At 46.9% G+C, this 283,135-nt stretch overlaps 9 protein-coding genes, 1 long non-coding RNA gene and 2 other non-coding genes across 29 annotated transcripts; 9 read left to right on the top strand and 3 right to left on the bottom strand.

Moving 5' to 3' along the window:
- Positions 1-264: 264 nt before the first annotated feature.
- Positions 265-12,803, top strand: LOC128331775 (trans-1,2-dihydrobenzene-1,2-diol dehydrogenase-like). The gene is made up of 7 exons (XM_053265627.1): positions 265-428; positions 1,034-1,145; positions 5,001-5,164; positions 6,992-7,244; positions 9,365-9,489; positions 11,851-12,001; positions 12,385-12,803. The coding sequence occupies exons 1-7, from the start codon at positions 336-338 to the stop codon at positions 12,492-12,494; spliced, it is 1,008 nt and encodes a 335-aa protein (XP_053121602.1). The 5' UTR covers positions 265-335; the 3' UTR covers positions 12,495-12,803.
- A 6,476-nt stretch (positions 12,804-19,279) lies between these two features.
- Positions 19,280-26,838, top strand: RPL13A (ribosomal protein L13a). Its single transcript, XM_053265842.1, has 8 exons — positions 19,280-19,423; positions 20,678-20,750; positions 21,920-21,985; positions 23,440-23,541; positions 24,296-24,381; positions 24,594-24,653; positions 25,913-26,035; positions 26,712-26,838. Exons 1-8 carry the CDS (start codon positions 19,409-19,411, stop codon positions 26,796-26,798), a joined length of 612 nt encoding a protein of 203 aa, XP_053121817.1. The 5' UTR covers positions 19,280-19,408; the 3' UTR covers positions 26,799-26,838.
- On the top strand, positions 22,997-23,080 carry LOC128332182 (small nucleolar RNA Z195/SNORD33/SNORD32 family). Its single transcript, XR_008310602.1, has one exon. It is a non-coding gene; the product is annotated as a small nucleolar RNA Z195/SNORD33/SNORD32 family (small nucleolar RNA).
- On the top strand, positions 25,394-25,480 carry LOC128332183 (small nucleolar RNA Z195/SNORD33/SNORD32 family). The gene has a single exon (XR_008310603.1). It is a non-coding gene; the product is annotated as a small nucleolar RNA Z195/SNORD33/SNORD32 family (small nucleolar RNA).
- A 734-nt stretch (positions 26,839-27,572) lies between the features above and the next one.
- LOC128331875 (trans-1,2-dihydrobenzene-1,2-diol dehydrogenase-like) lies at positions 27,573-48,495 on the bottom strand. The gene is made up of 7 exons (XM_053265840.1): positions 48,330-48,495; positions 42,407-42,518; positions 40,305-40,468; positions 33,582-33,834; positions 31,924-32,048; positions 29,381-29,531; positions 27,573-27,738 (listed from the first exon to the last, which is right to left on the bottom strand). The coding sequence occupies exons 1-7, from the start codon at positions 48,480-48,482 to the stop codon at positions 27,635-27,637; spliced, it is 1,062 nt and encodes a 353-aa protein (XP_053121815.1). The 5' UTR covers positions 48,483-48,495; the 3' UTR covers positions 27,573-27,634.
- Positions 48,496-60,189: 11,694 nt separating this feature from the next.
- Positions 60,190-103,219, bottom strand: LOC128331836 (tubby-related protein 3-like). 4 transcript variants are annotated; one of them, XM_053265758.1, is made up of 17 exons: positions 103,198-103,219; positions 102,419-102,486; positions 94,143-94,189; positions 91,356-91,400; positions 86,605-86,656; positions 84,592-84,748; positions 82,338-82,463; positions 82,140-82,247; positions 77,537-77,635; positions 74,150-74,341; positions 72,845-72,984; positions 70,645-70,830; positions 68,011-68,123; positions 64,325-64,439; positions 63,445-63,543; positions 63,172-63,343; positions 60,190-60,983 (listed from the first exon to the last, which is right to left on the bottom strand). In XM_053265758.1, the coding sequence occupies exons 1-17, from the start codon at positions 103,202-103,204 to the stop codon at positions 60,850-60,852; spliced, it is 1,860 nt and encodes a 619-aa protein (XP_053121733.1). In that variant the 5' UTR covers positions 103,205-103,219; the 3' UTR covers positions 60,190-60,849. The 4 variants fall into 4 exon arrangements, with proteins under 4 accessions (XP_053121733.1, XP_053121734.1, XP_053121736.1 ...); XM_053265759.1 differs by having other exon boundaries at positions 70,645-70,827; XM_053265761.1 differs by lacking the exon at positions 70,645-70,830.
- LOC128331838 (uncharacterized) lies at positions 83,415-88,479 on the top strand. Of its 2 annotated transcripts, none has more exons than XR_008310455.1 (3): positions 83,415-83,577; positions 86,464-86,681; positions 87,906-88,479. It is a non-coding gene; the product is annotated as an uncharacterized LOC128331838 (long non-coding RNA). The 2 variants fall into 2 exon arrangements; XR_008310454.1 differs by lacking the exon at positions 83,415-83,577 and adding an exon at positions 84,755-84,788.
- Positions 103,220-103,601: 382 nt separating the features above from the next.
- Positions 103,602-127,742, top strand: NUCB1 (nucleobindin 1). Its single transcript, XM_053265085.1, has 13 exons — positions 103,602-103,754; positions 104,654-104,780; positions 108,419-108,526; positions 109,096-109,228; positions 111,448-111,551; positions 114,759-114,944; positions 115,034-115,124; positions 116,219-116,277; positions 117,850-117,942; positions 121,375-121,464; positions 124,200-124,370; positions 125,089-125,203; positions 126,981-127,742. The coding sequence occupies exons 2-13, from the start codon at positions 104,673-104,675 to the stop codon at positions 127,097-127,099; spliced, it is 1,377 nt and encodes a 458-aa protein (XP_053121060.1). The 5' UTR covers positions 103,602-103,754; positions 104,654-104,672; the 3' UTR covers positions 127,100-127,742.
- Positions 127,743-135,641: 7,899 nt separating this feature from the next.
- On the bottom strand, positions 135,642-145,217 carry LOC128329905 (uncharacterized). Its single transcript, XM_053261807.1, has 3 exons — positions 145,044-145,217; positions 140,429-141,935; positions 135,642-137,165 (listed from the first exon to the last, which is right to left on the bottom strand). Exons 2-3 carry the CDS (start codon positions 141,926-141,928, stop codon positions 136,890-136,892), a joined length of 1,776 nt encoding a protein of 591 aa, XP_053117782.1. The 5' UTR covers positions 141,929-141,935; positions 145,044-145,217; the 3' UTR covers positions 135,642-136,889.
- PLEKHA4 (pleckstrin homology domain containing A4) lies at positions 143,195-209,902 on the top strand. Of its 8 annotated transcripts, XM_053261799.1 has the most exons (23): positions 145,667-145,705; positions 153,882-154,020; positions 177,771-177,879; positions 180,219-180,329; positions 181,853-181,925; positions 183,247-183,347; positions 185,737-185,852; positions 187,461-187,733; positions 187,890-188,457; positions 188,552-188,629; positions 189,266-189,367; positions 189,640-189,708; positions 191,247-191,327; positions 192,622-192,771; positions 193,003-193,101; positions 194,708-194,810; positions 197,399-197,481; positions 201,260-201,406; positions 201,767-201,911; positions 203,276-203,331; positions 203,744-203,905; positions 204,527-204,689; positions 208,183-209,902. In XM_053261799.1, exons 3-23 carry the CDS (start codon positions 177,796-177,798, stop codon positions 208,788-208,790), a joined length of 3,372 nt encoding a protein of 1,123 aa, XP_053117774.1. In that variant the 5' UTR covers positions 145,667-145,705; positions 153,882-154,020; positions 177,771-177,795; the 3' UTR covers positions 208,791-209,902. The 8 variants fall into 8 exon arrangements, with proteins under 8 accessions (XP_053117778.1, XP_053117773.1, XP_053117779.1 ...); XM_053261803.1 differs by lacking the exons at positions 145,667-145,705; positions 153,882-154,020 and adding an exon at positions 143,195-143,335 and having other exon boundaries at positions 201,263-201,406; XM_053261798.1 differs by lacking the exons at positions 145,667-145,705; positions 153,882-154,020 and adding an exon at positions 143,195-143,335.
- Positions 209,903-217,489: 7,587 nt separating this feature from the next.
- On the top strand, positions 217,490-242,191 carry HSD17B14 (hydroxysteroid 17-beta dehydrogenase 14). 5 transcript variants are annotated; one of them, XM_053261815.1, is made up of 10 exons: positions 217,490-217,593; positions 221,091-221,135; positions 223,448-223,548; positions 224,833-224,899; positions 226,638-226,729; positions 228,922-229,026; positions 230,812-230,879; positions 232,902-232,998; positions 233,830-234,047; positions 241,755-242,191. In XM_053261815.1, exons 1-9 carry the CDS (start codon positions 217,524-217,526, stop codon positions 233,992-233,994), a joined length of 810 nt encoding a protein of 269 aa, XP_053117790.1. In that variant the 5' UTR covers positions 217,490-217,523; the 3' UTR covers positions 233,995-234,047; positions 241,755-242,191. The 5 variants fall into 5 exon arrangements, with proteins under 5 accessions (XP_053117790.1, XP_053117791.1, XP_053117788.1 ...); XM_053261812.1 differs by having other exon boundaries at positions 217,515-217,716; XM_053261813.1 differs by lacking the exon at positions 221,091-221,135 and having other exon boundaries at positions 217,510-217,716.
- Positions 242,192-243,012: 821 nt separating this feature from the next.
- Positions 243,013-275,197, top strand: LOC128329906 (branched-chain-amino-acid aminotransferase, cytosolic-like). 3 transcript variants are annotated; one of them, XM_053261809.1, is made up of 11 exons: positions 243,013-243,157; positions 256,507-256,581; positions 257,859-258,059; positions 258,203-258,313; positions 265,987-266,106; positions 268,261-268,424; positions 270,654-270,796; positions 271,918-272,003; positions 273,225-273,365; positions 273,870-273,944; positions 274,401-275,197. In XM_053261809.1, exons 1-11 carry the CDS (start codon positions 243,119-243,121, stop codon positions 274,437-274,439), a joined length of 1,194 nt encoding a protein of 397 aa, XP_053117784.1. In that variant the 5' UTR covers positions 243,013-243,118; the 3' UTR covers positions 274,440-275,197. The 3 variants fall into 3 exon arrangements, with proteins under 3 accessions (XP_053117784.1, XP_053117783.1, XP_053117785.1); XM_053261808.1 differs by lacking the exon at positions 243,013-243,157 and adding an exon at positions 245,902-246,140; XM_053261810.1 differs by lacking the exon at positions 243,013-243,157 and adding an exon at positions 249,167-249,185.
- The last annotated feature ends 7,938 nt before the right edge of the window (positions 275,198-283,135 follow it).

Here is a 283,135-nt window from a genome sequence, read left to right as displayed (position 1 = left end):
TAGTAATGAAAAAACACTGGTGTTTCACAGACTGGCAGGCAGATTGTGCAAGGAAGGTTGGGATATGCAAAATGTCATCTGGACCGTCTGTAAAATTACCCATAAGACTCAGCAGGAATAACCTTAATCTTTTTCCATACCACCTTATACCTAAAGAAAAGTTGAGGCTTTCCCAGTTGCTACAGCTTTGCTGCCCCCTGCTGGCCTCCTTCCATCATAGCCGGCCTGATGCCAAAGTTCAGAGTTCAAAAGATAGATTGCAGAGCTGGGATTCCCTACAACAGTAACCACAGCTGTTGGTTGTACTTCTCTGCCTTGCTCTGTCTCCTTCTGCCATGGAGGCCATCCGCTGGGGAATCTGCTCTGCTGGGAAGATCAGCCACGATTTCATCGTGGCCCTGAGGACTCTGCCACCAGAAAACCATAAGGTAGTCTGAAGAATGCAGGGCAAAGGACTGCTGTGTAGAGAGAGAAATCCCTCACTGAGCTGTGCAGCTGATGAGCTCTCAAGATACCTTTTGTAGTTGCAAAATAAGATGCAAAACTCCCCGGGCTCTTGAGAAGAGGTGGAAGGGTAGGATGCACCATGCATTAAAGGGGCTGAAGATATCTGGAAGCCATTATGCTAGATTGTTGTTGTTGTTTTTAAAGGGACTAGACTCAGGGTAGTGGGGGTCCATCTGAGATGCAGGAAAGCTATTGCTTTTGTAGTCTTGTGAGTTGGAATTGGGTGGGGAGTGGGATGAGATGTGGGAAAGGAGAGGGAAGTGTTTCCCCTGGCTTGGGGAAGCTTGTTTCTGACATTGTGCTGTAACGGTGAGTGAAGCTACATTGCCAAATTTCTCCCTCCTATATCTCCTATACTATATCTCCTTTACCTATAGCTGATAAAGCCATGAGAATCTCCCTTTCTATAGACTCTTGCAGCCCAGGGCTAAGACACATAGATGCTGTCTGGGAAGGAATCCATGGCTAGAGATCCCAAGCAAGGGAAACTGGGGTCCTGCCCAGGTAAACTCTTCTTCTCCTCTAGGTGATGGCTATTGCTGCTCGTGATCTCAGCCGGGCTCAGGAATACGCCAAGATCCACAGCATCCCCAAGGCCTATGGCTCTTATGAAGAACTGGCTGAAGATCCAAATGTTGGTGAGCAGCCTTCCTCTAAACTACAGTCCTCCTCCTGAAAATCTTGGCCGACGGCTCCCATCATCCCTGGCTACCCGCCATTGTGACTGGGGATTATGGGAATTGTAGTTGAACGGCAGCTAGAGAGACACGTGATCTAAACTCTAGGGTAGTTTCCCCGTGGTCATAGACGGACCACTACCTGGTTAAGTTTGGTTTCACAGCTGCAGTCCAGCCCTGCAGGGGTGGTGGACCTATTAGGATGGTCTTGTCCGAAAAGGCTGCTGGACCCAATAGGATTCAAAAAACCTTGTTGGGTTGGCCAACACGTTGGTGCGGCCAGTGATTCTGTTGATGTTCTGGTGGGAATCTGGAACAGGGAACTCAACAGGGCAGCAGACATGATTGCTCCTAAGCGTCCCTTCTGACCTGCTTAAAAAATGGCCCCTTGGTATACTGAGGAGTTGCGGGGGCTGAAGCAGTTGGGTCGGCGACTATAATGCAAGTGGAGGAAAACTCGATTCTAATCTGACAGGATGCAGCCTGTGACCCATTTGAAGGCTTATGTGGTAGCAGTGCATGCAGCAAAAAAAAAAAAAAAAAAAAAAAGATTTTGGTCTGTGAACATTGTGTCTGCAAATTCACGTTAGGCAGAACTATCCCGGTTTGTGAGGAGTTTAATCTTTGCTCCTTCTGTTGTAAATCAGTTCCCGGGGTTGTTCCGTTCTGACACTTTTAATGGGTTCTTTGTGGTAAAAATCTCCTCTATTCGGGCCAACTTGGACTCCACTATTTCTGCCGGGTCTATGAAGGAGGTATCTAGCAATCCTTCTTGCAGTATTAGGTTGGATCAGTTTCAATCTGTGACTCCTGAGGATGTGGACAAGCTGCTTGGGGCAATGCAGCCTATCACTTGTTCTCTGGATCCTTGCCCGACTTGGCTGCTTCTCTCTAGCAGGGAGATTGTTGGAGATGGCCTAGTTAATATCATAAATGCATCGCTGAGGGAGGATAGGGTGCCTCCTTGTTTGAAGGAGGCAATGGTTAGACTGCTTCTTAGGAAACCTTCTCTGGACCCCTTAGCGATGGATAGTTACAGGCCAATCTCCAATCTCCCTTGGTTGGGCAAGGTGATTGAGAGGGTGGTGGCCGACCAGTTCCACGCAATTTTGGAGGAAACTGATTATCTAAACCCATTTCAAACTGGCTGGCTTTATAGCTGGCTATGGGGTTGAGACAGCCTTGTTGGCCTGATGGATGACTTTTATTGAGGAATCGACAAAGGGAGTGTGACTCTGCTGGTTCTTCAGGATCTCTCAGCAGTGTTTGATACCATCGACCATGGTATCCTTCTGGATTGCCTGGGGGAGTTGGGGATAGGGGGCACTGCCTTGCAGTGGTTCCGTTTCTATCTCTCGGGTAGATTCCAGATGGTGGAGCTTGGTTACGGTCGCTCCTCAAAGCAGGAGCTGTTATATGGAGTCCCTCAGGGCTCCATTCTGTCACCAATGCTTTTTAACATCTATATGAAACCACTGGGTGAGGTCATCAGGAGGTTTGGTGCTGGGTGTTATCAGTATGCTGATGACACCCAAATCTACTTCTCCTTTTCATCTTCAGGAAATGGCACTCATTCTCTAAATGCCTGCCTACAGGCAGTAATGGGCTGGATGAGGGATAACAAATTGAAGCTGAATCCAAGCAAGACAGAGGTGGGGATCAGAATTTGAGGGATGAGTTAGAGCTTCCTGTGCTGGATGGGGTTACACTCCCCCGGAAGGAGCAGGTGCAGTTTGGGAGTACTCTTGGACCCAGGCTTCACTCCGGTATCTCAGGTGGAGGCCATGGCCAGGAGTGCTTTATATCAGCTTTGGCTGATTTGACAGCTGCAGCCATTCCTTGAAAAGGATGACCTCAAAACAGTGGTGCATCAGCTGGTAACCTCCAGGCTCGACTATTGCAATGTGCTCTACGTGGGGCTGCCTTTGTACGTAGTTCGGAAACTTGAGTTAGTTCAAAATGCAGCAGCCAGATTGGTCTCTGGGGCAACCTGGAGAGACCATATTATGCCTGTCTTGAAACAGTTACACTGGCTGCTGATATGTTTCTGGGCAAAATACAAAGTGCTGGTTATTACCTTTAAAGCCCTGAATGGCTTAAGTCCAAGCTATCTTAGAAAACGCCTTCTTCTACATGATCCCCACCACACGTTAAGGTCATCTGAGGAGGTCCGTCTGGTGGCAACAGAGGCGGGCCTTCTCTGTAGCTGCCCCTGGGCTGAGGAATGCACTCCCGGCAGAAATCCGTAATCTGAGTTCATTGCTGGCCTGCAGGAGAGCCCTGTTTGGCCTGGCCTTCCAGGGTTTTTAATTTGTTGCCAATTTTTTTTAACTTTAAGTAACTGCTTACAGTAACACAGTAACTGCCTGGTTCTCCAGGGTTTTTAACTGTTTAAATGTTTTAACTGCTAATTGGTTTTATGCTGGTTTTTATAGTTTTCGTTTTAATTGTTAATTGATTTTAATTGTTTTTACTTTGATGTAAATGGCCATGAGCCATTTTTTTGAAGGCCGGTATATAAATTGAATAAGAAAGAAAGAAAGAAAGAAAGAAAGAAAGAAAGAAAGAAAGAAAGAAAGAAAGAAAGAAAGAAAGAGATAAATAGGGGCCCTGGAAAGGGGAAGCAGAGAGAAAGTGTTATCTCTCTCTAGCTTAGGGATGGGATAGGAGGAGTCCAGGAGGGCTACCTCAAGTGTGACAAGAGTCGTATGGAGCTGATTTTGTACAGAGTTGGCGCATCTAGTCCAAGCTTCTCTAACTGGCAGCAGCCTTTGGAGTCACAGATCAAAGTCTTTTCCAATCTTGTCAACTAATCTGGCTATGCCAGGGACAGAATGCTGCAACCTTCTGCTTGCAAAGCATGGGACACTCCCACTCAGGTGAGGTGCCAAAGGCTGCCTTGCTCCACATTCCTAGTGGGGGCCAGCCAGTTTCAAAACTGACCCTTGCAAGCTTTGAAAGTGGAGGCGAGGGCAAGGAAGAGGGGAGCTGGCCAGCACGAGAGAGGTGCTCCTTGCCAAGCGTGCAAGAGGTCGGATGGGTCCCGAAGGGCTCCTCCTCCGATGATGGGGGTGAGCTGCTTCTTGTTACCTTGCTGATGCCACCCCAAGAATCTGCCACCTGAGGTGATGGCCACACTGTGCCTCATGGAAGGACCACCCCTGGCTCCTCCTCAAGGGCAAGCTTCTCATGCTCATCAGGAATCAAACCCAATCAGAGAAATGGGAACTCTGCATGATGTCACCGTACTAGTGATATGGGTACGCTTCCATCCAGAGAAGATCAAAGGTGGGCATTAGAAGACTGGAACAAAATGGGGAAAGAAACCCTCAAGGGGAATGGAAAGGGATAACAGTGAGGATGGAGGAAGGATCTTTGGATTTGCTCTCTTCCGTCCCACCGTTCAAATCCCTCTTCAGGCTAACTGCTTCTGGGGAGCTGATGGATATTTGAGTAGGTCAACTCTTTTTCTAGAAACATCAGAACAGAGGAAGCTGCCTTATATCAAGTCATACCCTTGGTCCATCTAGCTCAGTATTTTCTGCTCTGACTGACAGTGACTGTCCAAGGTTTCAGGCAGGAGCCTCTCTCAGCCCTATCTGGAGATGTCAAGGATCGAACCTGGGACCTTCTTCATGCATGCAGATGCTCTACGTCTGAGCTATGGTCCCATCCCCTAAGGGAAATAGCTTACAGCAGTCAGTGTAGTCACCCATCGAAATGCAAACCAGAGCAGACCCTGCTTAGTAAAGGGGACAATTTGTGCTCCCTTCTGAAAGTTGGGAGCTTTGCCTCAGACTGCCTTTCTCTTTACAGATGTGGTATACGTGGGGGTGATTAATCCATATCACCTCCCAGCTTCCCTCCTCTTCATGCAGGCTGGGAAGAGTGTACTCTGTGAGAAACCCCTTGGCATGAATGCAGCTGAGGTCAAGAAAATGGTGCAGTCAGCTCGGGAAAACAGAGTCTTTTTCATGGAGGTAAGGTCCTTCCAGCCAGTAATAAGATTCCACAGATATTAGAAGCTTGTGTGCAACATCCCAGCATGAGTATACTTACCCTCCATATACTAGTGCTAGCTAACCTTTTCCTTCCCAGTGTGAATTCATGCTCTATTCAGATCCAGGGCAGGGTCCTCCTTGTGCAATGTTTGCAGCGCCACCTGCTGGCCAGCTTTTGCTTTTCGAGCAGAGCAGATCACAGAGCTACTTTTCTGGTGAATGGGGGAAAGGGCTGGTTTTCCTCAGAAAGCAAGAGCTGGCCAGCAGGCAGCACAGTCAAAATTGTGCAAGGACTCTGCTCTGCATAAACAGAACATGAATTTGCACTGGAAAGAAAGAAGGAAATTAGTGCTAGAGTGTGGAGGGTGAGTAAGCTCACACTTGGATCTTGCATGCAAGCTTCTCATGTAGCATATCTTATTGATGTCTGGAGGAGCCCAAGGCTGAAGTGGTGACTATGTGAGATAGCCAGATTTTTGCCAGAGTATCCTCAGATGTCTAATCATCCCCTACATTCTGCTCCAGTGCCAAACCGAGCACAAACATATGGCATGGCGCTACTGCACCAGAAAAGTCCCGTCCTATTGAGCTTGCAGTCGTCAGTCTGCCATACAGAACAATGTGAGTGCCACTCTGCTGAATGGGCATGATACTTGGAATATTGCACTCTATTTCTGGTATCAGAATGTCCGGGAAATGTAGATGAGGAGATAAAAACATAAGAACTGCCTTGCTGCAGCAGGCCCAGATAGAGGTTGCCATTCTATGTAGTTTGCTCGCAGTAGCGGGCGTTCTAACTAACGAAGCAGCAGTGTAATAGGAAAAGCACGGGGGCTTCGGGAAAGTTCCTCTCTGCTCCAGTCCACTCAGCTCCTAGCTCAACTACTAGCTCAGTGATGGGGGCAAATTTTGAAGCCGTCTGTGCCACTTGAAAATATGTCCCTGGCGGTTGCACAGCCCTCAGAGATATATTTTCAGGTGACACACACACACTCTCTCTCTCTCCAGAAGCATTGGTGCTATACCGGTGTGCTTCTCCCTGTAGAATCCAGAGGAAAGAGTTGTAGTATGCAAGGACAGGACAGTGGAGTTGAATCAGGCGTATGAACAGTTTAGTGAGATAGATATTTACAAGAAGTCAGGGGTAGCCTGCCTCCCGTGCTCTTGCTGCTGGCTGTTTGTTAGCCCTGCCTCTGCTCCAGGACTGGAAGGAAAACAAGTCACTAAAGCACCATTCAAAAGCTGGCCTGGATCAAGGAATGGACTACTCCCATTACAACGATGCTTCATTAGTCAGGATGTCCGCCAATAGGCTCATTCACACGACCAATGGCAGGACAGAAGGAGTGCCCAGCCTGGGTGGGGGAACTGGGCGCTCTCCTGATCTGTGACTGTGTGTGCTTACAAACATTAAGGTAGGAGATGGGGAGAGTGATCATGTACAAAGAGGCAGCTGGGTGGGATGAGCTCCCCCCCCCCCCGCTCTCGTCTAGATTCTATCCCCAGCATTTTACTGAGCTGGAGGGGAAAGTGTCCTACCCAGCTGTCACCTCACACAGGCTCATGCTCCAGATGTCATGTGAAGGAGCCTAGTATCTGGTTCTCAGGGGCATCCTACCCCTGGATTAGGGTTGCCCATTTCTCCCCTGCTCCTGCGCCCTTAACAGCAGTCCGGCATTTATTAATTGAGCCGATGAAGCTTTTCCTCGCGTAAAGATAAGCAGATCTCTCTGGGATGCTTGTTGGCAGTGGAACAATATCGAGTGGTTCGACTGAGGTCAAGCTAACGTTCTCCTTCCTTCGCAGGCCGTCTGGACCCGCTTCTTCCCGGCTTCAGAGAAGATCCGCACCTTACTTAGGCAAACGGCTGTTGGAGAGGTGATGCTAGTCCATGCTGATTTTGGGTTTCCTATGCTGTCGATCCCCAGATGTGTTCAGAAAGAGCTTGGGGGAGGTGCCCTGCTGGATATTGGCATCTACTGTGTCCAGCTGGCCTGTATGATCTTCAGTGGGGAGAAGCCAGAGTCAATCGTGGCTTCTGGATTCTTGCATGAAACAGGTTAGTACCTGGCTGGTCCACATTCCTGGCTAAACATTTTGTTCAAACAACTTGTTCTCCCGACACCCCGCCCTGCCCACACGAGCAACGGCAACTCATGGCTGTTGATACAGTCATTAGATTATGTTAGAAATAATTGCAAAGCAATTATTGGCTTATCCCTGTGTGATGTGTTTGTTGGAGATGGAGTTCCAGTGCATTGACCTTTTGCACTAACTATTCTCATGACCACTAGGGGCATTAGGGGTAGAGGTAGTTAGTGAGGGTCTCTTACCTGTCCCTGCTTTACCTCTACTCTATGACCTCTGCCTTGACTCCTCAGCTATTTCTTGTGGGGAGTCAGTCCACTTCCTTTCCTCTTGGAGAGCAGATCTCTCTCTCTCCCTACCTATCCATTATGTAGCTGATAGATAGGACTAGGTCTTTACTATCCAGAATGTAAAGTAAAGTAAAGTTGTGCCCTCAAGTCGGTGTCAACTCCTGGCAACCTCAGAGCCATGTGGTTTTATTTGGTAGCATACAGGAGGGGTTTACCATTGCCTCCTCCCGTGCAGTATGAGATGATGCCTTTCAGCACCTTCCTATATTGCCGCTGCCTGATAGAGGTGTTTCTCATATTCTGGTAACCATACCAGCAGGGATTCGAATCAGCAATTTCTTGCTCACTAGGCAAGTCATTTCCCCGCTGCACCAGTAGGTGGCTTATCCAGAATGTTCTTCACCAATCAACCTATTTAGTTTGGGTTGTACTACAATCCCCATGCGTGTTCTTTAGATGACTGCAGCAACAAAACTCTGCACTCTGCTCTGTAACTGGTGTGGATAGCTTCCTTTGTTGGCACCTTGAAAGACAATTACAAACCCCAACAGTGTTTACCCACCCGCATGCTTCATTTCACTTCCTATATGTGAACTTGGGCGGAATTTCAGCTGTTCTGCTGCCACCAGGCTGGCCTTGCAGGACAATCTTCGCTGTGCCATGGGCAGGGGAGAAATGTGGAGACTGGAATACCACTGGAGGCTGCGGGTGGGAGGGAGCGACACAGCAGCACGAGAAGAACCTGAGGAGAGCTGCTCTTGTCCCATTTGCTAAGCAGGGCCTGCCTTGGTTTGCATTTGGAGGGGTGACTACATGTCAGCACCGTACGATGTTCCCCTTAGGTAGGATATTCCCCTTATGGGATGGGGCCATAGCTCAGTGGAAAAGAACCTGCCTGAATTATATCATCACCATGAAACAAGACCAGGTTCACACCCTGTCTCAAAGCTTGGGCAGCCACTGCCAGTGAGTGTAGACAACAGATGGTCCACTAGTCTGACTTGGTATAAGTCTTAGGTCACCCATGGATCTATCTTCACCAGCAACCACATGTATGCCAACTTGAGTTCCATGATGGATGCTACATGCCATCAGATAAATGCATAAAAATGAATGTATGGTGATCTCTACTTTAGAGATCACCATATAGTCATATTATGCATTAATGTTATACTAGCTGGGCTGGGCACAGAACATCTGTGCCTCCCCCCCACCTCTCCACCCTCACCCCCCCCCCCCGTCGCTGTTGTTTTCTCTCCCACCCACCCGGCTTCTTCCTTCCCCTGCCCGCCCGCCGGCTGCCATCACCACCTTCTTCCCCACCCGCCGCCACCACCGTTTTGCCTGCCCGTCCTCCCGCCTGTCCCCCGCCATTTTGCCCGCCTGCATGGCGCACGGCCCACTGCCGTTTTGTCCTCCCGCTTGTTCCGCCGCCGGCCGTCCACCCACCACAGTTTTCTTCGGCCACTGCCGCCATTTTCCCCTCACCCACCCGTCCCGTGTCTAGCCTATCCAGGAGCTCTCCGAACTCTCACGAGAGTTGCCATGCATGGGATTAGCCACGGGTATGCCTTAGAGAACCGAATATATAGATTAATAAAATTTGCAGCATGTGGGCACACAGTTAGCAGGGATGTCGGCCAGGGAGCTCTCTCAAAATTGGGGAGGAGGCATTGTTACCATTGATATGCAGGGCATGGGTCTGCATAGAGTCTGCAGCTAAACAATAGGGGAGAGACATTCTGTGTTGCAGGGACTGGAGGCATTAATACTTTTGGGGGGGGGGTTGTTTTCCCCCCAGGGGTGGACAAAACTACTTCCGTCATCCTGAACTACTCAGGACAACGGCAGGCTACCTTCACCTGCACCACAACAGTCACGCTGCTCAATAAAGCAAGCATTAATGGCACCAAAGGGATAATTGAGGTGAGTTCTCAAGAGGGCATGGTCTGAGGATGTTTCTCATAAAACTGAAGGCTGCTTAGCAGGTAGCAAATTAAGTAGCTGGTGGGATTATTGGCACAATGGCAGCCATCTTTGATCCATTTTCTGACATGTTTTGCCCGCTTGTTTTTAGCCCTGTAATGGGATATTGAGAAAATAAAATAAAACTAAAATAAAACAAATAAATAAATAAATAAGAGCTTGAGGCCTAGTTATCTAGAAACTAAAGGTCTTCATGTGTTCTATCCTGTTATCTATTTCTCAGGATGAGGAAGAACAAAGAGAGGAGGCTCAATTATCAGTGGCCTTGGTGTGTGTTCCAGGGACGAAGCCTAACTATTTAGTAAATGGCCACCATATGTTCTAGGAACGAGGCCTATGCCCGCTTCAGACGTTATTCTAAGAGACACTGTACTAGGGTACAGTAAACCAGGCCGAAAATCCCGCCCCAACCCCATCACTCAGCTCCTCAGTCCACTGTTCACACTTACAGTGGCGTTCATCTGAAGAGGCCAATGCCACTTCTGTAATGGCGAACGCCACTGAAAGCATGAGCAACAAGCTGAGGAGGTGAGTGACGGGGCCAGGCGGGTGAGACTTCTGGCCCCGTTTTGAGATGCTGTACCTGAGTACAGCATCTCCTAGAATGTCTGAAGAGGACTCTCGTTTTCGAGTAAGTGATCTGTTCAGGATGAGGAAAAGCAAAAGGATGAGGCCCAATCTAGTAAGCCGCCTTCATGTGTTCTGTGCGGTTATGGTACCTATTTCTCAGCTCAGGACAATGAGTGCTTCTGTTGAATAGGCCTCTAGTGCCCAGTTTGAAGACATCTCAAACCAATCATTTCTTCATGAAGCCCATCCTTTTTGACCCTACTATCCCCAGATGTTCCACTGTACCCCAAGACTGGAGCAGGGTTGGGCAAACCACCAAGAGAGGCGAGGTCTTCCTTTTTTTCTTTTTCTTTTTGGTAGGAAAGTGGTATATAACCTGTATTTAGAATCTGAGCACCCTTGGTAGTTTGCAGTTACACAGCATATGCTCAGCATATGGCTAGAGAATAAGATCCTGATAGGAAGGAGTGCAGGCACCTATAGGAGCATGTATACCATGAATAAGAGGTGTTTAAACCTTGTGCAATTGATTTCTGTCCGGAAAGACCCCAAAAGTCCAGAGTTCTTAAACAAGGGAAATGCTTAATCTGGTCTTCCTGCACAGAGGAAGCATAGGCTGACGAGAATTAGAGTCAAGGAGCTCTGCCCAAGGCAGAAACTTAAGACTGACTCTTATCTGGGAACCAGGCCCATATTACAGTAAAGTTGTGCCGTCGAGTTGGTGTCAACTCCTAGCGACACAGAACCATGTGGTTTTCTTTGGTAGAATGCAGGAGGAATTTACCATTGCCCTCTCCTGCGCAGTATGAGATGATGCCTTTCAGCATCTTCCTATATTGCTGCTGCCTGATATAGGTGTTTCCACCAGCAGGGATTCGAACCAGCAACCTCTTGCTCGCTAGGCAAGTTACTTCCCCGCTGCACCATTAGGATGGGGAAGGAGAAATCTCCTGCCAAGAGAATGTGGGGCTGAACATAGGGTTGCCAACTTTCTAACCTTATAACTTTCTTACCCATGACTAGCAGAATATGTTTATTTAACTTGCAGGTTTCATACAGTAGGCAGAACTTTAGCTTTTCTTGGGGCAAATTTGGTACATGGCTTTTAAGAAGAGACATCAGAATATATTGAGCTCTGAGGTGAGCTCCTGGGAAGATTTGAGCTCCTGTATAATCTTGAAGGCTCTATGTTTCCTACACGCTCACAAGTTGAGAGGAGAGCTGGTCTTGTGGTAGCAAGCATGACTTGTCCCCATAGCTAAGCAGGGTCTGCCCTGGTTGCATATGAAAGGGAGACTTGATGTGTGAACACTGTAAGATATTCCCCTCAGGGGATGGAGCTGCTCTGGGAAGAGAAAAAGGTTTCAAGTTCCCTCCCTGGCTTCTCCAAGATAAGGCTGAGAGAGATTCCTGCCTGCAACCTTGGAGAAGCTGCTGCCAGCCTGTGAAGACAATACTGAGCTAGATAGACCAATGGTCTGACTCAGTATATGGCAGTTTCCTATGTTCCTTTGTTGTTTCTGTTTTGGGGTCCCAGTTGCAAGGGTGAGCTATTTGCCTTCATCTCCTGTTTATGGTCTTCCCAGAGGCATCTTGATCATGATCACCTTGAAACAGGACCAGAAATGCCTTGGCCTGATCCAGCAGAGATGTTCTTATCTTTGCAAGTGAAGCATTGAAGCTCTCCGTTTTCATCTGCTTTTGGTCCCCCTTTCCACCTTTTCCCTACAGCTTCCAGCCACTTTCTGGAGCCCAACACAGCTGGTTGTCAATGGCCATGCAGAAGAGTTCCCCCTTCCCGCTTCATCCCAAAAACTGAACTTTCCCAATGGCACCGGCATGTGCTACCAAGCAGAGCATGTCAGACAGTGTCTTCTTCAAGGTAAAAAGCCTCAGGCACTACCAAGAAGGGGGTATAGTTTACAGAAGCAGAGTCTCCTGTAGGGCATTCCATTCCCCAATGTGGGTTCCCAGATGTTATTGGACTATCATTCCTATCATCGTCAGCCTTTGGCCATCCCGGCTGGGAGTGATGGGAGTTGTAGTCCAACCACCTCTAGGGATCCAAGGTTGGAAATCCCCACTGTAGGGCATCGGTTTTCAAAGGGGGGCCCCCAGATGTAGTTGGACTACAGTTCCCATAATCCCTAGCCACAGAGACCAAAGGGGACCCATGTTTGATATCCCCTGCTGTAGGGGAAGGTCTGTGTGGCAGCTCCCATGCAACATTTTGTTGTGATCTCTTTCTTCCCTGTCTCATCTCAGGCCTGAAGGAGAGCCCCATCATGTCTCATGCAGACAGCGAGCTGGTCCACTCCATCCTGGATGAGGTCCGTAGGCAGCTGGGGTTGTCCTATCCTCAGGACGAAGCATGACTCATTCCTTAGTTGGATAACAGGATACAGGATCTGCTGTAGCTGGGTTTGTGGTGTGGAAATCTCAGATCTTAAGGAAAGGGGTGGGGAAGCAATCTTTTGAATGGGGGACAAAATTACAATCAAACAACAAACAAATATTGCCAATACTAACTGCAAACCTTGGGATGTGTAGCTAGAGATAAAAAGCTTGGAATATGTAGCTAGAGCTTATAATTTTCCATCTGGTATGAATCCCACCCCACCCTCTTCACCAGCCTTTGAAAAATTGCTGCTAAATAAAGAGAATCTTACATCTTTTATTACATATCAATTTTGTAGCTATTTTCTTTTTTCAAATGAGGTGTTTTTAATATTTAATTATATCATTTATACTTCTGGCAATCAGTCTTGGTAGAACCAAATGCAGTCCTCTTATTTAGACGTAAGCTCCACTGAACACAGTGGAACATATGAGTAAAATATGCATAGGGCTGAGTTGCACATTTAATATGACCCAAATGTGCCTTGCTGAAGCTAAGCAGGTGTTGGTGTGGACCTAGTAAGGCACGGTGCTTAGGTCGCAGTCTCTCCTGGAGGCGTGGGTTCACATCCTACCCCAGACAGGACTAAGCCCCCTTATAGAAGGAGAGCTGGTCTTGTGGTAGCAAGCATGAATTGTTCCCTTAGCTAAGCAGGGTCCACCCTGGTTTGCATTTGAATGGGAGACTAGATGTGTGAGCACTGGAAGATATTCGCCTCAGGGGATGGGGCTGCTCTGGGAAGAGCATCTAGGTTCCAAGTTCCCTCCCTGGCCTCCCCAAGATAGGGCTGAGAGAGACTTCTGCCTGCAACCTGGGAGAAGCTGCTGCCAGTCTGTGAAGACAATACTAGATAGACCAATGGTCTGACTCAGTATAAGGCAGCTTCCTATGTTCTTATGGGGCTGTAGCTCAGTGGTAGAGCAAATGCTTTGCATGCAGAAGGCTGCAGGTTGAACTCCTGGCATCTCTGTATAGTACACCCCTGTACTGGCTTCTTTGTGTACAAAAATATGTCGATGTCACAAGGTTCGCACATGCTTTTAAAGTAATGTTTCCCTTGGCCCTAAGTGTTCCACAGTTTTGCTAACTGGCAAGCAGAGTTGTCTGTGAATAGAAAGCCATCTGCTAATGTCTGCAGATCATGTTGCCGTTAAAAGTACAAGAGCAGGGATGGGGGAAAGTGGGCATCCTCAGGCTAACACCACGACAGGGACAAGGTCATAGCTTAATGGTAGTGAATCTGCTTTGCCGGCAGAAGGTCCCAGGTTCAGTTTCTGGCAGCATCTCCAGGTAGGACTGGGAAAGACTCCTGCCTGAAACCTTGGAGAGTTGCTGCCAGTCAGTGTGGACAGTACTGAACTAGAGGGACCAGTCGTCTGGCTCTGTATAAGACAGCTTCCCATGCTCCTATCTGGAATGTTGTTGCTGCTTTTGCAGAACTTTTTGCAGACATTGCAGAACTTTTGAACGGAGGACCCACCCTACATAGGAGAGTCTGGGCACCAACAAACAACATAATTAAAGACATCTGGCTTCTTCTGAATTCTTCTGAATACTGTGAGCACTGTCCAGGACCATTCCAGTTAGACCTGAAAGCTGTGTGGGGAGCTTTGTCTGGGTTAGATTATTTCTTGGCTGGAATAGAGGTCTGGCTGTGATCCAAATACTGGGTGATCTAACTTTTATCTGGGATCCAAGTTCAGCTTACTGATTTAAAATACAGCAGATGAACATTACAATCCCCAGGAGAGGTGGGAGGCTGAATAATAACTCTGAACTGATCTAATATGAATGTCCTGATAAAGACTGAGACTCCACTGTAAGGCTATGCCAGTTTTTGCAGGAGCTGAAGCATCTGAGTGACACAATTGTAAATGGGCTGGTTGTGATTACTTACACTGGAGATATTCAGAGACTCTCACACATTATTTCTGTCCTAATGAGCTGCAGTAATGAAACCACTTTCCTGGAATGAATTGTTACAAGGGCTCTTGACTAAAGCTAGGCTTGCTAGCAGTTGTGAATAGGACTCTAAAAAAATCTATAACCTTAGGCAATACTTTCTTTAAAATTAACTGTTAGTGAAATGTGTATAGAAAAGGAATGCTTGCTCTAAATCAGGGCTGCACAACTTTCTCCAGTTGCTGTTGGACTACAACTCCCATTATTATGAACCCCAGTCCTTGTGGCTTTCCCCCTAACCTCTGCTATGATTTTATTCACCTATATTCAGTCTAAGTTCAGGCATAGTCCATTCCAAAAGAACGCAGTGGCAAGAAGAAGACGACCTTGCTTTAAGAAGATTACATGAACGACCTTGCTGATTATAGAGTCTTTTGAAAAACTAGACCAGAATATAATTCTGTATCCCCTGCTAGTTGAATTTCATGTATTAGGGCCCCAGATTAAAAGAAAATTAGTTACTATGCTTTGTTTATTATTGATTTGTGGCAATTTTGCAAAGACCGGGCAGTTGCATTCTGTACAAGAAAGAGCTCTGTTGTAATCCCATCCCCTTCTTCCCTTCACATCTGGTCTCTCCCTCCCACACCAATGCCAATAGTAACTGAAACTGACCCAGGGGCCAGGAAGGAGTACAACAATGGTTATAGCATACTAGTAATTTTTAGCCCGTTGTAATAACGGGCGCTAGCCTTAAGGGGAGCTACTGCCACCTCTTGCTGAGGCCGCGGCCGCCATCGGGGCTAGTCGCCCCGCCACCGCCTCACCCGCACTCTCGGTGGCGTCGCAGCCGCCGCCAACGGGGCCAGTCGCCCCACCGCGGCCACAACTACCTTTGGCCGAGGCCGCGGCTCCGCCGCCGCCTCGGCCACACTCTCCTCCTGCCGTTGGCGGCGGCCGCTTCTCCTTGGCCCGCCGCTTCTGCTCCTCCCGGCCCTCTCGCCGTAACGGCGGCGGCCGCCATCGGAGCCAGTCGCTCCGCCGCGGCCACCGCCTGGTCCAACATGGCCGCCCGTCTCTGGGCGGCCGTATCTTTTTCGCCCGATCTGGGCATGCGCTCCGCGCATGCCCAGATCGGGCGAAAAAGACACGGGCGGCACGGACGCACGCCCAAGGCTTTTATGGGTAAGGATACCGCTTATCAGTCAAGGCTGAAGACCAGGACCAGAGAAGATGGCAACAGCCTTTGAGACATCCATGCAGAGACATCACAGCACTGGAGGGTGAGACAACATTTAAGACCAGAATCCTGGAGGCTGGCGGTGTCAGGGATGGGACGTTGGCACCTTTGTCAGAAATGGGAACTAACCACTCCCAAGGACCATCAAAGGTGGGAAAGACTTAGGGGTCTGGGCCGGATCATCAGAGGGCAGGTCCGGAAGATGGGTCTTCACCCTCTCCAATACTGCAGGGTTCCTCGCACCCTAGCTTCATGCCTTCCCATCTTTTCACCACACTCTAGCATCTTGAACGCTGGGAGAACTAGCAAACTGACCATTTGCTGGTTCCCTGCCACTAGGTAACAGACATTCCCTCCCCCCACCACCTTTTCACCTTCCATCCTTTCCCTTCCTTGCTAGATAGATTTGCTTACATTTAGACTAGATTCTGAGCTTTAGCCTTGGCTTGCCAGAGCCTTTTCCTTGATGTTTCTCTGAACAAATTTCTACAAATAAAGCCATAAAAGACCATTTTGGTCTGGTTCTTTGAGTCTCCTCATACATCTACTGGTATTTCCTCCCTAAAATTCAGGGTAGAACCACCTGGGCCCCCAAATGAGGTGCAATACCCTTGAGAGGTTGATGATTAGTGAAGCCCTCCTGTCAGTCTCTTGGACTGGGCAGAACCTCCCCTATTGGGAGCAGCACCCTGTGAGCCCAAGAGTGGGGAGTTATAGTCCAATCCGCAGTATTGGCAGCAGGGGTCCCCTATATCCCAGTTGGCTGGGCAGAACCACCTTTATTGGCGAACTCCCTTTGGGCCGGGCAGAACTGTAAGCTTTGGGGAAGTGACTGCAGTCCAATAGGTCGAGTGCAGCACCCCATGAGCCTTGGGACTGAGGCCCCCGACCCAACAGTTCAAAATACCATCATCCCTGACCATTGGCCACAGTGGCTGGAATTATGGGAACTGTCGTTCAACAACAGCTGGAGCATTGAAGTTGTGAGGCTGCACTCTAAATGCAGAAAAGGTCAACTTGGGGAGAACTGTGAAATGAACTGACTGTTCTGTTGTAATTTGTGATTGTTTAGCAAAGCACCAAGAGGAAGCTGCCCATTCCAGTTAAGAAGAAGCACAGAGTATTATTGCTGCAGTTAGTCAAGAACAAACATGGAGATTGTAGTGCAGTATAAAGTAAATAAGATTAGGTTAAGTACATTTGAGATAAGAAAGACCTGTCCTAACTATGAGCTACATAGTGAATAAGGGGGGGAGAGAGAGAGATGCTCCCATCTGCTCTCCAAGGAGAAACTGACTGACTCGCTACAGGAAATACCTGAGGAGTCAAGGCAAGGGTCATAGAGCAGAGGAAAGCTGGGACAGGTAAGGAGACCCTAACTAGCTACTTCTACTCCCAATGACCCTAGTGGTCATTAGGAAAGTTGGTGCGAAAGGTCGATGCACTGGAACTCCATCTCCAACATGTTCCTTATTATTTTTATATTATTTTTGCTTTTCAACAACAAAACATTCTCAAAATAGTTTACATAGCACAAGGAATAAGAAAACTGTTCGAAAGGGACTCACAATAAAAAAATAAACACAAGGGAGATACCAGCAACAACCACCAGGAGGGAGATCATATTGGGTCGCTTGGGGATAATTAAATATATAAATATAAGAGAAAAAAATACATATTTAAATATAAGAGAGATGCCCATTTAAAAGGTGCCCTTGCTCAGAATAAATTTTCAGCAATTGTCTCTACTCAGCGAGTTGTGGAAAATTAAGTAGAACCCAGGTCCCCACTTTGGGAGACACAATGAAATCTAACTATAGCTACAAAGGAATCTTATAACTTTAACTACCCTGAGCCATTTTGGAAGGGCAGTATATAAATCAAATAAATAAATAGATAAATAAATAAATAAGAAACTACAACAAAAGTGTGTGTGTGCTTTTGTGGATTTTTAATGCATTTTAACGTGGACAGCCACTTTGGAATTAATTTATGGAATAAAATGACTCAGGGTCAGTTCAAAGGATCAAATAGCCCCCATGTGATCATTCCAACTATCTTAAGGTACAGACAGAACTTTCTGGAAAAAAGCATTTGTGTGAAAAAGTGCTTAATGGATACATCCCTCCCCCTGCAGTTTCTATAACAGCATCCAAAGTTCAGCAAGTAGTTCTGGTAATCTGCCTACTTTCCTTTCACTATCCCTACAACTGGACTAAGCTGGGTCCAAATCGGTTAGGCAGTTCACAAGTTGGCCCACTTGCACCTCAAACATTCACACATCTGCCATCTTGAATTGGGGTGGGCAACATCATCACAAACTACGCCATTGAGGTGTCACTCACTACAACTGCACCAAATTTGATTCAAATCAGTTCTTTGGTCCACAAGCTAGAGACCACTTGTGCTTCAAACATCGGCCATATTGAATCGGGGTGGATGACATCATCACAAATTACACCCAAGTTGTCCCATTGAGATCCCCCCCCGAGCTGTAGCAAATTTGATTCAAATCGGTGAGGCAGTTCACAAGTTAGCCCTCTTGCCCCTCAAATGTTCATGTGCACCTCAAATGTTCATGTGCACCTCAAATGTTCATGTGTCTGCCATCTTGAACTGGGTGGATGACAGCATTACAAACTATGCCATGGAGGCATCCCTATAGCTGCACCCAGCTTGGTTCATGGTGGTCCAGGCATTGCCCAGTTGATAGGTGGGCACACAGACACACACACAGAGAATGCAGGGTGATCTTATAAGCTTACTTTCCTTAAACAGGAAAGGCCTGTCCTTAGCAATTAGTTTCCACTGAGAAAACATCAACCGAACCAGCTGGACTATTAAGCAGCAAAGGCCTACTTAATAGTCTTTGCCTTTGCAGCAAAGGCAAAGACTATTAAGCAGCATGGCGGACCTGGTTTGAAGATTTTTATTTTAACGGCAAGGCTGATCAGGTCAGTCTAGTAAGAGTTACCCCAACACAGCCCACATCCAGTGCTCAGTTGCAGGCAGGGGTCGTGTTCTCCACGGACGTGCATGCTGACTAAACTTCGAAACTTTTTTTTAAAGCTTAAAAACAATTACATGACATTACAAGTAAGGCGGAAAGTGCACGAGAAACTCGTCTCTTTGCTATTGAGTTTTCAAACCAGGGTTGTGGGTCGGACTTCAACTCCCACAGTCTCTTTTAGAGAGGCTTTTTAAAATATTTTACCCACGGCTCATATCCGGCAGGCTTCTTGGTTTTTAGCTTTTTATTTATAACTTTTAAATTGCAACTTTTGAAATTTGCAACTTTAAAATGTGGTTTTAGCCTGGTCTTTTAACTTTACAGCGTTTATTAATTCTTATGTTCTATCATTTTATTTATTTTGTTGTAAGCCTCCACGAGCAGTAGCGTACTAGAGGGGCGGGGCATAAATATTTTAAATAAATAAAACAACCCATTGTGGCTGAGGATGACTGAGAGGCTGAACTGAACACCTGACCTCCAACATCCGGGTCCTCAACCCCGCTGGAAGGCAGCTTGCACTCCACGCCCTCCGCTTACGAACGAACCGGAACTAAAGTTCGGGCCAATCTGGCCATCAACTCTATGGTATCTACGTGCCTAACGCACGAAAAGTAGTCTTACCGACGTCATTTCCGCCCCTGCGTTTGTCGCTCTTTTCTTTAAGCAGCCGGAAAGGGTAACCCCGCAGCGTGCGGTGGGCGGAGCCTCTTTCCCGTGCGGCCGCCAAGAAGCAGCCATGGTGGAGCCGAAGGTGCGGGGTGGTGGTGGGGCCCTTGTGGGCTTCTTCGCCCATTCGTGGGAGGCGGGTGAGGGGGATGGAGAGTGGCACGAGGCCTTCCCCTGCCCTGTCCGCGAGGCTGGGGTGGGCGAGGCAAGGGAAGGGAGGACACGTGGAGGCCACGCCGGGCCCGCGGGAGGGAGGCCCAGAGGAGGCTAGGCCGCGACATCCTTGAGAACTGCCGCCCTGTCAAGCTTCAGGGGCCCCACTCCCAAGGAAGCGTGCCCCGGGACGGCTGTTCTCTCATCCAGGCCTCAGGTTGGATAACAGTGTCTCTGAGTGTGTACAGAGTGCTTTCCTCTCTCTACGGACTTGCCATTAGTATGGAGGCATGAATGGTGTCTGAAAGCTTGCAAAGATCCCGAAAGATGCTCCAGTCTTCTCAATTATTTAATTGAAAAGGAAGGGGAGTAGGGCTTGAATTCCAGATACTGGGTTGAGTGGAAGGAGACAGAAGAGGTGGAAAGATTCAGTGTGGATGGAAAAAACATTAGTGTTGTTTTTTAAAATAAAAAAAATAAACCTAACTGTGTACTGAATATTATGTACTTAATAGTTGTGTTCTAAAACTTTGTGTAGTAATGGTGTTCTAAAATTAACAAGTTGTGAAATGGCCGACTAGCCAGTGACAATTCTTATCCATCTAGTATGAGGAAAAAGTGATAGGGAAAGTGTGGGTTTTCTGGCCCATCTCCTTGGTTGAGCTCTTGTGGGCATTTGGAGGAAGCTGGTGGTAATGATGGCATTTGTGCATTTGGGAGACTGTTGCTGGTCACATGGTGGCTGGAGTGGTTATCGGGATGAGTGGCTAGGCTGCAGCCATGTGAGGAGCTAGTGTGAGTGGGAGAAAAAGGGGTGAGAGTGCAGATCTTATTGGATACCAAAAGAGGAAAACTAAAACAACAAAAAACACCCAATTCTGTAGTGGGCATATAGCAGTGTTGGGAAGAAGGGGTATGCCAGAATAGAATGACAGTAGCTTTGTTAAGCTTAAACCCTGGTGTTTTCCCCACATATTCGATAGAGTTCAGAGAACCTCATGGCTTCAGTTGAAAGACTCACCCGGGCTAACAAATTCTCTTCCCATTTGTTGTTCCCACACAATGTGCAAATCCTGTCTGCCTCTTTGGCTTGCAAGAAGCATTTTCTTAATTCCTGATCACTTCCTGCAGCGTACCATACACCATCATAGGCCTTAATCAATCTCTCTTTTCCCCCCTCTTCCAGGTATTGGTGATTGATGGACGTGGCCACCTGCTGGGTCGCCTGGCAGCCATGGTGGCTAAGCAAGTCTTGTTGGGTAAGGTTCTGTGTGGGGAAAAGGAAGAGAGGGTGTCTCTCTCATTTGCATGTTTGACGAGACTAGCATTTCCACAAGCTGTCTTGGATCAGAAGGAGGTGGAATTCAACTCTGGCTTCTCTTCTGGGGGAGGACCTGGAAAACGAATGATGGTGGTATATCAGTAGTTGGAGGTCTGCCTTTTTGTGGGAGAGCACACTGATGTGCCTCTGCCACTCTTTCACAGGTTTTGCCACTGCCTGAGTTCTCTGTGTCCCAGCATATGCTGGAAAAAGCATATTCTGTTCTGTCTTGGTACATAGGAAGCTGTCTTGTACTCAGACCATTGGTCTGTCTTGACCACTGGTGATACTGCCTATGCGTTGCAAAGTTTTTCTTGGCTGTGCTAATTGAGAAACTTTTTTGAATGGAGATCTTGGGCAATTTAACTTTAGGCCTCATGTATGCAAAGTATATGCTCTGCTTGTGAATTATGACCCCTCTCTGGAGGGCAGCTACATGTGTGATTTCTGTGCTGTGGTCTGTCCAGCCCTGAATAAGGGGCCTGGGAAGGAATGGAGATTATTCACTATTTATTTAAAATGTATATCCCACATTTCTTCTGAAAAATTCAAGGTTGCTTACCCAAAAAAATTTAAAACAAATATAAACAAGACAAAAGAGATCTGCTGGATAACAAAAACAGAGAAGTGAAAACATCAACCGAGCTCAGGGAATGCCAGCTGGAATATATGGAGTATTGCTAAATGTCAAAATGCCCCCAAAGAGTGGACCATCAGACCTCCCGGGGCAGGGACTTCCATGCTATGGTGTCTGGATCAGTTTGCAACTTTGCAGCTCCTAGCTGGGGACTGGGGACAAGTTCACAGCTTGTAGGCAGTGTTCCCTTTAAGGTGTGGGTGCACGCTCACACATTTTTTAATGTCCACTCAGTTAATTTTAGATCCCACTCAGGTTTAATCAGGACAGCCCCTCTCTGAATGCATGTGTGCACACACTGCCTTGAAACTGCCACCCAGAACAAAACTCATTCCACACTCAGATGAGAAAAACTAGAGAGAACACTGCTTGTAGGTCACGTACATGAAAATGATTGAACTCCATTGGTGTTTGGCCTGTTCTTCATTTTCAGTTTAATCTCATCTTACACTCTCCTTTTCCCACCCTAGGGCGCAAAGTCGTGGTAGTGCGATGTGAAGGGATCAATATCTCTGGCAACTTCTACCGTAACAAATGTAAGTAAGGGAGCAGTTTCTAAATCTGTTTCAAACATCTGGCTTTAGATCTTGGGCAAAATGCTCATCTACAGTGCCTGGTATTTTCTCCTGCTGAAGAGACTACACCTTTTTCATGCCCTCTCATTACTAGAATTAATGCTAATAAAGCAAGTTAATTATCTGTGGCATGGGTGGCTAACTCTTAAGGACTACTGTATTCTTCAGACACTGATCTGGGCTCCAGAACATTCCACCCTGACTGATCAGGTTCTGTAATAAAGCTGACATTGGCCATAAGGGCTGCATAGATTTCCATTATGTGCTTGCATAGCATGAGAGCTTCACCAGTGAGGTTGAAGAATGTACTTCCTAAAAGAGGCAATTTAGCAGTCATCTTTCACTCTTCCCGATACTGTGCAAGAGAGTGATGCAGTAGTGTTTATATGAAGTGCACGTGAGAGACTTTTTTCCCTTCCGGGCACATTAAACTGAGCAATTTTTATTTCCTACCATGCGTTTAGTAAAATCTGGTTAGGCTGTCAGGAGCCACATCTGGCCTTTAGCATCCCTGAATGACAGAGCTAGAGCAGTGTTCTGCACTTGAGCTGGTATCTGCATCTGAAAAACCTTTGCTTTCATATTTGTTAAGCAAATCTCTAGTCCTTATGGCTGCAGACAACGGGGTGGTAAATGTGGGCTCTGCCTAGTGAATTCACTTAAAGAGAATGATGGGGGATTCCACAGGGCGGAGATGGGCGGTCCTCTGTGTTGTGGTCTTCACCAAGACTGCATATATTGTGTAGATTGCCTGCTGAGTTTGCGTAGTTTTGCAAGCAATACATTGGTAAAGGATTAGTTTGCTCAACTGGTGTTCTTGGCAGCTTCCATTTACATGTTACATGAGGGTGTGTGCCAGGGTTGTGGAGCTGCTGTGTGCTTTGTAAACAGCAAAGAATAGCCAGAGTTCCTCTGTCTGTGCCTGCCGCTCTCAGCACTTGATACGTGACAACATTGCTCAAGGGTGGGATGGTGGTCCGTGATGATGCCTTTCCACCATTAGTTCGAGTGTCACCACAGTGAGACAACTCTACATGCACTACCATCTGAGGCCACCACCTCCTGCCCATAACACATTGTGCCTTTGAGTATCCACATGATATTGGTCACTGAGAGTGTCAGTGCACTCTTTTCCCCATTAATGTGGCTAAGATGAGCGCACAGCCTTTACTTGACACATATAGGCTATTGCATTCTGGGAGGTCTGTTCTAGGTGTTGTGGTTGCTAACATGGGGCAGTTTTTGGGACAGACACAGAAGGCCAGTAGTCAGAAGGCCCTGGTGTGGTGTTGCAAGTCTGCCAGCTGGGACCCTTGCCTTTGGGGAAACCATGCTCAAGTAACTCTGCGTGCTGGCTTCTGGTCACCTTCTTGTCGGCCTCCTCTAACTCTGTAACTTTCCCCATTTTTCCCCAGTGAAATACCTTGCCTTCCTGCGCAAGCGTATGAACACAAACCCCTCCCGTGGCCCTTACCACTTCCGTGCACCCAGCCGAATCTTCTGGAGGACAGTTCGAGGTGAGTGTCTTCTCGCTGCCTTTTTATCAGACGACATAATAACTTTTAAAAAAACGTTTGTACTCCACCCCTCCAGTACTTTTAATTGCAGCTGCAGCTCAATCCAGTTGGGGTTATGGCATCGCTGGGTGGGGGGCAGTTATCTGGGTATTTGTGTTCTTTGCCTCATGGGGCAATTAGCTGTCTCAGTGGACAAAAGTGGCACAAGTAATAAAGGGTTATGCCTCCCCTGCAGCAGCTACTAAAAAAATAAAATAAAAAATAGATTTATTTTAAAAATAGAAATCAGGACATAAATCGCAGCTCAGTGTTATGTCTGGTTTGGCCTTCAGTATCCAGTAAGAATCCATAACTCCACTCTTTTTCTGGTTTGCATGTGATATCTTAGAACATTTCTGATGCTTCGTATTAAACCTTAATGTAACAAACTTGGTAGCCATTATGTATGTCCCAGGGGATGTTGTTTTCCCAGTCGTTGTCCCAGAATGATAGTTACATTGAGTTCTTTTAAACAATCTGTTTATGTATTCATCTAGTCGGCCCAGAGATTTGCATATGGGGTGGTATGTAAATGAGAAAAACAGACTAATCGGAGTGTGATCTTGCCCCCACCTTTCCAATCAATGTTTATGCTAAACCTCAGTTGTTCTCCTTGGAGGTTCTAACCCCATCCTTTTTCCAGGGCGTCCCAGAAATCTGGCTCCCTGTGTACCTCTAACCCTTCACATCTCTCTCCATGTTTCCCCTTTTTCAGGAATGCTCCCACATAAGACCAAACGCGGTCAGGCTGCCTTGGAGAGGCTGAAGGTTTTTGATGGCATTCCCCCTCCTTACGATAAGGTAACTACTCTCCTCTTTGCTCTGTGAGAGAGGCTGTGTGCGCTCCCTGCCCCTTTTCTGCCGGTGATGTTATTCTTTCCTACCTACATTGTTTGACTCAAGGAATGAGAAGAGTATTCCGACACTGAGGCAGATCTTTGCGTTGCTAGAGATGCTCACCGTTGTCTGTGCTTTGTGTGCAAATTATTAATGAAGTCTGTCCTCTCCCATAGCGCAAGAGGATGGTGGTCCCTGCAGCTCTGAAAGTGGTCCGCCTCAAGCCTACGCGCAAGGTATTTCCATTGTTTTCTGTTAGATGTTTTCCAGTAATAATTAGGGGCATCCACAGTGACTTGTTAAATGGAATACAGCATTTGTTTGCTCTGATCCAGTGCTATAAAGCACTAACTTGGAAAGGACCCATAGCTCGCAGATGTGGGGCACATACCTTTGCATTTAGAAGGTCGTGGGTTCTGTCCCTGGCACCTCCACTTAAAGGATTTGGGGTATCAGGGTTGGGAAAGACCTGGCTTTGCCTCAGACCTTGTAGAATAGCTTCCTGTTTGTGGCTACAGTGTGTTCGGCTAAATGGACCAGTGGTCTGCCTCTGTAGAAGGTGGCCTCAAATCCCCAAACATGATTAAAAACAAACACAAATTCCCAGATAAGTTTGGCAGCAACTCTTGTTCAGTGTAGCCAGACATACAAGACCTGCAAATGTCGAGCACCCTCTAGTGGACAGGCGTGGTATGACCTTTTGGATAGGTAGGCAACCTTGTTACTCAAGCTGTTGTTGAATTACAACTCCCATCATCCCCAGCCACAATTGTATTATGGTTGGGAATTATGGGAGTTCAACAGCTCAAGTGCCGAGGTTGCCTCCCCCTGTGTTAACTGTTCTGGCTCCATGCAACTACTTGTTTCAGTGCATGCTGGGATTGGAAAGCTACTTTGGCCTATTGAAATCAGCATTGCTGGATGCTTTCTGAAGGGCTAACCATACCTGCTGTCACCTGCAGGCATTGACTTGGGGCAGGTCTGTGATGATGACACACCACTGTTAGTTCGAGTCTCAAGACCATGAGACAACAACTCTTCATGCACTACCATCTGAGACCACCCCTCTTTAGTGTGACCCAGTGCTTGTGAGGAAGGAAGGAGGCACAGTTGCCCTTTTGGCAGCAGAGTCTGAGTTCATGTTAAAATGAGAGGCTGACAGCAGGACTCCTTGCAAATAGCAGCCCTAGGTTTTATAAAAGTCTGCTGTGTTGGTCTGCTGACCAAGTTTGCCGGGGTGTGTGTGTGTGCACGTGCACATGTTTCAGGAATGGTGCTAGCAGCCTCTGAAGAAATGTAGGCTCCTGGGGGAGAGCGAAATTCCATGTGCCAGGATCCAAAGTCAAGCAACCTGGTTTTCGTGTAAGGGGAAAGGGTTTGAACTGTGAACATTCACCATTTTTGGGTGTGGGAAATTGTGTCTGACATGGTGGAACAGGGTGGTGCAGTTCTAATTCTACACCCTAAACTGAAGTATCTTCCTCTACCTACTTAGTTTGCTTATTTGGGTCGCCTGGCCCATGAAGTTGGCTGGAAGTACCAGGCCATCACAGCTACCCTGGAAGAGAAACGTAAGGCGAAAGCCAAGCTCCATTACTCCAAGAAGAAGAAGCTGATGGTAAGCTAACCAGAGCGCCTAACTGAATATCTTGTGCAATGTTTTGCCTTCCTCCCCGCTCCCTTTCTTTTTCTTTATCTTACATTATTTTGAGTGGGTGCTGCTGTAGGTTTGTTTGCTAATGTAATAGCATGCTGTTTCAGTAAGCTTTTGAGTGGGTAAGTGTGTGCAGAACCCCTGGGTTTTCTCTGACAGTAAATGATTCTGGGAGACTTCTCCAAAAGCCAAAGAAGGGCAATCCGTTTTTAAGACCAGCTAAAATATCACTAAGCATTCAGCAAGTTTTTGAGTTCTCCAGAACTCTTCTTTAGGCTGCATGTTAAGCAAAACAAAAATCCAGGGTAAAGAAGCTCTCCTAACTCAAAGGCTTGTTGCCTGCTTTGTGATATTTTAGTTGGTCCTGATAACTTTCAGGTTTTTTCTTAATGGACCAACACAGCCACTTACATTTTTTTTTAATGTGGGATTGCTGTATCTGTAGATAATAGATTTCAGGATACTGCAGAGCTTCTGAGTAATCTTTCATTGGCAAATCCCCCATTTATTGGTTTGACTCCTTTGAATTGGTGAGCCCGTCTGTTGTGTGGTGCTGTAGCTTCAGATCTCAGCTCTCTAGTGTGTGTTTTGGCCTCTTAGATCCTTTCCTGAATTGACTTTTCTCGCTCTCTCCTCACAGAAACTGCGGAAGCAGGCAGAGAAGAACGTGGAGGGCAAGATAGCGAAATACACAGACATCCTGAAGCAGTATGGCATCCTGGTTTAAATCACACACAGGCTTGGTTCATAATAAAGAATAGTTTACAGCTTCTTGGTTTTGTGTTTGAACTGGGAAAAGTCTGTTAATAAGAGTCCAGCGTACAAGACGATATGGCTGTAGCAATTACAGTCAGTCTCAAGTTGGGTGTGATGTGGGTTGCTTCCACCAGGCAAATGGTGTGTTGTGGGGCTGCTTTTCACAGTCCCAGTTTTGTGAGTGAGATTCACAGTTCATTTCCTGACCCAGTGCTCCTGTTTGGTGCATCAGAGGCCAGTGTATGTGTTGCCCTTGAGGACTGCATCATACCACTTCTAGTTCTGGCAGTAGTATTTTCAAGCTTTGAAGCCAACCTTCCTCCCCTCCCTGCCCTCAGTCATCCTTTCCCTTCATCGGCAGCATTTAGTAAGGTGGTCACGTTTAGCTCCTTGCTAGGAAAAGCTTCACCTACTGCTTTTTGCACATCAAACCTCTCAAGGGACAGGAGCAGCCCAGGAAGTTGACTTTTCTGAACCAGTTGTCAGTATTTTCTTTTGTTTCTGCCAGCTTTTCTCTCTCCCTTCTCTTGGGCCTTTTTTTTTTCTGAGATAGTATTTCTTACCTCCCTCCTCCCCTTGAGATCGTCCTTGGGTGCCTAAATATTATTTTTAAATTCCTACGATGTGCACTTTCTTCCTGTATTTGCAGAGAGTTTGTGGCTTTGCAGGCAGAAGGAAAGTTCCACATGGTCCACCACCAGATAAAACGATCAGCATTCATAGATTAGCCATTCAACACGCACTAGAGTGTTTTAATAAAAAATGAAAAGTTTATTTGCTGGTCTGAGATTAGTTGGCCTTTTCACCCTAATCTTGACTGTAGATTACTCCCGCCTGCTTTAGAACCTCATCCAGGATAGTGGCTATGAGTTCACTCTCACACAAAGGAATGATGGGGCTTTCCTTCAAACCTGTGTGCGAAAAATTAATGGAACTTTGTTAATAATTAGATTAAAAGCAAGTAAACTACAGCTGGGGGCCTTGGTTAAAACCTCCTATAGAGTCGGGTTGGGCTTTTGCTCAATCCCAAAACGTTCCCTGCTAATAATTCTTAGCCAATAACAGGTCTTTCCACTCTTTTATTACCTAAGTCGGCCTTTCCAAACTGGTGTACCATGGGAAACTGGCCGGGGTGCCATGGGGCTGTCTGGTGCAGAAGAGAGCACAGTTTGCTCCAAACATGAAGGGTTTAAACATGTTTGGAATAGAATTGCCCATAATGTCCTGGAAAGGGCCAGGCCCAATGGGTGCAGAAGGAAGCAAAATTGGCTCCAAACATTTGGAGCCAATATCAATCCCTTTTACACCCAGAGGGACCAGCCCTTCCCAGTACATCAGGGGAAGAGAAGTAGCTAAGAGTTGCCTGATGCCAGGGGAAAGCAGGAGGTCTTTAACTAAAATGGAGGCTCAGAAGTAGCATGCCCCTGAACACCAGGAGAGGAGAGCTGGTCTTGTGGCAGCAAGCATGACGTCCCCATAGCTAAGCAGGATCTGCCCTGGTTGCATATGAATGGGAGACTTGATGTGTGAGCATTGCAAGATATTCCCCTTGGGGGATCGCTCTGGGAAGAGCAGAAGGTTTCAAGTTCCCTCCCTGGCTTCTCCAAGATGGGGCTGAGAGAGATTCCTGCCTGCAACCTTGGAGAAGCCGCTGCCAGTCTGTGAAGACAATACTGAGCTAGATGGACCAATGGTCTGACTCCGTATATGGCAGCTTCCTATGTTCCTATGTGCTAGGGAGCACCAAGGGAGCAAGTGGTTGCCCACTGCTCTCCTTGTGGGTTCCCAAGTGCACCTATTGTTGTGTGAGGCAGGATCCTGGACTGGATGAGCCTTTGCCTGACCCAGCCAGGCTCTTATGTTTCCTTTATGAACAGAGGGGAGGAAAAGAGAAAAAGCTTTCCTTTCTGAAAACTAAATTGGGGGTGGGATGCTGTGATGTTTGTGCCCATGCATGCTGCTGGGAGGGAGGAGAGATGACAGCAAGCATTAAAAGCAGGGTCCACCCTAATTTGCATTTGAATAGGAGACTACATGTGAGCACTGCAAGAAATTCCCCAGGATGTGGGGCCACTCTGGGAAAAGTACCTGCATGTTTGCATTCAGAAAGTTCCAAGTTCCCTCCCTGGCATCTCCAAGATGGGGCTGAGAGAGACTCCTGCCTGCAACCTTGGAGAAGCCGCTGCCAGTCTGGGTAGACAATACTGAGCTAGATGGACCAATGGTCTGACTCAGTAGAAGGCAGCTTCCTGTGTTCCTAAGCATAAATGAGAGCTGTGTGGTAGCGGGTGCCCCAGTTTTTTTTAATGGAAGTGTGCCTGGGGTGAATAAATTTGCGGGTTGCTAATGTGGCAGTCCACTAATATGACCTAAGCCTAGTGGCTGTCCACACATCATGTGGCAGCAAGTTCTACAAGTTAGTCACATACTGTGTAAAGAACTCCTTCTCCACCCCGCCTGCCAGTGAGTTTTGCTGAACAAGTCCCGGCACTGTGAAATCTTGCTCGGTTCATGCCATTTCTGTGAAGAAAGTGGTGCCGCTGTTGCTGTTACCTTTCAAAAGGCACTGCCTGACGTGTTCCGCTTCATATCTCAATCCCATGTCGTGCTTGAAGAACAGTGGTTCAGGGGAGGGAGGGAGCGGCCACTCCCAGCAGTTTCCTTTCAGGAACATGATTGTGGGGCTGTTCATGTGGTCAGGGATCTAAGAAGAGGGAAGCAGGAAAGTTGACTGCCAAAGGAGAAATGGTGGTGTCTGTCTACACTGATTATAAAAGTAAAGTTTGCTGTCGAGTTGGTGTCTCATACTGTGTGGGAGGTAGCAACGGTAAACCCCTCCTGTATTCTACCAAAGGACCAGCAACCACCTCTGTTAGTCAAGCATTTCCCAATCCTCACTGTGCCACTTATCTAAGATCATCTTGGGAGATCTTTTTGCAGTTGCCATTGGCTTGTCTGATGGCAACTCCAGACCAGGCCTTCTGTGGCTGCCCTAGGGTTTTGGAATGTACTCCTGTCAAAATAAGAGCTCCATCTGATTGCTTTTTAAAAAGACACCTGTTTTCTGAGGCTTTTAATTACAATGTTAAACTCTGTTTTACACGGAAATTGTTTTTATTCTGTGAAAGTTTTAATCGTTAACTTGGATTATGTACACTGCCTAGGGATATCAGGCAGAATATAAATAACAATCAATGTATTAGATGCAAGGGGAGGCCAAAAATATTTCTAATGATGGAAGACAAAGCTTTAGGGCACCCCCAGGGGCTAGCAAAAGAATTCTATAAATTGCTAAATTTGCATAATGTATACCAGACACAGAATAGAGTATATCAGCACAGAATTTCAGGAGAATTTTAGTGCAAAATATACCCAGCCTTGATCATAAGGGAGTTAGAAGGCACAACTGAGTCAATTCTAGACAGCCCCCATCACAGGTCCAAAGGCAGAACTATGCACCTAACACTACTGTAATTCAGACATTATAGGGAGCAAGAGGTTGCTGGTTTGAATGTCCACTGGGATGTTTCCCAGACTATGGGAAACACCTATATTGGGCAACAGTGATGTAGGAAGATGCTAAAAGGCATCATCTCATACTGCATGGGAGGAGATGGCAATGGTAAACCTCTCCTGTATACTACTAAAGAAAACCACAGGACTTTGTGGGTGCCAGGAGTCTAAATCGACTTGATGGCACACTTTACCTTTAAGATTATCTTAATAGGAAGCAGAGTTCATGACAAACGAGGCACTCTCTTAAGTACCCTGGATCTAAGCTGCTGAGGGCTTTATAGGTAATAACCAGCACTTTGTATTTTGCTCGGAAGCCAGTGCAATTCTTCCAGAATCTGTGTTATATAGTGACGTCCCAGAGACCAACCTAGCTGCTTAATTTCGTACCAGTTGTAGTTTCTGGGCTACGTATAGAGGCAGTGTTCCTGGCTACTGCCTCAACTTGAGAAACCAGGTAGAGTTTTGGATCTAGAAGTACTTTCAAGCTGTGTTACCTGACCTTTCAGGGGGAGTGTAACCCCATCCAGAACTAGCAGAGCTAAACCATCTCTCGGATCTTGACACCCCATTCCCACACAATCAGTACCTTAATCTTATTTGGATTCAACCTCACTTTATCCCTCATCCAGCCCATTACTGCCTCCAGGCTGACATCTAGGGTAGTTATGCCATTTCCTAATGAAGTTGTAATCCTATGTATGCAACAATGCCATACAAGAGCAGGGCTACTCAACTGCAGCCCTCCAGCAGTTTTTGGACTATAGTTCCCGCATTCCCAGCCACAGTGACCAATAGTCCGGGATGATGGGAGATGTAGGCCAGCATCTGCAGGAAGGCTGAAATTGAATAGCCCTGCTCTAGTATTAGGATAGGCAACCTTGGCTCTCCAGCTGCTGCTGCATATCAACTTCCATCATCCCCAGCTGCAATAAATTGTTCAGTAACAGCTGGAGAGCCAAGGTGGCCTACGACTGCTCCAAGGAATTACTTTAGTCCCTATATTCTGTTAACCTGGAAGACTCAAGCTTAAACTTCAGGTTCTTCGGATGAACTCCCTACTCTAGGGGTGTGCATGAAATGGTGCACACCTGAAGGGGTGGCTTTAAGGTGCAGGGAGGGTGCTCTTACCTCCCCCACTGCATTTCCCCGTCTGGTGCTGCTTTAAAAAATGCTAATGTGGGTCAGCTGTATACCCTCTTGCTGCCCTGGTCAGCATAAAACCAGAAGTGGCAGGTGCACTTCTGGTTTTATGCCAACCAGGGTGGCAAGAGGGTATACAGCCGCCCTGCGCTAGCATTTTTTAAAGCAGCACCAGAAGAGGAAATGTGGCAGGGAAGGTAAGAGCACCCTCCCCGTACCTTAAAGACACCCCTGCATTCGAACCTGTTAGAACACAAGGGTTCTGAACCTGTTCGGTGTTCCTTGAATGGAACGCCAAACAGGTTCATGCACATCCTTACCCCACACTCCTACTGTAGGACCCCACTCCCCCGCCCCCTGGCCTGGAAGTTCTGTCAATTTGTTAGTTATCTACACTCCATTTCTGCATGCAGGGTACCCTCTGCCACTCAGCTGAGTACCTTGATTATTCCTTCGGTTCCCCCAATTAACGCCTCTCCTGGTAGATCGATCATCATGGTGCAATTGAGCACTGCCTGCCGGTTCCCCGAGTAGTTGAGGATGATGGCAGTTGTTTCATCCACTCCTGGGAAACATGGAAATAAATGATGGAATTCCCAGCACATCTCTCCCAAAAGTATCTTACATTCTAATGCAGCACAGATGAAAATAGGGACACACCCTGTCCATTATGCGTTGCTGAAGACTACTCCATCTCCTGGTTGCTGTATTCATTTGCTCTGCCATGGCCTATCCTCCACGAGTTTAAAAAACAAGTGAAGTTTGGCAGATGTTTTTGATAGCAAGGCCTTCTCGGTCATGGCACCGTTGTCCCGGGGATGCCTTCCGAAAGGAAACCTGCCTGGCCCCACCATTGTATCCAGTCTGTAGATCAGGGGTTGCCAACCTGCAGTACTCCAGATGTTGCTGAACAGTTCCTATCACCGCCCGCAAGCTACAATTTATTGTGGCTGGGGTTGATGGGCGTTCAGCAGCATCTGGAGTACTGCAGGTTGGCAGCCCTTGTGCTTGATTGTGGCTCGTTTTGGAGTCCCTTGCTGGAAGTTGATGATAGCTGATTAAGATCTTAGCCCCAATAGCTGATTAAGATCTTTCCACACACACCTATACTAAGTGCAGAGAACTTGAGATCAAGGCATCCCCAGAACAGTGGTCCCATGACTAAGAAGGGGAGGAGACCTGGCTTTGTAGTAGCAAGCATGAATTGTCACTTTTGCTAAGCAGGATCTGCTCTGGTCTGCATCCCTTCCACCTTCCAGCAGAAGTTGGACTACAACTCCCATAATCCCAGACTGCAGCCTGGCGATGCTGGAAGTTGCAGTCCAAAAACAGCTAGATGGGCCACGTTGTGCAGCCTTGTGAAGAATACCTGCCTGAGAATACCTTGCAGCTGTGATTCTGTTGAATTTAGCTGCTATTTATTTTTTATTTTATTTAAAATATTTATACCCCGCCCCTCCAGTGCAATACTGCTTGGGGCGGCTTACAATAATAAGATAGTCACAGATACAAGTAATATTTTTTTAAAAGTCAGATTAATAACAATTATTAGGTTCAAATTAAAACTGAAAATTATAAAAAGCTAAAGAAGCTGTAACTGCTACACTCATTTACTACTTTTAGGTTGCTACTTTTTTTATTGGTACTACTTTTAAATTTAGTGGATGTTAGCAACCATAAGGGCTAGGAACTTGCTTTAACATTAGCCACTACAGGCTGCTGAACAGGGGAAAATCAGGAACATTCTCATTTGAGCAAGGCGTTCCTGAAAAGCAGAGGAATGTATGAAGCTGCCTTTTACTGAGTCAGGTCATTAGTCCATCTGGGTCAGTATGGCTTGCACTGACCGGCAGCAGCTCTGCAGGGTTTCAGATGGGGTGCTTTTCCAGCTTTACCTGGAGAAGCCAGGGATTGAACCCGAGACCTTCTGCATACAAAGCCGGTGATCTACCACTAAGCTACAGCCCCATCCCAGGTGGTAAACGGGCCAGTGATTTGTCATGGATAGGGATAGTTATATGTAACATTATGGCCCTAAAGGCCCACTCCCCAAATTTCACTCCACTTCCTCACCCTCCAGTAGCACCACACGTCTTACCTGTGTCATGTAGCAATGTTGAGGCCGTGATGCATTGTGGCTTCTCAGCCCCAAAAACCATAGAAGCGAATTGGACCAGGTAGCAGCCCAGGTCCAAAGTGACACCTCCGCCCAGCTTCTTATCCAACAGCCTTGGGATGTTATCCATCTTAAAGCCCAGCTGGGCTCGGAGAACCTTTAAGTCCCCAAGAGCCTTCTCGTGCAATACGGTGCGGATCTGATCTGATACGGGGAAGAATCGCGTCCAGAAGCCCTGGAAGAGAGAGAGGTGAAGTGTAGACCTGTCTCTACTATTCCACAAGTGTGTGTGTTGTGTGTGTGTGTGTGTTGTGTGTGTGTGTGTGTACACACTCTCTCACTCTCTCTCAGTTTGGTACTGGATGCAGGATTCAGAATCCTGAGAAAGTGTGTCAGCACGTTTCTCAACTAATCATGCTTCTAGTCCTTAGGACTGCAAAGAGAGGCTGAAAAGTGCATGGTCAATGTTGCAAGCTCGAGCAAGATTACGTGTGCTCTTTGCTCCTCCCCCATTAATAGCAGCATGTTATTAAGAACATAAGAACAGCCCTGTTGGATCGGGCCCAAGGCCCATCTAGTCCAGCATCCTGTTTCACACAGTGGCCCACCAGATGCCGCTGGAAGCCTACAGCAGGAGTTGAGGGCAAGCCCTCTCTCCTGCTGTTACTCCCCTGCAACTGTTATTCAGAGGCATCCTGCCTTTGAGGCTGGAGGTGGCCCTCCGACTAGTAGCTGTTGATAGACCTCTCCTCCATGAAGTTATCCAAGCCCCTCTTCTGTTCTGTTCTTGTGGAGACAGTACCAAATGTGCTATAGGTGCTATACAACTTTCAAAAAACAAACCAACTGCTTACAAATCTAGCAGGCTGGACGCCCAGCATGGTATTGTGACTAGCTAGTTTGACTTATGGGTCCAAATCCTTGCTTTGCTATAAAGGTTACTTGGTGACCTTGGAGCAATTACAATCTCTCCGCCTAATCTACCTTGCAGGGTGGTTGTTAGGATGAAAGGCGAAAGGGATCATGAGTGCTACCTTGAACTTCATTGAGAGAGCATGGAATAAAAACGGATAAATTGGAAGGGGGAAAAATACAAGTTTAAATAATGTAATAACAGAACACCACACATGTGCATAGTTATCTCAGTTGCGGAAGCCTCAGTCTATTTCAAATCTATGTCTAGCTACAGGGGCCAGAGGCGTATCTAGGGAAAATAGCGCCTAGGGCAAGCACTGAAATTTCGCCCCCTGTCCAAATATCCGGCACCCATCTTTCAGATAACTTTACCATAATATCAGCTCAAAAATACAAGTCAAGCTCATTAATCTTTTAATATTTCAAAAACTTTTTAGCAGTGGACGTAATCAGACCAAAAAATGCTGGGAAACTACAAATTTCAGTATGCTGGGGCTCATGAAATACCCAAATATTATGTGGAAGTGTACTTGGGAAACTAAACAGAAGTGCCTGTCTAATTCTCTACTATGTGTTGTAGCATCACTATTACATAAGTTTTAAAAATACATGGAGAATTTGACTTTTCCCAGATACTCTGAAAATAATTAAAGGATATGCAGAGTAAACTGTGTCACTGCTTGGAATATATTCTAGTCTTTCAGAAAGACAGTTAAAATGAGAGAAAGAGAGCAAGAAACTCCCAGTGGGCCTTAATACTAAGGGTTTCACACTGATTCAAAGACAAACTCACCATTAATAGCCATATTATTAAGACATCACATTTAACTCACTTATCACAAGAAGCAAAGTAAGAGCAAATGAATACAATCCTAGCTGATAAGCTTCAGCTCATTATTCACAAGCCCTGATTCTCTGTACATAGCGCCAAACTGAATATGTGTACAGTGACTTATATTATATAAACTTTAATAAAAATTACCTGTAGCCCCTTCAGGGGGCTTCCTAAAGGCTGTGTGGGGGGGTGTCTGCAAAGATCCCCCTCCCCCTGCTGGCCTCTTAATTCACTGCCGCAGCCCATCCTGGGCTGATTTTCGGGCCTGTTTGGTCTGCAAAGATTGGCGTGGCAGCTATTTTGGAGGCTGCCTCGCATGCTCAAATGGCCAGGCCTGGGCCTTGCAGGGACCATTTGAGCATGTGTGGTGGCCATTTTACTTTTTTTTTTTTAATGGCCACCGAAAACAAAATGGCCACCACACATGCTCAAATGGCCTCTGAGATGCCTGGCATGTCCTAGGGCCTCACAGAGGCCATTTGAGCATGTGTGGTGGCCATTTTGTTTTTGGTGGCCATTTTTTTTTTTTTTTAAATCATTTTGAAAAATGGTGCCCCCTTCAAGTGGCACCCAGGGCACGTGCCCTGCCTGCCCTACCCTCGATACGCCCCTGACGGGGGCTAGAGACCTAGAGTTTTATTTTTAAACGGAAAGCTAAAATACATGTGGCAAAGTGTTAGCCATGGGAAGCTTGATTTTTCTTTAGTCAGTAGCACCCAGATCAGGGGGCCCTATAGAATGGGACCATGATGGAAACAAGGGGGGCTTTTAGCCCATCAGGGCTAATAATCAGTGGTGGATTAACAGAGAGGCAAAGTAGGCATTTGCCTAAGGTGGCAAAATTTGAGGAGCAGCAAATTTTGCCCCTCCTCAAATGTTGCCATTCCTCTCTGTGGGCAGCAGCAGCTGCAGCAAGGGTGGAATGGGCAAGGAGAAAGTCCCTTTTTTGCCTTTTTTAAAATAAGGGCATACCTTTTTTGTTTAAAGTTAAAGGCGGCAAAAAGCTTAATCCGCCCCTGCTAATAATGATCCGATTAAATGGTGCATGTAGTTTAGTCATAATGCAAGAGATAGAGTGGCATAAGGAGAAGAGAGAGTCTAGGAGCCAGGAGAGAGAGAATGATGTAGGAGTACATAGGAACATAGGGAGCTGCCATATACTGAGTCAGGCCATAGGTCCATCTTGCTCAATATTGTCTACACAGACTGGCAGCCGCTTCTCCAAGATTGCAGGCAGGAATCTCTCTCAGCCCTATCTTGGACATGCCAGGGAAGGAACTTGGAGCCTAGATGCTCTTTCCAGAGAGGCTGCATCCCCTGAGGGGAATATCTTACAGCCCTCACACTTCTAGTCTCCCTTTCGTATGCAACCAGGGTGGATCCTGCTTAGCTTAAGGGGACAAGTCATGCTTGCGACCACAAGACCAACTCTCTTCCTGAGTATAGAAGCTGGGTGAGTATATCTGCTGAGTGTTCTTGGGACCAAGATCACCACCATCCCCAAACGCCTGTGTGGCAAATATGAATGGGCAGGATTTGTACCATGTGCTTGGGAAGTTGCTCAGACCCACACCGACAGCAACCCTGCCCCCGGAGCAGATGGTGCAACAGAACATACAGTGGCACCAGCAGATTGCATGTTGACTGGTGTGTGTTGTGAAGTGCCGGTTATCTGCTGGCCACATCTATAGGCTTGCCAGTTTCCTTTTTGCCCGCTCCTGTGTCCTTCACAGCTGTGTGATGTTAACATTCAACAGGTATGGCTTCATAGCACTGCATCTGCCTGCTAAGAGCTTCACCGGCTGAATTTCTGCCTCTTACGCAGCATTAAAGGCATCAGAACCCTAGTGTAATTAACTGTGATCTTGGAGACAGAAGTGCAAGCAATTACTGCAATATTTTGTGGTAGGATAAATCTCAGGGAGTGGAGAGTACGGAGACCAAGTGACCAAGTGCTTGGGTGTGTACTTAAGAGTGCATGTGTGATTCTCTTGTAATTAGTTACACACCGTTGGCTTGCCTGTTTTCCTTATCCCATGCTCTCTTCCTGGACAATCTTGTGACTGCTGGCTTCTGACACTTTGTTTTCTGACAGTGACATAGTTGTTTTCTCTGCTGTTTATTTTTATCTTGTGTTGCATTTGGTTGAATATTGTCATATTTATGTGTTGTATTTTTTATGCTTGAAGGCCAGTAAACCCAGAGAAGGGCTTTTAAGGGGGCGGGGGGCGCGATCCTAACAGACAGGCAGGTTTATGTGGGAGTAAGCAATCCTTTGTGGAATGCTGGGGAAAGTTGAAGGAAAGAGAAGAAGAGGACGACCAGCAGCAAGGTGGATGGCGACAGCAATGAATGCACCACTGGGAGACTTTAAAGGCCAAGTTGAAGACAGATCATCCTGGAGAGAATCTATCTATGTGGTCACTAGAGTTGACACCGACTTGACGGCACTCAAGCAAGTAAGTAATCCTTTGGATATCCAAGTCCCAAGCAGACTCTGAAGCTATTCCTGGAGATTTCTCCTCCAGTATTGTGTTTTCATAATATCAGGCTATCCCCTAGAGATTGATCCTGATTCCTGGAGATTCCAGGCTGTGGTGTTTTTGATTCTTCCATTCCTTGATCCAGGCCAGCTTTTGAATGAGCCTTTAGTTACTTGTATTCTTCCAGTCCTGAAGTAGAGGCGGGGCTAACAAACAGACAGCAGCAAGAGTACTACTGAAGGCAGACTGCACTTGCCTCTTTGTACATACTATTGATCTCATTAAACTGTTAATATTCCTGATTCAACTCCACTGCCTTGTCCTTGCATACCACAACTCTTTCCCTTGGATTCTACACAAGCCAATCTTGGACTGTTAATACCCAGTACTGAGGGCATTTACATTGTATTGTCAACATCTTTGAGTTGCTGGGTAAGGCCATCAGATTCAAACAAGGATGGTGCCCCTGAACCTTTAATAATTTATTCAGACTGGGCAGACTTCATGCTTATGTCATCTGCTTTTCTTTTTAACAAATGTGCCCCATGATCAGTAATGATGTTGTGCAATGTCACAAATGGTGCTCATCATAGCTTGTCCTCCATGTACCATCCTTTCCTAGGTCTTTGAGGAAGGGTGGTGTGCCTGGCACCACTGTTCCCACTTACAGGGATTCCCAGATGTTATTCACTACAATTCCTAGCATCCCCAGCTTCAATAGCCTTTGGTTGGGGATTATGGGAGTTGTAGTCAACAACATCTGGGAATCCCTGTTAGAGGGAACACTGTCTGGCACCAGCACACATGCTCCACATTGCACATCATAGTTCATGTATGTTAAAGCATCAGCCCTAGGTTTCCAATTTCCTGGTTTTGTGGAGCTTGAGCCAAAATGAGATAGTCTTAACTCTGGTCGTAAAAAACTGTAGTGCCCGTTTAATACACATGTACAGATCTGTATGGACATTCAGCTATTCAAACATGTTCAATGCACATACAGTAGTACATTTCCTATCTGTACCCCGCTCTTGAGGGGGCCTGCACCCAGGCTCACTCTTAAAATGAGCACAGGTATGCACACATACAAACGTACGTGTACATATACCTGTATGCATGTACCATGTACCATCTGAATAGGTCTCTTGTTTGGAAGCAACCAAGAATTTAGTAAAGAGCATTTTGGCATCGACAGTTTGTTACACGGGCACCAGAAAAGCTACACCAGCTGAAATTCCCTTTAAGAAAAATACTTAGCATCTGTATAGCACTTTTGAATGTTCAAAGTACTTCATTATTATTATATTATCTTGTAGTTTTCACAACTCTATAAGGTATGGGGAGTATTGTTATCCCCACATTGCAGATGAAAGGCTGAGAGATAGCAAGGGGACGTTATGACAGAGGTGAGATTCGAATCAGGGACACTCTTGTCCATAGCTGAATCTTTCAACCACTATGCTGTGCCAGCTCCTGCTAATACTGCTACACAAATATGAAGGATGCAGAAGCCCAGCCCTCTGTATCTGAGAATCCCAAAGCTAGATAAAATTACTTTTGAAGAGTAGGGTCCCGTCTGATACACTGGCCACAAACCATCATCTAGTTATCATTTAGCCAGTATGGTGTAGTGGTTAGAGTATTGGACTAAGATCATGGAGACCTGTGTTCAAATCCCCGTTCTCATTGGGTGACACTGGGCCAGTCATTTATCTCTCAGCCTAACCTACCTCACTGGGTTATTGTGAGGATCAGCATCACCATGTACACTGCTTTGGGCTCCTTACAAAAGCAGTATGTAAATACAGTAAATTCATTAATTAAAATAAATCAGGGCTGCACAACTTTGACTCTCCTGCTGTTTTTGGTGTATATCTCGCATCATCCTGCTAACTTGGAAACAGGCACCTTTTAACGTGGTGATTCTCTTTATTTAGCAGGGGGAGAGTAACTGGCCCTATCCACCCCCAGCACAGGACCTCCACTGACTGTTGCTGGTGTCTGATGTTTCTTTTACGACTGTGAGCCCTTGGATCCATCTTATCTTATTTATTTATTTATTATTTCTCTGTGTAAACTGCCCTGAGCCATTTTTGGAAGGGCAGTACAGAAATCAAATCAATCAATCAATCAATCAATCATCCATCCCCAGCCACAATAAGCAATAGGAATTATGGGAGTTGTAGTCCAACATATGCAGGAGGACTGAAGTTGTGCACCCCTGAAATAAATTAGCCCTTGCTGCAATGTCTCTTTGTCACCTGACCCTTCCTAAGAGATAGGACAATATTATTTCCATTTTACAGGCAGGGAATAGGAGCTGAGAGATCATAGTTTTTCCAAGGGCCCACAATGTGTCGAGGGCAAAGGCAGGACTTGAACCCGCATCTCCCAAACCTGTTCTAATTCTCTTTCCACTGCATCACATTGATGCAGCCTGAGGGCCTCCTCTTCTGACTCAGCACTTCTTCCTACCTCCATGAGGAAGACGTCATTTTCCTTGGCTGCCCGGATCATGTCCTGGACTTGACCTGCATTCATGGCCATGGGTTTTTCACACAGGACGTTCTTCTTAGCCCGGACAAAGAGAAGGGTGAGAGCATGGTGCTCGGTGTGTATTGCGCCCACATAGACCACATCTAAAAAGAGAAATCCCAGGGATAGGGGTGCAGAAAATGATGAACCTTAAAGATTTCATTGTGGAGCCCCAGAAATTCGTCTCAAACCCAGGATCAGTTTTCAGTGCCTTGAAACAGGTGCCATAATGGTGTCTCTGGGCATGTATAAAGGGCAACCCCCTCACCCTTGAATTATCAAAACCAACCCTTTACAAATCTGAGATTACTGTATTTACCTGAATCCAGGACTAGGTCCCCCACCACCCCCAATTCTTTGATTTTAGAAATCGAGGGATCATCTTAAATTTAGATTCCTTTTCCTTTTGGGTAAAAGCAGATATAATATGAATTTAATCTGTGTTTTTTAAGGGGGGTCATCTTAAATTCAGAGTCATCTTCTATTCAGATAAATACACAAATAAAGTAGAAGGTGTAGGTCCCCCCCCCCCTTGTGCTGGTTTGAACCCCAGTACCACTGGAGATCAATCCAGTTCTGAAGTCTAGTTTCTTATCTCTAAATTACATGTTGTCAGGTGATGGTCCAATTTCTGAGGAGGGCCCCATGCCTTCAGGCGTTGCATAGAAGGCAGCTACAGTATGGTATAGTGGTTAGAACTAGTTCTGCATTACTTGAATTCAAATAAGCTGTGAACTTCTGAATTCAAATCAGCCACAATGCTCACTGAGTGACCTTGGTCCAGGCTGGGATAAAAATAAAGTTTGGGGTTGTTTATTTTTTTAAAGTATGCTTTTCACCATATGTGACCTCAGCTGAAGGGGATGGGGGAAAAAGATATTTGCAAATATTTTAACTTAGAATAGAAATGTGCATGCCGAACTTGAAATTTTACTTCAAGATTTCAAAATCAAATGCTTGAGACTGGATGGTCTCTCAATTTTTCTTTTCTTTTCAATTTTGCAGACAAATATTAAACCTTGTAAGTGTTCAAGACAAACATTGTTAGATGCTACACACCACTGCATGCCAGCAAACAGTGTCAAAAATTATTTTTAAAGAACTACTGAATGTCTGTTATCCAGTTCAAATACTAAAAGCCACTATATTGAATATGGGCAACATATATTTAAAAAAATTAATCTTAAATCAGTTATTGAGATCAAGGTTCAAAGGATGTTGGATCCTTCAAAGGATGTTGAATCCTTTGAATATGCAGATATTCAAAGTACATAAGAACAGCTCTGTTGGATCAGGCCCAAGGCCCATCTAGTCCAGCATCCTGTTTCACACAGTGGCCCACCAGATGCTGTTGGAAGCCTACAGGCAGGAGTTGAGGGCACGCCCTCTCTCTTGCTGTTGCTCCCCTGCAACTGGTATTTAGAGGCATCTTGCCTCTGAGGCAGGAGGTAGCCTATAGCCCTCAGACTGGTAGCCATTGATAGACCTGTCCTCCACGAATTTAATAAGTATCTGGTGTAGATTCAACTTTAGTGGAGGATAATTTGGGACAGCAAATGAAGATTAGCTCTAGGCTTCCCTTTCACAATGCTGCAGTGATAGGAATATTTAAAAAGTTTCTGTGCAAAGGGACAGAGCTTTCCCAGGAGCTGGTCTTGGTAACCCTATCTGCAATCCCATAGATCCATCCTAGAGAACTCAAAAGCCCTGGCTGAGCCTCCTATGTTTTTTTTTTTAATTTGAAATAAAGCTATGCAAAATATAGTGTATAAAACACATCCATATACATATCATCACCAAAACATATACACAACCCATATTTAAAACCTGTATGTGTGTATACTTTCCTGGATATTTCTGATTCCAGGGTGTGTGTTTTAAATCAAAGTCTTCTAAGAAATTAGCCTTAGCATTTATACTATTAGATCTCAGGCAATTTACTCACAATCATGCCTAGCATCTTGCCTCCCCTTCCCTCCCCCCGCCCTGCAACCACCTGGGAGTTTCTGCTGCCTGATGCTCTTGCTCGGCTCCATCCTCACCTACGCAGGGGTCCTTTGCCAGTTCCTCATAAGATCCATAGGCCCTGGGAATCCCATGCTGTTTGGCATATTCTTGGGAACGCTTGAGGTCACGAGAAGCAATGGCTACTGCCTAGGAAAGAAAAGGGTTAATGGGGTATGTGTGAGAAAAGCCAGCCTAAACCTATGAGACAAAAGTTGTAGGGAGCTGTGTTGGTCCATGAAAGAAAAAAGCAAAACAAAGTAGTAATACCTCGAATGGGACCACCAACAAAAAATACTCAGATGAAAATGCTAAAGCCAGCGTGGTGTAGCGGTTAGAGTGCTGGACTAGGGCCGGGTAGGCCTGAGTTCAAATCCCCATTCAGCCATGAGACTTGCTGGGTGACTCTGGGCCAGTCACTTCTCTCTCAGCCTAACCTACTTCACAGGGTTGTTGTGAAAGAGAAAGTTAAGTATGTAGTACACCGGGCTCCTTGGAGAAAGAGCGGGATATAAATATAATAATTATAATAATAATAAATAATAAAATGGTCACTGCTTTGTGATGGTCTCATGGCCTTCACTTCAAGTGACAGCAAGGACTCGCATCCCAAGCAAATTCCCCGAACCAACACCAGTGGCCAAGATGCAGGCCCCAGAGACCAGGACTGTAACCATGAGGGTACTCCCCCACCCCAAGTTTTATACTGGCTAGGGGCCTGCCCCAGCAACAGCAACAGCAACAGCAACAAGGATGAATTGAGCAATGAGAAGTCCCAGGAATCCAAAGCCAGATACACCCTAGAGATGGTCTTCCTTGAGCTGGGTGCATCCAAGGGGTTAGACCTAGATGTATCAGGAACCTCTCACCCTTCAATGCCTGCTCATCAATGCAGGGAATGCGTCAGATGAGAGGTGGTTTAAAAAGAGGGCAGAGCAGGGCTCCAGCCCCTTTAAGCATCCACAGGCCGCCACAAACTGGTGGAGCCTGAGGGTGGTAGTCTAAAGCCTAGAGAGAGACTTAAAAGGGTTCAACTGGAGCTGGGACTCCATTGGATCAACTTGCTCCCTTGGGGTTCGAAAGGAGAGCTGGTCTTGTGGAAGCAAGCATGACTTGTCCCCTTTGCTAAGCAGGGTTTGCCCTGGTTGCATATGAATGGGAGACTTGATGTGTGAGCACTGCAAGATATTCCCCTTAGGGGATGGAGCCACTCTGGGAAGAGCAAAAGGTTCCAAGCTCCTTCCCTGGCATCTGCAAGATAGGGCTGAGAGAGATTCCTGCCTGCAACCTTGGAGAAGCTGCTGCCAGTCTGTGTAGAGAATGCTGAGCTAGATGGCCATATGGTCTGACTCAGTATATGGCAACTTCCTATGTTCCTATGGGGTTCTCTGAGGTCCTGTAGCCTAGCCTTGCCATACTGTGGGACTGTGATATTTTTGTTTGTTCTAATAAAAGTATCGCCCATCTTTGGCCTGTGAGAGGCCATGAATGACAGCACCCAAGTATCCCTGACCCCAAATCATGTAATTAACTACCCTTAATACATGTGTTATACTCATTGACAGGGTGAATAAAGAATGGTGCATTCCCTCTTACATACGTGTTCAATGCATGTTAATATGTAGGATCATGAAGTTACTTCTAATAGTTACTTTGAGTGTGGCAGTACCAGGAAATAGCGTTATTCTGGATTAACTGAGTATATAGGAATGATATATTATTTACAATACACATAGAAGATAACTTCATTCTATTGTTAATCTGAACTCCTCTCTCTCTCTCTCTCTCTCTCTCTCTCTCTCTCTCTCTCCTTTTCTTTTCTTTTCTTTTTTCTTTCCTGCCAACTCCCCACCAACCTAAAGCTATCCCTGCAACCAAGATCAAGCCTAATTTCTCAAAGGAAACATGGGTGTGAATGAGTTCCTCCAGATTACCAGCTTCCACCTTTGATACCACATCGTTACAGCTGCCGTCTGATCAAGTCTTTGTTAAGCAAATTATAGTAAAGAAGTCCATGGACCTTTCATCAGTAGAAGTGAAGGATTAGGAGATGGCCTCCTGACAGTGAGGCATCTTTCTGTGAGTCTTGAAATGAGGCACCCATCAGAGCTTGGAGAAGGTGATACACCTTCATTTTATGAGAGCAGGGTAGAGAGTTGGGAGACACAGCAGTCAGCAAGAAAGAGAGTTGAGAAGTTTTAGCTGGAGTTAGCTAGAGGCGGGTGGACAGCTTTGGATTGGAGAAGGTGCCTCTTTGCCTACATATGCTTTGCTTGTATATATGTAATTAAGCAAATATTACAAAGACACCATAAGTTCCAGCTGATGAAGTGGGCTGTGGTCCATAAAAGCTTGTGCTATAATAAATGTGTTAGTCTACAACAGGGATTCTCAACGTTGGGTCCCCAGATGTTATTGGACTTCAACTCCCATACTTCCCAACCAAAGACCACTGGCGCTGGGGATTATGGGAGTAGAAGTCCAATAACATCTGGGGACCCAACGTTGAGAATCCCTGGTCTATAATGTATCACAGGTTTCTTTGTTGTCATAAATCTTCAGGGGCTCTCTTATCCGAAGGAAACCCAAAACAGTGGTATTGCCTATAGAACTGCTCATCACACAGAGAAGTGGGGGATATATGTCACAATTATAGCCCTGCTCCTTGTTCATAGGCCATATCTCACTCCATCGGGCCTGCCCACCTGACCCTTTGAGCCTCTGCCGCTCCTCCTTGCTGCCGTCTTTTTATCTTCCTATGTTGCTCAAAGGAACTAGTGATGTCCCAGGTCCTTATGGTACTGCACATGGATGCCTGCCTGTACATATATGCAGGATCATAAAGAAGCATGACAGCTGGGGTTGCAGCCCCATAAGATACAGCCAGGACCCCTGGAGTGGCACATCAGAAGAAGAGTGGCGGGCAGCAGTATTCCCAAGCGCCATTGCAGCTGGGAATGATGGGAATTGTAGCCAACAACATCTGGGAATCCCAGTTACAGGGAACAGGGCCTGGTAACACCCCCTAGTACTGTGTAATGAAGATATAATTGAGGCTCTGCCATATGGATTCCACCTCTGAGGAGGACTGTCAGCACCCCCACCCCCACCCCCACCCCTTTGCTTTTCTGGAAAGTTTCCTGTTTTCCCAGGATGGAGCTGCAGTGATGAGGCTGCAACCCCAGCTGTTGCAGCCTCATCATGAAGCTTAAGGAGCTTTATTTCTTGGTCTCAAGGGAGCTCTTAAAGGCACAGAAGCCCTTCCAGACCACGGGCAATCCTACCTGCCAAACACCAACCCTGGCCTCTCCCCACTCTCCTCCCCTGCTTATCCAACCTTGTGATCCTCAGGTGGTAAAGTCTTCAAGGCCACAAGGAAATCGTGGCTGATCTTCCCAGCAGAGCAGATTCCCCATCGGAGAGTCATTGAGAGGACAGCCTAAGCGTTCTGGTGGCCAGCAGGATCTGGAGAGAGGAGGTGATACAATCCTCTCTGTGTGCTGTGCTGTGCTGTGAATATCTGAATCAGCAGCCTACACAGTGGGCTGGCACTCGGGATGGAAGCAGAGCTGCCCAAGGGTAGGGAGTGCCTGCTAAGCAGCTTTGGTAACTCAGGTATGAAAAGGAATGTGGGCAAAGATGCAAGGGAGTCGCAGAACTCCCAGCTTCCCCAGGAGAGGAGTTGGGGCAGAGGAGCTGAACAGGGGGTGAGGCCATAGCTCGGGGGTTGAACATCTGCTTTGCAGGTAGGGTTACACCCCCAAAGGGTAATTTTGGGGGCATAACACAAGCTCTTTATTCCAGAAGGGGCAAGGGAGAGATGCACACAGGAGGCTTAGATTTTCCTTTAACCACTCTTCATGAAACATTTATTTAGATATTTAGATTACAGAGGGATCAGCATTGATCGACAAGGCAAGTAACCATTATTAGAATAAAGTTTGCAAACACAGACATAAGAGCAACCAAAGATACGCTTTATGATAGGTACAGTCACTAACTGCACATCTCAAACGCACAGGTTTTAATACTTATCTAGCCAGGTGGCCAACCACATCAGAATCGGTGGTGCTTGAGCGTGGCAGGTCAGGAAGATGCTTACCCTGGTTCAAACTTGGGTAGCCAGGCTTTAAAGGGCTGTTGGTAGGGTGGTCTCCCTAGACTGGGTCGTCTCCTTCTTATGTAGGACTTCCTATCCAGAACCCTGCAAGGTTCTGGATGGGAGGTCCTACAGAGTCCAGCCATTGGCTGCTGGGCAAGGTCAAGCCCATTCATGCTCAGGAGATGCCCTTCCTACCATTCAAGGTAGTCCAGTGGCCACATCGCACTCTGTACATGCATCTCCATCCTCTGCTCTTGGAACTCTTTCTTTGCACCCATCACGCAGACTTCTTCAACCTTCCCAAGAACTCTTGACCAACTGACTTGACTATTTCCACATTCACCCTTCTTCACACAGATGTTTCCCCCTTTCGTAGCATGATGTACTTGGAGAAGATTATTACAGAGTCTTGCGTAACTAACCGCAAGTGACAGAAACTCTTCTTGTGAAACTTAGCATTACTAAGCATACCAAGCAAGACAAGAACTGTTTTATGATTGGTCACAACCCAAGAGTTTGACATTAGCTCCTCCATTTTGTCTTGAGCCAGAGTTGACAAGGCCCTTTTACCCAAACCATGCACAACTGTAGAAGGTCCTCCCAAGTCCAACCCCTCACTTCTCCAGATAGGGCTGGGACTGGGAAAGAATATATTCTCTGAAACCCTGGAGACCCGCTGCCAGTCAGTGTGGACTAGGGTAGGCAACATTTGGGACACCAGCGGTAGTTGAATTACACCTCCCAACGTTTCCAGCTGCAATAAATTGTGATGTGACCAGGGTTCTTCCTTATTTTTTTCGTGTGTGGGGAATGAATTTTGTTCTGGGCGGCAGTATCAAGGCAGTGTGTGCATACGTATATTCAGAGTGGGGCCTTCCTGATTCAACCTGAGCGGGATCTAAAATTAACTGAGTGTACATCAAAAAATCTGTGAGCGGATGCATGTACGCACACCTTAGAGGGAACACTGAATGTGACCCTTCCCAGGAAAGCACAACCAGTTACAGTTATCACAGACTTTTCCTGTGTCCTGAGGAGAAACTAGCTGCCATCCCCATGGAACAAGGGTAGATCTCTTTCCCACTACTCTAGTGAGATGGATCTAGGCTACTAGCCTGGCTGAAACCTTAAACATGCTCTCTCTCTCTCTCTCTCTCTCTCTCTCTCTCTCTCTCTCTCTCTCTCTCTCTCTCTCTCTCTCACACACACACACACGCACACACACACACGCACACACACACACACACACACTCGTGCACCTCCAAGCATACTTGTGATGGGGAATTAAGAAAAGTCATAGTTACCTATCCAGGTGAGATGTATTGGTTTTCAGTGGAGCAAAAATTGGGTGCACTGCCAGGATCGAGGGGTAGGGGTGGGGCCTTGTGAGTCTCCTTTCTTTTTAATAGGGTCCAAGTCATGGTGCTCAGTGCTCCTGTTAATCACTGACCACCTCAATATATTTCCTGTGTCAGAGAATGGGACTACAAGTCACCAGACAGAAAACAGGCTTATCTTGATGACAAAAATACAAAATACTGGTGGTGTTGGGCAGTTATCTTCTAAGAAGAGGTGACTGGCTTAGCTGTCATAGTTAATAGGCAATCCAGCAGGAAAACAATAAGGGTCAAGTATGGACAAAAAGAGCTTCCAAAAAGTGCTAGAAAGCCTACACAGGAGATGGAGATGACAAAAAAGCCAGTCTCCCTGGGGCTAGGGATGTGTGAACAAGTTCGATTCCGAACCTGTTCAACATCAGACTGGTTTAATTTGATGGCTCGATATCGAACTGAACCCCCCCAGCCTGTTTGTGGGGTTCTAAATTAAAAAAATATTTAAAAAACATAAAAATAACTCACCACCACCACTCCGGGAGCTTCTCCAAGGCTACGGCGGAGGGGGGTGTGTCCAAATTTCCCCCTCCCCCTCCACTGGCCTCCATTCATGGCCAAATTGCCTGGTTGAGGCAGTCTTCGGCCCGTTCCAGGCCTGCTCTCCGTCATGGCAGCCATTTTGGAGGCCGCAGTGCATGCCCAATGGTCCTCTGTGTTTTTCCATATCATTCAGTGCATGCTGCTGATTCACCACCACCACCACCTATTATCTAGATCAGGCCTGCTCAACTTTGGACCCCCAACTCTTTTTGGACTTCAACTCCTATAATCTCCAGACACAGTGGCCCATAGCCAGGGATTATGTGAGTTGTAGGCCAACATCTGCAGGAGGGCCAAAGTTGAGCAGCCCTGATCTAGATCCATTTTAAACTAGCTTCCAGGCAGACTATGGGGTTGAGTCCTCCTTGGTTGGCCTGATGGATGCTCTCCAATTAGGTATTACACAGAGAGTGTGACTCTACTGATTCTCTTGGATCTTTCGGTGGCTTTTGATACCATTGACCATGGTATTCTTCTAAGTCGCTTGAGGGAGATGGGATTGGCTGACACTCTTTTACAGTGGTTCCATTCCTACCTCTTGGGTAGATTCCAGATGGTGTCACTTGGAGACTGTTGCTCTGCAAAGCAAGAGTTACTGAATGGAGTTCCACAAGCCTCCATACTATCTCCAGTGCTCCTTAATATTTAAATGAAACCGCTGGGAGGTTCCCGGTGTAATCAATATGCTGATGACACCCAAATCCACTTCTCCATATCGACTTCATCAGGAAATGGCCTAACTTCCTTAAATGCCTGCCTGGAGGTGGTAATGGTCTGGATGACAAACTGAAGTTGAATCCAAATAAGACAGAGGTACTGATAGTGAGGGGTCAAGTCCCAACTGATGGTTTAGATCTGCCTGTTCTGGATGGGGTTACACTCCCCTCAAAAAACAAGTATGTATCTTGGGAGTGCTCCTGCTTCCCAAACTCTCTCTCTGGTTTTTCAGACTGAGGCAGTGGCCAGGAGTGCTTTTTATCAGCTTCAGCTGATACGCTAGCTATACCTATTTCTATAGGCAAATGACCTTAGAAAAGTGGTACATTAGTTGGTAACCTCCAGGCTTAACTACTGTAGTGCACTCTGCATGGGGCTGCCTTTGTATGTAGTCTGCAAACTACAACTGGCACAGACTGCAGCAGCCAAACTGGTATCTAGGACAACCTGAAAAGACCATATAACACAGATTTTAAAAGAGCTGCACTGGCTGCAGATATGATTCCGAGCAAAATACAAAATGCTGGTTATTACCTACAATATAAAGCCGTGAACGACAAAACCTGCTGCCTATTAAGAATGATACATCGCCTAGAGATTTACGTATCAGGTGGGATAAAAATATGATTGATAGATAGATAGATAGATAGATAGATAGATAGATATCATCCAGGGATATCTGGTTGCCACCGGCTTATGGTTGCCACCACCTTGCCTGGTGGCAACTCGGGACCAGGCCTCTCTGTTGCTGCCTCAGTCTTTGGAATGCACTCTCTGTCAAAATAAGAGCTTTTCTATCTCTGATTGCTTTTAAAAAGAGTCTTAAGACACACCTGTTTTCTCAGACTTTTAATTAAAACTAATTTTAAACTGTTTTGTTCTGTGAAATTTTGTTTTGTGAAAGTATTTCAATCTATTTTTATTCAGCTTTTATATTGTTTTTTGGATTATATGCATATATATATATATAGTGGTAAATGAGCCAGCGTGGTGTGGCTAGAGTGCTGGACTAGGATCGGGGAGACCTGAGTTCAAATCCCCATTCAGCCATGATACTTGCTGGGTGGCTCTGGGCCAGTCACTTCTCTCTCAGCCTAACCTACTTCACAGGGTTGTTGTGAGGAGAAACCTAAGCATGTAGTACACCGCTCTGGGTTCCTTGGAGGAAGAGTGGGATATAAAATATAAATAATAATAATAAATAAATATGATAATTACATACATACACACACAGAGACTGCTTTGGGAACTTTTGTTGAAAAGTGATATATAAATGTTTATTGTATCTGTACATACTATACTATTTCAAGTTCTCCCTTTAAAGGAGCCTGCTGCTGTACACATTTCAACTCCTTCCCCTTCTCCCTCCCTACCAGAGTACTCTGTAGTTCTGGTGGGCAAATACCTCCCCATACTGGCCAAGTCTGGCTACTTAAACATTTAGATTCTGCTGTCATGCACTTCCGGTTTATCAGACTTCTGCCACATTATCCTCTTCAATTGAGACTTCTCTGAATCCCCAGCTGGAGCTTGAAATGGGGCAAATATGTTTGAGCACAATGGTGCTGGTTAGCAGAGCCTGTTTTTTAAACAAGAAACAAACACCAAATGTTGGTGGTTTTAAGTGCCTCCTGCTTCTCTGGACATAGTTGATGCTTCTCAATTAATCACTTCCTGAAATTGTTTCCTCCTTCCAGAGCCTTTCTCTTTATATTAATGACTTCGTTGCAGTCCTGTGCACACTATTCTGAGCATGAGCCCCAGTGAATATAGTGGGACTTTGGGCAGGATGGCCTTGAACCTCGTAACTGCATTCTGGACCAGTTGAAGCTTCCAAGGGGTCTTCAGAAGCATCCCACTGTTTTAATTTAGCCCCGGCTAATTCTGTTTCCTGGCTTCATTTTGTGATGTAGGCTCCCCTTTTTTCCTTCCTCCCACTCTTTCTGGGAAGCCTTTGGCACAGTCTTCTTGTAAATAATCCTCCCTCACTGAAACACTGCCTAGGTATCTATAACTGCACCCAAAAACATCTCTTTCCCTTGTTTATTGTCATTTCCATCTTCTTCCCTTCCCGTATAATCTGTTGCTTCTCTTCCCTCTGTTGAATCTAGGCCTGCAGGACAGAGGCCTGCTGTTATTCTGTAAAGGGCCATGCACATTGATTATGCGTTATAAATAAATTAAAGGAGCATTGCAGAATCCTTCCAGGAATCTCACTCCACTTTATCCCAAATCCAGGAATGGGAAAGATGCTGAGATTAGTGGTGTGGATAAGGTAGTACAATTTGCATCTGCCAAGAGGCAAGTTCATCTTCATTATTATTTCACCTGTTCCATGACTCCTCTAATTATAAACAGGTTCCATAGCTGAGTCAAGATGTTTGTGTTCCTTGGAAAAATCTGAGTGGGTGGTTGCAAGATAAAAGCAAGGATTCCTAATAATAAGACTGACCCCTTTATTGTTCATTGAATGAACCTCATGACTTTTTAGAATCATAAGAGGTTTCAAGTTCCCTCCCTGGCTTCTCCAAAATAGGGCTGAGAGGGATTCCTGCCTGCAACCTTGGAGAAGCCGCTGCCAGTCTGTGTACACAATACTGAGCTAGATAGACCAATGGCCTGACTCAGTATATGGCAGCTTCCTATGTTCCTAAGAGCTGCAATAACTGTCAGCAATCAACAGGTGTAGCTTTCCTCATCACTTAGAAAAGCTTCACCTGTTGATTTCTGCCTGATTGGTTGTGCCTTATGGCCCATTTGACCCACGGGTATACCCCTCAGGTTCTGGCACAGGTTCTGGCAACCCAACGAGCTTCCACCAAACACTCAGAGCTGAATTTTTGTCTTACTACAGCAAAAAGTGTGAGCAAATCATTCACACCCTGCAGCAAAGTTTTAACAGGTCGTGAAAACTTTTGTTAAATTTATTTATTTTGTCTGGAGTCTGTGTGCCCTCCAACCCAGCAAATTAAGGTTAACATATGAAAAACAGAACAGGTCTCCTTAATTTTCAAGAGATGTATAGAAGAGGAATTTAAACAGGTGCAGCTTTCCTTCCCCCCTGTCTGACAGTCTGCACCTGCTGAAATTCCCTCTTCTGTGTGTCTCTTTAAAAACCATCTTTCCCACATGTCAACCCTAAATCTTAGTCCATTTCACTCCTCTTATCAAAAGCTGGGTGTGAAATTGACCAAGCTCATTCACAGTCTCAGAAACATTTGAGCAACGTTACCTCTCTGACTTTCCAGTCAGATTCCTCCTCCAAACCCACCTTCTCCTCGAAGTCTCTAGTATGCAACTCTTCCTCCCCAACTCCTCCCTTTGTTCTTTCCCTTGCCCTGCATCAAATTTTAGATTGTAAGTTAGTCAGGGCAGGGACCTGTCCCATTATACTCTGTAAATTGCCGTGCACATTGGGTGATGTTATGGCCACAACTACACAGAGGCCCGGAACAGGCCGAAAACTGCCCAAACTGGGCTATTATTATGCCGGGGGAGGCTGGTGGGGGGAGGGGGATCCTTCAGAGACACCCCCCCCCCCGTGGCCTCACCAGCACTCCCAGAGGCAGTGTGTGTTTGTTTTAAAACATTATTATTACTCCCAAACCGGCTTGAAATCGAACTGGGTGGTGTTCGGGGGTACACAAAACTGAACATGTCCAGTTCAGACTTGAACTGAACCAGGCAACCCAGTTTTGTGCACAAGCCTACTATTCACCAGACAGTTGGGATCTAGAATAGAACTTATAACATTCAGCAATCACAGTCAAAGTAGGGTTGAAACGATCATCTAAGGCTTGAAGAGCAGCTTCAGAAGAACTGGCATCCTCTTCCAAGTTGGCAGGAAAGGGCAAATGATTATATGTTCTCTGGCCCTCAGGGCCCAGTCGATGAAGCAATAGAGCCTTCTGTTTTGCTGGAGTAAAATCAGGGCTCTGTGTGGTGAGGAGGTAATTGCAGAAATAGCACCTCATTTGTTTCCAGGGAAGAGCAGGTTCTCCTGGGATGGACAAGAAAAAAGGTGGTGGTGGGATCTGAGCCATGTTGCAGTGGGCATCCAGTGAACAACAGAGTCCAGGATCAGGGGCGTATCTAGGGTAAGGCAGGCAGGGCACGTAATGCCCCAGGCACTACTTGAAGGGAGCGCCATTTTTTAAAATTTAAAAATTTTAAAAAATGGCCACCAAAAACAAAATGGCCACCGTGCATGCTCAAATGGACTCTGTGAGGCCCTAGGCCATGCCAGGCCTCACAGAGGCCATTTGAACATGCGTGGTGGCCATTTTGTTTTCAGTGGCCATTTTTTAAAAACAATATTTTTAAAAATGGCCACCACACATGCTCAAATGGTCCCTGTGAGGCCCTAGAGGCCAGTGGAGGGAGGGGGAACCTTTGCAGACCCCCCCATGGCCTTTAGGAAGCCCCCCGAAGGGGCTACAGGTAAAAATTTTTTTTAAAGTAATATAATATAAGTCAGTGTACAGGAGAGGAGAGCTGGTTTTGTGGTAGCAAGCGTGATTTGTCCCCATAGCTAAGCAGGGTCTGCCCTGGTTCCATCTGAATGGGAGACTTGATGTGTGAGCACTGCAAGATATTCCCCTCAGGGGATGAAGCCGCTCTGGGAAGAGCAGAAGGTTTCAAGGTTCTCAAGCAGAAGGTTTTCAGTGCTTCTCCAAGATAGGGCTGAGAGAGATTCCTGCCTGCAACCTTGGAGAAGCCGCTGCCAGTCTGTGAAGACAATACTGAGCTAGATAGACCAATGGTCTGACTCAGTATATGGCAGCTTCCTATGTTCCTATGACTGGGCATGCAGATGCTTGCAAGAAATAGTACAACTCAAATGGAATTTGTGCCATTCTGACCTTCTAAATCAAGTTCTATTCACATTGTTTAGAAAGACCGAAGTGGTGGAAATTTCCCTCCATGCTAGTGCTTCAGAATTACCTAAGCATTGTGGTTGGAGAGGAGAGCTGGTCTTGTGGTAGCAAGCGTGATTTGTCCCCTTAGCTAAGCAGGGTCTGCCCTGGTTGCATATGAATGGGAGACTTGATGTGTGAGCACTGTAAGATATTCCCCTCAGGGGATGAAGCCGCTCTGGGAAGAGCAGAAGGTTCCAAGTTCCCTCCTTGGCATCTCTAAGATAGGGCTGAGAGAGATTCCTGCCTGCAACCTTGGAGAAGCCGCTGCCAGTCTGTGAAGACAATACTGAGCTAGATAGACCAATGGTCTGACTCAGTATATGGCAGTTTCCTATGTTCCTATATTTAGTTTGGCACTATGTACAGAGAATCAGGGCTTGTGAATACTGAGCTGAAGCTTATGAGCTAGGATTGTATTAATTTGCTCTTACTTTGCTTCTTGTGATAAGTGAGTTAAATGTGATGTCTTAATAATATGGCTATTAATGGTGAGTTTGTCTTTGAATCAGTGTGAAATCCTTAATAAAAAGGCCCACTGGGAGTTTCTTGCTCTCTTTCTCTCATTTTAACTGTCTTTCTGAAATACTAGAATATATTCCAAGCAGTGACACAGTTTACTCTGCATATCCTTTAATTATTTTCAGAGTATCTGGGAAAAGTCAAATTCTCCATGTATTTTTAAAACTTATGTAATAGTGATGCTACAACACATAGTAGAGAATTAGACAGGCACTTCTGTTTAGTTTTGCAGGTGGGGATGTGTCCGAATAGGGTTCGAAGCATGGTTCGAGCACTCTTTTGGGAAATGAAATGGGGGACTTTAAGAAAAAGGAGAGCAGGTGCTTACCTGATCTCCACTGCCCCTTCCAACTTCCTGCTGGGGCAGTGCTGCTCCCCAAAAGCCCTGCGCACTGTCAGCATGCACAGGGTGTCTGTTTGTGCGTGGCTTTTTAGGGACCAGTGCTGCCCCAGCAGGAAGTTGGAAGGAGCGAAGGAGAGCAGGTAAGCAACTTCATGCTCTCCTTTCTCTTCCTACGAGTCCCTAAGAGTGCTCAAAATGGGCTTTGAGCCACAGTTTGGGCACATCCCTAGTTGCAGGAACATTCACAAGCTTTGCAGGGTCACACGCTTAGCTGGTTCAAAATCTCACCACCCAATGTTGAATAGCTGCTTCCCTCATACACAGACAGAAGGAAATCTTCTATAGATTTAACTAAAAGTTTATTCAGCAACAACTCCGTTTCCTCCTCCTCCTCCTCCTTTTCCTCCCTTTTCTTTTCTGACTCCCCCCCCAACTCTCTCTACAGGATCCCCCCAGGACAAATGTCCAGACAAACAAACTGCAAAAGATCACTGAATGGAAGGCAACGATGCCAGTCAGTGTAGACAGTGCTGAGCTCAATGGACCAGTGGTCTGACTTGATATAAGGCAGGTTCCTAAGCATACATCGTGTTGGCCGTTATGACGATAAAGTCAGGGAGAAGCATAGGAACATACACAGGAAGCTGGCTTATACGAACTCAGACCATTGATTCATTGAAGGTCAGTATTGTCTACTGACCGGCAGCAACTTCGTCTCAGGCAGGAATCTCTTTCCCAGCTCTACCTAGAGATGTTGTCAGGAACTGAACCTGGGACCTTTTATGTGCAAAGCAGACACTCAACCACTGAGCAATGGCCTCATCCCAAAGGTAAAAAAGACATAAAGGGCAGGATGCATATGTAGTGAATTAGTAAGAAACCAGCTCCACTGAGTTCAATGAAATCAGACTAGAACATATCCTAGGAACAGAGGACGTTGCTTTATACCAGGCCTGCTCAACTTAGGCCCCCCCCAGCTGTTTTTGGACTACAACTCCCATAATTCCCAGCCACAGCAGCCAATAGCCAGGAAATGTGGGAATTGTAGGCCAACATCTGCAGGAGGGCCGAAGTTGAGCAGGCCTGCTTTATACTGAGTCAAACCATTGGTCTATCCAGCTCTCAATATTGTCTATACACAGACTACAGTGGCTCTCCACAGCTGCAGGCAGGAGTTTTGGAACTGTTGAGAATTCTGATTGCTGATGCCCTCACAGAGTTACAGTGCAGGTTCCACCATGGAATAGTTGATGGTGGTGGGAAGCCATGGGATGGCTGCTTACAATTCTCTTTTAGGCTTCCTGGTGTCGTACACAGGTCCTTGTCTTGTCTGTTCACACTAGCTGCTCTGCTTCCGTGAATTTGCAACAAGACATTTATGCATTGTTTCTTGCTCAGCTAATCCTCTTCTTCCTACTTCTCAGCAGGCTTGAATCAAGGCCAGGCTATTCCCGTCTTGTGTCAGCTGAGCCCTTTGATCTGCATTGCTTGCAACTGAGGAGTCGTTTCTCGTCCCACCTCCAGTCAGGGTTGGCGTCAGAGCTCATTCTGTTAGGCGGTGACCATTACTGATAATTGTTTCCTAAGAAAAATGATGATCATGGGATCCTAGGCTAACCAAGCTCTTTTGGTGCTACCAGCTCACTCCTAATCTAGCTATGAAGCAACTTGAGAAGATCATCCACCAGTGAACCCTCTAGCAGGGACAACAACTCCCAGAATCCCTAACTGCAATGGCTTTTGCTTGGGGATTATGGGAGTTGTAGTGAACAACATCTGGGCATCCCTGTTAGAGGGAACACTGCTTCCCACCCCCTATGCAATCCCCTTGTTTAGAGCAATAACATATTTCTGATGAGTCTACAGGGAGAAGAGGTGGACTTCTTGATATGAGCACCAGCAAATATGGGGCTAATAACATAAGGAGGTTTCATCCAGGCACCCGAAAGTTTGACATTGCCCCCTCCCTCAAGAGAAGAAGTATGGAACTCCAGCTTTAACTTGAGCTGCACAGGCTATTCATTCGTGGAGTCGAATGTGAGCAGCCCATGCAGATGACTAGCGAGTGACTAGCCCATGCTGGTTTGAGGATAACGTGGGAGACAGTTCCCAGTCTATTATGGGGGCAAACCCCTAACACTTCAGAGATGAAAAGATGCTGCTATTAATTTGGAAATCCAGCCTGAGACTATTTCTTTGTGGAAATGGGTACTGAGGCAGGCATAGGAACATAGGAAGCTGCCATATACTGAGTCAGACCACTGGTCTATCTAGCTCAGTATCGTCTTCACAGGCTGGCAGCAGCTTCTCCAAGGCTGCAGGCAGGAACCTCTCTAAGCCCTATCTTGGAGATGCCAGGGAGGGAACTTAGAACCTTCTGCTCTTCCCAGAGTGGCTCCATCCCCTGAGGGGAATCTCTTAGTGCTCCAACATCTACTCTCCCATTCATATGCAACCAGGGTGGACCCTGCTTAGCTAAGGGGACAAGTCATGCTTGCTACCAGAAGACCAGCTCTTATTCAAGTGAGGGAGTGCAGCTTATGGGACTAGCTGTTTATTGGGAGCTGTGGTGCAATGAGCAAAGATGACTGTGTTTTTTGGGGTGCAGAATGTATAGGGCCTTTGGGGAGCAGAGGGCAGTATTACATATCATATTCTTACACCACTGGACAATATTTCAGGGGTGCAATATGCAGGGGGGAGAAATATAGCAGTGCTATATTCTAGCACTGTTTATGTACACACAAACACCCCCCAAAGAAAAGGTGCACCTAGCAACTACCTAGTTCTGCCTAACAGATAGGCAGAACCTACTTTCATCTGTAACAGACCAAAGGTACATGTAGTCCAATACCATATTTTCCCATAGTGGCCAACCAGCTATTTCTGGAAAGATGACAAGAACATGAAGCCCTCTGTTCCAAACAACTGATGGCAGACAGCCTCTGAACATGGATAATCAAGTTACCCATCAAGGCTAATAGCCATAGGCAGACGTCTCTTCCATAAACTTATCCAAGCCTCTCTTACAGCCATCTTGTCTAATGGCCATGACCACACCTTGTGTCAGTGAATTCCAAACACTAAATTATGGCCACCTCAGTGGCAGGCCGAAATGAAAATATGAACCTGGGAATGAAGTAGCTGTTTTGAAAGTTCCTGCATCAGTAACATTGCAGGTTAGGAAAGCAACCAAGGAGAAATAGAGCAGGGTCTTTTCAGTTGTGGCTCCTGTACTTTGAATGAGTTACTCCGGGAGACCCATCAGAACTAGGATCATCAGCTGTTCCAGAAAATATGTAAGGACTTTTTATTTCAGAAAGCACATGAAACCCTTTTCCAAATTGTGGTAATATGAAATGGTGGTCTTGTTTACTTGTTCAGTTTTTAGAGGAAATGGTTCCATTACATTTTAGCTATTTATGATGTTGTTGTGCTGAAATATTAATATGTTAGCCCCCTTGAGTATTTTGAATGAAAATCCCCTGGGAACGTCTCCCTAATCCTATAATAACAGCTTTTTCTTTAATCTTATTCAATGCTTGTGTGGGCGGCTGGAAAACAAAGCCTCACTGATTCAGTAGTTCCCTAATGCATGAAAATGGAACACCCAAGAATGGTGTTGCACACCTGACACTGTTACCGCATCTCTAGCACTGTGAAAGCATTGGAACACCTGAGTGTGTCACTGTAAAGCAGGGGTTCTCAACCTTGGGTCCCCAGATGTTGATGGACTTCAACTCCCATAATCCTCAATCAAAGGCCATTGGGGCTGGGGATTATGGGAGTTGAAGTCCAGTAACATCTGGGGACCCAAGGTTGAGAATCCTTGCTGTAAAGGAACACCATTACACATTCCCACAAGTGAGTGATTTTAAGTCTTGTACTGTTACATAAATTAATATGTTTTTCTGAAAGCCGGTCTTGCTAGGAAGGTGTAGATGAGTGTCAGAGAAGCGCCTCCTAGGGATGTGCATGGAACCGGTTCCGTGCACTCCTGGGAGGTGCTTGCTTTAAGGTGCAAGTAGGGTGTTCTCACCTCCCTCGCCACAGTAAAGCAAAAGGATAAATCTTGGCATGTGGCTGGGCTGCCCAACTACAGGAGGAACATTAGTATGGATGTATGTGATCCTATATCCCGCTTTTCCTCTTTGACTTATCTTCCCTCAAGTCAAAGGGATATGAAAACCACAGAGACCCTGGTCCCATTTATAGACATCATATTGTATCTGTGCTCAGACATCTGTATGTACCAACATGTTTTTGTGTGAATGACTGTACTGTGCCTGCATTCATTTTATAAGTGAACATGGGCACAGGCCCTCTGAAAGGATAGCAAGTGTACTGCTGTACCTGCGTTCAGCATAACATGTGAATAACTGTACCTGTGTGCACTGTACACAGATTTTATGAGAGTGAGGCAGCAGAAGTTGCCTGTAAGACTGTAATCCTTTACACATTCACCTGGGAGTAGCCTCACTGAACACAGTGGGACTTCTTTCTAAGAAAGTATGCAAAAATAGGACTACATGTCCTATTGAAAACGACGGCATAAGTTAGTCACAATTAACTTCAGTGTCCGTGCTTCCAATGAGACATAGTCAATGATTCACTTTGGTTGGACTGGAGCCTTAGTCTTTGAGCTTTGATAGATTTTCAGTTGATTAAGCCAGTCTCAACCATCCTGGAGGCTAAATACAGGTGGTCCTTGTTATCCGTGGGGGTTCTGTTCTTGCCTATAGGTGCGAACACAGAAACCGGGAATAATGAAACCTTACTCCTATGGGAATCTAGGGCTTAGGTTCCCACACACACATACAGACACATGGCTAAAAATCGGGGGTGGGGGGCATAAATAAGATAAATAAAGTACTCTATCTTGGTCTCCAGCATTGCCCCCCCCAACCCCCAATTCCTCAAACTTTAGCAAAAGATCGTGGGTTGTTGTTTTTTTAAAGCCACAAAATAGTTCTATGCTGCCTCTAGACCAGAACTGACCTGGAAATGACACTGGAAGCCATTTCTGGTGGCCCTGAAACCACAGATAGGCAAAAATCACCTATTTTTCATCCGTGGATATGGAAACCAGGTCTCTAGGACCTCACCGTGGATACGTGAAACAGTTAACGAGGACCACCTGAACTTGATTTAAAAATAAATGATTTTCAGGATCCAGTAGATACAGAGGACATGTTAGAAACCAGTGTCTCTGATGTGGGAAAGACTGGAGCAGTGATCTAATGAACGGGATTCTAGTCACAGAAGCCTAAGAACCAATCAACAAGTCTGATCTCTGGGTAAATTTTATTTCCAATCTTTTACCCAATTTGATAGAGAAGGGAAGATGGGTGGGGTTGCATCTTCAGTCCACCATAACAACATGGCTGCCCCTTCCCTTGCTCTTAATTCATGGAGCTGGCAGAATTTGCTGTTTCTTCAGTATTTGCTGTTTCTTCTGTAATCCACATCTGGCAAGGTGGTCTATTTCCTGTGTAGGTGGGCATTGTTGAGACAGTTTGGGGAAATTTTGGTGGGAGGAAAGGAGTTAGGGGCTAACAAGTCCAGATCAAAGGAATGAAGTTCAAAGGTTAAGTTGCTCAAGTCAGCAATTGGGTTGTATGGGGGAAAGTCAAAACCACTGTAAAGAAGAACTAAGTCAAAAAAAAAGGAGAGGTCATAAGTTATAGGAAATTCAGAAAATAAGTACCTTGACTGGAAAAGTGTTGTTAGAATTCAAATAGGAACAAGAAAAACAAAACCATATGTAAGTTTGAAAATAACAGGTCATGTGGGAGCACAGCAAGACAAAGATGGGAAGGTTGGAATTTAAAGGGTGGAGGGGGGCAACACCGTAAGTGAAAAGGATGTCCAGTTTTACGAGGCAGCAGGAAGCAATCTGGAGCAAAGCCACAGGGGTTGGAGGTCAGGTGCTTGATGCGCTGGCCCTCTACTCACAAGCAAGTTTCCCATCAAAGCTGGACAGACAGATGGCGAAGGCTTGAAGCGCACAGAGCGGGAAGCGGTAATCCATGGTGAACACATCAGGTGCTACACGACCAAACTGTAGCACAATATATTCAGCTGCAGATCAGGGAGAAAAAGACAGATGAGACAAAGGGAAAGGCTCCTAATGAACTCTGTCCCTCTGCATCCATCAAGCCTTCTTCAGAAAACATGCCCGTTGCCCAATGCCTAGGGTTGCCAACATTCCATTGCCTGAATACGGGACACAAGTTGGGGTGGGTGTGTCTTGGGGGCGGGGTTGTCTGTGGGTGGAGTCATCCTAGAAGCCTGAGCAGCAGTGCATTTGTAACAACAACAACAAAACAAGCCCCATGATTTCACAGAGCTTCTTGTTTGTACATCCTACATAGACCCAGAGCAAGTGTCAGTGAAAAATTAAGAGATCCCCCAGGTTTACACACACACACACACACACACACACACACACACACACACACACACACAACACTTCCTCACACCTTCCTCACTGCAAGCCACACTGAAAGGCTTTTTTATCTGCCAGAAGTGGTGAGTTGGTTAGCAGGAGTCTGTAGGTCTATTCACATTTGATAAGTAAACAATTAGCAACTTGCAAAACCAGGCAATTGCTCCTGCAAGTCTGCAGAGCAAATGGGACTTCTTTTGTGAATGTTGTTGTTTCTTTTACATTATAATATGGACTTCATCCAGACTTCAAAGGGCTCAATACAATGCAGTGAGGGATGAGAGAGAGCCTCAGGCTCTGCCACTAATACAGGGAAAACAGTATCCCATTCAGGACAAGAGATTTTTCCCTCAGATAAGGGACTTCCCATATAATAGAGACTGTTGGAATCGCTATCAACACCCTCCTTTCTAACAGACATACATCCCTCTTCTTGTCTCTGTGGCACAGATCCAACTTCTCCCCAACCTTCTTCATACCAAGGCACACTTACATTAGAAATACACACACACACAAATTTGGACACACTGTCCCCCCACAACAAAGGCACCACATTTTTGTGGGGGCAAAGTCACCATATATTTATTTTTGCTTCCTTCCACATGCTGCTGAGCACAAGCAGTGCAGGACACACCCACACCCATGCAAATGTGTACTTATTTTAAACGTAAAATGACACCGTTTTAAAGTATTAGGCTTGTTCTCACAAGGTCTCCGACCCTACCTAGTTCAGGAGCTGCGCTTGCTCCTGTTTCCTGCTAGTAAGTGAGTTCAAGCAGGCCCTACTCAGAAAACAGTCCTGCCCAGCTGGGGATTAGCACACAAGCACACTCCCCATCCAACCTTGTTTAAACTCACAGACCATCACAAAATGGGAGTGCGTGCCACTCCTGAAAGCAAGAGGCTTCTCCAATGACAACAACAACAATAATAAATAATAGCAATAGCACTTACATTTATATACCGCTCTATAGCCGGAGCTCTCTAAGAGGTTTACAATGATTTTAGCATATTGCCCCCAACATTCTGGGTACTCATTTTACCGACCTCGGAGGGATGGAAGGCTGAGTCAACCTTGAGCCCCTGGTCAGGATCGAACTTGTAACCTTCTGGTTACAGGGCGGCAGTTTTACCACTGCGCCACCAGGGGCTCTATTAATAGTGAATAGTGCGAATAATAATGAATAATGAATAATGAATAGTGAGAATGTGTCCATATAGTTTAGACTTTTCCTCTTTGGGTGATTTCAGTCACTTCTTGTTTTGAGTCCATGCCCTGCTTTTGGAGCTCACTCACTCCCTTATGTACCATTCGTCATGGTGCATCTTTCATGGTGCATTATGAGATTAGAAAGCTCCAAAAGTGGGGATTTTAACCTCTCGCTTTGGGAGCTGATTCAGAGTGCGTCACAGTGCCCCATAGCACACTGGTTAGAAATGCTGCTCTAGACATCTATTATCCCTACAGTTATGGGGCTCAGTGATGATTGGTTACAATGATCCTGAAATGGATACCAGTCAATTTCTGCACAAACTGTCCTCTTCAATACTATAAGTAGCGTGTGAACCTCATCTGTAACCTGACCAGAGTGATCATTTGTGCAAAGACCTATTACCCATTGCTCAGATGGAAACACATCTGAGCTGGGGCTACTATACTGGGTGGGGGGATTTCCTTGCTGACCCTTAGGCCTAAGCATGCTTACCTGGAATTAAGTCCTATTCAAAGCACCTGGACTTACTTCCAAGTAACTGTGCTTGGGACTGGGTAGGAAAACTTCCCACTTGAATTGTGACCCTTTATCTTTGCCTGTCACTTACGGTCCTCCTCTGAAATGATTTGGAAGTTCTTGACGGAGGCCTGCGTGACACGCCCATGGAAGTTGAGCACGTAGGACTGAGACTCCTCATTCCAGGCCGGCATCTTGTTTTGGAGTATGATCAGGTTCTGCAGATTCTGGTTCTGGTACCGCGTCAGTAAAGTCTCATGTTCCTGTGGGCACAGACACACACAATCAAAGTCTTACGGTGGCTTTATGTTGGCAGCTCTGACCAATGCCATGTGCCAATACCATGCCAGCAGGAGCCACTCACGTTTTTAGGCCGGATACAGATTCTTTCATTGTCTGCATTCATCCCGGGGATTATCACCGTCATTTTTCGTGGACCCTTGAATCCCAAGACGTTGGTCTCCTGTGGGGGTTGAGTGGAGGGAAAGAAGTTAAGTTCTCCTGTTTCTTCCACAGAAGTCTCATTGGAGTTTACTGACACCTTCGCCCTATTCAGAGATTAAGGCCAGAGGTGCTCTTACCCCTGGACTTCTGGGCTGACGTCCAGGGCCTCCACACCCCCTGGAACCCCCCCCCCAAATCCTCTTTAGTCTGGTGGTGGGGTCGCTGTACTGCTGGCCCGTGCTGTCCCTGGCGGCCGAGCATGACTAAGTGTGACGTCTGCTTTAGAGACAGAGGAGGGAGTGGGGAAAGAAATGTGTGGGGTGGGGATATGTTAAGTTGTGTGTTGAAATGTTTCTGCTAATGCATATTTACATGAATATACCAGTTTTATATTCTTACATTCTTGTGAGTTTAGTTGCTGTTTGTGTCCTCAAGAACCCATATGTTAAAAATCCCACATGTGTCCCGGTATGTGTAAAGGGAGATGGTGCTTAACTTGCAGTGGGGGTGGGTGGGATTCCAGGCTCCAAAATTTCCTAGCTGCACCTCTGATTAGGGCTACTCTTATCGCTGTTAACCGGGTAGGACGAGCGTGCTACCCAGCTTCGGGAGCTGTGGGAGCTCCCAGTTCCTGGTCATGTGTGAATTAAAAGCTAGGCTGGAAGCAGCAGAGGCTTGTCCTAGCAAGCCAGCGGGGCACCCAAGGCATTGCATAAGTGCCACAGCCTATGGGCATACCAGCTGTCCTGCGACTCCTCTTCTCACCCCAAGAATCCCACCACCCCCAAATTTAAACGTACATAGCAAATGGCAACCAGCTCTTGACGTAGCTTGGCCGTTTCTGGAACAAAAGGTTTCTTCTCTGGGTTGATCCCCTTGTCAAACACAGTAAACTTGGTTCCTAGCACATTGGATCTAGAAGCAAGAGACAAATATGCTTGCTTATAATTAAACAAGGTACACCCTCCCTTAATTGTGCCAACATGCCCCCTCCTCAAAGTAATAATACGAAAAAAGTTTTCAAATTAGATTAGATAAATTCATGGAGGAGAATAGGATCACTGAACCCATGGAACTGATTGCCAGGTAATTTAGGATCAAAAAAGGAAGTACCTTTTCACACAGCCCATAATCAACCTATGGAATTCTCTGCCACAGGATGTGGTGATGGCCACCAGCTTGGATGGCTTTAAAAGGGGCTTAGACAAATTCACGGAGGACAGGCCTATCAATGGCTACTATTTTACTATTTTATACTGCCCATAACCTGCATCTCTGGGAGGTTTACAATTAACTATTCTTTATCGTTATAGGCTCAGAGGCTGGATGCCTCTGAATACTAGTTGCAGGGCAGCAACAGCAGGAGAGAGGGCATGCTTTCCCTCTTGCCTGTGGACTTCCCAGAGGCAAGGCTGTCCATGGGAGGGTGCGGGGCTGAAGGTGAGCAGCATTCCCCTTTGTCCACACTCCTCCTTTGCTGCCGCTCCTCACTCCCTCACCCTGCCCCCCCCCCGTATCCAACTCGCGTAGCAGCGTTAGGGAGCTGGAGACTAAATGACAGGTGCGTGTGTACTTTGAAGCCTAATCAGGGTGCACACACACCTCTCATTTAGTAACCAGCTTACACAACAATGGGAAGTTCACCTCCCTCCCCGTTCGAGTGACAAGCGAGGCGAGCAGATTTCCCAGGGCCACAGGAGCTGGATACTAAATGAGAGGTGCGCATGCGCCCTAATGCCTAATCAGGGTTCACATGTGTTTCTCATTTAGTATCCAGCTCTTGCAGCGCTGGGAAATTCGCTCACCTCTTTCGTCGCCTGAACAAGGAAGGAGGCGATGGACCTCCTTAGCACTATGCAAGTTGGATACTGAATGTGGGGGGTGAGGAGTGGCAGAAAAGGGGGAATGGGGGTGGTTGGGTCTGGCTGTAGGGCCTGTGGAGGCATGGGGCTGGAGGCGATCACCCTGGCCGCCCCGGCCAAAGGATGGGCCCGCCCAGAGGTGAGCAGGGAAACAGAGCTACTGTGGTGAGCCACTGTAGGAAACAAAATGCAGGACTAGATCGGCCTTGTGTCTGATTCAGCAAAGCTGTTATTATAGCTATGTGTGGAACTTCCATGCTCAGAGGCAGCATACCTCTGAATACCAGTTGCTGGAGAGGAGGGAGAAACAGTAAGGGAGGGTGATTGATTTCAGGGGCTGCTTGTGGGCTTCCAGGCCGGAGGCCTCTGCTTGGCCAGTATGGAATGCAGAATGCTGGGCTAGATGGACCTTCAGTCTGCTCCAGCAGGCTCTTATGTTCTTATATTTATTTATTTTTAGTGTTAGACTTCTATACCGCCTTTCGCTAAAAACAACCCCAAGGCGGTTTACAAAAGTTAAAACACATAATTAAAATGAATTAAAAATATTTAGCTAAAAATATAAAAACAATCCGATATTAAAATATATAATATACAAAAACTATACATGGATAAAAACACAGAGAAGCAGCAATAAAACAATCATGTAAAGGCCTGGATAAAAAGCCAAGATTTAACCAGCTTTCTTAGAACAGTAATGGAGTCTGAGGAGCGAATGGCCACAGGGAGAGCATTCCAAAGCCTGGGGGCAGCAACAGAGAAGGCCCTGTCCCGAGTGCACAACAACCCAGCCTCCCTCATTGTCGGCACCCGGAGCAGAGCCCCCTCAGATGATCTCGTCAAGTGGGCAGAAACCCTTGGGAGCAGGCGGTCCCTCAAATATCCCAGGCCCAAACCGTTAAGGGCGTTAAAGGTCAACACTAGCACCTTGAATTGGACCCGGAAACACACTGGCAACCAGTGCAGCTCTTTCAAAATAGGTGTGATGTGATCACACCGGGCAGCTCCAGATAGAACCCTAGCTGCTGCATTTTGTACAAGCTGCAGTGCAAAGGAAATTATGTACAAAGGAAATGCAGCATTACAGAATCAACCCTCTTTAAAGCAGTATGGCTCCCAACTAGCGATGGGAAGGCTTTGAAAAAAGCCCCTGAACATCTTGTTGTTGTGTTTTAACCTTTTTTCTTGCCCCCACCCCCCTAAGCCAAAGAAGGGGGAAATAAAATTTTTATCTGGCCTTGGGGGAAAACTGGGGGTGGGGGTCCCCCTCCTCCAATTTGTCATTTCCTCCCCTAAGCTTGGACATCTCTAACCCCAACAAGGGTCCCCAGGTTCTAGAAGCAGGAGACAAATATGCTCCCTTATAATTAAATGCATAAAAGCATGTTATTTCTAACCAGTGGTGGCTCAAGACCTCTGTGTGCCTGAGGCAGCGCACCAAATGCCGCCCCAACCCTTGTGTAGATCCTCTTCTTCTTTTCCCTCCACCCACTTTAAAAGCAGGAAACAGAAGCGCATCTCATCAGCTCATTGCTACCACAATAATTTGTTGCCTGAGGTAACCGTCTTACCCTGCCTCATGGAAGGGCCGCCCTTCCTCTAATAAAGAAATCCAAGCACTCTGCAGTTCTCAGGGTTCTTTTAAGAACACCAAGGCAATTAACCCACTTTCAAACTGCTGTAAATTATTAGTGCGGAGGTGCCCCAATATTCAAAATGCTAGAACTGAACGACGCCTCAGGTCCCCCTAGTCATCTGATCTCTACACTAAAAAGTCCCATATGTCTTAGCCTTTCCTCTTAGGGAAGGTGTTCCAGCCCGCTGACCATCTTAGCTGTCGTTTCTTGCACATTTTCAAGCTCTACTATGTCTACGCTACTAATACAAATTGGCCTTCTTAGAGTGATCAGGTTTTACAACCCTCTGGAAACAAGGCAATGAGAAATGTCATCAAAGTTTAAGATTCATTTCTTGCACCTTGTGGAAACTGTCTATCAACACCTAGGCTTGAAGCAGTCTGTGTAACCCAACATATTTTGAACTTTAATTAAATAACAAATATACTGCCAGCTCTTTGTGTTTATGTTCTGTGGGACCAAGACAGCTGCTAGTTATGACTTGTTCAAAGGAAGAGAACTGGTCATGTGGTAGTGAGCCTGAACTGTCCCCTTTGCTAGGGAGGGTTTGCATTTGAATGGGAGACATGTGTGAGCACTGTAAGTTATTCCCCTTAGGGGATGGGGCCGCTCTAGGAAGAGTGCCTGCATGCTTGCATGCAGAAGGTTCCAAGTTCCTTCCCTGGCATCTCCAAGACAGGGCTGAGAGAGACTCCTGCCTGTGAACTTGGAGAAGCCACTGCCAGTCTAAGTAAACAATACAGAGCTAGATGGACCAATGGTCTGACTTGGTAGAAGGAGGCTTCTTATGTTCCTAAAGTTCTGTAGGTTCCTGTCTATGACAGTTCTGGACACAGTCAATTTGTTCCTTATTTAGATGCCACAAGATTTGTGGTGTTTTTGCTGCAACAGGCTAATAGGCTTATAAGCCGAGTTGCTCTCGGCTTATAAGAGCAACTCCCTCGCCTGGGGCTGGGAATGTCTTCTGGAGTATGAAAGCAAACACACCTGACTTTTCCCATGAAGCCGTCTCCATCCCGTGATAAATCAACTGGGTCCAGAGAAATGAGGTAATTTGAGGTCTTGCTTTTTTTCCTCTTCCGGCCAGACATGAGGAAACGCTGAAAGAGAACACCCAGTGACCAATAAGATGGGTTCCTGGCAGGGTTGGCTCCAGGTTTACAGAGGTTGTTGACAAACTGCCCTCCACTGATTCTTTTGTTGGAGGATCAGTGCATAGTTTCTGATTATTAGAAAGCATTTTAGCAATAGCCATTGATAAGTAAAATTTCTAGCTTGACTAAACTTTAGCACAGGCCTTATCTAGTAGTTATAAGATGGTAGGGAATGTTTTTTTCTGCTTTTGCCCAGAAACGTTTCACTGTTTAGAGCTGATAAATGAATAACAGGCAGTTGGGTAATGGAATATGGAATATTTCAACATGGAGCCAAAAAGACAGTAAACGAGGGACTGCAAGCGTCCAGTACATTGACGTGGCATGTACATTCTGGGGGGCTGGTCATGTAACGTGCATAAGTATGTAAAGATCCAATCAGAAAGCAGTAAACAACTATCATAATCAAAAAAATATATAAATAATTGTATTAGATGGTATGGGGTCCTTTCACAGATTTTTGCACAGAAGTGTGTTTTGTCCCTCATACCAGTTGAGATAGACTGTTCTTGTGGCTTTCGCTTGAATTATTGTGGTAAGTTCTGAAACAAAGACTTGTTCGTGATTATGATCTTGTCTCTGCCTGAGATTATTAAGGAAATCTATGTCCAAGCTTAGAATCTGTCTTGTGATGGTGATGCTTTTCATTGTGTCTAGGACAAGCTCAGTGTGAACCATCCCTATAGTGACAATAAATCTCTTTCACTTTCCTACCTGGGTGGGTCCCCAGTAGAGTTCCTGGTAGGTCTTAGCATGTGGGATGCAAAAGAGGAGGCAATGGCTCAGCAGCTAGGGAGCCTCCTATCTACATAGGATAGGAAAGAGTAGGTGGCAATAGAGCAACTCTCTCTCTCTCTCTCTCTCTCTCTCTCTCTCTCTCTCTCTCTCTCTCTCAGTTGAGAGCATCATCACGAAGGCTGTGGACACAGAGGTGGTCTCAGCCAGTGGTGGCCCTTTCATGAGGCAAAGTGAAAAAGTCTCCTTAGGTGGCAGACTGCTAGGGTGCCAGCAGGGCGGCAAAGATGCCAGCCACTGCTACCATCAGAGCAGCTCTTCAGGACTGATCTGGTCCTTGTAGGCTTTGCAAGAAGCACCTCTCCTCACGCTGCTGGCAAGAAGCATGGGGAGGAGAGGAGAGGAGAGGAGGCTGCTGGCAACCTTCCCTCTTCCCTACCACTTGCAAGGGTTGGTTTTGAAAGGGGGCTGGGCCATACCAGGAGCATGGGCCAAGGCCAGACTGCATCTGTTTTTTTATTTTTTTTATTTATATATCACCCACTCCAGCTGCTCTAGCTGGTTCACAACAAAGGTGGGGGGGACGACCCCCAAAGCATTTTAAGTATTTACAAGTAAACAGTTTTTGTAAGCAACCCAGAGACATGTTGAGTGAAACACATTATATATACATGTGATGAATAAATGAATAAATTATAATAAATAAAACAATCTAGAACCACTGAAAGCCAGGCTTTGAAAGTACATTTTTACAGCTTTTTAAAGCTTCTAGCATCTCACTTCAGGCCCTACCATGTCTTGGGCCACCTCAAAGATTGGCAGTGGGCCCTTTTGAGGGCCCTTGGCCATCAGCAACCGCCACAAGATGCCAGTCCCTGATGCCTGGCCTACCTCTCTTCTCTGTTGCTGGCAACTCCATTCTGATGCCTATCTGATCAGCATACCGCTCCCGTTAAGCCAGGCCTCCTCAACACTGGCCTCCCAGCTGTTTTTGGACTACAACTCCTATAATCCCCAGCCACAGTTGCCAATAGCCAGGGATTATGGGAGTTGTAGGCCAAGATCGACAGGAAGGCTGCAGTTGAGCAGCCCTGCGTTAAGCCAATAGGAACCTGTCCCTAAGCCACTAATTCCATCTGTGGTGGGGAAAATATGTACCTCTTTCATGAGGTACCAAGCATCTTGCAAAACAAAACCCAGGATTCTTAAACAGCAACAGATCACGGGATACTGGGTGAACTGCACCACCTCCCTGAGTAATTATCTGCAGCAGATTATAGGGAAAACAAATTTGCCAGTGCAGAGATATCAATGAAGTCAACTTCCTTCTCTAAGGTCCCTGGTGACCTCTTAGCCTGGCTGAGAGGAATACTCACTTCAAAAAGTCAGCAGCAAGTCAAGTTAAAACATCAAGGACAAATATAATGCCATGGTAGCTAATCTACATTGACTGAACTCCGTTTCCTTGATGGTTCACCAGAACCTTGGCCTAATGCATATTTCAGAAGCCTGTCTGTCTTGATGGCTGAGATCAAGCAAATAAGAGGGCTAGCTCAACTTTCTTGTTGTTTTTCTGTTTAATAATGTAGGGCTTGCCCTGAATATTTGAAGTAGGGTAGGCTGTAGGCGCAAATAATTAAACTGAAATAATTTATTCCAGTTTCAGGAAGCAGGGTTTCCAACTGTAGGTTATTTTAAAAGAAGCACAGAATTCTTTCTCACTTGTGTATACCTTCTTTCCATTTGCCATCTCAAGATGAAGGTAGTACAAGGGAAAGATGCCCTTGTCCATTCCTTTCCGGTCCCGTGTGATACGACACTGGATCGTATTGCCCTGAGGAGCAGGAGTTAGTACAAATGCCTCTATGTCGTCCACCTTGAGGGTCAGTGGGGTGCAGGATTCCCCACTTGGAGGCTGCTGGGGGTGGGGGAGGAAAAAAAGGGTAGGCTGTAATGGAATGAGATCTGGAAGCTCTGGCAAGAGTAATTTTTCCCTATTCTGACTACCTGATGTTCCCTTAGTATGTGAGGGCATATCTGCACCACAACTGTAACAGCTTCTCCCTCGCAGAATTCTGGGAGTAACAGCTTCTGCCTCATAGAATTCTGGGAATTGTAGTTCTGTGAGAGGCTAGGGACCAAACTTCCAGCACCCTTGCAGCACTATGGTTCTCAGAATTCCTTGGCAGAAATGGTTATTGCCGAACCATTTTCAAATCAGTTTAAGTTTGTCGGAGCAGAGATTTCTGGCTGAGAGGGAATGGGTATAAGGAGTTGTCTTGGAGCTGTTTAGACCAGCACTATGTGCCCCTGTGGTGCCTGTAAGAAATTTGTTCTTTGATTGACATTAGCTTTTGAAGAATGCTTTATTACAGTCTAGTCTTGTGCTAGATGGCGGCGGGGGCAGGAGGAGATTGTGAAAAAGCAGGACGACAAGGAAGCAGGCTGGATTGTTTGCTGTGTAAGACTAAAGGGCCATCTTGACTAAATTCCCAATGTGTTGATTTTACTTCATTGCCTGGACTTTTTGTATTGCCTGACAATGAACAGGAGTTCTCCAGGCTGAGGTTAGATATTCCCCAGCCCCTGCTGTCCGAATTTGTTATCTAGCGATCTCGTGGGTTAAGCCTAGAGCCTTATATTTTCAAAACAGGAACGTATTGGACTTGTTCTCACATCTGGTAGTGGTGTGGGAGGAACATCCAGCCAGGCAAAAGCCTCTCGCGTGTTCCTGAGAAATGGTCATCTGTCAGCAAAAATCGAGATTTGGGGTGTGTGTGGTCATCTGCCAACCTCGATCTGGGACAGACGGGACAGGACTTGCTTCTCCTCCACCCTTGACACGGTGCTGGGTACACGAGGTGTATTAGCCACTGCCTTCCTACCCAGATTGCGGCTGGCTGGCACACGATCACTTCCTCCTGGCTTGATTTTTGCGGACACAGGACTATTTCTCGGGAGCACACACAGGGCTTGGAGCCTGGCTGGACTCAGGGGTGTAGGGACAATGGAGCAAAGGGGGACGACAGTCCCTGGGCCACCAGGGTCTGGGGACCCTCCCACGGCACCCCCCACTCCCAGGGCACCCCTTTGCCCCTTCCTGCAACTAGCAGGCAAATAGTCTTGTCAGCTGGTATGAGGTGCTCCCCAGTTTTGCCCAGCTGATGCTTCGTTCCAGGGCTGGCTGGCTGGAGGCTTCTTTCCCTGTCTCACTCCCAGTGCAGCTGAGAAAGAAACCCCACAGCAGTCAGCGGTGGGGAGGGTTCAAACAGACCCTCTTCTGGGTAGTGTCCACGCCCCCTGCATCGACATTAGATGCAGGGGGTGTGGCAGAAAAGGGTACTCGGCCCCAGGGGCGTAGCTAGAGGAGAGGGGGCCCGTGTTCATCCCCCTTTCTGGCAGCCCCCCAGACTGAGGGAGATAATGAAGAAAATAGGGAGGGACGGAGCTGGAGGGCCCTCTGGAGCTGGGGGCCCGTGTTCTTTGAACCCTTTCGTTCAATTATAGCTACGCCCCTGCTTGGCCCCGTTCCCGATTCTCCCCAGTCAGCTCTGCATTACAGCCCGGCTGGAAGCTCTGTCCGCTGCCTCGCCAGGCCAGAGATTTCCTGTGACATTTAAAGCAAGAAAAGCATGTGAACCATGGCAATGTGGATCCACTGAAGGGGCCGCAGCTCAGTGGCAGAGCACCTGATTTGCATGCAGAAGGTCACACATTCAATCCCTGGCAGCATCTCCAGGTAGGGGTGGGAGAGACTCCTGCCTGGAACCTTGGAGAGATGCTCCAAATCAGTGTACCAGTCAGTGGGGACAATACTGAGCTAGATGGATCAATGGTTTGATTTCCTATGTTCCTATGTAACCAGGGGGAGATTATGAACGATCATGAGAGCCCTAGAAAAGGCACACGCGATTCCAGACTTTGCTTCTTACACTGTCCAAGTCAATCTCCCCCCGGTGGTACATGACCCTACTGAGGCTGTCTTCGTCCTCCTCTTTGAGGTCTTCGTCTTCATCCTCATCGTCATCCCCCTCATCTTCAGTCAGGCTTCTCCTTCCATTGGTGAGAGACCCTGGGGGAAATGGGGAGAATTGCAAAGGACGGGATAGACAAGGATCACCTCTCTTCTCCCCCCCACTCCCCATTTCTGCTCCCCGCAGGGCTGTAGCCAAAGGGGCTGAGCCTGGACACTGCAAGGATACTCCAGGCCCCTCCCTGAATATTCAGGCAGGCGGAGGAAAGGGGCTGAGAACCGCCTGCATCCTCTGCTGCTCTCAAGGCCAAGAGCAGCAGAGCAGTGGTGCTTCCAAGGCCACTCAGTAGATGAGCTCGCTAAAGCCACTTTCCCCTGGCCTGTCAGCCAAAGAAATGCCACTGCTGTGCCTCCCCTTGGTTTTGTGAAGCGTGGAGGAGCCAAATCATTGTTGGCTTCTGTCTCCCACCATCCCTGACCATCCCCACATCTTCAGATAAGGCCCCTGCCCTCCTGACAGCTCTATCTTGAGCTGTTTAGGAACCCCCTTTAAGTAGTTTGGGACCCCGGGGTGGGTGGGGGGTCCAGACCCCCCGTTTGAGAAGCCCTGCCTTACACATATGTGGCTTGTCATGTTTTGAAGGGCACTGAAGCCCAGAAGCTTCCTGTGCTTTAGAAATCCTACGCAGCCTCCTCCCTGGCTTCTGAGGGTTTCCTCTGGTATTGCCCACACATGGCAGGTCTATGTTGACAGCCATAAGGACTCGAGGCTCGCTTTTCTTCACGGAAGAAAGAGGACATTCTCATGACGTTAAATTTTAAGGTGCGCCTTAAAAGCAGGATATAAATGCCAAAAACACACACATAAATAACATGTATTTTTAGAGAGCCAGTGTGGTGTAGTGGTTAGAGTGAACTAGGACTGGGGAGACCTGAGTTCAAGTCCCCATTCAGCCATGAAACTCACTGGGTGACTCTGAGCCAGACACTTATCTGTCAGCCTAACCTACTTCAAAAAGTTGTTATGAGGATAAACATCAACATGTACTCCTTGGATTCTGGGCTCCTTGGGGCAAGAGTAGGATATAAGTATAAAAATAAATTCTGCACCCAAGACCACCTAATTTGCAGAGAACTGTGGAGTACACACAGCCCTGAGGATGATTGGTGTCCTCAACCATATCCCAGAATCCTTTGCACCAAGCCAAGTTCAGCCATTTGAGCAGACTGACTGGTGACTCCTTCTAGCCAGAAGACTACTCACCTCTGCGCACAAGCATCCTGTCACGGGGCTTCTTCTCTGGCAAGGGTGGTACAGTCAGTTCCTGGGATGATTCCCCCTCGCTTTCAGAGTCACTGTGGAGTCTCTGGACATTACATATTTCACCAGTGGCATCTAAGGATTCTGCAGGCTCCAGGCCTTCTTTTTGGGGATCATTCTTGAAAACTAAATGAGCTGAAACACAAGGTCAGTCAGAGCCAGTTTGCTACTGCCCTCTCCTGGCTGGTTCTGGTTTCAGCCTCCCCTTCTTCCAGCTGTCTCAAGGTTGCTTCTTATACAACAGGGACAGGCAATGTGTATCTCTCCAGATGTTGCTAAACTACAACTCCCATTATCCCCAGGTGTAAAAAATCGTGGCTGGATGTGATGGAAGTTGCAATTCAGCAACATCTCAGATCAATGATCTCAGAACTGTGGTGCACTTTCTGGTACCTCTAGGCTTGACTACTGCAATGTGCTCTACGTGGGGCTGCCTTTGTATGTAGTTTGGAAACTTCAGTTGGTCCAAAATGCAGTGGCTAGATTGATCTCCAGGGTCTCTCGGATAAATCATATTAATGCCTGTCTTAATACAACTGCATTGGCTGCCAGTAGGTTTCCAGACAAAGTACAAAGTGCTGGTAATTACCTTTAAAGCCCTAAGCGGCTTAGTACCAAGTTACCTGAGAGAGCGCCTTCTTCTGCATGATCCCCACCGACATTAAGATAATCGAGAGAAAGGTCCATCTCCGGAAGCTGCCAGCTCGTCCAGCAGCAACTCAGGAGTGGACCTTCTCTGTAGTCGCTGCTGGGCTGTGAAATGCGTTCCCTATAGACATTTGCGGTTTAACATCTTTACCAGCATTTAAAAGAGCCCTTAAGATGCATTTTTTTAGCCTGGCTTTTAGTATTTTTGAATGTTTTAAATTGCTTTAACTTGTTGTTTTAATAGCTGTTTTGTTTTTATTGTATTTATTTTGTGTAGTGCCTAGAGCAGATTGTGGCTGGGGATGATGGGAGTTGTAGTTCAAAAACAGCTGGAGGGCCAAGGTTCCCCACCCCTGGCCTAGAGCCTTTGGAATCAGGTGGCAAATAGATAGATAGATAGATAGATAGATAGATAGATAGATAGATAGATAGATAGATAGATAATCTGGAAAGCCACACGTTGCCTGCCCCTGTTCATACAACATAATGTTTTATATACAGGAATCAGTTCCCAAATATAAAATACAATAGGGCTGTTTTCACAATTGTTATTAGGCTAGAAGACTCCTGCCCAGGTTCGAGAGCTGTGCACACTCCTGATATTTGATTGTGTGTTAGACAAAAGCAAGGTCTGAAGTGGGGAGCTTGCTCGTCTGTCAAGACCTACCCAGAGACCGTAGGGACAAGCATGCCCTACCCAGATTCCATCCGCAGCTTCGGAATGAGGGAGGAAGAAAAACCCTCCTACCCAGCTGGAGCCTAACCAATGAGAAAGCTCTCCGCCTCTGACCTTACTTTTATCTAACACACGACCAAGTATCGGGAGCATGAGTAGCTCCTGAACTAGGGTAGGAGGCCTCTCCTACCCTAATAATAAGCGTGACAACAACCCTAGCGTTATTTATGGATGTGTACCTGAATAAAGTGTATGTTTCCCCCAGCAAAAGATGAGTGAGCAACAGCCAAAACTGGCCCCTTCCCCTGCCCCAATCAGGAAAGCTGCCATAGCTCAATGGTAGAGCACTGTTTTGCATGCAGAAGGTCCAGCCAAAAGGATCAAGTGCCAGGGAGGCTGGGACAACTCCTTCCCTGCCTGAGATCCTGGAGAGCAATTGCTGGTCACAGCAGACAATACTGGGTAGAAGGTCCAATGATCGGGCTTGGGATAAAGCAACTGCCTAGGTGCCAAATCAGACATAGGTTTGTGTTTGCATTTTTGCCAGCAAAAAACTAAGTTATCTGCACCTGTGCAGTGCCCCATTCAAAAGTGACGCTGCTTGCATGCAGTTTCCCTCTTTCTACATACCCATTTACACCCACACACAAATGTGCCAATCTGCCTTATGATATAAGGCAGATTGGCACATAAGGCAGATCTGCCTTATGATATAAGGCAGCTATATGCCCCAAGGGTCTGCCAGTCAGACCCTTGGGGCATATAGCTCAGCACTGTCCACCCTGACTGGCAGCAGCTCTCCAAGGTTTCAGGCAGGAGTCTTTCCCAGCCCTACCTGGAGATGCTGCCAGGGAGTGAACCTGGCGCCTTCTGCATACAAAGCAGGTATGCAGTAGTGCCAAAGTCCCACCTGACTCCTCCTTCCAAGAGACTCCACCTACCACCCCTGCTGCTGCTTTGGCTCCTCCTCCTCCTCCTCCAGGCTCAGCTACTAGGGAAAGAGCCCAGCCCATTTCCAGCCCAGACACTGCTTCCTGCCACCCACCTTCCCACCTGTTTAACCATTGCTGAGGAGGAGGAGATGGAGGCGAGCTAGACAGTTGGCAGAGAAAGTACTCCACCGAGTAGAGTGGGTGGGAGGCTGCCACGCATTTGTTCCTTGCACCAGCCATATTCCCTGCATGCATGATAATGCAGCAGGGTGACTGGCACACAGTAGCTCCCCCAGCCTCAGAGGTGGCGGGAGGTGGGTGGGAAGTGTGGCAGGAGGAGGGGTAATGGAGCAGGGAAGGGCCAGCCCAGGGACACTTGTCCCTACGCATGTGACAAGACAGCTTTGAATATGCACTGTGATACCCCATGGAGACCACATATGCTTCCCCGTGCACATTAATTTGCAAACACAGAGTGCACACTCGCAGCATGAGTCTGCATGCCTTCACACATGAATGCTTCATAAGAACATAAGAACAGCCCTGCGGGATCAGGCCCAAGGCCCATCTAGTCCAGCATCCTGTTTCGCACAGTGGCCCAGCAGATGCCGCTAAAAGCCACAGGCAGGAGTTGAGGGCGTGCCCTCTCTCCTGCTGTTACTCCCCTGCAACTGGTACTCAGAGGCATCCTGTCTTTGGGGCTGGAGGTGGCCCACAGCCTTCCGAATGGCAGCCATTGATAGACCTCTCCTTCATGAAGTTATCCAAACCCCTCTTAAAGCCATCCAGGTTGTTGGCTGTCACCACATCCTGTGGCAGAGAGTTCCACAAGTGGATCACGCATTGTGTGAAAAAGTACTTCCGTTTGTTGGTCCTAGACCTCCTGGCAATCAATTTCATGGAGTGACCCCTGGTTATAAGAACATAAGATAACAAAGGCCCCAGCGAGATTTGAAATTGTGACCCCTGATTAACAAGACCAGTGCTCTAACCCCTTAGCTATGGAGCCTTGCTTGAGCCTTGCTTCTTGTTTCCATACCTCCTTGTATTCTTGTACACACTCTGGAATCTCACCTTCCATATCCACAATGATAGACGGGACCTTCTGCCTTGGAGACAGGGCTTCCTTCGTTAATTTGGAAGCCTGGCCATGCCGCTGGACCTTGGGTCGCCCTACAGAGAGTAAAGATTAAAGATTGTTCATGGGTCCTGTAGTAAATGTTGCCTAGCAACCCAAGGTTAAAATATAGATGAGAGACCCTGGGTTCAGCACCATGAATATTGAGAATATTGAAATTCCATGCCTGGAAAAAGTCAAGCTCTGCCACTTAATATTATGCAAATAAGTAAATTTGCATGAGTTTGATGTTATTCTCTAGCCATTAGGGGCTAGCGCATATGCTGTAGAACAGGGATTCTCAACGTTGGGTCCCCAGATGTTATTGGACTTCAACTCCCATAACCCCCAACCAAAGGCCACTGGGGCTGGGGATTATGGGAGTTGAAGTCCAATAACATCTGGGGACCATTGAGAATTCCTGCTGTAGAGCATATGTCACTCACATGGTGCACAGAGGGTGCATCAGGAGAGGAGAGCTGGTCTTGTGGTAGCAAGCATGACTTGTCCCCTTAGCTAAGCAGGGTCTCCCCTGGTTGCATATGAATGGGAGACTTGATGTGTGAGCACTGCAAGATATTCCCCTCAGGGGATGCAGCAGAAAGGTTTCGAGTTCCCTCCCTGGCTTCTCCAAGGTAGGGCTGAGAGAGATTCCTGCCTGCAACCTTTGGAGAAGCCACTGCCAGTCTGTGAAGACAATACTGAACTAGATGGACCAATGGTCTGACTCAGTATATGGCAGCTTCCTATGTTCCTATGAAGGAGGGCTGCAGGGGAACAAGAATGTCATGGACCTCCTATTCCATGCAGTGGCCTCTCATGCTCCCCGTACACGTATATTGGTGGGCAAATGGGGAAAGCAAGGCTCCGCTAACACTACTCTGTTCAAGGGCAGTGCCCTCACAAGCAACTGGATCAATTCCAAACAGGGCCGGACTGGGGGCACTGAGAGGGTGGTGGAATGTATGTGGGGAAGGCACCAGATTTTAAGCAGAATGGGTACTTAAGGGTGGGAGTATTCACTACTGCCGAGTGTGGCGGGGTGCAGAGGTGCCCCACGGGTGGGGCGCACCGGAAATATGCCGTTGCCCTGTGGGCCAGTCCAAGCCTGATTCCAAAGTACATAAAATAAATACTATCCCTTGCATGGAACCCCTACCATTTGCAAGCATTTCTCAGTGTGGGTGCTGTTAATGTAGGAGACGGTCTTAGGAAAATGATTGCCTCTCCCAAGCAGCTCATCTCCCTCAGCTGCCTGCCACAACAGAGGCAGCTGCTTGTCAAAAATGGGCTGCAACTTTGTCTGTCTGTAGTAAGGGAGCCAACAAGTTTATTGAAAATCAACCCAAAGGCTTTCTTATCAAATATTTATAGCAATTGTTCCATAGAGAAGAAGAAATAGAAGGAAATCAATTTTTGTTCACCTCAAAAGTTTCCTAGAGACATGTCACTAGAAATTATTGCCTCTTTCCTCTGGCCTATCTGATCCTTTCTAACAGAACTACTGATGGCAGTCTTCTCAGAACCATTATAAGGTTCTCTAACCTACTTTTTTGTTCCTTAGTTTGCCCGAGGCTGTCTGAGAAATAGGAAAAAACTTTCCCTTGATTTCATCCATTGCCATCCTGGGCAGTTGAATGCTACAGAAAAACATTCAAAAACTTGCTCAAAATAGATTGACCTTCTTATGTTTTAATAATAAATCTTGTCTTTCATCCCTAATTCAAATGTGCAGACCTTATTTGCAGTTTGATGTGCTATAGCCCAGCTAGAACTGATGTTGAACTATGATATTGAATTTTAATTATGTTTTATATTGGTTTTATTGTAACCCACTCTGAGACCTTTGGGTATTGGGTGGGCTAGAAATGTAAATAAATAAAATAAATAATGAGGCTAGTTATTCCCTAGTCACAATCTCTGGTTTCTGGATTTCACCAGATTTTGCCTGCAGAGTTTAACTTGTCTCTGCATCAGGACTAGAAACTTGCTTTTCCCCCTCTTTCAAAATAAAAGCCAAAATTAATGTGGCGTGTGAGATCTGTGGCTGGAATTCCCAGTGTCTTTTTCTTTGGTTACAAACAGCAGGGCAGCAGTGCTGAAGGCGAAGAAAGGATTCACCCTTTCCTCCTTCACTATTTTTCTGATTTAACTGGCCCCCTCCCAAAGCTACTGTTAGCTATATTATGCACATCTTTCCCCCTCCCATAGCTGATAGCAGCTTTAGGCAGGGGTATGATTTAAGTCAGGAAAACAGCACTAGGGAAAGGGTTAAATTCTTTCACATAGCTTTAAAAAACAAATCAAAAAGGAACCTTGTAAATAAAATTGCCTCTCACTAGTCAAAATAGAAGCTGATTAATTATGGGGAAATTCACCACTAATCTACCAGCTGTGCTGAACAGGGGACAAAGCTGCAGGGCGGAAGCTTTTAATCAAAGGTGCAGTAGTCCTGAAAAACCACAACAGCATTTGCCATAGGACAGGCAATTGTTTTTGCCAAAAGAACTTAAAACCCAGAAAAGATATGGGAGGGCAATACAGAAAACCCTGGAGTGTCATGTTGTCACTGGGATTCTCTGGGCAGCTTCATATGACTGCTCGCAAGTCTGTATGTGGAGAACTTATCAGTAAAATGTTGGCAACCAAGAGCGGGCTCCTGGCAGGCATAACATCTGAAGCTGCCCACGCCCGTTCCTGAGATTCTCCGCCCAACATACCCCTCCCTCTCAACTTCAAATCTTTGTTACAAATGTCAGGCAGAGCGCGAGAGAATTTCGGGCAGAGAATCTTGGGAACGAACCCGGGCAGCTTCAGACGCCATGGCCTCAGGGAGCGTGCTCTCACTTGCCAATATCTTCTTCCCAGCACGCTCCTCACTTACAAACCCTCCGGCAGTTGTGTGAAGCTGCCCTCCACACAAAGTGAGGTGAAAAAACGACGACAGGTCCAGAGAAAAGGGTGACTGCGGGAACACTGGGGTGGCAGTGTCCTAATAAGACTGAGACTCTGAATAGTTATATACTGCTTTTCAAAAGCAGTTGTCAAAGCGGTTCACATCGAAAAATAAATAATTAATTAATTAAGTAGTAACTCAGGACAGCAGAAAATGTTGAGCTGGTCCGCTCAGACAAGAACATTGTGGAAACCGTGCAATCAGCTGTCCTCATAGAGATGTAAAGACCTGGAAGAAACGGGGTGGGGGGGCATTTTTTCTGGAAGAAATGCGGGGAGGGGGCCGCTTCCTCCATTTTTTCCAGCTTTCCTCCAAGCCTCTAAATCTCTAGTCTTTCCAAGCCTTTACATCTCTAAGACATCCTCTCCCCATTTGGGGCAAGCAACCATTAGTTTACATTCCCCCTCCACTACATACAACTTGTAACATCAGATGAAGCATTTCTGGATGTCCAAGGACTGGCACTCTTGAGCCTAGCACCACGTCTGGAATGTCTCTGCCTCCGTTTTTGGTTGCCCCTGTTTGCGAAGGAGGAATTCATCCTTCTGCAGAGGCAAAGAAGTGCTTCTAGGGGAGGCAGGTCTGTTGCCTGGCAACAAAGGGGCAGTAGCCTAGCAACAGAGAATCACATCTCAGGAATGATGCTGAGAAGCACAGGAAGTTGCTTTCTACGGAGTCAGACGACCATTGGTCCATCTTGCTCAGTACTGTCCACACCAAGGGTGGGCAAACCTGGCCCTCCAGCTGTTGTTGAACTATTATTTATTATTATTATTTATTCAATTTCTATACTGCCCTTCCAAAAATGGTTCAGGGCAGTTTACTCAGAGAAATAACAAATAACAAGATGGATCCCTGTCCCCAATGAGCTCACAATCCAAAAAGAAACATAAGATAGACACCAGCAACTGTCACTGGAGGTACTGTGCTGGGGGTGGATATGGCCAGTTACACTCCCTCTGCTAAATAACAGAGAATCACCACGTTAAAAGGTGCCTCTTCGCCAAGCTAACAGGGGAACAACAACTCCCATCACTACAACTCTCATCACCCTCAGCCACAATTGATTGTGGCTGGGGATCAGTGGTGGCAGATGAGGGGTGGCGAGAGAGACCTTTAAAAGTCATAATGGACAACTCCGGCACATGGATGCTATGGGGATTAGCAGCACCCTACCCGGCAGCCATCCCACCTATGGCACTCACCTGGCTGCCATGCATGCGCATGCGCAGTGGCCAGGTGAGTGCTGTAGGCGGGAGGCCTGGCAGGGTACTGCTGCTCCCCACAGCGACCAGGTGCTGGAGCTGTCGGCTGTTAAAACTTTTAAAGGTCTCTCTCCCCACCACCCCTCTGGGCCACCCTCACCGGCTACCACTGCTAGGGATGATAGGAATTATAGTTCTACAACAGCTGGAGGGCCAAGTTTGCTCATCCATAGTCTACACTGACTGGTAGTGGCTCGTCAGGGTTGCAGCCAGGAGTCTTTTGCAGCCCAGCCAGAAGAGGCCAGTGATTGAACTCGGGCCCTTCTGCATGCAGAGGAGATGCTTGCTCTTCCACTGCTCATGAGAGAGTCCAGCCCCCCACCCCACCCCCAGCCTCACCTTCTCTCTGCTTGGCCTGCCAGCCATTTTTGGGCACCAACTCATTCTTGTTGACAGGCTGGGTTTCTTCCAAAACCGCCACCTCCAGCTCTGCTTCATCTGGGAAATCTGATGAGGGAAGGACAAGGAGAAGGAGGGAATGAGCTGCACAAGGAGTGGTTAGGTCTTCGGCGTTGGCCACTTGGGACTCTCTGTTACCTGGACAGGCTGCCTGGCTTTCTCCTTGGCCGTTGTGAGTCCGATTCATTTGCACTGAGCTGCCCCACATGTCAGCGGCAAGGTGGGCCTCTGGGACTGATTCCACAAGGAAGGGGTTGTTGGTACCTTTGGAGAGACAGATAGTCAGACACTCTGTGGGCGCTATGGCTAGGAAGAATGGACATCAAGTGAGAAATTCCAGCCTCCTCACCCTCATATACATAGAAACACAGAAAGCCGCCGGGAGCCAGTGTAGTGTAGTGGTTAGAGTGCTGGACTAGGACCGGGGAGACCCGAGTTCAAATCCCCACTCAGCCATGATACTAGCTGGGTGACTCTGGGCCAGTCACTTCTCTCTCAGCCTAACCTACTACACAGGGTTGTTGTGAAAGAGAAAGTTAAGTATGTAGTACACCGCTCTGGGCTCCTTGGAGAAAGAACGGGATATAAATGCAAAATAATAATAAATAAATAATACTGAGTCAGACCAGCAGTCCATCTAGCTCAGTATTGTCTACGCTGACAGGCAGTGAATCTCCAGGACTCCAGGTAGGGATTTTTCCCAGCCTTACTTGGAGAAGCCGGGGATTGAACCTGGGACCTTCTGCATGCAAAGCAGATGCTCTACCACTGAGTACGGCCACATATTTATTTTATTATTTATTTATTTATTTTACACGTTTTAATACCACCCAAAACTTACATCTCTGGGCAGTTTATAACAAGATGAAAACAACATTAAAACATTAGTTAAAAACAAAAACAAGAAATTTAAAACACAATAATTTAAATTTTTTTAAACAATATTCTAAAACAACATTAAAAACAATCAAAACAGTATCAGTTAAAATCCTGGGTGAACAGATGTGTCCTTAAAGTCTTTTTAAAAATTGTCAGAGTTGTTATTTTGTCATATCTACTGCCTCCTCTGTTTAGGTTAGAGGGATATGTTTGGTCCAGTACCTAAGGGTGTTGGCTGTGATTCTAAAAGTTCTGAGTTCACATCCCAGTTCAGCTACAAATCCAGGCCCAATTCACACTTGCAAATTGTGGGATGGTAGCTGCTGGGCTGCTGAACAGAGGCACCTCCCCATGTTTGTACTTCTGTATACAATATACCACCTCTGCCTGCAGCACTTACTCAGAGCGACTGATGCAAGGAACTAAACTCCATCACATGGTGAGCCCTGTGGAATATGGATCTCTTTGTGGATAAGACCTCCCCTGTGGCAAAAACCAGGTATTCCTAATTTGCAATAATTTATTTAAATGTACGCAAATCTGAAAGAATTACAGAGAGACTGACTTCAAAAACAGCAACAAAACTTCTCTCTGTTGATTGGAATTTCATGGCCTGTTTGCAGAAATTAGTCAATGTTCCCTAAGATCCCCCCTTAAACTCAGCCCAATAGAGAAGAAGAGTAAGTACCTTGGGATGGATCCACACCTGCAGTGGAATGGGGTGGCAGTGAGCTGGAAGAGTTCTTAGGAGGCAGAATGGATTGAATTGCGGCAGTCTGGTGGGGGATCATACTTTGGTAGAGGTTAGAACAGGGCTGCACAACTTCAGCCCTCCTGCACATGTTGGACTACAACTCCTATTATTCCTGGCTTCTATAACTGGGGCTGATAGGAGCTGTAGTTCAAAAGCAACAGGAGGGCTGAATTTGTGCAGCTCCACAATAGAGTGTTGGACTAGGACTGGGGAGACCCGAGTTCAAATCCCCACTCAGCCATGAAACTGACTGGGTGTCTCTGGGTCAGTCACTTATGGGCTGTCCTTAGAGAGCCCTGGCAGGGTGCAGGGCCTGGGGCAAATCAGCCAGTGTGGGAGGCCCTTCCAGTTCATTTTAATGGTGGTTAAAAGAGTGGACCTGGGGTGTTTGCCCTGCCCTAAGGACATATCTCTTGGCCTAACCTACCTCACAGGGTTGTTGTGAGGATAAACACAACCATGTGCGCACCTCTCTGGGCTCCTTGAAGGAAGAGTGGTATATCAATGTAGTAAATAAACAAACTCCCTGCAAGTAGAAATTAGCACACCAGGGGAGTTGAGCTAGAATCTTTCTTCCGGCCATGCTAGCCTTCTACTTGCAGGGTGTTTTCCACACCCAAAAGCATGGTGGCTCTGACCTGCCGTCTGAAATAGCATGGCCTGCTCTCCCAGCCCATCCTGCAGCACACAGAAATCAGGCCTAAGAGTAAGCTGCTAGGCCACATGATATTCTGGGCCGGGCAGGCAGGCACTGCTCACCATTGCACAGACTGTGCTCACTACAAGACTCCATGAGTGGGGTGCGTTCTTCGGGCTTGCGCCTCCCACGGCGCCCCTTCATCTTAGAGTCCGTGTTGGCCTGCACCATGAGAGGCTCCTGGCGCTTGCGGCGTTGCTTCTTTTCAATGATTCGGCGCTGGAGGGGACACAGAGAGGCAGCCAGACAGGAAAGCAGGGTGAGAAAGAGGGCACTGCTTGCTTATAGTGGGATCCTAAAATACAGCTGCCTTTGAGTCAAAGCCAGCTAGCCTTTTCAGCTGTCCTTGAGTCAGGGCCAGCTAGCCTTTTCAGCTGTCCTTGAGTCAGGGCCAGCTAGCCTTTTCAGCTGTCCTTGAGTCAGGGCCGGCTTATGATCTCTTTGGGGACAGGGAACCATTTTCTTGCAACTTTTGCTATAAGAGATTTTTTTTTAAAGGGTAAATAAATATTTCTAAATATTAATGAATAGAATGGGATCCACAGACCCACAGTGTGGGTCTGTGGATCCCATTCTATGCATTATTGTTTACACACAGCTAATTCCATTTGCTCCAGGAGGTCTCAGGCTTGCATTTCTCAAGAGCAATGAGCTCAGGGCTAGACCTGGCAACCTATAGCTCTGTGCACAGTTGTCCTGTCTGGAGTGCCACCAGCTACAGATTAGGGCATCACTCTGGACTGGATCCAAGGTCCAGTGTCTCCAGGTACTGGAGTGGCTCTGCCCACCTAGGCCTAATGCTCCCCCAGGGACCAGGGCCGGCATCAGTGGTGCTCCCCGCCCCAGGGTGCTTGAGCCCTCCCTCACAACTGCATCAGGTTGCCATGTGCAGACACCAGCCCTGTATACCAAACACAAACAGGCCCCTAATTTAATCTCTGCAATGCTGAAGGGTTTGGCCTCTCCCTAGCTGGGTCCATTCAGACTTCTTGCTAGAAAAAAAGCAGAAACTGACTGATGGAATCATGTGATACGTTTTGTTTGTTTGTTTAACACATTTTTGGATTATGGGAGTTGTATTTCAAAAACAGCTGGGGGGTGCTAAGTTGAGCAGGCCTGGCTTAGGGTCTCAGCATGTCAATAATGCGGCCCTATCTAGAGACTGAATCTGGGACCTGCAGCCTGCAAAGCAGGCCCTTTGCCACTGTGCTGTGGCCCTTCTTTCAGCCAAGTGCTGTCAACTGTAGTAAAACATGCCGAGGAACCACAGATCCGTGGTTCAAGAGATGGTTCCAAGGCAGAGTTGCCATGCACCCCAGAATTTGAGGTTTCAGCTGGATTTTAAGCATCTCACCCGGATTTGCCCAGATTTCAGCTTTCATTTTAAAAAAAAGCTAAACTCTAGCCCTTGTAGAAGCAGAGTTATGGAGCAAAACATGCAATCACTATTCCGCTCAGCCACTGGACTTGGATTAAGAGAGGCACGGGAGGCTGGCTAGCAGGATTTCACTTTCACTAGTACAGTAATCCCCTGAGGAATGTTGCCTTTATTTTATCAGCAGGGGATCTCTATAGGGCAGTAGAGAGGATAATTTACTTTTGATGTAAATCACTGCCTGCCTACCAGACTATGTATTGTAATGTTTAAAGACTTCCTTGGCTTTACATTCAATGCATACCTACTTAGGAGTAAGCACCCTTGGTTTCAATCAGATCTTCTCTCAAATAGGTGTGTACAAAATTGCAGCCTTAATTAAAAAACTGTTGAATTTTTAATTTTTAATTTTGGTTATATTTCTGCTGTTAATATGTCAAGGAAAATGGTCGGGCAAAGATATCTTCCCCAGATATCCCCCAGTTGGTAGATAGCCGGAGCAAATACAAATCAGCTGGAAAGTGCAGATGCTAATTTGCATATGCAAAATTATTTTCAGGCCAATTTACATAATATGCAAATTAGGCTCTCGGATTTGGAACACCAGAATATGGCAACCCTATTCCAAGGTGACCCTCAGCACTACGCAAATCATCTGCCTCTGGGAATCTAGCAGTCAAAGCCTTCCCTATCCAAGTACCTGGAATTCCAGTTTCTGCTTCCGGACAGTTGCTGCTTCATCGCTGACGTTGCTGAAAGAAAGAGAGAGGTCACCAGGTAAACTGGGGAAGGAACAGAGGAGGCGGTACAGATTTCGGTACATTCTGAGATGTGGCTTCGGCCTGCCAGCTCCAGGGGCAGTCCCGCTTACAGACGGGCCAGTCCCCAGGAATGTTATTTCCCGGGGATTCTGAATGCCATGGCGCTGAAAGAACTCTGTGACCTCACAAATGCCCCAAGAGGCAGCCATTTGTGGGACGGGAAAGTGGCTTGCAGAAAGATCCTTCAACCCCCAAGGCTATATTTTAACCTGGTCTTTAATCTGCTTTGTTGTAAACTGCCCAGAGGCCTGAGTTTTATTCAGAAATAAGCTGGATAAATAAATAAAATATTCATGGGGATATAATTACTTCAGCTTAGTTTCTGTCCTTAACACTCTTTAATGTTTGCATTGTTCACACTGACTGAAAAAGGAGTTAAAAATGAGGAAGGAACAGGAGGACTCCGCTTTAAATAGGAGGAATACTCTAAATCTAAATCTTGCATTTGTTTGGAATGTTGTTAGGCGCCCTTCTTTCCAGGCTGCCTGTAGTATAACTACACCACAGATTTAGACTCTCTTTCCCTCTCTCCAAGATCTGGAGTTCAGTGAAGAGGGTTAAGGATGTCTAACAGAGAATTAACAGCACCCTCATCAAATTGGTTCTGATTAGAATATTCTCCAAGCACTGTTCTTTCACATTTTCTTTGCTTGGAGGAAGGATGAAAGAATTTAGCTCACATTCAGCATTTCTCACCTCTTGCATTTTCACACACAGGAACAATTCACATATCCCTATATGGCTCCTTGGGGGCATGTTAACAGAGAAAGCTGATCTCCAGAATATGTTAAGGAGCATACTCAGGAAAAAAGACTGAATTGAGATTTCTGTTATTTTATATTTGTTATTTAAAGACTGCATAAGTGGTTGATAGATTCTATTCTATCATATCATCAGGTTTATGAACAAAATCACATTTTTTCCAAAATCACAGAAACAAAGTTACTCACTGTCTGGGGGAAAAGAATTCTGTAAGCTAGTGTCTCTGATCTTGGGAGGGAAATGTGATTTTGTTCATAAACCAGATTATAAAATTAAATAGGTTCTATCAGGCACTTGTGGACTACCTTGCCCTTAAACAGAAAGCAAGCAACAATCCAAGGAGTCTCAGTTCTTTCTGTCCCTCTCAATGGTGGCTGGCTGTTATTGATTTTTCCTCACTTTCTTCTCCTGAATTAAGGTCCTGTTTGTCGGAGGGACTCATTTCTGGATGGCCAGCTGCTGCGCTGAAGAAAAAGACCCTCATGAGAATTTCAGAGGAAATTCGAGAGATCAGAGTTCAGTAGAAATTCATCTGCATTCCTCGCCCCGCCCCCTCCCATATCTCCCCTACTTGTGGAATTTTGGAGAATACTGGAGTGGCATATTCTCCCCAAGTCTAGTCCTGATTATTCCTCCAGAGAAGCCATGACAATCACACTGATTCTGTTGCATGTATAGGCCCAGCCTCTGCCACATAGCTACCATGCTATGCCATTTATCATTCATTTCTTTAAGATATTTCTAAACCACCCAAAACTTGCGTCTCTGGGTGGTTTTGTAGTTTTCAGCGGGGTTTTCATTCATTTAAGGAATGTACTTCTGGCCAACATCCCAACACTATGCTCATGCAAGGATGTTGCACTAGCACAGGGGTTCCCAGCCTGTGTCCCTCCAGATGTTGCTGAACTACAACTCCCATCATCCCCAGCTACAATTTATTGTGGCTGGGGTTGATGGGAGTTGTAGTTCAGCAACATCTGGAGGACCACAGGTCTGGGACCATTGCACTCACACAAGGCTGCCATGCTAGCTAATTGTGTTGTCTGGAGTTTGCGTTCCAGACTAGTGATGCACGAGCACAACCAAGTACACAACCTGTGACACACCTCACCTGTTTTGCACAAGAGCGCAATTCTGAAGATCTGTCTGACTTAATGCAACTATTTATTTATTTATTTATTTTATTTTTGCATTTATATACCGCCTTTCGTTAAAAAGATAACCCCAAGGCGGTTTACAAAAGTTAAAAACATACAATAAAAAGACAATTAAAATATCATGTTAAAAATATAAAAACATAAAAACAGGCATAAAAACAATACAACAAATAAAAACACAAAGAAGCTGCAGTAGAAAACGATCATGTAAAAGCCTGGGTAAAAAGCCAAGTCTTTAAAAGCTTTCTAAAAGCCGTGATGGAGTCCGAGGAACGAATGGCCACTGGGAGAGCATTCCAGAGTCTGGGGGCAGCAACAGAGAAGGCCCTGTCCCGAGTGCACGACAGCCGGGCCTCCCTCATTGTCGGCACCTGGAGCAGGGCCTCCTCAGATGTCCTTGTCAAGCGGGCAGCAACCCGTGGGAGCAGGCGGTCCCTCAGATACCCCGGGCCCAAACCGTTTAGGGCTTTAAAGGTCAAAACCAGCACCTTGAATTGGACCCGGAAACGAACCGGCAGCCAGTGCAGCTCTTTCAAAATGGGGGTGATATGTTCCCAACGGGCAGCTCCGGATAAAACCCTAGCTGCCGCGTTTTGCACTAGCTGCAGTTTCCGGATATTCTTCAAGGGCAGCCCCACGTAGAGCGCGTTACAGTAATCCAGCCGCGACGTGACTAAGGCGTGGGTAACCGTGGCCAGATCTGCCTTCTCGAGAAAGGGACGCAGCTGGCGCACCAGCCGAAGCCGTGCAAAGGCACCCCTGGCCACCGCCTCCACCTGAGCTTCCAAAAGCAGAGCCGGGTCCAGTAGTACCCCCAAGCTGCGTACTTGCTCCTTCAAGGGGAGTGCAACCCCATCCAGAACCGGTAAAATCTCCTCATCCCGATTGGCTCTCCTACTGACCAACAGTACCTCCGTCTTATCTGGATTCAATTTCAGTTTGTTAGCCCACATCCAACCCATCACGGCCTCCAGCCCCCGATTCAGGACATCCACCGCCTCCCTAGGATCAGATGACAAGGAGAGATAGAGCTGAGTGTCATCCGCATATTGCTGACAACTCAGTCCAAATCTCCGGATGACCTCTCCCAGCGGCTTCATGTAGATGTTAAACAGCATGGGGGACAAGACCGATCCCTGCGGGACCCCACAGGCCAACGGCCACGGGGCCGAGCAGTAGTCCCCCAGCACCACCTTCTGAACCCTCCCCTCAAGAAAGGACCGAAACCACTGCAACGCAGTGCCTCCGATTCCCATACTCGAGAGGCGGCCCAGAAGGATACCATGGTCGATGGTATCGAACGCCGCCGAGAGGTCCAGCAGAACCAACAGGGACGCACTCCCCCTGTCTAGTTCCCGGCGTAGGTCATCCACTAGGGCGACCAAGGCAGTCTCAGTCCCATACCCGGGGCGGAAGCCAGATTGAAAAGGGTCCAGATAATCCGTATCATCCAAGACCCTCTGCAGCTGGGACGCCACCACACGCTCCATCACCTTGCCCAAAAAGGGGAGGTTAGACACAGGTCTATAGTTGTCCAGGCTGGAGGGATCAAGGGAGGGCTTTTTTAATAGAGGTCTTACCACCGCCTCCTTAAGGCACGATGGCATCCTGCCCTCCCTTAATGAAGCATTAACGATCACCTCCAGCCATCTACCTGTCCCCTCCCTGGCAGCTTTTATTAGCCATGAAGGGCAAGGGTCAAGAGCGCACGAAGTCGCCCGCACACTGCACAGGATCTTGTCCACATCCTCAGGCCGCACCAACTGAAAAGAATCCAACACAACGGGACCAGATGGTACCAAAGGCACGTCTGCCGGAACTGCCAAAACTCTGGAGTCCAGGTCAGCACGGATGCAAGCGACTTTATCTGCAAAGCGACAGGCAAACCGATCACAAAGAGCTGTAGATGGCTCCTCCCCCATTGTCTGGGGGGATGTGTGGAGCAAGGTTTTCACCACACGAAACAGCTCTGTTTGTCTGCACTGAGCAGACGCAATGGAGGCGGAGAAAAAGCATTTCTTCGCCGCCCCCACCGCCACGGCATAGTCCCTAAAATGGGCTCTAGCCCGTGTTCGGTCGGATTCGTGACGACTCTTCCTCCAGCGTCGCTCCAGCCGTCGCCCGAGTTGCTTCATCGCCCTAAGCTCCGAGGAAAACCAAGGAGCCGAACGGGCTCCACCAAGCCGGAGAGGGCGCTTGGGGGCAACCGTGTCAACAGCCCGGGCCATCTCTCCATTCCAGAGATCAACCAAGGCCTCGACAGGGTCACCAGCTCTGGACACTGGAAACTCCCCGAGGGCCGTCTGAAATCCAAGCGGATCCATAAGCCTCCGGGGGCGGACCATCTTAATCGGCCCACCACCCCTGCAGAGGGTAGACGGAGCAGTCAAACTAAACCCCAAACTAAACTACGCCATCTTCTTGTGCTAGAGCAGGGGTAGGCAACCTTGGCTCTCCAGCAGTCGTTGAACTATAACTCCCATCATCCCCAGCCAGAATTTAATGTGGTTGGGGAATGATAGGAGTTGTAGTTCAACACCAGTGGGAGAGCCAAGGTTGCCTACCTCTGCACTAAAGCAACTTTGTCCATGGTACATGCACAGCCTTAATTAGGATGCTGGCCACAGCTTTTCCACATTCTTGCTCGTTAGCTTAATAGCAAGGCACAAAGATTAAGCAAGGCTTCTTGTTCAATGTTGCATTTTTCTTACCTCCCAGGGCTGAGTGTGGGGTTTTTACTCGAGGCGTCCATGAGGCTGCAAGAAAACAGTGCAAGTGGATCAGAACCCTTTCCAAATGTCAAGTCAGCCTTTTTGAGACATCAGCAAACAACCAAGAGAGGTACTGGTCCTTGCTGCAAAAATGTTAACCACTCCTAATAAGGTATGTTACCAAATCCTTCTCTTGCCAAAATCTGCCATGGAACACATCGGCAAGATATTTTGCTGCCTGAGGCAAAGGGCCATATGATGCTCCCCCATCTTATATATTTACTCCGTATATTTGTATACCATGTGAGTGTATACATCACAGTTGGTCTGTTAAGATGGCGTCCTTCAACAAGGACAGTGGTAAATTACCTCCCTAGTCCCCGCTGGTATGTTTCCCAGACTAGCAGCGATACAGGAAGGTGCTGAAAGGCATCATCTCAAACTGCGCGGGAGATGGCAATGGTCACCCCCTCCTGTATTCTACCAAAGAAAACCACAGGGCTCTGTGGCTGCCAGGAGTCAACACCAACTCAAAGGCATACTTTACCTTTATCAGGGATGTAGCCAGCCTGTGACTGCCCCTGTCCCCCCCACTGCTTGTTTGTGGGGGCTGGTTCTAGCCCCTCCATGCCGCCCCCTTCCTTGGCTTGCCCTGCTGTGCCATCTCCTGCCTCTTTCTCCTCTCACTGTCACTGCCATTACATTCCCCACTGTTTCGTGGGGGGATGCCATTCGTCTCTTGTGCCAGAGAGAGAGGATGTGTGGCATCTCCCTTGCCCCAAAACAGCAGGGGCCAGGGAGCATAAGATCAGCCACGGTGGGAGGAGGAGGAGGAGGAGGAGGGAGGTAAATATATATAAATTAGAGGTTAAAAAACAAAGCCATCCACCCACCGCGCATGAAAACACTCCTACTCCTTCCCTACCTTGGCATAGGTGAATGCACCCATAGGGAGGAGGAGGCGTGGCATCCCCACCTCCTCTACAAACCTATTGGCCAGAAACTGGCGAGAAGGACGGGGCAGGGGAAGCATGCCATATGAACAATTCTAGGTTTGAAAAAATCATAAGGAACTGCAGCCAACTTTAATACAAAGCAGAAATGTTTTTTAAGCTTTACAGGTTTACTTCGGTTTATGCTTATTTATGCTTATATAAATATATGTTAAATCTATAAAAAGATGTCAAACAAATAAATAAATAAATAAATGCACTTAAATGCACTATGTATTCTCGTCCTAACTTAAGCCACTTCCTCCTGCCGTCTGGGAAACCTCTGGGTGCTCCACACAGAAAGCGACATCAAGAGGTTTATTAACAGAGTTATAAACAGCTCCCCTGCAGGGCTCTTAATGCAAGCCTGAAACAGCGGTGCCAATGAAAACTACTGTCCCAACTCTTTTGGGAGGCCATTTGCGGGGGGGCCCACAGTACAAGAGGAAAGGTATGCGTGCCCCTTATGCTGCGCTCCCATTCCTGATTACCCCCTCACACACAGGGAGAACTACTATTTTACTTAAGACAAAGATGGACCCATGAATAACACCGTCAGAGTCGAGTCTGTTTTGATCCTCAGTTATAGAGCCGATGCTTTGCATGCAGAAGCTCTCAGGCAGGGGCGGCCCTCCATGAGGCAAAGTGAGGCAGTCACCTCAGGAAGCAGATTGGTGGGGCACCAACGGGATGGCTAGACGGCCTCCTTTTCCCTGCTTTAAAAATGGAGGGGGGGTTAAGGGGAGGGGAGTACATACAAGGGGGGACATTTAGCACCCTGCCTTGGACACACAGAGGTCTTGAGCTGCCAGTAGTCCCAAGTTCAATCCCCAGTGTACTTAAGAAAAGTAGGTAGCAGAGCTGGGAAAGACTCCCCTGCCTGAAACCTCAGAGAGCTGCTGCTGCTGCCCGTCAGTGTAGGCAGTACTGAGCTAGAAGGACCAATGGTCTGACTCAGTACAAGGAGGCACTGTGGGGAATTCTCTGTGCTGGCTAAAACCCTATTTCTAGCAGTGTATTTCAGTTTATTTCTAGCAGTTTAACTGTTTATTTGTTGCAGTGCTCATATGACAGAAAAAAAGGTAATGATACGTAAGGTTGTGCCCTTGAGTTGGTGTTGACTCCTGGCAGCCACAGAGCCCTGTGGTTTTCTTTGGTAGAATACAGGAGGGGTTTACCATTGCCATCTCCTGCACAGTATGAGATGATGCCTTTCAGCAGCTTCCTAAACCGCTGCTGCCCGATATAGGTATTTCCCATAGTCAGGGGAACATACCAGCGGGGATTCAAACCAGCAACCTCTTGCTCCCGAGGCAAGTTACTTCCCCACTGCACCATTTGGTGGCTTAGAAGGAAAGGCAGGGAGGTCTTTATTGGGGAAAACCACATATCCAGTGACTCATCCCAATTTTAGCCAAATTGTGTTCCCCTGTCGTAGCTTTCCATAACCACTAACCAAGGGGTTCATCACAAACAGCAAGGAGGCTGGCTCCTCTCTGGCTCCCTGTAATTTGTGAACTGATTGGTATTTCAGGGATTAGCCAGGACAGCTAACCTGGTTTAAAATGGGCAGAGTCTGTAGTATAGGCGTGCCTTCTGGCCTCAACTCACAAGCAGGTTACTAAATGAAAATGACCTCAGGAGGCAAAACACGTGAATTAAAAGTGCAAAGGCAATGGCAAGGTGCACCATCGGCTGTCACTCCAGAATAGACGGGACCGAATTAGCTCACTGGAGATTAACAAGGCAGGAGAACCAGGATGCACAGAAGCACTGCCCCACCCCCATAACTTACATCTTACGCCTTGGAGATGGTTCCCTTGGAGGAGGATCCAACTGCATCTGGCAAGCAGAAAGGAGGACGTTGATACAGAACCACAACATACTTTTATTATTGATTGATCTATCTATCATATTTTAATACCGCCTGGTATGCACATCTGTAGGCAGTGTACAAAATTTAAAACCATATTCAGAAATCAACACAGATTAAAATGCATGAAATAATAAAGGAGATGGTTCCCTTGGAGGAGGATCCAACTGCATCTGGCAAGCAGAAAGGAGGACGTTGATACAGAAGAACCACAACGTACTTTTATTATTGATTGATCTATCTATCATATTTTAATACCGCCTGATATGCACATCTGTAGGCAGTGTACAAAATTTAAAACCATATTTAGAAATCAACACAGATTAAAATGCATGAAATAATAAAGACAGTAGCATAAAACAGAAACACAATAAAAACAGCAGCAGAAAACAGTTATTAAAACAAATTATTAACGTTAATTCTAATTAAAAGCCTGCGAGAACAGGTGAGTCTTGAGGATCTTCCTGAATACAAACAGAGGAGGAGGGGCTCATTTCAGCAGGGAGCATGTTCCAAAACCCCGGGGCAGAGAAAGCCCGGTCCTGGGTCACCACCAAACAAGCCGGTGGCAATCGTAACTGGACCTCTCCAGAAGATAGTAACAGGCAGCAGGGTTCATTACAAAGGATGTGTTCTCTTAAATACCCTGGACCCAAGCCATTAAGCATCCATTTGTCCTTCCTCTCATATACAGCTCAGCATTCATCACCCCAGCCCTTCAATTTTAAATTATCGGACTCAAGTCTCTTCCTTGAGAAACCAGGAATCCTGGCTTTTCTCTGCTACTCTACACAAATCACTAGGTCCCATTCCTTGGAGAACCCAGGTGTCCTGGCCCCTTAAAAAATTATTCTTGAAAATATTTAAATTCCACCTTTTGCTAGAGAACGCCGGAAGAACTCAGAAGCATTTAATGAATACAGCTAGAGCCTCTGAAAAGACATCCTAGTTCTGTTTTTCAAACTTACCCCCTTCCCAAAGTACTCAGGAGTCCCAACTCCTCAAAGACCTGCACAGAATAGATAAGGTGGGATCCTGCCCCCTCTCTCCAGTTCTGATGCTGTCTTCTAACTGCAGCTGCCTAAGGCAGGTAGAGGTCAGTTGAGCAGTTTCTCTTCTCCCCCACCACCAACAGCATTAGATTCTCTCTTCCTTAATCAGCTTTGTCCATCTTAAGTCTCCAGGACCGATGCCTTGTGCTTTGAAAAGTGCATTATGCACACTGGCTTTGGAAGCGTGCACAGAGCTCTCTCCCCTGCTAACTGAGCAAAGAGGCACCTTTTAAAAGTGGCAATTCTCTTTACTGAGCAGGGGGAGAGCAACTGGCCCTACCCAACCCCAGGACAGCATCCCTCCAGTGGCTCTGGCTGGGGTCTATCTGAGGTTTATTTTTAGATTATGAGCTCTTTGGGGACAGAGAGCCAACTTTGTTTATTTTTTATTTCTCTCTGTAAACCACTTTGGGAACTTTTGTTGAAAAGTGGTATATAATAACTATCCGTAGTTGTAGTAGAAGTGGGCTGTGTGAGCACCAACTGGCTGTTACTGAGTGCAGCTGTGTATTTTCAGGAGAATGCATGTGTAAGGGTGAGCAAGAGGGAAAGTGTGCACATGTATAAGGACATGTAGATGTATTATTATTATTATTATTAACATTTATAGCCTGCTCTTCCTCCAAGGAGCCCAGAGCGGTGTACTACATACTTGAGTTTCTCTTTCACAACAACCCTGTGAAGTAGGCTAGGCTGAGAGAGAAGTGACTGGCCCAGAGTCACCCAGTGAGTTTCATGGCTGAATGGGGATGTGAACTCAGGTCTCCCCGGTCCTAGTCCAGAACTCTAACCACTACACCACGCTGGCTCATGTAGGTGTAGATGTGTGCATGTCTGTGTGCATGTGCGCCAAGAAAATATGGGCTTGCAATTGGCTGAAATACAGCCAGTGCAGTGAGAAAGCAGGCTAACAGAATGTCCAACTAACTGCTGCAGGAAAGCAGCATTTTTTGATGCCCTCCTATTCTCCAGGGTGCTTTCCAGATTACATGCTACAACAGTGTCACTACATGTCCGTTAAGTGTGCTTCTGTACTGCCTCTGCTTCGACATCACAGTCCCTATGTTGTCAGCAAGATAAAGTAAAGTGTGCCATCGAGTTGGTGTCGACTCCTGGCGACCACAGAGCCCAGTGATTCCCCATAGTCTGGGAAGCATACCAGTGGGGATTCGAACCGGCAACCTCTGGCTTGCTAGTGAAGTCATTTCCCTGGTCAGCAAAGTGCCATCCACATTTCCAATGCTTTCTTTTGGGTTTTATCTTTGTGTTACAGTGTTACAATGTTGTAAAAAAATAGCTGTATTTTCCCATTGTAGGAGGTTTGCGCAAGCTAGAAAAGACTGCTCCCCCCGCTGGTGGCTTCGCACAACACCGTTTATTTACGGTTTCAATACAATCCTGCCAAGCCAAAGTAAACTACCAACTGTTGTAGCGGGTAATCTGGAAAGCGTCCAGGAAGCCCTCTGTGCCACCCGAAAATATGTCCCCCAAGGGCTGCACAACACTCAGGGACATATTTTCAGGTGGCACAAAAAGAATGGGAAAATGGTGTCCTATCCCAAAATGGTTCACAATTTAAACACACACACAAAGCACACATGCACAAGAGCCACTGGAGAGATGTTAAAATATGAGATCCACCCCTTTGAAAGGGCCCCTTTGCCCAGTTACAACCATTCTTTCACTTCATTATTTTACCTCCTCTGGAGATTTCATTCTTTTTGGCATGCTGATATCATCATTCCAACTGAGCATGGCTCAACGTACTTTTAAAAAATCTTCTCTAGAAATCCAAGCAATATACTCTGAGTAGATGAGTCTGGATTGGGCAAATGAGTCCTTTCAGACTTTGCAAAGATGTCACAAGTTCTTAAACAGCATTACTATAGGCAAAGAACAACTTCCCTTAGGGAACCGAGGTTAAAAAGTCAGCCAGAGATGGAAACTCGGAACTTGGCTCCTTAAAAAAAAAAAAAAGAGGTAATAATATTCCTCCTACAACTCGCTGTCGCTACTCTGAGCTCTAGTTCATGTAGTGCTCTGGGCTGGACTTGTGAAACAGGTTACTGTTTTCTCATTGAACAATGGATAACCATGGCAGTGCCAGACCACAAAGGCTAAAAGGTGTTCTGTTCCGGAATGGAGAATTCTAGAATGTGTAGACAACAGGATTCACCATGCGTTTTCTTCTTAGCTTGCCAGTTTTGAGCCTGCTTGGCTGGTTCCAGCATGATTGGAAGCCCTTCTTCCTGGAGATGCCAGAGACTGAAGGAGGGACCTTCTGCACTACCACAATGGCTCCATAATGTCTGACATGGGGGCTCTCTCTCTCTTTTTGCGGGGAGTAGATTACAGCATTACCATTCTTTCTGTGTGCCATAATCTTCAGTCTCTGGCTTGTTGCACTTGTCCAATTGTACTCAGATACCATTAGATTAGAAATTCTCAACCTGTGGTCCCCAGATGATGTTGGACTACAACGCTCATCATCCCCTGCCATAATGGACAAAGGCTGATTTTTGGGGCCCTGACATTTGGGGACCAAGGGTTGTGAGCCCCTGATCTAGATCATATTGCTCTCATCTTGCAATCCAGTTCCTCGTCCTCCTCACTTTCCTCCCTGTTCCGCTGTTTCTATGACCGATCCCTTCTGCCTTTCCTCTCTATAAATTCCCGTTATTTTCATCAATTGCTTCCTCCGCTGCCTAAATAGGTAACTGTCTGATTCTTCTATTTATTTTTCATTATTAAAAAATAACACCCCTTATTACATAACAATGTATCAAATTAAGCTTATTACCAAAAAAACAAAACGCCACTATCTAGTTTTTCAAAAATTTTAAAATGGCTTTCAAGATAATAAATATAAACTCTCCAAGATTTCAGATTAAAATAGATACAGTACATGCCCTATTTCTCACATCAAGCATCACTTCATAAGCTTCACCCCACTGTTACACATTTTTGAAGATTCTTCACTGCTGCTGGGATGCAGGATACATTTAGAGCTGGTTCAGACATCACAGGGAACCAAAGTTAAATCGTGGTTCTACATGTCGCCAAGCATCAGCAGCACAAACTCCTTTCTGTCCATGTGTGAGTTGGAAGAATCCTGCTTCCAATCACAGTTGGGGGGGTAGCGGGGGGGGGACCAGGATTGGTGGGTTATAATGTCCAAATTGACTGATGTTGCTTTTCCCTAACCAGCTTGTGTCAAATAAACGGAGATCTGAAACTCACTTCAAACCTTCGTTTCATACTTAGGTTTATTTCAGGAAAATGGATAGAATAAACCAAGATCTGTCTGTTCAGACTTCACAAACAATCCTGGTTTGTTTCTAACCTAAACTGGGAGTAAAATTCTTCTGAAAACTCACATGGGTAAGGGAGAGGGGAGTGCATGCTCCCAAGGTTCGAGGGCACCAGGCAGACCTAAGATTTAACCACTTTTCTGTGACACCTGAACTGACCTTACTCTGAAATAGCCCTTCCTCCATAATTGATTTAAAAGTAAAAAATGATTTTTTTTGGCTAATTTTAAATTAGATAAACATTTTTCCCTATCATATATTATCAGTAGTTCAACCTTTGCAGTTGCAATTGGTGAAATGGCAGGCTGTGCATTCCGTAGTGTTTTAGCATTCATGCAAACATGTGTACTAACGGACAAGATGCATTCATCCATTCACTCCAAGATTTAGCCTCTGGAGAGCCTAAGGAGAGAGCTGAACCCTGAAAAATGCCAGCTCCAGCAATTGATCTAACATATGCCTTAGTTACTTCAAGGCTTGACTACTGCAAGTTGCTCTACACGGAACTGCCCTAAAAATAGTGTTTGGAAATTTCAGTTGCTACAGAATGCTGATGCAGGCCACTGGCCACAGCCAATTTTTGAGAGCATGTTATTTCACTCCTCTTTCATCTTCACTGGTTGCCAGTTTGCTTCCAGGTACAACTTAACATGCTGGTCATTACCCTTCAAGTCCTACAAAATTTAGGGCCAGGATACCTCAAGGACTGTCTGCTCCTGTATGAAGCCTCTAATCCCCTACTACAGTCAGTTGGAGGCTTTTCTGTGTGTCCCTCAGAGGTTCAGTTGGTGGGAATAAATAAGGACCAGGGAGACCCGAGTTCAAATCCCCATTCAGCCATGAAACTTGCTGGGTGACTCTGGGCCAGTCACTTCTCTCTCAGCCTAACCTACTTCACAGGGTTGTTGTGAGGAGAAACCTAAGTACACCGCTCTGGGTTCCTTGGAGGAAGAGCGGGATATAAAATGTAAATAATAATATTATTATTAATAATAATAATAAACTTTGTTAGCCACCCCATTAAAAAATGTTCACTGGGCAGATCACAACAACACTGGAATAAAGGAAAAGGCCTTCTCTGGCAGCACCCAGATTGTGGAAATCCCAACTCCATAAGAGTTGTTTAACCCTGCCTCTTCTGGTTTTCTACTATTTAGTACAGACATTTCTGGTTTTGGCAAGCAGTCGACCTACCTGCCTGTTGTTTGCTTGCTCTTTTTGTCTCCTGTACCTGGGCATTTTTTTTTTCTCCTTGGCTGTGATGTTTTTAATACTATAGGAACATAGGAAGCTGCCTTCTACCGAGTCAGACTATTTGTCCACCTAGCTCAGTATTGTCTACACAGACTGGCAGCGGCATCTCCAAGGCTGCAAGCAGGAGTCTCTCCCAGCCCCATCATCTTGGAGATGCCGGGGGGGGGGGGGCTTGGAGCTTTCTGCATGGAAGCATGCAGAACCTCTTCCCAGAGTGGCCCCATCCAAGGGGAATATCTTGCCATGCTCACATGAATGGAATAGTCTCCCATTTATATGCAGACCAGGGCAGACCCTGCTTAGCAAAGGGGGACAATTCATGCTTGCTATCACAAGACTAGCTCTCTTTCCCTCCACAAAACTTTGACTTTATTGTGTCCTATACTGAATATTTAACCTTCCTTGAATGCCCAATTTTAGAGAGGAAAGGCAAGATATACATTGTGTATAAACGCCACTGGTTACATCAAATGGTATGCATCTTCATACATTTCTATACATATAGCATAGATTTCAACCATGTACCTCAAAACACAAATCAAAGGTTCCTTGGGGAGTGCCAAAATACCCACAAGTTGCTTGAAAAATCTTATATTTATTGTTTACAGGTACAAAACCCCATTTATTTATTACATTTCTTTCTTCCACCCCTCAGGGATCTCAAGGCAATGTACACAGCTCCTATCCTACATCTACATCATCATTATTATTATGTATTCAATTTCTATACCGCCCTTCCAAAAACGGCTCAGGGCGGTTTACACTAGGGATGTGCACGAAGTTTCTTCGGCACCGGCGGGGGTAGTTCTTTAAGGGCGGGGAAGGGTGCACTTACCCCTCCCGCCGCATATCCCCCGCCGGCGCTCCGTCACTGTTAAGCCCCTCGGGGCGGCAGCGTTCCTCCCTGCCGCCCCGTTTCTGTCATCGGCCGGAAGTGGCCGGAAGAAGCAAGCGCGCATGCGCCCATTGTGGGCATGCACGCGCCCATCTGCCGTGCGGGTGCGCGCGCACAACGGGCGCATGCGCGCTTGCTTCTTCCAGCCACTTCCGGCCGATGACAGAAATGGGGCGGCAGGGAGGAACGCTGCCGCCCCGAGGGGCTTAACAGTGACGGAGCGCCGGCGGGGGATATGCGGCGGGAGGGGTAAGTGCACCCTCCCCCGCCCTTAAAGGACTACCCCCGCCAGTGCCGAAGCACCGAAACGGCCCCCGGAGCCGAAACGTTTCGGAGGCCTCCATAATGGCCTCCGAAATGTTTCGGGCACAAGCCTAGTTTACACAGAGAAATAACAAACAAATAAGATGGATCCCTGTCCCCAAAAGGCTCACAATCTACAAAGAAACATAAGATATGCACCAGCAACAGTCACTGGAGGTACTGTCCTGGGGGTGGATAGGGCCAGTTACTCTCCCCCTGCTAAATAAAGAGAACCACCACATTAAAAGGTGCCTCTTTGCCAAGTTAGCAGGGGTTTAGCCTCATCATTGGCCAAGAGGTAAGTGACTGGTTTAAACACACCCAGTTAATTTCATGGCTGAGCAAGGATGTGAACCCGGGTCTCTCTGCAGTGGCTGAAAATTACACACCTTGCTACTTAGCCAAAACCATTGCCGACTCTTGCTCTTTTAGGGGAAAATGTGAATTGACAACTCTAGCATTTCCAAAACCATTTCTCCCTTTCTTATATTTTAATTAATTAATTAATTAATTAATTAGATTGTTAAATGTTTATTCCGCCTTTCATTAAGATAATCTCAAAGCCTTTTACAAAATATTTAAAAACTATATAAAAACATTAAAAACTACACAAGAATTAAAATGGAATGTAAAAATACAAATCTAATTAAAAGTTTAAAAAACAGGTACAATATAACCATAAGATACAAAGCAGCAGCAAACAAAAGACTCATTTAAAAGCCTGGGTAAAAGCCAAGATTTTACTCGCTTTCTAAAAACTTTGATGGAGACTGTGGAGCGGAGGCTCACCGGGAGAATATTCGCAAGTCTGGGGGCAGTGACTGAGAAGGCCCTGTTCCACATGCACGACAGGCGAGCCTCCCTCATTGTCAGCACATGAAGCAGGTCCGCTCTGATGACCTTGTCGAGCAGGCAGAAACCCTTGGGAGCAGGCAGTCCCTCGGGTATCCAGGGCTCAAACTGTTAAAGGTCAAAACCAGCACCTTGAATTGACCTGGGAACAGATTGGCAGCCAGTGTAGCTCTTTCAGAATGGGGGTAATATGGTTCCAGTGGGCAGCTCCAGATAACATCCTAGCTGCAGTTTCCGAATATTCTCCAAGGGCAGCCCTACATAGAGCACATTACAGTAATCCAGCCGTGATATGACTAAGGTGTGGGTAACCATTGCCTCTTTGAGGCATGGTGGTAGCTTGTCCTCCCTTATTGAGGCATTGAATATAACCTCCAATCATCTGCCTGTACCCTCCCTGGCAGATTTTATTAGCCATGAAGGGCAAGGGTCAAGAGCACAAGATGTTGCCTGCACATTGCTCAGAAACTTGTCCACATCCTCAGGTTGTATTAACCAAAAATAATCCAACACAAAAGGACCAGCTGGTACCCGAGGCACGTCTGCCGGAACTGTAAAAACCCTGGAGTCCAGATCAGCACCGATGCGAGCGACTTTATCTGCAAAATGACATGAAAACTGATCACAAAGGGCTGTAGATGGTTCCTCACCCATTATGGGATGTGTGGAGAAATGTCTTTGCTACACGGTACAGCTCAGTTGGTCTGCACTGAGCAGATGCAATGGAGGCAGAGAAAAAGCATTTCTTCACCACCCCCACCACCATGGAGTAGTCCCTAAAATGGGTTCTAGCCTGTGTTCGGTCAGATTAATCAGGACTCTATCTCCAGTGTCGTTCCAGCTGTCATCCAAGTTGTTTTATTGCCCTAAGATTATAATATTTATTAGGCTTCTATAGGATACTTTCTAGCCACTGTTATCAATCTTAAGCTTTGTTCATTAATTTTCTTTTTTGCTCACTGTATCTCCTTCCTAAGACATCTGCCCCTGTTGAATTTCTGCCTGGCATGCATCCATGCCAGTAGGCCCAGAGTTGACAAGCTTAGTAAGGAAGCAAAATCCAAAAGGCTAGCCATAATTTGTTTGGTATTTCTAAACGTTGAGAGCAGTGTGCTCCACTGTATTTATTTTGCTGGTCTAGAACTGTAAATAAAATCTTATCTGATCAAAAGGGTAGCCCTATTATTCTGCTACAGTCAGCAAAACCAACCAAGAATCTTAGGGCATGTTAACAGAATCAATTTACTGCAGCAGAAGATTCATGAGTCAGAGCCCACTTCATCAAATGCATTAAACATGTGTATACATACTCATCATGAAGAGTTTTATTTATCCCTAACATGATATTCCTCTGCGATGTGCAAAGCACACTGCTCATGCTCAGATGCCTTCTTGACTTAAGCCTACAGCAGTGCCAGGGCTGGTGCCTGCACTCAGAACAAGTTTCGCTGCGTCTTGCTCTTGCCTCAAGGTAAAACCCACCGCAATTCCCGATCTTCTCCGTTCGCTCTTCTCCACAATCTCCTCTTCAAGTTCAACACGAAAACTCTAGAAAGTAAAGCGAGAGAACGGGGGCGGGGCCCAAAAGTAGGGAGGGAGGGGGCGGGACCCCCTACGCAGTTACGAATATGGCGAGGAAGAGGGGCGGGACCCCCCTATGCAAACGAGGCTGGAATCCAGGGCATGACGCAGATGCGGCGCCGCACGTAACAGCGGGAAGGTGGCGTAGCGCAAGTGCGAGACTGGAGGCGAAGAGGCGGGGCTTGGTATGCAGATATAGGGGTGGTGCTTGGAAAGGGAGAGAGGAAGTGGCCAGCAGGGCAGCGAAGGTGGTGGAACGTTCGGTTACAGACTCCTTGGAACGCAGGTGGGTCAGCCCCGGACCTTGTGACAGGACTAGGGCTAAACCCCCGACATCGCTGTAGTGCCACGGCTTACAGTCCTGCGGCATGTAAAGGAGGTAGATGGGGTCCTCTGAGCATGTGTAGAGTACATTTTGCTCACTGCTAAGCAAGCTTTCCTTGCGTCTCTGAGATTAAGGGGCAAGCCTTCCCACTTAATTTTAAGACCCCTTCTTTTACCATCTCCACCCTGCCCCACTCTTTATAGACATGCAGTACTAGGGTGACCAGTATTGATGGGTTTGGGCTTGTCAAGTTTTCTATTATAGTCTATGACCAGCAAAGGCTTAATAGCACCTATCCCAGCACCTATCAAGTGATGATAGGTGCTGGGACTCGGTTTTTTTGATGGCTGCACTCTCTCTGATTGGGAAATCTAGCCCCCTAACTGGGGTGGGGGTGGAGAGTCTAAGGACAGAGAGAGCGAGCGTGCAGCTACTCTATCCATGCTCAAAAGCATCTGGTGCTTTATTATTTTCTGACAGTGTGCTGAACCTTGGCATTGGCAATGTGTTACATTGATCAGTCCCAAGCTGTAGGTTTAAGACTTATCCTTACTCCCTCCTTGGGGAACGTCTTGATGCTTAGACTTTCACTTTCACCTTATTTGAGGTGGGGAAAATTCCACTCTTTTCACATCTTTGAAGGGAGATCTCTTCACCATTCTTGCTTCCTCCTGCTATGCTAAAATAGCAGTTCCTGTCTTCCAAATCTCCCTAGCCCTATGCTTAGGTACCCACTTTGGATATTCCTGTCCTCCATGTCTGTTTCCTCTTCAGCTGGGATCTGGTTTATATCCATTCCACATTAAATAGGTTCCAAGCAGAAATCCAGCTCTTTTCCAGCCCTTATGTTCTTTTTACAGGTGGCAGGTACACGGGACGATGCATCTAACGTGGCTCGTGAGCACAGCTCTTCTGGGCCTGGCAACTTGCGTGCCCATTGAACGGCCCAAGGAGACGCAAGAGGCAGAGACTCCCCCAGAGGCACCAGTAAGTGTTATGCTTGCCCCCCTTGTGCAATGCTCTATTATTATTATTATTACATTTCTATCCTGCTCTTCCTCCAAGGAGCCCAGAGCAGTGTACTAAATACTTGAGTTTCTCTTTCACAACAACCCTGTGAAGTAGGTTAGGCTGAGAGAGAAATGACTGGCCCAGAGTCACCCAGCTCGTTTCATGGCTGAATGGGGATTTGAACTCGGGTCTCCCCACTCCTAGTCCAGCACTCTAATCACTACACCACTCTGGCTCTCTATAAATAACATTGCCCTTTGGACAGCTCTCTGCATGCTAGATCCAGCTTCTGAAATGGCTCCTCTTTGGCTTTAAGCGTTGCATGACTTCACTTGCTCCGACTTTTCCCACCACAGTGCTACAGTGACGACAGATCCAGCATTGGTCAGAATCTGTTGTTTTTGTTGTGTGGGGGAGGAAATGGAGGAAGTGAGGCCTCTTGTTCTTAGACATAGGAAGCTGCCGTATACAGTAATCCCTTGCCAACCACTAGGGTTATGTTCCCACAAAACTCCGTGGTTGGCAAATTCATGGTTGGTGAGACAAAGGAATGAATGGGAAAGGGGGTTAGGGGAACTGTGATTGGAAGAGGAATGAGCAGATTGAACGCCCCCAATCACATAAATGCCTTGCCAACCATAGGTACTTGGATCATGGTTGGCAAGACCAGTCACAATTTCCCATTCATGGATACTTAAACCCGTGGTTGGTAAAACCGTGGTTGGTGAGCACTGTTCCCTCTAAGATATGTGTACACTCACAAGTTTTCTGATGTTTCCACTCAGTTAATTTTAGATCCTGCTCAGGTTGAATTAGGAAGGCCCCACTGAATGCACGTGCGCACACAGTGCCTTGATACTGCCGCCCAGAACTAAACTCATTCTCACAGGGATGAAAAAATTAGAGGGACCACAGTTGGTGAGGCATGACTGTACCAAGTCAGACCATTGGTCCATCTAGTTCAGTATTGCTTACACTGACTGGCAGTGTTTCTCTAGGACAGGGGTTCCCAATCTGTGGTGCTCTAGATATTGTTGAACTACAACTCCCATCATTCCCTGCCACAGTAATTTATAGCTGGGGACAGTGGAAGTTGTAGTTCAGCAATATCTAGAGTACCACAGATTGGGGACCCCTGCTCTAGGATATCAAACAAGGGTCTTCCCATCTCCGTCTGGAGATGCCTGTGTTTGAACCTGGCACCTTCAACACGAGCTATGAGCAACATGAGCTATGGGCCCTTCCCCTAAACACAGGAAACTGCCTCTTACCAAGTCACACCATTGGTCCATCTAGCTCAGTATTGCTTACACTGACTAGCAGCATCCCCGCAAGGTTTCGGGGGTTATTTTCCAGCTCTCCCTGCAGACGCCAGGGATGGAAACTGGGACCTTCTGCATGCAAAGCCTGTGCCTTTCCACTGAGCTACGATTCTTCTGCTAAACCCTTACAGGATTTCTCATCACGCTTAGTGTGTTTTTAAGATCATGTCCACCTCACAGTGTCGATCTCTATCCAGTTCTGTCAGCTGGGTTATGCCAGCTTTCTTTTATTATAGCATTGTTTTTTCTCAGGGTCCTGTAACACGTAGGTTATAAACTCCTCCAGCAGCACGTGTCAGCTTGGCAACCAGCTGTAGATAGCAGGCAAATGAACGTAGTGTTATGCTGTCTCTGAGCGCCCCACTTCCCTGAGCGGTGAGAAGTTCCAGAAGCTCACAGTGTGCCTTGAGTTCTGGTTTCCTTTGGCGGGAGAGGCACTGCAGGCTGACATTGTGTCTTTGGGATGTTTGGGTTTCTTTACACAAATGTACGAGATGTGTATTTGATGGAGAGGGAAAGTAGCAGGTCATTCATGGAAGTTGTCAGCCAGTTACATTGGAGGGGCTAAACTCTGCATCCTGGAACGCGGCAGCTTTCGGGCTTGGCTACTCCATTCCAGGCCTCTCTCCTGAAATCCTTTCATTTGCCCCTAGCAGCTTGTCTCCTCTCTTAAGCTGTGGCTTAGCTTGCACACCTTGCCGGGGATGGTGGGAAACATTTCACTGATGTCACTGTTGGCCCCTCCTTTCAGGTGGGCCCTCTGTGCTTTTTGCCAGAGCTATCATGCTGACACCCCTTCGGATTAGTTGAAATTATTAGCAGAGCATCCTCTGGGCTTGCTGACTGGGCTTCTAAAGAGCCAGCTTTTAAAGTGGCAACTCTCTCCATATTTAGCAAGGGGAGAGCAACTGGCCCTATCCAAACCCAGCCCAGCATCTCTCCAGTGTCTGTTGCTGGTGTCTGCCGTACCTTTCTTTTTAGATTGTGGGACAGGAAACTGTCTATTTTTCTATGTAAAAGGCTTTAAGCCAGAGATTCTCAACGTGTGGGTCCCCAGATGAAATTGGACTTCAACTCCCAGAATTCCCAACCAAAGGCCACTGGGGCTGGGGATTATGGGAGTTGAAGTCCAATAACATCTGGAGACCCACACGTTGAGAAACCCTGCTTTAAGCTTTGCTGAAAGGTGGTATATAAATATTCATAGTAGTGGGCTTCTTCGTCCATTGCCCAGTGATTAACTTACAAAAGAATAGCTAGCAGCTGATAACCCCAAACTCACAACAGTTTATCAATATATTTGCCTGGTGTCATTGGTGCGCATGGCAGCTTTTAGGGTTGTTGTTAATAATATACTGCTTTTTAGGAAAAAAGTTCTCAAAGTGGCTTGCATAGAAAAAGATTAATAAGGAGAAGAAGGTTCTTGGTCCTCAAAGGACTTGCAGTCTAAAAGGCAGGTCTCTGCTCTTAAGGAGCTTGCAATCCAAAATGGTGGAAAAATAAGAGGGGTGAGTAGACAAGAGTAGGGAGAGAAAAGGGTGGGCAGATGGTCTTACACATACTGAAAAGCTGGGAATGAGGATTAAAAGGATTATTTTTGTGAACCGCCTAGAACCTTTGGAGTCAGGCGCTATATAAATTTAGTAGTAGTAGTAATAAGTAGTAGTAGTAATAAGAATTCAGTCTACAAATTGCAATTGAAAGGCTGTGGCAGAAGAAGATCAAAATAATCCCAGTAGTAATTGGCACCCTAGGTGCAATTCCGAAACACCTTGAAGAGCACCTCAACACCATAGGGGCCACAGAAATCACCATCAGCCAATTACAAAAAGCAACTTTACTGGGAACAGCCTAGATTTTGCAACAATATCTAATAATAACAGCAACAATATTGATAATAAAATTCTGGCATCCCAGGTCCTTGGGAAGGACTCGATGTCTGGATAAAACAATAACACTTGTCTGACTGTGTAAACAAAAATAACAAAAATAATAATTAAAAGGAGATGTCAAGGGCCAAGTAAAAAGGGTGGGGTTTGAACACATGAAGCTGCGTTGTATTGGGTGGGACCTTTGGTCGATCTGGACTAGTAATATCTAACCTGACTGGTGGTGGCTTTCTCGAGTCTAAGGCAAAGGTCTTTCCCAGCTCTGCTGTCCAAGATCTCTCAAAGTGCCACAGACTGAACCCGAGAGCCTTCCATATGCAAAGCGTGCTCTTTTCCACTGAGCTGTGGCCCCTTCCTAGATGGGGTGCTATTGGTGTAACGCACTGTTTCCCCTCTCATGCAGGACACAGGCCTCTATTACCACCGTTACCTTCAGGAAGTGATCAATGTGTTGGAAACAGATGGGCACTTCCGGGAGAAGCTCCAAGCGGCCAATGCTGATGACATCAAGGTGAACTCGGATCCACGCAAGGCTGTGTGGAATTCTGTCTGCTAGCAGGGGGCATAGGAACACAGTGCCTTATACCATTGCTCTGCCCAGCTCAGTATTTTTTACACTGGCTGGCAGCAGCATTCCAAGCAGGAGTCTTTCCCAGCCCTATGTGGAGATGCCGGGGGTTGAAGTTGGGACCTTCTGCATGCAAAGCAGGTGCTCTACCAGTGAGCTATGCCCCCTTCCCAAAGTAGGGGACAGATTCTCTACTTTGACCTGCATCCTAAGAATTTGGATTTCTGTAGGTGGCCAGAACAAAACCAGAACCCCAAAACAGCCAGACTGCTTAATTTATCTAGCCATCTATGGCCCATCTTTCATCCCTGATGGGGGCCCCCCAATATACCATTGCTTCCTTGGGTGCAAGTATCGGGTGGTTGTGGGAGATGCCCATGACCATGGATAGGAGAGCTCTCTCCTGCTGAGCAAGCGGCAATTCTTATTGGTTGTGGCTGGCTTAAAGCAAAGTGTTGGAAGTGTGCACACCTGTAATAGCCTCTGCCATCTTTTCCTCTCGCCTCTTTCAGAGTGGAAAGCTCAGTAAAGAGCTGGACTTTGTCAGCCACCATGTCCGCACCAAGCTCGATGAGCTGAAGCGGCAGGAAGTATCCCGGCTCCGGATGCTTCTGAAGGCCAAGATGGATGCCACCGTAGAACAAGGTGAACTGGGACAGGAGTGGATTTGAGGGTGCCCAGGTTGACTAGGCCACTCTCTCTGCAGGTTCCCCACAGGGTCCTAGAAGCCCTCCAGCTGCTTACACTCTTTCTCTTAAGCTCACTGCCTGCCTCCCTCCCTCTTCCCGTCCTTTTAAAACATTGAAATGATTAAAGTACATGCTTTTAGTTATTAAAACAGATATCTCTTTTAAAACAATATTGACGTTCCTAACTTCAGATGGTACAAAATGCGGTTGAAGGGCTTTGAGTAGAGTCGGGTCAGATCAGATCACTCTCATCCTTTAATGTTTGCTTAGTTAGCAGAGTTTTAATAGCTAAAGAGACACCTTTTTTAAAGTGGTGATTCTCTCTTGTATATAGCGGGGGAGAGCAACTGTCCTTATCCAACCCCCCCAACACAGCAGCAGCAGTAGTAGTATATACTGCTATGAATCATAGTAGTAACAGTAGAACTTAAATTGCTTACCAGTTTGTTTTCAAGTTCAATTCAAGGCAGTAGTTTTGACCTTTTAAAGCCCTAAGCAATTGGGAACCAGACAGACAATGTTAAGACAGACCTTGACAATTTTTCTTTTGCTCTAGGAGCCAGCCCCCAAATTTAGAAGCTGGAATGCCCTTTGCTCTATGGGGGTGTAGGGGTGGACTTAACGCTTACCCCCAGGAATTCATCATCATCATCATCATCATCTACATTTTATATCCCACTTTTCCTCCAAGGAGCCCAGAGCAGTGTACTACATACTTGATTTTCTCTTTCAGAACAACCCTGTGAAGTAGGTTAGGCTGAGAGAGAAGTGACTGGCCCAGAGTTACCCAGCAAGTATCATGGCTGAATGGGGATTGAATGGGGATTTGAACTTGGGTCTCCCTGGTCCTTCCACTGCAGGGGGGGGGACTCCCTGCCTTGTGTGCTTGCTCCCTCCTCCTCTTCCTCCTGGTTGAGTCCACCCATTACCTGGCTTGGGCGCCATGCTTACATTTCCAGGTGCCATGGTGAGCTGGTGCCTGGGAATTGTTGAGCCCTGCTTTTAAGAATCTCCTCACATGTGAACTTGCCCAGGTATGCATTCCACTTCTGAGGCCCTTTGAACCTTTCCAGTTTAAGGTGTATGGCAACTGGGTAAAAGAGAAGGAGCACCCAGAATTTTTTTTGGTGGTGGCATCCAGAATTTGGAACAGCCTCCCAAAAGAAATACATCTGAACTCATCACAGCTCACTTTTTGGAGGGTAGGAACGACTGTTTTGTTTCAATGGTCTTTCTCTGAGTACTGCTGGTTTTTACTTCTTTTGTTGCTATTTTACTTGATTTTAGGAATGAATAGCAACATCTATGTACATGGCACTTGACAGAGAATAAGAGGACAGGTCCCTGCTCCAAGGGGCTTACAATCTACAACAGACAGGGGGAGGAGAACAGAGGAAGGGGAGGTGAATGAAAGCAGGGGTTAACAAGGGAAGGATATGTGGTTATTTCAGTCTCACATATTTAGGCTTAGTTACAAGGTTTGGCAATGAGGAGGTTGTGCTGAAAGTGTGCATTCTTATATTACTGAATATTCTTTTACTTCAGTTTGGCTGCCTTAAGTATATTTTTTTATAGAAAAGTGGAGTATAAATATTGGAAATCTTTATTTATTTGAAATATTTCTGTACCACTCAAAACTTATGTCTCTGGGCGGTTTACAATTAAAATCATTTTAAACATCAAATTTTAGATTGTGAGCCCTTTGGGGACAGGGATCCATTTTGTTTATCTTATTTATTCGTTTATTTCTGTGTAAACCACCCTGAGCCATTTTTGGAAGGGCGGTATAGAAATTGAATGAATGAATGAAATCAACCATTAAAATCATTTAAAACCCAGTATTAAAAATTAAAACTATAAATCTAAGTAAAAGCCTGGGTGAATAAATGTGTCTTCTGTGCCTTTTTAAAAGTTGCCAGAGATGAGGAGGCTCTTATTTCAACAGGGAGCACATTCCAAAGTCCAGGAATACATCTTAAAAAGACAGCCATCCTTAGTTACTGTCCTCAGAATCTGGTGATCTGAGGTATACTGCCTCTGAATATGGAAGGTCCATTTTTTGAAAAGCTGTTACGTGGCCAATAGGCACTGATGTAACTCAGATCTTCCATGACCTGCTTAAGGTTCCAGAATGAAACCGACATTCTTAACCCTCTCACTTTTCTGTGTCCCCAGATGTACAGGTCGATCACCTGGCATTACTGAAGCAGTTTGAGCACCTGGACCCTCAAAACCAGCATACGTTTGAAGCCAAAGATTTGGAGTTGCTCATTCAAGCCGTACGTCTGATTTTTGTTGTTGTTGTTTGCTTGCCTCTTCCAGTCTGAAAAATTAATGAGGCTGTTTTGTCGGCCTCTGACAGGGCACTCCTGTGGATTTGCTTATTCAGTAAATGTGCAAGCAGAGACTTGGCTGCTGAACGTAAAATTGCACTTTTGCTTCCTAGGAAGGCTCTGTGTTGAGCCGATGGAGCTGTCTTCTATGGACTCAGACTCTTGCTCCCCCTAGCTGTGTGTTGTCTGCACCCACGGTTCCAAATGCTGTTGGACGGCAACTCCCATTTTCCCCAGCCACAGTGGCCAGTAGTGGGGTATGATGGGAATTGTAATCCAACATCTGCAGGAGGGCTGAAGTAGAGCAGCCTTGCTCCAAAGGACTACTTAATTTCAATAGGACTGTTTGTGATTTAATTTAGTAATTTAATTTAGTCTGGATGTCAGCCAAGTGACCTAGACTAGGGATGTGCACAGACTGCTCCGGGGCCCATTCTAAGGGCCTCTGGACCGGTCCAGACCTGGGCCCAGTTTGGCGGTTCGACGCCGGGGGTGTGTGTGGACCTTTAAGGGTGGGTCAGGGTGTACTTGCCCCTCCCACCGCCTTCCCCCCTCCAGTGCTTCTGGTTTTTAAGGCATTTGGGTGGCATTCCTCGGCTAAAAGCTTCAAAAGGTGGACTGCACGCACGCGTCACATCCGTGCATCCCGTGCGTTGCTTTTAGCCGAGGAACGGGGGAAGGGGCGGCAGGGGGGTAACTTGCCGCCCAAATGCTTTAAAAACTGGGAGCGCTGGAGGGAGGGAAACGGCGGGAGGGGTAAGTACACCCTCCCCCGCCCTTAAAGAGTTCCCCTCCTCAGTGCCGGACCGTGGAGGTGTGGTTCCGTGCACATCACTAACCTAGACTTGAGTAACTTAGTCTGGATGCTGCCGTTTATTGTGTTTGTAGGGGTTTTTTTTGCTCATGCACATATTTATGCAGATTTTAACTCCTACAGGAGAACCTCTGTATTCATGGGGGTTCTGTTCTGAGCTACTGCTGCAGATACCAAAACCGTGAATACCGAGGCATTAAGTGAATGGGATCACAGGGGTTAGGTTCCGAAAAGCATTGGAAAATGCAAACAGCGGGCAAAAACCATGGAAAAAAAAAACCCAAATAAAGTGCCCTACCATACTCCTCGCATCCCCACCCTTGCAGCAATGCCCCCCAAATGATTTAAATCTGCCATTTTATTTGAGAAAAATTAGGGTGTTTTTTTTTACATTTTCTTTGAAAAGGAGCCACAAAACAGCCCCTGAACACAAAATGGTAGCTGGAAATGACCTTGTAGGTCATTTCTGGCCACCCCCAATCTGTGGATACACTGACTTAACCCTTTCTTTTGCTGACTTTCCCCTACTTATACAGAGGTCAGGTACCTTTTACCCAAACGCAGATATGCGAAACCGTTTATGCTGAGTTCACGAATAACAAGGTCATCCTGTACTATTATTATTATTATTGGAATTGCATAGAAGGGCAAATTCCACCAATTTTCCCTTCTATGCGGCTTGTAAATAAGCATTTCTATAGCACTCTGTAAACGTTCAAAGCACTTTATATACACTATCTTCTTGTAAGACCAACCCTGTCAGGTAGGTCAGTATTACCCCATATTATCTCTATATGCTGGGGATAACCACGCATACAGGCGAACCTTCTTGTCTCTTTATTTTTTTATTTTTACATTTATATCCCGCTCTTCCTCAGAGGAGCTCAGAGCAGTCTTCATGCTTATTTTTATCCTCACAACAACTCTGTGAGGTAGGTTAGGCTGAGAGACACATGACTGGCCCAGAGTCACCCGCTGAGTTTCATGGTTGAATGGGGATTTGAATTTGAGTCTTCCTGGTCCTAGTCCAACACTCTAACGCTATGCTGGCTATCCACAGGTGTTCTGTTTGTGGGGGAGCTGCAGATATCAGGGCATTCCCAGTCAAGGGGAATGAGGAGGTTAGGTTCGTGGAGGCTGGCAAAAAGGGCAAAAAACACGGGGAAAAGGCAAATAAAGTGTCTCTCCTGTATTCCACCAAAATTATTATTATTATTATTATTATTATTATTACATTTATATCCCGTTCTTTCTCCAAGGAGCCCAGAGCGGTGTACTACATACTCGAGTTTCTCTTTCACAACAACCCTGTGGAGTAGGTTAGGCTGAGAGAGAAGTGACTGGCCCAGAGTCACCCAGCTAGTGGTGAAGAAGACCACAGGGCTCTGTGGGTACCAGGAGTCGAAATCAACTTGACGGCACACTTTTCTCTTGCTCCGCAGGTGTCCTGCTGTCCAAGAATGCCCCCAATCACAAATCCCCCATTTTCCCATGAAAAATCATGGGGCAAAATGCTTTTTTTTTTTTTAATTAAAACAAATGAGTCACAAAATGGCTCCTATTGACAAAATGCATTTCCCCCCCATGATTTTTAATGGGGAAAATGGGGGATTTGGCCATCTAGCAACTGGGCATACTTGTGTTTTAACCCTTTTGTATCCACGGATAATGAGGTCAGGTGTCAATTAGACACTCGCAAATATGCAGAACCACAAATAGGGATAACGCGTATAGCGAAGTCCACCTTTGTTATCCCCATATGCTGTCAACTGCCCAGAGGTGGAAGTTTGGGGCGGTGTACAAACCTAATAAATAAAGATTACAGATGGAGAGGGTGGGAGGCTGCGAGTGTGTGGCTTGACAAAGGAAGGCTGCTTAGTGAGTTTGTGGTGGGAGTGAGATTTGAACCAAGAACTCCCTGATTCATAACTTGGTCTCTTAACTGTCATGTTACAGCCACCCTCATTGAATCGGTCTACCTCGAGAGTTGATGTCTGGGGGCCATAAATCAGTGGTAGAGCATCTGCTTTGCATGCAGAAGTTTCCGGGTTCAGTCCGTGGCAGCATCTGGGGAGGGCTGAGAGAGACTCCTGCCTGAGACCTTGGCGAGCTGATGCCAGTTAGCTCGGTAAACTCTGAAGACAATATCAAGCTCTGCTAGATGGACCAATGGTCTGACTCTGTATAAGGCAGCTTCCTATATTCCTAGTGCAACCAAGCAGACAAACCTGAACCAAAGAGCTTGTTGTCAGGATTCCTTGTGAGTGAGAGTTATATGGGTTAGGACAAAGGGGGTTAGAGTCACCGGTGACATCTCCCTCTTTCACTTCACCTCGCAGGCTACAAAAGATCTGGAGAACTACGACGCTGCTTACCACGAGGAGTTCAAGCGCTACGAGATGATGAAGGAGCATGAGCGGCGGGAATATCTGAAGTCTCTGGACGAGGAGAAGCGCCGTGAGGAGGAAGCGCGTTTTGAGGAGCTGAAGAAGAAACACAAGGAGCACCCCAAAGTCAACGTGCCGGTAGGGGAACCTCTCTTTGGAGTCTAGGGCGGAGAGTGGGGAATTCTCCTTCTGCTCATCCTGACCAACTCACGTGTAACCCCCTGCAGGGCAGCCGCGATCAGCTCAAGGAGGTCTGGCAGGAGACGGATGGGCTGGACCCCAATGAGTTCAACCCCAAGACGTTCTTCAAATTACACGGTAAGGAGCCCAAATTGGGCACTACCTTTTTATTAGGACCAACTACAATGCCTTTGTACGTAGTCCGGAAACTGCAATTGGTGCAAAACGCAGCAGCCAGGCTCAGTCTCAAAGAGACCACGTTACTCCTATATTAAAAAAGCTACCCGTATTTACCCGAGTCGAAGATGACTCTGAATTTAAGACTACCCCCTTAAAAAATAGAGGTTAAATACAGGTTATACCTGTATGTACTCACCTAAAGTGACCTAATGTATGTAGCCACCTAATGGCACAGTGGGGAAGTAGGAAGCCTAGAGAGCAAGAGGTTGCTGGTTTGAATCCCCACTGGAGTGTTTCCCAGACTACGGGAAACACCTATATCGGGCAGCAGCACTATACAAAGGTGCTGAAAAGCATTATCTCATACTGCGTGGGAGATGGCAACGGTAAACCCTTCCTGTACTCTACCAAAGAAAAACCACATGGCGCTGTGGTCTCCAGGAGTCAACACCGACTTGACGGCACAACTTTACTTTACTCAAAAAGAACAGGGCTCTGAATTTTGACAACCCCCCACCCCCAATTTCTAACTCCAAATAATTTAGCAGGGGTGGAGGGAGTAGTCCTGGATTCAGGTAAATACAGTATTCTGGCTACCAATATGTTTCTGAGCAAAATACAAAGTGCTGGCTATAGCCTATAAAGCTCGAAACAGCTTAGGCCCAGGGTTTTTAAAGGAATGTCGTCTTCACTATGAGCCCCGCTGGAGAGGTCTATCTCAAGTTGCCACCATCTGGTGGGTACTCGGGGACGGGCCTTCTCTGTTGTCACCGTGAGGCTTTGGAATATGCTCCCTGCTCAAATAGGGGCTTGCCCATCTCTGATAGCTTTTTGAAAAGACTCAAGAGGCATTTATTCACCCAAGCTTTTTAAATAGAATAGTAGTTTTAAACTGTTTTAATGTTGTAAAGCACCCAGAGATATGAGTTTGGGGCCGTGTACAAATATAAAAAATAAATAAAAGTACTAAAGTTGGGGATTGAGGCCAAGAGAGAGTGGGTTGCCTAATGCATTAATGGCTGCTTCTCTGATGCAACTCCTTCTTCTTTCAGACACCAATAGTGATGGGGTGCTAGATGAGCAGGAGTTAGAGGCTCTCTTCACTAAGGAGGTAATTACTTGGGCTACTTCTCCCGGAGGTGGTAAATCGATCAGAAATAGGGTAGGAGAGGCGTCCTACCCAAGTCTCGGAGCTGCGTGTGCTGCTGTCTCCTGCTGGTGTGCAAGTAAAAAAGCAAGGAAGGAGTGGGGAAGACATGATTGTGTGTGAGGCTTGCGCTGGGTAGGAGAGCTCCACTTCCTCCCCCTCCTCCTTTGCTTTTTTACTCTCACACGATCAGAAAATGGGAGCATGCACAGCTCCCAAACTTGGGTAGGACCCATCTTCCATCCTATTTCTGATCAGTTGAACCAGCCAGTGTTCCCTAAAACAGGGATTCCCAGATGTTGTTGACTACAGCTCTCATAATCCCTAGCCAAAGACCATTGCAGCTGGGGATGCTGGGAGTTGTAGTCATCAACATCCGGGGAACGCTGATCTGGGCTGTACCACTTTGATCTGCAAGTAGTGTGTGACTGAATGCTCCTCTGTATCTAAATAATCGAGCTATATTTTTATTTCGGTCTTTGACCAGCATAAGGTGTAAAATCATAGGGACTGTGAAATTAACAGCTGTAGCATTACAAGCAGTCTATGCCTAAAGCTATAAGGTTAAAAGGTGGAGAGGTGATTAAAATAAAAATAAATTAGAGTGATGACTCTATACTATAATATTAAAAAATATTAAGGAAAGGTTGCTATAAAACTTAGATCTATGAGAGGCTATAAAGTTAATTAAAATTAAGATTAAAGCTGTGGGGATAAGCTATAACAGTACAAGCTGTAGGACTGAGTAGCTGGAGAGACAATTATACAGGTATGAGCTCTGTTGGGCCTGATTAGCTCTTGCTGGCAGTCAGTTAAGAACATAAGAACAGCCTTGCTGGATCATACCTATGGCCTGTCTATCCCAGCATCATGTTTCACACAGTGGCTCACCATATACTTCTGAGAAGCCCACAAGCAAGAGGTGAGAGCATGCCTTCCTACTTGAGGCATCTTGCTTGCAACCTTGGAGAAGCTTGCAACAGACTCCTGCTTGCAACCTTGGAGAAGCTGCTGCCAGTCTGTGTAGACCGGGGCTGCTCATCTTCGACTCTCCTGCAGATGTTGGCCTACAACTTCCATAATCCCTGGCTATTGGCCACTGGGACTAGGAATTATGGGAGTTGTAGTCCAAAAAAACAGCTGGGGGGGCCTACATTGAGTAGGCCTGGTATAGACCAGTGTTTTTCAACGTTTTTGGAGTCATGGACCATGTACATTCTTCGTGCACAGTTTCTCGGGCCCGCAGTTAGTAAAGGGGAATATCTTACAGGGCTCACGCATGTAGTCTCCCATTCGAATGCCACCAGGGTGGACCCTGCTTAGCTAAGGGGACAGGTCATGCTTGCTACCACAAGACCAGCTCTCCTCTCCGTGCTTGTGCTCTGTCTTGAGAGGCAGACGGTTTGCCCCTGCTGGGTTTCTGTTGTGGTCAGATGCAGAGCCTCCTCTGCCCTACCAACCCTGAAGGGGGTTAGGGAAGGGAATGAGTAAGGAAGCTTCTCAGGCTTTGACCCTGCCCTTGTCCCCACCTTGCAGCTGGAGAAGGTGTACGATCCCCGCAACGAGGAAGACGATATGCTAGAAATGGAAGAGGAGCGGCTGCGCATGCGGGAGCATGTCATGAGAAATGTGAGTGAATGGGCTGTGTTGCTGGGGCTGGCACTCACCACTAGTAACCCCGTTGTCTGAGCAGGTTGGGGAGGATTTTCCGCAGGGTGCAGGTGGAGTTGCCTGTTTAGCTTTGAAGGCTGAGAGTAGTGGAAGGTTCCAGAGAGCTGATGTGTAGACTGTGAGTTGTGGGGTCTCCTCTGTCAGTCTGCATTCCCACAGGTCTTGTGGCCAATGCAGTGTCTGCAGTAGGGGGCTAATAATGCTGGTAATAATAAAGGTCTGTTTGGAAAAAAATTCATATAGAACAGAACAGAACTTTATTACGGTCATAGACCAATATACAAGAAATACAAACAATGCATCAAGTAAATAAAATTTAAAAAGGAGAGAAATATATAAACTACTTATGAAATGCATTGCTAAAGATCAGATTGAGTTTTGCAGATTATAAAACAAAACCTGGCCACTATATTAATAATGTTTTCATCTGGGTTAAGTAATAAAAACTTCAAATAAAAATCATCCGTGTCCTAAAAACTTAGACAGTAAGGGAGAGATTAATCTCAAGCGGGCTTCCTTAAAAAAATCACAATGTAAAATTGAATGTGTACTGGTCTCCACTTGGCCAGAGCCGCAAGAGCAGAGGCGGGCAGGGAAAGAGATCATATATCAAAATTATATATGCAACAGCCATATAAATGTTGCTGCTTTTAAAATCCTTATTTCAAAATTTATTTTTTAATTCTTCATTTTTTTGGAATCTCTCTGCATTCCTATTCCACTGTCCTTGCTAGTGCGACTCGGCACAGCTTGGAATATCACGTAATCTTTAAAGGAAAACAAAATTATGAATAATTCTACAGTGACGCTGGGGAATATCACTGGCTGACCTCCAGATGAACCAAGTGCTTGGGGAGTCGTGCTGTGTGAGCACAAGGACATTGCGCTGGATAGCTGCACTGTGGTGGGAGCTTGTGTTCCAAACTACGGTTGCACTAGTGCTCACATCCTTGTGCTTGCACGGCCAGGTGTGCAACCTGTGGTTGCCTCCTGCTTGCTACGAAACCTCTTCCTCTGCCCATTCGCATTGCGAGGATGTCTGTGCATGAGCACAACTTCAGGATTTTGCCCAGCAACCTGGTTTCCTTGAAGGTGCAGCTCTTACTTGCGCATGTGGTTCATTGGTCTGGTTGTGAGCCAGTAGACTAATTCTCATGGCCAGCAAGTGCCTGATTCTATCTTGTGATCCCATGAGAGTGAAAAGCAAGGGAGGAGGTGGGGAAAGTGACCATGTACAAGGCTTGCGCTGGATAGGAGGGCTCTGTCCTACCTGGCAGCTGTTTAATGAGGAAAGAAGGAAAACCCTCTTGCCCAGCGTGAGCCTCGCACATGATGGTTTCCTCCCACTCCTACCTTACGTCTTACTCTCACCAGACAGGAGCATGCATAGTTCTCGAGCTTAGGTAGTCCCCTTGTCCTACCCTATGTAATGATTTTGTGAATCGGCCTCCTATCTATCTTTAAAGGAGCCCAGGGTGGCATGCATGGTCAGTCCCCCAACCACACACCCCCACACACACCCTTCCCAACAATCCTGTGAGGCTTAGAGGTGGTAACTGGCTTTAGGTCATTGAGCAAAAATTTTTCCAGAGCACAAGATTTGAACTTGGGACTTGGGTGTTCATCACCATCTGAAAAGTCTAAGGAAGCTTGGTAAAAACCCAGAAGTCGGGGGCTGAGGATAGGAACTGGAGAGCACAGAAACTTGGAACCAAATGAGAAAGAGTCCTTGCATTCTTCTTTGTAAATGAGGTTCTTCTCTTGTGTTAACACGAAATGGGCACAGCATCCCTCCAGTGGCCATTGCTGGTGTCTGTCTTACGTTTCTTTTTTAGACTGTGAGCCCTTTGGGGACAGGGAGCCATTTTATGTATTTATATCTGTGTAATCCACTTTTTGAGAACCTTTTGTTGAAAAGCAGTGGGTAGGTAGGTAGATATAAAAAATACAGTGTTAGTCAGTAATTGGGAGCAACTGGCATAAAAATCTAGGGCAGACCACAAAGGCCAGGGTGAAGTTACGTCCTCTCCCCGCCACCCACTACTCACTTTCCACCCCTGGCATACTCATGGCAGCACAAGTGTTAACAGGACTCACAGCTGGCTATCTCAAAGAATGTGCAGATCTGCACACTTCCTTTTCTTTGAGATTGCAGAGGAACTCCAGGAGATTCATAGGTGACTCACTCTCTATTTCTGGCTACACTGAAAATCTTGCTCATTTCCTCCTCTCCCCTCCTGTGAGACACACACGCATGCATCTGGCTTCTGAGTTTTCACCAGCTGTTGCTCATACAACCTTGCCATGGCTGTCTTGAGAACGTCCAGAGTAGACTGCTGTAATGCGCTTTCCATGAGACTGCCTTTGAAGACTGTTCAGAAACATAGCTGATCGAGAATGTAGCAGCCCAAGTATCAACAGGAGGACATATGCCCATGCAGTAACAATTGCATTGGTTGTCACTTGACCAGTTCAAATGGGTGGTCTTGACCTTTAAAGCTTCACATTTGTCTGGGACCAGTTTCCCTAGAAGATCACCGATCCCTATTTGGATTTGCCTGGATGCTTTGTTCATCATTGGGGGCCCCAGCTCCGAGTACTCCCATCTTCTGAAGTGAAGCGTTTGATTACTAGAAACAGGGTCTTTTTGGTGGTGGTGACCAGCTTGTGGAATTTCCTCCCAAGGGAGGGTAGCTCGTCTTGTAGTAATCAGCATGAATTGTCCTCTTTACTAAGCAGGATTTGCCCTAGTTTGCATTTGGATGGGTGACTCACATGTGAGTGCTGTAAAATATTCCCCTCAAGGGATGGGACTGTACCTCAGTAATAGAGCATCTGCTTTGCATGCAGAAAGGTCCCAGATTCATTCCTTAGCATGAGACTCCTGCCTGAGAGCTTGGGGAACTGCTACCTGTTAGTGTAGACCAGGGGTTCCTGATTTAGTACTCCAGATGTTGCTGACTACAACTCCCATCATCCCCAGCTACAACATATTGTGGCTGAGAATGATGGGAGTTGTAGTTCAGCAAATCTGGAGTACCAGAAGTTGAAAACCCCTGGTATAGTCAATACTGAGCTAGATGGAAGTCTGACTTGGTATAAGGCAGCTTCCTTTGTTGGCTATAAAAGTTTTGTGTGGCTTCTTTCCTCCTTCCAAGGCAAATAGAAACTTCCCTTCTTAGAAAAGCCTTTGGGGGAGTGCAGTTGCTTGTGCTGCAGGCTGTTTGGTGTTGTCTATAAACTGTTTGTTTTGTTGTCAGGTTGGTAATAATTTGGTTTTGTTCAATTATAATTCTGTGATGTGTTACATTGTGTTATAACATTAGTTTTATTGTTAGAGGGAGGTAGATTTTGCAGTGAGTTTCATGCTTTCTTCTGATCCTTTCGCAGGTGGATCTGAATAAGGACCGGCTGGTGACCCTGGATGAGTTTCTTAAATCGACCCAGAAGAAGGAATTTAATGAAGCTGATGGCTGGGAGGTGCGTGAGGGGAAAGCTGGTGGGGGAACTAGATTCTGAATGTCCCATCCAAGGGGTTAAAAGAGAATGTTGCTAGAGAGTGGGTACCCATCCAGCGTTTCTTCAAAGCCAACCCTTACTCTTGACTTTGGGCAAACTAATTCCATTGAGGCCGGGGTGGCGGAAGCTTAAATTGTGTGTGTTTGGGTCTTGAAGTGCCTGCTCCTTGCCTCCAGGGTCCCCCCTTTAAAAAAAAAAAAAATCCTGGTCTAATTCTTTCACCCTATTACAGGAATATTAGGAAACATGCTGAGTCAGGAAAACATTTCAGTTGGATCGAAGGTCAAAACACCATGGACATCATCCAGACTAGTTAGTCATGACTAAGCATCACTGAAATCAGTGGGGCAAGTTTTGGGGAGGAGAGCTGGTCTAGTAGTAGCAAGCAAGAATTGACCTCCTGCTGAGCAGGGTCTGCCTTGGTTTGCATTTGGATGGGGGACTAGATGTGAGGACTGTAAGATATTCCCCTTAAGGCAGGGGTGGGCAAATTTGACCCTCCAGCTGTTGTAGAACTACATCTCCCATCATGATGGGAGCTCAATAACCGCTGGAGAGTGAGGTTTGCCCACCCCTGCCTTAGGGGATAGGGAGACAGCTTAGTGGAAGAGCATTATTATTTCTTGTTTACACAGTCAGACAGGTGTTATTGACTGGGGGGTGGTGGTGGTGGTGGTGGTTGTTACATTTTATATCCCACTCTTTCTCCAAGGAGCCCAGAGCGGAGTACTACATACTTAAGTTTCTCCTCACAACAACCCTGTGAAGTAGGTTAGGCTGAAAGAGAAGTGACTGGCCCAGAGTCACCCAGCAAGTCTCATGGCTGAATGGGGATTTGAACTCGGGTCTCCCCGGTCCTAGTCCAGCACTCTAACCACTATACCACGCTGAGCATTGCAGGTTCACTATCTGGTATCTCCAGGTAAGGCAGGGAGAGACTCCTGCCTGTAACCTTGGAGAGTTGCTTCCTATCAATGTAGTTAATACTGAGCTGGATGGACCAATAGTCCATAATAAGGCAGCTTCCTGTGTTCCATGACTAACTAAAAGCCCACTAATTTCATTGGGATTCTGTCATGACTGGCTTAGCCAGGATACTGCCTGCTGACTTATATTTGACTCCTGGTAGCAGATCTCTGCTTTCCATTCCTCCGGGCTCCAATATTGAATGCAGAAATTCTTAGAAGATGGACAGAGGTGGTAGCTGCTTTGCCCTAGGTATCTTGGAATAGTGTTGTATTCCAGCACTAAGCGACTTGTCGAGGAGAGCTGGTCTTGTGGTAGCAAGCATGACTTGTCCCCTTAGCTAAGCAGGGTCTGCCCTGGTTGCATCTGAATGGGAGACTTGATGTGTGAGCACTGCAAGATATTCCCCTCAGGGGATGAAGCCGCTCTGGGAAGAGCAGAAGGTTTCAAGTTCCCTCCCTGGCTTCTCCAAGATAGGGCTGAGAGAGAGTCCTGCCTGCAACCTTGGAGAAGCCGCTGCCAGTCTGTGAAGACAATACTGAGCTAGATAGACCAATGGTGTGATTCAGTATATGGCAGTTTCCTATATTCCTATGACTTACAATATTTTAGAAGGGTGTCAGCAGGGAAATCAGCTGTCAGCATCTCATAACATTTAAAGAACACATTAATTATTAAAAATACCCTCTAAACTACAAAGCCTTCAGTGATGCGGGAAGTTGGTACCAGAAGCATATGAAAACTCATAATAAGCCTGCATTTTGCTCTATCAAACACGTTCCCTTTTTTTCTTGTCATGCCTAGGAAGCATGACAAATCACATCGCAACTTTTCATAGTCCTTTCAGAGCCCTATTAACACGCTGTGTCCAACACACATACAGTCTGTCTACAGCATTCATGTACAGATCTGTGCACAGGTACACTTATTCCCATGTTATGCTGAATGGAAATACAGCAGTACACTTCCCATCTGTACCCTGCATTTGAGGGACCTGTACCCCTCTAGGGAGGGGCCTGCACCAGTTCACCACCTCCTTAGGGAGGCACCAAACTGGCTTGGTGGAGTGGGGATCAGTTCCTCTGAAAAGCAGGTCCTTACCTGCTCCTCTGCCACCCTACCATGGCCATGTGCATATCAGCACCATACATAGGCTGCATCTGCGCGCAGCCTTTTGGAAAGCAGACGCCATGCCCAGGAAAGCAGTTGGGCATCAGAGGAGCAAGTAAGGACTTGCTTTTTAAAAGAACCTACCCTCACCCCGCCTGTGGCTGCCTGAGCTGGTTCGGGCACATCCCTACAAACCACAAACCAAAATGAATGCATATACAGTCATTCACAAAAACATATACATGTGTACAGACACCCTAATGCACATACAGCAAAATGTCTGAATAGGGCTTAGGCTTTACATGTATCGCAGACTGACCATTCCTACTGCCCATTGCTCAGCTATCTCTGTTGCTGGGCGGGCAGGCAGAGATGTCCCTTGGCTTTCATTTTTGTTCAGTAACGAGCTTGAAGGAACTAATCCTGCTCCTTGATGGGGGACTAAGTTCCTACTAGCCACATCTTGGTATCTTGTGCAGTAACTTAAACTCTTTTCCAAACATTGTATGGTCCTATTGCAATTCCCCTGAACAGTTTGGCCACTGAATAGGCCAGTCTAATGCAATGAGACTTGTTAAACAAGCCCCTTCTCTTTGGTGTCCCTTCCCCACACCCCACAGACTGTGGAAGAAACACAAGTCTACTCAGAGGCGGAGCTTCAGCGCTTTGAGGCAGAGTTGGCAGCTCAGGAGGCGGAGTTAGGGCGGCGAGCAGAGCATCTTCGCCAACAGCACCAAGAACTCCAGCAGAGACAGGTGGAACTGGATGCTCAGAAGAAGGAGCTTCAGCAGGTATTGAGCCTTAGACAGGACAACTTCTGCTATATCCACGTGACTAGAATCTGGCCTAGCTGTTAGCTAAGACCCCTGGCTTCCTGAGAAGATGGGGACCCGAGTGTCCTGTGTTGGTCCAATTCATGTTCTGTGGGACTCAATCCTAACGTGCCAGACTTCCGACAAGATCTTGTGTTCTAGTCCTTGCTGGTTCACTCCCAACTCTTGCCCGTGAAGCTGCTGCCTTATACCAAGTCAGACTATTGAGTCAGTTGTCCGTCTGTCAACACGATTGCCTGATCTGGGGGCTTCCATCTTTGTGTCCCCAGATGATGTTGAACTAAAACTCCCCTCATCCCCAGCCCAAATGGGGACCCAACAATATCTGCGGACCCAAAGATAGGAACCACTGGATTACACCAATCAGCAGCAGCGCTCTAGGCCCTCAAGCAGAGGTTTTCCCCAGCTTTGCTCCCTGAAGTCTGTCTTGGAGCAGGAGATAGTGGGGATCATACCTGGGGATCTCCTGCATGCAAAGCATGAGCTTTATCACTACACTGTAGCCCTCTCCTTTTTCCATGGGTGGGCCTCGGAATGCACAGACTTTAAACCAGGCCCTGTGGCTGGTGGTGTACCTCATTCCAACTTCCTGCTGAGTCATGTGGATGGGAAGGGGGAGAGCTGGCAGTATATATGTGCGTGTGTGTTAGCCCACTCAGCTTCCCGTGCCCTGCAGGTTGTGCTCCAGATGGAACAGAGGAAAGCTCAACAGCAGCCAGAGCAGGTGCCCCAGGCGGGACCTGGGGGCGAGCTGAAGTTCCAAGCCCAGCCACCTCATGCCGCACCAGCAGGTAAGAGCCAGAACTCCTGGGCTCTCTGGAAAGAAAGAGGAGTCTGGTCTGTTTTGATGGGGAAGTGCTGGAGGTCAGAAATCTGAATGCTCCTGATATGGATTAGGAGCTGGGTGCATGCCCCATTCAGTTGAGCTGCCTCTTTGAATGTACTCTTAAGCCGCTTAAAAGGTGAAATGCTGTAATGCAACAGTTCTCCAAAGTGGGTCCCCAGACTTTGTCGTACTACAACTCCCATCATCCACAACCACAATCCAGTCTACTTTGGATAACTCCTGCTTTAATTGAAGGCCTCCCGCATGGAGCTGATGGTCTACTGCAGTACTTTTTGGAGGCCGTTCTCCAGGTTTTCCCCCTCCTTCTGAGGTGAGGCCTGTAGCAGTTAGAGAGAGGGCCTTTTTGGTTGTGGCTCCCCATGTCCAGAATGCTTTGTCTTAGGAAACTTACCTGATGCCTACTCTTTCTCCTTTTGTTGCCCAGCAAAGACACCTTATTTTTTCCAGGCCTCTGAAATATTATCTCAGTTGGTTTCTACCATATTGCTCCTCTTCTTCTTGGTTGGGTGTGTGTGTGAGTGTGATTTGCTGTTTCAATATTTTATTATTTGAATGGCAAATTGTTAAATTGCCCTGTAAGCAGAAATGATGGAAACAAGGACGTCAGACCGGTCCGGAGGCCATTCTGAAGGCCTCCGGACCAGTCTGGAAATGAGGGCGGTTCGGCGGTCCAGCACTGGGGTGGGGGGCTCTTTAAGGGTGGAGGGAGGGTGTCAGGGGCGTAACAAGGCTGGAGTGGGCCCAGAGACAAAATTTTAAAATGGGCCCCTCGCTGACACACACACACACACACACACACACACACTCTCTCTCTCTCTCTCTCTCTCTCTCTCTCTCTCTCTCTCTCTCTCTCTCTCTCTCTCTCTCACTTCCTTCACATGTGACTTGCCTCTGGGGGGGGGGCCTTGAGGCGTGGGGGCCCCCAGGCAGCCGCCTCCCCTTGCCTAATGGTAGTTACGCCCCTGGAGGGTGTACTTACTGCTCCCGCTGTGTTTCCCCTGCTGGTGCGTAAGTTTTGGAAAGCTTTTGGGGTGGCAAGATACCTCCCTGCCGCCCCTTCCCCCAGTCATCGGCAAAAGGCTTCAAAAAGCCTTTTCTGCGCGCGTATGTCATGTCTCTGCGACGTGCGCACAAAAGGCTTTTTGAAGCCTTTTGCTGATGACTGGGGGAAGGGGCGGCAGGGAGGTATCCCGTTGCCCCAAAAGCTTTCCAAAACTAACACGCTGGCGGGGTAAACGTGGTGGGAGGGTTAAGTACACCCTCCTCCTGCCCTTAAAGAGCCCCCCACCCCAGTGCTGGACCGCAGCTCCGTGGTTCCATGCACTATCTTTCACTTTTTGCTTTTTTAAATCTTGATATGCTGCTCTTCAGGGAAAAATCCAGAGCAGTCTACAAACAAAAGAGGCCCAGTAGGCCTCTTTCTAAGAAGGGCCTTCCACAAGATTGGTGCCACAGCCAAGAAGTCTGTGTTCCTGCTGCGCTTCAGCCTGTGGAGGCAAACTGGAGCTCAGTCTCAGTGTCTGAAAGAAGCATCTGTGGGGAAGGCAGTCTTTAATCCAGAGTATAAGTACAGAGTACAAGTATATTACAGTGGGGGGGTGGGCCAGGGCGGGCAGAGGTTGGCGAAGGGGAAGAGAAATTAGGGGGCAGGATTCCTGGGTTCTCTACAGAGGCTGGTGATTTGGCATCAGCATGAAACTCGTCTCTTCTCTCCTTTCCAGATCAGGCACCTCCACCCGAGTCCCACCCTGAAGCCGCTGGAGTGCCAGAGCATCCTCCCCAGCAGAACCAAGTGGAACCGCTTCAGACCCAGCGCCATCCGGATGTTGAGATCCAATAACATGAGGGATGGGGGCTTAGGAGAAGTCTTACGGGGGCAGAGACAAGGGAGTCTTGGCAGCGTTCTCATCTTCCTGCAATTGGAGTACCTGAATCCAAACTTGCCCATGGACAATGGGTGAGGGGGGCAGGCTGGGAAATCTCTCCTAATACAGAAAACTGTGGAATGAAAGTTAAGGGTAGCCCCACACCCAACCCATCTCTGCTGTTTCTTCTCCATCCTCTCCTGAGAGAGAAACTAGAATGATAGGGACAGCCTATGAAAAATCCCCTCTGTGCTTTTCTCTGACCAGACGGAGCCTCTGAGGGAACTCTTGAAGAGGCTCTAATGAGGGAGGCAGAGGCATGTGTGCCATTTAGAAGGGGTTGGGGGGAGAGAAGAAATGAGGGGTTGACACCATGCCCTCCCTGATAATGCTGCCCTAGGCCTCGGGTGTTTGTGGGTAATACACAAGTGGTGTTCTGGTCTTTTAAGTACAGTATTAACTCCTGTGCCCCCTTTCTCCTTATTCTAGTTTAGTTCCTTGTAACAGAATTGCAGTGTTGCACCTTTCTACAAAACAGGCATTGAGAACTGCTGGATTTTGACTTTTGTTCTGGAATAATTTGGATCTCTTGTTATTTAATAAAGCTGTTAGCCCCTTTGTGCCCTTTTCTGCATGGCTTTCCACTAGCTGCTTTTCTCACGTCTTCCCATGGGGCCGTCTCCTTGCACTGTTACTGTGGCTTCCCCTTAAGTTTTCTCTCTTATCATCATTGCCTCCTTTGGCCATAAATGGTGTGATGTTTGTATGAGTGCTTGAGAGCAGGAGTTCCCATCCTGGGTCCTCAGATGCAGTTGGACTACAACTCCCATCAGCTGGGGACAATGGAAGTTGTAGTCCAACCACAGCTGGAGATCCAAGCTGCTCTAAAGCCCTATTTACACATTATGTTCAATACATGTACAGTCTGTATACAGTGTGTGCACAGGCAAATCTGCACACATATATGCAGTGGTCCATTTCCTCCTGTCTGTACCCTGCACTTGACGAGGCCTGTACTCATGTTCATTTTTAAAATGAATGCATGTGTACACTCATTCACACAAAAACATGTGCACGTATACAGGCATGTGTATGTAATGTGCGAATAGGGCTTGGAGGAGTTTTTCTGCAGGCCTAGCTTCTCCTCTGCCCCACTGTAGTGACCTGGACTGTAGTTCCACTCCTTCCCTCTGGAGGACTGGAGAAGCTGCTACAATCCTGGAATAGGAAATGGTCCCCATTTTCCTGCTCAAGAGCTGTGAATGAAACAGGCCCTTTCTCTGGCTTAGAGGGGCAGTCCCAACTGGTGATGACTTGTGTACTGCTTACTCTTCCTCACTTCATAAAATATTCACTGTCTCACACTTGCACTGCGGCCTGCTTTGGACATCATGGCAAATCATGAGGATTGTTCACACAGTCAAAAGCTGGATAGGAGAAGCATCCAGCTGGCCTTTTAGACCTGGCTCTCAAGAAATGATGTTTCAGCAAAGGAGAAGTGATCATGCACTAGCCACGAACTCAGTAGGACAGCACCGGGTGTTCTTTTCCCACCATCCCAGGGTGGCTCAACTTTGGCCCTCCTGTAGATTTTGGCTTACAATTCCCATAATCCCTGGCTGTTGGCCACTGTGGCTGGGGGTTATGGTCGTTGTAGGTTTTTTTTTTAAGCTGGATCTATATGGTGTTGGCTACACAGTGTGGGTTGGCCACTACAGCAGTGTGGTGTACTGGTTAGAGTGTTGGACTAGGAATGGGGAGACCTGAGTTCAAATCACCACTCAGCCTTGAACCTTATTGGGTGACTAAGCTAGTCACGCATCTCTCAGCCTAACCTGCTTCACAGGGTTGTTGTGAAGATCAACATAACCATGGACACTGCTCTGGGCTCCTTGAAGGAAGAATGGGATATAAATACAATAAATACTGTCTTATTCAGATTGTGGTCAGCATACAGTCACTCCCCCGCCTTGCTCAATTTTAGCTGACACATGGCCATTTCTCAGGAGTGCACAAGGCTTGGGGCCTGACCGGACGTTGGTCATGAGAACCAGCCCATAGTTTGTTGTTGCCTGTGTGAACCTCAGCAGCTCATAGGTTTCCCCTCCCTTCTTGTATGCAGTCAGAAACCTCATTGTAGGCTGTCAGCAGAAACCTCTAGTTGCCTATGAAGAGGGGGAGCATGCATTTCCAAGACTCACTGCCTCCTGCACATCATGACAAAGGCTTGCTGTTGGGTTTGAGATGGGCCTATTCCTCCCTACCCCCCTCTCACTCACACCATGTTTACATGATGCGTCCTGGGCAGGAGCAGCCCTTCTGTGAGGCGAGGTGAGGCAGCTGCTTCAGGCAGCAGATTATTGGGATGCCAGTGAGGCCATCCTCAGTTTATTATGATCATTGATCACATATACAGTCTGAATCCAGATCAAAGGGCCCTTAAAAGTGGAAATTGATACAGAAGTGTGTACACACACACACACACACACAGGAGCTATTACATAAAATTGAAATAAAATAGGATGGGAGAAACTAAAAACCTGTATTAACCATTTCTAACACACCATGTGTGGATCTTAATTGCAGCCATACAGAATTTGGCCACCAGATGTCAGACATTGGTGTATTTATCAGAAATAAATAAGTTAATATAAAAGTTGTCAAGAGGTTTTTTGGGGGGGGTATCTAAAATCAAGAGGAGCAATGTATCTTAAACACAAATCATGATAGAAGGAACAATACAAAAGCACATGGCTAACCATCTCAACATCGCCATTCCCACAAGGACACAGTCTCTCTGCATAGGGGATTCTAAACTTGCTAGCACTGCTTTTCTGCAGCTCCCAGAAGCCTCTTTGCCTATGTTTGTATGTGGGTTTCACTTTTGACATGCTCAGGAGCCTCACAGCATCGTAGGTTCTCTGTTTGTTGGCATATTGGGGAACAGTCACTCAATAAGCAGTGGGACAGTCACCCCTAAACTTAGCAGCTGCAAAAGAGCCAAATTGAAATGAAGCTCACCTTGCACCTTCCCCATGCTGAGACATCTTAGTAGACTCCTGAAGTTAACTCACAACAGTTCTCTCTGTTCAAGTTCTCTCTGCACGATTGACACTCAGTTCCATTAACAGAACCTACCCTCTGATGCCACAGAGGACAGTGAGGTCCTCCTGCTCTCCCCACTTAGGAGGGAAGGCGGAGTACATGCATGGAGGGTGTGACATGGGTGACATTTGGTGCCTAGGCTCATAGCATCTTGAGCAGGTCCTGGGTCTAATTGGAGTGTCACCCAAGTATGGGGTCAATGCAGGAACAGGTTTGCCCTGTCGGCGTCCTGAAGGCTGCCATGCAGAAGACTTGTCTTCTGGCCGGCTGCTGCAAAAGCTACCTTGAGAGGCAAAATTTGCAGCGATACGTTGAAAGCTGAATCCTGAAGATATACGTGGCTGGCTGAAGAGTGAAGCAACAGTCTGAAAGTCAATGCAGGCCTCTGCCGTCCTGTGACCAGGTTTTTGTGTGAGTAGGCCTCTTGGCCATGTTCTGTTTATACTGGCAGCCTCTCCCTAGGGTGGAAAGCATGAACCATGTGGGAGTCATAGATACCAGACTGTTCCTTCCCTAAGTTGCGCAGTCTGGTATGTGCTCCACCCCCATCCTTACTGTGTCATGGTTGTACATGGCTGTTTGGGTAGGGATCCTCCTCTCACGTGAGTCTGCGTGTAAGAGAAAGAGAGTCAAAGCGAGGTGTGGGTGTCAAGATCAATGTGATAATGTGTGTCAGATGTTCTGAACACTGAGCACTTCCCTCATATAAACAACTCCACAAATTATATGGTTGTCATCTGCCAGTCACTGCCAAATACAAGACCTATGCAAAGGTCTCCTGGTGGGGTGGTGGACAGCCACCTGGTCTTGTGGTGAGCTGGTCTTGGGGTGGTGGTGGTGGTGGTGGTGGGGAATTCCCTCCTCTGGCCTCCTAGCACTTAGCTGGGGTGTCACTTTTAAATTAAGCCTCATCCCATTCTCCAAGCACTTCTGGGGACATTGCAGGGCTGTCTGGGAAATGTAGTCCATCACCATGGACTCTCTAATGGAGAAGGCCTACATTTCCCATAGGTGCTTGGCATATGGGCTGAAGATTATCTTAAAGGCCCCACCTGAATTAAATGCTAAAAACCTGGTAAGGCCTTCCTGGTGCCTCCCTGCCCCCACCCCACTACACACCAGAAATAAAAGGGGACAGGAAAAGCGTCGGATTTTTCTGACATGTTGCACAGGCTTATCAAATACCTGCTTATGGTTACCCAACACAAAGTGACAGAAACATGCCCACCCCCGCCCCAATTGACTTCCCCCATGCAAGTCTGGGAGATGCAGAGGAATTGGGGGGCAGTCCTTCACTTCAAACCCAGCTTGATCTCAACACCCAGTGTGTAGCAAGAGTAACTCCCTACCCTTCCCTGAATCCACTGTATGTTCAGTAAATACTGGTTGGCTGCTATGACCAGTCAAATTGTATGGCCCCTGTAATGCGAGTAAATACTAAGTATGAACACATATATGTCTCAGAGTTCTGCAATACATAACATTTTGGGCTTGTGTATTTATTACCTTTCTAATCTGCTCTTTCTCCAAAGAAAGGGTAATGTACATGCTTGTTCCCCCACCTTTAATCCTCACAACTGCCTTGCGAGGTAGGTTTGGCTAAGCGCATGTAATTGTCCCAAGATCACTCGGTGAACTTCATGGCTGAGTGGAGATTCAATCCCCAGTCCCAATGTTCCTAGCCTACCACTCCAACCACTACACTTTACTGTCTCGTTTCCAGAATGTTGGTCAGTAGAAGAGAGATTATGATTTTGGAAGAAGAAATAATGCTTCCTCTGCTGCTAGGAATCGGGGGTGATGCAGAGAAGATCCAGGAGAGGCACTTTTCTATCGAGAGAATGGGAGAGAGAGATTAAAAGATCTCTTCCTTAGATGGACATGTACATTGCCTTATATTGAGTCAGCCCACTGGTCCATTGAGCATTGCTCTCTCTCACTGAGTTACAGCTCTTCCTTGCTATGTGGCTTAAACTTTGAACCTCTGGAATGTTTTCAGGGAGATAAAATGAGTAAAGGAGTTGCATTTTATAAGATAAGCCCTGTAGAGCCCTGTGGGCTGGTAGAACTCTAAAATATTGCAACAGCCAAATGGGTGTGCTTTGCAAATCCGTCTGAAGCAACACATGATAAATTTAGAATTACATCTACTTTCACATCATTTCACACAATCCTAATATATGTACCTTTGAAAAAGTAATTTGTGTTTACACACTTTGTAAATATCATGCTGTTCTATGTTCATATTTCTATTGTTGATTGGATGTTATGTCTTATTTACTTGTATGAATTATTCATATTATTATACATATGTTTGCTTCACCTTGAATATAATTTGTATTTATATATTTGTGTTTTTGTTTTTTGTTATATTAGCAGATCTGTTGGTTTATTTTTACATATCACAATTCAGATTCTTTACGTTATTTGTTTGGTGCTATTCAAATTGGGACCTGCTTGGATGAGGTTTTCACAGGGTTGGGGAATAGCTGAAGATGCCTGGATAATGGAAGTTGGAATGGAGAGATGGTTGGATAATGGACTTCTGTGTTAGCCCAATTTTATGTGCAGATGTGTAGACTCCACAGCATACTTCTGTGTTGGTGGCATTGCACAAGGTTGCTCCCAGAAGATTCAACATTCTCCAAGTAGGCAGGACTTGTTCACAGTTATTACCCTCTACGGATAGTCCAATTTGTTTCCTGTCCTCAGACATACTTATTTCCTTTCCCTGAGTAAACATATTGAAATTGCCATTCCAGAATTCAAAAAGTGATAGACCACAACCTGAAGAAGGTTACAGATGGACTTTTAAAAATCTCTTACCTTGTCCCATTGTGGAGACAAGTTTCCCTGAAAGACCACCTATGCACCATTTCTGATTTTCTGCTGCAGCAGTATGCAGCTACAGCAGTGTTTTGTACATGCTCTTTAGATCTATGTAGTAGACTATGTTTAAAGGTAGGTTTTGGAGCTGAAAAAGCAGATTTCTGCTCCAAAAACATGGACATAAATATCTGCACAATACAGTGTTAATGTCAAACCTATGTAGAAATGTGCCTGTAGGTAGAAGGTTAAAAAACCATTTATAGGCTCCCCTTCCCTTCACAGAAACTGATTTTTCTGCTACCTCATAGAACCTTATTCAGACATTGTTGTAAGAGTGTGCAGATGTCTGCACAAATGTATACATCTCTTTGTGTGAATGGCTGTTCACTTTAAAAGTTAACCTGGGCACAGACCTCCCAAATGCATGGTACAGATAATACACTTCCAACTATATCTGTATTCAACATATGTAAATAACTGTACCTGTATACACTCTACACTCAGTGTTCAACATAATGTCTGCACAGAGATCCTGTCTTTGACTTACCCTCTCACACAGGGCTTGGGAGTGTGGTAAACTTCCGTTTACCTATTTTTTAAAGTTATGTCAGCTAAGTGCATGCATATATGTATACACACACACAATTTTAAAAGTTTGTTAGGACAGATGCTCAGGGCTATCCATAATGGGTGTTGGTTTAGGTTTGCCAATTTATTTTTATGAACGAGTGAGTCATTCACTCTTGGTATGCAAAGCAACATTCCTAATGCATGAGGAACAGCCAGCAATTGAGTATGAGTTTCATTGTTGCTAGTCCACTCACTATCACAAGGCTATTTGTGTAGTGGTGATGCGATTCAAACAATACATTACTCAATACTCCTTTTTGTTGCCTTCCTCATTTGAGTAAACCTAAAGCTGCATATACCTTGTAGGCTTAAACTTAGATCTCATTTTATTGAGACAAAATCCAGGAGGTAAGAAAGGCTACTTAACAAAGTTGTAGAGATCCCTTTCCTACATCCTCAGCTTTTTGTGTATGGATGTAGTCACCATAGGGTTGTGTTGGGTTTTTTTAGGCAGTGGCTGCTAAGTACACATTCCTCCTTCACTGAACTTGTTTCCTTATGAACACTCAAAGTCATAAGAACAGCCCTGCTAGATCAGGCCCAAGGCACATCTAGTCCAGCATCCTGTTTCACACCAGGTGCCTCTAGGAAACCCACAGGCAAGAGCATACCCTCTCTCTTGCTGTTGCTTCCCTGCAACTGGTATTAAGAGGCATTTTGCACAACATAGCTTCTGTAGTAAGTGCAGCAGCCTAGAAGGTCCATTCAAGTTTTGCTCCTAGTGTGCATGTAGTATTTTATTTATTATAGTTCTGTACTGCCCACTCAAACCTAGGTAGTTTTGAAAAATTAACAGTTTATTTTAAAATAGTACAACCTAGTACAAAATGCCTGCTTTAAAAGGCACTTTTTGAAGTGGCCAATTTTAAAACTGGTAGATAAGTCGAGCCCCACATCCCTGCAAGGAGTGCATTCCAGAACTCAGGGGCAGCAATTGAGAAGGCCTAATGGTGCAGCGGGGACGTAACTTGCCAAGGGAGCAAGAGATTGCCAGTCCGAATCCTTGTTAGTAAACACCTATATCGCAGCATCGATATAGGAAGATGCTGAAAGGCATCATTTCATACTGTGCAGGAGATGGCAATGGTAAACCCCTCCTGTATTCTACCAAAGAAAACCACAGGGCTCTGTGGGCACCAGAAGTTGACACCAACTTGACGGCACAACTCCTAGTTGCCACTAGATGAGTAGGCAGCAACTACAACCTCCCCATATGATCTTAGCAAACAGTGCAGTTCATGTAGAAGGCGACTCTTTCAAGTAACCCAGGCCTAAGGTGGGTGTTTAATGGTCTTGTGCATCACTATCCTCCCAGCTCCCCAGTCTACATTGGGGACAGGCTAGGTCCTGTTCCAACAAGGAAGCTCTGTTACATATGGAATGGATGTAGCTCTATTTCCTCTCAACAAATGGTCATTAAGGGGCAGGGCACCAAAAAACCTACAAAAGGGTTTAGGTCCTGTTGAAGGAGAGTGGAAACAGAGGCTAGAAGCCTCTGTCCTCTTCAATATGAGGCTGCTGCATTCATATATAGGTAAGTAGCTTCTCCACCAAAGGAACATAATGATGATGCTATTTGAGTTTGTGCACCTAAGATTTTTAAATTCTCTGGTTTCCTGAGTGCAGGCTGCAGGTTACCTACCACAAAATACTGTCTACCACAAAACAATAATCATAGGTTGTGAGGATTCTTAAAACATGTCAAGAACAAAGTTTTAGAGTATTCAAAGAAGTACTATATAAATACCAAATAGGCATATAATAGTTCTTTTCCATTATTACCCACTGTGCTGAATATACATCCCTATCCCCTGGGGATAGTAAACCCTAGTACTGGCTTCTCTCATAAAGGAAGTGTCGGCACACCTGTGCTTTTCTGAACCCGCTCTAAAACAATCTCCAAAACACAGTTTAACACTACCATGCCAATAAATCAAATGCCAAAAAATTAACGAAGATTAAAAAAATTTATTACTACTGCAGCTGCAACGATTACAACAGAATAAATAATGATGATCAGGCAGTTATGATACATACAGAGTGAATAATAAAGAGTCCTCTGCCAGGGAGGAGTTCACATTACACTAATAATTTAAACACATAGGTATTAGGTTGAAAGTGGGAACCTTCATAACAACTTACCCCAACTCCCCAGGCCAAAGGCCTGGTTAAAAAGTGACCCTGAGAATGGCATTGAGAAGGAAACCCATACGGAGCTCCCATTGCACAATGTGTCCTGTTTGAATCAAGTTGGTAGTACTGTCTCTCTCTCTCTCACTCAGCCCCTGCATTACTACCATATATTAGCATCCACCAGGATTACAGATCTTTTGGCATGCTAATGCTACAGCTAATGGTCCAATTTAAATGCAAAGACAGCCACATGGAATGTCACCCAGGTAAGGAATTTTAACCTGATGTTAAATTGGGCCTTAACTGGGTATTCTCAGTAATAAAGTAAGTGTTACCCAATTGTTGGGACTTAATTGCATATTATCAGTAATTAAGTGGGTATTCTCAGTAACAGCACCATGTTTAGGGCAACTGAGAACTTGGTTCAAAGCTCAATCCAGCAATAAATTCTCCTGCATGTCAAAAGTATACATTTGTTTCCATTCTCGTAACCATTCAAATGCAAATACCTGTGCCCTACTTCAGAGTCATTGTGACAATGAACAAGGCCTGTGAAGTGCATTTACAGCCCTGCATACATAAATTATAACCAATTATTGGTTATGCTTTCTGTCCTTCAAATAAACTGAGGTAGTTGTAGCTTAGCAACAGTGCATGTTTTTCAGAACACAAGAGCCCAGGACCTTTTGCACTAGCACCATCCTGTGACTCTAGCCCACAGGATAGCTCTCCCCACTCTCCAGAGAAGATGCATTTTAGGACCAGATCAATCAGTCATTTTGCTACATTATATAGCCTAGGGGACAGTGGCTTAAAAAGGCTCCTCCTTGGACAAAGGTCAGAGATGTTGCATTGTACGCACGCTTGCAAGATTGCAAGGCAAGGTAGAGAAATATTCTCCAATCCCACTTCTCCTCAGGAAGTTGTAGCGCTGGTAACTTTGAATTCAGGATCTACCAAATCCCAGAACGTGCATCAATGGTTTTGCCCAGACGCTCTAATTGTATGCTCTACCTTGAAGATGGTTTTGACAGCCATCTTGAAGGGCAATTCCGTTCATGACTCTATTTAGATGGTCAGCTTCTCTGCCTTAGCAACAGTGGGGATGGTCTGCTCATTAGCCGCCTCCTCAAGAGAGTCTGGAATCCCATGAATCCTCCTCCAAGCTTTAGCCCGGTGTTCCATTTCTAGGCAAGGCTCCAGGACGGCTTGCACTTCAGCAATCCTCCGGCGAAAACGGCAGCGGTCGCGGGCCATTTCCTCCCAGGGACCCTGGCGGGCGGCCCGGGAGGCATAATCCCAGACCAACAATTGGTGGACAGTGACCACAGGAGAAAATCGAACCTAAGTTTGAGAAGGGAGAGGATGAAGATACCAGAACAAATATTTCTTAAAGGCAAGAGGCTTTAGACACTGTGGAAGACAGGGAGGAAGACTCAGAAACAACATGGCGAGTTTTGTGCTCCCACTATCATTCTGTGGTGAAAATGGCAACATGTGCAACACCTGTATTCTCTAGAGGCTGGAGACACAAATAGTTATTGAGGGAGGCATCACCTCCCACAGTATTCAGGCACACACCCCTTTGGTCCCACTCTCACCTCTGGTTAAACACGTTTTGCAGGCTTTTGAAATACATACACCTGTTTACCAGAGACAAAAGTAGGTAGATTGTATTCCTAATGGTACCCATCTTTGCTCCAAACCACCTTGAGTCCCGGAGAGATACATATGAGCCAGCGTGGTGTAGTGGTTAGAGTGCTGGACTAGGATCGGGGAGACCCGAATTCAAATCCCCATTCAGCCATGAGACTTGCTGGGTGACTGAGCCAATCACTTCTTTCAGCCTAACCTACTTCACAGGGTTGTTGTGAAGAGAAACTTAAGTATGTAGTACACCACTCTGGGCTCCTTGGAGGAAGAGCGGGATGTAAATGTAATAATCATCATCATCTGCCTGATCATATGTCTCGAGACATAGTTTATGAACTTTCCTTCAAAATCTCCACTTTAAAGTTCGTTCATGCCTATGTAATACAAGGTCTCTCTTAAATACCATATTTACCCAAACAGAAGATGACTCAGGTAAATACAGGTGATACCTGTATTTACTTGAAAGGAGAAGGGGCCTGAATTTAAGAAGACCTTGGAAAAACCTAGTCTTGGATTCAGGTAAATATGGTTGCTCTCTTCTGCTATTTTACCCTGGGCCCAGAGCATTAATGATAAGATTCCTTCAACTTGAAGTATCCGAAGGTCCTCTTTCTCCTAGAAAAACCTGCTTAGCTCATAATTAAAGGCCCTACTCCAGGTGCCTTTGGAGATTTGGCAGGTGGTGACTAGAGGTGGGGCCTTATCTGTAGTAACAGCATGACTTTAAAATACCACCCCTACAGATATTCACCTGGTGCCGTCTCTGCTGCTGTTTAGGCACCAGGTGAAGACTCTATGTTCTTTGGCTTTTTGTTTATTTTACTTTGCTTGCAGTTTTGCTGTTCTTTTTTTAGCATCTGCTGTTGAATTATTTGTATATTTTTAAATTATAGGCCACTCTAGAGTAGGATACAACTTTTCCATTAATAATTTATACACACACAATATGCATTTAAACAAACAAACAAACAAACAAACTTGCCTTTCCTTCAAAGAGAAGGCAGCATACACTATTCTCCTTGGCTCACTTTATCCTCACAACAACCCTGTGAGGTAGACAGCACAATGGGCTCAAGGCTGCCCAAGTGAGCTTTACAGCCAAGCAGGAATTGGTAGGAGCACAGGTCTCTGAAATCCTTGTCCGACAGTCCAAACACTATACTGCACTGGTTCGCAGTCATCTCATGAAGGGTAATTAAAGGAATGTGAGCTAGAGGCGATGCTGGCAAAGGAGCTGAAACCAGTTAAGTGTCGTGCAAACTGCAGCATGCCAAATTATTGCTGGGAAATATAAAGTGGTTTGCACTGCATGGCACACCAATTTTTTTTGCCATCATTTTGAAAGAAGGAAGGGGCAAAATAGAGAGGGGGCAAGAGAAAGAAATTAGATCTAGGCGGTAACCAGCAGCAAAGGCAAGCAGGTACTCTTCTCCCCATCCTCTGCGCTGGTCTTCTTCCTCTTCTGCCCCTTGTCCCATATCCCCAGGGGAACAATGTACTGAATGCTGAGAATCTATGCTTTATGCAGAAACTGCCATTAAGCAACAAAGAGAAGGTGGGGGGCAATGCTGCAGTCTTGTCAGTTCAGCGGATCAGCAGTTTTAGATGAAAAGCTCTCAAGAAGGGGAGGGGGGAAAGTTGAGGGGAAGACAAAGAGAGCATGCTCGGCTGCGAAATGCTGCTGCCTTACATCACCTGCTTCTCAGCCGGTAGTGTGACATTGCATCAGCATTGCCAGATATTTCAGAAACAGAAATGTCTGGCAATGAGTGTGCAATGCCACACTTCCAGCAGAGAAGTGGAACCAAAGGGAACTCCAGGGTGGGACTAACGGGAGCAGGGAAGAGTCCGAGAACAGAAATTGAGGAATGGATGGGATATTAGAATGAGAGAAGCAGAGGTTCACAAAGAGGAAGTCAGGAACATAGGAGGCTGCCATATGTGGACCATTGGTCCATCTAGCTCAGAATTGTCTACACAGACTAGCAGCGGCTTCTCCAAGGTTGCAGGCAGGAATCTCTCTCAGCCCTATCTTGGAGAAGCCAGGGAGGGAACTTGGAACCTTCTGCTCTTCCCAGAGCAGCTCCATCCCCTGAGGGGAATATCTTACAGTGCTCACACTTCTAGTCTCCCTTTCATATGCAACCAGGGTGGACCCTGCTTAGCTAAGGGGACAAGTCATGCTTTCTACCACAAGACCAGCTCTCCTCTAAAAGTCGTTTATTTATTTGACACATTTGTGTACTGCCCAAAAGTGACATCTCTGGGCGGTATACAAATGTGTCAAATAAATGGTGTTTAGTTACATGGTGACTAAAAGTTAAGTCACAACAATCATACAAAGCCATCCCTTTGGAGAAAAGGAAATTCTTAAGAGAGGGAGAAGAACTTTGAAGAACAGGAAGCAAGCTCTTCAAAGGACTTCTGCAGAATTTCTGCCTGTTGTGCAATTGTGCATCTGGGTACCTTGTCAGTGATCGGGGGAGGGGGAACCATCCCAATCATTGTGTAAACAGAGTACTTAGATTGTTGAAGACAATGAATTCTCCCTTAAACGTTTATGAATGAAATGGGCCAGAGGTACATCTAGATAATTTTGGAGCCTGGACCTAAAGGCCTTTGGAGCCCCCCCGCCCCCACCCATGCTGCAAGGTTAGCATCATTTTTTAACACGTAGATTCTCGAGGGCACAAACCACACCACCCAGAACAGATTTGGGGGGTCCCCAGGGGGTGTGCAGGCCCTGGACTTCAGCCCCAAAGTCCAGGGATAAGAGCGTCATGGGCAATTCTAATCTGTCTCTGATTGCAAGAGGCAAAACTAAGGGTGTTTGTTATTCCTAATTATAGAGTAACAAAAATAGTCCAGAGCTTCTGAATATTCTCCCTGAAGTCTCCTTCTCTGAAGAACCCAGAAGTTCTGGTTATTCCACAAAAATATTTAACGTGACTCACCTTCTTAACCACCTCATTTTCTTCCTGGGAAACAGATGATATTTCTGTGGTGTTAGGGTCATAGTTTTTCTTGGAGTCTGTCTGGCAGAATTTGTTAGCTGGATGCGTGCAGATAGTTCTTGGGTCCTTTTGGGACCATGGATGCTTTGAGGGAGTACAGACGCCCCTGGGCTGAGAATCTGTCTTTGTTAGATAAAAGGAGACTGTGTTTTCCTTGTGGTTCTTGGGCTCAGGTGGGGCAATGGTAGATACCCTGGGGGCCTGAATGGGTTTGGAAAAACAGAGTGGGTGGAAGGGATCACTATTCTCAAAGGAGGATTCACAGAAGTTATCAAAAACAGCAGGGTGTAGAAAGTCTTTTTCTATTTCTGAAGAATTCTCTTCTTTTCCCAAATCCCCACCATCAAAGGATGTTTTTGACTGGCTGGTCTCTTCCATCTCATTTTCATTCCACCAGTCTTCCTCCTCTTCTTCATCACCGTCGTCCTCCTCCTCTGATGGACTGAAGAACAAGGACAGGACAAGGGGGCTCTTAAAATCATAGGTCGACATTCCTGAGTCCAGAGAGCCCTTACCCTCGTCCTTCCTGTACACCTCTAGGAGTTTCCCACCCTTTGGCGAATCAACTGGACCTTCAGAGCATCGCTTTTCATGCATGGCAAAATCCTCACTAGATTCCAAGCCCTCCATGCGTTGCCGGGAAAGAGAGGGACTTTCCAAAGTTTGCCATAAATCCCCTTCAAGATCACTATACTCTTCATGGTGGCTGTGGCAATCTTTCAGATTCTCTCCAAAACATCTGCCGATATCCAAGCTTTTTGGAGATACCTGTGGATAGTAACAGTCTTCCAACCATTCCTGGGGGAAACTCCCAGGACTCACCACATACTGCATTTCCATGTCATCTTCCGAAGAATCTTCCCACTCATTTCCAAAGTCAATGAAGATGGAAGAATTTATCAGACATAGCTCAGAGATGCGTTCCTCTTCCATGTCCACCTTATCCATTTTGGCCCCACTAGAACCATTCAGAATCCATTTGGGACCCTCTCCAAGATGTCCATCTTCAATCAGATTATCAAGGCTGTTCAGAAGAAGATGCTCCAGATGACCACCTTTCAAGTTTTGCTTCTCTCCATCTTCTATGTTGCCTTCATTTCTTTCAAGGTCTTCCTCAATGCTTAAGAAGCCTCTCTCCAAAGGGGCAGTAGCCAAAGCTACTCTGCAGGCCCCTTTGGCAATGCCCATCAATACAGCCTTCATCAGGGTCACAGGAAAACTCTTCCAGAAGCGCAACCATTTCTTCACCCACTCCATAGTGATCTGGGCCATATGTCCAAGTAGCATAGCTGCAACACTGAGTTTACTAGCAAGGGTGGGCCTGCTCGAATCTGGAGGTAGAATTTTGGCCATCCTGAATCCAAAGGGATTGCAGCAAACAAACAAACTTATTCTTCTGGGGTGTGAGGTCAACTGGCTGAACATGATGTTGGAGAACATTTTAGACCTGAAAAAAGGAGCAGAATTGGGGATATGCCATCAGTTTGATTAGAATTTAGGATGGTGGTGGCAGTTCTAAGATTCTTTGTTTCAAACAGACATCTTTAAAACAGGTTTTGACAAATCTCAGGTGCTAAGAGCCTAGAAATTTAACTGTGGTGCCTAGACTAGGATATCCAGATGCTCAGGCAGAGTCATTCAACAAAATAATTATGTGTCCCAGGTGCCTCTGTTTTTGTTTTAAGTATGTAACTTGTACAGGGAACAAAGAGAAGCCCATTAACCCTCTCCCCTGCTACAATGTCCACCACTAAATCTGGTAATGTTGCCAGTGTCCATTGTTTTGCTCCTAAGGTTTTTTAAAAAATTAGTTTCTAGTTCCATTTCCAGCACCACCAACCCAAGACATACTTTAAAATGGTATTATTTACATATAGGACTGTTCCTTAATTCAAAGTGTGCGAGGATGGCTGTTGACAGTCAGCGGAAAATAAAGGCACTCTGCACATGCTCAGAAGCACTCATTTCTATATTTCAGGACTGAATCCCAAGTACTGTACTCAATACTAGGAGTTGTGCTGTCAAGTCGGTGTCGACTCCTGGCAACCAAAGAGCTATGTGGTTTTCTTAGTAGAATACACGAGGGGTTTACCATTGCCTTCTCCCACGCAGTTTGAAATGATGCCTTTCAGCACCTTCCTGTATCGCTGCTGCCCGATATAGGAGTTCCCCATATTCTGGGAAACACACCAGCGGGGATTCGAACCAACAGCCCCCTGCTCTCTAGGCAGGTTGCTTCCCCAATGCGCCATTAGGTAGCCAATACTAGGAGTACCGAGCCCTTAGTACTGACAGATTTCACAACTGAGCCATGAGGCTAATTACGCCCGCCCCCCCCCAAAGGAGTGTATTATAGCACCAAAACAGGTCAGGACTCTTGGGTTCTTTGAGAGTTCAAAGTGGATTAAACTCTGATCAAAGACACTTTGGTTTTTTCTTTGCAGAAGAAGCAAAGTGGGTTAGGAAAGGCCAACTGGGAATAAGACATATCTGGAACAGGAGGTGACAAGTTTGGATGGGGGGGGCGGACGGCAGAGACTAGAAGCCAGCACTTCTGGGCTCTGATCCCCAAATGCCAGCAAAATTCCTTCCACCCCCTATTTGAGCTGCAGTTTCTCTCTTCAGTTTCCTATGGATTGTTTCACTGGCTGAGATGTGTAGGTTGATTTAATCCAGGGCGGCACACCCCAAACAAGCTCCGGCAAGTGCCCCTGGAACGCTGGCAACACCCCAGTCCGGAAGCAGAAGGGGGGAAATCACACACACACACACAACTGCTGTCTGGATCCTGTGTGTGCAGCTGTCGGGGAGAGGAGGCAGAAAAGCCAAGCTTCTGACCCACAACAGGTTAGATCTGGAATGGAGGGGGGAGAAGGGAGGGGAGTATTTGTTTTCAGAATCCCACAAGGGAAATAGTAGGTGTGGAAACAAAGTACAGGGCTGTGGACAAATGGTGGGGAGAGCACCTTGTGTTTGGAAACTGGAAGTCCTTAATGATCGGAATTTCCTCTAAAAGGAGGGGGCCCCTCTAGAGAGATCATTTCCCCAAACAGGCTTTCATTGTAGACACTCCCGGGCTAAAGTGGAGAGAACTCTACATGGAGGTTTGTAATTCTAGGAAAATCTCAGTGGGAAGGGATGAGGACAGCTTGTGAGTAGATTTGGGGGCAAAAGTGGAGATGGGATCCACTTGATACGAGGGGTAAAGCAGAGAAGATGCAGTTTCCCAAGTTGGCTGATAAAAACAAGAAGAGACCTATTCCCTGGGCATAAGCCCCACTGGATACCATAGGACTGATTCTGAGCAAACATGGATAGGATTGTGCTATACATTCTCTGGGGTGTTTGGTCTTTCCTCAGTGGTTCATCAGTTGACAAAAGCAAAACAGTGGGCAGATCAAAAGAATAGGGGGGTCATTGGGGATCCCCATCAGAAAAAGAGAATTGATGAGCTTTTACAAGTGGAGTGGAATACAACCCCGCAAAAGGAATACAATCATGTATAGAGAAGAGGATATGGGAATTGGGTCGGGCAGGGGCATAAGTAAGACCCAGAAGATATGCCGTGGGGAAAATAATACAGAATTGAGGGGGTGTTTTTTGCCATAGGAACTGGGGTTAAAAAAGGATTATAATAAATTGGTTGCTAAATTTAGAGAGAGAAGTAGGGACTACTGGAAGATATTCCCATGGGAGATATACTTAAGGTGAACATCTCCCCACCCCCCCTTTGGGGGAGAGCAGTACATAATTGCTGTAGTAGAAAATGTAAAAACCAGCACATCTAAGAACCTCATTAAGCAAGAATAAATAAGGAGTACTCAGCCACCTAATGGCGCAGCAGGGAAGCAACCTGCCTAGAGATCAGGGCTGGAGGCTGTTGGTTTGAATCCCGCTGGTGTGTTTCCCAGAATATGGGGAACTTCTATATCGGGCAGCAGCGATATGGGAAGGTGCTGAAAAGCATCATTTCACACTCCGCAGGAGAAGGCAATGGTAAATCCCACAAGAAAACCACATGGCTTTGTGGTCGCCAGGAGCCGACACCGGCAAAACCAACTGAGCAATTAAGAGGGTTGGGTGGATACCTTGCTGGAGAGGTATCAGGGAGTGGGGGCGGGGGGGGACCACAGCGTACAGCAAGAGAAGGAAGGAATCTGGAGGGGCGAGGAGTGTTAAGCAGGAATTCGGGAATTCTCTGGGAGAAGAGAATGGCAAAGCAAGAGCCAGGATGCCTGCTGGATCCTCCGGAGAACCGGATCCCAGGATTGTCTGGAAACGTACGCGAGACCTCGTCTCCACGTTCGAGAATTTAGGAAGCAGGACAGCTGGGTCCCATCATGGGCTGGAAGGAAAGAAGGGAACCAGGATTCTATAGGGAAGAGGATGAGATCTAGTGGCTAAGAGCAGAAGAATCTAGGCGATAAGGTCCCAGAGATCGCTCTGTAGGGAGGGAAGCGGTTTAGCGGCTAAGAGTATCCAGGACTCAGCCAGAACTCCTGAGGGGAGGGAGACAGAAGAGCGATCTAACGAGGGGCTATCTGCCCTGCCTTACCTCTATAGTCTTAACCAGTGACAACTTCGCTCCAGCAAACAGCCGCGGGTTGGGCTGGGATAAACAGTCGAACGGCAAGCTCTGCAATAAGGTGGTTCGTCGCGGTTCCGTCCATGCCTTCCAATCGATAATGTCTTTTTTTCTGTGAATAGAACAGCATGTTTTGATTGCTCAGCGTGACACGCAGCCTATATAATCCGCTTTCGGAGAAAGCGCGTCATTGCATTGTGACGTTGTGGAACGGAGGGCGTGGCTGGGAAAAGACGTGAAGGTTCGAGGAAGAGGATTGCGGGACGGAGGGAGGGCGGAAGAGGGAGCACGTCGCGTCTAGACCATGAATGGGGGTTGGGAAAGCGAAAATAAAACGGGGTTGGAGGAATCCCCAAGCTAACTCTTTTCTTCTTAGACCGCCTCTAAGGGAATGAAGTCTTGAAAATAATGAGTCGGTAGCTTCCAGTTTCATGTTTTGACTGTGCTGGGAAATTGCAACCAATAAAGGGTACGGTTTTCTCTTAAAACAGCAACGGCACCACGAAAATGTTTTCCCCGCCCCTTGCACTTCCGGCTCAGAGGTTTATCGTGGCGTCAGGGTTCGTAAACTAGATCAAAGGCTATAGGGAAGGCAGGGACAGAAGCATAGAGGCTGCTCTCTCTTTGGAAATGTAAATATAAACCAGCCATTATTTGGTTCTGAAGGTATTACTGCGCCGTGGCGTTGCCTCTGTATCCCCCCGCCCCCGGGCTAGGCTACATCTAGTCCAGCATCTTGCTTCACACAGTGGCCCCCCGCCAGGTGAGGGCATGCCCTTTCTCCTAATGTTGCTCCCCTGCAACTGGTATTTAGAGGCATCTTGCTTCTGAGTATAGGAGGTGGCCTATAGCCCTCAGACTAGTAGCCTTTGATAGACCTGTCCTCCATGAATTTATCTAAACCTCTCTTAAAGCCATCCAGGCTGTTGACTGTCACCACATTTTATGGCAGAGAATTCCATAGGCTGATTATACATTGTGTGAAAAAGTACTTCTTTTGTTAGTCCTAAATTTCTTGGCAGTTTCATGGGATAATCATGAAAGTGGTTCTAGTGTTATACAAAGGGGAGGGAAATGCTTTCATTAAATTTTTAAATAATTTTAAAATAATGCACTGGCATGGAGATGCAATGATGGAAAGACTTTACCATCACCTGATGAATTTCTGCCTGGCACAACTTTTAGAGGCTCACGAAACTTTCCAGAAATAACTGGCAAAACAAGATCACTTTTCTATCTATCTATCTATCTATCTATCTATCTATCTATCTATGAGAGAGAGAGAGAACACACACACACATGCGTGTGTGTGTAGTATAATACACACACACACAAATCCCTTGAGCCCTTTCTAAACCATCCTGTTAGACTCAGAATCTGGGTGGGCAACATATATGTTTTCCTCACCTTTCAAAGTACAAGGCAGGTGGCATTTCTGTTCCTTGTTAGTGCTTGTAAATATGGGATGGGGGTGGTGGTGATCCACATTAACTAATATATAATACAAATAAGCCTTATTTAGACTTTACATTGTACCTGTGTTCAGATGTCTGTACATTGCACATGTTTTGGTGTGAATGACTGCACCTGCATTCATTTTAAAAGTGAACCTGGATACAGAGACAGGCCCCCTGAAATGCAGGATACAGATAGGAAGTGCCCTGGTGTATCTGCATTCAACATGACATGTGGATAACTGTACCTGCATACAGATCTGCACCTGTGTACAGTGTACACAGGTTGTAGAAGTGCTGAACACAACGTGAACGCTGCTCACATTATCTTGACAAGATAATGTGAATCTGGTGCTCCTCCTTAGTGAACTTGTGCATCCAGATTAAGGCATACAGTATTCCAAGGCATTGTCATAAAGGCAGGGGAGGGAAAAGACGTTTCCAATAAACTGACTCCCCAAACTGGTTAATTATACATTGCATCCCCCACACTAAATCTGAAGCCACCGCCTGGACTGCAGTCTCTACAAGAGACTGGCAAAAAGGAGGGTGGGAGGGAAGTGGACATCTTAACACCCACCCACACACCCCGGTTTCCACTTCCAAATTGTACACACACCCCAAGGCTGCCATTAGTCCCATAGTGGGGATAGGGGGAAGTTGGTGCCCTTCACCTCTTGTTGGAGATTGCAGCTTAAAAGAAAAAAAAGGGGGGGGGATACACTGTGGGAAAGATTACGCTAGATGAACATCAGCTGTAGTTTGAGCCTGTCTTGCCAGTTTCATTTTCCTTTTTCTTTATTTTCTCTCTCTTGTGAGTGTGTATATTTTCTCTTTATATATGCATGTCATATGTCATATATTTTTCCCTTTATATGACTTCATTTTCCCTTTTTCTTATTTTTCCCATGTATGTATAATACAGTTTCCATATATAATATTACATTTTCTCTTTTTCTTATTCTGCTTCCATTCAGTATATGGTCCTGGCAGACTTGGGGTGATCTACAGATATGTCAGGGTTGTTCCAAGAATCTGGATTTAACAAATCTAAGAGGGCCAACCCCCTCCAACTGCCCTCTTGTACATCAATGGGATGGAATGTTCACATACTCAGAATGGAGTCAGCAGACAAACAGATGGCAGAGCCAGTGGAACTCAGTTGTGTGGGTGGGGGAGCAGGGAGGAGTGCTTGAACAAAAGAAGTGGGGGGAATTTTCTGCTTGAAGAATAGTCTCTCAAGAACAAGCCCATCTGCTTCTGAGGGGGAAAGGTGTCTAAAACTCTTTAGTTTTCTCAGCAGCCATTTCACAGCTTTGTATTTCTGAGGGGAAAGGGATTTGACACATATACGAGCTCTTGGTGTGTGTAGGGGGGTACTGCCCCCCCCACAATACAATAAAAACAACTGCATGTGTGTGAACTCTCCTAATGAACAGAGGGAGAAGTTGTGCACTGAATCGGTTAACCTGTTGTGTATATGTGCATGCGCACAGAGTCACACAATAAACTAGCATTCAGCATTAGCTATTATCTGGTCTATGAGCCATACACTGCAACATTTTGTTGCAGGTCCACACTAGCGTATGTATATTTCTAAACTTTGTCATGTGCAGGGAGGTAGGAATTACCAGGACTTGGGGTAGCAGGTAAAGCTAGGAACGGGTGGGTTGTATGGGATAACAAAATGAAGTTTACAATCGGTGGGAAGCAGTGATGTAGTTGCCAATTCAGAAGGGCAGGTGCTCTTCGTGACAACCCCCATAGACATGTCCATCCCAACAGCCAGAGAAGCCAAGAAGTACCGATGCTCTGTCCCTGCGCATCTCCCCTCCGCCTGTGTGGTGCAGTGTTAGAGTGCTGGATGAGGATCGCGGAGACCCGAGTTCAAATCTCCATTCAGCCCTGATACTTGCTGGGTGACTCTGGGCCAGTCACTTCTCTCTCAGCCTAACCTACTTCAGAGGGTTGTTGTGAGGAGAAACTTAAGTATGTAGTATACCGCTCTGGGCTCCTTGGAGGAAGAGCAGGATATAAAATGTAATAATAATAATAATTATTATTAATTAATTACACACTTAGTGTGGAGAGGCAGGCCAGACATGTAATTTGGTGGCCATCTCTGGCAATAACGAATGAACAGCACAAGTACCTAATTATCAGGAACAGTCCCTCATTTCTGATCTCCGTCTCTGGAAAATCACTGCCTCCCATTTTTGTCCCAAATTTTGCCTTCTAGGGATGCTTACTTGAATATTTGTTAGCGTAAATTGCCTAAGTTGACATTCTTCAGGGTTCAGCTCTTTCTGATAAGGGACATGGCAGACATGATATGAGAATTATGTGACTGGAACTCCCCATGAGCTTTTTGGAAAGTGTGGTAAATAGGAACATAGGAAACTGCCATATACTGAGTCAGACCATTGGTCTATTTAGCTCAGTATTGTCTTCACAGACTGGCAGGGGCTTCTCCAAGGTTGCAGGCAGGAATCTCTCACAGCCCTATCTTGGAGAAACCAGAGAGGGAACTTGAAACCTTCTGCTCTTCCCAGAGCGGCTCCATCCCCTGAGGGGAATATCTTGCAGTGCTCACACATCAAGTCTCCCATTTATATGCAACCAGGGCAGACCCAGCTTAGCTAAGGGGACAAGTCATGCTTGCTACCACAAGACCAGTGTGCCGTCGAGTCGGTGTTGACTCCTGGCAACCACAGAGCCCCGTGTGTGGTTGTCTTTGGTAGAATACAGGAGGGGTTTTCCATTGCCATCTCCCGTGCAGTAGGAGATGATGCCATTCAGCATCTTCATATATCGCTGCTGCCCGATATAGGTGTTTCTCTGTTTTGGCCATTGGCCGTAAATAAAATGTCTATCTATCCATCTGTCTATAGGTGTTTCTCATAGTCTGGGAAACATACCAGTGGGGATTCAAACTGGCAACGTCTGCCTTGCTAGTCAAGTCATTTCCCCAATCAGAGACCTGGCACAGGGGTAGGGTGGGTCTTTGTCCTGGCACCGGTTTCCTGACTACTATCTCCCTCTCTCTGAAGCTGCTATTAGCTGTGGAGGGGAAAAATTTTCTCTATCAGATGCATTGAGTTAAAGCCTATTTTCTAGGTCAAAGAATGAACCAGGTGCAAAAGAATGAACCAGGTCCCCCCCAACAAACAAACAAACAAAACCCACCCAGGACCAAATGTTTTAAATATGATATGCATTGCTTTGATTGTGACACATGAGATGGCCTTCTCCATGAAGGCCCCTGGGATGTGGAATGCAAGAGGTCCACTGGTCTCCCTGGCTACCTGTCTTTTGGCATTTGTTTAAGACTGGTTGTTTTAGCCAGCCTACAGCTAGTCTGTTTTTGTTAGTTTGTTGTTTTAATTGCTGGCTCTCTGTTTTATTTTGTTTTGTATGTTTGTATACTGCCCCAAACTTACATCTCTGGGCTCTACAAACTTATATCTTACATCTCTACAAACACAAATGGTAGTCCACCCAGAGATGCAAGTTTGGGGCAGCATACAAATATATTAAAAATAAAATGAAATAATAAAATGAAATTAAATTAACACAACATAATAAAAACAGCAGTTAAATAATTAAAACAATTTAAAGCAATTCCTATGAAAATCCAGTTAAAAGCTTGATAAAAGTGTGATATGGTCTCTCCATTTTTGTTGTGCTATTATAAATCTGAGACACACTAGTAATTATTACTATTTGTTGCCAACTTGAAAACCTCAAAAATGGTGCAATGCAACACAATTGCATATCTGGTTTTTGGGCAGGCCTTGGGGTGGAGACTATCTTGGTGGGACTGATGGATGATCTCCAACAAGGAATTGACAAAGGAAGTGTGACACTGCTGGTATTTTTAGATCTATTTGCAGTTCTCGATACTATTGACCACAGTATCCTTCTGGATCATCTGAGAGATTTTGGAGTGGTAGGCACTGCTTTGCAGTGGTTCTGCTCCTACCTCTCAAGCAATTTCTAGATGGTGTCACTTGGAGGCTGTTGTTCTTCAAAATGAGAACTTTTGTACAGAAAGCTGCAGGGCTCCATACTGTCTCCAATGCTTTTTAATATCTACCTGAAACTGATGGGAGAGGTCACTAGGAGATTTAGTGCAGGGTGATCATTATGCTGATAACATCCAAATCGATTCCTCCGTGTTAGCTTCATCAGGAAAAGGCATAACCTACCTAGATGTTTGTCTAGAGATGGTGATGGGCTGGATGAGGGACAACAGATTGAGACGGAATCAAAATAAGATGGAGTTACATATTGTGCAGGGTTGGAACCCAGGACACAATTTTGATCTGCCAGTTTTGGATGGCGTTATACTCCCCCAGAAAGAACAGGTCCACAGTCTGGGAGTACTTCTTGATCCAAACCTCCTCAGGTTGAGGCAGTGGCCAGAAGTGCTTTCTGTCAGCTTTGGCTGATATGCCAATGTCCCTTTCTTGAGATAAATGACCTTGAAACAGTAGTGCATATGCTAGTAACCTCCAGATGTGACTACTGCAATGTGCTTTACATGGGGCTGCTTTTGTACATAGTATGGAAACAAATTGGTGCAAAATGCAGCAACCAGGTTAATTGACTGCTCATCTTGAGACCATATTAATCCCATATTAAAATAACTACACTAGCTACCAATATGTTTCTGGGTAAAATATAAAATGCTGGTTATGATGTATAAAGCACTAAACAGCTTAGATCTAAGATATTTAGGAAAACGTAGTCTTTGCTATGAGCCCCACTACCCATTGAGATCATTTGGAAAGGTCCATCTGCAGTTGCCACCAGTTTGTCTAGTAGTGGCTACTCAGGGATGGGCCTTCCCTGTGGCTGCCCTGAGGCCTTGGAATGTGCTCCCTGCCGAAATGAGGCTTCCTGACAGCTTGTTGAAAGACTCTTAAGGCACATTTATTCATCCATGCTTTTTAACTAGAATTGTGGTTTTAAACTGTTGTAATGTTTTCTGTTTTAATTTGTCTTATGTTTGTTCTAAATTGCCCAGAGACGTGAGTTTGGGGTGGTATACAAATATACATGCATGTCTCAGCTTCCATTATAGATCAAGCTCATCCTGAGTCCTTGAGAGGATAACATAAGCAATGAACTACTGCTTGAAAGCAGTGGATAGATTACAGGCACGAAGTGCTGCAAAACTGCAGTAAAACGTGCCGCAGCTCTGAGCTGGCATGAAGCATTCTGCTGTAAAGCACCACGTCTGCTGAAAAATGTGGCAAGACACAAAAATACAGGCCTCTTGGATCTACAGCATCTATAAGGGGTTGCTACAGGAAAAAGCACACACATGTACACTCTCTTGCAGAGCAGCATGTGAAACAATAGGTTCATTCACACAACTACTGGCAGGGTAGGAGGAGGAGCACCCAACCTTGGTTGGAGAGCTAGGCGCAACCCAACTTTCAGTCATGTGCTTGCAAATATTAAGGCAGGAGGCAGGGAGAATGATCCTGTGTGAGGTGGTAGCTGGGTAGGAGGAGAGCCCCCTACCCAGATCCTGTCCCCAGTATTTTACTGAGGTAGGAGGAAAAGCCGCCCTACCCAGCTGCTGCCTTGCAGACAATCATTCTCCCCAGCCCCCTACTTTAATGTTTGCAAGCACATGGCCGAAAATGGGAGCCTGCCCCTCTCGCCTACCCAGGCTGAGCACTTCTCCTACCTCGCACCGGCAGCCATGTGAACAAGCCCAGTGTGTTGTGGTTACTGAGCTCCACCAACTGACTTATTGCGCATGTGACTGATGTGTGTGCAGTTCAAGTGCAGGTTTGCACACTAGGAGAAAATGATGCTGGTTTTTATGCTCCCACCCCTGCCCCCACCAAATGCCATCCATATTTAACAAATTCTCACAACCATCTGGCTTTTACACACAAAATTCTAGCAACGGCCTTGTAGGGTAGCCAACTTGACGGAAGCTGTTCCTGGAGATTTTATTTCCATGATAGTAAGCCTCCAGGGTAGCTTTCAATAGCCACCTAAAAACTGATGTTGCTTCCTGGAGACTCCAGGCATGGCCAAGCGGCTTGGCAATCCTATGGCCCAGAGAACAAATAATATAATCAGGCGTCTTGGAGAGGAGAGGAGAGCTGGTCTTGTGGTAGCAAGCATGACTTGTCCCCTTAGCTAAGCAGGGTCCACCCTGGTTGCATATGAATGGGAGACTTGATGTGTGAGCACTGTAAGATATTCCCCTCAGGGGATGGAGCCACTTTGGGAAGAACAGAAGGTTCCAAGTTCCCTCCCTGGCTTCTCCAAGATAGGGCTGAGAGAGATTCCTGCCTGCAACCTTGGAGAAGCCGCTGCCAGTCTGGGTAGACAACACTGAGTGAGATGGACCAATGGTCTGACTCCGTATATGGCAGCGTCCTATGTTCCTATGTCTTACCTTCCTCCTGATTTCTCTACTGGGAGAAGAGGTGTAGAAACAGAATTTGGGACCTGGGTGGGAGGAGTTCTGGGGGATGTGTTGGAACTGGAAACCAAGCCTGCCCATCTGACTCCCCCTGCCTTTGATTGTGGTGGGTGGGGAAGTATCCTGCCCAGGCACATGACTGCATTTTTCAAAGTGGGAGAGAAAGCCTATTGTCCTCTCTGCTGGGACAATATGCCAACATCTTGGAGAGCCGCTGGGAGGCACCAGAGGTTGCTCCTTCTCCGACATAAGCCATCTAGCAGACCCCGCGCCAGTCAAATCATGTCTTTCTGCCTTGTCAGCTTCCCAAATCTCTGTTTTTCTAAAGCTCTGTGGCCACTCCTCTCCCAGAGTTAAGGTCAGGAATTTTGACACTCATCTCCCCCCTTCACTAGCCCACCGCCCTGCCCTCTCTCTCTCTCTCTCTCTCTGTATATCCTGCCTCCTTCCCTGGCCAAGCCTCCAGGAAGGTGGGGTGGTGGGTCTGAAATTCAATATCTTTTGCTTTATCGTCCTCTCTTCTTCTCCCGGAGCCGCAGGGGAAAGGGAAAGCAGGGGAAGAGAAAACAGTGATGAGAGAGAGAGATCGAGAGATCGATAAAAAGGGGTTGCAAAGGGAAAGGGTGTAAGAGTTAGCAAACCATGCTGTCTATTAGTGAGGCGGGGAGAGAGCAGTGGAGTTGAATGGATGAAAGGAGAAGAGGGGAGATCGTGGGTGGGGAGAGAGACAGATAAGGGAGTGGGGGTGGGACAGAGGGGCTGCAGGAAGGGATGGATGGAACTACTAGAGGCAGAGAAATGGAGAGGGACATGTCTGGATAAAGAGAGACGCAAGCAGGAACAGAGTTAGAAGACGGGAATGTGTTCCAATATCCACTTGGCTGAGAGCTATTTCTGTAGTCTAGACAGGTAGGAATCCCGAAAGGAGGAATTTTGACCTCAATGAATCACTCCTGAGGGGCCCCGCCTCCCTCCCTTACTCTCCTGGATCACAGGAGGCAGCCTTGCTGGCCACTGTCTCCTCCTGCACAGAAATCAGGTAAGGTTTCTTTGCCCTCATGTCTGCTTTACATCTTCTCTCCTGTTAGGCCTCTCTCAGTGTACTAGGGAGAGAGGCAGAGTTGATCTCCAAATCAGACCACCACCCCGCTGTCCCCCTTACTTTTTTCTTGGTATACCTACCTGTGGGCGGCACATCTATCTATCTATCTATCTATCTATCTATCTATCTATCTATCTATCTATCTATCTATCTATCTATCTATCTCCTGCTCTTCCTCCAAGGAGCCCAGAGTGGCGTATACGGTTAGGTTTATCCTCACCACCACAACCCTGCGAGGTAGGTTAGGCTGACATAGAAGTGGCTGGCCCAGAGTCACCCAGTGAGTTTCGTGGCTTTGGGATTTGGACTTGGGTCTCTCCGCTCCTCGACCAGCACACTAACCACTCTCCCATGCTGGCTCTCACCACATATGTGGCTGGGTTTTCCAATTGTGCCCCTTCCCTACCTTGCAGTGTGGGCACATGTCACCCGGCAGGAGCATGCTAGAGGGGGGTATATTGGACTGAGAAGGCTCTCAGGGAGCAGGGAGTCAATGCACTTCGCCCTGTTCTCTGCCACTGACTCCACGTGGCCCTTCCAGCCTTTCACACCAGTGGCCAGCCTTGAAGGGAATGGACACTTTTGTTCTACCCATTTCCACAACTGCAGGCCCCCTGGTGTAGTCGTGTTCCTCAAAGCAGTGCTTTCTTAGGAACATAGGAAGCTGCCATCTGCTGAGTCAGACCCTTGGTCCATCTAGCTTGGTATTGGCTACACAGACTGGCAGCGGCTTCTCCAAGGTTGCAGGCAGGAGGAATCTCTATTTGGGGATGCCAGCGGGGGAACCTGGAACCTTCTGCATACAAGCAGGCAGGTGATCTTCCCAGAGTGGCCCCATCCCCGAAGGGGAATATCTCATAGTGCTCACAAGTAGCCTCCCATTCACATGCAAACCAGGGTGGACCCTGCTTAGCAAAGGGGACAATTCATGCTTGCTACCACAAGACCAGTTCCTCTTTCAGAGGAGGCCACTGAGTGCTTTGGGTTTCCTTGTAAAAGTGTTTCTAATCTATCATAGGAACATAGGAAGCTGCCATATACTGAGTCAGACCATTGGTCTATCTAGATCAGTATTGTCTTCACAGACTGGCAACAGCTTCTCCAAGGTTGGAGGCAGGAATCTCTCTCAGTCCTATCTTGGAGAAGCCAGGGAGGGAACTTGGAACCTTCTGCTCTTCCCAGAGTGGCTCCATCCCCTGAGGGGAATATCTTACAGTACTCACACTTCTAGTCTAGTCTCCCTTTCATATGCAACCAGGGCGAACCCTGCTTAGCTAAGGGGACAAGTCAGGCTTGCTACCACAAGACCAGCTCTCTTCTCAAATGCCTCACTTCCGTGGCTCTAACCCCAGCCATGCTCTGGGTGCTGCAAGCTTTCTCAAACAGTGCACACCTCTTCCTGGCTCCTCTGGGGCTACAATTGCCAGCTTTTAAAGTGACGTCGCTCCTGCACTTCCAACAGTGATGTGGAGTGGGAGGGGGAAGCTTCATGCTCTTAGTGCCTGACACACTGGGCTGCTGCTGATAGCATAGGTGCAACGTTGGTTCAAAATGTTGGCAGCCTACAGTAGTAAAGTTTGCAAGTTTCATTGGGGGTGGGATTGTAGCTCAGTAATAGAACATCTGCTTTGCCTGCAGAAGGCCCCAGCTCCACTCCCTGGCAGCATCTCCAGGTAGGGCTGGCAAAGACTCCTGCTTGAGAGGAGAGCTGGTCTTGTGGTAGCAGGCATGACTTGTCCCCTTAGCTAAGCAGGTTTCACCCTGGTTGCATATGAATGGGAGACTAGAAGTGTGAGCACTGGAAGATATTCCCCTCAGGGGATGGGGCAGCACTGGGAAGGGCATCTAGGTTCCAAGTTCCCTCGCTGGAAGCATCTCCAAGATAGGACAAGATTTATTTATTTTTTATAGGACAAGATTTTTTTATTGAACCAACAAACTACCAAAGCATACAGTCTCCAAGCTAGGGCTGAGAGAGATTCCTGCCTGCAACCTTGGAGAAGCCGCTGCTAGTCTTAGACAATACTGAGCTAGATAGACCAAGGGTCTGGCTCAGAATAGGAAGGCGGCAGCTTCCTATGTTCCTATGTAAATGCTGGAGAAGCCGCTGCCAGTCCGTGTAGACAATATTGAGCTCGATAGAGCGGTCAGGTCTGACTCAGTATGAGGCAGCTTCCTGTCTCCCTGTGCCTCATTCTTGTGGCTGACCCTGAATGAGTTAAAGAGCCTGGAGAAAGCTTTCTGACTGCTGGGTGGGGACGGGGTTATGCGGACACACAAACCCCTGTGACTGATGCAAAGTATGCTTCTCCTTCTTCTTCGCCCCCGCGACCAGCTGCCCCGGCTCCTTTTGTCTCAGCTGCTGCTTTCAAATGCCACTGGATGAATAAATAAAGGGCTCCAATGGCTGAGAAAGTACCGCCAACTATTTCCACACACACACACACACCCCAACAACTGCACCCCACCCAGCCAGCCCTAGGAGAATATAGGCACACGCTTAGTCATGATCAGGGACCCATGTCCGTGGCCCCTGCTCGTGGTGTCTGTCGGAGAGAACCAGGCTGGAAGTAAGGACATCTGGGCTTGGGGAGAAGAAGGGATGGGGTTATGTTGGAGGGTTCCTAGGCATGTCAAGAAGGCGTATTGAATTTGTCTCCATTGTCACCACTTTTAAGGGCTCATCAACCAACTGGTAAGGGGGCTTTTGATGTGATCGTTTCCATCCAGGGGCATCATTAGCGGGGTGGTCCAAGGGGGACTGGCCCCAAATGAATTGCTCAGACCCCAAATCTCATCATCCACCTCTCTCCTCTGCAACCTCTTCATAACCTGCACAGAGCAGGGGAGAGACCTCCTAGCCTTACTTAGCTCCCTGTTGCTTCCGCCTTCATAGATGCTGTATTATAATATTAGAAACTTTTTAAAATATACATCATTATTCTTGGGGGTGTGCTGGAGTTTAGTTATCAAAAGCGGGATGCAGCCCTGGTCCCAGATATCTTCAGCACCTAGCAATGCCCCTGTTTCCGTCTACTTTAGAGCTGCAAGCACTACATTTCAATCCTATGCATGTTTACTCAGAAGCAAGTCCATCCCAAAGCGCTCCCAGAGGCTGGTTTCCAACTAAGTGTGTCTAGGCTTGCCGTTGTCTTCAGATAATCTTTATAATCTACCAGTGAGCGCGCTTGCATCACAGGGTAAACTTGCCTCCTTGGAAGCATTAAGGCTGACAGCCTGCACACATTATTTAAAAACCCATCCCTGTGCTGGCGACATAGAGATGTTTTTGGCTTCAGGCAGAGAGGGTTGTCCCAAATCTTAGGTGCGTTGAGGGCAGGTTTTAGTTTTAGAAAATAATAATATACAAGCATATAATAAATAGTCATAACCTGAAAGAAGTGAGCACTGTAAGATATTCCCCTCAGGGGATGGAGCCGCTCTAGGAAGAGCATCTAGGTTCCAAGTTCCTTTCCTGGCTTCTCCAAGATAGGGCTGAGAGAGATTCCTACCTGCAACCTTGGAAGCAGGAATGGAGGCAGACTTGCTGCTGCCAGTCTGTGAAGACAATACTGAGCTAGATAGACCAGTGGTCTGACTCAGTATATGGCAGCTTCCTATGTTCCTACGTAAGTGTCCTCTTCCAAAAAAATAATGCAATGTTAATTCAGCTTTTCAAATGTACAATGAATTGACTGATTCCACGGCAGAAGCACCAGGAAACTAAATAAGAAAATTATTTATTATTTGGCATTCCTCGTCTAAATAAGGTTCTCTTCCATTTGCCTTTATGGGAATGGTTTTGAAATGATTCCTGTGGAGGAATCCATGTGGAAGACATTACTGAACTGATCATGCTTGTGCATTTTTCGAGAATGAGTTGATCCCAGCAGGAATCTAGTAATCTTTTGCTCCAAAATGAATGACCAGTTCTGATGTAATATTTTCCATGTGTTTTTCTTGATGGAATCTTGTCCAAAGCACACCCATGGAGGAAGGTTTTACCTTGTAAAGTGCCCAACTGTTTGGTTCCTTTGTTGTGGTTTTCCCAACAATGTTATCAGAGAAGCAAGATAAACTTTGCAAGAGCTGAACTAATTAGCATGTGTGTTGAACCTGAGAGCCATTTCACAATTGGCTTTTATCAAATTGCTGCCCAGAACGTGATTTCTGCATGAAGATGGTACTAGAGGAAGATCTTAAATTTGTTGCAGGTATAAGCATCAAGGCACACCTAACCAGCATCATGGGTATGCATAGTATGCTGTCATACTGTATACTGAATATGTATATTGATTTGATTAAGTGCCGTCAAGTCGGTGTCACTCTTACCAACCACATAGCAACCAAATATGTATATACAGGTGAAACTCGGAAAATTAGAATATCGTGCAAAAGTCCATTAATTTCAGTAATGCAAATTAAAAGGTGAAACTGATATATGAGACAGACGCATTACATGCAAAGCGAGATAAGTCAAGCCTTAATTTGTTATCATTGTGATGATCATGGCGTACAGCTCATGAAAACCCCAAATCCACAATCTCAGAAAATTAGAATATTACATGGAACCAAGAAGACAAGGATTGAAGAATAGAACAATATCGGACCTCTGAAAAGTATACAGTGTACTGTGCTTGATTGGCCAGCAAACTCGCCTGACCTGACCCCATAGAGAATCTATGGGGCATTGTCAAGAGAAAGATGAGAGACATGAGACCAAACAATGCAGAATTGCTGAAGGCCGCTAATGAAGCATCCTGGTCTTCCATAATACCTCATCAGTGCCACAGGCTGATAGCATCCATGCCACGCCGCATTGAGGCAGTAATTGCTGCAAAAGGGGCCCAAACCAAGTACTGAATACATATGCATGCTTATACTTTTCAGAGGTCCGATATTGTTCTATTCTACAATCCTTGTCTTCTTGGTTCCATGTAATATTCTAATTTTCTGGGATTGTGGATTTGGGGTTTTCATGAGCTGTACGCCATGATCATCACAATTATAACAAATTAAGGCTTGACTTATCTCGCTTTGCATGTAATGCGTCTGTCTCATATATCAGTTTCAACTTTTAATTTGCATTACTGAAATTAATGGACTTTTGCACGATATTCTAATTTTCCGAGTTTCACCTGTACATATATGTAAATATGTCACAGTATATTCACACTTTATAACCTACATATAAGAATCCTGTTTATTAACAGGGATCTGCAGGGATCTGATAACAAGTTAAGTAGCTCATCCAAGCAGAACAGCAACGAAACAATATTGAAAATATTCCGGTCTCACTTTGTGGCTTTGAAATACAGTAATAGAAAATGTCTCAAATATGTTTGCTGTTGATGTAGCTTTAGGAATGCAGTCTAAATGAATCAGTGTTGGAATCCTTACCTTTCAGAACAAAGAGAGAAAAAGGATTAGCTCATCAGAGGAACATAAAATTAAATCTTTTTTGGATTAGGAACATAGGAAGCTGCCATATACTGAGTCAGACCATTGGTCTATCTAGCTCAGTATTGTCAACACAGACTGGCAGCAGCTTCTCCAAGGTTGCAGGCAGGAATCTCTCTCAGCCCTATCTTGGAGAAGCCAGGGAGGGAACTTGGAACCTAGATGCTCTTCCCAGAGCGGCTCCATCCCTTGAGGGAATATCTTACAATGCTCACACTTCTAGTCTCCCTTTCATATGCAACCAGGGTGGACCCTGCTTAGCTAAGGGGACAAGTCATGCTTGCTACCACAAGACCAGCTCTCCTCTCAAATAAGGGCAAGACAGGAGACCATGTTTGGATGCTAAAGGTTATTGGAGTCATACCTTGATACTGTACTGTACATAAGAACATAAGAGAAGTCCATTGCCTCCTCCCTCACAGTATGAGATGATGCCTTTCAGCATCTTCCTGTATGGATGCTGTCTGATATAGTACCAATGGGAATTCGAACCAACAACCTTCTGCTTGTTAGTCAAGCATTTCCCCACTGCACCACTAAGGTGACCTGTAGGTACTAGGCACTAGTATATAGCTGGTGTTTAGGATGCAGTGTGATAGTTGTCTCTAGCTCTTAGTATGGGCAGAGAACTGTAGCTGGTAGGCGATCTAGTAGGTAGATATCTGATGGGGGTTTAAAACTTTCTCCCTGACTTTTGAAGAACTTGTATTGGAGAGCAGAAGCGATTCTTTAAGGAGGCATCCAGGCAGTCACCCCAGGTAGCAGATTGTTGGGGTGACAGCAAGACGCCCCCCTCTGTCACCATTGGAGCAGCTCTGTGGGATTGATCTGACTGTTGCAATACAAATTTTGCAAGAAGTGTGCTGTATTCTATCCAGTATCTTCCATGTTAATTGTTGTTTAGAAGTTTGTCCCAGTGGGATCCTGTAGAGAGAGTGCGGGGTGGCGTCAGAAAGGAAAAGGGAGAGAAAGGAGAAGGAGAAAATGGAGTTGTTTATGAATAAACTCTTAGTTAAATCTGCATAAGATTAATTTGTGTTTGTGATGGAAGCAGCTATAAAACAGAGTTCCTCCCCTCGCACAATTTGCAAAACTTGCAGAAAGTACAAGGAGAGCAGACAAAGCCCTAGGCAACCTTCCCTCCTCCCTGCTGCTCCCCACGCATTTTCAAAACTTGCAAGGTTGGTTTTGAAAGTGGCCTGGACTGCACCAAGAGCATGGGGCAGGCAGCATTTTATGTTTTGCCTCAAGTACTGCAATGCCGACAGCCACTCCTGTGGGAGAGGCATTCCTAGAGTTACTTTGGAAACATGTATTCCAGAGGGGAAGGAAAGGATTGACCCCAGATGTTGGAATGTGTAGGATTGCCAGTAGGGATGTGCACGAAACAGATTTGGCATTTTGTTTGGGGCTTGAAATGAAATGCAAAACGGCCAAAAGGTTCCATCAAAACAGCAGTCAAACCGCTAGTTTCGATGAAACAAACTTGAAACATTTTGAGTGTTCGTGGCGCCAGAGGGAACAATGGGAAAACTCGAAACACCCCATTGTTCCCCATGGGTAGCTCCTAGGGACAATAAAGGGGGTTGGGTAGTAGGGCATGATGGGTGCTACCTACCACCCAATCCACACATACACACAAGCTGTTATCATTTGCATAATGACAAGCCAACCAAGAAGCAAGGAGATCGCAAGCCAATCAGAGGCCAGTGCCAGAAAACCAATCAGCAGGGAAAAACAGGCCTCCAAAATGGTGCTCTAAACATCAGGTACATAGCTAGGAAAGAGGGGGCCTGTGTTCACCCTTCTCTCTGGCAGCCCCTCAGAGATATTGAAGAAAATAAGGAGGGGTGGAGCTGGGGGGCCCTTAGGAGCTGGGCCCCCCCGGTTTCTTTGAACCCTTTTGCTCAAGTACAGCTACACCCCTGATTTCAATCAAAATGGGGTTGTTTTGTTCCAAGCTCAAAACAGGCTCTTTGTTTAGAGTGTGTTTTGTTTTGAACTTGAAGCACTCAAAATGACCTGTTTCAAGCTGAAATCTTTTGACAGTGAAACGTTTTGCACTTCCCTAGTTGCCGGTCAGCAAAGGAAAAAAAACACCCTTGATTTGTTCCTGTGCAACTGCAAAAATGAGCAGGTGAAGGGGTCTTATTTTTGCCACCACATGGACCTAAATAGGATCACCTGTTCATTGCTTCAAATCAAATTGGAATTAAAGGGGCAGCGCCAGGGGCTGCTTGGAAGTTGGTGTCCTTCATTGGGATACAAAGAAGATTTTAAACTGCACCTCAGGATCACCTGATGCATGTGATGATAAAGAAGGAGAAGTCTGTAGCAGGAGATCTTAGAAAATGAGATATGCACAGAGGAGGAGGAGGAAGGCCGAGATCTGCCTTCTGGTCCTGAGTTTTTCCATGACATAAGCTCCATGCTTAATGAGGCAGATGAGACCCATTATCTTCAGTGATGGTTACTTCCTTCAACGTAAATGTGTGTGTATAAGATCAAGGGGCACAAGAGGCCAGACTGTAGTTTAAGGCTAGGGATTCCATGATTTATGTGTTTATTTTTACATTTATATTCCATTCTTCCTCCAAGGAGCCAAGTTTATCCCCACAACAACCCTGTGAGGTAGGTTAGGCATAGACGTAAATGATTGACCCAGAGTCATGATGGCGTTGGGGTAGCACTTTGGAGGAAAGAGGAGGGGTGGCACCCCACAAAAATTGGAGAAGAAAACTTAAGATGCACAAAAAATAGACCTTTTTTGCAGAACATCTTTGTCAGCACTTTAGGCAACAAAATGTGTTTGTTTACGATACCCCAGGAAAGGTTTTCTAAACGAGTTGAGCAAAATCAATCTTTTGTTGTTGATAATGCTCTCTTCTTTGGATCTAGACCATATCACATGGATGAGGCTTCCTAAGAATAGGATGGAAGCTGCAGAACGGAGTGCCACATGATCACTCAAACCCTATTCAGATTTTATGTTCAGTACTTGTACAATACAGTACAATGTACACGTGTACAGTTATTTATATGCTGTGTTGAACACAGGTACAGGAATACACTTCCTATCTGTATCCTGCATTTCGGCGGCGGGTGGGAGTGTACCCAGGTTCACATTTAAAATGTACGCAGGTACATTCACACAAAAACATGTACGAATGTACAGGCCTCCTGTAGGCTCATACAAAATGATGCCTCAATAGGGTTTCAGTACTGGGGGTTTCCAGGTTCACCAACGTGGGCAGCAATGTGTGACTTGCTTCAAGTAATCTCTGGACCCAGTTCCTTTTCTCTTTCTTCCTCCATACTGAGCGTTACTACTTGTGTGCTCTCTCTCTCTCTCTCTCCCTCCCCACCCATTCTCCAGAAGCAGGTGGGCAAGGGTTAAACTAGACAGACAGCTGCAAAAACTAATTCAACCATGAGAATGCTTTTTCGCCCTGACCTTTGGCCAAACTGAAGTGCCACAGCTAAGCCATGGTGTGGGTCATTTCAGGGTTTCAGCTGGGGCCCTGCTGTGGGGGGAGCTGGACTTAGCCTCCCTGATCGAGGAGGGCACTGTTGTGGGGAAGGTTACAGCATCAGAGTTAGGTGTGTAATGAGATATTCCGCCTTGACTGCATGCCTCCCCATGACTACCCAAAGGCCCACCTGGTCCAGTTCTCCTCCACAACCAAAAGTTGGACTCTGATGATGTGGACTGTAATCCATTCAAGCTTATGCTACAATACATTTGTTAGTCTTTAATGTGAGACTAGATGTGTGTGTGTGTGTGTGTGTGTGTGTGTGTGTGTGTGTAGCAGGATTTCTCAAACTTGTGTCCCCAGATATTGTTGGGTCACAACTCCCATCATCCCCAGCTGCAATAGCTTTGACCATTGTTAACTGGGGATGATGGGATCTGTAGTACAACATCCTATGGGGAAACAAGCTTGAGAACCCCTTACGACTACTCTTGATATACGGCTTAGCAACAAAGGTTCTCAAAGCTGTTTTCATAGATAAATAAATAATAGATAAATATGATGCTCCCCTGTCCCAAAAGGGTCCAAAGTCTAAAAAGAAACTTAAGGTAGAAAACTGGTCCCTGAGAGAAGAGCTGGTCTTGTGGTAGCAAGCATGACTTGTCCCCTTAGCTAAGCAGGGCCTGCCCTGGTTGCATATGAATGGGAGACTGTCTTCACAGACTGGCAGTGGCTTCTCCAAGGTTGCAGGCCGGAGTCTCTCTCAGCCCTTTGTGGAGATGCCAGGGAGGGAACTTGGAGCCTTCTGCATATAAGCATGCAGATGCTCTTCCCAGAGCAGCCCCATCCCTTAAGGGGAATATCTTACAGTGCTCACACATGCAGTCTCCCATTCAAATGCAAATCAGGGCAGACCCCGCTTAGCAAACCGGACAACTCCTGCTTGCTGCCACAAGACCAGCTCTCCACCCACAACCATTTTCAAGCATTCCATGCCCCCCCTGGATTCCAGAGTGTCCCCCAATCCTCAGGAGCAGCCTGGGGGACGCAGAGGGCTGCTGCCCACATCCCGTGTGTAGCTCAGCTGCCTGCTGCCCATCCTGTGGTGTTTGCCAAGTGGGCCAAGGCAATCTTGGGACAGCCACTGGCCCCCAATCCTGCTCAAGGTTTCCATCTTGTTTTAAAGTCGGAAGAAGAGGGGAGAGAAGGCAGCCAGCCATACACACTGTAGAACCTACAGAAGGAGAGCTGGTCTTGTGGTAGCAAGCATGAGTTGTCCCCTTTGCTAAGCAAGGTCCACCCTGGTTGCATTTGAATGGGAACCTATATGTTTGAGCACTGTAAGATATTCCCCTCAGGGGATGGAGCCGCTCAGGGAAGAGCGCCTGATGCTTGCATGCAGACAGTTCCAAGTCCCCTCCCTGGCAGCATCTCCAAGATAGGGCTGAGGGAGGTTCCTGCCTGCAACCTTGGAGAAGCCGCTGCCGGTCTGTGTAGACAATACTGAGCTAGATGGACCAATGGTCTGACTCAGTATACAGCAGCTTCCTATGTTCCTAAAAAGCATTCTTTGAATCTGCAGGGAAGATTTGTCACGAAACCATAGCTTGTTCAAAACCGCTTTCCTGGTCACCCATGGCAAATAGTCTGCCTCGTCGTGCAGTGGCAGCAGGCTCTCCTTCGCGGGAGGTTTTCTAACCAGGCTGGGCAGCCCTCTGTCCTGGATGCTGTAGCAGATTCCTGCTCTGAGCTCGAAGCTCCCTTCCAGAGCTGGCATTCTGTGATTCAATATCCGGTGCTCTTCAGCATTCCAAACACATTCAGGCTCTCCACACGAGCAGTGTAGAGAGCCTGCAGGGCCTCTGTGGGGAGAGCGGGCTTGACCCACTCTCCCCACAGATGAGCCTGGAGCCCGCCCTGGGTGGCCAGATCGGCTGCCCACACAATTACTGGCTCTGTCACAGAGCTGGTAGGGGGCGGCAGGGATCCAGGGCCGTCTGGCCCCTGGAAGTCCAAGGATGCCCTGCCCGAATGCACGGGGCATTCTGGGGGGACCCCTGATGCTGGGAGGCTTGCTGCAGCCAACTAGTCGGGGGTCTACTCGTGAGTCGCCACGCCACGGAGCCGTGCCGCGCGCCATCTCACGATCTTAAAATCGGAGTCATGTACAGGGAGGGCTACTTGGGCGGGCTAGCTGCTGTTGAACCACTGGGCTTGCCCACAAGCCCAGTGGTTCTCACGATGGGCGGGGGGGGAACCGGGCTGAGCTCCCTTAGCCCGGTTTCCCCCCATTGTGAGAATAGCCTTATTATTATTATTATTATTTTACATTTATATCCCGCTCTTCCTCCAAGGGGCCCAGAGCGGTGTACTACATACTTAGGTTTCTCCTCACAACAACCCTGTGAAGTAGGTTAGGCTGAGAGAGAAGTGACTGGCCCAGAGTCACCCAGCAAGTGTCATGGATGAATGGGGATTTGAACTCAGGTCTCTCCGGTCCTAGTCCAGCACTCTAACCACTACACCACGCTGGCTCATTGTATATGTTACCTCAATCTTTTTTGCTCCCCTGCAGCCTGTGAGGTTGTGCAATCTACTGAAGGGGGCAGAGGTTGAATCTCAATGTGATGTGACCCTACCCCCCCTGAAGTTCATGCATGCCTACAGAAAAGCGGGGGTTGGGAGCAAAATGCCTTTGTGAAGTGGAACTCTTTCTTTAGTTTCCATCTTTGTTTAGCCTTTGCTTGTCTTTTTCTGGTGAGGATTATGTACTTCCAGCTGGGAAGAAGATCCAGTGGGAGAAAAGTGGCTAAGGAAAGTGGGGCGGAAGGTGGGGTTGGCACAGGAGAATTCAGCTTCTCCGCCCACCCGTTCCGAGCTTAAAATCTTCTGCTCCTTGGAAGAGATGACTCAGTCCTGATAAGCAGCTCTGTTGCAATCCTGTGGGGTGGCCCTGAGGCTGAGAAAGTAGTTTCTCTAAGACTACCCAATGAGATTGAGATTGAGGTCAGATTTATTTATTCATTTATTTTGATTGATATACTCCGGCGCCCTTCCTAAAATGGTTCAGGGTCATATTTGAACTGGGGACTTCACAGTTTGCATGTTTAGCCACTGTGCTATACTACACACCCAGAGTGTAGGCAGGTTGGAGTGTAAATGGTCTTCCGCCGCCATCTTACGAACATAGGGAGCTGCCTTTTACTGAGTCAGACCTTTGGTCCATCTAGCTCAGTATTGCCTACACTGACCGGCAGTGACTCCTCAAGCTTTCAGGTGGGAGCCTTTTCCCAGCTCTACCTGGAGATGCCAGGGAGTGAACCTGGGACCTTCGGCATGCAGAAGATGCTCTACCACTGAGCTATGACCCCCACCCCCAAAGGAGAATATCTTACAGTAGACAGTGCTCACATGTAGTCACCCATCCAAATGCAAACCAAGGTGGACTTCTCTTAGCAAAGATGATTCATGCTCACTTCACCTTAAGTGGCAGGTCACCTTAAGTGGCGCAGCAGGGAAATAGGAACATAGGAAGCTGCCATAGAATGAGTCGGACCCTTGGTCTATCTAGCTCAGTATTGTCAACACAGACTGGCAGCGGCTTCTCCAAGGTTGCAGGCAGGAGTCTCCCTCAGCCCTATCTTGGAGAAGCCAGATAGAGAACTTGGAACCTTCTGCTCTTCCCAGAGCGGCTCCATCTGAGGGGAATATCTTGCAGTGCTCACACTTCTAGCCTCCCTTTCATATGCAACCAGGGCGGACCCTGCTTAGCTAAGGGGACAAGTCAGGCTTGCTACCACAAGACCAGCTCTCCTCTCCGAAACATAGGAACATGCTTGACTAACAAGCAGAAGGTTGCTGGTTCAAATCCCTGCTGGTACTCTATTGGGCAGCAGCGATACAGGAAGATGCTGAAAGGCATCAGCTCATACTGCATGGGAGGAGGCAATGGTAAACCCCTCCTGTATTGTACCAAAGAAAAACCAGAGGGCTCTGTGTGCACCAGGAGTCGAAACCGACTTGACGGCACGCTTTACCTTACCATAAGACCAGTTGTCCTCCTCAGGAGTTCTCCTCTCCTTCAGAGTGGTACATGGGGCAGAGCAAAGAGCCAGCAGGAACTCCTCTCTCTCACAGGCACAGGGATATGTGCTCCCATCCAGTTGTTGCTATGCCCCTGTGCTCACCCATGCATTCCACAGCTCAATGTGCCATTCAGGCCGCCAACTTCTTATCCTGCTCCTCTGCTTTTCACAGGGAATTGATCCTCAGACACTAGCAAGTGACAATGCCAGGGAAACTTCCCCTTTGTTGATTTCTGCACTGCAGAGACTGCTGTTAAAGGCATGGGAGCAGGCCAGGCCTGTTTTTTTCTGATCAGTTGGCAACCCTTTATTCCTCAAGCAGGTGCGTTGCAAGAGCAATTGCAGGGAAGTTGTCCAGGTGAATTGTACATGGCATTCCAAGTACATGGCAGGCAGGTTTCACCGGAAGAAAGAACTAGAGCTGTGCATTGCATCGGCCTGATAATTGGACCCGAGGCGATACAAGCCCGATTGGGATTTTAAAATTGGAAACGATTCAGATGAACAATGCCTCTGATGTCAGCAAACCATTCAATCTAATACTGAATTGTGTCGGTATTATACTGGATCTTATCGGAGGGTGGGAGAGACTTCCCAGTGTTTGGGGGAAGCTGCATTAGGAGTAAGACCATTGGTCTAGCTGGCTCAGTACTGTCTGTGCCGACAACTGTGGCTCCCCACCAGAGTTTCAGGCAGGAGTCTTTCCCAGCCCTACCTGGAGGATTGAACCTTGGACCCTCTGCATGCAAACCAAATGCTTTCCCACTGAGCTACGGTCCTCCCCCTTCCTCCCCAAGTCCATTCCCTGCACCCAAGTTCTCAACCCTGTGCAGAAATTTCCATCTTTCTCCGTGGCCCTAGGCAAAGGCAGTGACATGGTGATTTCTGTGGGTGGCTGAATGAGAACCTTCATGGACAGCTGGCACCATGTTCCCTTGGCCATTCAGGGCGGGGGGGGGGGGCGGGGGGAGGAGGCGATGGCAGCATCAATGCCCTCATTGATCCGCTTGGCGTCATTGCGAGGGTGAGAGGTGGGAGGAATGGAATTCAAGGGCCAAAGTGTGCCAGGGAGTGATGGAGGTGGTCCTGGGGCTTGGGAACACACAACGATGTCGGCTACTACATGCAGTGCTGGATGAGAAGGGGCTTTGGTCATAAACCGACAGCTTTGGACGGGCCACTTTGGGAAGCCACCACCCGCTGCTCTTTCCATCCCTCCCACCCTGTTGTGTGTGATGCAAAATGGCCTTCCCTTCAAGCTCTGATGTGGCTTTTTCACTGATGCAGGGGCCGCCGTTTCATGAGGCAAAGGGAGACAGGGGGCAGGTTATTGGCGCACTAACAGGGTGGCAGGATACCTCCCCCCCACCCGCTGCTTTTACCACTGGAACAGCTCTTTGGGGCTGGTCTGACTCTTGCAAACTCTACAAGGAGGACCTCTTCTCACATTCTGTGCAAAGATCGCAAGAAGAACGGGGAGAGCTGGTCTTGTGGTAGCAAGCAAGACTTGTCCCCTTAGCTAAGCAGGGTCCACGTTGGTTGCATATGAAAGGGGGACTTGATGTGTGAGCACTGGGGAGAGAGGAGAGAGGAGAGCTGGTCTTGTGGTAGCAAGCATGACTTGTCCCCATAGCTAAGCAGGGTCTGCCCTGGTTGCATCTGAATGGGAGACTTGATGTGTGAGCACTGCAAAATATTCCCCTCAGGGGATGAAGCCACTCTGGGAAGAGCATAAGGTTTCAAGTTCCCTCTCTGGTTTCTCCAAGACAGGGCTGAGAGAGATTCCTGCCTGCAACCTTGGAGAAGCCGCTGCCAGTCTGTGAAGACTATACTGAGCTAGATAGACCAATGGTCTGACTCAGTATATGGCAGTTTTCTATGTTCACTGCAAGATATTTCCCTCAGGGGATGCAGCCGTTCTGGGAGAAGCATCTAGGTTCCAAGTTTCCTCCCTGGCATCTCCAAGACAAGGTTGAGAGAGACTCCTGCCTGCAACCTTGGAAAAGCCTCTGCCAGTCTGTGTTGACAATACTGAGCTAGACAGACCAAGGGTCTGACTCAGTAGAAGGCAGCTTCTTATGTTCCTATGTGGCACCAAATGCTGTCCTGCCCCATTGCCCCTGGTGAGGGCCCTTTATAACACTAAGCCTTGCAAGCTTTGGAAGTAGTGGGGGGCGGGGCAGAAGAAGGGGAGCTTGCCAGCAGCCTCCTCTCCTCTCTTTTAGTTTCTTGCAAACTTTGCAAACTTCTTGAAAACTTTGCAAGGCGTGTGAGGAGAAGCACTTCTTGAAAAGCTGGCCAGGGTCAGGGTCAGGGTCAGGGTTAGAGCTGCTCTGATGGCAGAAGCTGAGGGCATCTTGCTGGTGCCTCAGTAATCTCCTGCCTAAGAGAACTGCCTTCACCTCGCCTCACAAAAGGATTGCTCCAGTGGACCGCTAAAACTAGCATTTTGGCTAGCAGAAAGATGTTTTGGGATTGCATCATACTAGCCTCTCATAAATGTGTGTATTGCACTTAAAAGAGTCAGCATGGTGTAGTGGTAGTTTATGAGAGTCAGTGCAGTGTGTGGTTCAAGAGTTGGACGCAGGGCCACCCAGATCATTTATGGGGCCTGGGGCAGGTGTGATGGCGAGGGCCCCTCTAAAAGGACTCATGCATGTGTGTGCAAACTTGGAGGGGCCCTTGGTTTGGAGGGGCCTGGGACAGATTGCCCCAGTTGCCCTTCTCCCTGGGCAGCCCTGGGACGTGGGCCTGGGATACCTGCTGCCTTTGAATCCCTGCTCAGGCATGGTTCATTGGGTGATCTTGGGTGAATCACGTTCTCTCAGCCTGAGCTACCTCACAGGGTTGTTGTGAGGATAAAAGAGTCTGCTGCCCTGAGCTCCGTAGAGGATATAAATATGAATGATAATAATTTTTCAATTATGGATTTGCAACAATGTGTTGCAGTATATCCCTAGTGTGCATGTGTTACCTGAGCCTATGGCTGAGCATTGGGATGTGTTAGGCACATTTCCCCCTCAGTCAGAGGCAGAAAAGGGTTGAGGCCATCTTGAGGGAGTATTCTTCAAGCTGAGAAATTCCCACTCTTTTTGTTCAAGCTCTCCTGCTTCTCCCCCCCCAGCCCCCCCACCACCTAGTTTCATTAGCTCCACCCACCTGTTAATATCTACAGTACACTCTAAACCAGGCCTGCTCAACTTTGGCCCTCCTGCAGATGTTGGCCTACAACTCCCATAATCCCTGGCTATTGGCTACAGTGGCTGGGAATTATGGGAGTTGTAGTCTAAAAACAGCTGGGGGGCCTAAGTTGAGCAGGCCTGCTCTAAACCCATGGATATTCTGCCCCACTGACTTATATGGGGGCAGTTTGGGGCTGTTTTGGCCCCTTTAGATTGTCCTTCCTCAGATTTTTTTGAGCACCAATGTATCTTCAGGTCACCCCAAGTCTGCCGATACCTCCCACTTCCCCGCAGACACTCTGATTATGTGTCCATAAGGATTGTTAACGTTTCCCGCTCTTTCGGAAATAGAATAAATAAGCTGCATTATTCTTCCCTTGCTCGTCGTCGTAATTTCATTCAGGTGTCACTAGACTGGTCCCACAGAGATACGAGGCATAGAAAGGCAGCAATTATATCACAGATGTGTCTTTGCGAGGCTCGGAAGCGTATCTGCAATGCAGCCTGCTGGAATCTCAGACGGTGGAGTGTATGTTGAGCTGAATTCTAGTCTGCAAGGGTGGGGCTCCATTGCCTTGAGGAGCTCTTGACCTTCTGCCCGTGATCAGCAGGAGCAAAATAATATCCACATCTGCTTATTTTGCATATGATGCACAGGTCACAGAATTCAGCTGTCCGTAACACAGAATGTTGCTTTATTTTCCAAGTGCAGTCAAGAGGAATACCATGCTTTCTGGTGTTGGCTGAACCCCACACTGCACATACATTTCTGCAACCTGAGAACCAGCAAGACACAGCCCAACCTCCGACCAGGAGAAATCTAATTTTAGGCAGCCAGACCTTCTTTTGAATAAACCATACTGGCCATGCTAGGCTTTACGCTACACTTTTCTGCAAAGTTGGAATGCAAATTTTGCCTAAATGTCTTAGAAAAAGGACATGGCTCAGTGGCAGAACACTTTCCCCCTCTCATACAGAAGAGCCCAGGCACAAGCTCTGGCAAATGCAGTTAAAATAATCCCCAGACTGTAGGGGTGGGGAGGACTCCAGAGAGCTTCTGCTAGTCACAACAGAAAGCACTGGGCTGGATGGAATTGGTGGCTGGATTAAGATGATCATTTATGAATGAACGAAGCTGCATTGTATTGGCTGGGTTCAGAAGTTCCCCGTGGTTTACGTCAGGGATGGCCAACCTGAGGCTGTCTGCTGTTGCTGAACTCTGACTCCCATCATCCCCTGTTGGGGATGATGGGAGTTGTAGTCCAACCACAGCTGGAGAGTCTAAAGTTGGGCAACCCTGGTTTACGTAATTGTAAACAAGCTGTTGCAAGCTATGCATCGCTCTCTCTCTCTCTCTTCCACACATGAGGCGAAGAGACTGAAAACTTCCACTGTTGTCTGGGCTTAAAGCCCCAACAGTTTAACCCACATTTGGATTTTGTGGTGGCCCATAAAGGCACGTAAACAAGCAAAGCACTGCATCCCCAGTTATGCTCTTGTTGTCACACTCTTGCCTGCACACTGGCACGAGTATGGCCCTTCACCAGTGATGATATTTATGTTATTAATAAAAATATGGCACAGGGTAAAAAACTACCCCAACATGAATGGGCTTTCTATTAGGGGTGTGCCCGAACCGGTTCGGAGGCCATTCTGGAGGCCTCCGAACCGGTCTGGTTCCGAGCCGGTCCGGCGGTTCGGCACGGAGGGGGTTGTAGCTTTAAGGGCGGGGGGTAGTACTTCCCCCCCCCCCGCCGCTCTTCCCCCTCCGGCGCTGTGGTTTGTGCAAAAGTTTCTGGGGTGGCAGCGTTCCTCCCTGCCGCCCCTGGCCCCGTCGTTAGCCTGCTAGAGCTGAAATATGCTACACGCATGCGCCCGTTCTGGTGCGCGTGGGCACTCGCCGCCGCCGCGCACGAGCTCCGCAGACGTCACACGCAGACGTGTGACGTGTACGGAGCACACGCGCGGTGGTGGCGAGTACTACCCCCCCTTAAAGCTACAACCCCCACCCCCGTGCCCATCCGGACCGGTTCGGAGGCATGCACATCACTACTTTCTATGGTGGGATATTATCTGTCCCATGCCCATTATAAATAAGTTGGGGGTGGGATCATCCCAGAAATGAATGGCCTTTCTATGGTGGGGTGGTTTCTATCCCATGCCCATGTTAAGCCCTTTGGGATCAGGGAGGACACCCTGTTTCTCTTTGGAAACTTCAGTTTTGTTTCCCTTGATGATGTTGGTGTCTCAAAACCAGACTGAGGCACTGCATAGTTCTGTGCTCTTAAGTGAGGGCAGATGAAACCAACCCCTCCCACAACGTCAGAACTAGTGATTGGAACAAGTAAAGCATTGGGCAGCATCTGACCTCGCAGAAGCAGGAATTTTAGCCAGCAGAACAAAGCCAAAAGGATCACAACAGCAGCAAGCACAACATGTCAGCTTCAGTCAGCCTGGCATCAGTGGCTCAACCATCCACAATACATCTCTGGTCTTTTCCCATTTCTCTTAGTGGGATACAGCCCAGAAGATGGGGTGGGGTGGGTTTGGAGCTTGATTCCAGGTGGAGAGAGCAAGAAGATGTGGAGGTGGGGTGTGTGGCACTGAACAGTCTGCTGAACCTCACTCACCTGCTAAAGACATAGGCGTAACTATAGGGGGGCAGGGGGGCACGTGCCCTGGGCGCCACTTGGCAGGGGGCGCCAAAAAGTGCCCCCGCCGATTTGCCAATTTTTTTTTTGCAGAGCAGTCCCCCTCCCCTGGTCCCGGCGCCCCCCCCCATTGGCATTGCTCATCCAGCACTGGGTGCCATAAGGGAGGGGCATCATAATCATAATAATCATAATTGCATTATAATTCTGATGTTTGAGATACAAGCCAACTTCACAGGGTTGTTGTGAGGAAAAACCTAAGTATGTAGTGCATTTTGAAATTTTTGGTAATTTTTGTAATTTTTGTAATTTTAAAAATAAAAGTTTTCTGAAACATGTGTGTCAGTCAGATGTATGTTGGGGGGGCGCCGGGGGGGGCGCTGGGGGGCGCAATTTCAGTGCTTGCCCCGGGCGCTGTTTTCCCTAGTTACGCCTCTGGCTAAAGATGATATGATATACTGGGTTACACGAAAAGCAGAAATGACAAATGGTGGTCTACAACCAGTCTATCACTTGCCCACTGCACAGTGGTAATGTGAGTTCGGAGTCCTCTGGTGAGAGTCCAAACCAAGAGAAGTTTAGTCCAGCAGGAGGAGGCAGTGAGTGAAGCAATTCCATGCCCTGAAATCTGAGAGAGGGGTGGGAGGAGAGAATGACTCATCATTAACCCCGAGGAAGGAATCCAAATACTGCCTGCAGTCCTCAAGAGCCACTGCCAGTCAGAGAAGACAATGCTGCTTTAGGTGGGCCAACAGTCTGACTCAGTAGGCAGCAGCTCTCTATGTTTCGATGGAAGTACCTTAATCTAACAGAACTGATAGAGTATCTTAGCCTGCTAGTCCTGGCTGGTGTGTTTCATGCCAGTCATGAAGTGCAGCAGGGACTGTGGGCAGTACATTTGGGGCTTTCCTATTTCTGTGCAATGATGCAGCTGAGATGATTTGAGGTTTGATGACAAAGCCACATGACAGGAGAGAAGAGTAATGGGTATTCTGGCAACAATTAGAGGGATCTGGACTTTGTTTGTGCGGGAGCTGCAGCATAGCTCCATTCTTGGGTCTGACCAGCAGTTGATGAGCAGCTGTTAGGTTTCTGAGGCATCGTCCCTTTTGGCAACACATGCCAAACCAAGCAAGCCAAAGGAGTATGGTTTGAAAATATGGTAGTGCTGTGATGCAAAACATCCTACCCACTGACAGAAGGTCTTGACCATGGGACACAAGCTAGAGGATTGCAACAAAGACAAGTAGGCCTGCAAGTTGTGCAGCAATATGCTGCAGGTGACTCGCCCCTCTACATGAAATGTGCTTCAATAGCTAGTTGAAGCACATTTAGAGGGGGTGATTCAGATGTGCAACCCTCTCACATGATTAAAGGATGTGCCAAGAGCGCATTAGTGCATCCACCAGTGGCATCAGGGCAGATGCATTCTTGCCACAGATCTGATCTCTCATGTGCAGGGCAATGTTCATCTGAACCTGCCCTCAGAGAATTATAGTGAGGGGTAATATTTCCCCCCAGTGTATAGCTGGCAGAGGCTTTCTTGAGCAAGGGGTTAACCTCTGAAGGCACTATAAGACATAACAAGCCAGACAATATACCCCCAGAGATGCAACCACATTCACAAAGGGAAGCACTGTCATTTGTGTTGAGCTTGGATGGACAGAAGATGCTGGTATCGTGTGCACATAGGAAGTCTGTGCCCAGGACAGCTGACAAACAACCCAGCAAAAGATGTGTTGATTGTGGGCGACTTGCCCGTACAATGCACTTGATCAGCTCCCAGATGGCCTTCAGGCCAGTCGCAGAGTTCCCTTCCACCTGAAATGCTGAGAACTGAGCTCCTGAAGTATAAGCGTGGGGTTTGTAGTGTTCAGTTTTCTTAGCAGAGAGCTCACATTTTCAATGAGTTGTGCAGTCACACAGGGCGACATGCTTGGGATGTGGGGGGTCACTGCTGCACTCCCCTGGAATGAATTGTTAAATTATTGTAGGTTGTGTGGACTGCAAAAGTGTGTCTGTGGGTATTTTCCATTGTAACCAATGGGACTACTCGTGTGTAAAAAACCATGATTGCGGATGAGGGTTTACAGATATAAACGGATAGCCAATGCAGTTGATATCAGATTGGCATGATATGATCCAATTTCCAGGCTCCAGACCGGGGCTTAGGGAGGCCAGCAAATCAGCAGAGTTTAAGCTTCAAATCAGCAGAGTTTTTGGCAACGAGAAACACTTGGAGCAAGATGTTCACCAGCATGCAAAAGAAACTGGCTTTTGTGGATTGTGTGTGTGTGTTTACATGTCTATCTGTCTGTCTTTCTATTTGTCTGTTGCTTTTAGTAAACCAGCCACTAGATACAATGATAATAATTATTTATATAGCAACAGCTGTGCACAAAGCACTTTACAGTGAATGAGAGGACAGGATTCTGCCCCAAGGAACTTACAAAGCTTGTTCTCATGACCTGAAACAGGATCAGAGGAGCACCCAGCCAGGGTAGGGGAACTGTGTGCACTTGCAATCAGCGGTTGTGCAAACTCTTAAGATCAAGGTAAGAGGAGGGGAGTGTAATCATGTGGGAGGCAGAAGCTGGCTAGGACAGGTGTGCTCTACCTGTATTCTGTCTCCAGCATTTTACTGAGGGTGGACAAAAAGCTGCCCTACCCAGTTCTCGCCTCCCACACAATCATTTCCCCCCACTCCTACCTTGTTTTTTTGAGTTTACATGCCACCCATTGGAGCACTCATGGCTTCCTTACCCTGGTTGGGCGCTCCCCCAACCCTGTTTAAGGTCATGAGAACAAGCTTACTACCACATTTACCCAAATAGAAAATGACCCTGAATTTAAGACGACCCACTTTAAAAAAAAATAGAGGTTAGATACAGGTCATACCTATATATACTCAAAAGGAACAGCACCCTGAATTTAAGACAACCCCTCAATTTCTAACATCAAATAACTTGTGGGGGGGACGGACTAGTCTTTGATTCAGGTAAATACAGTATCTGGAAAAAGACACAAGGAGGACAGTAGAGAAAGGAGACGGAAATGGAAGTTGGGATAGTAGAATTTGTGATCATTTTCATTACACATATTTGGGCTTAGTTACAGTGTGATCATGAGATGGAGAGGAGGATTATGCCAGTGGCTTAATGGAGATGGAGGTTTTAAGGAGGGATTTGAAGGAAGTCGAAGAGAAGGGCACCAGATATTCCAAGAGGCAGAACTGATAGGCCGTTCCAGGCATAAGGGGCAGCAAGGGAGAAAGGGCAGAAGGATGGTGGAGCTGGAGAAGTGAAGGTCACAGACAGGGATATTGGGATAGACCAGACACAGAGATTGGGTGGAGGCCATTATGTGTGCAATCAAAGGAGATGAGCAATACTGTTCATAAGTGAATTTTCAAAGAAAGAACATGACATGAAGGTCTGGATGCAAACTGAACCTCAGAAGGAACAGGGGTGGAATCCACTTGGTGGATCTTACCCCAACAGCATTTTGTGGGGTCTCTTTGACCCCAGGACCATAAGTGCATAGTGCTTTTAGTTTCCCATGCAATCCAAGGGGGTTGGCAACATCCCAATACAGTATCTGTATTAGTAAAAACTGCAGTCCTAAGCAATATGAGGGGATGGTGGATGCAATGCCACGGGGCACTTAACCTCATTAAGGATGAGCCTGACCAGGAACTTGGAGTTGTAGAATACTGACAACGAAGTTTGAAGTTTGTTTGTTTGGCTTCTCAAACGGGGTACGATCCAATGTGGTTCTTTCTTAGGGTTAAGGGAAAAAATGAGAAATGACCTCTGGGATTTGAAACCTGAGATATTAAGAAATAAGGTTCTGGTAATTAACTGCAGAATCCTGCTGCCAAGGAAAGGAGTGGAATTTCCCTTCTAACCAATTTGACACTCTGAAAAGAGATGCTTTTGCCAGACACAAGCAGGTGGGTTTGAGCCAAAAATAACTATAGGAAGTTGACTGACGAGGACTAAACTGGGGAGTCAATTTAGTTTTAAAGCTCCATTCTGACACGTACTCCAAACATTTTAAAAAAGATTAATGTGAAGCAAGTAAACATTCAAAAACTATAGTATACATTCTGTAATTAGGGTTGCCTATTGTGGCTTTCCAAATCCGGGAACCTAATTTGCATATTCTGCTCCATAACTCTGCTTCTACAAGGGCTAGAGCTTAGTAGAAAGAAAGAAAGCTGAAATCCAGGCAAATCTGGGTAGGCTAAGCAATCTGGGTGAGATGCTGAAAATCTGGGTGAAACCCAAAATTCCAGGGAGCATGGCAACTCTAACTGTAATAAACAAAAATAATTTAATTAAAGCCAATTATATTCTTTGTGTCCCCAGCTGTGCTTAGACAATATGAATTCTGGGTCCAGAAAATTTGAATTATATATTCAACAGAAATCCAGCAAAACAATGAAACATATGCTAATGTACTTATTTTGCACAAATCTGCTTTATTATATGTGAGGGTTTGGTCTGGAGTTAGGGTGTGTGTGTGTGCATGCACATACATATACCTTATTTGCTGTTGGGACTGCGGGGAGAATTGCTGTTGGGACAGTGGGGGGAAAACTATGAGGAATGTCTGGGAGAAATGTAGATGGGGAAGAAAGGGATTGCTAATGTGTGTGTCTCGGGTTCCCTTCCCCCAGAAGCCCTCTGTGTCACCTGAAAATATGTCCCTGTACGATAACAACCCTCAGGGACATATTTTCAGGTGGAGGTAGAGGTCCCAAACAGGGCCTTCTTGTATGGTGAGCTTTCCCAAAGCATTGCTCAATGCCCAGCATCCTTTGCTCTTTTTCAGATTAGCATTGGGTTAGCTGGGGACCATGTCGGACCAGGACCGGCCTAGAAGTGGCCTGAGCCTAGCCAGCAGTACAGTCACCATCTCTTCCGTCTCCATGGGAACAAAGGTAAGTTTGGGGGAAGTGGTGTGAATCCTGTATATGGGAGCTGGGGATGGTTGGTTATTTATTTATTTATTTATTTGACACATTTTTATACTGCCCTAACCCAAGGTCTCATGGCGGTTCACAACAAACAAATACTAAAAACAGTTTAAAACAAATAATAAACAATCAAAAGTTTAAAAAGTTAAAAAGCTAAAAAGTTAAAAATCTAAAAGGCCTGGGTAAAAAGATATGTCTTTAGACACTTTTTAAAAGCCGCTAGAGATGGGGAGACTCTTATTCCCACGGGAAGCGCATTCCAAAGTCTCAGGGCGACAACAGAGAAGGTCCGTCTGGGTGGCCACCAAACAACATGAAGGTAGCCACAGACAAGCCTTCCCTGATGTACATAGTGGACGATGGGGATCATGCAGAAGAAGACACTCTCTTAAATACCATGGGCCTAAGCTGTTTAGGGCTTTTTAGGTTATAACCAGCACTTTGTATTTTGCCCGGAAACTTATCGGCAGCCAGTGCAACACCTGTAATATAATAAGTAATATTGTCTCTTCAAGATGACCCGGAGACCAACCTGGCTGCTGCATTTTGTACTAATTGTAGTTTCCAGACTACATACAAAGGCAGCCCCACATAAAGCGCTTGCAGTAATCAAGTCTGGAGGTTACCAGCAAGTGTACTACTGTTTTGAGATCATGAACCTCAAGAAACGGACGCAGCTGGAGTATCAACCGAAGCTGATAGAAAGCGCTTCTGGCCATTGCCTCAACCTGGGGAACCAGGGAAAGGTGTGGATCCAGAAGCACTCCCAGACTGTGTACCTGTTCCTTCTGAGGAAGTGTGACCCCATCTAGAACAGGTAGATCAAAATCGCTTCCCGAGTGATGACCATGCACAATAAGTACCTCCATCTTGTCTGGATTCAGTCTCAGTTTGTTATCCCTCATCCAGCCCATTACTGCTTCCAAGCAGGCATTCAGGGAGGAGATGCCTTCTCCTGATGATGTTGACATGGAGAAATAGATTTGGGTGTCATCAGCATACTGATAACACCCAGCACCAAATCTCCGGATGATTTGGAGGCCCATTCTCTGACCCTCACAACTCTTCCTGAGCCAAAGAAGGCTCCCTTTCATCCTTATTTTAGGTGTGGACGGTTTGTGGAGCAAAGAGGACCTTTCAACTGTATGACTTTCAGTTGCATGGAGATGTGAACTGTACTAGATTCCTGTGGCCAGGGCTGTGTGCCTTTTTAAAAACATCAATATGTTTTTAATGTAAGAAAAGGAGAATTTTGAAAGAAAATGAGAATTCTATAGTGGCTGTGCATATGAATGCTCAGAAGTTACTAGTCCTCAAATATTGCTAATGCACCTGTGTCTGCATATGTATGCCCATCATTTGTGGCATGTTAATAGCCAGTTTTCTCCTAGTTTACAAAAGTGTCTATGCCTGCATTTATTTATTTTGTATACTGCTTTTTGTTAAAAAAGGAAGAAAGAAAGACCTCAAAGTGGATGCATAGAATAGATTATGGGCTATAAGATTCCTGATGATTCACCATGTACTTTGCTAATTTTTAAATCTATGGTGGTTGAAAAGAATGGATTGATGGTGATAAATGATCTGATAAAAGCACCTAAAATCCCCATTACTTATTTAAAACAGGAGCAACAAAAGCCACAAATAAAGATAGTAGAATAAAGATCACTGAATAAAGATAGTAGATTACTACAAAGTCCCAGGGCATGTTTGAGAGCACAGATTACTGCCACATCTGGCCAGGCCTGGATGAGAGGCCAGTCAGGAATTTAATGTATGTGACTTGAGCTTTATGATGGAAGCAAGGCAAATATGCATGTGATAAATAAAAGCTTTAACTGCTGCTACTACTACTACTACGCTACAACAAATATGTATATACCACTTTTCAACTGTTTCCAAAGTGGTTTACACAGAGAAATAATTAAGTAAGTAAGTAAGAAAGATGGAGATCCCTGTCCCCAAAGGGCTCACAACCAAAAAAAGAAAGATGATAGACACCAGCAGCAGCCACTGGAGGGATACTGTGCTGGGGATGGATAGGGCCAGTTGCTCTCCCCCTGCTAAATGAAGAGAACCACCACATTAAAACAGTGCCTCTTTGCCCAGTTAGCAGGGAAGTTGAAAAAACAGGAATGTCTTTGTAGCCGGATTGAAAGGAGATAGGCGGCTTGACGGCTCTACTTTGTGCATGGTTCTTCAGAGCCTGTCCTGCTAGGCCTCTGGGGCTGCTCTCAGGGCCCTTATGGTAATTATAATAATAAGCGTGCTGTGTTCCACATTTAACCATTTGTCTCCCACAGCCACACTCAGCCCGGCCTGTCCGGAGGGTACACACATTTGGGAAGAGGTCAAACTCCATCAAGAGAGATCCTAATTCACCTGTCATCATGCGTGGATGGCTTTATAAACAGGTAAAATATGGCTGTTGTTAATAATAATAATTTTATTATTTATTTATTATTTTTCATTTTTCTATACCATCTGATATAGACATCTCTAGGCGGTGTAAAACAAACAACAACAACAACAATATTTATATACTACTTTTCAACAACCTCAAAGTTATTAATGTTGATCATGGTTCCCTGTCCTTCAAAGAGCTCATGATTTTATAAGGACACTAGCAACAGCTGTTGGAAGGGGGCTATGCTGGAAAAAATAGGGACAGTTAGGAACATAGGAAGCTGCCATATACTGAGTCAGACCATTGGTCCATCTGGCTCAGTATTGTCTTCACAGACAGGCAGCGGCTTCTCCAAGGTTGCAGGCAGGAATCTCTCTCAGCCCTATCTTGGAGATGCCAGGGAGGGGACTTGGAACCTAGATGCTCTTCCCGGAGTGGCTCCATCCCCTGAGGGGAATATCTTCCAGTGCTCACACGTCTAGTCTCCCTTTCGTATACAACCAGGGCAGACCCTGCTTAGCTAAGGGGACAAGTCATGCTGGCTACCACAAGACCAGCTCTCCTCTCCAGTTTCTCTCCCCCCTACTAAATATGAGAGTCATCAGTTAAAAAGGTGTCTCTTTGTCCAGTTATCAAGGATGAAGATGGTGAGAAATAAAGGAGATTCCATAGCCTGAGAGAGGAGAGGCACAGAGAGAGACAGGATTCCTGCATAGGGCTGAGACCTAGACACAAAGAACAAGGGAAACATGGCCCCAAGGCTTCTGTGGAGGACTGGCTAGCAGATAAGACCAGGTTGGGGCCTGGGAACCTGGATTTCTGGGTTCATTTGCAAATGCAGTGGACTGATTGTGGGGCTGTAGCTGTATGATAGAGCATCTGCTTTGCAGGTTCAATCCCTGGCATCTCAGGGTTCCAGGTTCAATCCCTGGCATCTCAGGGTTCCAGGTTCAATCCCTGGCATCTCCAAGAAGGGCTGTCTGAAACCCTATAGAGCTATTGCCAGTCATTCTGGACCAGGGGTTCCCAACTTTGGGTCCCCAGATGTTGGATTTAGGAACATAGGAAGCTGCCATATACTGAGTCAGACCATTGGTCCATCTAGCTCAGAATTGTCTACCCAGACTGGCAGCGGCTTCTCCAAGATTTCAGGCAGGAATCTCTCTCAGCCCTATCTTGGAGAGGCCAGGGAAGGAACTTGGAACCTTCTGCGTGCAAGCCTGCAGATGCTCTTCCCCATCCCCTGAGGGGAAATACCTTACAGTGCTCACATGTCTCCCATTGAAATGCAAACCAAGGGAGATCCTGTTTAGCAAGGGGATGATTCATGCTTGCTGCCACAAGACCAGCTTTCATCATCCCCAGCCTTTGGTCATTGTGGCTGGGGATGATGGGAGTTGTAATCCAACAACATCTGGGGGCCCAAAGTTGGGAGTCCCCTGGCACAGATAAATACTAAGCTAGATACACCAAAAGTCTGACTCGGCATCTGTTCAAACACCATCGCTTCTCTGTCTTGTCTGTTTTCAGGACAGCTCTGGGCTGAAACTCTGGAAACGACGTTGGTTTGTCCTTTCTAATTACTGCCTCTTCTATTACCGAGGTAAATCGGGATTTTCTCTCGGTTGCATTCCTGCCTGCTCAGAGAGGGCAGCACTGTAATTACATTCCCAGAGGGAGGGTTTTTCAAGTGTCTGGCAGATTGCTTGAGCATCAGGTGAGGAGCCCTCCTCCTCCTGCGTGGGCTACCTGAGCTTTTGCCTGCTGAGGGAACATTCCCTGGGGTCTGGGAGGAAGGCTGGGAAACAAAGCTCTGCGAGGCGGTTGGTTGGTTGGGCCCATTCTGAGGGAAGTTATCACGATCAAAGAGCACAAGTCTTCACCTTGCAGTTAGGGAAGTTTCATGGGGTATGACAGATTTCCTGTTCAGCCTGTAGCCTGAAATGTTGTGGTGAGTGGCCTAAGGGCACACGGGCTGTGGTGGGAAAATAAATCAGCACCAATGAGCCAGAACCCAAATACAGGGAGCCTCAGGGCTGGCCCGTCCACTAGAGGTGTGTGAACCAGCTCGGGTTGAGCCGGGCTCCATGTTGAGCCGACTCGGCCCGAAACGTTCAGGTTCGAACTGGACTGTCCTCCGCTAGTTAGAGTTCGGACCGATCCAGGCCCGGTTCAGACTGAGCCGGCTCGGAATTCTGCTCGTAAAGGGGGTAGCAAGGGGGGCTTCTTTAAAGCTAGATGGGGTGGGAGGGGAGGGAATTCATTACCTTAAAAGTGTAGCCAGCAGTGGGAGAAGGGCAGGGGGAAGTTCCCCCCTCACCCCCACCGGCCTCCCCCTGAGTAGCCCGGCCCGGTTTGAGCCTCTGTGCAGGCATAGAGGACACTAAAATGGCCTCCACATCTGCACAGAGGCCGAATCAGGCCCAAACTGGCCTGGGCTACTCAGGGAGGGGCCATGGGGGAGTTGCTGCAGCCACCGCCGGCGGCGCTTGTAAGGTAATTTTTTACTCCCCTCCCACCCCATCTAGGTTTAGGGAAGCCCCCCTGCTCCCCACTTGCCCTTTACTGGTAAAAGGGAATCCTCACTGGATCCCCCTTTACTAATAGAGTTCTGAGTCCTTTCAAGCTCTCTCGGTTTGAACCGGATCCGGCTCGACAGTGCACGGAACTGGACTGGGCTGTGTCGGCTTGAATCCGGTTCCGATTCGAGCCGGCTTTTCTGGTTTTGTGCACATCTCTACTGTCCACTAAGGAGCTCCAATTTCTGGAATAGCTGCCTAGGTCCCTCCCAACCCAAACCCTGAATGTCTTGTTTGATTCAAGGCCCAGAGCCCCAACTGTGCCCTTTGATAAGGTTGTTGGGAAAAGCCTTGGATGCTGAAGTTCATTTTTCTGGCTTTGTGGGTGGGGTCTGTGTGTTGCAGACAGCCGCGAAGAGATGGTTTTGGGAAGCATCCCTCTCCCTAGCTATGAGATTCGGACAGCGTTTTCCAAGGAGAAGAAGAACCGGCGCTTTGTATTCAAGGTCAGTCATATCCTGTATATCCATCCATACTTATGGGCCTGGTCCATGGGCATAGAATAAGGACATTTTATTTATTTGCGCACTTTATGCCCTGCCTTTCCACACTAAGTTTACTGCTCAGGGTTGCTTACAAACATAATATGAAATATGGCACAGCAGAAAATAAAACACAGTATCCAAGAGACCAAAAACCAAACAAATAAACAAAAAACCAATTAAAACCACCGAACAGCACGCAAGCCAAATTCTAAACAAAAATGTATTAGCTACTGGTTTTTTTCACATTAATATTAGGGATGTGCACCGAATTGCTTCGGCAGCATCCCAAGGGCGGCGAGGGGTTCCTTTAAGGGGAGGCAGGCAGATCCTACATGCCCGTCCCCCAGGCCTCTGCCACCCGAGCTGCCCCATTGTGGCGCTGTTCCCATCCAAGCCTGTGCCGCTTGCCCCTTTAAAGTGCCACAGTGATGGGATGCTTCTCCCAGCATCCCTTGCGCGGCATTGGCATGCAAATGGTGTCGGCGCATGCAGCAATGCCATTTGCATGCCGACGCTGCGTGAGCGATGCTGGGGGAAGCATCCTGTCACTGCGGCGCTTTAAAGGGGCAAGTGGCACAGGCTGCCGCTTTCACAGAGAAGCTTGGATGGTAACAGTGCCATGATAGGGTAGGGTGGGGTGGTGGAGGCTTGGGGAACGGGCAGGCAGGACCTGCCTGCCTCCTCTTAAGGGAACCCCTTGCCCCGCGCCGGCTGCAGGGAGCCAAATCATTTTGATGCCTCTTCAAGAGGTGCCGAAACAATTTGGGCACATCCCTAATTAATATAAAAGCAGCCCTGCTGATTCGGACCAAAAACCCATTTAGTCCAGCATCCTATTTCCCACAGGAAAACAGATGCTTCCAGAAAATCCACAAGCAGGGCTTTCTTTCTTTCTTTCTTTCTTTCTTTCTTTCTTTCTTTCTTTCTTTCTTTCTTTCTTTCTTTCTTTGCTTTCTGTACCACCCTTCCAAAAATGGCTCAGGGCAGTTTACACAGAGAAATAACAAACAAATAAGATGGCTTCCTGTCCCCAAAAGGCTCACAATATAAAAAGAAACACAAGATAGACACCAGCAACAGTCACTGGAGGACTACTGTGCTGGGGGTGGAGAGGGCCAGTTACTCTCCCCCTGCTAAACAAAGAGAATCACCACATTAAAAGGCGCCTCTTTGCCAAGTTAGCAGGCTTGAAGGCAAAGAATCTTGCTCTTGCTCCCCCCAGCAACTGGCAGTTTTATTTATTAATTATTTGTCACATTTCTATACCACCTACATCAGTGATCTCAAGGCGGTTTAAAAAAAGCAGAGGTACACTGTCTCTGAATATGGGGGCTCTATTTGGTGATCATGGCAAGTAGCCTCTGATGGAATTATCCACCACAGATGTTGTCTAATCCTTCTTTAAAACTGCCCTTTAAAATGTCGCCACATCTTGTGGCAGTGAATAATCTCATAAACTGCATTGGTCTAAGAAGACACAGTGCTGGGACTACATTTCTGACAGCATGAAGCACGGTTTGGCGGTTGCCTCGGGCAGCAGATCATTGGGATGCCAGCAGGTTGGCCAGATACCACCCACCACTGTCATTGGAGATGCTTTTTGAGACCAATCTGCCTTTTGCAAGGAGTGCCTCTCTTCACACCCCTTGCAAAGCTTGCAAGAAACACAAGGGGAGAAGAGGAGGCTGCTGGCCGCCTCCCTCCCTCCCCGTCCTATCCCATCCCCAGTGCCACTTTCAAAGTTTTCAAGGGTCGGCTTTGAAAGGGGGCTGGGCAGGGTGTGGGGCAAGGAAACATTGGGCACCTCACCTCAGGCACCTTTTGCAATACTTCAGGCCACCTCTGTCTGGAAGTCAGGTGTTCTGGGTCTCCTGGGAGAGGAGTGGATAGAACAAGTAGAGCAGGATACTTTCAAGATCTATGTTTTCGGTATAAGCCAGGTGTTGATAGTCACAGAGGAGTCAACAAGTCTACCAGAACTTCTCCTCTCCTGCTGCTTTAACCAAAGTTCCTGTATATCTGCTGCCTCCTTGTGGATGTTTGGGTCACTACAAGGACTCGAGTCTAAAAGCAAGAGATAATTCCTGCCAGAGTTCAGTGCGAAGAGAAATGTTGTTATAAATTGTGTGATTCAAGTGAATTTGTATATTTTCTGTTATTCGGAAATGAAAACGATGTAACTTAGCGTGTCTCCTCCTTTGCTTTAGTGGCCAGAGAATTAGGAGCTAAATTAATTGACCTGTTGTAAAATTCTCCTTCTGTGCTTTTTGTATGCCATTTTGCTAAAAAATAAAATTGATACCAAATGCAAGCACCCCCCCCCTTATTTTGCTCTCTCTCTTCTTCCCAGGCAGAGCACCCTGGCATGAGAACCTATTATTTCAGTGCAGACACGCAGTTGGACATGAACAGCTGGATCAGGGCCATGAACCAATCGGCCGCTGCCGAATGCGACTATGGAAGCTAGTAAGGCCTGGGAGTGGGTGGGCACTGTGCAGCCCCTTCTGCTAGGTTAGCTGCAGACCTGGTGGAGCCAAAGCGGTGGAGTTTGCTGTTTAGGGGGGGATGAGCCTTAATGACTCAGAGGGAAGGCTAGGAAGAAATCATAGGCACATAGGAAGCTGCCATATACCGAGTCAGGCTATTGGTCCATCTAGCTCAGTATTGTCTACACTGACTGGCAGCAGCTTCTCTAAGGTTTCAGGCAGGAGTCTCTCTCAGCCCAGTCTTGGAGAAGCCAGGGAGGGAACTTGGAACCTTCTTCTCTTCCCAGAGCAGCCCCATCCCCTGAGGGGAATATCTTCCAGTGCTCACACGTGTAGTCTCCCATTCAAATGCAAACCAGGGTAGACCCTGCTTAGCAAAGGAAACAATTCATTCTTGCTACCACAAGATCAGCTCTGCTTGTGCTGGGAGCAGATGTGGGATCTCTTGAAAGGGGAGAGAGTTCCATGAAGGTAGGGTTTGGGTAGGAAATGGGGAAGAATGAAAAGGCCATTAAAAGAAATTTTGCAATTTCTGGAACATGAATATTGGGATTCAGTCTGCTTAGAGACGTGACTGCTGGAAGCTAGGATTTGTGGGTTGTCCAGGAATGAGATGGATTTGGGGATGGGGCTGTAGCTCAGTGGTAGGTCATCTGCTCCACCTTCAGGAGGTCCCCAGTTCACTCCCTGGCATCTCCAGGTAGGGCTGAGAAAGACTCCTGCCTGAAACCCTGGAGAGCCAGTTAGTGTAGATAATACTGAGTTAAATGGACCAGTGGTCCTATTTGGTAGAAGTCAGCTTCCTGTGTTCCTCTGTAAGCTGAGCTGTGGGCCTGGAAAGATCCTGTTCAGTTCAGTGACAGGAGGCAAGGGAGGGTCAGTCTTCATGTAACCTGTAGGGGTGGTGAGCATTTAGTAATGAGCTATGCAGTTGCAGAGGGGACATGGAACCTGGACCCCTAATCTGATTTGGGTCTTGTCTACGAAAGTAGCTCATTGAGTTGGCAGAGACCTGAGATGAAGTAAGAACTTTGGCCCTGCAGCTGTTTTTGGACTACAGCTCTCCTCATCCCCAGCCACAGTGGCTAATAGTCAAGTATTATGGGAGTTGAAGTCCGACAGCTGCAGGAGGGCTGATGCTCTGCAGCCTGGCCCTAACAACTGGGGAGAAAGAGTCTAGCCCAACTACCCTGTTATGCTAATTTTCTGTTTGTAGGGAGGGTTGTGTGTGGGTTTACATAAGAGAGCGTTATAAAATTTGAGCACCCCCACTTGCAACCTAAAGTGGTGCAGGCCTTTCTGCTGCAAAAGGCAAAGAAGGTGTAGACTCCAACAAGGTACAATAGGATGTGGAATTTATTATGGAAATCTAATACAGATATTACATTCTCATAATAAAATCCACATGTTGTTTTCTGCCTTGTGGATGTCCAACTCCTTTTGTTGCTGTTCTTGTTGCTACTGTCAGGGCAACACCATTTCCCTACGTTGCCGTTCTTTCTGCCACCTCAAGGCTCTGCCAGCTCATAGCTGCCTCATTCTGCGGCATGTGTATCCTGGGCTTAATATCCTCTCCTTCCCACCTCAGCACCCGAGGTCTCCATAGCCAGTCCGTGTCTACCCACACCAGCTTTGAGGACGTCACGCTCACACCGGACGACTTTGCCAAAAGCACCGAATCCTTGGAAATTGCCCGCCTCTCCGAGACGCGGGATGCTGAGGCCTCTTCCCCTGAGAGCCTCCATGTGCCACACAGAGGGCAGGGCAGTCCGAAGGAAGCTCCATGCCCCAGGAGGATTTCCTTATCCAGCTCGCTCAATGGAGGGTACCCTCATGAACAGAGAGACCAACCAGATTTAAGGTAAGAGAGAACAAGATAGACAGAATAGAGGGCGCTGTAGGTGGCAGGAAGGATGCGGGACATTGGCTCCCAGTAGAGGGCGCTGTTGGGGTGGGGCTTGATTTTGCCTGCTATTAACCTTTCCTGATTTTGTCCCCTCCCTTTCCCTACTGGCAGCTCTCTTTCTTCCCAGACGCACGGATGCCCCTCCCCTCTTATCCAAACAAACCGCTCCCACCGGCCACGGTCCCCACCCCCTCCCTTGTCTGAGAGCCCATCTCCCTCCTCCCCATCTCTCACCCCTCAGGCCTCGCCTCTGCTTTCCATCCGCTCCTCTCGTTCCTACTCCCTCCCGTTGACTCCGGCTGAATCGCCGCGGATGCCCGATGCCCACCCATCACACATACATGCCCGCCAGAAACCCCCACGCACTGCTGCTGCTGCTGCTGCTCAGGCTGCCTCGTGTGAGGATTTGTCCGGCACAGTTTCTCCGAGGATTCTTGTCCGCCCCAACACGCCCATGGGAAGGGTAGACATTGCCCCCAGCGAGGGCCCTCCCAACAACCCCTATGCTGTTGCATCACCTGGCACCAGGGGGCGCCCCCTGACACCTGCGGACCGGTATGACGTGTTCCCTTCCTCTGAGGATCCTTATGGCAGGCGCTACACTCGGAGCCCTCACCCCAGCAGAGCCCAGCCGGTGGGTGAGGAAGGCCTAACACTAGGGAGACAACCGCAGAACAGAGTAAGTAGAGGCCGCAACAGCAGTGGTGTAGTGGCCCTGGGTTTGGTTCTTACCTTGGCTCTGACCCTTGCATTAATATTTCCTTTCCTGCTAGTTTGCAGACCGAAGTTATTTCTCTCCATCAACTGGACCATCCCGTGCTTTGGTCATGTCTCGGCTTCATGGCCGACTGGTGAGTACCAGGCACGCATGTCTGCCCAGCCTTCTCTTTCTTTCCCACCCCACCTGCTCTGATCCTCCCTGTGCCAGCCATGCAAAACCAAAACAGGCAAAACCTAGAAGCGAGAGTCCTCCAGAGCATTGAGTTGGTTGGCTAGAATGTCTCCCTTCCCACTCATGACCAGGACTGTGTGCACTCTTCAGGTAAAAATACATAAATTGAAATTCTGTCCCAAGGTAATCCAAATCTGGTCAAGAAATGCTTGGTTCTGTGACCTGAATTATGCAAACAATCATGTATACATTATGCAAATGTTAATTTTGTTCACCATGTGCAGAAAAGCACTGAAGCCTAGCCCCCAACCACTGAAAATCTTGTTGGGCCACCCCTCAGGCTTCTGTGATAAAGCAGGCATTTGCCTCAGGCTTTTAAGCAAACATTTGCAAACACGAGGACTAGAAACTTGAATTTATTTTAAAATAAAATGCATACTGGATTTTTTCAGGAAGCTGCATTCTGTGCTCAACATAATCTTCTGCAGGCTTTCTGCAATATCATGGCAGATGCACACTCCTGCTCAAGACCCTACTCCTGCTCAGGACCCTCCACAGCTAAACTCCTTAACGCTGCCTCCCCCTTTCCCCACAGATCACCCCCCACTCAGCCTCATCAAGCTACCTCCACCTGCCACCCTTGCCCCCCCTGCCTAACCGGTCTACCCCTGGGAAAAGGACATCTTTAGGGACCACGGTATGTCATTTTGCATTTAACCTTCCCTGTCCTCAGACCCCTTGTGATGACTTCTAGAAGTTCTAGTGGATGTTTAATAAGCACAAAGAGTGGGCCAGATGCTGTGTGGGACTTAAAGGGGTTACGGAGACTGCAGTCCTATTCCCATTTACTTGGGAGTAAGCTCCACTCAACGCAGTGACTCAGCATTTCCCCTGGGAGGCAATGTGCAGTTTTGAGGGCTTGTTCATGCTTGTCTGATGTTTTTGTCCACTACTTTTCTGTCTTTCTAGTGCCGGACTCTGATACGGGAAAGGAGCGTCCAGTCCGCTGGTGGGCAACGGTTCGAAAGTGACACTGATGTAAGTGTCTCAGCCTTTCCCATTATTTAGAGTTATTTACGGTCCAGAAAGAACAGACCGATCTCCTCTTGTGCCTTTTGAGAGCAGTTTGTCCTGCAGAAGTCGGCAGGTGAAGCTTTCCATGCTTTCAGATGCTGTAATGTCTGCTTATGTCTGCGGAGCAAGCTGCTCTTAAAGGCACAGGAACAAGAGCCAATAAAATAGTTGGCAACCTTACTCTCCTGCAGTTCACAAGGGGCCTCATGGAGATGACAAACTGGCGGTTAACTTGTGTTAGGGCTCCGCCCCCTAATCTGAATGTGAGAGCTCAGCTCTGAAACATAGAGTTCGGGGGTTCCGGCCCTTGGGTACCTAGATGTGGTTGGACGACATCCAGGCCCTTGGCCATTGTGTCTGGGGAAGATGGGAGTTGTCATCCAACAGTATCTAGGGCCCCAAGGTTCGGAACTCTTGACCTAGGTAGTAATGAAGAAGAGAGTGCCTGTGTGTGTGTGTGTGTGTGTGTGTGTTTGCAGAATGTATCTCTCACACATCTGGCTGGATTAACTAGTGCAGGGTTTCTCAATGTGTGGGTCCCCAGATGTTATCGGACTTCAACTCCCATAATCCCCAGCCCCAGTGGCCTTTGGTTGGGAATTATGGGAGTTGAAGTCCAATTACATCTGGGGACCCACACGTTGAGAATCCCTGAACTAGTGATTCTGACTGCTGATGGGCACTTCTGGCCAGAGGCACATCACACCGGTCTTAAAGGGACTGCACTGGTTGCCAATTCAAAACCCGATTCAAGGTTTTAACACTGACTTATAAAGCCTTGAACATCCAGGCCCCGAAAGACCTGAAGGAACGCCTTCTCCCATTTAGACCTGCCCATCAGTTAAGATCTGTAGGAGAGGCCCGCTTGGTAGTGCCACCATTGTCAGCAGTTAAAGGGGTAGGGGCACGTGGGAGGGCTTTCTCAGTGGTGGCCCCTTGGTTGTGTAATGCCCGCCCCTCTGAGCTGCGCCAAGCTCCAACATTGTGCACATTCTGGAGAATGGTGAAGTCGCACCTCTTTACCCTGGCCTTTGACTAGTGGTTCTTCCCCTCTCAGGCACTGTATTTTTAAAAAAAACTGTATTTCTGATTTGATGATGTTGTAATTTAATTGTGTTCTATGTTGGTTTTATTGTAACCTGCTCTGAGACCTTTTGGTATAGGGCAGGCTAGAAATGCAAATAAATAAATCCAGGGACTGCTTCTGGCAATCGGAGACAGTACAGACCTGCTTTCCAGATATTGGGGGTGTTTGGAGCTGAGCTGTTGGCAGCTGTTCAACAAGACCTTGGAATTGGAGCCAAAGAGCAAGCTGGGTGGGTGCGAGGGTGGGGGTTAGTGCCCGTAAACAATGGGCAGCATCCAGTCAGAACTAAGCACCCATTGAAATAAATGAGACATGTTAGTTGTGGCGAATGTAAGGCCCATTAATTTCAATGGATGTTAAAACCTCTAATGACTGCTCCTCTACATGGTTACCTATGATTTTTCTGTGGCTCTAGGCTCTCTTGACAAAATTATGTGGCCAAGACAAACTGCTCCGTGGTCTGGAAGAGGAGACGGGGCAGCTGCGAACGGAAAAGGTAATTGTATTGCCACTTCTTCTCGCTCACTCCCCCTCTTCCTGAAAGGAAGCCAACTGACCAGTTTATGGGCTCTTCCAGGAGGTGATATCTTTCAACATAAACTCAAATTATGTCTTTTAAAATATTAAAATAATAACAAATATGAGAAATAAAATGGAGAATCCACACTGAGGAGGAGGGGAGTGGGTTCTCTCCTTGGCCCCATCAGCTGGCCATTTGTGGCAGTCAGCAAAACAACCAAGAAACAACCACCCTTTTCCGAGTTGGAATAAAAGGAGTGTAAAAAAAGATGCTGGCTTCGCTGCTTGCTGCAGATTGCTGGCAGATGGTGCTAAGAATATAATGGAGATCCGGGTGGAGTTATATTTAGCCCACACTTGTTGCAAACCAGGCATTTGCTTTTCCTTTAGTGTATAGCTCGGCTCACTTGCTCAAGTCATCTAAAGAGATTTGCTTTGTAGGCATCTTTTGGTGATGCACTTACTACAGTATATGTGATATTCTGAGACTTGGATTGCAGAGGAAGAGCTGTCTTGGGGCTGCGGGGCAATAATTGGTTCTGTCCTTGAGGCTTGAAGGTTTCACTGAGTAATTTCCAGTGTCAGTTTATTTCTTTAGCTTTAGCCATAACACATAAATTTGACTCAAAATCAGGTAGTTCAAATAAGAACCTTAAAACGTTCATGGGACACTCAGAATCACAAACACTGACTGAGAATAATTCTGAGCAATTCGTTTTTATCAGCTTGTCACGGACTTTGATGGCAGAAGCTAAAAAGCAGGCTGCTTCTCTGGTAACATAGGGCCCAGTATTGGCTGATTTAAACAGATGCATAGAACCCCCCAAATGCTTTATCTCAGGATAAAACATAAGCAGTGGGCAAATAAATACATCACGTTAAGTCACTGTAGAAATTACAAAACAACAACGCCCCACAAATGATCAAATCTTCCACTCCCTCAGATCCACATGAACACAAATGTTCTGTAACAGGAGTTCTGGCCATGTGGCCTGTCCACACAATGGATGATGTGAAATGTAGCAGGTAAAAATGCTTTCCTAAGTCCAATCTTTCTCCAGTTTGATAAATAAGCTGCTGGGAATGAGAACTAAGAAAGATCAGAACCATTATGAAGGGGGCCACACTTCCTAGTGGAGGTCAATGTATATTGACCCACCAAGTAGCTTGTGGGGCCTCCCACCTGTGTGATCCTATGAACTGCACATAAGGGAAGCTTGCTGTGCTACCTTGGGGGGCTCCTGTCCCTGAAACGGACGGCGCTTTTGCAGGAACGGCTTGAAAAGTCCTTGGAGGTGACCCGCCTGAGGCTAGATGACTGTAAAGGCCAAGATGCAACGATGGAGAAAATCCTCTACCAGCAGAGGCAGCTGCAGGATGAGTTGGTGCACATCCGAGCTCGTCTCTGCGATCTGGCACTGGTGAGTGGCTCTCGGACCAGAGAAAGCAGCTGCTGTATATGAACCCATGAAGCTGCCTTATTATCCTGAGTGAGACCGTTGGCGTGCCTGCCAGATGTTTCAGACCAGCCAATCCGATCTGGAGAGGCCGGGAACTGAACCTGGGACCCCCACTTGCGAAGCAAGTGTTCTGCCAAGAAGGGCAAGAGATCCCTGAACAAACTAACAAACCTATTTGCCCCACCTCCCCAGGACAGTGAACGAGCATGGGAGGGTTATGCTACCTTGGAAAATGAGCTGCAAATTCTGAAGGGCTCCTTAGAGCACGTCCGGAAGGTGGGCCACCCCCAGGTAAATATTCCCACTCCTGCCACAAATCCCTAATCCCCAATCCTGTGACATAACTTGGGCTGTGAATGTTTCGCACCCCCATAACTCTAAATTCAGTATTGGAATGTCAGAGGCTGTACTGTGACTGAATTATGCCAAGGAAGCGACTTTTCTTATGTCTTGCCAAATAAGTCTGCTTTTGACGTGTATCTTTTCCAGCGTAAATTATTCTGCTTCTGTTAGCCAGGTGGAAGTGGGTGGGGAGGAGACCAGGAGGTGTGCAGAGAGCATTGTAATCCTTCTCCAGGGGCGTTGCTACAGTTAAACAAGGGCATGGAGTCACAAATGTCTCTGGGCCCCTGCAGGGGGTGGTGTGCTGGCTGTATGACAGCTTGCTCTTTGTTCTCCTCCTTGCACCTCTCTGAAGAAGTGGGTGGGGGGCAGGTAAGGGCTAGGGATGTGCACGAACCTGTTCGGAGGCCCTTTTATGGGCCTCCAAACAGGTTCGAACACTGGGAGGTTCGAAGGTTGGATGGCGGAGGGGGGGGATAATTTTAAGGGGAGGGGAGGGTGCACTTATACCCCCCCGCTGCATTTCCCCTGTTGGCGCTCGCTGAAAAACTGGTCTGGTGGGGTGGCAGTGTACCTCCCTGCTGCCCTGTCCGCTCCTCAGACCGGAAGTGACAGGAAGTTGTGTGCGTGCGTACGTCGGTTGGGTGCGCACCCGATGTGCACACGTGTGCATGCTACTTCCTGTTACTTCCGACTCAAAGAGTGGACGGGGTGGCAGGGAGCCCCGCCGGACCGGTTTTTCAGCAACCACCAGCAGGGGAAACACGGCAGGGCAGGTAAGTGCAGCCTCCCCTGCCATTAAAGTTATCCCCCCCCCCATTGAACCAGCCCCTGCTGGTTCCGTGCACATCCCTAGTAGGGGCAGGGACCCATCTTCACTTTTTGTCTCAGGGCCCACCCCAGCCTTGCTACACTCCTGTCCTCCTCCTCCTCCTCCTCTCACTTCTGCTACTGGGATTTCATGTGTTCTGGTCTGACTACAGTCATAAAGACTAGAAACTTGGTTTTTTTGAAAAAGAAAATGAATACTGAGGATACTGGATTTTGTGCTTGATAACAGAATCCTGCACAGTGAGACTTCATATCCGTGGGAGGCAGCCACAGAAATAATTCACCAGGCAAATGATGGTTGATCTTGTTATTTCTTAAGCACTGCAGGGTGGGGAATGCCACTGCATTGTATAAAGGTATAATGTTAAAATTAAACCATTACAAAACCATGGTTTATAATCTAAATTAGGGCTGCACAGTGCACACAACTTCAGCCCTTCTGCAGACGTTGGACTACAACTCCCATTATCCCTGACTATTGGCTGGGGTTGATGGGAGTTGTAGTCCAAAACCAGCCAGAGGGCTGAAGTTGTGCAGCCCTGATCTAAACAAACCGAACTGTGGGAAAAGGAAGGAAAGACAAAGAACCACTATCTGCCTCTGAAACCTTCAACTGCATGGAATAGAGTGGATGTATATTGAGTCCGCAGCTCTGATCTGGGTATGCTGGGGGAAAGAGGCATGGCACAAGTTGGCTCCCTTGGTCAAATCTCATCCTCTTTAGGACCAAACAGCAGCTCAGCAGGATTTGTGGAGGATCCATGACATCCTGGCTGGCCTGAGATCCAGCCCAGCAAACTGTCAGACCCTGGAAAGCAGAAGATCAGGTACTTCTCTCAACGCTGTGAGCCCTGCACTGGGGTGGGATGGGTGGGTGGTGAGGTGGTCAGTCTTCTGTGAGTAACCAGGAGGGGATGTTGTGCTAAGCAGGGAACAAGATAGGAAAGGGAAGGACCCGAGTTCAAATCCCCACTCAGCCATGAGACCTGCTGGGTGACTCTGGGCCAGTCACTTCTCTCTCAGCCTAACCTACTTCACAGGGTTGTTGTGAGGAGAAACTGAAGTATGTAGTACACCACTCTGAGCTTCTTGGAGGAAGAGCGGGATATAAATGTTAAATAAGTAAGTAAGTAAGTAAGGATGTTCTGCCCCTAATAGTCCTTATTCGGGGGCGGCCCTTCTGGGAAGCAGAGCCAGGCGGTCCCTGCAGGCCCAGGGGTGGGAAGAGGCACAAAGGCACAAAGAACAGCAAGCACCGGGCCCCAGCTGCCATGGCTGCCTCTGCCACCAGCCTTCCTCACCGCCCTGGGGCATGCAGTGCATCTCCCCTTCCTTGTCCTGGAGAGGCACCCCTGTTCTTCTCCCCCACCCTTGAGCTAGGATAGAGCGCCCCTATCACCACTGCCTGGCTTGGCAGCATAGCCTGAGAGTGTTCACACATGTCACTGGCACCAGTGTTCCCTCTTGATTCTTAGCATCTGTGCGCAGACTGAGTTTTGTTCTGGGCGGCTGTATCAAGGCAGTGTGTCTGCACGAGCATTCGGAATGCGGCCTTCCTGATTCAACCTGAGCAGCATCTAAAATTAACTGAGCAGATATTTTTTTAAAAAATCTTGTGTGCACACGCATGTTTGCATGCCTTGGAGGGAGCACTGGCACCACCTGTGCCTCAGCAGCATGGCCAGAGAATGCTGAGCCCCCGCAGGTCAGGGGTGTGCGTGCATCATATTGTCCTTCGGCCCAGGCAGCAGAATGTCTTGAGTCGCCTCTGTTCCCATTGCACCATGGAGGGGAGGAGCCTGCTGTGCAAGAGAAAGACTTGGTGGGCGAAAAGCATCCAGGCCTCACATTGCCCTCTCCCCATTAGACACTTGTCAGCAGGTGCTTGAGAGCCCCTGTTTACCCAAGGTGTGCGGAGGTCTTCCTCAATGACAGGTTATCAGCCTCTGCATGCTCATCTGATCAAAAACAAGGACAGGCTAGCACTAGTAAGCCTCTAGGTGGCGCTCACGCCCCAGTTCCGGTCCTGTCTTGCTCAGAGAGACAGTGTTGGGACTGTGCTCTTACAGATAGCCTGTATTTCAGTGACTGCAATGCTGACTAACTCCAGAGGGGTACAAGGCTCAGAGCAACCAGCCCAGTCACCTGTTAGCACTGTCAAGCTCTTAGCAGCAAAATATAAGAATCATCACTTTGCCCAGTTAGGAGCCATCTAGAATGCTGGGCACCTTCACTGAGCACCCACAAGACAGAAGGGGAGCATTGGATTTAATGATCTCTACACACACACACACACACACACACACACACACACACACACACTGACCAATGAGGAAGGGACAAGCATTCAGGGCTCTTCCAGAGTAACACATTGTGCAAGTTCAAAGCGTCGCCTTACTGACCATATGCGCACTCCCGCAGGCTTCTGTATTCCTTCTTATCGGGATCTTACATCTGACCACATGCTGCTCAGAGACCTCAAGCCCCTTTGCAGTGCCACCTGCTGGCCAGCACTTGAATCCTCAAAAGAACCCTTTCCCCTTTACAATACTGTTTTTGTGGTGACTGCTGGTTCAGAATGCAAGCACCGACAGGCAGGTGGCGCTGTGAAAATTACGCAAGGTCTCTGATCAGCATATGGCCAGAGAGAAAGATCCCTATAGGAAGGAGTGCAGAATCCTACTGGAGTGTGTGTGTGCAGTCAATAAGATGGTGCTTTGAACTTGTGTAATGTATTACTGTCCGGAAGAACCCTGAATGCTTGCCCCCTTCTTGTTGGTCAGTGTGTGTGTATGTGTAGAGGGTGTTAAATGTTCAAAGCTCCTTCTGTCTTGTGGGGGCTCAGTGAAGTTGCCCAGCATTCTAGACCCCTGCTCTGAGCCTTGTCACCCCCTGGAGGGAGTCAGCATTGTAGAACAGGGCCCTTGAGCAGCTGCTGTGCTTTGTGAGCCTGCAGCAGGAACATAGGATGCTGTCTTATACTGACCATTGGTCCATCTAGCTCAGTATCGTCTACACCGGGCCTGCTCAACTTTGGTCCCCCAGCTGTTTTTGGACTACAACTCCCATAATCCCCAGCCACAGTGGCCAATAGCAAGGGGTGATGGGAGTTGTAGGCCAACATCCGCAGGAGGGCTGAAGTAGAGCAGCCCTGGTCTACAGTGACTGGCAGTGGCTCTCCAAGGTTTTGGGCAGGAGTCTTTCCCAGGGACTGAATCTGGGACCTTCTGCATGCAAAGCAGACTCTCTTCCACTGAGCTATGTCTCCATTGGGTATCTTATATCATTTGCCTGTAGTCACCCATCTAAATGCAAACCAGGGTTGACCCTGCTTAGCAAAAGGGACAATTAATGCTCACTGCCACAAGACCAGCACTCCTTCCCATGAGAACTTCTTTTGCCTTTTCCAATGCAGGTGTATCTCCAGCCACAACTCCCACCCAGGATTCTCATGTGGGGACAATGCATACCTCGCTGCTGCCCTGCTCTGGAGTAGAGGTACTCTTTTTGGACTTTATTTTAAAATGTTTATCTCATGCCTTTCTTGCCAAGGCAACCTAAGGAAGCTTCCAACAAACGATAAGAGTCATAAATATCAAAGCAAAACGGCAGAAAAAGAAAAAGCAACAACAACAACAGAAGAAAAGCATCCCAGTCCCAGCAGCAAAATTCCACCTGAACAGCACCTGCCCGGCCCCCTCCAAACATGCAAGCAGAGAAGGCGTAGTTTTCCTGGCTGCTTGAGGGAGTAGAGTGCGGGATCCACACAAGTCTCCGCCACAAGAGCCCCGGCTTTAACTTGAGCCAAGCAGGCTGCTCATTTGCGGGGTCAAATAACCAGCCTGCGTGGATGACTGGCGAATGACTAGCCCGCACTGGATTGAGGATACAGTGGGGGAGAGTGCCTAGTCTTTTATGGGGGCAAAACTCAAACACTTCAGAGAGGAAAAGACGCTGCTGTTAATTTGGGAAATCCAGGCTGAGACAATTTCTTTTGGGGAATGAATGAAGAAGCAGGCAAGTCCTATTCAAGTGAGGGAGTGCAGCATACAGGACTAGCTGTGTATTGGGGGCTGGGGTGCAGCGAGCAAAGTCTTTTGGGCTGCAGACTGTGCAGGTCATTGGGGAATCAGGGTGCATTCTTACTCCACTCTGCAGAACTCCACAGGTGCAATACAAGAGGGAGGGAGAGAATAATTGGCAGTGCTATATTCTGGCTCTGTTTATGTGCCCCTGCACGGGCCAAGAATTGGCGCCCTCGGCAACTGCCTTGGTCTGTCTAGTGGATGGGCTGACCCTGCTTAAAGGTCAAGATAACGCCTTTGACTACAAAGCACAGCCAGGCTAGGCTGAAGTCCTTCAATTTAAGCCAGGTCAGTGTTGTGCCAGGGGCACGGTTCTTTCCTTGGGCCCAAGATGGAGAGATGTGTGCACACACAGGTGGAAAGTGAAAAGATGTCATTTTAATCAGAGAAAGAGAAAGGGGTAAAATGCTTACATCCCTCGAAACACACCCTACTGGGGATCACGTTGCAGTAGGGGATGTGACTCTTCCTGCCAGTAGTCTGAGGCACTTGCACGCTAGTCCACCGGTGAGATCCAATGATCCCTCTCAAGGGGCTGCCTTTTATAGCTTATTACAAATAAGCTTCACTTGCTGGCAAACAGATGCTCATGAGCAAAGCATGGCCAACACAGGTGCTCAAAGAGACAGTACACAGGAACATAGGAAGCTGTCATATACTGAGTCAGACCATTGGTCCATCTAGCTCAGTATTGTCTCCACAGACTGGCAGTGGCTTCTCCAAGATTGTGGCAGGAATCTCTCTCAGCCCGAACTTGGAGAAGCCAGGGAGGGAACTTGGAACCTTCTGCTCTTCCCAGGGCGGCTCCATCCCCTGAGGCGAATCTCTTACAGTGCTCACACTTCTAGTCTCCCATCTATATGCAACCAGGGTGGACTCTGCTTAGCTAAGGGGACAAGTCATGCTTGCTACCACAAGACCAGCTCTCCTCTATAATGAGCAAGGTTCTCACACAAAACGCTGATAAGGTGATTTTTTATTATTTCTTGTTTACACAGTCAGACAGGTGTTATTGACTGGTTTGTTTTATCCAGACATCGAGTCCTTCTCAAGGACCTGGGATGGCTGAATTTTATTGTCAATGTTGTTGCTGTTGTTATACAGTAGATATCATCGCAGAATATAGGCTGTTCCCAGTAAAGCTGCTTTTTATAATTGGCTGATGGTGATTTCTGTGGCCCCTATGGTGTTGAGGTGCTCTTCAAGGTCTTTTGGAACTGCACCCAGGGTGCCAATTACCACTGGGATTATTTTGGTCTTTTTCTGCCACAGCCTTTCAATTTCAATTTGTAGATCTTTGTATTTGGTGATTTTTTCTGTTTCTTTTTCTTCTATTCTGCTATCCCCTGGTATTGCTATGTCAATTATTTTGACTTGTTTTTCTTTCTTCTCAACTACAGTTATATCTGGTGTATTGTGTGGCAGATGTTTGTCTGTTTGTAGTCGGAAGTCCCATAATATTTTTACATCTTCATTTTCTTCAACTTTTTCAGTGTTATGGTCCCACCAATTCTTGGCTACAGGTAGCTTGTATTTTTTGCAGATGTTCCAGTGTATCATTCCTGCTACCTTGTCATGCCTTTGTTTGTAGTCAGTCTGTGCAATCTTCTTACAACAGCTGATCAGGTGGTCCACTGTTTCATCTGCTTCTTTACAAAGGCGGCACTTGCTGTTTGTTGTGGATTTTTCTACTTTTGCTCTTATTGCATTTGTTCTTAGTGCCTGTTCTTGTGCAGCCAGTATTTGCAGCATTGACATCTTTTAATGCCTGAGCAAGTTGGTTTTTGGCAACTGTTTTTTAGAGCTGGAAGTCGAACCCTGGTGGTTGTTTGTTTCATGTGCTCAGATATTTTTTGCTTTAGTTCTTGTTGCTTTTCTGTTAAACGGCATTCGGGTTTTTGAGGTGAAGGCAAAGGGGAGGTTGCCTGGTTTTGATTTTGAAACAGTTCAGCAACAGTGGCATCCTCTATTTCCAATACCTCCTCCACCTGCGCCTGAGCAACTTCTTCAATTGGTGATAATTCTTCTTCCATATCTTGAGCCTGTGTTGCTCTTTGCAGTTCTTCCAGCTCTACTCCTGTGAATACTTTATTTCTTATTATGAATCTTCTCTGGTCTGCTAGCCTTTGTTCTGTTGTTGTTGTTGTTGCTGTTGTTAATAATAATAATAATAATAATAATAATAATAATAATAATAATTCAATTTCTATACCGCCCTTCCAAAAATGGCTCAGGGCGGTTTGCACAGAGAAATAATAAATGCATCTAATTATATCACTAGCTAAAACAAGGAGCTCAGCAGACATGAAAGAGGGAGCATGCGCGATGCTCTGCCCTCGCTAGCAATTCTTAAGCAGAATGGGGGCCTGCACAGGCACCACATTCCAGGGCCTTTCATGGCTGGGATCCTGACGCAGACAGCATGATACAATGGTCTTGCGCAAGGGGATCTTTCCCTACCATGTCACTACAGTCAGCTTCCTTCGGTTCCCCCCTTTCCCTTTTTATTCCTCGGTGGCTCCCCTTCTTCAGCGCATGACATACAGTCTCGGTTCATGGAATTTGCAGCTGCAAGGTGTTGTCGTGGCCACTGGCTTAGATGGCTATAAAAGGGATGTAGACAAATTCACATTTCTTCCTGGCATGAATGAGTCTCCATGTTCGACTCATTAGGAATAATAAGGAGGGGTGTTGCCTCGATGCCCTGATTCTGGGCTTCCCGGAAGCATCTAGTTGGCCGCCGCTGGAAACAGGACGAGAGGGGCCACTGAGGTGATCTAGCAGGCTTCTTCTTCTGTTCTCATATGTTAGAGGAACTCCTGTCTCCTCCTCCTCTCTCCAAATAATGATCAGATATTATCACCGGTCCATTACATTGAGGAAGGATGTTGCTTTTACTATTCAGGGTTGTATGCTGTTTCAGGGGTGCAGATCCCCCCCAAGCATTTGTTGAATTTCCCCCTTATTTTGCTGAGCTCTCCTCCCAAACCTAAAAACCCATCTCTCCCCCACATTCTCTTTCCTCCGCAGCACCAAAATTTAAGTGAGGAGTTGCTCCTCAAAATTTCCTTCTGTCTGCACCTCTGTGCTGCTTTGTGTATTTTTTTGTAATTTTTGTGCATTTTTCTATCAAACAGAAAAACAGTGGGTATATCACTAATTTAATATTCATTTCTTGCTCTTAAAACTAGAAGGAATCCGAAACTGCCTCTCCAAGGGCAACGCTCTTCTACCACGAATCCACATCCTGCCTCGTGACAGCCACACAGGATCCGGGCAGAGTTCTGGGCCACGTGGAAAGCCGGCATTGGGACAGCCCTGGTGCAGCAGAGCAGGCTGTAAGTGTGCCCTGCCCAACCCCATTCACACATTATGTTCAGCACTTGGGCAACGAGTGTACAGTGTACACAGGCACAGCGATTCACACATTGTGTTGAAAGCAGACCCAGCAGTGCATTTCCTACCTGCACCATGCATTTGAAGGGCCTGGACCCAGGTTCACTTTAAAAATGAACTCGGGTACAGTCATTCACACAAAAACAGGTACACATGTACAGATATCTGTACACTTGTCCAACATAATGTCTGAATGGGTCTCCTGTCTCTCTCCATTCCCACCTTTCGTCCTGCCTGCTGCCCTTGGAAATGCCTCAGGTCTGGGGTTCCCCAAGCAGATGTTTCTGTGTTTCTGCCAACAGAGTCCATGTGTCTCTAGCAGAGGACAGCAGGGGGCATCCCGGCATTCAGATGGGAGCCGGCGGACTCCAAAGAATTCCTCCAGTGAGCCCTTGGAGGAGTTTGAGAAAGGAAACCTTGTGAAGGAAAGCAATGCTATTGGTCCAGGTGAGTGAGATGAAGAAACCTAGGGTGCATTTCATGGTCTTGGTTCACAGGAGTCTGTTACATTTGCTTTTCACCTGGTGTTCATGCACACAGGTATGTTTTGGGTGCTTCCGGATGGGAAGAGGTGAGCTGGTCTTGTGGTAGCAAGCACGACTTGTCCCCTCAGCTAAGCAGGGTCTGCCCTGGTTGCATATGAAAGGGAGACTTGATGTGTGAGCACTGCAAGATATTCCCCTCAGGGGATGGAGCCGCTCTGGGAAGAGCGGAAGGTTTCAAGTTCCCTCCCTGGCTTCTCCAAGATAGGGCTGAGAGAGAGTCCTGCCTGCAACCTTGGAGAAGCCGCTGCCAATCTGTGAAGACAATGCTGAGCTAGATAGGATGACCAGAGGTGGTGGTAATTTTGGAGCCTGGACTTAATGGCCATTGGAGGCCCCCCCTCCCTTGCAAATTAAGCATCATCATGCTCCGCTGGGTGACCACACCACCCGGGACAGACTAAAGAGGATTTGGGAGGCCCCGGAGGCTGTGTTGGTCCTGGACTTCAGCCCTGAAGTCCAGGGGTAAGAGTGCCTCTGAGAATGACAATGCCACAACCCTACTAAGTTCCACTAATTACACTAATTCACAAGAGACTATAGGCAGAGCTCTCCCCACCTAGTGGTGCAGCGGGAAATGTCTTGCCTAGCAAGCAAGAGGGTTGCTGGTTCGAATCCCCGTTTGTATGTTTCCCTATATCGGGCAGCAGCGATATAGGAAGGTGCTGAAAGGCATCATCTCACACTGTGCGGGAGTAGGCAATGGTAAGCCCCTCCTGTATTCTACCCAAGACAACCACAGGGCTCTGTGGGCGCCAGGAGAGCCGACACCGACTCGAGGGCACAATTTTACTTTACTTACAGGCAGCGCTACATTACTCCTGACAGATGTATGTGTACATTTATGTATTTAAAAATATATGTGTGCTCCATCTTTCAGGTGATGGCCCGACTAGATAGCTCACAAAACTAATATAAAAAGGGAATACATAAAATAAGCCACGCAGTTAAAAAACAAAACCCAAACCAGAGGCAGAAGGCTAGCAAGGACGGAAACTTAGCTGCAGAATACTCAAGCGAGATAAACTGGCACAACCTGACAGCATAATTGGAAGGCAAGCACCTCGCCCTCAGGGAACCACAAAGGGCCTCTGGAATAAAATGGCCTTCAGAAAGCCAGCGAGGGGGGCCGGAGCAAATCCCTTCACCCAGGAGTTTGTTGCTGGGTTGTCTCTCTTGCAGGGGTAGAAATAGAAAGTTAGCACCATGCCCTGGGAATGAATGCTCAAGTAACCGATTTGCTTTTCTACTCTTTCTTCTTCTTCACAGATCATGGAAGCCACATCAATATACCCTGTGAAGATGGCGGCCACAGTGTAACTAAGGTATGAGAGATGTGAGAGAGAGACACACACAAACACCCCAGCATAGCAGAATTTGGTGAAGGATAGCATGGAAAGCTAGACGGTGGGGGGTGGGGGTGGGGAGAGAAGGCTGGAGTTTAATGCCTCTTGGATTTCGGGAGGAGTAGAATGAAACCTTAAGAGGTTCTAAGAGGAACCATGTCTAGGTTCCATCTAGACATTTAGAAAGAAGAAGGGGTATCGTTTTACATCCTGAACGCTAATAAAGATGGTAGAAAGGATAATGCCAGCATGCCTTAAATAGCAGCATAAAAGCAAACAAAACCCAAAACAAAAACAAAACCAATCTTGCAGAAGAGTGGTATCTGGAGAACAACAATGGCAATCACGTTTACTTCCCGCTCCCCGCACCCCAATCTTCCATCCTGTCTAGATGGTCTCTTCCGACACAACTGCCCCTCGTCGTTCTCGCATGAGCGCCCAGGAACAGCTCGACAGGATGCAGCGAAACCAGGAAGCCCAAAGAAGATCAGAGGCTGCCCAATCTGGCTCTCTGGGCCGCTGGCGAGACTCTCTCAAGTGTGGGTCTAGCCGGGTGGGTGAGAAGCTTTCCGGGGAGGGTGATTCTGGTGTTAGGAGAGGGACAGGAGACAGTAGTAAGGCCTCGACAGCGCTTTATATTGGGACTGCGAGGCTTTGAATCTTATGGTCTGGGAAGGGCGGGTGGTTAAGTGAGGAAGGCAGCCAGGACTTTGGGGTGCCTTGGAAGGGGAGTGGTTTCCAATGGGAGGCAGTATTTCTGGGGTCTACTGCTGGGGTGGGTTACGGCTGGAAAACAGAGCTTCGGAGTTATCCGAGAGGGAGTGGACAAGTCTAATGAGAAACCAAGACCGAGAAACCAAAAACTAGGACTTCTGGGTTCCTGAGACAGAATTGGGATTGGAGAATCTGGATTCCTGGGATTTAAACGGAGTAGCATGTTACGGCTTACGTCGAGGAGGGACTGGGAGCAAGGACTCCTGCAGTTTAATCGCGTAAAGTGGGACTGCTCTTTGGAAGTATCGTCCACACCATTTTAATTAAAACCACAGGGAGGATCTTTTCGGCTGTGCTTAATTTCCGATGTGGTTGGGAACGAGGAGTGCTCAGTAGAGGACTAGAGCGAGGGCTGCCTTGCTCATTGCCCACCCCTCCCGTGGTTTAATTTCTCCTCCAGCCCCTCCCCAATACCCCCCCTGAGCCATCGCCCAAGGAAGGCGCCCAAACTGGGGGACTCAAGCCTCGATGCCCCCCAACCCCTGAGTGGGAGCGACAGCGAGTCATCCAGCTCTCCTATGCACTGGCGGCAGAGGCATCACAGCGGGGGAGACGCATTGCAGGTACTGGAAGCAGCACCTGGGACTTCTGTGTTCCCTGAAAGGGGAGGGATGGGTAGCCAGGACCCCGGGAACTCTGGGAGGGGTCCAATAATATGTGTAACTTACTTCTTCCAAACTTCAGTATCTGGCATTTCAATTCCTCCAAAAACGTCAGTGTGGCTATGGGCTGACTTGGGTCAACGAAGCCCCTCCTGATCGTCCTACGTAGGAGGATGTCCCACTACTGGAAACAGACACATTTGCACAATTTTGTTTCAGTGCATGCCTGCAAATAACTTGTGCAGTCCACTTTGCCACCGGCACGGTACCTTTTTCTGCTTAGTACTCCAGGTCAGGATGTAATTATCCTAAAATTTAGTAAGTGTGTACCCGAAAAAATGTCAGATCTGGTCTGACCTGACAGAGAACCTCCCCACCCCCAATTTGTTGTGTGGGATGTTTGGATCAGAAATCTGACATTTCCTGATATTCCTGTTGGACCAGGTTTAATGGCCAATGTGCCGCGTCTCGGCTGGGAGGCACCACACTGGCTATTTAACAAAAAGACAGCAGTGCCAGAACTTGACAGAGTTCGTCCATGACAGGAGGGATTTTAGCCAGAGTTCCGATTGTTGGAGGTTCCTCCTATTGTGGCAGAACTACTTCTGATAATGCCTGACAGAGGGCATATTGGGTCCAACATGCCTTTCGGACCGACAAGACGGCCCTAAAAATTAGTTCACAGGTACTAACCTTCAGGCAGCACTCCTTCTGCTGGCTGGGACTGACATCCTAAACATCGTTCATCCCAACCTTTGCATAACCTTTTTTTTTTAATTAAGATTTTATTAATTTCTAATACAGAGAATACAAAAGGCAAGGGGACAAAAATTGAATCTAAAAGATAAAAGGCATCTCTAAACTTCTATATACTGTGGTAAAGTACAATTGATAAAATACAGATTCACTGTCTATACCATAAGAATTGATCATGTAATAGCAATCAGATTTGGCACTGGTTTATGTATTCTTTCAAATATCAAACCGGTTTTCAACCAACAGACGTTAAATAATTGCTTCAGTGCAGCTTTTCTTTAGTTAGTACATTCTAAAAAAGAGGCTAGCCTTTGCATAACCATTCCTCCCCCACTTTCCAAATGCTTTTCTCCTCTTCCCTGATTATATCCTCCCTACTCCACCCCCCCCTTCAGTTCCCAAGGACACTATCCACCACAAACTGTAAGTCGCTTTGGGAACTGATATCAGTGTTAGTGTTTAATATTAGTCTTAGTGTTTAGCTTTATATTGACAACTTTTAATTTCAAATTTTAAAAAATTGTCATTTTGAGGTTTTAGTTAACTTTTTAACTGTTGTTAAATTTTTTATGGTTCTATATTAATGTTGTAAGCCACCCCAAGCAGTAGTGCACTGGAGGGCCGACATTCCGACTAATTGTGCGCTTGCGCAACAAAGTTGTGGTGATTCAAGAAGATTGTGTAGCTGAACGAAATCACGGGGATGCTTGAAACTCTGCTCTTGAGCAAAAGTTCCCTGCAAGACATATGAGGTGTGCAGTAGGTTGCATAGCTGGGAGCATCATATATGCTGCCTTGAGTTTCACAAGGGAAGAAAGATGGGATAGAAATATAATTCTTTCCTCATGAAACTCAAGGCAGCATACGTGGTGCTTCCAGGAGGTCACCCATCCAGACACAGACCAGACCTAGACCTGCTTAGCTTTAGCAACATGTCTATTTTCTGTGATCTCAGATGATGTCCATGCCTTAGGACCTTATTTCTTATTATATGTAAGCTTTCCAGCCACGATTAGCTCCCAAAGCGGCTTACTATTAAAATGCATCGTGAGATACAATATAAGTGCATGGGTGTGTGTGCTTCTCCTCTCCCCAGGAAGTGTATTGTTTAATGTCACTTCTCTTGTCATCACCTGGTATGCATTTTTAATTGCTGAACCTTCAAAGAAAGAAAATACCCACCATCAGTATTCTGATTAAAGATGCTTCACCAACAAGATGAAAGATGCTTCACCAAATACTCTGGGTTTTGTTAGCCCCAAGTTCCCCATGTATTGCCAGGTCTTGGGTGGATCAGTTGTTGGGGATGGTGGGGGAGTAGAGTCTTAGACCCCTCCCCCCACTTTCAGTCCCATTTTCCACCAGCTGATGGCTGCTAAATGCTGGCGCTGATGGTGTCGCTGCCTAATGATTACAGCTTCCCTCACCACAAAAACAAATTGGAAGCAGCACAATCATTGGGCTGCTTCAGACATTGTGCAGAACCACGATTTAATCTTAGTTTTGTGCAAAAATCTCTGAGCTGCAGGAGTGCACATGCCCCTTCCCATGCCTTCGCAAGCCTCAGAAGAATTCTACTTCCGATTGCGATTGAAAACAAACCAAGATTGGCTGTGGCCTCAAAATGGTCTGTTCTTGGTTTATTCCAACCAGCTTTCTTGAAATAAACTGAGATCTGAACCTGGGGTTTGAAGTGGGTTTCAGTTTGCTGCAAAGAAGTTGGTTCAGATATCATGATTTATCTTGGCTCATTTTTTATTGCAGTCAGAAGTCAAATTCATCCGAGGCTCGTGGACAGGGGAGCATGAGCAGGGATGGCCCAAGGGGTTTTGGCGCCACAGAAGAAGAACTGTGGCGGAGTGAGAATGAGTGGGTCTGGGTTCTAGTATTGCTGGAGTTGCCCCATAACAGAGTCAAATGCTGCCTTGCCCCACGCCATGGGTGGGGAGCAGCCCCATTTCAAAACTGACCCTTGCAAGCTTTGAAAGTGGCAGGGTGGAGGGAAGATTGCCCAAAGCCAGGACACAGCTATAATTGAACAAAGTGTGTGGGGAATTCTCTGGGCTCCTGAGGGAAAGGAGGCCTGTTGGCTGGGCAGCTGCTTGCTCTTCCCTCTTCCCTCCCTGCCTCTTCCGAGGAAAGGTAGGAGGGCAGGGACCCCTCTTCACTTTTTGTCCCAGGGCCTACTCCAACCTTACTTGGAGGGGGGGGCCCTCTTTCCACTCTGCTGGCAACCTAATAATCTGCCACCTGAGGTGACCGTCTCACCTTGCCTCATGAAAGGTAAAGGTAAAGTGTGCCGTCAAGTCAATTTCGACTCTTGGTGCCCACAGAGCCCTGTGGCTGTCTTTGGTAGAATACAGGAGGGGTTTACCATTGTCTCCTCCATGCAGTATGAGATGATGCCTTACAGCACCTTCCTATATCGCTGCTGCCCAATATAGTACCAGCGGGGATTCGAACCAGCAACCTTCTGCTTGTTAGTCAAGCATTTCCCCGCTGTGCCACTTAAGGTGACCCTCATGAAAGGGCTGTCTCTAAATCTGAAGGACATTGCACAGAACCAAAAATTTAACTGTGGTTCCACAGGACATCTGAACCCGCCCACAATATATGCCAATAAATTGCTTTTTCCAACCACAGACCCAGGTATCGAAGTGGAGGGGGAGAGGTTTCTAAGTCTGTTTTTTCTCTGCAGAAAGGACCAGCTCTCACTCTTCCCTAGACGATGTCCCTGTGTCACATGGTAGTCTGAGTCATCATCCGCTCCCCAGTGACAGCAACCCCAATGATCTTGAGTCCAATAGTGTGACCTCCAAACATGACCAAACAGCCGCTGGGAACCCAAGCTGTAGCGATAACTCCAGAGCAGCGAATCAGACACTGTCTTCATCCCAAACATCCAATCAAGTGTCGTGTCCCTCGGAAGCTTCCAATTGGTCATTGCCTCTCCCTGAGGAGGCCAATCGGATGCCGTCAAAGCCCAAGGCGCCATCGCAGTTGACATCACAGCCCCTGGGATCGGCCAATGAGGAGTCATCCTTGCTCAACGGTCCTCTCTGGACGGTGCCTTTGTCTCTGTCAGCCAATCGGAACTCATCTGTCTCCAGCACAGCCAACTGGGCTTCGCCTCCAATTTGGGACTCTGAAGTCTGGGCTTCTGATAACAGCCTTGTGGGTCACCAGGGTCCTGGGCATGCCAAGTGCCTTAGGTGGAGAAGTGAGAACAAGTCCCATCAGGTGGTGACCTACCTTGGTGAGACTGCGCAGCCTATCAAGGTCACAATGGTGAAATCCAGTTTTTAGTTAAAATAGGCACAGGATAGGGATAAAGGGAGTGCCTCCCTTGATCTTCCCCTGGCTGACAAGGACCTGCACAAGCCCACAGAATTGGCAAGCTCAGAGGGCAGCCCCACCTGCACCCCATTTATGTAATGCTCCTACCCTAGTAAGGGCCCAGTGTCTTGCAGCCTCACTTAAAGCCTTCATTTAAAAGCCCAGAGATCTGCTATCTCTCTTAAGCACCCCCATCCAAGCACAAGCACCCACACCTTATTTATATTGATGAATGTGCATTTCTGCACATGGACATGATCTTGCAAACATTCAGGGCCCTACTGCTTTCACACTAACTTGCACACACAGCAGGGACGTAGCAAGGTTGGAGTGGGCCCAGAGACAAGATTTTAAAATGCCCCCCCACCACCACTGAAGCTTAGCTCATGAAGTAAAGAAATCTTAAATGAGGCTGAATAGTGGTAACAAAAAGCATAGTAAACACACACCCCTATGTGCCACAATAGAACATCATCCTAAATTATTTTTTAAAAGATTTTGTAAATTGTGGACGATGCAAGCCATTTAATGGTACTAGAGAAAGACCTGCTGTTCTGGTAGCTCCAGGTCTGAATACTCACATCAGTTTCGGAGGATGCATACAACTGAAGGAAGCCCAGGCGGGTGCGTGGCTGGGGGAGTCAGTCATGTGACTTGCCTCTGGGGGCCCCCCCAAGACAGTGGGCTCCCAGACAACTGTCTCCCCTTGCCCTATTATAGTTACGCCCCAACACACAGGTTTAGAAGTGTGTTGTGCCATGATATGGTCTTCTTTGCATACAGACCTATGAAGTTGCCGTCTACTGAGCCAGACCATTCACTCTAGGTCTGTACTCGGAGCTGCAGCAACATTCTAGGGTTCCAGGCAGGGCTCTTTCCCAGGCTGCACGCCAAGGAGATGCTCTGCCACTGAGATACAGTCCCTCCATCACACTCCCACCAGCCCTAGTAGGCAAGTCACTACGGATTCCTTGGCCAAGGACACTTTGTGGGACAGATATTTAGGCCTTGCTTAGGAAGGTGCCTAAGGGAAGTTTTTTTAAAGGCAGGATTTCTTAACCTTGGGCCCCCAGATGCTGTTGGACTACAACTCCCAGAATCTGCAGCCACAAAGGCTATGTCTGGGGATTCTGGGAGTTGTAGTCCAACAACATCTGGGGGCCCAAGGTTAAGAAACCCTGCTTTAAGGCATCCATTATGACAGGCACTGCACAAGCACTCTTTTCTGGTGGCAGAGTTGCACATGAATGGGCATCTGCATTCACACATGCATTCTCAGGGGAACATAGGAAGCTGTTGTATACTGAGTCAGACCATTGGCCCACCTAGCTCAGTATTGTCTACACTGACTGGCAGCGGCTCTCCAAGGTTTCAGGCAGGAGTCTTTCCCAGCCCCACTTGGAGATGTCAGGAAGTGAACCTAGGACCTCCTGCATGCAAAGCAGATGCTTTACCACTGAGCTACAGCTTCATCCCTCCACCTCACACCTGTCTGCCCCTGTAAATTCACATCTGTATATCTCCCCCCACTCCCGGTGATTGCCTGGAGTACCTATTTACATGAAAATTGATCTTTGCAAAGAAGTCTATAGAAGTTGCTAGTCCACAAAATTCATTATCAAGTATTATTTATAAGAGCACCCAATATGCACTAGGTGCTATACAAAACCAGGAAGCACAATCCCTTGCCTGCAGGCTCACAAACTGAAAACCAAGAGGTGAGACCAAAGAAGCAGGGAAAGGGCAAAGACGTTTGACTAGCCCTTCAAGCCACAAATGCCTGTGCTAGTTGTGGCATATTGATGGTCTGGCAGAAAGAAAGAAAGAAAGAAAGAACCATTCTCTTCCAGTTTTTGAAGATTTTTTCCCATGCCTGGTCACCAGGAGCAGTGTGCTGATCGCCACAGCTGACCAGGGAAATGGTTCCTCATAAGCCTAGGCAAAGCGTTTCACAGCATTTGTCTTTGGGATGGATAGTGAAATTAGAGGCTGCGGTTGTGCATGGTGATGTCTCTGCAGGCACTACAGCGCCTCCTGGAGGGGAATATGAAGCACAGCATGCAGGGCGGCCCTTCCATTGGGCAGGGTGAGGCAATTTCCTCAGGCACAGGCATGAGGAGCGGCACGGGGGGGGGGCAAGCACCACCGTGGGTTTCACCCGCCTGTAGGTGTGGGGTGTCATGTTGCCCTTCGCAGGCAGCAAGATTTCTTGGACCCCCATCCCCACCCCACCGACAGCAGGTGTATATGCCTAGGAAAGTAGAAAGGCTGCAGGGTTTGTAATGAAATGTCTGCACCAGCACCCTTCTGTAGCAGGTTGGTTTAGTTTGGGGTGGTAAGCCTTGCCTTGCCTTGCACTTCCAGTCCTCTCAGGACAATGGTCTGTTCGTGGGGTCAGGAAATTTGAAAAGTGTCCTCAATTTGTCCTGTGGGCCTTCTCACACGCCATCAGTTTTGCTAGGCGAGTTCTGCCTCTGAGTGAATTGGCTGGGCTTGTGCAACGGCAGGGGAAATGGTGCCCATTGGTGAGATGGCTGAATGGGCAATATGCCCACAACAGAGGTGGGAAAGAGGGGGAAAGCTGTGGTTGTGGGGCAGGAATGGCCCAGCATTGACTGAGATGCCTGTCCAAGCAAGCACAAGGGACCTTATGGGAAGTTAGTGCCTCTTAAACGAGGCACGGACCTCTGTGCTGAACAGAACAGAGCCCAGCAGGCAGCACGGACTTTACGAGGCATTCATGTGCGCAGGCTGGAACCGCTTGTGCAAAAGTGCCTGCTGGTGCAGACAGATCCTTCCGTAGCTGCCGCTCAAAGAGGGAGGGAAGGAGGTGGCGGGAGAGCGTATTGGATGAGGTGAAGGGGGAACATGAATAGGTGTAAGGGAAGAGGGTTAGGGTTGGGAGAGGAACAGTGGGGAGAGGGCCAGTGGCAGGTGAAATGGAGGGAGACTGGGAGGAAAGGGGTAAGGGCAAGGGACTGTGGCCGTGAAACAGAATGGGGATTTTCTCTCTCCTTCAACTGCTGAGAGGCAAGTGGCCAAGTAAGCTACCCATCTTTTAGGGAAGGGGTTTCCAGGCTCGAGTCTCAGATGTTAGACTACAACTCCCATCATCCCCAGTCATGATGGGGGTGATGGGAGTTGTAGTCAAACAACGTCTGGGGACCCTAGGTTGCAAGCCTCTGTATAAGGACACCAGGATCTTTCCCAGACAGCAGGCTTTACTACAGGATTAAGAGGGTTGAAATACTGTGAGTCATGGGGCATATTGGATATTTCGAATTTGCCCCCAAAACCGACACAAAAAGTTGATTTTTTTTTTTTTTGCCCTGGACATACATCAGGCAGCTCCAGTGTGCAATGAAAAATCTGAATCTTCCTCAGTAGCTTGCAAGGACTTTGACATAAATCTGGAGGATATGTGAATGCACACCTGCCCTTCCATGGTTAAGCAAAGTAATATCCCCGTCTGGGAACGGCCCTGGTGGGTAACTAGCTGGTTAATCATTGTAGCCCGGTTCTTGCATGTGTGTGGTGGGGTGGGGTGAGTGTGTGTTAGCTCTGCTAAGGTGCCCTAACCTAGCTTTGTGGCCTCATCTCCAGCTCTACCAACAAATGCTGTTCCCTTTCCCACTACCGTCCTGGACGGGGACTCTGAGACAAGGGGTTTAGCAAAGAGCACCCACAGGTCCAGAACTGTGAAACTAAAAAATGCTCCCAGATCATACAGCTGAGAGAGACACTGAGCTGTGCAGGTGGGATAAGGGATTGGTGCCTTAGCAGTGGGGTACAGCAGAGGCAGCAGCTGCATCTCAAGTTTAACGCGGGGAGCAAGGGCTCCCTGGAGGAATACTTGTGTGTTCGTACCCAAGGAGGTGGTGGCGACCTCCTGCTGCATTTTAACACTAGCAATACAGCCTCCCCTTGTGTGAATGATTCCAGTTTGTATATTCAATAAAAGGTTTAACGCTACCCACCTCTGGGTCTTGGCCTATTTATTCCAGAATCCTGTCCGTCTTGTCCTATTTTGCGATGTAAATGTTGGCTTTCATGTCAGGGTGGGGTGGGGTGGGAGGTGGCTATAGGGCTTCTTTTGGGGGCAAGGCTCAGCCCCTGCATGTGTTTCCAATGCTCTCACGTGGACGTGCCCAAAGATCTCCTGCCAAGGCCGTGCTTCGAACGTGCCTCCGTCTTTGGAAGTCAGGTGGGTGACTGCTGAAGCCTCCTCTGTAGTGGGGGCACCTTTTCTAGGTGCAAGTGTCTATATTACTCTGTTTGGACCTTTCCAGATGGCAATACATTGAAGACGGATGATGATGAAGATGATGATGAAGAAGAAGAAGAATGCAAAGCAGTCAATAACACCTGCTTGGCTGTGCAAACAAGAAATAATAATAATATAAACTACAGTCAGTCAGTCTTTATTATGGTCTTTGACCAATAACACAACATCTAAAACAATATAAAATTTTAAACCTAGCCATATTAATAACATCACTGTTACACTGGATCTAACCCTTAGTGAGCAGAGTGCAACGAACTCATATTGCAGAACAACAGAATTTTGCCACTGTGTGTGTGTTAGATTAATTCACATCTATTAGCAGATATTTGGTGTAGAATTCGTCCGATCGACCTGGCAGATTATGTAAAAGAGGGTCAATTAACCTTTGCCTAAAGTCTATATAAAAGACACATCGCAGGAGCACATGTGCAACTGATTCAACTTCATCAAAGTTACAGGGGCAATATCTCTGTTCAATTGGAATTCTATTGTACCTACCAGCCAAGAATTCTGAAGGGAGGGCATTCATACAGGCCCTTGAAAAGGCCCATCTATGTTTGGAGAAAGTGAGGTAATAATAAACTTTATTTGTTAGCCGCCCCGTAACAAATTGTTCTCTGGGCAGCTCACAACACAGCATTAAAACTTCAAATAAAAACACACAACACATGACATCACAACACAAGAAAAAAATACAATACAAAGCAGTTTAAACACTCATTTTAAGATAAGTTTTAAAAATCAAATTTAAAAATCAAAGTTTAAAAGGCCTGCATTAACAAAAAGGTCTTTACCTGGCATCTAAAAGAACAAAATGATGAAGCCAGGCAAACCTCACAGGGGAGCCCATTCCATACATGGGGTGCTACCACTGAAAAGGCCCTCTCCCTTGTTAGCCACACCTTGTTTGGCAGGGGCACTTGGAGCAGGGCCTCCAGTCTTAAGTTGTGAATCAGGACCTACGGGGCAAGGTGCTCTCTCAGGTAACCCAGTCCCAAGCCATTTAGGACTTTCAAGGTTAAAACCAGCACTTTGAATTGGGCCTGGAAACAGACTGGGAGCCAGTGTGGCTGACGAAGCACTGGCGTAACATTCTCAAATGCCCAGTCCATAATCTTGCAGCCCTATTTTGTACCAGCTGCAGATTCCAGACTGTTTTCAAAGACAGCCCCACATACAATGCATTGCCGTCATCTAAGTGACAGGCTACCTGAGCATGACTAACTGTGGCCAAGCTATCTCTATCCAGGTAAGGTCTCCGTTGGCATATAAAAAGCTGATAAAAGGTGCTCCGAGCCACAGCGGCTGCTTGAGCTCCTAGCGCCAGTGCTGGATCAATGCGCACCCCCAGACTGCTAAGCTGACCTTTTAGGATATTAAGCTTTGGGACACATATGGCAACACTGTGGGTTTGTTCTCACAATCAAAATCAGGGTCAGGAGAGCGCCCAGCCAGTTCCTGATTGGTGGCTGTGTGAATGCAAAGATCAAGGGAGTAGAGTGATTGTGTGGGAGCCGGGAGCTGAGGAGGCCAACCCACATTCTGTCCCCAGCCGTTGGGAGGTCTTGGAAGCCAAATTTAAGCTACTAGGTAGCATTTCGAAGTCCAAGACCCCCAAAGTAGCCTTCTCAGAAATGCTACCTGTTCAACACACAGGGCCAGCAAGACAGGCGGAGCTGAGGGGTCTCAATGCGTGGATGAGATGGGGATGCCAGGAGGAGGGGTTTAGATTTGTTAGGCACTGGGATACATTTCGGGGCAAGCGGCGCCTGTACAAAAGGGACGGGCTCCACTTGAACCAAGATGGAACCAGGCTCCTGGCACTTAAAATCAAAAAGGTCGCAGAGCAGCTTTTAACATGATGCCTGCAGGGCAGCCACAGGAGGCATCTGGTGGGAAACAGGATGCTGGACTAGATAGGCCTTGGGCCTGATGCAGCTGGGCTGTTTTTATGTTCTTATTTTATCGAGGGTGGACAAAAAGCTGTCCTGCCCAGCTGCCGGCTCCCACACAATCACTCTTCCCTCCTCCTCCTCCTCCTCTGATGTTTGAGTTTACAGGATCACCAGTCAGGAGAGTGCACGGCTCTCCTACCCTGGCGGTCTCCTCCTCCAACCCTGTTTAGGATCATGAGAGCAAGCCTACTGTGAGCAACCTGTTGGTGGCCATTACTGGTGTCAAGGAAGGCTATACATATTTGAAAGAAAGAAATCCTAGAAAAATGGCTGCTGCTTAAATTACCCAGTTCTTGGCCAGGGCTTGATTCTAGATAGAAGCCAGGTAAGTTTCCCCCTCTTTTCCCCTAGGTGGGTGGACTGGGCAGCAAAGGTGAATCTTGGGTCATTTTGGGATAGCCCCTGGTCTCCTCCCCCCCCTTTACTGGACTCCCCCAATTTTTTTCAAGGGTTGGCAGTCTTGTGACATCAGCAGGCCCTGTCTCCGAAATCTCAGGGTTCTGGATGCATCTGAACTGGCAGCCTCACATTTGTGGTTAAAATTGGGATTACCAGAAACCCAGAGTTCTACCTTCTTGTGCTTCTCAGTGTTTATAGTTTTAAAATGAAATGACATAAATCTGCAGCCATCTGCTAGGCATGTTTATTTAGAAATAAGTCCCAGCTGCCTTCAATGAGATTTAGGGTGGGTTCACACAGAGGCACACCTAGGTAATTTTGGGGCCTGGACCTAAAGGCCTTTAGAGCCCACCCCCCATGGCAAGTTAAGCATCATCCCTGCTACACACACACACACACACACACACTGATACATGCAATATTTTTAACACATGGGTTTTTGAGGGCACAAAGAGCAACTGAACTCACAATAATGTAAGAATATAAAAAAGGCATATTTATGCAAATATGCATTAGCAGAAACATTTCAACATGCAACCTAACATATTTCTTTCCCCACTCCCCCGTCTCTAAAGCACCCAGCACAGGTCACAATCACACTCGGCCGCTGGCACAGCATGGGCCAGCAGTGCAGTGACCATAGCACCCAGGACAGACTACAGAGGATTTGGAAGGCCCCAGGGGGTGTGGAGGCCCTGGACATCTTCAGCCCCCAAGTCCAGGGATAAGAGCAGCTCTGGGTTCACGTGACACAGAAAACACTGAACTGCCAGCTTCCGGGGTGTACTTGCAAGCCCAGCTTCCAGTGTCAGGAAGGGTAGAGACGCCATTGGCTGCGTTGTCCAAACTCGCCAATGTCAGCATATTCTGCCCGACTTGAGGTTCCAAACCCGACCAATCTTGGTTTCAGATGTCAGATTCAGAACGGCAAATAGGGCAGAATATACGAACATGGGTGGGTTCAGACAACATGGCCAATGGCGGCATAGCCATCCAGGGGCGTAACTAAAATAGTTCAAGGGGAGACAGTTGTCTTGGGCCCACCGCCTTGGGCCCCCCCCCAGAGGCCAGTCACATGACTGACTCCCCAGCCACACCCGCCCGCCCAGGCTTCCTTCAGTTGTATTCATCCTCCAAAACTGATGTGAGTGTTAAGACCTGGAGCTACCAGAACAGCATGTCTTTCTCTACTACCATTAAATGACTTGCATCGTCCACCATTTACAAAACCTTTAAAAAAATAATTTAGGATGATGTTCTTGCTATGCCCCTGTAGCCATCCCAACACCAGAAGCCAGGATTGCTTTGGAAACGGGTGATTCAGCCTTTTCTGTGTCATGCAATCCCACCCCTACTCTCAAGTAAAGTATGCACAGGATGCAGCCTTAGCCTTTGATGTCTGCAGTCCTATGCACACATACTTGGGAGTAAAACTCATTGAAGGCAGCTGGTACTTATTTCTAAATGCCAGCTGCCTAGTTTGAAGCTTGTTTGGAGACTGATGGTCAACTTTCCTTCTCATGCAAGGCCTTCCCATTCTGCAATCAAGGTAGAATAAATGTAGTATGAAAAGACACAGGTGTTTCGCAGGCAGACTGTCACGTATGCAATGCAGATTGCACAAGGAAGCAGAGAATCTCGCCTAGATCTTCCACAATATTGCCCTTAAGCATCAGTGTTTACGTTGGAATAAACCTGAGTCTGGAAAGACTTGCACACATAAGACTTGCACACTCACACACACACACTATATACAACACACACACACATTCTATGCATAATAGAGGCAACAACATCCAATTAGTCATGACTAACCAACCACCATTGGAATCAATGAGATTAGTTAGTCATGATTAACTGAAGCCCCAATGGAACTTAGTCAAGACTAATTTAGTCTGGATCCTGTCTAAGGTGTTTGTTTTGGACAGAGCTCCCCGAAATACGATTTACCTCTAAAAGACACGAGGGACAGAGGCAGGGAGGGGAAATGCTCTAATTCAAAAGGAAAGGAAGCCCTGGAGAGGTGGAGGACTGCATTTCCCAGGATGCCGCGAGATACGGAGCATGCTCGGGGGGGGGGGGCGGAGACCACATGTTGCTGCCACTTTGCGTCCAAAGATCAGCTGGATTTTCGGTAATTTGGAGGAACTGCGACAAGCAGAAGCTGGAATGGCGAGTGGGCTGCGGTACCCGGGCAAGGTCGTCATAGTAACGGGGGGCACCCGAGGCATTGGTGAAGGCATCATGAGAGAATTTGGTGAGCGTGAACTAGTAGGGCAGAGGAGTGGGCAGTTTCTTGCAAATAGGTTCTGGGGCTCAGATTTCTAGGAAGATGCAAGCCTTACCCTGGAAACCTAATGAGGGGTTGGGGCAAGTTAGTGTTGAAAGTGTGCTCTGTACATGCTCAGAGGTGCACTTGCCTGTACAGTAGTAAAGATGATCAGCTGTGCTTTCTCTCTTTCTGTTCTGAAGCTCCTCTGGACTTTGTTCTTTAAAGAGGCAGTATGCAAACCCCCACTTCATCAGATGCGTTGGTGCTTCTGTCTGTATATTTTTTTTAGCTTTTGACATTGTATTTTTATGTAGACTGTGGTAAGATACTTTGTGTCTGCTTTCTCTGTGGAGAAAGCAGGGATACAAGTTGTATTATAAATAAAGGGTAAAGTGGGCTCAAATTGCATTGTAAATATAGGATAAAGAAACTCCATGAAAGTTTCTGCCAGTGCCACAGTAAATCTGGTACTGCCAGATTCTTTTGTATCTTTGCTAGAATAAATGGATGTGGCAACCTCTCTGCATGCTGAAGCTCCCAAGTTTAGTCCCTGGCAGCATCTCAGGTAGGTCTGGGAAAGACTCCTGCCTGAAACCCTGGCAGGTTGCTGCCAGTCAGTGTAGACAAGACTGAGCTAGATGGATCAATGTTCTGGCTCAGTAGAAGACAGCTTCCTGTATAACCACTGAAGTTTTGACTTGACTGTGTGCTGAGTCCTCCTTGCACTGAAAACAGGAACTAGAGACTATGCCCTGTGAACCCTGGTTCAAATTAAGCTGGGGAGGAAGGGGTGGTGGCCATGTGATTTTTGATCTCCATACCAGGAAAGGCGGCACTTCCTGATTTTTCCTGTGTTATGCAGCTGTTCAAGTCACAAAGCCCTATGAGAATAAAAGGTGGCACTCTTCCCCTTCCTGGCCACACACTTTGTAAGTTGCTGCCTTTTTCTGCAAAAGATACAATCTGCAGCAGGGTGTAGCAAGGCTGGAGTGGGCCCAGAGACAAAATTTTAAAATGGGCCCCTCGCTGATACACACACATACATTTCACATGTGACTTGCCTCTGGGGGGCCCTTTGAGGCATGGGGGCCCCCAGGCAGCCACCTCCCCTTGCCTAATAGTAATTACGCCCCTGATCTGCAGTAGTCTGCCTGTAGCAGGCATGCAGTCAGCAGCTGTAGCTTTTCCTTCACTGCACCCCTGTGCTTGGGTACAGTAGCGTAGCAATGATGCAAGTCATTTAATGCTACTAGAGAAAGACATGCTGTTCTGGTAGTTCTGGGTCTTAATACTTACATCAATTTCGGAGGATGAATACAAGTGAAGGAAGCCCGGGTGGGTGTGTGGTGGGGGGAGTCAGTCATGTGACTTGCCTCTGGGTGGGGGCCAAGGCAGTGGCCCCCCAGACAACTGCCTCCCCTTGCCCTTTCATAGTTACGCCCCTGCTTGAGTTGTAGCAGCTGAATGCCTGCAATTCAACATACAGAGTCTTGCAGAGCGGGGAAAGTAGCAATTCTAATTTGGAACAGAACAGTGGGGAATCTATTGCATGGAATCTTAGCCTTGATTGGTTGAGACTTATATATGGGTACAAGTATGGACCTACAACAAAATGTTGCAGTATGCCCCTGCCTGAGCATGGTGAAAGTTTTGGGTAGCTTTCCCACTCAGAAGCTGAAGGGGCTGTGACTGTCTTGGGAGCATGTTCTTCAACCTGAGAAATTTCCGGCTCTTTTGGCTCAAGCCCTCCTTGCTACTGAGTTCCATTAGTTCTGCCCACTTGCTTGTCTGTTAACTGCTCTCTGGGTCCATGTACGTTCCACTCCATTGAGCTACATTGTTGCCATTTTGCAAGGGGGGGCTGCCCCCTTAGGGTTCCCCCCCTTCAGATGTTTGTGAAACTGACACATCCGCAGGTTACCCTGAGTCTGCTGCTGGTATCTCCCTCTTGCCTCCAGGTGCTCTGGTGATGCATCTATAAGGATCATAATATTTCCAGCTCTTTCAGAAAGAGGTTTAGATAAAAAGACAGAAAATAGCTAACAGTGGGACTAAAAGGTCATAAAATGCAAGAGACAATCTGTTTACACAGCTATCTCTCTGGAATTTGTTCCTGTCAATAATAGCTTATTCTCTGCAGCTATTAAAAGTCCAAGAACTCTTTGCATCTGAGCCTGGGCTCTTTGCTTCTTGAATTTGTACCACTTGAGGGAGGCCGTGTCGGTGTGTGTGGTGTAGAAAGCAGGCTCAAGCAAACCTGGGAGTGAACTGCAGCTGCTAAGAAGAGGAGGTTCAATATTACCCCCTCCTAAAAGCCAATTAATGGCTTTAAAAAGGAGCTTTTTATTCATGCAGGGCAGGTCTGTCAACAGCTACTATCCTTGCATCTATAGGCTACCTCCAGGTTCAGAGGTGGGATACCCCTAAATACCAGTCACAGGGGAGCCCCATCAGATGAAGTATGGCTTTAACTGAAGGTGGGGAGGGGGCACCAGACTCCTACTTGGTGGCTGGGGTGATGGTGGTGGTGGTGGGGAGGAAGGAGATGGTGAAATCCCTTGGACTGCTGCTACTGCTCAGCCCTGTGGCCAGATGGATTTAAAGATATATAATCTTCCTCACCACCGCCGTTGCCCCCGTGCTGAGGGCAGCTATTCACAGTGGGGATGGCAGTGCCTGTCCCCACCCTGCAACCCCTCTAGAACTGGTGCCCTAGGTGACCACCTAGGTTCGCCTAGTGAATGGGCCGGCCCTGCTCCAGAGGCATCTGGATGGAGAGTTGATAACAAGCGTGCATTGTCCCCTTTGCTAAGCAGGGTCTGCCCTGGTTTGGTTTTGAATGGGAGACTACATGCGTGAGCACTGTAAGAGATTCCCCATAGGAGATGGGCCCGCTTTGGGAAGAGCATCTGAGGTTCCAAGTTCCCTCCCTGGCATCTCCAAGATAGGGCTGAGAGGACTCCTGCTTGCAGCCTTGGAGAAGTCGCTGCCAGTCTGGGTGGACAAAGGGTTTCCAACTTGTGGTCCTCTAGATGTTGCTGAGCTATCATTCCCACCATCTCCAGCAGCATCTGGAGCATCGCAGGTTGGGAACGCCTGGTGCAGTGTCCCCTCTAACAGGGATTCCCAGATGTTGCTGACTACAACTCCCAGAATCACCAGCTGCAATGGCTTTTGCTTGGGGATTCTGGGAGTTGTAGTCTCTGTCCTCTGTTCACTTGGCATGTGGTGAGTTTTACGAGCATTAGGTCATGCATTTATAGAGTGAATGGTAATCAAGTGATTTATGTGTAGGTGTGAAGTGGGTCTCCGGGTTTTGGGCTGCATTCATTCCCCCTCCCCCTTGTTTCCCCCTCCAGTACGCCAAGGAGCCAAGGTGGTCTTCTGTGCACCAGAATCAGAAGGTGAGACTAAAGTTACAATCCTCAATTTGAGCCTCGCCCCTTTTATCAATCTAGTCGTTAAGTTGGCCACATAGGAAGCTGCCTCCTACTGAGTCAGACCATTGGTCTACCTAGCTCAGTATTGTCTACACTGACTGGCAGCAGCTCTCCAAGGTTTCAGGCAGGGTCTCTTCCAGCCCAACCTGGAGATGCCAGGGATGGAACCTGGGACCTTCTGCACGCAAGACACTCTGCTCATGCAGTTTCCCAACCTCTTTTTGTACTGAGACACACTTGCATTAAAAACAAAAACAAATTAGGGCACACTGTTCCCCCAACACAGTGTGGTGTAGTAGTAAAAGTGATGGACTAGGACCAGGGAGACTCGAGTTCAAATCCCCATTCAGCCTTGAAACTCATTGGGTGACTCTGGGCCAGTTACTTTGCTCTTAGCCTAATATACCTCGCAGGGCTGTTGTGAGGACAAACATAATCATGTACACCACTCTGGGCTTCTTGGAGGAAGAGCAGGATATAAATGTAAGTAAATAAAATAGATTTTGCTGTGGCAAAGCCTCTGAGCTAATTTTCTTTCTTTCTCATGCTCCTAATGCCTGCAGAGGGACACATTCTTCATGGTGCATTATGGGGCAAGCCAGCTCCAGAAGCAGGGAGTGGAAAATCCCTGCTTTTGGAGCTGACTCAGAGTGAGTTGGCGTGGCACACCCACCAGTGTTCCATGGCACAGTAGTTGGGAAATGCCGTGGCACACTGGTTGGGCAATACTGGGCTAATGTAGTGGCATTGTGAGGCTTGGACAGTAGGGGGCAGCAGATGCCCCAGGAAAGGCGAGGAAGAAATGTGTGGATGGGAGTTCTTGGAGTTGCCACCCCCCCCACCCCCCCGAATTTTGGGTTTCACCCAGACTTAAAGCATCTCACCCAGATTGCTTCGCCTACCCAGATTTGCCCGATTCTACCCAGATTCTTAAATTTAAATTTAATTAATTTAAATTTAAATTTAATTAATTTAAATTTATTTATTTATTTATTTATTTTTAAAGCTAAACTCCAGCCCTTATAGAAGTGAAGTTACGGAGCAAAACGTGCAGTCACTATTCTGCTCAGAAATGATTTTCAAGCCAGTTTGCATAATATGCAAATTAGGCACCCGTATTTGGAAAGCCGGAACATGGCAAGCCTAGGGGTAGGAGGAATACCTTTTTGGTTCTGGTTAGGGCTGGGAGCGTTGGGCAGGTGCTCTGGCCCTTGGAAGGGCCCAGTGCTGATCCCTGTGACTGAGAGTGCCTCTGTGCCCAGAGACTTTGGGGGGGGGGTGTGGAGTCAGTCTTCGGGGCCCATCCAGAGAAGAAGGGGCCCATTGAGCACAGTTTGCCGAGGGCCTCTAAAGCCTGGACCCAGGGCTGGTCCGGACCCAGGCAGAAATTGAACAGGTGTAACTTGGCATTACGATGCAGGGATGGGAGAGCGGTACTTGTTGAATTTCTGCCTGTCATACCTGTTAAAGGCACAGCAGCCCTGCCAGATGGCAGTCCAGTTCCCTGCAAAAGAATATCATGGCAATGCTTAACAGGGACACCTTTTGAAGCTTTCCCCTTTTAAAACGTACCAGATTTGACCATTTGGACTTGGATTTGGAACTTGCAAATGCGAATTCCTGATCTTGCTTCTGGAACTGGTTTTAGCTCTAGCTCTTGCTCTAGCTCCAGTCACTTGGATCCAGGGTTCGCCTGTATCTTGCCAGTGTGTGGAAGATGTCATGGAAAGGAGACTGTGGTTTTTGGCTGGTAATGGGAAGGAATGGGCCACCATAGCCAGCCTTCCTCTCTAGGTGGGGCGGCCACGTTTCCGGGTTCAAAGCAACTCACGGGAAATCTGTGATTTCCTCCTAACTGAGTGAAACTTTTAGCATTTTCCTGCCAGACCCATGTATCTGTGTGTGTTTTAGTGCCTATGATGAAGTGTTAGCATCAGAAGCCTCTAAAGTAGGGGGGTCTCAACCTTGAGCCCCCAGATGTTGTTGGACTACAACTCCCATCATCATGTCTCAAATGTAAGCACCTACGTTTTTTAGCAAATTATCTGGTGGGGGAAATTAGTGCTCCAAGTGGAGGAGTGCATGCACACACGTGCGCATACACACACATGCACACACACACACACACTCTGCTGCATGCATCCCACCTTGGTACAGCGCTGGAGCAAATGAGGCAGATCAAAGGGAGCATAGGACATGGGGATACTTTGCAAGGGGCGTGTCTTTCCCCCTCATGACACCACACTCGCTCTGTCCCTTTCTCTGTCCCCTTGCAGGGGAAAGAGGACAAGCCCTTCAGAGGGAACTGAAGGATTCTGGGAGCCCTGGGGAGGGCCGCTTCCAGGTCTGTGATGTCCTCTCTGAAATGGACATTAAGGTAGGCTAGAATTGGGGGAATGGAGTGCTGTTTGGGGGGCTTCTTCAGCCCCTCCAGGCTCTTGAGTCTTTCCCTCTCTGTTTCTAAAACCCTTCTCCATATGGCTTAATCCACTATCTACATCGTTTCTACACCCATCTTGCAGGCTGTTCCTCCTGCTTTGCACCAGTAGATTCAGAACCCCTTTCCTACACTTGTTGTCTCTTGCAGGTACACACTCATGTCACTCCTCTGCTTAAGCCTCCCCCACAGTGGGTTCCCAAGTAGTTTCTGCATCATCTTCAAGCTTCTAGTCCTCATGTCAAAGTTTTCCACCATGGCCAGCACAGGAAGTTGCTGCGGTCAGAAACTTTCCAGGGCTCAGCTACTGAGAACCAATACTGCCACTTTGACTCCTAACATGACCCTGGACCCGCCCAGAGAGGCAGCAGATAGCACTCCAACAGTTAAGGGATCCTCCTAAAGAAGGCACTTGAACCCTTATCTCCTAAGCTAGGACTGGCATTATGCATATACCCACTCTTCTTTTCTGGCTCCTCTCCTTACATTCTAAGAATTTACCCACTATCTGTCCTTTATTTCTGGACTCTTCCAAACAGTAATTTATTCCATCTTAAGTGCAAATTCCAATGGGAGATATAACAAGATGTCTAGATGATGTTCATAGATGTCATGTAGGTTCTTAGTGCCATCTGCTGACACACTGTGAAAAAGCAGTGCCTAGACTAAAAGTAGTATTGAAAAAACATGGCTTTTTCATACCTTTTTCATTTTTGTCAGTAGATGGTGCTAAGAACTTCCATTGCAAAAATCTATTGTGCATGAATTCAAAATGGCTTATTTTCCTGTCTCATAATTTTAAATTGTTGTAACGTTTCAACTTTTTTTTAGCTAATGTTTTACTTTTTCTGTTTTTACTTTGTTGTAAACTGCCCAGAGCCGTAAGTTTTGGGCGGTATAAAATATGTTGAATAAATAAATAATGCAGTAACAACTAATAAAAATCACATTCATTACATGTATGATGTAATCTTGAACATCATCTGGATCTCTTGTGACATCTCCCATTGGAATTTGCACTTGTGTTGGGGGGGGGGAAATACTGCTTGGGAGACCCCTCTATCTCCCACGGTGCTCCCACTGCCTGGAACAGGCTATGTTCTGGGTAGTATGACATCAGAATACATGCAGCCCTGGTGATTCTGATGGCAGTAGCTTTCAGCTGTAGAACTGCAGGGATTTTTGTTGTTTGAACCTTCCTCTTCTTGTACCGTATCCTTGCAGAATTTGGTTTCAGTGACGATAGAACATTATGGACGCCTTGACTGCCTGGTGAACAATGCAGGATGGCGTGAGTTATTTTCAAAAATATATGGCTGGCAGCGGTGGGGGTCGGGGGACAATCTTTAAAGAATCACGATGTGTGTGTCCGGGGAAAGGGTGGTCAGAGAAGCTCCCTTGATTAATCTAAGGCTAGAGTGAGCTTGTTCAGCAATTCATATAATATTTGTAGAGCGGGACTTGACAAATCTCAGGTGCTAGGAGTCCTGGTACCTAGAAATTTAACCATGGCACCTCAACTAGGATATTTAGGAGTTGTTTAATAAAATCTGTATTTGTCCCAGGCAAGAAACCCACTTGCCCTCGCCCTCCACAATGTCCGTCCTTAAGTCCAGTAATTTTCTCACGTTTCCATAGTCTGGCTCCCAAATTTTGAGGCTGGCTCCTTAAACCTAAAGAAAAAAAAAATTCAAGACTTGAAGTAGAGCTAGAAAAAGTGCAGAAGAGGACAATCAAAAGGTTTAGGGGGCTGGAGCACCTTCACTATGATGAAAGGCTACTTTGTGGGAGTTCTAGAAAAAGGGTCATTAAGGGGGAAGCATGAAAGAGGTTTATAATGTTATGTACTGAGTAGAGAAAGTGAGGAGACAGAAGATTTTTTTCTTTGTAACACAAGAACCAGTTTCACTGGTTGACAAGGAACTCAGGATGGACAAGAGGAAATGCTTTTTCACACTGTGTGTAAGTAATCTGTGGAATTCTCTGCCACAGGATATGGTGATGGCCACTAGGCCAGATGGCTTTAAAAGAGGATTAGACACATTCATGGAGGACAGGTCTATCAGTGGCTACTGATCATGATGGCTTTATGCTGCCTCCAGGTTCAAGGGCAGTTCTGTTCAGGGCAAGGGTGCCTCTGAATACCAGTTGCTAGAAAGCAACAATAGGAGAAGACTATTTGCCCATATGTCCTGCTTTTGGGTTTTCTAAAGGCATCTGGTAGAAAACAGGATGCTGGATGTAGCAGGGCTGCTCCGTGTTTTTATCACTGTCATCTTCACAACAACCCTATAAGGTAGGCTTGTATTAATATCCCCATATTGTGGATGAAGGACTGACAGCTGGTGGCTTGCCTAATGCTACTTAGTGAGTTAATGGCAGAAACAGGATTTGAACTGGAGATATCCTGGTCCGTAGCTCAGTCTCTTACCCATATGTCGTAACTGCCACATCTTCCCAGCGGCTTATTCCTACCTGACCTCCATGAAGGAATATCCACAGAGGAATAGTGCCTGTAAGAAAATATGTCAGAATGCCAAACTAAATCTTGGAAGAAGAAAAGAGGATACTTTTGTATCCCGCCTCTGAACCTGGGGACTGGAGCCATCAAGACTGTCCTTTAGTTATGAATTACATAATTTGCTTTTAGCTGCTATAAAGCAGCAAAAAACATTCATCTTTGTTGTCATACGTCTCTGTGGGGATTCTGCTGTGCTACGTTGGCCGGGCAGAAATGCAAAAATAAGTATGGCCTGATTTAAGGTCCTGGTGCTGATTTCTAAAGCCGCCCTCAACTCCCGTGAAATAACCTTGGTTCTAAACTAATTGAAATAACCTTGGTTCTAAACTAAATTGCTTTATGAACTCATTTTATTTGGCACATGTATTGATCTGATGCATGTTTTTGAGTTATGGATTTACTGGAAGAAGTATTCTTTTAAGGACTGCAAAACCTATCATGGGAGATAGCAGCCTCTTGCTCTGTATGGATCTTGCCACTGAAATCCACTTGATCCTCTTACAAACAGATCCTCCTGAACAACAGATGGATGATGTGACTGCACAGGAGTTCCGCCACCTGATCGACCTCAATGTTGTAAGCTGCTTCTTAATGGCCAAGGTGAGTGGCTCCAATATATGCACGGCCACCGTCTCTCGTTGCTGGCTGCCTGCAGAAATGAAAGTGAGGCCGGAACAAAAAATGGAGTGCCCGGGATAGGTTTGGGAAGTGGGGATGCTTTACCAGAAGCCATCACTTCCTTGCAACCCAGTCAGCTTCACGGGCCACATAGCTTCGTGGTGAAGCACAAGCCTTGGATGCAGGAGGTCCCAGGTTCAATCCTTGGCATCTCCAATTCAATGGATCGTAAGCAGCAATGTTAGGGAAAGCCTCTGCTTCAGGCCTTGGAGAGGCACTCCCAATCAGCGTAGACTTTACTGCACTAGATTGCAGAAACGGATTTCCAGGATGCTTAGGACTAAGAAAGGGAGGCACTTCTTTCACACGGCGCAAAATTAACCGATGGAATTCTCTGCCACATGATGGAATTCTCAAACTGATGGAATTCTCTGTCATCCTATCCACCCCCAGTGCAGTACCTCCAGTGACTGTTGCTGGTGTCTATCTTAGGTTTCTTTTTAGATTGTGAGCCCTTTGGGGACAGGGATCCATCTTATTTATTTATTATTTCTCTATTTAAACCGCCCTGAGCCTTTTTTGAAAGGGCGGTATAGAAATTGAATGAATGAATGAATGATGTGGTGATGGCCACCAGCCTAGATGGCTTTAAAAGGGGCTTAGACAAATTCACGGAGGGACGGTCTATCAATGGCTACTAGTCTTGATGAAGATGCCTCTCAATACCGATTGCAGCAGAGCAACAGCAGGAGGGAGGGCATGCCTTCATCTCTTGCCTGTGGGCTCCCCAGAGGCATCTGGTGGGCCACTGTGGGAAACAGGATGCTGGACTAGATAGACCTGGGCCTGATCTAGCAGGGCTGTTATAGGAAGCTGCCATATACTGAGTCAGACCATTGGTCTATCTAGCTCAGTATTGTCTTCACAGACTGGCAGTGGCTTCTCCAAGGTTGCAGGCAGGAATCTCTCTCAGCCCTATCTTGGAGAAGCCAGGGAGGGAACTTGGAACCTTCTGCTCTTCCCAGAGCGGCTTCATCCCCTGAGGGGAATATCTTGCAGTGCTCACGCTTCTAGTCTCTCATTTATATGCAACCAGGGTGGACTCTGCTTAGCTAAGAGGACAAGTCATGCTGGCTACCACAAGACCAGCTCTCTTCTCTGTTCTTTTGCAGACAGAACAGTTGAACCCCGTCACCCTTCAGGCCTCTTAAGTCAAACTGGAGAGGGCCTAGAGGCTGCCGCTGAAGACACATGGACATTTTGTTTGAGATGTTTGTGCCTCTCCAGGCAGTCCCTGGGCCTTTTCCAGGTTAGCCTAGAGGCAGACTCCCTGCCTGTCACTCAGGCAGTGGGATTTCGATTCCTGGCAGGGCACCAAATGCTGCCTGAGGCATGTCTGGCCTTGCTTCCCTGTTTGGGAAAAGGGCCGTATTAGCTCATTGGCAGAGCACATGCTGTGTGTGTGTGTGTGTGTGTGTGTGTGTGTGTGTGTGTGTGTGTGAATAAATAAATAAACAAATATGGGAGGAGAGCTGGCCTTGAGTATGAATTGTCCCCTTTGCTAAGCAGGGTCTGTTTTGGTCTGCATTTGGATGGGAGACTTTGTGAGCACTGTGAGATGTTCCCCTTAAGGGATGGGGCTGTCTCTCAGTTGGAAAAGCATCCGTGATCCCAGGTTCACTCCCTGGCAGGATCTCCAGCCAGGGCTGGGAGAGACTCCTACCTGAAACTTTGGACAGCCACTGCCAGTCAGTGTAGACAATAGTGAGCTAGATGGCTAGTAGTCTGACTCAGTATAAGGCAGCTTTTTATATTCGTAAAGATGTGGTGTCGGGTCGGTGTTGACTCCTGGCGCCCACAGAGCCCTGTGGTTGTCTTTGGTAGAATGCAGGAGGGGTTCTCCAATGCCATCTCCTCCCGCGCAGTCTGAGATGATGCCTTTCAGCATCTTCCTATATTACTGCTGTCCGATATAGGTGTTTCCCATAGTCTGGGAAACATACCAGTGGGGATTCGAACCAGCAACCTCTGGCTTGCTAGTCAAGTCATTTCCCCACTCTGCCATTAGGTGGCTTGGTTTCTGTATTTGTAGGACTCTGTCTAAGAAGCTTCATGTGCTGGTGTGCTCTCTCTTGCAGTCACACACAGTTTTGCCACCTCTTTTCCATTAACAGTACGCGCTGCCCTACCTCCGGAAAACAAAAGGGAACCTTATCAACATCTCCAGCCTTGTCAGTATTATGGGACAAAAGTACGCTGTGCCTTATGTTGCAACCAAGGTAAGCCAGAGCTGAGGAGGGATCTTGGCACCAGTTCCCTTCCCTGGTGGGGATTGCCAGCTTGGGATGGGGCTGTGGCTCAGGGGCAGATCACCTGCTCTGCATGCCGAAGCTCTCAGGTTCAACCCCTGGCAGCATCTCCAGGTAGGGCTGGGGAAGACTCCTGCCTGGAACCTCGGAGGGCCGCTGTCAATCAGTGTAGAGTAAACAATACTAAGCTAGATTCCTGCAAGTCAAAAGCCTGCCCTTCAGGGATCTTGCCCCACCGTTGAAAAACAGCATCACCTCTATCTGCACGAAGTGGGACAGTTCATTCTGCTCCAGAATTCCACCGCCTCATTCGTGTGTGTGTGTGTGTGTGTGTGTGTGTGTGTAGACTAGGAAACCACAGGGCCAAATCCAGCCTCTGAGGTGCCTTGACTGCCCCTGTGTGCCCCCGCCCACCCCTGTCCAGGGATTTTTTTTTAAAAGTGCAACTGGACACATAGGAACATAGGAAGCTGCCATATACTGAGTCAGACCATTGGTTTATCTAGCTCAGTATTGTCTTCACAGAGTGGCAGCAGCTTCTCCAAGGTTTCAGGCAGGAATCTCTCTTAGCCCTATCTTGGAGAAGCCAGGGAGGGAACTTGAAACCTTCTGCTCTTCCCAGAGTGGCTTCATCCCCTGAGGGGAATATCTTGCAGTGTTCACACATCAAGTCTTCCATTCATATGCAACCAGGGTGGACCCTGCTTCTCTTAAGGGGACAAGTCATGCTTGCTACCACAAGACCAGCTTTCTTGTGCAGTTTTAAATGGACATTTGCACCGTTCAACAATTCAAGTCATGAAAAAATTGTATTATGCCAATTGAAGTAAAAAGTGACTGATAGCAAGGCAAAAGAGTAAAATGAGTCGTCCAGACTCCATTAGAACCCTGGGCCTTGATACGGCAAGCAAGCTCATCACCATGAGGAAATATTAGAAGCTGAATTATGGTTGACCATGCCTCAGAATGCTCATGAGTCCTTAGTAGATCATGCATAAGGATGCTTCTTTCCCTTGTCTTGTGACTATCATTGTACAGGACATATGAGATTAGCTGGAAGAAAGGGTCTCTGAGCATCAGCAGAGTTCATTTCTAATGACCAGAATGCACAAGTGTGTTGTAGTGGCATGTGCTTTTCCTTTAAAAAGTGCCATAGGCAACCCAGAGAGAAGATGAGTTTGTGGAGGTAGCTTTGCTAAAAATGAGGTTTTGGGGATAGCAGGGTTTGTCTAAGTAAAGGTAAAGTGTGCATTGAGTCAGTGTCAACTCCTGGCAACCACAGAGCCCTGTGGTTGTCTGATTTGAACCAGCAATCTCTGGCTTGGTAGTCAAGCCATTTCCCCGCTGTGCCGTTAGGTAGCCCTCCCTTAAAACCAATTACTCGCCAGCACATTAGGTCTTATTCCCTTCCCAGAGAACCCAGTTTCTCATCATTGCTCCTGTTCATAATCTACTGAACACTGTGAGTGTGTTCCAGATTCCCTTTCAGGTTTACCTAGAAGGGAAAATTCCACAGGTGTGTCTTTTCCACTGCAGTTTTTCATCCTGTTAGGGCTGCCCATTGTTTTACTGGTCTCTGCTTCTCTGCCTTTAACGGTAGCATGCTCTGAAGATATAAGCAGGTAGTTAGGCTTATTTCTGTGCCATGAAAAGCATCCCCTTGAGTCTCTGCACACCAAGTTGTTGCATAAGGGAAGACCAGGCTGTGTCAGTGCACTGATCAGTTGGCAATTCTGTTATGCATTCAACTTGCAGGGTGCTGTTTCTGCAATGACAAAAGCCATGGCCGTAGATGAGAGTAAACACGGGGTTCGAGTTAACAGGTAACATTGCTGCTGTTAATAATACAGTTGTGAAAAAGGAAGAGGCTCCAGCGATGCGCAGAAGACAATTTATTGTCTACTCAAGAACATTTCCGGTGCTAACATGCTTCCTTAGGGATGATGCTGATTCAGTCCTTTTAGAGAGAAACCAAAGCTGCTTTCTGTTCACTTTGGAATTGTTTAAAATTTTGCTACCATCATTTCTTCCTGTCTAAACATATGCCTTGCCTCTTCCCAATGGATGGCGTTCACTCCTATTCAGACATTAAGTTATGTCTGCATCCAGATATTTGTGCAGATGTACATGTTTTTGTACATACATTTGTTTAAAAAAATAAACCTGGGTATGGGCTCCCTGAAATGCAGGATACAGACATGGACTGTACTGCTGTACCTGCATTCAGCATAATATGTGAATAAGTATACCTGTGTATACCATACACAGAAGCCCTATTCACACATACACTCTGTTCAACACTCATTCAGCGAATGTACAGTGTACACAGGGACAGTTCTATGAATCACATACTATGTTGAATATAGATACACTTCTTATCTGTAGCATGCATTTGATGAGGGCCTGTACTCGGGTTCACTTTTAAAATGAACACAGGTACAGTCATTCACAGAAATGCATGTACCTGTGTACAGACATCTGTACACTCGTACAACTAGGTCTGACTAGGTCTAGAGTGTATGAGTTTTGAACAAAACCTATCAGTAGGGCTACTACGTCACTTAATTTGAGGGTAGGCAGATGCCAGGCTCATAGGATTGCCTTTCATTTTTTAACTAGAATTCCCAGAGCCATTGATCTGAACCAGGTAGGCAAAACAGTGGCTTGGTGTGGGGGTGGACATACATCTAGAATTAAGGAACAGGATGTCTCGGGGCAGCTGTTCAGCCCAGGAATTGGTCTTCCCTACAAGAGATGAGCTTGGGAGCCTTATCACTCCCCCTGCTCATGATTCACCCTGGAAGGGTTGTTCATTCCAGAAAGCTAGTTGGGCTTGGGAGAAAAAATCTTTTGTTGTTGCTGTGGTTACGCAACTGGGAGTTGATCGGCAAATTCTTCTGAAGTTGAACTACTACAAATCGTCCGAAGATTTATTGGTGCAGGGCTTGACAGATCCCAGGCGCCAGGACAATGGTATTGTCGCATAAACTTAATCGTGAAACTTAATTGTGGCACCTAGACTATGATAACCCTGCTAACTGAGCAAAGAGGCACCTTTATAAAGTGGTGATTCTCTTTATTTAGCAAGGAGAGAGCAACTGGCCCTATCCATCCCTAGCACAGCATCCCTCCAGTGGCTGTTGCTGATGTCTATCTTATGTTTCTTTTTTAGGAGCCCTTTGGGGACAGGGAGCCATTTTTTATCTATCTATCTTTTTATATCTATCTCTGTAAACTATTTTGGGAACTTTTCAACAAAAAGCGGTATATAAATAAAAGCGGTATATAAAGATTCAATAAATATTTTAATAAAGATTCAATAAATATTTTAATAAAGATTCAATAAATATTTTAATAAAGATTCAATAAATATTTTAATAAAGATTTTATTAAATAACTCTGCCTCTGAATATCATAGTTTATTTTTAACTATATTAAATGTAATTTAACTTTATTAAATCCCAGGCAGCTCTGTTTCTGTTCTAAGTATGTTACTTGCAAGGGAAATAAAGACACGCTAATTCACCCTTCCCCTCCACAAGGTCCGTCGTGAAGTTTGTTAATTTTGCCCTGTGTCCATTGTCTGGCTCCTAGATCCAGAGGAAATTTGTCAAGGCCTGGATTAGTGGATCCTAAACTACCTTCTGCCCTTCCTTGACTTAAATAACCAAAGTGCGTATATATGTGAAGTGGATTTGGGAGTCCATACTCTATACTTTCAGAAATAACTTGGACATCTTTTCTCCAAACACCTTGATTTTGAAACGCATCCATTGTATGATCTTGCATGATTTCCCACTCCCATCCATTTTTAACACCCCTCTCCTGAACATCTTCACTTCTAGCATCTTACCTGGGAATATCTGGACCCCTATGTGGGAAAAAGCAGCAAGCCATACAGCCAATCCAGAAGCAACCATCCAGGAAGGCAAAAATGCTCAGGTAGGTTCACCTTGGGGAAACTGGCATGGTGCTGTTGGAAAGGATACATTCAACTTCATAAGGAAAGTAGTAAGAGAGGCTGCATGTGGTGAAAATAAAACCAAAACTCTGTACCAAGGAAAGACTGCAGATTTCAGTTAAGGATATTTCTATTTACCTGAATCCAAGACTAGGTTTCCCTCCAAGTTCTTTGATGTTAGAAATTGGGGAGTCCTCTTAAATTCAGAGTTGTCCTTCTTTTGCGTAGGTGCAGATATAACCTGTACATAGCCTGGGGTTTTTTTAAAAGAGGGTTTTCTTAAATTCAGAGTTTTATTCCATTTGGGTAAATATGGCATGGAATACTCTAGTCACGGGAAAGGCCAAAGTGCCATGGAAAGCATTTGAAAGTCTCACCAGCTGACTGTTGGAACACTTTTCAGCCTTGCCTTATGGGATCCCATTGGTTTATCTGATTGACTTCCGGACTAGAAACCTATGGCTTAAAAAAAAAACCCTTGTAAACTTCAGCCCTATTTAGACACTATGTTGAACACTTGTATGAGTGTATGGTGTACACAGGTCAGTTATTCACACACTAATTTGAACACAGGTACAGCAATGCACTTATCTGCACCATGCATTTGAGGGGCCTGTATCCAGGTTCACTTTTACAGTGAATGCAGGTACAGTCATTCACACAAACACGCGTATGCATGTAAAGACATCTGTATCCTTGTACAACATAGTGTCTGAATAGGGGTTTTGGCTCAAGTGGATTAGAGTAATGCAGACACACATGTGAGATCTGTGGAGTTCTCTCTTTCTCTCTCCCCTTTTGCATGTTCACAGCTTTTGGGACGGATGGGGACCCCAGCAGAATGTGCAGCTGCTGCTTTGTACCTTGCTTCCGATGCCACCTTCTGCACTGGTATCGACCTTGTGCTCAGTGGCGGAGCTGAACTTGGCTACGCCCAGAAGAAATGGATGGAATCCTCTTCTGACTTTGAGAGCTAATAGGAGCCAGCCGAGACTTCATCAGGAAGTGGGAGCGCTTCCATGATTTCCAGGTAGGAGGGCAACATAGAACTTGAGTATTCATTCAGCCAAAATCTGTCCTTCCAAGAAGCTGAACGCCTCTAGCAAGGAAGCTATGTCAGTTCAGAGTAACAACAGCAGCAGAGAGTCTTGTAGCATTTTGAAGAATTAACACATTCCGGTATGTTGCTGTGATGAAGGTTCTCTGTGTGCTGCTCTATCGTGCCTCACCCCAACACACTCACTCTCATGCTTTTAATAGTTCTGTGAGAAGCAGCAGGCCAACAGGTGAAGCTTTCTGAGTCTCCAGGTAGGAAACGCTGCACTGGTCCAAATTCTGCCTGACATGCAGCTAAAGGGACAGGAGTCTTGCCACAAAGAAAAACATGGCAATTCTGTATTTAATATGGCTTTCTGTGTTCTAGGATCTGATACTAAAAATGAGTTCTAGAGCAGGGCTTCCCAAGCTGTGGTCCTCCAGATGTTGTAGAACTACAACTCCCATCATCCCCAGCCACAGCTGGGATGATGGGAGTTGTAGTTCTGCAACACCTGAAGGACCACAGCTTGGGAAGCCCTGCTCTAGAGCTAAACCCTGATGAGCTCCATCCCAGGATCAAGCCCTGGTTACTTCCACAGGCCAGGCTTTCCCACAGGTGAGTGCAAGGGAATTAGACCTTGAAGGTGACCTTCTTTTTCTTTTTTCTTTTAAGCGTCACCAGGCAATGTTTAACTTCTACCCCTTGATCAATGACCGTGAACATTCTTATCTTGAATTCAGTCATTGGATAAATATGTAGTTCTGAGGAAAGTGGGGAGGTTCCTTAAAAATGCCGTGGTGTTATCTTTAGCAGTGTTGGCCAACAAAAATTATTATTTATTATATTTTATTCTGCCCTTCCTCCAAGGAGCTCTGGGCAGGGTACATGCTGGTGTATGTCTCCTGTCCACCCTTTATCGACTCAGTACGTGGCAGTGGTTTAAAACAACAACAACAACGAATTGCATGCTAGTATCATTGGGAAGGGGATTGAAAATGCAAACGCTAATGTTATAATGCCCCTATACAAATCTATGGTGAGGTCACATTTGGAGTACTGCATACCGTTTTGGTCACCGAATCTTAAGAAGGGCGTTGTAGAACTGGAAAAGGTGCAGAAGAGGGCTACCAAGTTGACCAGAGGCCTGCAGCACGTTCCTTATGAGGCAAGGCTACAGCATCTGGGGCTTTTGAGTTTGGAAAAGAGGCGACTAAGGCGAAACATGATCAAGGTGTATATAATTATGCATGGAGTAGAGAAAATGGACAGAGAGAATTTTCTCCCTCTCTCACAACACTAGAACCTGGGGTCATCCCATGAAACTAAAGGTCGGGTAAATTAGGACAGACAAGAGGAAGTCCTTTCTTTCCACACAGTGCATAATTAATCTATGGAATTCTCTGCCACAGGATGTGGTGATGGCCACCAGCTTGGATGGCTTTAGAAGGGCTTAGATGAATTCATAGAGGACAGGTCTATCAATGGCTACTAGTCTGGTGGCTATAGGCCACTTACAGCTTCAGAGGCAAGATGCCTCTAAATACCAGTTGTAGGGGAGCAAGAGAAAGGGCATGCCGTCACTACTTGCCTGTTGGCTCCCCAGAGGCATCTGGTGGGCCACTATGGGAAACAGGATTCTGGACAAGATGGGCCTTGGGCCTGATTCAGCAGGGCTGTTCTTATGTTCTTATCCCCACAACAATCTTGCAAGAGAGGATAAGCTAATAGTGAATGACTACCCCAGGATTACATAGAAAGCTGTTTTATACGGAATCAGACAATTAGTTCATCATGCTCAGTATTGTCTGCGCCGACTGGCAGCATCTCTCCAGGCTTTCAGTTGGATGTTTCACATCCTACCGAGGGATGCCCGGGTTCGAACCTGGGACTTGCTGTATGTACTGTATTTACCCAAATCCATTATTAGCGTCCCTGCTGCCGAGTTCTTTGATGCTATGAATCAGAGTGTTGTCTTAAATTCAGACTTCCTTTCCTTGTTGGTAAATACAGGCACACCCTGTATTTTTATTAAGGGGGTTGTCTTAAGTGTAGAGTTGTTGCTGTTTGTTCAATTTCTATGCCGCCCTTCCAAAAATGGCTCAGGGTGGTGTACACAGAGAAATAATAAATAAATAAGATGTCCCCAACAATCGCTCACAATCGAGTTGACTTCGATTTGGGTAACTATGGTAGATGCTCTACTACTGAGCTCCGGCCCCATCCAATTGACTGGAAATTGACTCCATCCCTTTCCCAATCTTACGTGGGCAGCTTGTGGGTTGCTCAGGATACTTTGCACATGCTTAAAAGGCAAAGTTTTTAAGACTATGAGCCCTTTCGGGGACAGGGATCCATCATAGTTATTTATATATTATTTCTCTATGTAAATCGCTTTGGAAACTTTTGTTGAAAAGCGGTATATAAATATTTGTTGTTGCTGAAAATTGCCAGCGGGCCAGAAAAGAAAACCAGCCTGGCCTGCTGGTTTTCTTCTTGCCGCTGCTTGATCAGCAGACACCAGCAGCTGGTGAAACATCTCTGAGCATGGAGGAAAATATGATCACTTGCTGATATCTGAAGATCCAGTGGCTCTTAAAGGCACAGAAGCTGGTTAAACTGTTAGCAACCCTCTCTAGAAGCAGCGTCTGTGTTCCTTTCAGGAATTCTAGGACTAAACCCTGGCATTAGGTGAATGGGAGGAAAGAATGGGTGGGATTGCCCAGTGCCGCACTGGAAGCCTGGCATTCGCATCCAGCTGTTGGGTGTGTGTGTGTGTGTGTGTGTGTGTGTGTGTATATATATGTGTGTGTGTGTGTGTGTGTATGTATGTATGTATATATATATATATATATATATATATATATATATATATATATATATATGAGAGAGAGACATAATCTATCTATCTATCTATCAGCCCTTCCTGGGGCAGGGAACTAGGTGGCAGACTGCTATATCAGTAGCTGTCCCCTAACCCAGAGATAGCTGCAGGTCAATGCTAGGCAATGTCTCCCTCTATAAACAGTCATACTGTCCCCAGAAGGTGATGTACCTCACCACTCAAAAAGGATCTCTGTCTAAACCTAGCCTTGCTTTGCTCCAGATGTCAGCAGCGTCTACTTCTCTGAAAAGGGGGGGTCTGTATAAAAAGAGAAAGGAGACCATTTGTAAGGGACAGTGGCTTTATGCAGAGGTTCTGGGCAAGGGGAATGGCAGCCCTTTCAGCCCATGGGGAGGCAGCCTTGTATAAACAACTGTCCCCACCCCAGGGGCAGCTGCATCACTGCACTGCTGGGGGACGGTTAGATCAACACTCAGCAGCCCATGAGATAATGAACTGCCTAAGTGCTGTAAATCAGTTACCCCAGGGTTTGCTTAATTGCTTATTTCAAGTGGTAACTAGAGGGCAATTAGCTAATTCACTGGAGCACCAGATTATTAACACTTGGTGGCCCAGCTGCTTGCCAGAATTCCAGGCTGTCACTCACGCTCCCTCTGCTCCTAGCAGGAGCCCAGGACTGCAAGATATGTGCTAATGCAGTGAAGAAGGGAAAGCTTCACTGGTTGAATTCCGGGCTGCTAAAATGTGCAGGAGTCCTGCCAGGGGAAAAAAAAAATGGCAATCCCATTATAAACCTAAAATCTATCAGTCCTTTTCAGGTTATGTGTGGGTGAGTTGTGTTTACTCTCTCCACCAATACTGAGAACAAGAGCACATATAGAGATATATATGTATCCCCCTCCAATGTTTTTCTCAATTTTTCCTCCAGTCTCTTTTATCTTCCAAAAATCATGAGTCCAGGATGTACATACTCAACCTCAACCATACAACTGCTTGGGATAACATGCAGGAAAATATAAGAACACCCTGCTGGATCAGGCCCAAGGCCTATCTTGTCTAGCATCCTGTTTCACACAGTGGCCCACCAGATGCCTCTGAGAAGCCCACAGCCAAGAGGTGAGGGCATGCCCTCTCTCCTGCTGTTGCTCCCCTCCACCTGGTATTCAGAGGCATCTTACCTCTGAGGCTGGAGGTGACCGATAGCCACCAACTAGTAGCCATTGATAGACCTGTCCTCCATGAATTTGTCCCTTTTAAAGCCATCCAAGATAGTGGCCATCACCACATCCCATGGCAGAGAATTCCATAGATTAATTATGTGCTGTGTGAAAAAGTATTTCTTCTGAGTGGTCTCTCCATCACACAGATGGGATTCGTGCTGGTGTGGAGACTGGAACCTTTCAAGCTTCATTCTCTCCAGCTTTGTACTGAGGCTCCTCCCCTAACCCATTAGGTCACGTGCTCTACACCCACCTCCTCAGTTTTTTTGTCCACCCAAGAATAATCCAAGAATCTTCTTAGCTTCTATAAAAGATATAGTTCCCTTTATTACTATTATTATCTCTCCAACTTCTATATATTTTATATCTAGTGCTTCCTATTAATTTTGCATTTTGATTTGCATTTGAATTTTTTTTGCATTTTTGATCCTAAATTTCCTGGCCTTCAGTTTCATGGGATGGCCCCTGGTTCTAGTGTTGTGAGAGAGGGAGAAAAATGTCTGTCTATTTATTTATTTATTTATTTATTTATTTAAACTTTTATACCGCCCTTCCAAAAGGCTCAGGGTGGTTTACATTAAAACACCATTAAAATCAGTTAATAATTAAAACAAAAATTATAAAGCATAAAAACAATAATTAACAATTTAAAACATTGTAAAACAACAATTAAATAATCAGAAGAATTTAAAAACAAGTTTTAAAAAGCTGAGAAAGCCTGGTTGAAGAGATGTGTTTTCAGGTGTTTTTTGAAAATTGCCAGAGATGGGGAGGATTGTATCTCAGCAGGGAGCGCATTCCACAATCTCGGGGCAGCAGCCGAGAAGGCCCATCTCTGTGTAGCCACCAAACGAGTTGGCGGCAGCTGGAGATGGACCTCCTCAAGTAACCTCAATGGGCGGTGGGGCTCATAGTGAAGAAGACGCTCTCTTAAGTCTATCAACTCTTCCTACTCCATGCATAATTTTATACACCTATATCATGTGTCTCCATAGCCACCTCTTTTCCTAAAAGCCCCAGATGCTGTGGCCTTGCCTCATAAGGAAAGTGTTCCAGGCCCCTGATCGTCTTGGTTGCCCCTTTCTGCACCTTTTCCAGTTCTACAACGTCCTCCTTAAGATATGGTGACCAGAACTGCATGCAGTGCTCTAAATGTGGCCACACCATAGTTTTGTATAAGGGCATTATGCGAGTAGCATTTTTATTTTCAATCCCCTTTCTAATGATCCCAAGCATGGAATTGTCCTTTTTCACAGCTGCTGTGCACTGAGTTGACACTTTGAACAAGCTGCCCACCATGACCCCAAGATCTCTCTCCTGGTCAGTCATTGACAGCTCAGACCCATCAGTGTTTATGTGAGGTTGGGGTCCCCCCACCGACCAATATGCATCACTTTACACTTTCTTACATTGAACTGCATTTGCCATTTTGTCACCCACTCACCCAGTTTGGAGAGATCCTTCTGGAGCTCCTCACAATCTTTTTGGATTTCACTACCCTAAATAGTTTAGTGTCATCTGCAGATTTGGCCACTTCGCTGCTTACCCTACTTCTAGATCACTTATGAACAAATTAAAGAGCACTGGTCCCAGTACAGATCCTTGGGGGACCCCACTTCTTACTTCCCTCCATTGTGAAAACTATCAATTTATTCCTACCTTCTGTTTCCTGTCCTTTGACAAGTTAGCAATCCACACATGAACTTGTCCCCTTATCTCATGACTTCTAAGTTTACTTGAGTTTTGGTGGGGAACTTTGTCAAAAGCTTTTTAGAAGTACAAGTATACTCTGTCAACTGGATCATCTTTATCCACATGCCTGCTGACACTCTCAAAGAACTCCAAAAGGTTAATGAGGCAAGACTTGCCTGTGCAGAAGCCATGCTGGTTCTTCTTCAGCAAGGCCTGTTCTTCTATGTGTTTAAGTTTGCTTATCCTTAAGTATGCTTTCCATCAGTTTACCTGGCACAAAAGTTAAGCTCGGCGGCCTGTAATTTCCCAGATCCCTTTTTGAAAATGGGAGTTACATTAGCTATTTTCCAGTCCTCTGGTACAGAGCCTGATCGTAGGGACAAGTTATATATTTTTGATAGGAGATCAGCAATTTCACATCTGAGTTCCTTCAGAACTCTTGGATGAATGCCATCTGGACCTGGCAATTGGTTAATTTTTAGTTTTTCAAGACAGTTTAGAACATCCTCTCTCATCACCTCAAATTATTCCAGTTCTTCGGCCTCCAAGCCTGAGAAGCTCAGTTCCAGAGTGGGTATATGGTTGGTATTCTCCACCATGAAGACAGATGCAAATAACTCATTCAGCTTCTCTGCAAACTCCTTATCCTCCTTAATAATCCCGTTCACACCCTCATCATCTAAAGGTCAAACCGCCTCCCTGACAGGTTTTCTGCTTCTGATATATTTAAATAAGTTTTTGTTATTCCTCTTGACACTCCTAGCTATATGCTCCTCAAACTCTCTTTTTGCATCCCTTATTGTCTCCTTACATTTCTTTTGCCAGAGTTTGTTCCTTTCTGTTTTGGGCAGGACTTCCATTTTCTGAAGGAAGTCTTCTTCCCTTTTATAGCTTTCCTGACTACTTGTTAGCCATGTTGGCAACGTCCTGAACTTGGTGGTACCTTTCCTTCTTCTTGGTGTACAGTCCAACTGAGCCTCTCTTATTGTGGTTTCGAATACATTCCATGCTTTCTGGAAGTGAGGTTGCTTTAACATTTATAATTTATTTTCATTTTTTACAAAAAGGTAATTAAAGAAAAATATCAGTGACTGGTTTAAAAAGAAAAATAATCAATGTCACTGACTTAAAAAAAAAAGAAAGCACTCGTTAGGCATTTTCAGTGTTCACAAGAACTTCAAACCTCTCTTGCACATACTTTCAACAGTCCCCGTAAGGTGGTCTGAACAAGGTATGATGGAAGTGCTATTGACCTGGGGCTTTAATTCATATTGCTATTTTAGTAGTATTGTTATGGCTTATGGCCAAATAATTTGCTTGCTTACACAACTGCCCTGTGAGCAGGGCACTGTTTCAGTAGGCAAATTCACTGCTTAATGGGTGGGGAAGTGAAGCTGGGATCCTGCTGTCACTTGCTCAAGGCCATGAGTTTGACCCAAGTTCCAGTGGGGCCCATAGTTCAGTGACTGAGCATCTGTTTTGCACACAGAAGTTCCCAGCTTCAACCCCTGGCATCTCTAAGTAGGGCTAGGAAAGATTCCTACTTGAAAACTTGGAGAGCCACTGCTAGTCAATTGAGACACTATTGATCTAGATCAGGGATTCTCAACGTTGGGTCCCTAGATGTTATTGGACTTCAACTCCCATAATCCCCAGCCCCAGTGGCCTTTGGTTAGGAATTATGGGAGTTGAAGTCCAATAACATCTGGAGACTCAACGTTGAGAATCCCTAATCTAGATGAAACAATGGTCTGGCTCAAAATACTGCAACTTCCTGTTTCCAATGGCTAAGCAGAGATAATAGCTGCTAAGAACATGTAGTATTTAAATAGGACTTTTAATAGTTGCTCAAAGTATTTGCATACATGATCTCCAGTAATTACAACTACCTGCCCTAATGCTTTAAGGTAAACCAGAATTACAGTTATCCTCTTATTTTTACAGATGCTTGAGAGAAGAGACTGAGCCTCAACACTAGCTTGTGAAGCTTTCCAAGTTCATAACTTGCACTCTTAACTGTTACATTACCAATGCTGGATTGGGACTCAGGTCAAGACTTTAGATGCCAATACATACTGACAATTCAGCAGCTGATTCTCGTCTCCTGAACATTCAATTCTGAACATATTTTGGAAACTGCTATCTTTAAACAAAAGAACAAATCTGAGGGGCCTTTTTGTAGCTGGAGTTAAGCTGGTAACAAGTCATGGGGTTTTTTGCTTCATTGGCTCTAGTTTTCCCATTTTAAACAGATCTTAACTGAATATTTAATGTGTGTGTTTTTCCTACTCACTGTTACATGTCCCAGGCTTTCGGCAGGGCAATAAATTTAAATAAATGACACCCACCCAGATAACTGGACTGGGGAGTGTTTGTGCATATTCTGGTGTGCCTCCCCGGTTGGCTAGGTGCCTTCCTCTGCTTCCTGTTTGCTCTCTACGGGTCTATATGTGCAAGTTAAACACATGTGCTTGCTGAGGGTGTAATAAAACTTTCTGCCTTGCCATTGGCTGTATTAGAGGGCGTGTGCGGGGAAGGGTGGTTGTGATTGGTTGCAGCCCCCTACACCCAACTTGGTAAAAGATGTGGGTACTGGGCGGGTATGTTGTGTCTGAGAAAGAAGCAGTAATATGTATATAAGCACTTTCAGAAAAATATGCTTGGCTGAGTCTACAGTACATACATTTTACAAGTAGTCTTCCTTAGTGTCTTTCCCCCTTTACCTTATCTTAAATCTAAAAATTTCCCTGTATCTTAAAATGTTTCTGATCTTGTCTACATCTGCTCTCCCGCCCCACAACGAGCCTCCTTTTCTATAGAGGATAGGCTGTTTACATTTTGCTCTGCTTGTGAGCTTTTCAGTCTGGCCACAGTGGTGACTTAGGCGGACTCTTGATCTGATGCTGCAAAGCAAACCTTGCGTTATTTTTGGGAGTAAAGTAAGGGATGGGGGCCCCCGGTGTGTTGCTTTTATATTTACTATTTTATTGGGGAAATGGAATGTGCTGAACAGCTTGCCTGGCATCTCCATCAGGTTCCAGAAATCTTAAACTCTAACCCACAGCGTTCATGCATCGAGTGGGAGGAGCACTCTGTACATGCTCAATGGCATTCTCTTCTTTCAAAACGGACACCGAAAACTGACGCCGAGGCCGAACGAGTCTTGGTTTTGATAAAGCCTTTTGTGAAGGGAATGCTGCTCGGAGACCAATAGAGGTGGGGCTGGAGGCGGCTCGGGGGCGGAACCCTTTTGCCACGGCTCCCGCAGGCACCGCCCGGTCCCATTAGACAGCAGTACCATCAACAGCATGGCAGCTGCCATGGGAGTTCCCCGGGCTTTTCGACGGGTAAGTTGGGCGGGCGGGGCGAGTCGAGATAGAAGGGGTATAGCTGACCTCTCCCCCCACAGCCCACATCCGAATAAAAGGGGAGGGGGCTGCACTTCCGGCGTAGAGGTGGTAGTGGTCTCGGTCCCTTTCTAAATAGCTCCGGGCGGAAATGTGACCCGCAAACACCCCCCCCCATTTTAAGTAGCCTCGTTTCCCAAAACCCCTCACTTCAGCCTCTCCTCTTCACATTAGTCCCCAAGTCCATACAAAGAGATACCCACTTCGTTCCCAGATTTAGGATAGCAGCTTGGTTCTCCTCATGTGCTCCAGCCAGAAAACCCATCCACACATCTGACACCTCCTCCTCCTCCTCCCCGCCACATTGCTCCTGGTGAGATCTCCCAGCGGTGTTTTTCCATCCCACAAAGACGTTCCCAGGCAGCACTGGCCTCCTCCACCCCTCACAATCTGACACTATCCAGCTGCAACTCTTCCTCCATCTGTTAGTCCAGTCTGAAAAAGGGGCATCAATCACCCTTTCTAGTCTCTGCCGTCTCCGTTCAATAGCAATCGATCTGATAGCCCCTCTTACACAAAGAGGCACACCCCAGCTATTGTCCCTGACCCTAAGAAATTCCTAGCTTCTTCCATTGAAAACCTTGTAAGTGAAAGACTTACTGGAGCACAATTTCCCTAAGAGACATCCCTGCCCGCTTGAGAGGGAGGATGAGAGATCATCTTTGTCACAACCACATCTCTCTCTTCTCCCCGCCCCGCACCCCCATTCTTTTAATCCTAATAAGAAGGCACAGACCTTGAACCCACTCCTCCAGCCTAACCTACTTCACAGGGTGGTTGTGAGGAATAACGGGCGGGGGGGGGGGCAATAAACCTTGCCTTAAACTCTTTGGAGGGAGAATAGGTTATATTTTTCCCCCTTTGTTCTTCATGAGTGATTCCTAGAGGTAGGGCTGTTGCTAAATTGGGGGCGTGGATGCACCACCTCACCTAAAGTACTAGTTTGCCTCACCCAAAATGTATGTGTGTGATTATTTATATTTTAAACAGACATTTTAAATTTATGACATGATTTATTACCTGATTCACATTTATGACATGACAGCTTCCACTTAAAGAATGGAAGATTGTTAGAATAGGGCCATGTCTGTTTTTATTTAAATTAGTAATGGCTGAAATTCACCTGCCCCTGCCCTAGGGTAATGTGCTAGGTGGATTGAGTGGGAAAAGTCTAAGATTCCCCTCACCTTTAAAATGCATTTTTAAAGAGCATTATCATCTTTGGCATGTTTTAGTGGTCCTGTAAATAATGCTCTGCTGTGACTCTAAAAATGGCATGGTGCCTAAAGTGGGTAAGGAATAACTTAGGCATTATGTATTTATAAGCAGGTAAAACACTTCTGACCTTTAAAAATAATTGCTCTTATTTGACACACATACTTTTGAGACTCATAGATCATAAACACTAAGGCTGTAATCACAAGCACTTTTGCTAGGGAATAAATCCCTTGAAGTTGGTGAAACTTCACCAACTTGCTAGGGAATAAATCCCTTGAAGTTGGTGAAACTTCATCGTGTGTAAACGTGTTTTAGATTGCGCTGTAACATACAGAGTTTTGCTTGACAGCAACAGTGTTTTGTCTGTTATTACAAAACATTGTCTGTTAGTGGCTTTCTTTTCATTTCTTTAAAGCCCCACCCAGGGAGGAAGGCTGGCCTGGCTGTGACCCAGCCTAGGGGAAGTCCTGAAGCAGAGGCTCCCTTTCCCCCAGCTCCAACTCACATTGCACAGGAAACAGAAATAGCTCCCTTCTGACTTCCCAAGCCACAGATCTCTAGTTTGGTAAAGGTAAAGTGTCTAGTTTGGTAAAGTCAAGTCGATTTCGACTCCTGGCACCCACAGAGCCCTGTGGTTTTCTTTTGGTAGAATACAGGAGGGGTTTACCATTGCCTCCTCCTGTGCAGTATGAGATGATGCCTTTCAGCATCTTCCTATATCGCTGCTGTCCAATATAGTAGCAGCGGGGATTCGAACCGACAACCTTTTGCTTGTTAGTCAGACATTTTCCCACTGCGCCACTTAAGGTGACTCCTAGTTTGGAGATAGCCCTGAAAGCTTTCCTGGAATCTCTTCAATTTTCTTAAATGAGATTTAAGAAAATCCCACAAATAGTGAGGACTGGTGTGGTGTGTGTGGTATGCCCTTTGCTAGCCACCCTCCCTTCAGATCAAGCCTTTCTTCTTATCGTATGGCACCTCTTTACCTAACAAGGCATCATTTGCAAACTTTGTGGCCTGCTGCTACCCTCATTGTGGAGTCGCCCTCCTTCCCTTTGCTGTCACAATCCCTTGGCAGCACACCTATGGCTTTCTTTATTTAAGTTGGCAGCACGGTAGTCTCACCTTGAACACTGTGTGCTCTGCTCTCTCTCTTTTTCTCCTCTCACCCTCCCTCCACTTGACTTTCTGATTTGCATCTTGCAAGAGCTGAAACTTCCTGATAAATTGAGCTGATTGCATTCAGGGGCCTGGATTGGGTTTCTGCTGGAGGAGAGAGATTCGGAGTATTATTGGCTGTTGGGGTCAAAAAGGAATGCTGACAAAGCACTCAGACCTAGGAAGAGCTAAGAGGCAGGGCAGCTGCTAAGACTGAGGCTTTCTGTTCTGTTCCTGCTGTCATACCCAGGCTGGGGAATTGCTTCCTGTAGTTAATATGGGGTACATCTCACATGGCTTCCTTTTTGGCATGGCTGTATATGTACTCTAAATGCAAAAAATCTAAATTTGGTGCAAAGGAACCTGAGACTTCACTCTATCATCCTTGGCCTCCAGTGGGGCTCGTGACCCTACCCCATTGGCACTGCTGCTGTTTTTGCGATGCTTTCTGAAGAGAAGAAGAGGGGAAAGGAGAGAGAGAGAGCGAATGAGAAAAATAGAGAGAGCCAAAGGAGAAGTGTGGACATGCACAACAAAACAATATATAGTAAGATGTTCTCATCTGGTAATGAGCCTGATGCATAATTTTGCTGTCTCTCCTTTTAATCTTAAGTTTTGCACTGATCTCCTTATTTTGTATATATTTGCATCCTGATCCCGGTGTTTGAGTTTCTCAGAATATATCATTATTTTTAGCAAGGAATGGCCTGTTGATGGGGAAATTGTTAATGACACTGCCTTCCGCTGTAGCTTGTGGCTTATCTTGCTTATCACAGCAATTGCAGCAAAACTGGCCGTGGTCAGTAGCGACTATTCCCACCAACATTCTCCGCCAAAGAGTGACAGTATTCCCTAAAGGGAAATTCCAACCAGTCTGAAAGGCGGCAGAGAGATCATCTTGTTAGGGCATGGGGGCTGCCCCACTTCTGCCCTCCAGCTGCTGCTGGGCTACCACTTGCATCATCCCTGACTGTTGGCCACTGTGAGACTTGGCATGATAGGAGCTGTACTCTAAGGACAGCTGGAGGGCTGAAGTGGGGGAGCCCTGCATTAGGGAATACTGTCGGTTTACACAATCAAGAACCACTGATGTTTTTTTTTTTTTTTTAAAAATAGTTTCATCCTTCCCTTCCCCCAAGGAGGTAGCTCCACCTAGCTCAGGTCGCTCACTATAAAGGTCTCCTCCTCTTCACAACAACCCTGCAAGGTAGGTTAGGCTGAAACATAGAGAGGCAGTTCTCACGGTCGCCAAAAAGCAGGTGAAGGGAGCGTAACCCGCTTTTTGGCCACCGTGTCTGCCACGGGAGCCACGCAGCCCCCGGCAGCAAACCGCCAAAAGCACCCCTCCCCTTCGCTGAGGATAATGGAGCACTCGCTCCGTTAATCTCGGCGTTCTGCTCATGTGTTGCTGTGGAGCGCTGCGACGCATGAGTAGACCCCTGACCGGGGTCTGCACTCACATGGGGCATCCTGGAACTTCTGGGGGCCACGGAGCCAGCAGTCGTGTGGGCGGCCAACCGGCCACCCAGGGCTGCAGGTTTGCTCCTCTGTGGGGAATCCCTCTCTGCCTAACCCCATCTGGCGAGTCTCACTGATCGCGAGACTCGCCTCATTGACTGGCCCAAGTCTTCAGGGTAAGTGGGGATTTGAATCTGGGTCTCCCCGATCCTACTATGCCACACCGACTCCGATATGAAATCTATCCACAGTGGTGGCTTCCACCACCTGGTTTGTGATGTGCCCTGTGGGAAGAGGTCTTCTGCTACGGTAGCAACACATTCGGGGATGGGGCCATAGCTCTGTGGTGGAGCATCTGCTTGCCTGCAGAAGGTCCCAGGTTCACGCCCTGGCATCTCCCGGGTGGACTGGAAGAGACTCCTGCCTGAAAGCTGTGAGAGCTGCTGCCCATCAGTGTAGACAGTACTGAGCTAGAAGGACCAAGGGTCTGACTCGGTATAAAGAAGGTTCCGGCATTAAAATGTGTTTTTGCGATACTGTGGTGCAAGTCAGGGGTAATACTTTCATGTGGTCAGCCAGTTATTGCAGGTGCTGGATATTTGGGATACTAACAGCCCCCTGCTGGTATGTTTCCCAGACTATGGGAAATGCCTCTATCAGGCAGCAGCGACATAGGAAGATGCTGAAAGGCATCATCTCATACTGTGCAGGAGGAGGCGATGGCAAACTCCTCCGGTATTCTACCAAAGACAACCACAGGGCACTCTGTGGTCGCCAGGAGCTGACACCCACTTGATGGCACACTTTACTTTTAACAGCCCTCTGGGATCCTTGGGAGGCAGATATTTGCTGGTAGATACCAGCAAGGAGCCCTCTGCTGCTGCCATCAGAGGAGCTCTTTGGGACTGATCTGACCCTTGCAAGCTGCGCCTCTCCTCACCCTCCTTGCGAGAAGCATGAGGCGAGATGAGGAAGCAACTGGCAACCTTCCCTTCCCTCTGTGCTGCTTGCAAGGCTTGCCAGGGTCCATTGTGAAGTGGAGCTGGCTCGCTCCAGGATTGTGGGACAAGGCAACGTTGGGTATAGCCTAGCTCCAAACAGACAGCTTGGTCAGCAGAAGTGGCTGCCGTGAGGTCTGACTTGAAGCCGCCAACTCCAGCTGATTGTTCTTGCATGGCCTCCAACCTTGCTTCTCTGGAATGACCCACATGGCCAGGGAAGGAAAACGCCACTGGTGACATCTGGCCATTGATCTGTGTGTTTAGAGAAGGCAGCAGTGGTTCCCAACCAGGAGTAGACAAACCCCTGGGGGTACTCGTGAGGCTTCTAAGGGATGTTCAGAGCCTTCCTGCTTCCCTGAATCACTGAGTAGTGATTACGACACTGCTCCGTTGCCTCCTGACCAAAGGGCCTAGCCATTAAAGTCACTGGCTACAGCCACATTAAGTTACTCATGAGTAGTGCTATTGAAATTAGTTTACAGTACAAGATTGCTTGTATTAATTTCAATAGGAGTACTCATGAATAACTTGGCCTGCGTCTGTAATAGACTGTCTCATAACTATAACATTTAAATTTGTGTGTATGTATACACGGACACTGAAATCTCTGGGGTACCAGAGCTGAAGGTTTCAGACGGAAGGGGTACACTTTGTGTGTGTGTGTGTGTGTGTGTGTGTTTAAAAGTTGAAACCTTTTTGGGGCTGAAGATGTTCAAGACTGAGATAGTAGGTGGGTAATAGGTCTAAACTGAGAGAGTGTCGGAGACCAGGGGAAGTTGGGGCTGGAATAGCAGAGATCCTCTACAAAAAAAGAGCCCCAATTTGGAGTATTTCATTGGTTTCAAATAACCTGTCCACCCAGCCTGACCCTGCGGTTTCTGCTCTGACTGACTGAAGTGAGGCTGCCTATTTTATGGGATCTCATTAAACACTCCCTCTAGTGGCTCTTAATAGTCTCTCGCAATCCTTCATTTCCTCCCTAATCTCCTTAATTAGTGGTTGGTTTAATGCCCAAGGGATGGAATTTCAGGTCTGCTGTAAAGTCAGTTCACCTTCTGCCGCGTGCCTACGGAGGCCTATGTGATGCTTGCTGCGGGATCTGGTTTCTCCCTGGAGCTTGCTCTCTTCCACAGGTGATCTCTGAATTCAGCCTGAGTGCCCCATCTTGCAGCCCATCTCCTCTCCACTTTTGCTTACTGCGGGGCCTGCCTCCTCTGTAAGTTAATGTGAGGTAGGGAGCATGGGAGTGAGGAGTCTCGAAGCTGAGGGAAGGACCAAAAGGAGGCCAGGGAATGTGTGTGGTGCACCAAAGTGCGCTGGAGTCCATTTTACAAATGGCAAATGAAGGCCAAGAGCTAGTCATGAATACCTGTGCAAAATACATTGGTAACGGAATCAGAAGCTATGCCCCCCAAATTCTGATTCCATCACCAATGTATTTTGCACATTTCAGACACTGCCTTTATTTATGGATTTTATACAGATATGACCTTAGAGTAGGAGATGTTCTCTTGCCAGTGGGAATATACAACATCAACTTGAAAATTGCTTATGGCTGCAGTAACTGGAAAAAGTGGTAACAGGCCTGAGTCCGTTACCCTTGGAATTGCCTGTGTGCCCAAGCCATCCACACTGGAACACACTACTTATGTAACTCAGCCCCTATCTGCAGTCTCTTTGGCTTCCATTCTCACCCCTGCCCTGATAGTTTGCTATTGTAGTGGCTTAACTCTGGATTTTCTTGAAGGGTGAGGCAGAATCAAGTTCCTATGACATTTTCATTTTGGTCTTTCTTTCCAAACTGAGAGTGGTGCATTCAAGCAAGGAGGAGATGTTTGTGCTTGCATTGGCAATGATCCCAGGCACTCATTTAGAAGGAAGAAACTGGTTTAGATGATCCTTTGATTCCTGTGGCCACTTGTTCCTGGGGCTGTGGGTATTGCACATATAAACAGGTTTGTGGAATCTTATCTGGCCTCGAATTTGAGATCTTAAGAATCTTAGATTGCATTGAAAAACAACTTTCTAGTCCTCATCGTTGTGGAGAAAAATGGCTCTTTCCTGTTCCACATTTTTCTATGTTTGGATGCTAAAAATGAGTTCAGTTCTAGAATTCCAACATTATTTGAATACTAGAGTCAAGGAAAGAGAATAATTTTAGGTAAACCAAGGAGATGTGTGCGAATATATTTCATTGATATGATCTCAACTAATATATCAGTTTGGGGTGGATGGGGTCTATCCTTGTCCCCAGTCTAGTTCAGCATTTCTTATCAACTTCTTTCCTGTTCTGTGCAACCCAAATGATCAGAATACCTGTTGAATGCAGGTACAACAGTTCACTTCCTATCTATATCCTCATTTCAGGGGGCTGTACCCATGTTCTCTTTTAAAATGGTCACAGGCACAGTCATTTAACCCCCCAAAATGGAAAATCAGCATTTTAAGGACCAAACCAAAACTTTAAACATGTTTTTAAACCCTTCTGTGTTTTAACACCACCTCTTCATTTTGGTCATGTCTTTGAGAGAATGGGCCCTGCTGGAAAGAAGCCAAGAGAGCCAGCATAGCGTAGTGGTTGGAGTGTTGGACTAGGACTGGGAAGTCCCGGGTTCGAATCCCTATTCAACCCATGAAACTCACTGGGAGACTCTGGGCCAGTCATGTATCTTTCAGCCTAACCTACCTCACAGGGTTGCTGCGAAGATAAACATAACCATGTACACCACTCTGAGCTCCTTGGAGGAAGAGCGGGATATAAATGTAAACAATGGATGAACAAAAACATGTACAAGTGTACAGACACAGATACAACATAAAGTCTGAATAGGGCACTAAGCTAGAATCCAGGTGCTTCTAAGAAGCCACAAGCAAGGCATAGCCCTCCCCTGCTGTTCCTTCCCAGCAACTGGCATTCAGTGGTATACTGTACCTGATCATGGAGGTTCCTTTTAGCCAATAAATCTCCTCCATGAATTTGTCTAATCCCCTTTTCAAGCTTAGCTATTGACCCTTTCCACACATTGTACATGGGATGGAGAGAAGCACGTGAGCCCAAAACACACGGCCCTGACAACTAAATTATGCTTTAGCTGTGATGCTTGAACCCAGTTGCTGGATGTCTGCAAAGACTTTCCTATGTTGTTTGTCTCTTGCTGCCCCCTGCTGTTGAAGGAGTAGGCTGCATTATATCTATCTGTCTGTAACTAGATTGCAAAACCTCCCACCTCCTCTGGAAGCCCGTGGTGTGTGCCTTTTAGAGAGCCTAGCACAGGGGCGTAACTATAATAGGGCAAAGGGAGACAGTTGTCTGGGGGCCCACTGCCTTGGGGGCCCTCCAGAGGCAAGTCACATGACTGACTTCCCCCAGATGCTCACCCGCCCGGGCTTCCTTCAGTTGTATTCATCCTCCGAAATTGATGTGAGCTACCAGACCTGGAGCTACCAGAACAGCATGTCTTTCTCTAGTACCATTAAATGACTTGCATCATCCACAATTGACAAAACCTTTTAAAAAATAATTAGGATGATGTTCTGTTGTGGCACATAGGTGTTAAAAAAAAGCACAGTTTTAAAAAAAGCACAGTAAAAAAAAAGCACAGTAAAACACTGTGCTTTTTGTTACCACTATTCAGCTTCATTTAAGGTTTCTTTACTGAGCTTCAGTGAGGGGGGGCATTTTAAAATCTTGTCTCTGGGCCCACTCCAACCTTGCTACGCCCCTGGCCTAGCAGTCAGGTTAGGAACATAGGAAGCTGCCGTCTACTGAGTCAGACCATAGGTTGATCTAGCTCAGTGTTGTCTACCCAGACTGGCAGCGGCTTCTCCAAGGTTGCAGGCAGGAATCTCTCTCAGCCCTATCTTGGAGATGCTGCCAAGGAGGGAACTTGGAACCTTCTGCTCTTCCCAGAGCAGCTCCATCCCCTAAAGGGAATATCTTACAGTGCTCACACATCACAGCTCCCATTCATATGCAGCCAGGGTAGACCCTGCTTAGCTAAGGGGACAAGTCATGCTTGCTACCACAAGACCAGCTCCCCTCTCCCAAGTGTTAGGTTCCCAAGTGTTAGGAGGCTGCCTGGGCTTATCAGCATGATTGGCCAAGGTAGCTCAATGGATCCTCCATGTCCAGAGCAGTGTACCACTGAATACTGGTGAGGCAGGCAGGAGGAATGTTTTCATGCCCACTTGGCAGCCTTCCTGGAGGGAACAGGTTGGCCACTGTGGAAAAGCAGAATGTTTGATGAGTCCAGGAGTTGTTAACCTTGAACCTTCATATGATGTTGGACTACAGTTTCCATAGTCCCCAGCAACAGTGGTCAAAGGTTGTTGTTGCTGTGGATGGTGGGAGTTGTAGTCCAGTGACATCTTAGGGCCCAAGGATGGCAACCCCTGGGCTAGATGGACCTTTGGTCTGACCACGTGGGGCTCCTCTTCAGTTCCTCTGGGGGAGTTGTATCATTCTGTCCCTCCTAATACTGAGGCTCTGTGAAATGACTTGCCCTCAGAGGAGTCTGCCTGTCTCTGCGTGAGTTACTGCCCTAGAGACTAGCCTCTGTTCTTGAGGAGCTGCACTTGTTTAGAAGCACAGAGGATGTGCTCCCCTGAGAACGGTGTGTAGGTTTGCTTTGTACTCTTTCACACTCTAAGCATAAGCCTTTGGGGGCATCATGGTAGCTCAGGCTTGCCATTCAGGAAAGAGTGGGCTTCAACTCTCTGAAGTTTTGGGAACAATTAGCAACACTCTGATAACTCTGCTGGCCACAAGGGAGTGGGATGTATTGAGCTATCTTGCGCCCAAAGCGGCAGTTCGGCAAGAGGCTTTGCACAGAGAGGAGCTCTGCTTGCGAGCTCCTCTCGGCCTCTTAAATTAAGGGCTGTCTTCGGCCGACAGCAGTCGGCCAGGGTAAGGGGGACTCGGCAGCTGGGAGGGAGGGAGGGTGGTCGGCGGCGGCGGCCGCGGGAGTAAATTTTTTTTTAAGGTTACATGGCCTCCGCTCCGCCCCCGGTCTCCGTCTCCCCGGCCTGGCGGGGGCAAATGCCTGGGCCGATTTGGCCCTTAAAGGTAGGGGGGGAACGGCGGAGGGAGGGGGAATGGCGGCGGGGGTCCAGGAGCGCCGTTACTAGCGCCCGTTATTCAACGGGCCAAAATTCACTTGTTCAGTAATAAAGCAGCACTTCAAAGTGTTATCTAGTTCCCTCTTTCCTTCTTCCTGCTTTACCTTCCGGTCTCTGAAATGGATCTCTTTTTCTCTCTACTCCTGTTCAGACATTATATTGTACCTGCATTCAGATCTCTGTGCACGTGTACATATTTTTTATACATTTAAAAAGTGAATGCTGGATACAGATAGGAAGTGTACTGCATTGTACACACAATACACTTGACATGATATTGTACCTGTAACTGTGTACAGATCTGTACCAGATCTGTATACTGCACAGTCGCTGGACGAGTGTTGAACAATACGTGTGACTTGCGTTTAAACATTAAGTGACTCTCTCTCTCTCTCCTTCGGGTTCCTAAACCTGCCCTAACTCTAAACACTTGGAAAATAGATTTTGATATTCCTGGTCTATGTCTAGGCTCCCTTGCTGGTTACATAGATGACTGCAGAGAACCTGGAGTCTGAGTCCAAGGACTGATCCTGTGTGATGTCGTGGCTAGAAAGTTGGACGCTGGGTGTGGAAATCAAAGTTCAGATGCCCACTCAGCCCTACGACACGTTGGGTGAATCACTTGGCCAGCCATTAGCCTATCTGACAGAGTTTTTGTGCAGATAAAGTGGGGTAATCCATGTCCATGTATACTACCCAAAGCTTATTGGTGGGAAGGCAGGATACAAATACTGCTGGTTGCTTTTGTTATGTTTTCCAAGGCAAATGGTATTAAAAAATCATTTAAAACACTTCTTCATGAGCACAACCCCCTCCACGCCAGTCTAGTCTTGGTGTCTCTTTCTGGATAAGGAAGGAAGGAGTAGGTCTCACACCAAACTACTGAAAGCCATAACCCCTCAGGTCCTCATAAATATTGGGAATGGAGTACGGTCAGTTCATATCGTTCTTGCTGAAGAATGCTGTTGTGCTTTAAAGGTTACATGCACTGAAAGATAAGGTAAAGTGTGCCGTCAAGTCAGTTCTGACTCCTGGCACCCACAGAGCCGTGTGGTTGTCTTTGGTAGAAAATAGGAGGGGTTTACCATTGCCTCCTCCTGCACATTATGAGATGATGACTTTCAGCATCTTCCTATATCACTGCTGCCCGATATTGTGTGACCCAGCATGGTGTAGTGGTTAAAGTGCTGGACTAGGACCGGGGAGACCTGAGTTCAAATCCCCATTCAACCATACTACTTGCTGGGTGACTCTGGGCCAGTCACTTCTCTCTCAGCCTAAATCGCCCTGAGCCTTTTGGAAGGGCGGTATAGAAGTTTTAATAATAAACAAATAAATAAATAACCTACATTACAGGGTTGTTGTGAGGAGAAACCTAAGTATGTAGTACACTGCTCTGGGCTTTTTGGAGGAAGAGCGGGATATAAATGTTAATAATAATAATAATAATACTAAATAAAAATAAAAATATATAACCAGCAGGGATTCAAACCAGCAACCTCTGGCTTGATAATCAAGATTTCCCCACTACGCCAAAAGATACTGCTTTCTTAAAACCCTGTTGCTCACTCTCTGACTTCCTCCCTGGGAACTGCAAGATTCTTAGCCAAAGGATACAAATAATCTCACGCTCCAAATGCACGCAAACTTACCTTCTTAAATCTCCCCTTTTCTTTTCTCCAGCAGAAGTTGCCATTTTTCCTGCTAAAACCAAACAAAAAAACAAGGTCTTGTCACGGTGGCGCTTCCTTTCCCATAGCTCCCCATTCCTTCTCCTTCCCACCCTTCTCTGCTGTGATTCAACAGGGGCTGAAGTTCAACCCTGGGTTGATTAATAAGGAAGGAAGGAGTGGGGGCTGGAGCTCTCTCTCTCTGACTGGAGAAGGGCCGCCTCAGCAGAAATTAGAAATAGCAGTGTTCCCACGCTTGAGCCGTCACTTACGCGCTTTGTGGCTCTCTTGCAGGGATCTTGCTTGGCATAGCAATGCAGGCAGCTCTTTTGAAAAGCAGAGCTCTGCTTGCCAGGGCAAGAGAGGCCCGGGAGGCCCGAAACGGCTTGGGACAGGACAAGATTTTCTCCCCCTCTGCCCCATATAATAGGATGTCACCCACGTAGCTCCCAGAGGGCCCCTTTTCCTGGGCTTCTCTTGTGTCTGCGGATTACACATTAACTGGTGCTGTTTGCTTTCGCAGAATGGATGATTAGGAAAAGTAGATTAGCAGCACGTCTCTATTTGGGGAGAGGGGTCATTAGTCTTTGGTTTTTTAAACTCCCAATTCAGCAGAATCATCCGCCCTTGGAGGAGGAGGTCTGTTGCATGTCTGTGTGAGTCACTGCTTTGGATTTCATTTTTTAATTCTCGATGCTATTTCAGCAGAATTACCTGCCCTTGGAGGAGGATGTCTGTTGTGTCTCTGTGTGAATCCTGCTCTAGGGTTTTTTCCGCTCCCAGTTGTGCCTTAGCAGAACAACCTGCTCTTGGAGGAGGATGCCTGTTGCATATTTGTGTGAGATACTACTGTAAGGGACTGAACATGAAACCTTTCCCCATGAAAACCAGGTGCTCTACTCCTGATTTATGGACCCTCCCCAGAAATATATCTTTTATGTATAATTTTTTTTATTCTACTCTTCGGGGGGTGGGGGGAAACTCCCCAGGGTGGCTTCCAAAATTAAAACCATAGACAAGAAAAACATTAAAACACTAAAAAACAACAACAAAAAAACCAAGCTCAACAATCGTAAAAGCAAATGAAGCAGTGTAGAAACTAAGGCAAGTATGACAATAAACAAGTCCTACTTATTTGGGAGTAGGTCCCATTGATCTCAGTGGGAGTTATAACTGAGTAAATAGGGATGGGCTGTAAGTGGTCTATTTCTGGATTAATTTTGGCTCTTCTAGATGGTAATTTATTCCATCTTCAGCACAAATTCTGATGGGACATCTGATATAACGAGACGTCCAGATGATTCTATTGTGTGGTATAAGTCCTTCATGCCATCTGCTGACAATCTATGAAAAAGCCATGTCTTTTTGTTTAGTTAGAATAAAAGAAGTACTGAAAACACATGGCTTTTTCACAGATTGACAGCAGATGGTGCTAAGAATTTAGGAGATGTCACAGAACATCACCTGGACATCCAATTATATCTCCCATCAGAATTTGCACCAAAGTTGCAGTACAGGGCTCTTCCAGACATTAATTTATCTAGAGGTCTAATTTTGGTCACTGAGCCACAGGGACCTTGGGGAAGGCAAGACAAGAGGAATTACTCTCCAGCTGATGGGATGGATTTTTCACACTAACTCTGCCTTTCTTCCTGCTGCCTTCTAGATTTTGAGAGGAAGGACGCCTGGTGCTCTGGTTTTGTTCCTTGGTCCTCGAAGATTTTTAAGCACGGCATTCAAGGTGAGAAAATCTGTGGGTTAGGATCTCTTGGGATTTGTGGGGGCACGGCAGGTTGCTTACGAGTTAGGAAGATGTGAGTAGAATATGAACTATATTTAGTGGGGATTCCAGCTTTTATTCAGAGAAGGAATTTTCTAGCCCTGGTGGCAATCTGGTTGAAATACTGTGCAAATTATGTACAACTCAGAATTTACTTAAATGTATAAGCCACTTTTCCACCCCCAAAAGGACATCTACAGTTGTAGTGAAAATGGTAGTAGTACTGCTGGTGTGACCCATCTTAGCTCAGAATGTAACAAACTTGTGCGCCCTGGACCATCAGCTGAAGAGCAATTTAGAGAATTGAATGAGTCTATCTTGGTTTTGTAATCCAGGGGCTGAAAGCAAACAGAGCCAACGTAGTACAGTAGCGTCAGAATAAGACTCTGGATTCAGATCCTCATTCAGCAATGATGCCCACTGGCTGATTTTTGGGACCAGTTGCTGTCCCACCACATAGTTCTGCCTCCCAGGGTTGTTGCGAGGATAAAATGTAGGGGGCAAGAGAAGAACCAGGTACACTGCTCTGAGCTCCATAAAAGAAGAGCAGGATATGAATATAATGAAGAAAGAGTTCTGGGTTCTCTAGAACTGGGGACTAGTGTTTAGAGCAAGGAAGGCCTGTCTCAGAAGAACCTCAGAACAGGTGGACTGCTTCATTTTGCTGGCATCTTTATCTTCAGCCAGGTTGCCTGCGAGAGACCTCTTCCTGCACCCAACCTTGGTGATTTTGTACCTTTGCAAGGATTTTGACTACAAGCCATTTTGGGAGCCAACCTTGGCTAAAAGAGGTGTACATGTGGCAAATAAAGAAATAATACAATAAATGGCCGACATGATTCATAACACTGTTAAGGTGCTGCGTAATGCATTGGGGGTGCTGTGGACCCATAAGGAAGCGGTGACGCAGAGAATGTGTGGTTGCCACAGCGCTGCCATGTTCTCTAAGGTGTCGTGGCTGCCTTTGAGTCCATAGCAGCCCTGATGCGATCCTCAGTGTATGTGCATCAGGTGCACATATGTCAGCCAGTAGCTCAGAACACCCAAGTTCTTTGATAGCCACTATAGCAAAGCTGCACAACCTTGGCCCTCCAGCTGTTGTGGGATGACAGCTCCCATCACCCCTGGCAATAGGCCCCCGTGACAGGGGATGATGGGAGTTGCAGTCCAACAACAGCTGGAGGGACGAAGTGATGCAGCCCTGCAGTGGAGTCTAAGGTCCCCTGGTTCTTTTATAGGCCTCTGATCTCCAGATTGAGCTGAACAAGCACCCGAAACCCAAGCCAGACCCCAAGAATCTGCTCTTTGGCAAAAACTTCACCGACCATATGCTCACCGTGGAATGGAGCCAAGAGAAAGGCTGGGAGAAGCCACACATCAAACCGTTTCAGAACATTTCTCTCCACCCAGCCTCTTCTGCCTTGCATTACTCCATGGAGGTAACTGCTTCCTGTACCAGGAGTCACCCCCTCCCCAGAGGATCCCTGGGAGCAGGTGCCCCTCCAATGCGTGTGTGTGTGTGTGTGTGTAGAGGATTTAAACGGCTTGTTTCCACTTCATGACTCCTTGTTTCTCCACCTAGCTCTTCGAGGGGATGAAGGCTTTTCGAGGTCCGGATAAGCGCATCCGTCTCTTTCGTCCTATGCTGAATATGGAGCGCATGATCCGTACAGCACTCCGCCTTTCCCTGCCTGTGAGTATGACTCCAGTCAGGCTTCCCATTTCCTTTCTCTTGTCCAGTGACCAAAGGCAACCTCATCTTTAATGTGTTCAGATTTCAGGCCTCTACTTCCACATGGGTTATGATGGGGGTGATTCTCCCTCAGAAGAGGATGGCATCCGAAAGGCATGATGGGTTGCCACGACCTCCTGCTCCGAGACAGGGCCAATCAGAGAGCTTTCCACTCTTTACAGGAGGGAGGGGCAATCCCCTCTAGTTCCAGTCTTCGCCCTGTCTCGCTCCGGCAGGGTTGTTATCGTGTTGCTCTGGCTAGTCTTATTCTCTATAGCTATTTTTTTTCGCTTTAGCTTTTCCTGAGCTCTCTCTCTCCTCCTGAACAGTTCTCTCCTCCTGAACTGTCCCTATCAAGGGGGCTCACCTGCTAGGCTCTCTCAACTCCTGAGCTGTTCCAGTCAGGAGGGATCTTTGTTGGGCGGTTCCTGTCAGGAGGTTTGCTTGGCTCGCGCTGTCCACTTGCGGCCCTTCCCCCGCAGCAGCTGTAGATCTCGGACTACTATGGCGTCTGATCTCGCGCGTCCTGAGAGGGGGGCCTTCCCCTCCCTCTCAGAAGACTCTGTGGCCCTGGCAGTCTGCCAGGATGAGTGGGCGGCGGCTACTGCTCCCGCGCCCGTTCCTCATCCACCTAAAAAGAAGAAATCCAAAAAGGGAACAAAGGATAAGCAGCTAGCGGCGCCACAGGCAGCGAAGGGCAGCGTTTCTAAAGCGCCCGTGCTGCTCGGGGACAAGGAAGGACAGTCAACCGTTTCCCCGCGAGGCTTTGAGGAGGCGTCCACCAGAGCGCAAGTTTTACCTGCTCCCAACTCCCCGTCCCGTCCCTCGGTTGTGGGGGCTTCGATTGTGGGGCCCTCCTGTTCCTCGGATGTGGAGCCTCCCGCTAAGCAGTTGCGCTCCTCCGCGGCAGTTTCCGTTGCCGCAGAAACACCTGAAGAGGAGATTCCTCCTAGTTTTGCCGCCCTTTTACAGAGAGTGGTCTCCGAGGAGTTCAGGAGGCTGCTTCCCGCCCTGGCGGGCCAGCTTCCCGCTCAATCCAGTGCAGCCGCCATTTTGTCTGGGCGTGAAAGCGGTACCGCAGCCACGCCCACCATTTTGGATGGCCGAGGGGAAGATGTGCCCACTGAGCTGGGTCCCCCGCTGTTAAGCCCTTGCCCTCCTCGCGGGGCTTTGCCCCGGGCCCCCCAACCTGGGTTCCCGGCCCCTCAGCCCCTCAGTACTCCTTCTGAGGGGGAGGTACCTTCGGAGGGCTCGGATTCCGATAGGGAAGAGGGCGAACTGTCTGGCAATGAAGGAGAGGCTGCTCCTACCCCACAGGCTCCATATCGCCTGTTTTCTGCCTCTGATTTCCCTGTTCTTTTACAGAAGGCTCGCAAGACCTTGAGACTGGGTGGCGTGGTGTCTCCGCCACAGGATGTCTCCGAGGGGGATCCCGCAGTATTGCCTTCATTGAAGGTGCCCGAGGTCGTAGTGCCTTGCCCTCAACTTTTTTTGGACATAATTCATTCTGAATGGGACCGTCCTATTGAATGTAAGCCCCCCTCCAGGGGTCAAGCGGTTCTACACGACCACTAAGACGGTGATGGATAAACTTCAGGTTCCCTCTGTGGATGCTGAAGTGGCAGCCCTGGTTACTGGCGCTGTCTTGCCCAGGGATGGTGATGAGGTTTTGCGTAATCATGATGATACAAAATGTGACGCTGCCCTGCGTAGGTCCCATGAGGCTTCTGCACTGTCTATGAGGGCTTCCATGGCAAATTCTATTTTTGCTAGGGCCTCAGTGCTTTGGATTAAAGAGCTCTTGCCCCAGGTTCCGCCTGAGCTGATAGCCTTGAGGCAGGGTCTTAATAAGTTAAGCAAGGCCTCGGCCTTCATGGCTGACAGTTCTTTAGATGCGGCTCAGCTGTCAGCTAGAGCCTTGGCTTCGGATGTGACGGTTAGACGCCAATTATGGCTTAAACACTGGCGTGTGGATCAGAAATCCAGATCTAATCTGGCTACGTCTGCATTTAAGGGGGGCAAGCTTTTTGGGGAAATTCTGGACCCTGTGCTAGTCGAGGGCAAGGACAAGAAAAAGGCTATGCCCTCGTCGGGGCAACGCCAGGAACGTAAACAGTCTTACTCCGTTTCCTCTTCCTACAGGGGCTTCCGGTCCTCCTTTTGTCCCCGTCAGGACAGACAGGACAGGTTCTCCTCCTGGAGAAGGCCGCAAAGTTCCTTTCGGGACAACGCCCAGGCAAGACCTCGTCAGCCCGTCCAACACCAGAAGCCCGGATTCAAGTGTCCCGCGGCTCAATGACGGTCCCCAGGAATCCCAGGTGGGAGGCAGGTTACAGCTCTTCGCCCACGCCTGGGCGGGGACTTGCTCGGACGCCTGGGTTTGCCGAACCGTGGCCCAGGGCTACAGCCTGGACTTTCTTTGCCAACCCCTCGACCGCTTCCTGGTATTCCCGCGCTCCAGCAGGTAAGGCAAGCACGCGCTGATGCTGTCTGCCATCCGTCATCTGGCAAACATACAGGCGATTGAGCCGGTTCCTTTAGAGGAGGTTGTGTGTGGCGTTTACTCCATTCTTTTTCTGGTGCCAAAGAGGAATGGGGAGTGGAGAGCCATACTTGACCTGAAATACGTGAACCGGTTCCTCCGCACAAGACGTTTCCGGATGGAGACTCTTTGCTCCATCTTGCTCGCCCTGCAGGGGGGCGACTTCCTGTCCTCAGTGGACCTAAGGGAGGCGTATCTCCATGTCCCCATTCACCCTCAGGACAGGAGGTTCCTCCAGTTTGTCTACGCGGGGGCCCATTTCCAATATCGGGCCCTCCCCTTCGGTCTCTCGACTGCGCCACGCGTGTTCACCAAGATCATGGTGGCACTCGTGGTGCACTTGAGAGCGAAGGGGATTCACTTATACCCGTATTTAGACGATCTTTTAATCAGATCGCCATCTTACAAGAAAGCCTTGAAGGACGTAGAGGAGACCATAGTAGTTCTCCAGACACACGGGTTCCTGGTGAACTGTCAAAAGAGTTCCCTTTCCCCTCGGAACCGGATCCTGCATCTCGGAGCTCTCATAGACTCTGTCAAGGGGATGGCCTCCCTGTCCCTGGAGAGGCGGCGGAGGTTGTCCACATTGTGTCGGAAAGCCCGCCTACGCAGTCAGTTGGATGTCCTTTCCCTGAGTCAGTTACAGGGGATGATGGTGTCGACCATAGGCATAGTCCCATGGGCCCGTCTCCACTCCCGTCCGCCGCTCCAGTGGTTGCTCCTACCGCTTCAGGACCTAGTGACTTCTCAATCCCGGTTGAAGGTCCGTCTTTCCCCTCGGGTCAGGAGATCACTGGACTGGTGGCTGTCGCCGGCTCTGGCCAAGGGTGTCTCCTTTCTGCCGGTGCACCGCATTCTGATCACCACAGATGCCAGTCTACAAGGGTGGGGTGGTCATTGTCAGGGTCAGGTGGCGCAGGGCCTCTGGTCTCTGTCGGAACGGGTCCAGTCCATAAACTGGCTGGAGCTCAGAGCGATTCGATATGCCCTGGTTCAGTTTCTCCCTCTGATTCGCGGTTCCCATGTTCTGGTGAGGACCGACAACGAGACAGCCAAAGCTCGGGAACGCGGGCGTGGTCCCTGATGCACGAAGCCTCGGTGCTTCTGCACTGGGCAGAAAAAAACCTACTGTCCTTGGAGGCAGCGCACATCAGTGGAGTGTCCAACACTGTAGCAGACTGGCTCAGCCGGACGCAGCTGGACCAGGCAGAATGGATCCTGGACGAACGGGTGTTCCGCTCCATCACAGAAAGGTTCGGGATTCCTCTGGTGGATCTGTTCGCCTCACCCAGAAACGCCAAAGTGCCCAGGTTCTTCGCCAGGTATCCGGCGCAAAGGGCCGAGGGAACAGACGCTCTAGTGACACCATGGCCTCCGGGCCTCCTTTATGCCTTTCCTCCCCCGGCCATTCTCTCACAAACAGTCAGGCTGGTCCGTCAACACAGGGCAGAAGTTATCTTGGTAGCCCCGCGTTGGCCACGTTGCCCATGGTTTTCAGACCTGGTCTCCCTGTCGCTTGCTCCCCCGATGCCCCTGGGTTGTCATCCCCAGCTTCTACGCCAGGGGCCGCTGTTCCACCCGGATGCTCAGTGGCTGAACCTCTATGCATGGAGGTTGAGCGGAGCACGCTAGTGGCCTGCGGGTACCCTCTGTCCGTCCGGGAAACTATTCTTGCCTCCAAACGTCCGTCTACCCTCAGGGTGTACCTGTCCACCTGGCGGGTGTTTTCCGTTTGGTGTGCCTCGGAAGGGGCCAACCCTAGGTCCGCTTCGGTTGGCCAGGTTCTGGGGTTTCTTCAGGCCGGGCTGGATAAGGGGCTTATGCCGGCCACTCTCAAGCGACAGATGTTTTCCATCTCCAGTACCCTTCAGGTTCCAGGCGTGCCTCCCTTATCAGCACACCCCCATATACAAAGGTTCCTCAAAGGGGCGGCTGCTCTCAGGCCCCCTCCCATCCATTGTTTCCCCACCTGGGACCTTAACTTGGTTCTCCGGGCGTTGGTCAAACCACCCTTTGAACATTTGCGCTACGTTCCTCTGCGGCTACTCACCCTCAAGGTTCTATTTCTGGTGGCCATCACCTCTGCCCGTCGCGTGTCGGATCTGGGAGCGTTATCGGCCAGGAAGGAGCTATGCTTAGTTTTCTCCGTTTATGTAGTGCTGCGCACCGACCCTACTTACCTTCCCAAAGTCAATTCCCTTTTTCACAGGTCCCAGGAGCTGGTCTTACCCTCCTTTTGCCCTAAGCCTTCTTCTCCTAAGGAAAGGGAATGGCACACTCTTGATGTCAGGAGGGCGCTTAGAATATATTTGCGCCATACCAAAGCCTTTCGGGTTTCTGAATCTCTGTTTGTCTCCTTCAGGGACTGTTCCTTAGGAAAAAAGGTGTCCTCCTCCATGCTGGCGCGCTGGATCTGCCAGTGCATCCGCCTGGCATATGCCTCGGCCAAGGTAGCAGAGCCGGAAGGCATTACTGCCCATTCCACACGTAGTGCGGCGTCCTCCGCAGCCCTGGCTACCATGGCTCCATTGGCTGATATCTGCAGGGCGGCCATGTGGGCTTCCCTCTCCACCTTTGTTAAGTTCTATAAAATCCATGACTGGGCCTCTGCCGACGCTTCCTTCGGCAGACGGGTTCTGCAGCGGGTGGTTCCAATGTAGTTCCATACTCACGGTTTCCCACCCTCTGTCTATAGTAGCTATGGTATGTCCCATCATGCCTTTCGGATGCCATCCTCTTCTGAGGGAGAATGAATCGTTGGCACTTACCTGAATGGTCATTCTCCTCAGAAGTATGGATGGCATCCGACCCGCCCACTCGTTCGTATGGAGTTCTGTCTATTTCCTGACTTCCCCCCATCTTATCCATTATTCCCTGTATAAATGTGGGGAGGCTCTATTCTTGCGTGTCCGTCTGTTTCTCTCCAAGGTGGGATTTTTCAGTGTACGGAAGGTATTTTCCGATTTCACAGTTCTCCCTGAACCTGTTCTGTTTGTTCTCTACCTGTTACTGCTTTCGTCTAGCCGGAGTGTCAGAGGGCTAATAATAGACTGAGACTAGAGGGGATTGCCCCTCCCTCCTGTAAGGAGTGGAAAGCTCTCTGATTGGCCCTGTCTCAGAGCAGGAGGTCGTGGCAACCCATCATGCCTTTCGGATGCCATCCATACTTCTGAGGAGAATGACCATTCAGGTAAGTGCCAACGATTCATTCCACTTCTCAGTATAAATATACCCAATGCGACTAGCATACATTCTCAAAACTTGGGTCCCCATAACAGCTCCCAAGCATAACTAAAACCCTACATCCAACTTCAGCACAACCAACCAATCCAGCTATCCCATAATAAGAGGATGGATTAGAAGCTACAGCAGCCAAACCCCCAATCAAACAAATAACACACACAAAACACTAAATGTCATTATTTTTACTTGGGTTATAACCAGGACCAATGGCACGAAAAACCACTGTTGTATTCAGCTATAATATGTGAGTTTAGCCAAAACAGCATGTTCCACATACATTATAACCAGTCTTGTCTTACTGAAGGTGTTGCTTTTTCCATGCTTTTGCAATATGGATTCCTGCTGCTGTTAATAGATACATGATCATTTCTGCATCTGCTTGCAATACTTTTTCTCTTATATAGCCGAAAAGAATTACCTCTGGATCAGTAGTTAAATTATAACCTGTGATTGCACAATGTGAGGGCTTGGCCTCAGCTGGCCCTCAGTCTAAACACCCGCTGCCACCAGTTTAGGATTTTTAGCTGTTTTGACTGGTTCCACTCCCAGTCACTGCAACCTCTGTCTCTCAAAAGTAACAAAGACTCAGTAGCGTGGTAAATCAATAAGGCAAGCAGGCCTGAGGTGGGAACAAAACTTCAGACAATGTTAAACTAGCGAAAAACAAGAAACAGTTTACTGGAATGAAATCTTCAAAAATCCAAAAAACCAGTACAGGAACAAACGGGAAAGTTCAGTTGAGCAAGAGTACAGTTTAAAACTATAGAACAAGCAAGCTTGCTAGCCTTCTAATCTAAAGCTTAGCAGGTTCCAGTAGGTTCAGCTCCCTCGCTGCTAATTCCTCAGCAGCTTCAGCCCATCCCAACTCTGCTAGTCTTCTAGCCTGTCAGCCCTCCCCGCAGTCTGCTCCTTTCTTCTCGCCAACCCTCTCTTTTTATTCACTTCTCTCCCCCCTCCCCGAAGGTGAATCAACCAATCAGGGTGATTCTTACCTCAGGCAACCAGAACCTTCTGTCTCCGCCTTCGGACAACCAACCAGCTCAGTTAGATACATTCCCTCCAAAACCCAGCAGTAACACAACCTTTTTACCTCAGACTTGGCTGTCAATCAGAGGTTGCAACCTTTTAACCTCTGCAGAGCTTTACAGAACCAGGGGGAACGTAGAACAAACTAATACAAAGAATATCATTTACAAAACATAAAGGGAAAGAGTCGCTCCTTCACACACGGTTTTAGTTTTAGGCCGCAGGAGAACAGGGCTGTTCCACACAGCCATGGGTGGTGTTTTAGGCGCTGTCAGTGGAACGAGCCATGTTGAACCATCCGCGTTATCCTGCACAGCATGTGAACCACTACATTATGATTACAAATGTTGATTTGTATTTTATAATTTGTTTGTTGATTGAGGTGTCATATTATGTGAATTTTGTTAGCTGCTTTTGAGTATTCTAAAGCCGGAAAAGTGCTGGGAAAGAAAGAGAAAAGATGCTGGCCTCTAGGTAATACTGGAGCAGCTTCTGTGCCTGTACAGGAATATACGAATAAAGCGTTATTGGGTCTTAGAAAAGTACCCGGAAAGAAAGAGGGAAAATGCTGACGCCGTCACTTTGAGGTGTTTGTCTGAGAAGGAAGCTGCCTTGTGCTGAGTCAGGCCCTTGGTCCATCTAACTCAGCATTGCCTGCACTGACATGGCAGCAGCTCTCCAAGGTGACAGACAGGTGTCTCTCCCAGCCCTGCCCGGTGATGCCAGGGATTGAACCCGAAGCCTTCTGCATGCACAGCAGATGCCCAGGAATGGGAAGAGAGGCCCTAACCTTGCTTGTCTCCTTCCCTTCTCCTCCGCACAGCCCTTTGACCAGACCGAGTTACTTGAGTGCATCCGGCAGCTGATCCACTTGGACCAAGATTGGGTCCCCCACTCCGAAGACGCCAGTCTCTATATCCGACCCACCTTCATCGGCACTGAGGTGGGTACCTTCCCCTCCACCCACTTCATCTTTTAAAATCTGCAATTTCCAAAGGACCCCAAGGGCAGTGGAAGAACGTGGGAGAACCCGTCATCTTTCTCCTTAAGACCAGAGCCTGGGAACCATATTGTGGGCAACTAGAATGGTTGTAGTTGGGGCAGTGCATATGCTGCACTTCCATCACGGTGCCCCCTGAATAAGGAAAATAGCACTCTTCTGAAGAAGGGAGCATGATAGGCATTTCATGTTTTTGAGAATAAGTTTTGAGACCGCATGGCTGCTTGAGGACATGTGAGCAATATTCATGAAATTTTAACAGCTGGGAGAAGGGGCTGAGCAAGCTTTCTAGTGCTCAGGGATAGAGAGCTTCACTCTGCATAGCTCTCCTCCCTTTGTTGCCCCTCCTAATTTTAGATTGTATGCTCCTTCTTGTTACTCATAAAGTGCCATGCACACTGAGGATGCTATATAAATAATAAGGGCAGTTCACACAATTGACAATAGAGTAGGGGAAGCTGCCTACCCTAATTTGGGAGCTCTGCCTGCTGCTGATTTTTGATCGGGTGTCAGTTAAAAATAAAGTCAGAAGTGAGGAGCTTGATCATGAACTAGGCCCCGGCTGGGTAGAATGATTTTTCCTCTTTCTTCGTTCCAAAGCTAGGGACACAATCTGGGGAAGAAGGAGAGCTGAACATAAGAACAGCCCTGCTGGATTAGGCCCAAGGCCCATCCAGTCCAGCATCCTGTTTTACACAGTGGCCCACCAGGTCCCACAGCCAAGAAGTGGGCTTCTCAGAGGCCCAAGGGTAGGCCTTCTCCTACTCTCATGCTGATTGTGTGTACGGCACTATAATAATAGTTCCTTATCTTTCCTTGCAAGTCGGAGGAACAGGTGAATAAATGCAGAAGCAGCAATTATGTGCAGACCAGCGTCATTGTATTATTAATTATTATTATTTATTAATACTCCACCCTTTCTCTGAGGAACTCAGTGCAGGATACATGATTCTTCCCCTCCTCCAATTTGATCTCACAATGATCCTGTAAGGAAGGTTAAACTCAGAGATGGCAACTGGCCCACAGACATCCCCTCAGCTCTCCCCAGTCCTAACCCAGAGTTCTAACCACGACACCACACTAAAGTGTGATTAACGGACACTCAGCAGTCCAAAATGAATTTTGCAGAATTTGGATTCTGTTGGCACAGAATTTAAAGTTTTGATTTTGAAATTTTAAAACAAGACTTCTTTTCATTTTTAAGCAAATGATCTGCTTAAAATTTTTAATTTTACAGAATATATGCTTTACAGAATACATAACCATGTTCACCACTCTGGGCCTTTTGGAGGAAGAGCGGGATGGAAATGTAAAAATAAATCTACAACCTATTTTTGTCTTTTGAGAAGGAATTCTTCCCTGCTTCTTGCCTCATTTTGAGAGCCTATCGTTCTGTATCAATTGCGCTAAAGTTGGACTAGGATCAGGGAGTCCCGAGTTCAAATCCAGATTCAGCCATGAAACTCACTGGGTGACTCTACGTCAGTCATATATCTCCCAGCCTAACCTATCACACAGGGTTGTTGTGAGGACAAACTTTACCATGTACACTGCTCTGGGCTCCTTGGAGGAAGAGCGGGATATAAATGTGAATAAATAAATAAATTCCCCAACAAAACATGATGCCCCTTCCTGTGTTGCTGTTTTTGTATTAAAGAAAAGAGCTGTGAGCCAGAAAGGATTCTGGTCCTGTGGTTTGTTTGCCTGCCCTCCAAACTAGGATCTCTCGTTCTTTCCAGCTCGTGGTGGTACTTTCCCACAAAGCCACTCCAATGTATCAGGACCTTCTGCCTCCTACTCTATCTCGCTCTCCCCTGTGGAGAAGCCATTTTGTAAGATGACAAGTGTAAAGTTATTCATGCAGGTAGCAGTCTTTTGATCTTTCTTTCTGTGCCTTCCCTGCCTCTTTCCCTTGTTCCCAAAACCTGATCTTCCCGCTTCAACAATATGCCCCATTTATAAGAGAAGCTCATGAACCTGGAAGTGAATCTGAGGTCAAGCTTCCATTTCCTGTGCCTGCCCTTCCCCGCTCTCCCCCAAAGTACAATTTGCTTGATCCTAGTACAGCTTGACTGCTGAAATCTCCTTCCTCTGCAGCCTTCCCTGGGAGTCAGCAATTCGACCCGCGCGTTGCTCTTTGTGATTCTGACTCCAGTGGGCCCCTATTTCACGACTGGCAGCTTCAACCCCATTTCTCTCTTGGCTGATCCCTCCTATGTCCGAGCTTGGATGGGCGGTGTTGGTGACTGTAAGGCTGGCGGGTAAGAAGGGCTTTTGTTTTAATGTTGATGCACGTAGGAAGCTGCTTTTTTGCTGAGTCAGACCATTGGGCCGCGTTGCCCTGGCCCGCCTGCTGTGAGTGAGCTCTCCAAGGCCTTAGAAAGGGAGAGAGGCCTTTTGCACAGCATGCATGGTGGGGGTGGGGGGCAGAATCGAGATTGTGGCAGGGGGACTTTAAACGCCCCCCCCACCTGCCATTTTTGCTGTAAACTGCCTTGGGATTGTTTTAATGAAAGGTGGTATATAAATTTAACAATCAATCAATCCAATCAATCAATCAATCAATCAAACAAACAACCAATAAGGGGGGGGGAGCTCCCATTGGCTCCAGTGAGAATTCAATTCTTTATTAGGGCCACTGGACCAGAAGGAGCTCCAGTAATAGTCTCCCCCCACCATGTGCAAATAGTGCACACAGAGGGCCCCAATCCTGGTCTCAGAACCATGCTGGTGTGAGGGAGGGGAAGTATTGTTAAATCCTCCCTATTCCCACCATGGTTCTGATCTGGATTGGGGCCCTCTGTGTGCACTATTTGCACAAGGGGGCAGGGACTATCACTGGAGCCCCTTCTGGTCAAGTGGCCCTAATAAAGAACTGAATTATCATTGGAGCCAATGGGAGCGTTTCCCCCCCTTGCATAAACGGCAGGTGGTGGAGTTAAAGTCCCCCAGGCATGTTGTTTCACACACACAAAAACCAAAGCCTGGGTTAACAGTCTTCCTAATATCAGGTCTAATTCGACCCAGGTATCCTTTAACTAGAGATGTCAGAGACTGAACCTGAGACCGCCTGCATGCAGAGTGTTTTTATGTATTTTGGGCAAAATATGTGTTTTGTTATTTATCTTATTTTTATGCCACCTGATATGTACAACTCTAGGTGGTGTACAAAATTTAAAATAATATTTAAAAGTCAACAAAGATTAAAACACTCAAGACACAATAAAAACAACAGTATAAAACAATATAAACCAAAATATTAAAATTAGTAAAATTCTAATTAAAAGCTTGTGAGAACAGGAGAGTCTTGAGGGCCTTCCTGAAAACAAACAGAGGAGCAGATGCTCTTATTTCAGCAGAGAGCGTATTCCAAAGCCCTGGGGCACCCACAGAGAAAGCCCGGTCCTGGGTTGGCTCCAAACGAGCTGGTGGCAACCGTAACCAGATCTCTCCAGATCGTAACAGGCGGCAGGGTTCATGACAAAGGAGGCGATCTCTTAAATAGCCTGGACCCAAGCCATTAAGGGCTTTATAGGTAAGAACCAGCATTTCGTATTTCACCCGGAAACATATCAGAAGCCAGTGCAGTTCTTTCAAAACCGGTGTTATTTGGTCCCTTCGTGTTGTCCCAGAGACCAATCTGGCTGCTGCATTCTGTACCAATCGTAGTTTCTGGACTATGTACAAAGGTGGCCCCACCTAGAGTGCATTACAGTACATATTTATACAGTAAAAATTCTTTTCTGGGATTACTATAGGGCTGGGATAAGAACTGGTCTTGTGGCAGCAAGCATGACTTGTTCCTCTAGCTAAGCAGGGTCTGCCCTAGTTGCATATGAAAGGGAGACTAGAAGTGTGAGCACTGCAAGATATTCCCCTCAGGGGATGGAGCCCCTCTGGGAAGAGCAAGAAGGTTCCAAGTTTCCTCCCTGGTAGCATCTCCAAGATAGGGCTGAGAGAGATTCCTGCCTGCAACCTTGGAGAAGCCGCTGCCAGTCTGGACAGACAGTACTGAGTGAGATGGACCTATGGTCTGACACAGTATATGGCAGCTTCCTATGTTCCTATGTAACTTTGGCCCTCCAGCGGTTGCTGGACTACAACTCTCATAATCCCCAGCCACAGTGGCCAATAATTAGGGATTATGAGAGTTGTAGGCCAACATCTGCAGGAAGACAGATAGGGCCTATTCCTAAATGCACTTAAGATTTCTTATTGCTATATTTGATGAGTCACTTACTATAGGGTATATTCCCAAATCCATTTAGGATTTTTTGTGTCTTAGAATCCCAGAAAAGGATCCCTCTGTTTTATATTTTCCCAGATACATGAAAACATTTTTCCTGCTCCAGGCAGGCCTCTTGTTTTGGGATGTGACTCAGTACTTGAACCTTCTGCATGCAGAGCATAGGCAGAAAGTGGTCTCTGCACCTGTATGATTGCCTTTCTTTACTTGCTCAGAATCTGTTGTCCTCTCTTGCCACCCTTAGCAATTACGGTCCCACCATTTATGTGCAGAATGAGGCTGCCAAAGAGGGTTGCCAGCAGGTCTTGTGGCTCTACGGGGACAACCACCAGATCACTGAAGTTGGGACCATGAACCTCTTCATGTTCTGGAAGAACCAGCAGGGAGGTAAGAGATGTGATCTTTTCTTAGGGCTGCAAGGTTTCACTGGTCAATCTGTTTAATTGGGGTAACTTGTCAGTCCATTAAAATGCTTTTTAATTTTTAATTTTATTCTATTTCTATACCGCCCTTCCAAAAATAGCTCAGGGCAGTTTACACAGAGAAATAACAAACAAATAAGATGGCTCCCTGTCCCCAAAGGGCTCACAATCTAAAAGAAACACAAGATAGACACCAGCAACAGACACTGGAGGTACTGTGCTGGCAGTGAAGAGGGCCAATTACTCTCCCCCTGCTCAATAAAGAGAATCACCACGTTAAAAGGTGCCTCTTTGCCAAGTTAGCAGTTTAAGCCATGTATCTGTCAGTCAGCCAGTCTTAAGAAACCGTTGAAATCATTTTGAATACAAGTCTGCATAACAATTTTACACAGCGCCCTCTTAGAGGAAGCATTCCTTCTTCTACATCAGTGTTCTCCATTGAAAGACCTGGGGGCCAGTGGCGGCCCCCATCAACCCTAAGTGCAGCGCCCCGATTAATGGTTTATTGGCCCCTGCTTGAAAAATAGCAAAGATCACTGTCATAGAGTGGTTTTCATCATTCGAAGAGGAATGCTTCTGCTGATGATTCCTACAGAGCAATTTGTGTGCAGCATCTAAAAACAAAATATGCTTTGTTGGTGCAGATTTACTCGATAGATCGGCTGAAGCTCCTATGCTTAACCAGGGGCGGCCCTTTTATGAGGCCAGGTGAGGCAGTAACCTCAGGTGGCAGATTTCTTGGGGCACCAGCATGGCAGCAAGTTGCCTCCCCCGCTGTCGCCATCGGGGCTGCAGTTCAGTCTCTGGGGCAATCTGTCCCTTGCAAACTTTGTAAGGAGCGCCTTTCCTCACACTCCTTGCAAAGCTTGGAGAGAAGGAGGGGGCTGCTGGCAACTATTCTCTCCTTCATGTTTGCAAGCACACACACACGAGAGTAAAGGGCATGCCTGCTCTCCTACCCAGGCTAGGTTCTTCTGCTACCCTGCTGGCAGTCATGTGGAAAAGCCTTGTGTCTCTTTAGCACTCCCATGGAATTGGAGCATAGACACAGCCCTGCATGTACGTAATTGCAGTTTTTACTTTCAGATCTGGAGCTAGTCACCCCTCCGCTGAATGGGATCATCTTGCCTGGTGTGATTCGGGCAAGCCTCCTGGACTTGGCACGCAAATGGGTAAGTGGGCAAGGGGCCAAGAGACTTGGGACAGAGCCAACCATGGATTGGGGCATTGCAGAATGCACAAGCAAATCTTCCAGACTGGGACTTGTCTGCAAAAATGTTTGCTTACTTTGGCTTTATTATTTTTCAGTCTCCCAAATCATTAATCTAAAGACTCCTTTTTAAAAAAGGCGAGAACAGCAGCACTTATTGTGTTGAATCAAGCATGTTAGCATCTTCAGCATGTTAAAATATAAAAAGTCAATGCCTTAAGATCCTTGCGTTTAGTATTAGTTTGGATTGTCTGTGAAGTTTTAAAAATATACTGGTTGACATACTATGCAAAGTTTCATGCACATTGTGACGTAACATGCGCGCAGTTGTGCAGGAGCGCTTTTGCACAAATGCAAAACCTGCACAAATACAGTTGCACAATGGTCGGGCCACAATTTCCAATGGCTCTACCATCACGCAACTGCATCGGCACAGTTTTTGCTCGTGTGCAAGGGCACTCTTGCATAGATATGCACAATGTTGTTTCACAGTATGTCAGTCACTGTACACCCACCACACAATTAGAGTAAAAGGTTCTGAAACTAAGAATTCAAATCACAACCCAGCAGATCCAATGATACAATAATTGGTACTATAAATGATACACTGTATACCACCAGGAAGTCAACTGGCAAAAGGTGATTTATACATGTAAATATTAATTTTATTTGACTGAAAGGATTTAGTCTTTCTTAAATGCAGCTGCCAAATGGAATTGTATTTGTTTTTATTATTTTTTCTATATTTATTTATTTAATTGATATACCGCCCTTCCTAAAGTGGCTCAGAGTGGTTTACGTTAAAAGAAAATATACATAATAAAACAAAATCAAACATTTGAACCAGATTAAAATTAAAACGAGATGTCATTAAGAGCCAGGCTAAAAAGATGGGTCTAAGGCTCTCCTGAAGGCCTCCAAAGAAGATAATCCTCTGGCAGGGAGTGCATGGAACGGCAGTTGAAGGAGGCCCAATCCCAAGTCGCCACCAGATGAACAGGTGGCACCCGGAGACAGACCCCTCCTGATGATCTTCATATACTGTTCTTCATCCTAAGAACCCAGGGAGGATAACAACAAGATTGCTGGATTAAACAATCCAATAAAAACAGAACAAATACAGCTAAAAGTTTAAAAAGAGCAAAGGAGCCATTCTAAAAACTCTTGAATCTCTTCTGCTCAGGGGGAATTTAAGGTTTCTGAAAAAGTGTTCACCATGGCTGACCTGATCAAAGGCCTAGAAGAGAACAGAGTCAAGGAAGTTTTTGGCTCAGGCACGGCGTGTGTCGTTTGTCCTGTGAACAGAATCCTCTACCAGGGCAAGGTGAGTTGGGATACCTGCTACTGCTATGGATATTTTTATACCGCTCTTTCAGTCAAAGTTCTCAAAGTGGTTTAGAAAGAAAAATAAATCTATATATTTAATCCCCGTAGACGTGCCTCAGCCTCTGTGGGGATGCGTCCCGGCGACCCAGCTGATTGGCTGGGCAGCGGAGCGGAGGGACGCACCTGATTGGCTGAGGCGCGTCTGTGGTGGAGGACAGAGGTGGCGGGCCGGCCGGAGACTGGGGCGGGGGGGAGAGAGGTAGCCGGCCCCCAAAAACGCGCAGATGCTCTGTGCGGGGGTCAGCTTGTAATACATAAATCAGATGGTGCCCTGTTTCCAATGGGCTCACAATCTAAAAAGAAACACAAGGCAGATACCAGCAATAACCACTGGAGGGATGCTGTGCTGGGGTTGGATATGGATTCAGCAGTAAGCATTTTGGTCTGCCCACACACACACCCCAATTATCTGTGATATATTTCTCTCTCTTTCTTACTTCAGAATTACCATATCCCCACTATGGAAAATGGACCCAAGATTGCTAAACGGTTTCTGAAGGAGTTGACAGATATTCAGGTAAAACCAGCAGGGGCAAGGCCCTGATTTTATTGTTTAGGCAACTGTTTGGGTGCAGGAGAGCACAGGCTACCATGTCCTGCCTGCATTTTCCTGCTTGGCCACAAGAGGGAAGAATAACCTTAAGGACTATCTCATATCCTAAGCCTGAAAATGGACAGTTAGGCTAAATTCGCCCTGGAGGGATGAAAAACAAAGAGATCATTGGTCTCACCCAGGGGTGCCAGCTGTGATCTGGTACTGGCTCTGCGGGGAGCAAGGTGAAATAAATACATTTTACCCCCCCTTGTAAACTTGAGCAAGATGAGGGCTTCCTCATCTCACTTGCAGTGTTATGATTTGGATTCACAACACTGCCATCCGCTAGTAATTTGTGTGGGCTTATCTGCAAAGCTAAGCTAACGTCACTTGGGCAAATATACTAGCCTATTTAATCTGTTTTTTTCTCCCCTGCAGTACGGACATGTCACCAGTGACTGGGCCCCACCCGTCTGACATAGGCTGAGCGCAGTCCCGTGACACCTTCCACCATTCCCTGCCCCAGTCTCCCTATTACTATGGCTGTATTTATGGTGTGGTTCTATAGCTTCGACTCGTCTGCCTTTCACTCCTCTGGACTGACTGGCTGCTTTTGAAGAACGATGATCCTCCGTTACAAACGTAGGCCCTTCAGGGCTGCACAACACTCCGCATCAGGGAGATGCTGGGTTCAGAAGAACTCCAAGTCAACCTCTGTGTGGTGGAAAGGAATATCCTAACCGAAATAATCTCCTCCTCCTCTTCTCTCTGAGCTCCGAAATTCAGCTGCTTCCTGCTTTTAAAGTGCAATATCAAGAGAGTGAGAGAGGGGGAAAGCCCTTGAAAACTGTTAAAATGGACACACAAACATACTTTTAAAATTTATAACAAGTCGTTGCTTCAATTCAAGCATGAACAAATCTACAAATTTTAAATGGAAACAAAACTGTTCTTGAAACCTTTTGATATTGGTGTCAGAGCATTTGGTGATGAGGTTTAAATTTCCCCTCCTGTGTCGCTGTGTCTCATTTTTTGAACTCTGGATTTTTAGAAACTTCAACTCAAATGCTTAATCTTTCTGTCTTCTCACTTTGTATTTCAAATCTGTGCCAGTGCTGGTTTACTTAACAAAGCTTCATCTGTTCTAGAACTAGTTTCAAATTCAGACTCTTTTAGAACCAGAGACCATTTTTACATCAAAAACTATTTAAAAATTAAAACAATTTCTTGGAGAAGTCGTTTCCCACTTGTTTCTGACTTCTGGAGTGGAATTCTGGGTAGCTTCTGTAAGCAGTGCATTATGGGAAAGTTCTGAATACTAGCTGGGTTCTCCCCAGCTATGATTTAGCTAATCTTGGGTCAGTTGATCATTTGAATATCGTTTCTGAGGGTGATGTGGTCTGCCAGAAAGAGCAGCTGGATTGCCCACCATAGCTGTGGATAACAGGCATCTGGATAAAGGTGATCCGGTTGACATAGTACACTTGGGCTTACTTCCAAAAAGCTTTTGACAAACTTCTCCACCTCCAAAGGTGGAGGCTCTTCAGTAAAATTAGCAATCATGGGATAAAGGGACAGGGGATAAGGGGACAGGTTCATGTGTGGATTGGTAACTGGTTGAAGGACAGGAAAGAGGGTAGGAATAAATGGACAGTTTTCACAATGGAGGGAAGTAAGAAGTGGGGTCCCCCAGTGATCTCTACTGGGACCAGTGCTCTTTAACTTGTTCATAAATGATCTAGAAGCAGGAATAAGCAGTGAGGTGGCCAAATTTGCAGATAACTCTAAACTATTTAGGGTAGTGAAATCCAAAACGGATTGTGAGGAGCTCCAAACGGATCTCTCCAAACTGGGTGAGTGGGTGACAAAATGGTAAATGTGGTTCAATGTAAGCAAATTTATATGGGGGCAAAAAAAACCCCAACTTCACATATATACTTAGGGGATCTGAGCTGTTGGTGACTGACCAGGAGAAGGATCTTGGGGGGGGCGGGGTGGACAGCTCATTTAAAGTGTCAACTCAGTTTTGCATGCAGCAGTTATGAAAAAGGCAAATTCCATGCTTGGGAGCATTAAAAAGGGTATAGGAAATAAAAATGCTACTATTATAATGCCCTTATACAAATCTATGGTGCAGCCACATTTGGAGTATTGCATACTGTTCTGGTTACTGTATCTTAAGAAGGGCATTGTAGAACTGGAAAAGCTCCAGGAGAGGGCAACCAAGATGATCGGAGGCCAGCAGCACCTTCCTTATGAGGCAAGGCCACAGATTCGGGGCTTTTTGGAAAAGAGCTGACTATAGGGAGACATGAGATAGGTGTATAAAATTATGCATGGAATAGAGAGTGGATAGACAGACAATTTTCTCCCTCTCTCAAAACACTAGAACCAGGGGTCATCCCATGAAACTGAAGGCCAGGGAATTTAGGACCAACACAAGGAAGTATCAAAAATCAAAATGCAAAACTAATAGGAGGAAAAACTAGATATAAAATATATAGAAGTTGGAGAGAAAAGAATAGTAATAAAGGGAACTATTTATTTTATAGAAGTTAAGAAGGTTCTCAGAGAGATTATTTTTGGGCAAACGAAAAATAATTGAGGAAGATGGTGTGGAGCATGTGACCAAGTGGGTTATAGAAGGAGCCTCAGTACAAAGCTGGAAAGAATGAAGCTTGAAAGGCTCCGGTCTCCACACCAGCACGAATCCCATCTGTGTGATGGAGAGACCACTCAGAAGAAGTACTTTTTCACACAGTGCATAATTAATCTATGGAATTCTATGCCACGGGATGTGGTGATGGCCACTATCTTGGATGGCTTTAAAAGGGGCTTAGGCAAATTCATGGAGGACAGGTCTATCAATGGCTACTAGTCTGGTGGCTATAGGCCATCTCCAGCCTCAGAGGCAAGATGCTGCTAAATACCGGTTGCAGGGTAGCAACAGCAGGAGAGAGAGCATGCCCTCATCTTTTGCCTGTGGGCTCCCCAGAGGCATCTGGTGGGCCACTGTGGGAAACAGGATGCTGGACTAGATAGGCCTTGAGTCAGGGCTGTTCTTATGTGATTCACAAATCCAGACGCTCATCAGGAACTGATGGTTTTATCCTACTTACTTGCTGCCATGATGTTTTACTTGCCACCGTACCATTATTGTAACTCACATATCCTATAATTCAGTACTTTCTGAAGCAGAGTATTTTGACTTTGTTAAGTAGGGTGATCATATTCCATGTCTGCTCTCATAGGCCACCAAGAACTCGAGAAATATAAATTTGAAACCTCTTAGCAGGGCTAATTTTATCATTCAGTGTTCTTAATGACTGACAAGAGCTGGAAGTTAAAATCTAGATAAATGTTCATTTTTAGCCAGACAGGGAGTATTATTATTTTTCATTTTCATTTACTGGGATAGGGGACAAGAACTGTTGATTCCCTCTTGCATCAAGGTACATCCTGATCCAACTCTGGCTGCAGAAAATAATGCATTTACTTGTGATTGTGTCAGTTTGATGATGGGGTGCATGTCCCATTGAAAGCAATGGAGTACAGTTAGACAGCATTTAAACTCAGACATACAACTGGTTTACACTCATGCTTTCTAATCACAACAAGCAACACACATGCGCGTGCCTGCTTAGCTGAACGAATCTCCGTCCCTGGATGGGGCAACAGTGTTTTTAATTCAGCTATTGCCAGTTAAAATGGCTTCCATGAGTTCCAAGAAATCCTGTCAATAATTGGTGGCTCATGTTAGAAATGCAAACTTTTGGAAGAGAGAGATGCCAAGAATGGACACATCTAAAGTTAGGTTTGTTTGCAGTGGACACTTTGTGTGTGTTTGTTCCAAGAAAAGCTGTCCTTTGGAACTTGTCTTTCAAAGAAGCTGTTGACATAAAAGTGACAGCATTTTGACAACTGGCAGACATGAGGAAAAGTGGATTAAACCCTAACCGTCCCTATGTATTCCATACACCTGTAGCAAATTTAGTTCAAATAGCTTAGGCGGTTCACAAGTTAGTCTACTTGCACCTCAAATGTTCAAGCGTCCACCATCTTTGATCGGGTTGGATGACATTCATTATTACAAACCACACCGTTGAGGTGTCCCTACGTGTCACTCACTACAACTGTACCGAATTTGGTTCAAATTGGTTAGAAGGTCCACAAGTTAGCCCACATGCTTCAAACGTTTATGTGTCCACCATCTTGAATTGGGGTAGATGACATCATCACAAACTACGTCGCTGAGGTGTCCCTCCTCCATGGGAGGAGAGCTGGTCTTGTGGTAGCAAGCATGAATTGTCCCCTTTACTAAGCAAGATCTGCCCTGGTTGCATATGAATGGGAGACTACGTGTGTGAGCACTGTAAGATATTCCCCTTAGGGTAGGGCTGTTCAACTTTGGCCGTCCTGCAGATGTTGGCCTACAGCTCCCAAATCCCTGGCTATTGGCCACTGTGGTTGGGGATTATGGGAGTTGTAGTCCAAAAACTGCTGGGGGACCAAAGTTGAGCAGGCCTGCCTTAGGGGATGGAGCCGCTCTGGGAAGAGCAGAAGGTTCCAGTTTCCCTACCTTGCATCTCCCAAGATAGGGCTGAGAGAGACTCTTGCCTGTAACCTTGAAGAAGTCACTGCCAGTCTGTGTAGAAAATACTGACCTAAATGGAACAGTGGTCTGACTCGGTATATGGCAGCTTCTTATGTAGCTGCAGCAAATTTGGTTCAAACCAGTTAGCCCACCTGCGCCTCAAACGTTTACGTGTCTGCCATCTTGAATAATGGTGGATGACAACACAAACTACCTTGTTGAGGTGTCCTTGTGTGTCACTCACTACAACTGTACCAAATCAGTTATATGGTCCACAAATCAGCCCACTTGCACATCAAATGTTCACGTGTCCACCATCTTGAATCAGGTTGGATGACATAACCACAAACTACACCATTGAGGCATCCTCATGTGTCCCTACAGCTGTAGCAGATTTGGTTCAAATCGGTTAGGCGTTTCACAAGTTAGCCCACAAATCTGCACATCTGCCATGTTGAATTGTGATGGATGACATCATCACAAACTATGCTGTTCAGGTGTCCCTACAACTGTACCTGATTTGGTTCATATTGATCCAGGCATTGTGAAGTTGATAGTGGGGGACAGACTGTTGGAGATGGAGTTCCAGTGCATCGACCTTTTGCACCGACTATCCTAATGACCACTAGGGGCATTAGGAATAGAGGTAGTTAGTGAGGGTCTCCTTAGCTGTCCCTTCTTGCATCTACTCTATGACCCCTGCCTTGACTCCTCAGGTACTTCCTGTAGTGAGTCAGTCCGCTTCGTTTCCTCTCAGCAGATAGAAACATCTCTCTCTAGGGCCAGTTACTCTCCCCCTGCTAAATAAGGAAAATCACCACGTGAAAAAGTGCCTCTTTGCCAAGGTAGCAGGGGTTAATGAACCTTTTCTTTGGCTCACAATAAGTTCCAAAAGCTCTCAAGGACTCTTCCAAGGTCTTCCTGGCAGAATCTACATAAACATTCTGCATGTTGTTATATATTTCCAATGCCTTATCACCAATACAATGCACAAGAACTGCAGTCTTATACTCTTCTGGTTTATCCTCTGAATTAGTCATAGTTGGATAAAGACAAAACATTTGTTCCCATTTCCCCCCTTGTTGCCAGACAAACATAACTCAGAAGTGGGCTTAAAAACTTCCATTATTATAGTGTTTCTCCAAGTTTAGGTCTCCTGTGCAGATTATTTCAAGACACCATGTAGTATCTCCCCCTAGGTAAGGTTGTTAGGCATACTCACAACCAGTCACTTTGTTGGTCTGAACTTGGGCCTGAAGGAGCAGGAGGCAAAATTGGTTTAGAAACCTTCTTTATTCAGAAGACTGCAACAAACTCTGGGCGTCCTGCACTTAGAAAACAGAAAGCTAAGCCACACCCGACCAAACACAACCTAATCTTAAAGAGACAGGATGAATGAATGATGAATTCATTCATTCATTCATTCACCAGAGAGAGAGAGAGAGAGAGAGAGAGAGAGAGGATATATACACACCAATTTCCCCACTGCCAATTTTTTTTTAGATTATTACAACTCTTTCTCAATTCCACTGTAACACTGTAAATACTTGGAGCCAGAGGTTCAAGCATCTTTCTCAGAATATTCCTAATGAGTCAACTCTGACAGCACCCTTGAGAGTCCTTTTACGAAAGGATGTTATTTGCTAATGGGACTCAGTACATCAACAAGCCTTTGATAACCTGAAGTCAGTGATTGCAATGGCCCCAGTGCTTCAGTTTTTTTGATCCTAAGGAACAATTATATGTTCAGGCAGATTCATCCAAAGATGGCTTAGGTGCATGTCTATTTCAGAAAGACCAGCCCATCGCAAAAATATGACATATGTATTGTTTATACTAAGGGCAAGGATATGTTTATAACAGATACATTGTCAAGAGCAGCTCCATCCAGCTTGTTGAAGGATAATGATGATCTAGATGAGAAGGTTGTTTATGGGTTTAAAAAGACTGATCCTACTGCTGACCAGTTATTCTGTCAGTTGCAAGAGTGTACTAATGTTGACCCAATTCTTCAAGGTCTTAAGGTTCAGAATTTCAATGGTTGGCCACAGAAGCGGAAACAAGTTAAGCCTGAGCTCAGAGTGTATTTCCCCTTGAAAGATCAAATTAGGATTGAAAATGATTGAAAATTAATGATTGGCTCGAAGATTATTATTCTACAAGGTGCACAAGATAAGACATTGAGATTATTGCACCTTTCACATCAAGGGGTTCAGTGAACAAAACCTAAAGCCCACTCCCTCAGGTACTGGCCAAATATGAACAACTACATTGAATAATGGATGAGGAATTGCCCACAATGTCCGGCACTGCAGCCCAATAAACATAGGAAGCCCATGGTACCCCACGAGATTCCTGATCTTCCTTGGTTAAAGGTGGCAGCAGATATATTTGACCTAAAGGGCCATTCCTACCTTCTAATAACAGATTACTCCTCTAAATATCCTGAAGTTCTCCATCTCCCTGATAAACCAGCCTCTACAGTTGTGGCTCAGATAAAAGCCTTTATGTGCCCATCATGGTATTCCAAAGGAGATTATTTCAGATCATGTGCCTTTTGCAAGTGGAGTGATGTAACAGTTTGCTGAGGAGTGGGGCACCATCCTGACTCATTCAAGCCCCAATTATCCTCATTCAAATGGGCTGGTGGAGTGTATTGTTCAGACTGTCAAGCATAGGCTCAGAAAGACAATGCAGGATGGTACAGATCCTCATTTGGCTTTACTTCTTTAAAGGAATACTGGCGTTTCCTTTGCACCAGCTCAGCTGTTGATGGAGCGACTTCTATGCAGCACATTAACGGCTCCATCAAAAGTATTGGCCCCCTACACTGACTACTGGAGTATCGGTGCGTTTACGTCAACTTCAACAGCAGCAAAAGTTGCACTATGATAAAGGGACTGCCGCCTTGCCACCATTTCAGGTTGGTCAAAAGGTTTACATGGAAAGACAGGTTGGTGGAGAGCAGCCACTGTCATCGCCGGGAGGGATGAGCCGTGAGTGTACATGGTGAAATCCTCTAATGGAACGATATTGAGGAGAAATAGGCGACATTTATGAAAAGATCATGCTTTGTCTACTACTGGGTCATGTGATGACACAATTGGGTGTTTGTAATGACCATGCCTGTGCAGACAGTTCAGACTTGGTGCCACAGAATGATATATGATCACCAGATCAGAATGAAGGGGGCAATTTCGAATCAGCTTCACAGAGTGGTGGATAGCTATCTGAAGCTTCAGAAGTGCCGGAGGTACCTCAAGAGACTGTGTTATGTACTAGGAGTGGCAGAGTAATAAGTTATCCAACCAAATATGATGATTTTGTCATGGGGAAGTGGTAAAGACTTGCCCCCAACGGGAGTCAGGTGCTTGAACCTCTGGCTCCAAGTATTTACAGTGTTACAGTGGAATTGACAGAGTTGTATTAATCTAAAATTTGGGGTGTGGGGGGGGGGTGTATATATAGCCTGTCTCTTTAAGATTAGGTTGTGTTTGGTTGGGTGTGGCTTAGCTTTCTGTTTTCTAAGTGAAAGCTACCCAGAGTTTGTTGCAGTCTTGTCTGAATAAAGGTGGTGTCTAAACCTACTTTGTCACCTGTCCTTCAGGCCCAAGTTCAGGCCAACAAAGTGGCTGGTTGTGATTATGCCTAACAACCTTAACTAGGGGGAGATACTACAATTTATTCACAGAACCGAGCTTAAACTCAGTCATATCATCTGAGCCAAGTGTATCACATTAGCTAATGTGACACACTTGGCTTGACTCGGAATCTGCCTCGCCCACATGCATTTAGAGACTGCTCAAGCATGTCCCTTCCCCCTCCTGGCCTGCTGCTGCTCATATGTGAGATTAGGAGGACTTTGTCTGAACTGCTCTGTCATGCATGGAGCCAGCGTGGTGTAGTGGCTAGAGTGCTGGACTAGGACCGGGGAGACCCGAGTTCAAATCCGCATTCAGCCATGAAACTAGCTGGGTGACTCTGGGCCAGTCACTCTCTCTCAGCCTAACCTACTTCACAGGGTTGTTGTTGTGAGGAGAAACATAAGTATGTAGTACACCGCTCTGGGCTCCTTGGGATAGAAAATGTAAAAATAAATAAAAAATAAAAATAAATGTGCAATCTAAATACTACTTTAATGTATATGGCTGACAGGAGCGGGGCATACATGTGCATTAAAAATAGCAATTTGTAATTGGCCCCATTCACCATATAATGAAGGAGAGTCATATGAATTTCCCCCTCCTGGTGTGCTGTTCTGCATGCACAAAATCACATGGGGAGCTGTTTCCTCACATGTGATTTAAATATCACATTAAATTAATATTTAGACGACACATATAAGGGAAACCCCACACACCCATATGCAATTAGGAGAAGGGGACAGTAGTATTATATACATACCTGGGAGGAGCCTAAGTAAGGGCAAGAAATATGGGCAAAGTGAAGTCAGAGCCTAGTAAGGGCAAGATGTCACCAAGCCCCGCCCACTGAAGGGCAAGCTGTCATCAAACCCCTCCCACGGAAGGGCATGACATCACCACAGCAGGGAGGAGTTGTAAACCCTCCAGAGAACATG

This window comes from Hemicordylus capensis, chromosome 6, assembly GCF_027244095.1.
Source record: "Hemicordylus capensis ecotype Gifberg chromosome 6, rHemCap1.1.pri, whole genome shotgun sequence".
In the NCBI taxonomy this organism is placed as follows: domain Eukaryota; kingdom Metazoa; phylum Chordata; class Lepidosauria; order Squamata; family Cordylidae; genus Hemicordylus; species Hemicordylus capensis.
This window is presented reverse-complemented; position numbering and strand designations above follow the sequence as displayed.

Excerpts from the sequence above, each read along its gene's own strand:
- LOC128331775 (XM_053265627.1), top strand. The coding sequence starts at position 336 with ATGGAGGCCATCCGCTGGGGAATCTGCTCTGCTGGGAAGATCAGCCAC. Across the intron at positions 429-1,033 it reads TGCCACCAGAAAACCATAAG|GTGATGGCTATTGCTGCTCG; the intron begins GTAGTCTGAAGA and ends CTTCTCCTCTAG. Across the intron at positions 12,002-12,384 it reads CAGACAGTGTCTTCTTCAAG|GCCTGAAGGAGAGCCCCATC; the intron begins GTAAAAAGCCTC and ends GTCTCATCTCAG.
- RPL13A (XM_053265842.1), top strand. Across the intron at positions 21,986-23,439 it reads CAACTTCTACCGTAACAAAT|TGAAATACCTTGCCTTCCTG; the intron begins GTAAGTAAGGGA and ends ATTTTTCCCCAG. Across the intron at positions 23,542-24,295 it reads CTTCTGGAGGACAGTTCGAG|GAATGCTCCCACATAAGACC; the intron begins GTGAGTGTCTTC and ends CCCCTTTTTCAG.
- LOC128331875 (XM_053265840.1), bottom strand. The coding sequence starts at position 48,482 with ATGGCTGCCATGACGGAGAGCAGGCCTGGAACGGGCCGAAGACTGCCT. Across the intron at positions 29,532-31,923 it reads GAACCGAAGGAATAATCAAG|ATCCCTGACCACATGAACAG; the intron begins GTACTCAGCTGA and ends CCCTCTTCTTAG. Across the intron at positions 27,739-29,380 it reads CAGGCAGTGCCTTTTGAAAG|GTTTGAAGGAAAGCCCCATC; the intron begins GTAACAGCAACA and ends TTTCGCACACAG.
- LOC128331836 (XM_053265758.1), bottom strand. Across the intron at positions 82,464-84,591 it reads TGAGCACAGTCTGTGCAATG|GTACCAACAACCCCTTCCTT; the intron begins GTGAGCAGTGCC and ends GTCTCTCCAAAG. Across the intron at positions 63,344-63,444 it reads TCTGTATCCGGCCTAAAAAC|GAACATGAGACTTTACTGAC; the intron begins GTGAGTGGCTCC and ends CTGTGCCCACAG.
- NUCB1 (XM_053265085.1), top strand. The coding sequence starts at position 104,673 with ATGCATCTAACGTGGCTCGTGAGCACAGCTCTTCTGGGCCTGGCAACT. Across the intron at positions 111,552-114,758 it reads TGGAGTTGCTCATTCAAGCC|GCTACAAAAGATCTGGAGAA; the intron begins GTACGTCTGATT and ends TTCACCTCGCAG. Across the intron at positions 121,465-124,199 it reads ATGAAGCTGATGGCTGGGAG|ACTGTGGAAGAAACACAAGT; the intron begins GTGCGTGAGGGG and ends CACACCCCACAG.
- LOC128329905 (XM_053261807.1), bottom strand. The coding sequence starts at position 141,928 with ATGTTCTCCAACATCATGTTCAGCCAGTTGACCTCACACCCCAGAAGA. Across the intron at positions 137,166-140,428 it reads AAAATGAGGTGGTTAAGAAG|GTTCGATTTTCTCCTGTGGT; the intron begins GTGAGTCACGTT and ends TCTCAAACTTAG.
- PLEKHA4 (XM_053261798.1), top strand. The coding sequence starts at position 177,796 with ATGTCGGACCAGGACCGGCCTAGAAGTGGCCTGAGCCTAGCCAGCAGT. Across the intron at positions 181,926-183,246 it reads CTGCCTCTTCTATTACCGAG|ACAGCCGCGAAGAGATGGTT; the intron begins GTAAATCGGGAT and ends TGTGTGTTGCAG. Across the intron at positions 197,482-201,259 it reads TGCCCTGCTCTGGAGTAGAG|AAGGAATCCGAAACTGCCTC; the intron begins GTACTCTTTTTG and ends TCTTAAAACTAG.
- HSD17B14 (XM_053261812.1), top strand. The coding sequence starts at position 217,524 with ATGCTCGGGGGGGGGGGGCGGAGACCACATGTTGCTGCCACTTTGCGT. Across the intron at positions 221,136-223,447 it reads CTGTGCACCAGAATCAGAAG|GGGAAAGAGGACAAGCCCTT; the intron begins GTGAGACTAAAG and ends GTCCCCTTGCAG. Across the intron at positions 229,027-230,811 it reads TGCCTTATGTTGCAACCAAG|GGTGCTGTTTCTGCAATGAC; the intron begins GTAAGCCAGAGC and ends TTCAACTTGCAG.
- LOC128329906 (XM_053261808.1), top strand. The coding sequence starts at position 246,081 with ATGAGAAAAATAGAGAGAGCCAAAGGAGAAGTGTGGACATGCACAACA. Across the intron at positions 258,060-258,202 it reads CCTTGCATTACTCCATGGAG|CTCTTCGAGGGGATGAAGGC; the intron begins GTAACTGCTTCC and ends TTCTCCACCTAG. Across the intron at positions 273,945-274,400 it reads AGGAGTTGACAGATATTCAG|TACGGACATGTCACCAGTGA; the intron begins GTAAAACCAGCA and ends TCTCCCCTGCAG.